At 35.8% G+C, this 218275-nt stretch overlaps 28 protein-coding genes across 45 annotated transcripts; 17 read left to right on the plus strand and 11 right to left on the minus strand.

The window, feature by feature from the left end:
* The first annotated feature begins 4850 nt into the window (after positions 1–4850).
* Positions 4851–7959, plus strand: LOC132173858 (3-ketoacyl-CoA synthase 2). The gene is made up of 2 exons (XM_059585505.2): positions 4851–5617; positions 7034–7959. The coding sequence occupies exons 1-2, from the start codon at positions 4898–4900 to the stop codon at positions 7817–7819; spliced, it is 1506 nt and encodes a 501-aa protein (XP_059441488.2). The 5' UTR covers positions 4851–4897; the 3' UTR covers positions 7820–7959.
* Positions 7960–14023: 6064 nt separating this feature from the next.
* Positions 14024–16441, plus strand: LOC132173856 (3-ketoacyl-CoA synthase 11-like). The gene is made up of 2 exons (XM_059585503.2): positions 14024–14895; positions 15534–16441. Exons 1-2 carry the CDS (start codon positions 14191–14193, stop codon positions 16317–16319), a joined length of 1491 nt encoding a protein of 496 aa, XP_059441486.2. The 5' UTR covers positions 14024–14190; the 3' UTR covers positions 16320–16441.
* Positions 16442–30329: 13888 nt separating this feature from the next.
* Positions 30330–33250, plus strand: LOC132174683 (3-ketoacyl-CoA synthase 2). The gene is made up of 2 exons (XM_059586323.2): positions 30330–31235; positions 32277–33250. The coding sequence occupies exons 1-2, from the start codon at positions 30546–30548 to the stop codon at positions 33063–33065; spliced, it is 1479 nt and encodes a 492-aa protein (XP_059442306.2). The 5' UTR covers positions 30330–30545; the 3' UTR covers positions 33066–33250.
* A 4489-nt stretch (positions 33251–37739) lies between these two features.
* On the plus strand, positions 37740–39122 carry LOC132175662 (heterodimeric geranylgeranyl pyrophosphate synthase small subunit 2, chloroplastic). The gene has a single exon (XM_059587676.2). It carries the CDS (start codon positions 37857–37859, stop codon positions 38808–38810), a length of 954 nt encoding a protein of 317 aa, XP_059443659.2. The 5' UTR covers positions 37740–37856; the 3' UTR covers positions 38811–39122.
* A 2869-nt stretch (positions 39123–41991) lies between these two features.
* Positions 41992–43259, minus strand: LOC132175560 (uncharacterized). 2 transcript variants are annotated; one of them, XM_088514773.1, is made up of 3 exons: positions 43165–43259; positions 42960–43018; positions 41992–42777 (listed from the first exon to the last, which is right to left on the minus strand). In XM_088514773.1, exon 3 carries the CDS (start codon positions 42760–42762, stop codon positions 42181–42183), a length of 582 nt encoding a protein of 193 aa, XP_088370899.1. In that variant the 5' UTR covers positions 42763–42777; positions 42960–43018; positions 43165–43259; the 3' UTR covers positions 41992–42180. The 2 variants fall into 2 exon arrangements, with proteins under 2 accessions (XP_088370899.1, XP_059443517.1); XM_059587534.2 differs by lacking the exon at positions 43165–43259 and having other exon boundaries at positions 42960–43157.
* A 6239-nt stretch (positions 43260–49498) lies between these two features.
* On the minus strand, positions 49499–51181 carry LOC132175038 (ATP synthase gamma chain 1, chloroplastic). Of its 3 annotated transcripts, none has more exons than XM_059586841.2 (2): positions 50995–51181; positions 49499–50398 (listed from the first exon to the last, which is right to left on the minus strand). In XM_059586841.2, exons 1-2 carry the CDS (start codon positions 51047–51049, stop codon positions 49668–49670), a joined length of 786 nt encoding a protein of 261 aa, XP_059442824.1. In that variant the 5' UTR covers positions 51050–51181; the 3' UTR covers positions 49499–49667. The 3 variants fall into 3 exon arrangements, with proteins under 3 accessions (XP_059442824.1, XP_059442823.1, XP_059442822.1); XM_059586840.2 differs by having other exon boundaries at positions 49499–50709; XM_059586839.2 differs by having other exon boundaries at positions 49499–51181.
* A 5641-nt stretch (positions 51182–56822) lies between these two features.
* On the plus strand, positions 56823–62172 carry LOC132174949 (NADH:ubiquinone oxidoreductase, 17.2kDa subunit). Of its 3 annotated transcripts, none has more exons than XR_009439380.2 (10): positions 56823–57101; positions 57510–57566; positions 57811–57863; positions 58840–58891; positions 59341–59406; positions 59489–59548; positions 60722–60764; positions 61171–61215; positions 61535–61741; positions 61872–62172. XR_009439380.2 is itself a non-coding variant. In XM_059586714.2 (9 exons), the coding sequence occupies exons 1-9, from the start codon at positions 56990–56992 to the stop codon at positions 61596–61598; spliced, it is 552 nt and encodes a 183-aa protein (XP_059442697.1). In that variant the 5' UTR covers positions 56823–56989; the 3' UTR covers positions 61599–62172. The 3 variants fall into 3 exon arrangements, 1 of the variants encoding a protein (XP_059442697.1); XR_009439381.2 differs by having other exon boundaries at positions 61535–61735; XM_059586714.2 differs by having other exon boundaries at positions 61535–62172.
* A 1848-nt stretch (positions 62173–64020) lies between these two features.
* Positions 64021–73471, plus strand: LOC132173875 (aconitate hydratase, cytoplasmic). Its single transcript, XM_059585539.2, has 20 exons — positions 64021–64339; positions 64891–64995; positions 65685–65845; positions 65930–66022; positions 66466–66651; positions 66957–67118; positions 67815–67959; positions 68100–68242; positions 68365–68421; positions 68520–68599; positions 68690–68765; positions 69958–70143; positions 70230–70297; positions 70423–70541; positions 70943–71064; positions 71678–71776; positions 71865–72347; positions 72476–72574; positions 72668–72910; positions 73006–73471. The coding sequence occupies exons 1-20, from the start codon at positions 64039–64041 to the stop codon at positions 73075–73077; spliced, it is 3000 nt and encodes a 999-aa protein (XP_059441522.2). The 5' UTR covers positions 64021–64038; the 3' UTR covers positions 73078–73471.
* A 4313-nt stretch (positions 73472–77784) lies between these two features.
* Positions 77785–87681, plus strand: LOC132173883 (aconitate hydratase, cytoplasmic). The gene is made up of 20 exons (XM_088514149.1): positions 77785–77884; positions 78255–78415; positions 78501–78593; positions 79726–79911; positions 80230–80391; positions 81038–81182; positions 81297–81439; positions 81524–81580; positions 81670–81749; positions 81852–81927; positions 82528–82629; positions 84196–84381; positions 84459–84526; positions 84655–84773; positions 85178–85299; positions 85977–86075; positions 86175–86666; positions 86907–87005; positions 87125–87367; positions 87451–87681. Exons 3-20 carry the CDS (start codon positions 78540–78542, stop codon positions 87517–87519), a joined length of 2502 nt encoding a protein of 833 aa, XP_088370275.1. The 5' UTR covers positions 77785–77884; positions 78255–78415; positions 78501–78539; the 3' UTR covers positions 87520–87681.
* Positions 87682–88137: 456 nt separating this feature from the next.
* On the minus strand, positions 88138–91910 carry LOC132174926 (RNI-like superfamily protein). 2 transcript variants are annotated; one of them, XM_059586679.2, is made up of 6 exons: positions 91767–91910; positions 91531–91655; positions 90489–90658; positions 89772–89849; positions 88975–89119; positions 88138–88841 (listed from the first exon to the last, which is right to left on the minus strand). In XM_059586679.2, exons 1-6 carry the CDS (start codon positions 91870–91872, stop codon positions 88428–88430), a joined length of 1038 nt encoding a protein of 345 aa, XP_059442662.2. In that variant the 5' UTR covers positions 91873–91910; the 3' UTR covers positions 88138–88427. The 2 variants fall into 2 exon arrangements, with proteins under 2 accessions (XP_059442662.2, XP_059442661.2); XM_059586678.2 differs by having other exon boundaries at positions 91531–91658.
* Positions 91911–92104: 194 nt separating this feature from the next.
* Positions 92105–97867, plus strand: AUG4 (HAUS augmin-like complex subunit). Its single transcript, XM_059588152.2, has 13 exons — positions 92105–92318; positions 92613–92660; positions 92742–92855; positions 93484–93825; positions 93951–94050; positions 94418–94463; positions 95648–95741; positions 95852–95923; positions 96064–96122; positions 96523–96591; positions 96674–96725; positions 97289–97366; positions 97455–97867. Exons 1-13 carry the CDS (start codon positions 92181–92183, stop codon positions 97530–97532), a joined length of 1290 nt encoding a protein of 429 aa, XP_059444135.1. The 5' UTR covers positions 92105–92180; the 3' UTR covers positions 97533–97867.
* Positions 97868–98762: 895 nt separating this feature from the next.
* Positions 98763–99945, plus strand: LOC132175293 (Translation initiation factor SUI1 family protein). The gene is made up of 2 exons (XM_059587180.2): positions 98763–98911; positions 99337–99945. Exon 2 carries the CDS (start codon positions 99387–99389, stop codon positions 99723–99725), a length of 339 nt encoding a protein of 112 aa, XP_059443163.1. The 5' UTR covers positions 98763–98911; positions 99337–99386; the 3' UTR covers positions 99726–99945.
* Positions 99946–101788: 1843 nt separating this feature from the next.
* LOC148586689 (calcium-dependent protein kinase 2-like) lies at positions 101789–107457 on the minus strand. Its single transcript, XM_088514706.1, has 8 exons — positions 106220–107457; positions 104586–104729; positions 104326–104478; positions 103213–103328; positions 102837–103004; positions 102624–102751; positions 102318–102417; positions 101789–102232 (listed from the first exon to the last, which is right to left on the minus strand). The coding sequence occupies exons 1-8, from the start codon at positions 106986–106988 to the stop codon at positions 102158–102160; spliced, it is 1653 nt and encodes a 550-aa protein (XP_088370832.1). The 5' UTR covers positions 106989–107457; the 3' UTR covers positions 101789–102157.
* A 3608-nt stretch (positions 107458–111065) lies between these two features.
* On the minus strand, positions 111066–117097 carry LOC132175887 (uncharacterized). Its single transcript, XM_059587973.2, has 5 exons — positions 116911–117097; positions 115348–115432; positions 113518–114679; positions 113122–113349; positions 111066–111398 (listed from the first exon to the last, which is right to left on the minus strand). The coding sequence occupies exons 2-5, from the start codon at positions 115352–115354 to the stop codon at positions 111269–111271; spliced, it is 1527 nt and encodes a 508-aa protein (XP_059443956.2). The 5' UTR covers positions 115355–115432; positions 116911–117097; the 3' UTR covers positions 111066–111268.
* Positions 117098–119533: 2436 nt separating this feature from the next.
* On the plus strand, positions 119534–121544 carry LOC132175763 (RING/U-box superfamily protein). Its single transcript, XM_059587809.2, has 5 exons — positions 119534–119911; positions 120082–120233; positions 120446–120529; positions 120741–120908; positions 121248–121544. Exons 1-5 carry the CDS (start codon positions 119674–119676, stop codon positions 121377–121379), a joined length of 774 nt encoding a protein of 257 aa, XP_059443792.2. The 5' UTR covers positions 119534–119673; the 3' UTR covers positions 121380–121544.
* A 1751-nt stretch (positions 121545–123295) lies between these two features.
* On the plus strand, positions 123296–127209 carry LOC132175343 (endoribonuclease L-PSP family protein). Its single transcript, XM_059587249.2, has 6 exons — positions 123296–123540; positions 125306–125421; positions 125529–125573; positions 126177–126250; positions 126336–126385; positions 126888–127209. Exons 1-6 carry the CDS (start codon positions 123345–123347, stop codon positions 126980–126982), a joined length of 576 nt encoding a protein of 191 aa, XP_059443232.1. The 5' UTR covers positions 123296–123344; the 3' UTR covers positions 126983–127209.
* A 1762-nt stretch (positions 127210–128971) lies between these two features.
* Positions 128972–129655, minus strand: LOC132174557 (transcription elongation factor TFIIS). The gene has a single exon (XM_059586194.1). It carries the CDS (start codon positions 129653–129655, stop codon positions 128972–128974), a length of 684 nt encoding a protein of 227 aa, XP_059442177.1.
* A 3435-nt stretch (positions 129656–133090) lies between these two features.
* Positions 133091–139140, plus strand: LOC132175234 (OTU-like cysteine protease family protein). Of its 3 annotated transcripts, XM_059587104.2 has the most exons (10): positions 133091–133223; positions 133723–133828; positions 134025–134106; positions 134221–134266; positions 134488–134596; positions 136682–136773; positions 136869–136931; positions 137449–137567; positions 138502–138577; positions 138695–139140. In XM_059587104.2, exons 3-10 carry the CDS (start codon positions 134042–134044, stop codon positions 138749–138751), a joined length of 627 nt encoding a protein of 208 aa, XP_059443087.2. In that variant the 5' UTR covers positions 133091–133223; positions 133723–133828; positions 134025–134041; the 3' UTR covers positions 138752–139140. The 3 variants fall into 3 exon arrangements, with proteins under 3 accessions (XP_059443087.2, XP_059443086.2, XP_059443085.2); XM_059587103.2 differs by lacking the exon at positions 133723–133828 and having other exon boundaries at positions 133091–133278; XM_059587102.2 differs by lacking the exon at positions 133723–133828.
* A 1182-nt stretch (positions 139141–140322) lies between these two features.
* LOC132175738 (actin cytoskeleton-regulatory complex pan-like protein) lies at positions 140323–144969 on the minus strand. The gene is made up of 3 exons (XM_059587766.2): positions 144447–144969; positions 143644–143772; positions 140323–142411 (listed from the first exon to the last, which is right to left on the minus strand). The coding sequence occupies exons 1-3, from the start codon at positions 144852–144854 to the stop codon at positions 140846–140848; spliced, it is 2103 nt and encodes a 700-aa protein (XP_059443749.2). The 5' UTR covers positions 144855–144969; the 3' UTR covers positions 140323–140845.
* An 8208-nt stretch (positions 144970–153177) lies between these two features.
* LOC132175043 (transcription factor IIIA) lies at positions 153178–156734 on the minus strand. Of its 4 annotated transcripts, XM_059586848.2 has the most exons (7): positions 156613–156734; positions 156008–156166; positions 155778–155912; positions 154563–154851; positions 154126–154361; positions 153812–153955; positions 153178–153691 (listed from the first exon to the last, which is right to left on the minus strand). In XM_059586848.2, the coding sequence occupies exons 2-7, from the start codon at positions 156140–156142 to the stop codon at positions 153515–153517; spliced, it is 1116 nt and encodes a 371-aa protein (XP_059442831.2). In that variant the 5' UTR covers positions 156143–156166; positions 156613–156734; the 3' UTR covers positions 153178–153514. The 4 variants fall into 4 exon arrangements, with proteins under 4 accessions (XP_059442831.2, XP_088370815.1, XP_088370813.1 ...); XM_088514689.1 differs by lacking the exons at positions 156008–156166; positions 156613–156734 and adding an exon at positions 154938–155099 and having other exon boundaries at positions 155778–155867; XM_088514687.1 differs by lacking the exons at positions 156008–156166; positions 156613–156734 and adding an exon at positions 154932–155099 and having other exon boundaries at positions 155778–155867.
* A 7618-nt stretch (positions 156735–164352) lies between these two features.
* Positions 164353–165090, plus strand: LOC132176047 (protein expression protein). Its single transcript, XM_059588159.2, has one exon. The coding sequence runs from the start codon at positions 164508–164510 to the stop codon at positions 164865–164867; it is 360 nt and encodes a 119-aa protein (XP_059444142.1). The 5' UTR covers positions 164353–164507; the 3' UTR covers positions 164868–165090.
* A 1953-nt stretch (positions 165091–167043) lies between these two features.
* Positions 167044–170538, plus strand: LOC132175656 (Rho GTPase-activating protein). The gene is made up of 5 exons (XM_059587667.2): positions 167044–167432; positions 168609–169323; positions 169417–169810; positions 170224–170286; positions 170370–170538. Exons 1-5 carry the CDS (start codon positions 167093–167095, stop codon positions 170454–170456), a joined length of 1599 nt encoding a protein of 532 aa, XP_059443650.2. The 5' UTR covers positions 167044–167092; the 3' UTR covers positions 170457–170538.
* A 739-nt stretch (positions 170539–171277) lies between these two features.
* On the minus strand, positions 171278–178513 carry LOC132175295 (heat shock 70 kDa protein 16). Its single transcript, XM_059587183.2, has 10 exons — positions 178345–178513; positions 176665–177970; positions 175272–175484; positions 174401–174496; positions 174144–174299; positions 173458–173658; positions 172695–172841; positions 172487–172615; positions 172267–172397; positions 171278–171739 (listed from the first exon to the last, which is right to left on the minus strand). The coding sequence occupies exons 2-10, from the start codon at positions 177832–177834 to the stop codon at positions 171697–171699; spliced, it is 2286 nt and encodes a 761-aa protein (XP_059443166.2). The 5' UTR covers positions 177835–177970; positions 178345–178513; the 3' UTR covers positions 171278–171696.
* Positions 178514–183241: 4728 nt separating this feature from the next.
* Positions 183242–185925, plus strand: LOC132174556 (1-acyl-sn-glycerol-3-phosphate acyltransferase-like). Its single transcript, XM_088515006.1, has 5 exons — positions 183242–183562; positions 184625–184774; positions 185078–185176; positions 185254–185346; positions 185686–185925. Exons 1-5 carry the CDS (start codon positions 183242–183244, stop codon positions 185923–185925), a joined length of 903 nt encoding a protein of 300 aa, XP_088371132.1.
* A 3739-nt stretch (positions 185926–189664) lies between these two features.
* LOC132174555 (F-box protein At2g26160-like) lies at positions 189665–190840 on the minus strand. Its single transcript, XM_059586193.2, has one exon. The coding sequence runs from the start codon at positions 190838–190840 to the stop codon at positions 189665–189667; it is 1176 nt and encodes a 391-aa protein (XP_059442176.2).
* A 2438-nt stretch (positions 190841–193278) lies between these two features.
* Positions 193279–197721, plus strand: LOC132174914 (AT hook motif-containing protein). Of its 5 annotated transcripts, none has more exons than XM_088514960.1 (3): positions 193279–193468; positions 194346–197189; positions 197276–197721. In XM_088514960.1, the coding sequence occupies exons 2-3, from the start codon at positions 196044–196046 to the stop codon at positions 197378–197380; spliced, it is 1251 nt and encodes a 416-aa protein (XP_088371086.1). In that variant the 5' UTR covers positions 193279–193468; positions 194346–196043; the 3' UTR covers positions 197381–197721. The 5 variants fall into 5 exon arrangements, with proteins under 5 accessions (XP_088371086.1, XP_059442646.1, XP_059442648.1 ...); XM_059586663.2 differs by having other exon boundaries at positions 195992–197189; XM_059586665.2 differs by having other exon boundaries at positions 195992–197189; positions 197288–197721.
* Positions 197722–198972: 1251 nt separating this feature from the next.
* Positions 198973–206775, minus strand: LOC132176722 (polyadenylate-binding protein interacting protein). 3 transcript variants are annotated; one of them, XM_059589006.2, is made up of 13 exons: positions 206375–206775; positions 205672–205793; positions 205444–205586; positions 204285–204435; positions 203640–203671; positions 203229–203286; positions 203109–203139; positions 202304–202599; positions 201640–201894; positions 200694–200795; positions 200507–200557; positions 200134–200221; positions 198973–199515 (listed from the first exon to the last, which is right to left on the minus strand). In XM_059589006.2, the coding sequence occupies exons 1-13, from the start codon at positions 206544–206546 to the stop codon at positions 199343–199345; spliced, it is 1674 nt and encodes a 557-aa protein (XP_059444989.2). In that variant the 5' UTR covers positions 206547–206775; the 3' UTR covers positions 198973–199342. The 3 variants fall into 3 exon arrangements, 2 of the variants coding, with proteins under 2 accessions (XP_059444989.2, XP_059444988.2); XM_059589005.2 differs by having other exon boundaries at positions 205444–205595; XR_009439586.2 differs by lacking the exon at positions 198973–199515 and having other exon boundaries at positions 200136–200221; positions 200417–200557; positions 205444–205595.
* Positions 206776–208154: 1379 nt separating this feature from the next.
* LOC132176342 (DEA(D/H)-box RNA helicase family protein) lies at positions 208155–215443 on the plus strand. Its single transcript, XM_059588521.2, has 8 exons — positions 208155–208644; positions 209483–209758; positions 209936–210259; positions 212354–212545; positions 212667–212822; positions 213003–213424; positions 213943–214100; positions 214872–215443. Exons 1-8 carry the CDS (start codon positions 208276–208278, stop codon positions 215198–215200), a joined length of 2226 nt encoding a protein of 741 aa, XP_059444504.2. The 5' UTR covers positions 208155–208275; the 3' UTR covers positions 215201–215443.
* Positions 215444–218275: the final 2832 nt, after the last annotated feature.

The raw sequence follows: 218275 nt of genomic DNA on the forward strand, positions 1-218275 counted from the left end.
GAAGTACGAAAGCCAGAAACAGCTAATTAAGCAAGATTTCTATATATTTTTCAAAATCAATATTAGTTTGAAGCATATATATTTAAGGTAGCAATTTGTGTTCACGGGTTGAAAGCGTCTAGCAGTATAAAACTATATGGATCATCCTTAACTTGATTTATTTAATTAAACGAGTTAAACATCTCAATTTTAACCTCTTCTAATTTTATTTTGAGTTCGTGTAGGATTCACCAATCATGTCAAAAATTAACTGCTATTATGTTACCAGTAACGGAGGGAGGGGGACCGGGGTAGGCTATGCCCCCCCCCCCCCCCCCCCCCCGCGTGGTACAAAAAAAAAAAAAAATTAAAGTTTTAATTTTAGTCATTTGGCTCTCCCCAAAATTTTAGCCCTATTTTTAAAGTTTTTAATGCTATCCAATAAAATTTTTTGGCCCTATTCTTAATTTTTTTGAGCTATACCCATTAAGTTTTAATAAGTTTTTTTTTTTTTTTTTTTTTTTTTTTTGGTCCTTACGGTAGTCTTTAGTTCATAAAAAACAACAAAAATATTTTTTTTTAATAAAAAAATTCTAAAGAACCGGGAAAAAAAAATGGCTAGCCCTCTCTCATAAAATTTCCTGGTTCAGTCCTTGTATGTTACGCGTCAGATTTATACCTTATCAAAGTATGAATATAAAACTTGTGATCAACCATTTCCTTTCAATTTTGTGTTGAGTTTAAGGTTCTATCAAAAAATTAGAAACCACCCATAAACAATCACAATGACGTAGGTTTGTTGTGGATGAAAGATCATAAAATTGATCTACATGTGCATGTCATGATCACTAGACCGCGTGATCTAAAACATGTACAAGAAGAGGAGTGAAAGGGACATAATTGTGGTAATGGGCAGAAAGCAAGATCATCAAGAATCAATATCGTAGGGTATTCTAATCAAATTGACGGCAACATTTGAGCTGATCCGATTAGATTATCATCTTCTTCCTTATAATTGCTTATGTTGTGTCCCTCTTGCTTGTACTTGGGAACTATTAAAAACCAACTTTTCTATGTCCGTCAAGCACGCCAAGAGCAAAGAGAAGATGCCGTGTAGAGTACAAAGACATGATTCAGAGACAAAAAAACATGTCCCACGAAATGGATTTAACCAGGTCAAACAAAGAAAACGATCGATGGATCTAGCTACATGTTCAAATTTCAATTCGATGGATCCACCACATTAATGGGTAATGGAGCTGCTATATATCTAGCAACTTGGAAACGGACCCATTTAATTATTTTTCTTAGTTTTGAATTGTTCAACAATGTCTGCAGATGATTGTTTCCAAGAGTTTGTTGTTAAATCAACAATTATTTTACAACTTTTATTCTGGGTTCGGGTTACAGGTTTCTGTCCTCCAAACTGAAAATATGACCCAAAGGACTTGATCGGAGCATTAATTAAGCACCTAAACTATTAAAATATTAGTTGAGAATACCACCGTTGAATCATTCAATGCTTTGGGAAGTTCTAGGGGCCGGCGCAAGCCTTAGTCGGCCTCCAATAAAATAAGGTCTCAATTAATAATTTTACAATAATTTTTTTTTTTTTTTTACTTTTTACATCATAAAAGTTATTTTTTACTATTATTCTAATAAAAAAATCACTACAAAACAATTTTTTTTTTTTTTTTTTTTTTTACTTTTCTATACTAAGAGTATTCACAATAGAGGATCCAAATTTTTATGCAAAGTGACTCATCAAAACTCACTTTATCTAGTTTAGTTAATTAATTTTTAAAGGCTTCAATTCCTACATCGGATTAGCTATATTTTTATCTATATCATTTACATATTATTTTATTAAAAATTGTGAAAGGATATTCTCATAATTATCTCTTGAAAAGTGGGAAAAGTTTTTAGAAAAAGAGAAAACAAGTGAGAGAAACAATAAAAAATAAAATAGCTTCATTTAAAAGTGTTATTAGATGTAACTTTTTTTTTTTTTTTTTTCGCTCTTTCAATCAAATATCCATTTTGCATTTTTTTTTTGGGCTAATCCAATGTCAGGATTTTTTACAAATTTGAAGATAAAAGTAATATTTGGCTCTTCTATTATGAATGCTCTAAATATATATATTTTTTACATCAATCAAATCTTGTTACATTTCATACCACTAAATAGTAATTGTCCAATACCAAACTGCCCCTTAAGGCTCTAATATAGTAAACCGTTAGTAATAGTCTTTAATTAAGGCCTTAAATTATGGTAATTACTAATTGAAAGTCTATTATTTACGTTAAGAAAAAGACTCAACGTTCACAAATTACTAATTGAAAAATTAAATTGAAACCCTAAATTTTTACTACAATATTCTTACAAACTCGATCATGTAATAGTTTGTAGGATTAGTTTTGCATACGTGGCACAATTTAACGGAGAAATGTAATTGTTTGATAGTTGATGTATGTAGTAAGTGCTACTGTACATAAGCTACCACTTTTTTTTTTTTTTTTTTTAAATTTTTTTTTTTTTAAGCTACCACTTTAATTTATAAGAAATTTGTAGTAGAAATTATAGTCAACGGGGATCATGCATGTGCATTTGTTGCTAACCAAAGTGTTGCTACTTATATGTGTCAATTAAGATCAATGTTCAGAAGATAGATATAGATTTTCTAGTTAAACCTTAATTTCCACTAATTATTGGTGTTGACGTGAAGGTTTGAAAGATTTCATAGGGTGTCATGCAATTAAGCCAAAGACAAATCGAATGCTATATATATATATATATATATATATATATATTGCAATTAATTCAGCTTAATTAAGGTCGTCGGCATGCATAAGCTGTCGAAGCAAATTAAGGAACCTAAGGCGTGCTAACACAAGACTTGTGGCGGTAGCTGGCATGCGTGCAGTGTGGAAGCACTACAAAAATGCTGAAAATTTTTAACTGGGAGTTTTTGACGTGTCAATACCATTGACACGTCAAAAACCCCTTTTGACGTTTCTCATCGGTTAAAACGGGTGTGTCAAAAATCTCATCTGAGCATCGTTATTATTATTGGTGGCAATTAACGTTCCTTTGTCGTAAGGCAGGAATATAATTAAGATTAGGAAAAACATCACTTTTAACTCATAAACTATGCTTTCCTCAAACTTTAAAATCTCTCATTTTTTACGCTTAAACTTTCAATTTCTATCATTTTTAACCCCCCGTTAGATTTTATACCTTAAAAGTTAGACAATGATGTCTATACCCCTGACATTTTTATAAAATTTTTAATTCATCCTTAATTTCAAATTAATTTTTTTTATAAAAAAAAAAAATTACAAGGTGACGTCCCACGGTTGGGCTACTTTGTGACCTTTTTTTTCTTCTCATTTTTAATAAAAATAAAATTGAAGGGTAATTTTGTCTTTTTAAGAGTTTTAACGTCAAAAATTGACGGAGAGGTTCAAAATAATAGAAATTAAAAGTTTAGGGGTTCAAACTGAGAGGTTTTGAAGTTTGATGATGGTATGTCAAAAATGGATGATAGTTCAGGGTCTAAAGTTAAATTTTCTCTTAAGATTATATTGATAAATCCTAACACTGCTCATTTAAATAAACGGGTCAGACCCCTAAATCCTAACCCACTAAAGTTTATGTTAAGTTTTTGTCAAGCTTGCGAGTTGTGCCAAAAATAGTTAGTCATTGGGTCGAGTGTCGAATTATAGATATAAGACTGTATATGTCAACGCTAACCCGATTCATTTAATTAAATTGGTCAAACTCTACAACTTAAATCTACTAATTTTGTATTGAATTTGTGTCTCAAAAATTGTTAGCTGCACCTATTACTCGCTATATTTTTCTTATTTTAGTAAGGTTATAAACCATTTCAAGCGACCAGAACTTCCTCCAATGAACTTCATTGATTCTTGCATACTCAAGATAAATGCCTGAACATTGGATCAAGACTTGAAATTAGAGCAATATGGTGTCCTCAAAGGAAAATCTATTTGAAGCCTAGTCGTCTTCTAATTCTAATATCAAATTAACCAAATCCAACTCATGAAGTACTAGTAATCCCAATCCCAACAATACTCCTAATATAAGTAAAACCTAACACATCGATCTCCTTCATTTTTTTTTTTTTTGGTGGGGATGAATGAGTCAACTTCATATTTAACTTTCTCCATCTGTGCTCAAGCCCTTCCTATGTAAAATATAGGAGTAACTTCACTTTATAACCCTAAATTATTATGTAATTTGAGAAGTTTTTTAAATTTTAGAACCTCTCAATTTGGACCCTTGAACTTTCAATTGCAGTCAATTTGAACCCCTTCCATCATATTTAGTCGTTAACTTCCCTATTTTTTTTTTAACTTTATTTTTTTATTTAGAATCAAAGGTAAATTTAGAATTTTATAAACAAGTCAGGGGTATAAACATTATTGTCTCACTTTTAACGTTTAAAAATCTGACGGATGAGTTCAAATTTATTACAATTGAAAGTTCAGGGGTCTAAATTGAAAGATTTTAAAGTTTAGAAAGTTTATCAAATCGCGTTATAATTCAGGAGTTTAAAAGGAATTTACCCCTAAAAAAAAAAAAAAAAAACTGATTGTTGAGTCCCCATGCCATGTGAGGATCAGTAAATATATCATCAATGTATGTACTCGATTTCAGCTTGTCCTGACTTGTGGCACTGCATGAGATTAATTATGATCGAACGCTGTCAACCACTTCTAGGACACGTCAACCGTGACATTGGATTCTTCGTTCAAAAGATTATAAAACCCCCCCAGAGTCTCACGCTCCAATTACGCTCAACACACTACACTTGCAACAAAACCCTCACTACTCTTTTCTGTGTTTGAAGCTGAACAGAGGAAAAAAAAAAAAAAAAAGATTTTGTATCCAACAATGGGGTATGAGAAGAACGAAACAATCCCAGGAAATGAATCGAATTCGGTGAAACTCAAGTACGTGAAGCTTGGTTACCACTACTTAATCTCCAACGCCATGTATCTTCTTCTTGTGCCACTCACTGTAGCTTCGGCTCATCTTTCCGTGGAAGATTTCTTCCATTTGTTGAACCATCTTAAGCTCAATCTCATATCCGTCACACTTTTCACTGCGCTCACGGTTTTCCTCGCAACCCTTTACTTGGTGGCTCGTCCTAGGCGAGTTTATCTGGTGGATTTCGCATGTTTCAAGCCCCCTGCAGCTCATTTGTGCAGCAAGGAAACTTTCATGGAAAGGTCTAAGCAAACGGGGAGTTTCTCGGAGGAGAGTTTGAGCTTTCAGAGGAAGATTTTGGAGAGATCAGGGCACGGACAAATGACTTATGCACCAAAGTCTTTGTTGGAAGTTCCGGCAAACCTGACTTTCGAGGAAGCTAAGAAAGAGGCGGAGATGATAATGTTTGGAGCTATCGATGAACTGTTAGCGAAAACTAATGTGAAGGTTAAGGATATAGGGATTCTTATTGTCAACTGTAGCTTGTTCAATCCAACTCCATCCTTGTCGGCCATGGTTGTCAACCGGTACAAGCTCAGAGGGAATGTTCTGAGCTATAGCCTTGGTGGGATGGGCTGCAGTGCTGGACTTATTTCCATTGACTTGGCCAAACGCTTGTTACAGGTTCGTACAAATTAGGGTTTAATTTATTAATTCTCCAAAGTTTTGATATATTTTTAAACTTTGTTTTCTTTTATCAGCACGCCTCGTGCTCTTTGCATTCACCCATATATTAATGGAGCCTACTTACGAGAAGGAATTAGCTCGGAAAGCTTCCAGATCAAGAGAAGCCAACCATTATTAAATATTTATAAATTTTTTTAAAAAAAATCCTAGGATCTCGGTCCTCTTTAATGTCTTCCCGCCTTAAAAAAAACACAACATCCTCTAAAATAATATATTTTCGTTGAAAATATCAAAAAGTCATTCATATGTTGACTCTCATCATGTTCTCAGAAAATGCTTTTCAAGTATTCCCTAAACCCTAGAAAAGCCCATTAGTCGACAGAAATATAATATTTCTCGACTTTTTATGCGTGCCAAGAACATAATGGTTGAAAGTGTAGTTTCTTATTTTTTTCAAAGTTATTTAATAAAATATGATAATTATGTTTGAAAAGCTAGAGCTGAGAGACATAAAATATTTTGAAATTTGAGATGGTTTAGACTCAAAGATCTACTTTTCTTATTGGGAAGAGTGTGATCATGAAACTACATCTTGAATGTTCTTGATTGTACAATGTATCACGTGGCTTACTTGCTAAAAGAAAGTAGTAAGTGTGTTAGACTAAAACAAGGTAATAATGTCCACGGTCGTAGTTCAATCGACTGTGAATTACATTTTATGAAGCGGAGGTCATTAGTTCAAATTTCCCCACCATCTCCCTTTATGTAAACATGTCAAAAAAAAAAAAAAAAAAAAAAAAGGTAATAGTATCCTAATAAATACCCATAAGAGCATCAATAACAACGGTTTTAAACTAACTTTTTAGTTAAATTTACTTATTTTGTTAAATTTTTTTCTTCAACAGTTACCGTAAAGTAGAAAGTTTTTTAACTGATGTTACAGTGAACTTTTATATTTATAAGTTACTTAAGCAACTTGTAAATAATATTTTATTATATTCTCTATTTCTTTATATTTTTTTAATCTTTTCTCTCTCATTTTTTATTTATCTCTTTTTATGAAAAAGATAAGGAAATAATAAAAAATTAATAAAATAATACTAAAAATAATATTTAATTAGAATAGATAGTTAAAATAAATGTTCTTATTGAAATGTGCACTAAAAAATTAGTAGTTAAAATGAAAAAAATTATATTTTAAGTAGTAAAATAAAAACTCTTACTAAAAATGCTCTAAGAAAAATTATATCAAGAAAATATACACTATCACTATTAAGCTTGTTTTATTCATGTTCTTACACAGTTTTATTAAAATATTGATTAAATAATTAAAATTTATTTTTATTAATTTTATTTTATTGAAATAAATAATAATTAATTACTGACTAGTCTTAATTAATTGCTGTGGGACAGGTGCAGCCCAACTCGTACGCGCTTGTAGTGAGTATGGAGAGCATGACTCTCAACTGGTACAGCGGAAATAACCGCTCAATGCTCATCACCAACTGCCTCTTCCGCCTGGGTGCGGCGGCGGTCCTCTTATCAAACCGATTATCTGATCGCTTTCGTTCAAAGTACCAACTCGTCCACACTCTGCGCACCCACAAGGGCGCAGACGACAAATGTTACGACTGCGTCTTTCAGAAAGAAGACGCCGACAAAAAACTCGGCATCGCGCTCTCCAAAGACCTGCTGACGGTCGCCGGCGAGGCCCTTAAAACCAACATCACGACGTTGGGGCCGTTGGTTCTTCCCCTGTCGGAACAAATCCTGTTTTTCATGAATTTGGTGGCGAGAAAGGTGTTGAAAATGAAGATAAAACAATATGTTCCGGATTTCAAGCTGGCTTTCGAGCATTTCTGCATACACGCCGGCGGGAGGGGGGTGCTGGATGAGCTGGAGAAGAACCTCGGACTCGACAAATCCCACATGGAGCCGTCGAGGATGACTCTTTACAGGTTTGGGAACACTTCCAGCAGCTCATTGTGGTATGAGCTGGCGTACTGTGAGGCTAAGGGGAGGATCAAGAGAGGTGACCGGGCGTGGCAGATTGCGTTTGGGTCAGGATTCAAGTGTAACAGCGCTGTGTGGCGAGCATTGCGAACCATTGATCCGGCCAAGGAGAAGCAGAATCCATGGATGGATGAGATTGATGAGTTTCCTGTTCATGTGCCTGACGTGGCATCCATTGTTACTTGAAAAATTAATTAATATGCACGCGTGTGTGTACGTACGCGTTATTTTATGTTTCGATTTTTTTTCTTTTTGGGAAGGGGTGTGGGGTTGGCTTTAGTATTCTCCTCGTCTCTTCTGAATCGGATAATGTTTTATTAGTTATATTTAAGGAGTATTTTTATCCATATAAAAGGTAAGAGGATAAAAATACTATTTCAATATAACTAGTTAAATATTATTTGATTCATCTTATTTGTATCTTTTCGGCCGCACCTAATGAATGTGTGTTTCATCATAAATATAAATAAATTAAATGTGCAACATATTTATTCCGATCGAAGTTGTACGGGTGGAATAGTACTCGCACCATTAATGCTCTTTTCTTTCTACGTAACCACCATGCAATTTCAAATTTCTTTAAGCTGGGAAAGGACGAACGAATTAAGTTGTAACTTATTTTATATAGGAAAGCATTTGGACCCATGGCCATGTGCCCATGTCCATCTATGATCTATGCGCTATAAACTTAAGAGCTTTGGAAAAAAAATCTCAAAAAATCATTTTTCAAAAATCTTCAACAAAAAGAATCTCCCCTAAACCCGCCAACAACCGAAAAATAAAAAATAAAAAAAAATTACGTGGCCTTTCCCCCAAAAAAACTGGTCCAGTTCCTAAAAATATTATATAAAAATGGTCTCTCATGCAAAACATATATTTGAAATAATAAATAAATAAAATTTATAGATTTTCTAAATCCAAATCCAAAAGCTCTTAGGGTAGACACGAGTCACACGACCAAGAAGTTCGGAATAAAAAACAAAATTAAAAAAATCCGTACGATGGTCTGGCACGACAAGAAAAATGACCATTAGCCAATGACGTCGTTGCTATAGACCTACAAAACTCGTTGCCACGATGGTAGTGTTTGTTTCGCCGTGTTTGCTCATTTGCAAAAACAAAAGGGTTAAATATTTAATATATCTGGGGTTTAGAAATTTTAACTTTATCCTCTTGGGATTTTATTTTTATCATAGGATCTTTATGAGATTTTGATAAAGGACCAAGTTAATCCATCCGTTAGTTGACCGTTATGACTGACACGTAAACCAATCAGATGTTGACACGTGACACCTATTTAATTTTTTTCATTTTTTTTTTATAAAAAAAAAATACATTTTTTTTCATTTTTTAAAAATTAAATAGGTGCCTCGTGTTAAGATCTGATTGGTCCACGTGTCAGTCCTAACAGTCAACTAACGATTGAACTAATTTGGTCCTTTATCAAAACCTGAAAAGAGTCCTATGATAAAAATGAAATTCTAAAAAAGTAAAAATAAAATTTACAAATCTCAAGAGGTGTTAAGTATTTAATCCAAAACAAAATCACAAACTCAAACCGTTTTTTCTATTACTTTATTTTATTTTTGGTACAATAATATGCAACTATAGCCTGTCCATGAACCCTAAATCTCTGTTGTACCGTACCTAAGTAGCCTGAAACTGTTGAACAAATTAAATGCTGTTTTGGTCTAAATTAATGAATGCATTGATGTCGACCCTTATGGCCCATTACACGTGGGAGTAATTGGGTTGACACTTGGGCATGGTCAACCACCTAATTATAATGCCAGCCCTTTCTTTTTTTCTCTCTTTTTTATTACTTATAGGTAAATTTGTAACTTTATAACCATCGTGTCGGCCGGAAACAAGATTGAAATTCCTATGAAGATAGTTATTTGTTAGACGCGCATATCACAAGACCAAGGGCCATAGACAGCCTGTAGTACCAAGCACTGCTCACTGTTTGGTACTACGTACAACCATCGCGTGTCGGTTGGAAATATGATTGAAATTCATATGAAGAGAGTTATTTATTAGACGCGCATATCTCAGAGAAATAGTTGTCACTTTTGATACTCGGAGAGTTATTTTTTACAACCTGAAACCATGTAAAAAGAATTTAATAATTTTTAAAAGAAAAAAAATGGGACCATACAAGACCAAGAGCCATAGACAGCCTGTAGTACCAAGAAGTGAACAAACAGGTCACTCTGACCCAAGAGCAGAACATATATCCAAATTCTACCTGTAGGAGGAGGAGTCATAATTAATCTATCACTCAAATTGTAATATCTTTTCAAAATCGTTTTAATTTGGTTAATATATCCTAATAATTTACTGTTGGATTTAGGGTTACAATGTCTTTCTTCTGCAACCCAAAATGATAAAAAATACCTGCATAAAATAAATAATTCAAAAAAAAAAAAAAAAAAAAAAAAAGCTCCTTAAAAAAAGGTAAATACAATCCAACCCCCAAATTAAATTCGTAGGTTCTAACCTGCCTGAAAATAAGCATGTATAGCATGTATGTAGCTGGAAATGAGACAACGTTTTCAACACAAATTTTAAATGGGCATGTGAAGTGTACAAATGATATTAATAAAGAAGGAAAACATGTTAGCCAATGATCAGACGACAGCAGATCACCGAAGAAGAGAGGATGACACGTGTACACACATGGTCGTCATCATTGATTGCTATTGTACGGATGGAAGACAACTGGTGAAGAGAAAGTAGCTATGGAGCAGCAGACCAATAGTAATGGTGAAATTAGTCGCTTCTGCATCTCCTAACCCACCACCGCCCCCCCACCCCCCACCCCCCACCCCATCAAAGTTTTGCAGGTGACCACTACTACTTATTATGGAGACTAGTCAGGGGGAGGTGACACAGATTAAAGAGGTTGGGAGAAAGTTAGAGATTATTGTACATTGAAGAGAGATGGGAAAAGGAAAAAAAAAAAATAATAATAATACAAAGATAAGCCTGCATGGGTTGGCTAAGTGAAGGCTTTAGATTCGGTGTATTTCTCATCAAATCTAAGGTTTGTATTCTCTTTTAAGTATAAACAATTTTTTAGGATCATGCATGTACCGAATTTCAGCCATACCTAATTCGTGTTGAGGGGGACCGTGTGCGAGCGGGTCTAGAATTGACCCTTTAAGAGTGAATACACAAAGTGACCCTATCTTACAAGAGTTTCCGATCATTAAAAATCTACGTGGTGTGAGGTGAGCCATTCCTTACATCTATGAAAGAAGTATTTAAACGATTTTCTATGTTTGTTAAAAAGAAGATTTTATTTCAAAATAAATATACTAACAAAACTCAAAATTAAAATTAAAAATAAAAGCCATTCAAAACACATTATCACGATTCACAAATATCTTAGATCGTGTCTCTAGCCTGGGTTTTTTTTTTTTTTTTTTTTTGTGTGTCTGTGAATAAAAGAGCTAGCACCAGAAATTATAGACGTTTATTGATACAAAATAATATTATATGTACATGAAAGTTAGTTTAATTGACATAGAAAACTAAGGAATTAGTCCCTAGATCTTTGACAATACAATAATCAATTTTTTTTCTTTATTTCTTGAAAGGAATTTCCTTCAAATCAATCAATTAAACAAATAAGTATTGTAAAAATCAATTGTTTTATTAGAAATGCATGTAATTTCAACATATATTTTAAATACATGACGAGAGAAACCCCATGGCCAAATGGAACAGGATCCTCTTCAGTCTATTTTAGACTGAAGAGTATCCAATTAATGAATACTCTTCGGTAAAAAAAATAAATAAATAAAATATATTTTTTAAAAAAATAATAATAATAAAATATTATATATATATTTTTTAAAAATTATAAAAAATTAAGGGGTGGCCGAACCACCCCAGTTGGGGTTGGGGGTGGCTTTGGCCACCCCAAGGGCCAAACGATTTTTTTTTTTTAGTTTGGGTTTAGAGTAAATTTAGTCGTTAACTTCCCCAATTTTTTCTTTAGTAAAAAAAAACATATATTATATATTTTTTAAAAAAATTATAAAAAATTAAGGGGTAGCCGAACCACCCTAGTTGGGGGAAGCCAACCCCAGACCAGCGATCTAGGGTTACCGAAGCCACCCCATGGCCTTTGGGGGTGGTCCGGCCACCCCCAAGGGCCATATCTCAAAAAAAACAAAAAAAAAATCTTTGCTTTTGGGAATTGCCAAACCACACCATGACCATTGGGGGTGGTCTGGTCACCCCAAGGGACAAACGATTTTTTTTTTTCTTTTTTTTTTTTTGTAGTTTGGGTTTAGGGTGTGGCCGGACCACGCCCAAGGGCCATGTGGTGGCCCGGCCATTGGGGTGGCTTCCAACTTAAATGGGGTGGTCCGGCCACCCCATATGGTTAAGATGGGTGGCCAACCACCATTTATTTTTTTAATCTAAAATATTATTTTTTTATTATTTTTTTGTAGTGGGACATATGTCTTATTTATAACTCTAAAATTTTTAAAATAAAATTTTAACTATAAACTGAATATTCTCTGATCCATAATAGACAAGAGATAATCCTATATGTTCATGACAAACTAACTATCTGTTAATTAGCATGAGACTGAGAAAACCTAATAAATTAAGGAATTAATTCTAAGCCTGACATGTAACACAATGTCCAAGAACAGCTGACTAATATTTCTTCCTCTTTTTTTTTTTTTTTTTTGTTGACTTGAATCTTTCTTTCTCTATGAATAGTTAATAACTCGCATGATTGATTGTGTGATTGTTACGTTACGCGGTATAAAATGGGTAAAATAAATCAATTTAAATATTTAATAATTGACATAATAAGTGTCATAAATACTCCGACAATTTATAAAAGACACGTTAAAACTGTAATAGCTTACAGCCTGGGATGACCTACAATTTTAATTGCGGAGAGCAAAACTTCAAAAATAAAAAATATAAAAATTATTGATAAAAATTTGGGAAACTAATTTACTTAAGACCCATGAATTATCTCACGCATTTTGAGAAGACTCGTTCAAATTTTAAAAACTTTTAATTTCACCTCATGAACTTTCAATTTGATATAATGTATCCACTCCGTCAAATTTTAAACATAAAAAGTAATAAAACGATTTTTATACCCTTGACTTTATTTGTAAAGTTCTAAATTTACCATGGATTTGAAATTAAAAATAAATAAAAAACAAAAACTGAGGGTATTTGGTCTTTTTAGTAATTTCTGTTAAAGATTAACAGCTGAATCTGACGGAGGTGGTCAATTAAATCTAATTGAAAGTTAAGGAGGTTAAATTGAGAGTTTTTGAAATTTAGGAGGTCTTCTTAAAAAGCGTTGCAGTTCAGGCGTGAAGTTTCCCCATAAAAAATTGATTTTAAAGGGCTTTTGTATTTAAAAATATAATAATAATAATAATAATTAGAAAAAATATTGAGGCTTGAGACCTCAAGACCCTTGGAAGTTTCGCCCGATAACTATTATAGAGCCTAAGTAATTCTATACATAAAGCGCATTTCCTATAGAAGTAGGTAAAATAGCTATTGAAAAAATACAATTTTTTACTTTAGCTACTAATTTTTTCATACATATTAACATATTCTATATTCTATTGCCTATTTTTTTAAAATATTACTTTGTGTGAAAAAGAGTGCGAAAAAGAAAGGAGGGGAGGGAGAGTAAAAGGAAGAAAGGGAGAGAAAAACAATAATAAACGAAGTTTATAGTGTAAATAGTAAATAGGTTAATCAACCTATTTTCTATTCAAACTAGAAGGAAAAAGTGCAAAATAGCCATTTTGTTGAAGAGGAAAGAAAGTTAATAAGAGACAAATATGACTATTATGAAGGATTTGCTTATTCTCTTGGAGATACTCTAAAAGCATATCCAGTAGAAGTAGACAAAATAACTATTGAAAAAATACAAATGTTTATTTTAGCTATTCATTTTTTCATATACACTCTAACACATTCTCTATAATATTATTTATTTTCTTTAAATATCATTTTGTGTGGAAAATAGTGAAAGAAAGAGGAAAAAAGAGAGTAAAAGAAAGAAAGTGAGAAATAGACTAATCAACTTATTCACTATTCACACTAGATGAAAAAAAAAGTTAAATTGCATATTATGTTGGAGACGAAAAAACACAGTTAAAAATTAGATTTGACTGTAATTATAGATATTTATAGGGGTGGAGCCCAACACCTACGCACTTATAGATATTTAAAGAATAAAATTATGTTATATATCATTACTCTTTTCAAGAAAAAAAAAATCTAATAACTAATTAGTGATGCCAGGTCAACTTTGCAAATATTAGTGTTGCGGTCAGATTTGTAAGATATTCGTAGGACGTTTGTATGAAATTCTATAAAGCACTCCACATACCAAAACTTTTCCATCTTAAAGTTTGCAGTGTCCTTTCCTTCTGACGTTCTGCAAATCCAAGGCAACTCTTATGCCCCGTATAGTGTCGTCTTGAACAACGTGAAGAGCCGCTTAATTAATTGGTTCTTCGACCTATTCTCAGCTCCAGTCGTTTTCAACAATGGCGGACGAGAAGAAGAAACCAAACCCAGTAAACTACGGGAAGCTTGCTTTCCACTACCTAATCTCCAATGCCATGTATCTCGTTCTTGTCCCTCTTATCGCCATACTTTTTTCCACTACTCATCTCTCTGAAGAGGGTAATTTCGTCCATTATTACAACCATGAGCTCAACCTCGTATCAGCAACTGCATGCATTGCAGTTACTGTCTTCCTCGTAGCCCTCTACTTCATGTGTCGGCCAAGACAAGTTTACTTGTTGGATTTCGCATGTTACAAGCCCGACAAAACTCAAATGTGCACCAAGGAGTTTTTCTTGAAGAGATCTGAGCTCACCGGGAGTTTCTCGGAGGAAAGCATGGCGTTTCAGAGGAAGATAATGGAGAGGTCAGGGTATGGGCAGAAGACGTACGGATCAAAGTCTTTGATGGAGATCCCGGGGATAATGAGCGTGGAGGAAGCTAGGAAGGAGGCGGAGATGCTGATTTTTGGAGCTGTCGATGAGTTGCTAGCGAAAACGAGGGTGAATGTTAAGGATATAGGGATTCTTATTGTGAATTCTAGCTTGTTTAATCCGACGCCATCTTTGTCTGCCATGGTTGTGCACCGCTACAAGCTCAGAGGGAATGTTTTGAGCTATAGCCTTGGTGGGATGGGCTGCAGTGCTGGACTTATTTCCCTTGACCTCGCCAAACGCTTGTTACAGGTTTGTAATTAAACTGGTTTATTATATATCCAAAGCCTTAATTGGGGTTTTTTTTTTTTTTTTTTTTTTTTGGGTTTTTGTTAAAAGGAACTTTCAAAAGGGTTTTGTGGGTCGCAAAAAGTTTTTGAGTCGAATCTTGGAATAGAAAACTTTTTGGATTATTTTCATGCTATCGGCTTGAGTATTACTAGTTTTTTGGGTAAAACTGAATTAGGCTATGATTTAAGCGGCTTGATTGGTCTAGTGGTATTTCAGTTAACTCAAAGGGTTTAGTGGGTGAAAAGTTTTAGGGTCGAATCTTGAAATAGAAACTGTTTTGAATTATTCCATGCTATCAGCTTGAGTGTTACTAGTGTTCTCGATAAAACTGAATCAACTATGATTCAAGCGGCTTGAAGGAACGCTTCAACTAGCTTGAGGACCACCTCAACCGGCTTAAGGGAATGCATGTGCTATAGTCACATCTAAATAGAATAAGAACTTTGGTCACCCATTCTGATTTTTTTACGGTTTAAGTCTTTCTTATCATTGAAAATATCATCTTGCTTACGTTCGAGTAAAATAGTTATTTTATAGTTCTTTATAAAAAAGAACAGAAAAAAAAAAAACCAACACTTTTTGCTGTCATTTTGTAAAAGGTGGAGCCGAACACCTACGCACTTATAGTGAGCATGGAAGGGATGAATCTCAACTGGTATGGCGGCAACAACCGCTCAATGCTCATCACAAACTGCCTCTTCCGCTTGGGTGCAGCGGCGATCCTCTTAACAAACCGAGTATCCGATCGCGGGCGTTCAAAGTACCAGCTCGTTCACTCTCTACGCACCCACATGGGCGCAGACGACAAATGTTACAATTGTGTGTTGCAGAAAGAAGACCCAGAAAAACGACTCGGCGTCCAAATCTCCAAAGACCTCTTGTCGGCTGCCGGCGAAGCCCTCAAAACCCACATCACAACACTGGGACCCTTAGTCCTGCCCATATCTGAACAACTCTTATTTCTTCTGAATTTAGTTGGGAGAAAAGTATTTAATATGAGAATACAAAAATATGTGCCGGATTTTAAGATGGCTTTCGAACATTTTTGCATACATGCCGGTGGGAGGGCGGTGCTGGACGAGTTAGAGAAGAATCTTGGACTCACTGAGTCGCATATGGAGCCCTCGAGGATGACTCTTTACAGGTTCGGGAACACTTCAAGTAGCTCTTCGTGGTATGTGTTGGCTTACTGTGAGGCCGCCGGGAGGATCAAGAGAGGTGATCGGGTGTGGCAGATTGCATTTGGGTCTGGATTCAAGTGCAACAGTGCTGTGTGGCGAGCATTGCGAACCGTTGATCCGGCAAAGGATGAACATAATCCGTGGACGGATGAGATTGATGAGTTTCCCGTTCCTGTGCCTGACGTGGCATCCATAGTTTATTAGCTTCTCTTTTAAGGAAAAATTATGCATGCACATGCGTGTGTATTTGTTCTATGTTTTTTTGTTTTGTTTGCGACTATGTATCCTTCATCCATTAACATAATAAATAAATGCATTTATCTTAATTAAGCAATTCAGAATTAAAAAGGTTAAAGGAAAGATCAAGTGCCAAAAGAGATGGATCATCATGTAAAATTTACATACCCAACAGATAGATTTTTTTAGAGTAATTAATTTTAGGAGACTTATTTGTATCATACTAAAAATGATGTGACTATGAGATTAGGAGGAGTAACTCCTGTGCTATCCACATCACATCAAGTAAATGTCTTTCCCCTTTTTCTAGGTAAAAATCCATCTTATTGAGAATTTCAATGTTCTCAAGAGTCGGTCAGCCCATTAAATACCTCGAATTTCCATTTGGCAATCTTTACGGTCCATCCAGACTAAATGCAGGCCACCATGAGGGATCTCTCTCAAAAATTTTAGAAAACAATAATATTAGCCAGAGCGAGAAAATTTTTTCCGGTGACCGGAAAACTTTGATTTCGCAGAAACTAGTGGGGCCAATAGGGGGTGTAGCCTTTGAGGTGGCGCTCCCTATTGTCCGTTGAGGCCATTAGGGAGAGATCGAAGTTTTCACCGGGGATTTTGCCTGGACGGGATTGTATTCATGTTCTATTTCTTAGATTAATCGAGAAGTCTATACAAACGTTTCCTTGCTAATCATTATTGGCAGAGGAGCTAAAGTTTTTCAAGGTTCCAAACCTGTGAAAGGAATTCAATATGGCAGAAGACTTACCATGGGCAAATCTTTCTTTGACTGAAGATGAAGACCTGGAGGTGAATATCCAACAGGTAGATTTGGATGGCGTTGTGTCACGTGGTCGAGCGTGTGTTGTTGGTAAACTGATAGCAGATCGCTTGGTGAGTAAAGAAACTATCCGAATGACCCTCATGAAATGGTGGAAACCATTTGGGAGTATGGCATTCAAAGTACTCGGGGAGAATTTGTTTCTAATTGATTTCACTGATACAAGAGACAAGGTACGGGTCTTGGAGGGGCGTCCGTGGGTCTTTGAAGAGAGTCTTTTTCTGGTGGAGGATTTTAATGGGACTACTCCAGCCTCGAGATACACCTTTGAAAAAGCGGCCTTTTGGGTAAGAATGAACAATCTTCCATTGGGCTGTATGGGAATGGAGATTGGCAGGAAAATTGGCGAAACAATTGGGAAAGTTGAGGCGGTGGATGCAGACGACGAAGGAATTGGATGGGGTGAATTTCTTCGGGTGAAGATAGTTCTTGATCTCACAATACTGCCCCGTGGTCGAAAACTAAATATTCAAGGAGAAATATTCTGGATTACGTTCCAATTCGAACGTCTTCCAAAATTTTGTTTCTCCTGTGGAGCTATTAGGCATGGTAGAGGAGGATGTACACAGAAGAGCGTTTTTCGCCATAGAGAAAAACCCCAGTATGGTCATTGGCTAAGGGCTGCATCACCTACTCGAAGAACGGAGAAGCCTCAAAACTGGAATGGCCTCCACCGTGAATCCTCTTCTCCGAGGAAGAGCAAGAAATCGAGAAAAGAAGGGGACCAGCAGCCGGGGGTTAATCAATACACGACGGGAGCTGCACCGGAGGGTGGCGTCGACGATCACACGTGGAAGAGGAACCCTAATTTCCGAAATGGAAAGTACGGATCCTCAGGAGCTGATCAAGGTCGGGGCACACGCAGAGAAGATTCGGAAGCACTCAGTTATGGAAAGAAAGTAACGGATGAGGAGATTTTGAATTCTGAAGGTGGTAGCGAGTCAACAAGAGTTTCAAATCAGGAAGGGAGTGATTCACGGGGTTCCTGCATGGAAAAGAATTCAAATAAGACAAAACACTCGTCAATGAATGCTCCTGATATTATTTTCGGATCACCTGGAGGTGGGCTATCCAAAGGACCACTTGATCAAGGGCCGGTCTCTATGGGCCTGGGTGGTTCGAATGGGAGTCCAAGATTTCCATTCACTGGCCCACACATTTCTGAGGTGGAAAAGTCAGTGCAAGCAACACAGGAAGGGACGTCTGCTACGAAGAATTATGGGAAAGAAGTGGTGACCTGGAAGCGGAAGGCTTTTGATGCTGGCGAGGTAATTGGACCAAGGAAACGGAGGGATATTCAGGGAGAATCAAAAAATTCTGGGCAAGCATCTAAAAGTCAGAAACTAAGTGGGCAGGTGGAATGTAAAAATGGATCGGGAATGGCGGAGGCTGTACAACAGCCCCGCCGACCGCTATGAAGATCTTAAGTTGGAACTGCCGAGGGCTTGGGAACCCTCGGACAGTTCGCGAGCTACACCGTTTGGTGAGGCATAAGAAACCCTTCTTGGTCTTCCTCATGGAAACCAAGTTACGACGAGACCGTATGGATGCTATCAGAAATAAACTGGAGTTCCCTAACATGCTTGCTGTCGATTGTGTGGGGAAAAGCGGAGGCTTGGCATTGCTGTGGAGTGACGGAGTTTTGGTGGAAATTCAAAATTACAGCCAACGTCATATCAATGGGGTGATCCGCTGTACGGAAGATGAAGAACCATGGAAATTTACCGGCTTTTATGGCCATCCGGAGGTGTCCAAAAGACACGAAGGTTGGACTTTACTGAAGCATTTAGCTGGTTTGGCACCATTACCGTGGGTCTGTATCGGAGATTTTAATGAGATCACGGTGCAATCGGAGAAGTGGGGTGGCAGGGGACGGCCCAGTGGTCAGATGATAGCATTCCAAGAAACTTTGGAATTTTGTGATTTGTCAGACTTGGGATTTTTTGGTCCCAAGTTTACGTGGTCTAATTGTCGAGATGGCGAGGATTTTACAAAAGTGCGGCTGGATAGGGGGGTCGCAAATGCGGCTTGGAGGAGTTTATTTACGTCGGCTGAAATTTTAGTGGAAGTGGTTCCTTGTTCGGATCACACTCCTCTAACTTTAGGCTTGACGGAAAAAACTTGGAGGCAAGAGAGGGGAATAAGTTTCAGGTATGAGGATAAGTGGCGCTTGAATGCTGATTTTTTCGAAGTCCTAAAAGAAAATTGGATGTTGCCTGTTGAGGAGAGGAATGCGTGGGATACGCTTCACACCAAGTTTGATCGTTGTCGACAAGGGCTGCTGAGGTGGCAGCGTTGTCAACGAGAGACCTTGCAACAACCAATTAAATCTTTGCGAAAGAGATTAACAGCCCTTCAAGATAAAGAGGATGTCGGGAATGGGTCCGAGATGCAAGCTGTCCGTCGTGAGCTACAGAAGTTGCTAGATCAAGAGAACCTCATGTGGCGACAACGAGCGAAACTAGAATGGTTGCGGGATGGGGATCGTAATACTCGATTTTATCATGCATGCGCCAGTACTCGCAGGAAGTCTAATTGGATCAATAATATTATTGATACTGATGGTTCTCTTTGTGAAACGACGGAAGAGGTTCAATTGGGCTTTATTCGATATTTTTCAGATTTATTTAATACTGAAAATATAGGAGATATGGCACCTTGTATACAGCACATGGAACATAGGGTCACGACGACGATGAATGATGAACTTTTAAAGCCTTTTACAGTGGAGGAAATTCAGACAGCTTTGTTTCAGATGGCCCCTATTAAGGCTCCTGGGCCTGATGGTCTACCTGCAGGATTTTACCAAGCTAATTGGAGTATGGTGGGGGAGGAACTTTGTCAAGCGATTCTTGGATCACTTAATTCGGGTACGTTGCCTCCTTATTTGAATTTGACAAACATTGCTCTAATTCCGAAAATTCAAAAGCCCACCAATGTGACTCAATTTCGTCCGATCAGCTTGTGTAATGTAACGTATAAAATAATTTCTAAGGTGCTTGCAAATAGGCTTAAGAAGGTTTTGCCCCATGTTATATCTCCTGTTCAAAGTGCCTTCATACCAGGGAGATTAATTACTGATAATGTCTTGGTGGCATATGAGACGTTACATACGATGCATACCCGGATAAAAGGAAAAAAGGGATACATGGCGGTAAAATTAGACATGAGCAAAGCTTATGACCGGGTCGAATGGAGATTTTTGGAGGCTGTTATGTGTCGATTGGGTTTTGCCCCGAAGTGGATCCAACTTATTATGATGTGCGTTACAACGGTCGAGTATGCTGTTTTGGTGAATGGGAATCCATGCGGGAGAATTATTCCGAAGAGGGGACTACGCCAAGGGGACCCTATCTCTCCATATCTGTTTCTTTTATGCGCAGAGTCCTTAAGCTCTATGATTGATAATGCTAATGGGACGGGTGCGTTGACAGGGGTCCCCACTTCTCCAAGGGGCCCTCGGATTAGCCACCTTTTCTTTGCAGATGACAGCCTTCTTTTTTGCAGAGCAAATATTGCACAGTGGGAAAGTCTAACGAATATTCTCCGACTATACGAGGAGGCGTCGGGACAACGTCTAAATAGTGATAAAACCGCCTTATTTTTTAGCAAAAATACTTCATTGGAAGATCAACAAGCTTTATTGACAAATGCGGGTATACCGGCAAATCAGAGGTATGATACCTACTTGGGTCTTCCAGCTTTGGTTGGAAAATCCCGAAGGGCAGCTTTTAAAGATATCATTGATCGGGTTTGGAGAAGACTACGGGATTGGAAACTGAAATTCCTATCTCAGGCAGGTAAGGAAATTTTACTTAAGGCGGTTATACAAGCGATTCCCTCGTATTGTATGAGCATATTCTTACTACCACGTGGCCTTTGTGCGGAGATCAACACCCACATGAAAAAATTTTGGTGGGGTAACAAGGCTAGTGGAAACCACATTAGTTGGATGAGTTGGGAGAAGATGGGGAAGGCAAAATCAGTTGGTGGACTGGGATTTAGGGACTTTACTTTTTTCAACAAGGCATTGTTGGCCAAACAAGGATGGCGTTTATGGAAACATCCGGATAGCCTTGTGGCAAAAATTATGCAAGCGAAGTACTTTCCGAATGGATCTATTTTGGATGCTAGGGTGGGTGGTCGACCATCATATGCTTGGAGGAGTATTCATAGTTCCTGTGAAGTACTCAAAGAGGGTTTATTTTGGCGTATTGGGAATGGATCCACAGCACGTATTTGGAAGGATAGGTGGCTTCCAAACCCCTCTACTTTCCGTGTGGTCTCTCCCATACGGGAACTTCATCCGGATGCAAAGGTGAGGGAGCTCATTGACGAAGATTTGCATGGGTGGAATTTGAATAAATTGGAGCGACTTTTCTCACCGGAGGAGATCCAAATTATTCTTTCCATTCCAATCAGCAGTACGAATCAGCCAGATACCTTGATTTGGCGTGGGACGGCAAATGGTATGTTTTCTGTAAAAAGTGCGTACCATATGCAACTTGAGCGTGGGGTTTTGGATCTGCCCGAGAACTCTACTCACAGGGGAACCACTGATGTATGGAGGCAAATATGGGCTTTGACAACTCCAAATGCAGAAAAACATTTTCTATGGAGGGCTTGTCACGACATTCTGCCCACCCGGGAAAATTTGCTGAAGAGGAAGATCATTCAGGATCCCATCTGTCCCCTGTGTGGCTTTATGGTGGAGACCTGTTTCCATGTATTATGGGAGTGTCCTGCTGCACTGGACGTATGGGGTATGGGTCCAGTAAAATTTCAAAAAAGTCATTATGAAGGCCCAAGTTTTATGGAAGTGGTGGCAGATTTGTTCCAGAAATGCACAGCAGAGGAGAGGGCCCTGTTTGCTGGATTAGCTCGACGTATCTGGATGCGGCGAAATGACGTACTGCATGGGGGCTCGTTTTCTCATCCCACAACTCTGCTACAGATGGCTCATCGGGCACTTGAGGAATTTCAGGAAGCTCAGGTATGCAGACCTGTTTCTATCCCGGAGCAAGATGCTGGAATTTTGACTAGATGGACGGCTCCGGAGCAGGGATGGGCGAAAGCGAACTGGGATGCTTCCCTTAATAGTGTTACTGGACGCGTGGGCTGTGGCGTTGTGATACGTGATTATCAAGGCCGTATGATTGAAGCTAGATGTATATCGCGTCAAGGTAAGCTCACGCCGGCTGCAGCAGAATCATTGGCAGCTCTTTTGGCGATTGATACGTGTTCAGCTTTGGGCTTAACACATGTTCAACTAGAAGGGGATGCCAAAGGTATTATTGAGGCCGTCAACTGTGGTGAGCCTGACTGGAGTAGGTTGGGGCACATGGTGGCTGATATTAAGGTGAAGTTACAAGGATTCACCAGGTGGAAAATGTGTTTTGTGAAGAGAACAGCAAACCAGGTGGCACATCTTTTATCAAGATATGCGGTAAAACAGAGGACTGCTACTGTATGGAGAGAGCCTCCAGAATGTATTTGTGAAACTATTTTGCTGGAGCAATTAGCTCTAGCAGAGTGAATTCAATAAAAATCGATCTTCATTCAAAAAAAAAAAAAATGATGTGACTATTAAAATTATTATTGGGCTTTTGATTGATTATTATTGAATTTTGATCAAAGTGTGATCTTAATAGCCACATCATTCTTACTAAGATATAAGTAAGACACAAGTATGACATTTAATTAGAATTACACCAAAAATAAGGCAAGAGGCTGAGCAAAGCAGCCCCAAAAACCCAATCAAAGGACACTAAGGTGGTAATTAAATACTGTAAAATATTGCTTAATTAGTCAGTAAAAGTAACATTAATGGCGACAGTTTAATTTGAAAACAATGGTAAAAATCTCTATAAATTGTAGAAGATATTCGTCAAACTTGACAGCCAATCTTGAGACAAATATGATTTTGAAAGGGAGGAAGGGATGGTGATACATAGTAATGGATTGAAGGCAACATTAATTAATAAGCCTCCTGATCATGAAGGTCAGTTGTGTCGTTAATTAAAGCCAAGGCATTTCAGGGAAGAAATAAATAAATATATATATATATATATATATATATATATATATATAGGAGATATCTATGCATGGTTTAACGGGAAATGCTGCGTGTTTTTATTTTTTTCTTTTTTTCTTTTTCTTTCGGTATTTGTGTGTGTTTTTTTTTTTAAAAAAAAAAATCTTAGGTAGATATAATTTTATAAAAATCAAGTGATAGAAATAAGAGATAATTTTTTAAAAATTTTTTTTAAGAAAATAATATCTATCTAGAACCAAGAAAACACTAGAAGAACACAAGGAAATTAAAACACCTAGCATTCTACATGATTTAATGTGAAATAGAATCCCCTTCATTTATAATGTAAAATAAGAAATAATATTGTAAATTTTGTTTTTTAACTTTAATATTAAAATAATATTTTTCATCATTTAACACTAAATAAATTTTATTTTATTTTAATTTCAAATGAAATGGAAAGGGTAAAGCTTGTTGCCTTCTAGTTAAAGATCATAAATGTGGGACAGATTAATTTGCAGGTTAACTTGCAAGATTTTAGGGTTAGGCGGTATTTCAATGAATAAATACGAGATATCCATGGGTCAATATGTTGCCTCTTACCTATCTAGTTCGAGATCATAAATGTGGGACACAGAATAATTCCATTCTGACATGCCAGATTTAAAGTTAGGTTTTTTTTTTTTTTTTTTAGGTTATTTATTAAGGTTTTGGCTTAGGACGGTACAGAAGTTTTTTTAAAAAAAAAAAAATGAAAAAGAGAGCATAGAATTATATATGGACATTGAAAAAACTACAATGATCAAGGGCGCCATTAATACACATGATGATGCATGCTAGATCTCAAGGAATAGAATCATGTTTAGTTTTTGTTTTGATCAAGTTATTTAAAATTTTTAAATAACGTGATAATATGTTCACAACGTGGCAATATATATATATATATATATATATATATATATATACCATTTAAACTTATAAAATTTAATATAGACCATAAAATAATTTCTCTCCATTTTAAGATCTTAATCCATTGTGAAGTTGCGCAGCGTGTTCAAAATAGATTTTAGAGTTAAAGACGCTTTAGGGTACATGTGGTTTAACATGATTCAAATAGATCTCTTGATTTCAAAAACTATCTAGATGGTACTTGTATATATCCAATAAATAGTACTTTCGTTCATGCATGTTCCGTTCCACAATTTAATAGCGTTACCCCCAATGGCCATGAGAGTGGTTCGGTCACCCCATACCATCTATGGGAATGGCCAAATCACCCAATAATAATAATAATAATAATAATAATTTGTTTTATTTTAAAATAATATTAATAACCAGTAAAGCAAAAATGCAATTAATAGCGGGAGGTAGCATTACTAAATAATGAGCAGACTTAAATGGAATAGGATCCTCGTTTGGCCCTTGGGGTGGCCAGACCACCCCAGACAGGCCGGTCTGGGGTGGCCAATGTGGGTGGTTCAGCCAACCCCAATGGCCAAACATTTTTTTTTTTTTTTTAATTTTTTTCGTTTGGACCTTGGGGGTGGCCGGACCACCCCCATTGAGCCTGGAGGTGGCTTCGGCCACCCCAAATCAACCGCCTGGGGTGGCTCTAGGCCCAACGGGGGTGGTCGGATCACCCCCAAGGGCCAAACGATTTTTTTTTTTTTTTGACATGTCAGCACAAAAGTGGGGAGGGAGATTCAAAATAGTGACTTCTACTTCATTAAGTATGGTTCCAACCGATTGAGCTACCTGGAAGTGGCCAGACCACCCCTAAGGGCCATAGGGTGGCTTCGGCCACCCCAGACAAGTTGTTTGTTTGGCCGAAGCCACTCTAGCCCCCAACTGGGGTGGTCTCACCACCCCCAATGGGGTGGTCAACTACTCCTTATTTTTTATTATTATTATTTTTTTTAATTTGAAATAATATATATATATTGTTAGTAAGGCAGGTGTTCCATTCGTGACTTTAGGATTTATAAAAAAAAATTATAACCATAAACTGAATATTTTTCAATCCAAAATAAACTAAAGATGATCCTATTCCGACTTAAACAACCCCAAGAAGAGTAGAAGAGGAATATTTATGGTGCAGACCATCACATGACAAATTTATGTGAACCTGCAAAAAGACAACAAAGAGGTTGGCATAGAGCAAACAGATGGAGTTTTACTACTATTACATTAAAATAGCAACCAAAAAGTTGATTTTTTATTTTTTTATTTTTTTTATTAAGTATAGATCATTTTTCATATATATTTAAGTAGAAGGAAAATGATAAAGACAACTTAAACCCAACTTTTCTCTTTAAAAAAAAAAAAAAAAAAAAAAACTGCTTGTAAAGGAGAGAGAGCGCCTTAAACTAGAGAGAAAAAAAAATTTGGTTTATAAGTTGGATCAAAGTTGAATTTAAGTTGTGACTGTATCACACCTCACAATGGTATAAATTACCAGATAATTATATGTCATATGGTAGGATAAATTAACATACGTGATGTCATGCCATTTCTATGTGGTTATATCAAAATAATAATAATAATAATAACAACATTAATAGCATTATAAATTAACAACAAATAACATTATCAATTAATTATGCCATGTCTTGTCATATCATATGATAAATTTGCAACAGAACAATGTCTCCCTTTCCTTGCCGTCATATCAAAAAAACAATAATTGTAGCGATGATAGACCGCATCTTAAATTAGTAACATTATCATGGTATATGGTATAACAATCTAAGTAGGATTATTGACGCCGCTATAACGGAGAACAAAAGAATAATAAAGGATTAACGTCTCACCAACCAAATAAATATGGAGTTTTACAAAAAAAAAAAAAAAAAATTAAAAAAAACAAAGCAATTACAATTTTCAAAGAACAAAATCTTTTTTTTTTTTTTTTTTTAATATCATAATATGTTTTCGTAAAAGTACAAAAGAGGCCTAAATTGATAGATGCATACGTACGGTTAATTAAAAAACAATTTTATTGAATGGTTGATTAAAGAAAGGGTTAAATACTAAATTAGTCCCTAGGGTTTCACAACTTTATTTTTTCCCCCCTGGGTTTTCATTTTTATCACAGGAGGTCCCTGTGGTTTTGATAAGTGACCAAATTAGTCCATCCGTTAGTTGACCGTTAGTTGACCGTTAAACTGGACACGTGGACCAATCAGACGTCGACACGTGGCACATATATTAATTTTTTTTTTAATTTTTTTTTAATTAAAAAAAATGTTTTTTTTAAAAAAAAAATTAAAAAAAATATATTAAAAAAAAAAAAAAAAAAAAAAAATCGGAAAAAACTGGGGGTGGCCGAGCCACCCCCTTGGCAATTTGGGGGTGGCTCGGCCACCCCCTTTGGCCATGGGGGTGGCCAGGCCACCCCCATCTGGCCGGATGGGGGTGGCCGAGCCACCCCCTGGGCACCAGGGGTGGCTCGGCCACCCCCTTGGGCCCCAAGGGGGTGGCCGAAACCACCCCCGGTTCCCACTGGGGGTGGCTCGGCCACCCCCATGGAGCCTTGGGGGTGGCCGAAACCACCATTGGTACCCCCTTGGGGCCCAAGGGGGTGGCCGAGCCACCCCTGGTGCCCAGGGGGTGGCTCGGCCACCCCCATCCGGCCAGATGGGGGTGGCCTGGCCACCCCCATGGCCAAAGGGGGTGGCCGAGCCACCCCCAAATTGCCAAGGGGGTGGCTCGGCCACCCCCAGTTTTTTCCGATTTTTCTTTTTTTTTTTTTTTTTTTTTTTAATATATTTTTTTTAATTTTTTTTTAAAAAAAAAACATTTTTTTTAATTAAAAAAAAATTTTTAAAAAAAATTAATATATGTGCCACGTGTCGACGTCTGATTGGTCCACGTGTCCAGTTTAACGGTCAACTAACGGTCGGACTAATTTGGTCACTTATCAAAACCACAGGGACCTCCTGTGATAAAAATGAAAACCCAGGGGGGAAAAAATAAAGTTGTGAAACCCTAGGGACTAATTTAGTATTTAACCCTTAAAGAAATTGGATCCATGCATCAAGACAAAAATAAAGAGGGCACCTATGAAAGGAAAAAAGGTAGCACCAGGGCTACCTCTGTAAAGTGATGCGACCGATTGAGGTGGATTTGAATGGGTAGAAGACACCAAAAATTGCATATTTCCGGAATGGAAAGCTGCATGTATTGTTGAGATTGATTTGAATGGGTAGGCAGTGAAGGTGAAAGGGTATTAATAAGGGAAGAGGAAGACTTAAAAGCAGTCTCATTCATATGCTGCTGCTCTCCATTTATTTCTCTTCTGAGCTGGAGTAATGGTGCAGCTCACTGCTTTGGTGGGGGGGTCAATTGAATATTGGAGCTTCTTTCTGCTTTAAACTAGGGTTTCCAAGTCTAAATTTACTCCTTCACATGGTTTGGTTGCCAGCTCGGGGACAAATATTCAAGGGAAATTTATACTCAGCAGGAGAATAGGTGCAATAGTTACTCTCATGGATGAGATTTGGTGAAATAGTTACTCTCAAAATATGTGATATACGACGACTCTGTTTGTCTTTTTATGGTATGAATATTACACGAAGTGATCTTGTCTTGAAGGTTCCTGACCCGTCAATTCACATGGTACTGGATTTAACTTGCTTTAAACATTCAACATGTATCTCCACCCAACTAAATAAAACCTCTACCTATTCCAGCTCAGGGTTTTTTTTTTTTACTTGATTTTTGAATGGAAGATTGCAGTTTTCTTGTGTGTGTATATATATATATATATATATACACATTATTTATTCGTGTTATTCGTTTTAAATTAAAATTAGCAACTAGCGATATAAATGAGAAGTATAAATAGAAGGAAGAAAAAAAATTCACATAAGATTGTCCGTTTCAAATAGATCTTGAATTTCACAAAAATTTAGTTAGCTTAAGAGTTGAAGATGTGGGATTCATGACGTACTTCAAATCACAAATAAATCCCGCATTTTAGGCTGCTTGAAGCATTTGAGACTTACAATTCTCCTTTCTTAAGCTACTCAAAATTTAACACAAAGTTAGACAACCTTTGATCATCATCCAACAACAAAACCCTACATACAAGTTGTGAATCAAAAACGCGTTATTTACTTTTTTATAATTGCGATTAGAATATAATTAGCCATCTAATTTTTTTTTCTTTTAGAGTAACGCTAAAAGTATTATAACTTTTATTATAAAGTTATGTTCAAATTGATGTGGTAATCTATAAATGGTAAAATAATTAAGCAAAAAATATATTTTATCCTTTTTTTTTTCTTAAATAATTTCAACAATTATTAACCTTATAATTAGAAAAAAAAAAAAAAAAAACACACACACACACATTAATATATTTGGACAAAAAAAACGTACTACTTTTGGCAGATATGGTAGAATAAATGCGAGGAAGAAAGAACAGAAAATATTCCTTGAAGGTCACCAGTCAGCAGGCCATGTGTCATGCAGGTGGGTCGCTTTCGTGTATATATTAATGAGCAACATAGACAACTCAATTGTCTTACGCAGTACAAAAGTCTTCAAACTCACCTCCTACACACCAACCTGCTTTTCCTTTAAGCTTGCCTCTACGCATGCGCCCATGTGGTCCAATTAATGTACGTCGATTTTTCCTTACGTAGTTCTAAAGCCAGTCATGTTTTTTTTTTTTTTTTTTAAGGGAAAATATCAAATTAATTTAGTTTGTGCAATTTCAATTTAGACACTAAATTTTAATTTATAAGTTCCAATCTCAACTAATTATTGAATTAATTAACGGTATATTACGTTAAACCAATCAATTAATTTTACGTAGCTCTCGTTTGACATGTAATGTACTAACTATATGTGCTACATAACATAGTTATTTTAAGAGTAATGTTATATTTCACAACTATTACATAGCGCTGACATGACAGTTCCAACTAACCTTTAGAATTTAGATTAGTCCTTATTTTTAAAGAAGAAAAATCTAAATATTGATTGTAATTATTACATCAATATTATGAGATAATTGTGAAATATAAATGTGGAGATCTAATTCTTCTGTTAGCTCTAGTTCTAGTTTACCACCTGACGTGGTTAATTTTGAACAATTTTCTGTTGAATGTGATAATGATTTTAAATTTGATAAATGGAATATCCCCAAGCTTTCTGCTAAAGATGTTTGTACTACTTCTTGGTTAAAATCTTCTTTTAAAACTGAATATTCTGTTAAAACTATTGAACAAACATTTGCTATTTCGGGTAATAATCAAACTATTACCTTGTTTAATAAGAAATCTGCTAATGATTCTCTTGCTAAAGGTTATGCAAACTTCCTAAGCATGTCTTTCCTAGACGCAAAACTATCCACACATACCCTTGGCCTAACACACAGTTCCTTCTTCACGCCATATATATATATATATATAAGAAAAACATTTATAATATTTTAAATTTATTATAGTATAATTATAATTTAAAATAATTATGTCACGTGGCACTTACTGCATGTTTATTCTTGTCAAAGAATGCTGCGTGGCATTAGTTGATTGGTCTAATATGACATACCATTAATTAATCAAAGGGTTAAATACTTTTTTGCTCCCTATGGTTTAACAATTTTATTTTTTACCCCCTCGGTTTTATTTTGTATCATAGATGGTACTTCCATCTAAATTACGTCTAAAATTTGACGGAAAGTCATGTCAGTACCATTAGAAAATTGACGCGTGTCCATATATTAATTAAAAATATAAATTTTTTAAAATTAAAAAAAAAAAAAAATACAGGGGAAAGGGGTGGCTCCTGTATTTTTCTTTATAATATTTTTATTTTAAAATTTTTATTTTTATTTTTAATTAGTATATAGACATATGTCAATTTTTTAATGGTACTGACGTGGCTTTCAGTTAAATTTTGGGCAGAAATTAGACGAAAGTATCATTTCTGTTTTTTGTGATTATTGAGGTATCATCTGTGATACAAAGTAAAACTAATGGGCAAAAAATAAAGTTGTTAAACCAAATAGGGTCAAACGTATTTAATCCTTAATTGAATGGTAATTACTTGATATTTTTGTGAGTCTCTGCTTTCTTTTTCAATGGTGCCTTGTCCACTCTCTTTATTATAATCTGATTGGGCAATTTATACCCTTGTTAAGTGCAACTTCTTTGAGTCATCTTCTTCCAAAGTAGCGCATTCTCTGTAAAAGTTTGATCAAACTACAAAAGCCTGCAAATTCACCAAACAAAAGAGAAAGAAAAAGAAAAGAAAAAAAAAAAGTGATCGAAAAGGGTACTCTTGGTTTCAGTTCTTCAGCTCACATTCAACAATGGCAGACCTCGAAAAAGATCCAAATTCAATTAAACTCAAGTTCCTGAAGCTTGGTTATCACTGCTCAATATCCAACGCCATGTATCTCTTGATTCCGCTCCTCACCCTGTTTTTTGCTCATCTTTCTGCAGAAGATTTTGTTCATTTCTTCAGCCACCTCAAGCTCATCCACATGCTGATCATTACAGTAGTAATCCCTGCAACCATTTACTTGATGGGTCGTCCAAGAAAAGTTTACTTGTTGGATTTTTCATGTTACAAGCCCGACCCGACTCTAATCTGCAGCAGAGAAACGTTCATGAAAAGATCAGAGCTCACCGGGAGTTTCTCTGAAGAAAGTTTGGCGTTTCAGAAGAAGATCCTGGAGAGGTCAGGGTACGGCCAGAAGACATATGCCTCGAAATCCCTGCTGGATGTCCCGAGGAACATGAGCATTGAGGAAGCGAGAAATGAGGCGGAGATGGTGATGTTTGGAGCCATTGACGAGTTGCTGGCAAAAACAGGGGTGCAGTGTAAGGATATAGGGATTCTTGTAGTGAACTGTAGCATCTTCAATCCAACCCCGTCCTTGTCTGCCATGGTTGTCAACAGGTACAAGCTCAGAGGGAACATTTTGAGCTATAATCTTGCTGGGATGGGCTGCAGCGCTGGACTTATTTCTGTAGACCTTGCCAAACGCCTCTTGCAGGTCATCTCAACTCACTATATACACGTCATTTCTAACAATTTTAAATGTTTAACTACATGCAATTTTACTAAACGCTTAACTGTGTTTTTTAAAATAGCGTTTTCAGATCATCATACGTTTTAAAGTCGTTATTTTTAGTGAAAATTTCACTTAATTCGATCTCATGGATTGTCATCATTTTTGCATTGTCCTCTTTAAAGTTCAATTTCTCTCAATTTAGTATATTGAATTTTGAATTTTTTTCAATGTCCCAATTCTATTATAATTTTTTATTAAATTCCAACAAAATTCCCAAAATACCCCATTTGTTTTAGGAAAAAAAAAACAAAAAATAAAAATTACAAAGATTATAGCGTTGGTATGAATTTAACGGTATTTACAAATATATCCGTGCCTCAATCTTTGCCAAAAAAAAAAAATAATAATATTTAAAAAATTAAAAAAAAAAACAGGGATATTTTGAGAATCTTGTTGGTATTTAACACAAAATTCTAGTGGTCGGGAGATATTGAAAAAATTAAAAATTTAATACACTAAAATAAGATGTTTTGAACTTTATGGATGACATTACAAAAAAATGTGACAAATCGAAAGGGTAAGTTTTTAAGTCGCATGTTTTGAAATGATATTGCTCTTGATTTAACCTTTCACCATGTAATTATCATGATCAGGTGCAACCGAACTCCTATGCCCTAGTGGTGATTAAGGCATTCATCCGAATTTAAAATTATTTACAAAAATCTCCATGCCTCAATCTTTGCACCCAAAAAAAAAAAAAAAAGGTATTTTGGGAATTTTGTTAAAATTTAACGAAAAATTCTATCTAATAGAAGACATTGAAAAAAATTCAAAATTCGATATATTAAATTGAGACGTTTTGAACTTTAGGATGAACATTATAAAAGTTGTGGCAATTCAAAAAAGTAAGTGAAGTTTTCTTATTTTTAAGTAGCACGTTTTGAAATTACAAAACCAACCGTATGAATATATGATTACATTAATGCTCTTGATTTAACCTTTCACCATGTAATATTTGATCAGGTGCAACCGAACTCCTACGCCCTAGTGGTGAGCATGGAAAGCTTGACTCTGAATTGGTATTTTGGCAATAACCGATCAATGCTCATCACAAATTGTCTCTTCCGCATGGGTGGGGCGGCGATCCTCTTATCAAACCGATCAACTGACCGCTGCCGATCAAAGTACCAACTCATTCACACCGTTCGCACGCATAAGGGAGCAGACGACAACGCTTACAACTGCATTTTACAAAAAGATGACGGCGCCGACGCAGTCGGCATTGCCCTCTCCAAAGACCTGGTAGCCGTGGCCGGCGAAGCCCTTAAAACCAACATCACAACTCTGGGTCCGTCGGTGCTTCCCATGTCCGAACAACTCCTCTTTCTGGCGAACTTGGTCGGAAGAAAGACGTTGAAGATGAAGATAAAACAATATGTTCCGAATTTCAAGCTGGCTTTCGAGCACTTCTGCATACATTCAGGTGGGAGGGCGGTGGTGGAGGTGGTCGGAAGGAACCTCGGACTCTCCGAGTGGCATTTGGAGCCGTCGAGGATGACTCTTTACAGGTTTGGGAATACTTCCAGTAGTTCTGTGTGGTATGAGCTGGCTTACTGTGAGGCTATGGGCCGGGTCAAGAAAGGCGATCGGGTATGGCAAATTGCATTCGGGTCAGGATTCAAGTGCAATAGTGTTGTGTGGCGTGCATTGCGAACCGTTGACCCGGCAAAGCAGAAGAACAATAATCCGTGGATGGATGAGATTCACGAGTTTCCTGTTCATGTGCCTGAAGTTTCACCTATTGCTATGTAAATCTTATTTCCCAATTCCCATGCAATATATTATCTTTTTATTATATTTTTTTATTTTCTAAAGTTGATGTAACTTTTAAAATTATTATTGAACTAGAGGGATTTAGTTCAATGGTAATTTTAAAATTCATATTAACTTTAGAATAATATAAGGATGATAAAGAGATAGTATATATATATATATATAGTATTACTCAATATGTAAACCCTCTATAGATATGTATGCATGTATCTTATATATGTAAAACCTAATTAACATTTCCTATAATCTTAGGGCTTCCTCGTTACAAATATCATAAAGGCCACTCACCCGTCTTATAATTTTCAATTTTGAGAAAAAATCAAAATTAGTTCTTGAGTTTTCAATTTCAATAATTAACTTCTTGGATTATTCACGTTTTTCAAATTGATCATTCAATTAGACTACTTAAGGAGAGGGATGGGGACCATCCAGGCTCCATCCCCCTCCCTAGAGTTACTCTAGGAAGGCTAGCACCATCATACCTCTCAGGTGGGAGGTTGGTTAAGCCACCATTGAAAGCCTCGTGGAGGTAGTTTAAACCATCCCTCCAAGTGATAGGATGGTCTAGCCACCCTAAAATTCTCCTTTGAGATGGCAGGGACTCCAAGCACAATTATGATTGTTTCGACAGCGTGTGATAGTGATGTAGATCGAGGGACCTAAAGGGAGGTTTTTGGAAGTCATGTCCAGATATGGGTTTAGCTTGTTTGGACACGCCATCGATTGAAGGAGTTCTTGGAACTCGCGTCCGAACACGGAGGCTAGCCGTCTGAACACCTCTATGTTAATTATGCACATTTTAAGTGTCTGTTCGGACAGGGGTTTGTCCCATCCAGCTTCATAGGATTACAATTCTAATTCTAATCAGTAGTTTTATTAGGTTTATGAGTCTTTGGGCTATAAATACATGCTTATAGCCTCTAGAAACGCATATTTAGAATATTAATGTGTTTGTTTAATAAGAATTAGTTAGAGTTGAGTTTTTTCTTTGTTTTCCTTCAAAACCTAGAGAGTATCTAGCTTTTTAATAATATTTCTTAGATCATTTGATAGAATCAAGATCTAAAAATATTTATCCGTTGCTTAATGTTGTTATTCGCTGCAGTCTACTAAGTTACACTGCATCAGATAGTAATCAGAAATTGAAGATTGAATGTAAAAGGTAATGTATGAAGAGAGAAAATTAACGAAAAACGAAATAAGGAAGAGAAAACCCTAACCACCCCCAAACAAAACAAAGAATAATTATCAACTTGGAATTAAGAACTAAGCCACCAAATCGGGCTTAAATAGTTGAAGCAAACCGACTTTTTGACGAAAGTGGAAAAATTTGTAATTACTAAACAAAATCAAATTGCAAACATAAATAAAGATTCTACAAAAAAGCTGGCGAAATTCGAAAATCAAAGCCCTACTACAACGATAAAATAAATATTTTATAAAATGACTAAAAGGTAACTTAAAATAGTGATTCAAAGGAAGACAGCGGGCTTTGGGCTAGAAAACAACCATCATCGGTGGTCACGACGTGCGCACCAAAATAAAAAGCTTTCTAAATTAGGGGTTCATGTGCAATTTTAATAATTATAACTAAAGTTATGCCCAATTTATCGTCTGTGATGCAATATTGCCTCAATTATACCTCATTCTATTGATGTTTGTCAATTATTGTCAATGACGTGGCAATTTGAACAATGGCATCACATTGACAAGTGTGACACGATAAACTATTTATGTGGGCTTTGGGCCCTTAATTATTTTATTTGAATAGCATAAAATCTAAGGACTAATTTCTCTCTTTTGTCTCAAAGAGGTAACTTAATTGACAAGGATCACGCTTAATGAAGCGGAGGTTATTAGTTCGAATCTCCTTCTTATACAAACATATAAAAATAAAAAAATAAAAAATAAAAATTTCTCTTTTCTATTATATTTTATAAAAGTGTTGGTTTTGAGATTTGAAATTCCAACCATTTGACAAATACTGGAGCGATGGAGTCATGGAAGGCTCACTTCCTCACTGGGCTTCAACAACCTAAGCCTTGGCCCATTCGTCCCATTTACCATTGCGGCCTTAATTTCATTTCAAATATATATATATATTGCAACTTGCAAGTGTCCTCAAAGTTGAACAACCTTTTTTTATGCTAAGCCCATTAAGGTATTGACTATGCCATAGTCTCCAGCCAACTCCAAGAAGCTCTAAACCCGTATCTGTAATTAACAAATATACCCTTTTCTTTTTTAAGAAGAAAGAAGCGGTAAATTCTCCTTTAAAATCGTGTAATTCTAAAAAGAGAATTTAATAATAATCAAGGTTAATGATGATTTTTTTTTTTAACGAATTATCTTTTCATTGATATAACAATTAAATTAGGTAAAATGCTTTGTACAATCCTAAAGTTATGATTTGAAATCTTCACAACTCAAACATTATTTATGACATACACAATAGCCTCTTGAGCTATTATAAGACAATATCTATGAAAAGTAACAGTTTCTAACAATTTTAGATCTACAGCAAATTCTAACGAATCATGTCTCTATCCGCTGTCAGGTCTTTAATTCTCTAACTTTTTATTATTATTATTATTATTATTTTTTATTTTTTATCTCCGCTATTAGTGCTTTATCAATCGCAATCCTATTCACTATCTTTACCATAGTGACAATTCTTTTTTATGCTTAATAACTTCTCTGTCATCGGTCTATGGTTTGTTCTTAGAAAATGAATTATAAGAAAACAAAAGACCGACTGAAAACCAATTCCGTTATTCTTAAAGATTTATGAAAATAAAACCTAAGAAAACGAATAAATTTTTACCCCATTGATCGCTACTAAAAGCAGATCTAGTGCGAATACGTTCTTATTTAAAAACAACAAAAATACAATAACAAAATCCAACAAACCCTCATGCATTCCACACGCCACCGCCGGCCAGTCATACGCCGCTAGAAAGCACCCCGAGCACCGTTGACACACGCGCTGTGGTCGATCTACAGTGGAGGCGGGAAAAAGGAGGGGCAATCGGGCAAGGGGGAAGGAGAAAGGGGGCGAAGAGGAGGGAGTCGTAACTCTCCCTCCCCACTCTACTATGCTCTCTTTCTAGGGTTTGACGACTCTCGTTGCATTTCCAATTGCTAGGTGATAAATTTTAATCGTTAATGATGATTTTATAAGCCACATCATTCTTAGAGTGACGCAAGGGAAACACGAGAGTGACTTGTAGCATTACTCTTAAAAACTCAATTTTTTTAAAAGAAATAAAAATAATAAAATACTGATTATTATAAGTATTGTACCCCTCCCATTTTTTGAAATATCTTGAACGGTTCAGAGCAAATTATATACTTTTCTGCCAAAGTGGCTGTTGTACTGACCTACATGTTTCAGCACTCAGATAATATCCATCCGACAACAACAACAACAACGCAATGGCAATGGGGGCCTACAGATCCCCATTTATATCTTCAGATTTACTGCCATATACCATGCACTGAAATTTGAAATAAATAAATAAATAAATGTTGATGGGTGGGAAGAGGTAAGGAATAGGGATGGGATTTCCGGAATAATTTATTCACGAAATTCAGGTAGAAAATAAGAGATTAAGTTGTGGAGTCTGAGTCCGAATAAATATGCCTCGCACCGTTTCTCTTATTTTCGGTCCAAATTCCATAAAATTTGGACAATGAATTTCAAAGAATCCCATCAAAAGGACAGTTTACGTGTATGTAATTGTAACCCAACAAACCAAAAAAAAAAGAACTATGAAAACGATGTGTTTTCTTAAACACATCATACACATGGTTTTTCAATTTGTCAAAGGAAGTCATCATCTCCATCGCTTTTGTACTTTTGCACATCGCGAGTCTCATTTGTGGCATGATTAGCGTGGCTAATTGTAGTGGTCTTTTCTCGGATTCTCTTTTTTTTTTTTTATTATTTTTTTTTATATGCTCATGCAAGGAGGAGAAAGAGAATTTAAATTAGTAATCTCTGTTTCATAAAGCGTGATCTCCAATTCATTGAGATACTTTTTTTTTTAATCAAAACGGGGGAGGGGGAAATTCTCGGATTCAATTGCTCAAATGGGTTTATGCTTTCACCCATTTATTATCTAACAATTAAAATAACAAAATTATTGATTTTATTTTATTTTTGTCTTCTTTAGCCAAACTTTACTTAAAACTCCATAACTACTACGCATTTTTAAAAAAACCTCCCCAAATTTAAAAAATTCTAAATTTCACCCCCATTAACTTTCATTTTAATGCAATGTATCACTTCCATCAAATTTTAAACGTTAAAAGTGATCAAATGCCCTTTATACCCCCCCTTATTTTTTTTGTAAAATTTAAAATTTACCCATAATTTCAAATTAAAAATTAAATAACAAAAACGACAAAATTGAAGGGTAATTTAATCTTTTTAGTCATTTCCATCAAGAGTTAACAACTGAATTTGACATAGAGAAATAAATTGAATCAAATTGAGAGTTTGATAGTCGAGAAGTTTCCCTTTTTCTTTTTTAAAAGACATTTTCAAATGGTGGAGTGCAAGGAAACATGTTCCACATGCCAATACCAACAAAAACAAAAAGGTGAAATATAAAATAAAACAAGGGTGACAAGGCCCCCGCTATTATTGCACTCCATCTCGTCTTTTTCTTAGGACTGGGATCCATCCTCTTTGGACTGGAGGGATCCACTCCTTGTTATTGCAGGGACATAATTGTCCCCAAAAAAATCCCCCCAGTCCGTTTCCAAATGCTTTTTCTTGACACCCCCAACACAACTGCTCCACATTTGTACTACAACTTCTGCTCAAATTCTCATATCCTCCTCCTCAGTTCAATGGCAGGAGCTCTTCTCCCCCTTAATGGCAGTGCTCTGCCGAGATCAACTGCTCGCCGGCCATGTCCATCACTCCCTCACAGGCCTATAGCGGTCACCATGTCCCAAAATCAATCCTACTGGGCCTCCATCAACGCTGAAATCGACGCCCATCTCAAGCAGGCCATTCCTCTACGGCCTCCACTTGAAGTCTTCGAGCCCATGCACCACCTGGCCTTCGCAGCCCCACAAAACAACGCCCCGGCCTTGTGTGTTGCGGCCTGCGAGCTCGTCGGCGGCCGCAGGGACCAAGCCACGGCAGCGGCGTCAGCACTCCACCTCATGTACGCGGCTTCCTTCGCCCACGAGCAGCTCCCACTAACAGACAGGCCCAGGCCCACGACCCAACACGCATACGGCCCAAACATAGAGCTTCTAATCCCAGATGGCATGACGCCATTTGGGTTCGAGTTGTTGGCTAAATCCGGCGACCCAGCCCAAAACAATTCTGGCCGTATTTTGCGCGTGACGATTGAGATCGCACGCACCATGGGCTCGCAAGGAATGGTGGATGGACAATACCACGAATTGGACCGCCCCCAATCTGACGACATCGGGTGGATTGAGCACATGTCCAAAAAAAAGGAAGGCGGGTTTTACGCGTGCGGCGCCGCATGTGGGGCAATACTAGGAGGGGGAAGTGAGGAGGAAATAGAGAAGCTAAGGAGGTTTGGGCTCTATGTGGGGATGATACAAGGAATGTTACATGGGGTTGGAAGAAAAGAGAAGGGTTTAGCAAAAGTGGTGGAAGAGCTAAGAAATTTGGCACTCAAGGAGTTGGAGGAATTCAAGGGAGGAAAGGTTGAGGCAATTGCTAGCTTTGTGTAAGGTTAATTAGGGGGCTTGAGGTTGGTGTTGATGTGAGGACATGGGGCAAGGCCTTGTAATATGTCAAAAACAAAACTTAGAATGTATTGTGAAATTTCTTGTCCTCAATGTTTTCTGCCTAGAATTTCTTGTGATTAGTGTGGCTTTCTTTGTTTTGTCCTAAGATCTCTTTCTTTCCCATTTTTGTGATCCCTATGAATCTTCCAAGGTACAGTCTTTAATAATAATGTCAGAACGTGCGTATAAAGGTCTCAAGATCCCACTTGTGTCGTAGTGTTGTGATCTTTTTTAATAATATTTTATTTTGTTATATTTAACAGTATGCATAATATTATAAGGAATAGTCTTGACTTCTTCCAGAACCCTCCTCCCAAAATATTTTAATTTTTTCTTAGCGTATTTGAGGTCTTTTTAAACCATATTACAATGACCCCTTCAAAAAATTTCAATATAATCTGGTCTCTTTAGATTTAATATTCTAGTTCCATCGTTGGACTATTACACCATTTAAAAATTTCAAATAACGTGGCAATATATTCAATTATGTATTTTACGAAGAAAACATGTGCTTGTAACAGTCATAGCACTCGTACAATTCTCTTACGGCTTTTGAGATATATCAGCATCTTGACTGGAGCTAAAAGTCGTAAGCATTTAATACTCTCAAATACCTTCCAATTCCACGTGGAGATGTGTCAAAAATCATAAGAGTTGTAAAAAAAAATTGCGGGTCTAGCAATTTTTTTGTCTTTTAATGAAAAATAGATGCAACCAAATGTTTTTTTTTTTTTTTTTTGACATGTCCCAAGAGATAGTTCAATCGGATGTGAACTACGATTCATGAAGCAGAGGTCACAAATGCATAATAACATTTAGTTCACAACCAAATGTTATTATGCATTTGTTTGCAAATGGTAACTGCCAAATCGCCAACGGACAAATTTTCTCACTAATTAAAGAGAATAAAATTTAGTAAGAAATGGCAATGACATTGGAAACTAAAGACAAATAAGATATAATTTAATTAATCACCCATAGAAGGTCAAGAATGGTGTACTAATTAAATTATTAAACTGTTAACAACATAATTAAAGGTGGTTTAAAGTTTTTTTAAAAAAAGTTGCTTTCTATCGTGGCTTCTCTAAAATATTCATTTTCGGTCTAATGATCACCATTAAATGGAAACTCATCTCACCATTTTTTTAATGGAAGAAAAATACAAATGAAGTTGGTGCCATGTCTCTTTCAAAACTTTCAATCTTTTTGTTGTTGATTGTACGTGGTTTCTGGGCTGTGACCAGGAGCTCAGATTGGCACCATGGCTAGACTGTTTACTAAGCCCAAGTCCAATCACAAAATGGAGTCTTTGAAGCAAAATCACGGAAAAATAGCGGTTTGAAGACATTATGTAAACGTGTTTTTAAAAGCGCACGATTTAAAGACGAAATCGTAATTTTAACAAACGTTTAATTATATTTTTATTAATTACATTTTGAAATTTGCTACTCTTCTTTTCAAATTGCACGGCGTTTTTTCAAATTGCACGTCGCAAATCCAGACGAACGGTAGTAATAATTTGGGTCAAGGCTTAAGTAAAGGGAAAGTACGTTTTGTTGAATTATTATAAGTGAAATATCTTATTTTATAATTTGATAATCACTAATCATCACTATTGTAGTTTTCATTCTACCTAACATATAAGGGTTTCACCATATGTTACCTCATGTACACGTCCATCCCATGGTCTTCACAAAATATCATGCTTTTTTCTTAGATTCTCATGCTTATTTACTCTTCCTTTCTTTCTCTCTCTCTCCCCCTCTTTCTTTCCCACTTTCTTGCACATAAAAAAATATTTAAAAAATAAAATAAAAAGTAGAATAAAGAATCTATTTGAGTGTATATAAAAAAAATAAGTAGTTAAAGTATAAATTTGTACTTTTTCAATAGCTATTTTGGCTACTCATGCTAGAAATGCTCTTACTGGTCACACTAAAAATAAAAAAATAAAAAAATAATAAAAAAGTTAAAGTAGTTACTATGCTGGACACAAAAAATAACTCATAATAGTCAGATTTTAGCTATTATAGAAAATTATTTGCATATTTTACTGGAGATGCTCTAACATCCCAGTTAATAATGCTTAAATACTTTATTCCCCCCCAAAAAAAACAATAATGTTCAGAGTATTTTATATATAAGATAATAGAGAGATAGAGATAGAGATAAAGATTGTGGATAAAGATTATATATAAAAATAAAAATAAAATAACATTTTAAAAAAAAACTAAAATATTGTAAATATTATTAGTATTAGGAATAGTTAGTAATTAACTTATACACGTGCAAAAAAAAAAAAAACGTAGAGAACAGAATTGAATATCCACTATATTTTATATTTTAGGAGTATTTTTGTCTTTTTTACTTTTTTAGGAATAAAAATAATCCTCCACTATAACTAACTAGATATTCTCCAGTTCAAAACTTTAAATGAACTTAGGAGGATCCTAATTCAAAATTTTAGTTATTAGACAAATTAATTTTTAAAAATACGTAAGTATTTGGGAAAGTAGTAAAGTTGTGATTCAACTTTTAAAATAATGTGTTTTAAAAACGTAATCTCGTAAATATTTTCACATTTTTAAATCGTAAATATTTTTTCTCAAATAAGATAATTTTTACAATTTATTTACCAAACACACTCTATCCAAAAGCCTATCAAGTTTTAAAATTTAAACGCAATCCCATCCTAAAACCTTTTTAAGAAATCCCAAACCTAAACTACCACGATTTTGATGGGTCTAAAAATCTGCCAAACCCATCAAACTACCACCATCACTAATACAACATGATTCAAAAGTTAAACTCAAAAGAGGGAGGGGTTTAACCTTGAATGAATCGGATTACGATGCCAATAACTTGATTTTCAATTGTTAGACTATATAATCCTGGTCAGATAAGCGTTCGAGTAATTCAAACAAATAATGAGCAAGTTAGGTCATACAAGGCAGCCCATTACATATGCAATTAACCGCCTTATTGCACGGATCTAAAATGTTGGTCTTTGACACGTAACGGATCTTGAAGTAACATTTGCACATTCCCTAACCAAATCCTATCTAAATTTTCTCTTCACAAAAAAAAAAAAAAAAAAACACACTTTTTGGGCAAAGGTGCCATGGGAATGGGGAAGGATCAATTGCCTTTTCACATTAGAATAAATTTTTCATACCCTAAACACAAAGCAGAAGACAACCTAAGAGTCTAAGACTAAAGGAACCACCACAAGCCTGTATGCTTTTAAAATCACAGAAATTGGAAATATAAATATAGCATGATGAATGCATGGCCATGGAGATCCCCCCTTTCTTCAGGGTGATTCAAGAAAACCAGTTTTTGTTAGAACAGCATTCCTGACTTTGCTAAGATCCCTCCCTTTGAGGGTTCTTCCAACACCTTCAAAAACAGAGAAGGAGGATATCTGACTTCTTGCAAGCCTTCTAGCAACCACTTCATGTGGGGGTAACTTGTAATTGTTGTCATCTTCATCACTGTCCTCACCCACATGCCCCCCATCATCATAATCATCATCATCATCACGATCAAGCCATGAAGAATTCTTGGAGGCCATCTTTGATTTCTGTCCAGAAATCTGTGACCAGTTTTGAATGTTGACAGGTGCTGATTGCTGAACAATTTTGGGTTCATGAGAGGAACTGTCACTGCAACTACTGCTACTTGTAGTAGCTCTTGGAATCATTCTTGTAGCACTTGGGAATGGCCTAGGAACAGAAACAGAGGATTCCTTGGATTTGTCAGCCATGGAGGAAGTTGAATTCCCTTCTGCTCTGTCTCTGAGAACAGCCCAAACATCTTCTTCCTCAAAGTCTCCATCTCTCAAGCATCTCCACAAACCACTGCTCTGCCTGACTAAACCATATCTATTCTCCATTGATGATTGATTTGCCTATAAACCCAAAAATCAAAATCAAAATCAAAATCAAAATCAATCATCTCAAAGTTGCTTGATTTACATATGGGTCTCCTCCATGTCCACAAAATTGTTTCACATAAACAAAACCAGGGAGACAGATTCAAAGATTACTTTAATGGGTAAGCTGCAAAAACCAAAAAGCAATTCGAATCTACCTTTCCTTGGATTGAGAATCTCCACAAGTCACAACCTTTCCCAGATTCTAAAGAGACATCTGCAACATGGGAAAGGAAAGTTAGTTCAAGGAAGACAATCAATTGCACGTCTATTTTCCTCCTTCCTAGTTTCTTATGTATTCTCGCTTTCTCCTCATTTTCTAGGATGTTTCTTCTTCTATAGTCATATTCGTGGTATCTTTACCTCAATGCGTTTGATGGGCGATTTTATGGAGAGCCAATAGACCCACAGAAAATGAAGTGCAGCACACAGGGCTTGAAAAAGAACAAGACAGCCCAGCCTTTTTGTCTCTTTAGAGATCTCCAATTTGGTGGGTCTTCAACTTCATGTATTTCACATTTGGTCCCTTTGGTAAGCCTAACTTTTGGAATCTAGAAAGGGCAGTGATTATGATACTTTTTTCACTCTCTCCCCTTTGAAATTTTGTTTGATTAGAAGAATCTAAATGTTGAGATGAGAAATCAACAGAAAAAAACGAAGGAGAAGGAGAAGAAGAAAATCAAATGGCAGAAAAAGGACATAAAAGATGTGAAACAACTCGGGTGACTTTTCTATCAGGAGATTTGAGAAAGATAATATGGGAGTTTTGATCGTCCGTATCCCATTTTATAATCACCTCCAAACGTGGGCTGTTTTGATAAAATAATAATAATATTTGCTTCCTTAGATTTGCTTTCCATTTTCTTTTGCTTCTGAGATTTGCTTTCCATTTTCTTTTCCCTTGTATTTATTTTAAAGCCTACTTGTGACTGCTACACAGATTTGGTTGCCAGGAGCATGAATTTGAAATTTCAGCAAACATTGTACTCTAAATTATATATTTGTAGGAAAATACTAAGTGTTCTTTTAATGTTCTCTTGGTGTCCTTTCAATTGTGATGTAACTTTTAAAATTACCGTTGAATTTGAGATTATCATTATTGACTTTTAATCTATTGGTGATTGTAACAGTCACATCACAGTTGGGTGGACATCAAGAGAACACTAAAAGAACACATAGAATTTCCCATATTTTTATTATCAGAAATGTTACACATATTTCACATTTTTTACTTTTTAACGTAACAGTAAAAATTGTCATTAGATGTTACATGTATTTTTATTTGTTATTTCATCTAATAATGATTTTCATTGCTACGTCATAGAGTAATTATTTACGTGGCACTTCTTATTAATTATTTGATTAATTACATTGGGTAAATTATGGCTTCTTTTTCTTCTTTTTTTTGGCTAAGTTTACATGTAGCCCAGCATTATTTTTAGGAAAAATTATTCAATCAAACCCTGACTTTTGAGACTTTATTAAATCATTCTATAAGTTTCTGTTTTTATCATCTAATATCAAATCATTTTCTATCCAATTACATATAATTTTTTTTTTAATTGACTCCATATAAAATTACAATGATGTCATTTTCCAAAAAAGAAATAAAAAATCAAGAGTGTCGCCCTCCTCCACCAGCCACCATTTTTTCCGGGGCGACTCCAACCCCTCTTTTAGATGTACGTGGTGGTTGCAAACGACCCTCTAATATTTTTTTATTTTTATGGACAATGGCATAATTATACTTTTATACGAACTCAGTAAGTAAAAAAAAAAAATTAACATAATTTTCGTAGAATTGAACCCAACGACTGATTTGATTTGATGATAATGACAAACTCATTAAATCGCTAAAGAATTTACTGAAATCACAAAACTTAGGTATTGATTTTCTTACTTCTACATTGAATTGTAAAACATCTATGTATAGTTAAAATATCTCCCTAGATGAATTTGGGACAGGATAGGATAGAAAAGATATCTATGTAGAAAGCACATTGAGTGTCACCATGTTTTTACCAAAACAGATAATTTAAAAAAAAAGAAGAGAAAAGAAAGCATATCTATGTAGTGTACTAAGAGCCTGTTTGGAATTGCGTTTGAGAAATAGAGTTTTTAAGTAAAAAAGAGTTTTTGGACAAAAACTTCATTTTTAAGCTTTTGCCAAAAATGTTTTTTTAGCTATTTTTAAGCTTTTTAGACCATTAAAAGCGTTTTGAATTTTTTTACCAAATGAATACTTTTTTCTTTAAACGGGCTTTTTGAGTATTAAAAGCACTTTTAGACTCTTCAAATATAATTCCAATCATGTCCTTAGATGAAATAAAAATGAATTTTTAATATCTTAATGGGAAAAGTTTAATGGGTTTGTAGGGCATGATCTCAGTGATGACAAAATTCTTCTGTTGAATGTAAAAATGATTAACTTTAAGACAAAAGCTGCTGATTGAAAAGGAATTCTTTCTTGGCAGTTCTTGTGTGACCCACGTGCAGTAATCAGAGCAGCCGCCATTCATCGTATTGGGCTATAATTTACAAAATGCAGAGAAAAAAACAGAGCAAATTTAAGGTTGGCACGACAAAACCAATCACATTTTTTTTTGCTGCTTCCACTAATTCACCCTCTTTTTTTCTTTCCTCTTTGATTACTTAAAAAAATAATTAAGCATGAGAATCTAATAAAATATTTTCCGGCTGATAAGGCTCTTACGAGAGAGGCGGCTGCGGGGCATGCAGTGGGGTCATGGTGCTTCCTGGGCTTCTGACCCCACTCGTTTGGCCGACACACACATGTTCTTATGCACACCACGTGCCAAAGTTGATAGTAAGTTAAAAAAAATAGATTAATAAAAGGAGTGGCTGAAGGGTGCTAAGCCGTGGCAGTCGGTTTGCGGTTGAATCACCTCTTTTGGATTATTCCGTCACTCTTTCGGTTAGAAAAGATGGTCTGGTTACTCTCAATGACCAACTAGGAGTAAGGTTGATAATTTGTGTTCGCACGTCGAGTTTAAATTGTATTGAGACATGCGTATAAAACTTTAATTAAATGGGGTTAGACTCCGTAACTATAATTTGAAATTTTGCATTGGGTTTACGAGTCTTGTCAAAAATCTTTAACTCTAAATGTCGATGCACGTCTATAAAATTAAATATATCAACCCTAATATAATTCATTTAATTGAACGAGTTAAACCCTATAACCGTAACACACTATGTTGTGATATGACTTATTTTTCCTCAAGTCATCGTGGGCCAGCTATATGTCTAATTCCTTTTAGTTTTTGGAGTTCTTGCCGACTTATAGTGCTCTACTCCTATGGTTTGGTTTTTCTTATATATATCAACTCTAATATAACTCATTTAATTGAAGGAGTTAAACCTTGTAACCGTAAAAGACTATGTTGTGATATGACTTATTTTTCCCCAAGTCATCGTGGGCCAACTATATGTCTAATTCCTTTTAGTGTTTGGAGTTCTTGCCGACTTATAGTGCTCTACTCCTATGGTTTGGTTTTTCTCGTTTTACTGGATTTCTAATCCTTCTTGGCCTAGGAGAAATTGAAACCTACTTTGTGACCAATAAAAGAAGATCATGCTGCATAGCCACAGTAGGGAGAGAAACTTAGTATCCGCACATCTCATTAGGGTTTTCTCATTTTGTTGTGGTTTATGACACTTAGAGAATAAGAGAGTTTTTTCGTCATTTTTTTTTTCTCTTTTGTATTTTTCTCGTGTAAGAGTGAGATCTGAGTGTATTAGGGCTTTGGGTTTTGAGTGGTTTTCTTCCTACTTCTCTGTACTCCATCTTTTGTTAATGAATTTCCTCCATGTCGTCTCCGCCAGTGAATGTAAGTTTGTTAAGTCGAACCACTTACATCTTAGTGTTGCGTGTGATTGATCTATTTTTCTATTATGTTCTTTTTTGCTTCTTTGGGATCATGTATTTTAATTTCGTGCACAACACATTAATTTCGTTTTGGGCTCTTATCGAATTTGTGGTTTGTATTGAAATTGACAACCCTAATTTGTAGGTGGTCAAATGATTCGAATCACCCCGTAGCCAAAGAGTTGGTTTAGACTTTAAAGCATGTTTGAGATTACGTTTGAGAAATAGAGCTTTTAAATCAAAAAGCGTTTTTTTGGCAAAAACTTCATTTTTAAGCTTTTACCAAAGTTTTTTTTTGGCTTTTTGGACCCTTAAAAACGCTTTCAATTATTTTTACCAAACGAATATTTTTTTATTCAAACTGACTTTTTGTGTGTTAAACGCACTTTTAGGTCATTTGAACGTAAACCCAAATAGACATTTAGTCGCCTCTAAACCAACCCCCTTGTATGTGGGGCCGCCACCAATAATTACTTCTTAGTCTTTCTCTTTATTTGCTGTCATAATAATATAGGATGTTCATTTGAAATGAAAGGTTAAGGTAAAGTGTACTGCAGCCGATGCAATCACCCATAAGCATTGCACCGAAATCTCAATCATCCGCTATTAGTGGGGCTAAAGTCTGAACTAGTAGAACAGCTTGCCTTTTCTTATTCTAATCTTTTAGCTTTTTGACTCAGCATTATACAAGTGATGAGAAACAGAATCAACGACAATGAAACAAAAGAAGCAAATAAAATAAACATAGGCAACCATGAAAGGAAAAAACAAGATAGCTTTGAAGTTATAAGTTTGTTTTCAAGCACACATTGACATTGTTAGTGTGAACAACTGGTAGCTGATGACTCAGAATCAGAAAGAGATCTCTTTGATTCAATATATATTTTTTTTATTGAGTTTTTCTGGACTAGATTTGTTCTTGAAAAGAGAACCTTTTGTTCCTGTCAATGGCCATTGATGAGACGGGCTAGATTCATGTCACTGAGGCTGAATCTTTCAACAGTGAACCGCTTTAGAGAGGCGGCCATTGCAGTGGTGTGTCTTCATATTATATGGCTGTCATTCCGCAGCACAGTTGCCCTTATGGGGGAACTCATGCCACCCATTATTTCCCTTCGTTGATAGTGGGTTTGAAGAACACCACCTTTTTTCCACTGTAATTTGTACCTTCTCAATCACCCACACTATTGTAATATGAAACAGAATCTCGATTTGGATCCGATCGAGTGCGATAGTATGCCTTTTTGCATTATAATAGTTATGCAGGAACATGGGCGGCCATTCCATTCCACCTATCTCGGTAAGTGCTTGAGCTCACTTGTTCGGGCTTTTCGAACACTCATGACTCATCTAAACAAATTGAACCCGTCTCAATTCTCACATACATGAGATTGTCTTATTACAGCGTTGTATTAGATCTCAATCACCTAGATATTGAGATAAAGCAAGCAAAATTTGCAAAGGATTGAAATTGCGTGCAGTATTGCAGAAGTACTAATCTAAATAATTTATTTTAAATGAACGACACAAATTTTATCATACCGTACATATTAAGAACATAAAACTTTCACTTTTCCACTCATCCCCCATCTTTATCGTAGCATTACCATTATCAATCTCCCACCACCACAGCTATTGAATGTGGTCGGCCATCCTTTGGCTAATTTGAAATGGTCGAACCACCACAATAGTTTACAATGGCCAAACCTCCCGACGGCTATACAGGGTGATTCGGTCACTCTCAAAGTAGATAAAGTGGTCATCCATTTATACATATATATACCCAACTAATCATCCATTTATATATATATATATATATATATAATGATTAGTTGGGTATATATATATATATATATATATATATATATATATACCCAACTAATCATTCCGTACATCTTGCATATAAAAAATTGTTGAGCACTAAGAATGCCGGGCGCAGAAGGTCGGCCAATAGGCCTCCAACAACGCATGGATTTCATCCTTGTGGCATATCTCCTCTGCCCTCTATGGTCCATAGTCAAGATAGATGGCCCTGTCCCCTGCCTCTTTTCTTAATGCATTGGATTTTGTAAATCTTTTGAAAAAAAGAAGGAAAAAGCCCCACATTTACATTTGTCAGTCTCTACTTCTTAATGGTTAAAGCTTCGAAGTGAGCTTTTAGGTCTGATTAAAAACCTTCTCTGTAAACATTTTCTTTTGCTATTGTAAAATATATTATTAAAGTTGAATATTGTTAAATCACCAATCATCCTCTAAAAGTTTAACTTGTTAAGTAATAGTGAATTTAATTATTTAACTAATGTTTTAATATTTTTCTCTTATATAAGTTCAAAACTCTCAATTGAAATAGGAAATAAACTGTGTGAAGTTAGGGTTCAAACTCCATATCTTTATAGCGCAAGTAAATCTGTGATGTTCATTTTGCAGGCCGATACCAAAAAGGTAAACATGAGACATAGATAGGACTATTCACCATAGAAGGTGAGTAAATTTGATTATTCAGATACTCAACAATCTGGCAAAAAGGATTTATCTTTCTGGAGAATCAGATAGCCTATTTCACCAAATGATTGCCCTAACAAGTCTTCTAAATGAATTAAAGCTTCCCATACTCTAAGAGTGTAAGCCCCATTAAGAATTTCCCTTGTCATTGTTCTAAACTTTCCATTTTTGGGATTTAAGAAGAAGGAAAAGAAAAACTATTTTGAACTCCATAATAGATTTATGCTGTTTATTTGACAAATGCATATATCAATCAATCAGCAGAAAAAGAATGAGGTGATACAATAAACAGAAGGCACCATGATGTAGAACAAAAATGCAACATCTTTTTGGCTTGATTCCCCATTCTAGATCTTAAAGTTTAGAACAACTCCTGATATCATTCCACGAGAAATGTCTATCAAAGTGATGATTTTTGTAAGTCACAAAACTCTCACCAAAAAGAATATTTGATACAAGATAGGAGGAATGTCAATCAATCAAGCTGTCTTAGTGCCTCAGCCCCAGCAACAATCTCCAATAACTCACCAGTAATTTTGGCCTGCCTCGCCCGATTATAAGCCATTGAAAGAGTCTTCTTCAACTCCACTGCATTATCTGAAGCATTACTCATTGCATTCATCCTTGCTGCAAGCTCACTCGCCAGCGATTCCTGCAATGCCCTCAAAATCTGACTATTCAAATAAAGAGGCATCATGGCATCAAGAATCTGAACTGGATCCTGCTCAAATTGCAAAAGTGGTGAGAGGGCCTCCCTCTTTGTCCTCACACTATCCCTCTCCACAACCAACTTCCCCTCCTTCGTCGTCAACCTAAAGAACTCATCCTCCATGGCATCAACACACTTCCCATTCACATCAGAAACAACTCCTCTTGGTGACAATGGAAGCAATGTATGAATCACTGGATCACTCTTAATCAACGACACAAACTTAGCATACACAAGCTCCACCTTATCAACCTCTTCGGTAACAAATAGCGAAAAGACATCATCAGCAATGGCCTGAGCATCTTTTGTGGTAGGGAAAGTCCCCCCTTCAATAAACCTGTCCACCAATGCATCATCCCTCCGCCTAAAATAGGAATTACCCTTCTTGCCAACACTGATCACAGTGAAATCCAATCCAAGATTCTTCAATTCGGCCATCCGGGTCTCGGCTTTTTTGATAATTAAATTGTTGAAACCGCCACAGAGACCGCGGTCGCCTGTTATAACCACAATGGCAACTTTTTTCACAGGCCTAACATTTGTTAAAGGAACATCTATATCCTCTACTTGAAGCTGCTCATTGATATTATATAACATTTCTACAAGGGCCTCCGAGAAGGGCCGGCCATTGATGACCGCCTCTTGAGCTCGTCGGATCCTTGCAGCCGAGACGAGCTTCATGGCTTCCGTGATTTTCTGGGTATTTTTTATAGTATCAATCCGCTCTCGTAGTTCACGGATACCACAATAAACTTGGGTCTTTTGCGAAGATTGAGAATGACTATGTGGGAGTGAGATATGGGGCAAACTGAGAAATGGGTTTTGGTGTGAACGAAAAGAAAGCAAAGAAATGTTAGAAATTGAAGATTTTGCAGAGACCCACATAGTTATATCAAAGAAAGCAACAGTTTTTGATGGGTTATATTAGTAAAGAGTTTGATTTAGTAGGTGTGGTTTCGGTCACTGCAAAACCAATGGGATGGGAAGGTTTTAGCAATTTAGATAGGGGTTTTTAGAAGATTAATTTTTGAGCTTTGAAGATTTTAGGTTTTTGAACTGTGTGGCTTTGTGAAGGAAATTTGAAGGGACTTACCTGAAGGAGATTTTGGAGGACTGGTTCTATGTTCTCCGGCAAGGTAAACCACCATTCTGTGTGTGTAGGGTCCGGTCAATCACTGGGACTGTTTGATTCCCGAGAAAATCGAGGGAGAACAATAAAGGAAAGAGGAACATATGTGGGCAAAACTACGCAAAAACTGATTTTACTTTGCACAGGCACTAATTTTTTTACTCAAGAGATTCGGTATAAAGAGAGAAGGGTAATGATAGACTGCACGTCGGGCATAAATTTTTTTTATTTTTAAATTAAAATAATAAAATAATAATAATAAAAAAAATTACGCTCGGCGTTGTTGATACACGCCCACGCAGTATATCATTACCCAAAGATAAATGAATAAGTTCTACTTCATCTTAGTATCCAGAGACGGAATTAGAAAGTGTTGTAAGAAGAGGATAAGGAATAAGCTTAGTAAAAAAAATAAAAAAGTCAAGGCATAAATTTATTTATTTATTATTATTTTTTTATCATCTAAAGTGGTTAGGTACATAATAGGGTATAAACTAGAAGAAAGAAAGACAAAAAAAAAAAAAATAAAGACCAAGATTGAAAATCACACAAAAAATGAGCAACAACCACGAGTCAAAAACAGAGTGAGTTTAAGCTGCGTTTAAGATAAAAAAACAAATTACTTTGCACCACTTTTGTGTTGCAAATTGCATTTTTTTAATTAATTTTTCGTTTGGATTATTAAATCAATATAGGAAAATCAAATCTTAATTGTGGACTTGTGCTTGTTTGGGGTTAGAATAGTAACGAGATGTACAACAAAATGCTCAAGAAATATAAAATTTAGTGGATAGAGCCAAATCTCAAATGGGTAACGAGCTTAATGGGTTATGGACAAAAATAAAGTTACTACAATTTTTAATGGGTAAAGACTAAAAGATTTGAAAATAAGTAATTAACTTTTAGATTTTAATGGGTATGACTCAAAAGATTTTTTGAGTAAAAGTAGTTGGGCCAAAATATTTCGTGGGTGGAGCCAAAATTTTTATTGGGTAAGGCCGAAAACATTTATAAGTAGGGCCAAAAGAATTGTGGGTAAGGGCCAATTTTTATTTTTTCTAGCTTGCATGGGTAAGGGCAAATATTTAAAAACTAAAATTTAACCTTTTTTTTTTTTTTTTTTTTCTCAAGAATTGAGGGGGGCGGGGCGTATGGCCTATACTGACCGCCACTCATTCCGTCACCGTTGGTATCCATCTCTTTAGTAAAATATTTGGTACCTCTAACATTTTTTAATAGAAAAAAGAAAATAGATAAATCGATTGCTTCGATGGAATCAAACTTTCAACTAACCATTTTTAGGAGATCAGCCTCCAATTTGCATAAGCGAAATTATGTGCAATCTTCCATTGATTAATTTCCCAGCCATACGGCATCTACATTATTTATAAAAGTAAATAAAACATAAAATAGAAATAAGCTGTGTTAAGTATGCCTAAGGCCACCATGGTGAAACTAAAGTAATTAGTAAGGTTTTAATGTTAAGAAGAATTAAGTAATATTAATTAAATGATTAAATCAATAATTTCTTATAAATTTAAGTTTTTGATATAATTTCTTATAACTATATTGACCACTTACTCCCGTGACATATTTCTGATATGAGATTTAACTTTCCTATGCTCTCAAATGTGTATACTCAACATGTTTTTCTAGATTTACACATATATGAGTTCACTTCATTTGTCAATAATTACATATTAATAGTATAAGAATAATCTATAGAATACTTAATCTATAGAATAATAAGTATAAGAATAATTTATAGATTAAATAATATGTAGAATACTTAATCTAAAATAAGAAAAAAAATATGCGATTTCTATAAGAATTATAGGGGGTGTTTATTTGAAAATATACGAATTTAAACCAAAATCACGATTTCACGTAGATAAAAAAAAATATTTTTTAAAATGTTTTACCAAACACATTTGCGATTTTAAAAACGTAATTTTTAAAATTGTACTTATTAAAACCGCAATCTCAAATAGACCCTTCATACTTTGTAAGAATTATTCGGTCTTTTCTATTGTGAGTTTTCTGTTGTTATAGAGGTGAATTATTTACTTTATTTTATAATTTTTATTTCATTTACATTGCTTTTACATAAAATGAAGAGTATATATTCCAAACAAAAAATACTTTAAAATGGGACATTTTATCTAATATATTCTGAAAATGTAATCGTCCATCTTCACTTGTTTTTCTAAGAAAATTGACATCTTGGGAAGTCTTTGAGTGAGACCATAATATGAATTTGGACCCATTGTGATATATCAACTACTTATTTTTAATAACACATTTTCAATGTGGGACTTAACCTTTCTATACTTAGACATGATACTTAACAATCTCTCCCTCTCGTATAAATAGATCAATACATCGTAATACTACCCCTCGAATAGAAGCTTTATCAAACTTATTAGTCATCTCTAGGACCATTTTGTGTGCATTTTGTGTGCATTATGTGTGCTATGCACCTTCTTTAATGCTTCAACTACGAAAGGGACTCACTATTCATGCATGTACACAATCTCTACATTAACTGTGAAAGGAACAACGATAATTCACCATACCGTATATAACTATTTGAACCAGATAACAATATAACATGTTAGGACACTATTCAAACAAAAAACATAAATATATGGGTTTATGTTAACTATACTGTTATGACATTGTTGAGTCTAACAGTCTCCAATTGGAGTGATTTACACATTTTTCGAGATGTCCTTGATCTCACTCCGATGCTTAAGTTAGTTATTTTGAAAAAAGCCTGCGCAGTACCCAATATTTCAATCTAGGGTTTATACTTGGTATAAGGGCCTATTTATAAGCTAGGATTAGGTCTTCTACTTCAACTTGCTCTAAAAGCGCTGAGAGTTATGACTCATTATTCTTTTGGTGAGCTAGTATTGGTCTTGAAGCCCATGATGTATCTGGTGGGCTAATAGAGTGCAATTATTCCCAACATATACTATATTAACTACTTACTCCTGAGACACATTTATGATGTGAGATTTAACTTTTCTATGCTCTCAAACATGTATACTCAACATGTTCTTTTAGATTTGCACTTTTATAAGTTCACTTCACTTGTCAATAATCACATATTAATTGCGTAAAAACTTTTTGTAAAACCTTATGTCCATAGTCAAAAGACATAACTTGGATCAAAAGTTAGTTATTTAGAATGTTATCATATTTCCAAAAGCCACAATTCTTATACAATAAGTTTTTTTAATGCATGAACCAATAAATAGGCTAAAAATATTTTTATTTCAAAGGAATCAAGCTATTCGATGGCGATGACGACTAGATGTTTAATCCCAATAAATAGCGATGATGACTAGAGGTTTAAACCCAATAAATTGTTTTTGTATTAAACTTACAAATAAGAAAGCTTTTAGAGTGGGAGACAATCAATGGCCGAGAAATGTCTGGGAAAACTTATAGTGTTGATGATGGAGTTTATTATTCTCATAGTACTTGCAGTGCAAGCAAGTGACCTTACCCCTCCCTCTCTTTGTACCTCTTCACGTCCCATCCGCCTTCCTCATGGGTCTCAACCTTCAGATGGTCATGATAAAGAGCCATTGTCTTATTGCCTCGAAACCAGATTTGAACATTGCACAACAACACATGATTATGGAACCCGAGGGTCTGCGAAGTGTATTACATACTATTTCTTCCAGTGCTTGTATAGTATTCGAAAAGAACTTGAGGTTGAAATTTATGATCTTGCTAAAGGGTGCATAGAGGAATGCATTCCAAAATCAAAACTTCTTGACGACTTTGTTGGGATTTGTTTATTCGACTGCTTTGAAAAGAAAATCAAGAAGAAAAAAGAGGAGAATTAAGAAGAATTGAGATGTCGTTTATATGTATGCGTTTAAGTTTTTATCAGATTTACTAAAAGAAGACTTTACATACTTTTATGTATTTTCACGACAGCAATAAAAGGTTCATTATGGTTATTTATTCTTATTTTCCCCAACATTAGGATTTGTTCCCACACTCGTTGTAAAAAAGAAAAAAAAAGAAAAAGGTAGCTATTGGTTTATTTTGTAGTTGTCTATGTTGTTTGGCCATTATTTATTGATCAACTTGTTATGTCATGGCTTCTTTATTTTATGGAGCCCAATATTGCTCAAATCTTTACTTTCTCCAAATAGGTAAAAGACTTGTGAGGACCCTGTTAGAGGTTTGGTATGTTTATCAAAATAATATGGATCTTAAATTTATCAATTACAACAACAAATTCCTAAATGTAAACAAGACAACTCTTATTTATGGAGGTTCTTGAAAAATTGAAGAGCATATGAGGGACTAGGATTCCTTATAATTTTTTTAAAATTGTAGATTCTTAAATTATGCAGTTTTGATCATTTTTAGGCGTCGAAACGCTTGAAAAATGCCACATATTGAAAATTGAGTATATTTTCATCAACTTCTTGCTCTCTATGTTGTAAAAAGGTTTTACGCCAAAAATTGTCTTTTAATTTTATGAATACGAAACGTCTTTATAAAATTGCGAAAAAAAAATCATTTTAAAAGAAAAATTCCTTTTAGTTACCTCAATTAACACGCCACATTTTTTAATAGGTTTTTTAAGCGTTTCAATACGTAAAAATTGCATAAATTACGTAATTTGAGAATTTACAATTTTAAATAAATTATAGAGGTCCTAATTTACATAGAAGACAAACTAACAAGTACGTGCAAAACACAATTATGGTTTCAACTCAAACAAGAACTTGAAAACACATCATTGTACCATGTCTCAGCCTCTTCTTGTATGTCTTCGTCTAAGGCTCAAGGCATTATACCCTTCATTGATGCCAATATTCCAAAGGAACTGGATCTTTTTCCGTTCAAATTAGAGTGGAATTGATTCTTGTAAACAATTTTTTGGACAAAAATGTCCTCTCTTTTACAAGAATTAGATCTCTATCTTATTCCAGGGGTCGTTTTGGATCTACAAAATTTTTTTTCTTTCTTCTTTCTTATTTAAGTAGGAAAATGTGGGCGAATAGGAGAGCCCTTCTCTCACTTTCTTGATATTATTTTTTGCCCCTCCTTTGGGGCAAGGAATAATAAAGGATCCCTACCCTATCCTTTAGAGCTGCCTTTACCTCAATATTAAAGCTTTTAATTTTTTTTTAAAAATGTTTTAAAAAATACAATTTTCTTAAAAAATTTAGTAAACCATTTAATTTTCAAAACCCAAAATACAAGACACTTTTTTAAAAAGCAAACTTTAAAACAGTTTTTAAAAAACAAATTGTAGTTTCTAGCTATTCCTCAAATAAAAGGGGGAGGAAAGTGATTTTTAGAAAGTGTAAACTGGATTGAGATTTCTTAAGATTTTTTAAAATATGAGATCAAATTTGAAAATTTGAGTCCTCCATTTAAACAAATAAAAAAATTTTTGTGTGTTAACTAGACAAATAATTTTAATTTTCAGCATGCCAAACACACTTACTTAGTAACATAGAAAAAAAAAAGAAAAAAAAAAAAAAAGGAGATTCTGTGCATTTTTCCCTTCTTAAAACATAAAACACTTCAATAAATTACCAACGTCTAGAAAGTAAATTTTATATTTTTCACGAAACATGATCCTTTTCAATTCATTTGAATTAGATTAATGTTTTTATCTTTTCACTTTTTGAGTAAAAAAAATATTCATCTAATATGGATATTTTCCAATGGAAATAGATCTTAATTCATATTTCACATGTTTCAGACAACCAATTAAGCAAACAATATTTACCAAAAAAAAAAAAAAAAAAACCAAACGAAACCCAGGTCTTTCTAGTTCCTATAACCCTGCAAACGACACAATCGTGCACAGAGAGAGAGAGAGAGTTTTGGTCTCCATTTTCACCGTTTGATTGCCATTTTTGGAAGAGGAAGATGATAGTAATAGTGGGTCCCATTTGAATCTTAACAATCAGAGATGTCGAAGCTATTTGCGAGGATTGCTGGGTACTTCAGGAGCCGGACCCTGGCGGGGGTGGACAAAACAGGGAACAAGTACTTCACCAGAAAGGAAGAGATTGATGGTGTCAGTAAGTGGGACTCAATCTCATACCTTTATTTGATATTGTAATGTTTTAGGATTTGGGTTTTTATATTCACTATGTATCTGCACTTTTGCATCAAGGTTTGTGCTCGAATTTTGCATTGATTCTTTGTGGATTGGACTGTGTTGTGTTGTATCTTTGTATTTGTCAATTGGGTTGTCGTTGTATTGAATTAATGCGTCATGGGTTTTCTTTTCCTTGTATTTGCAAGAATGCAAGCATTAAAATAATACGTTTTGGAGGTGAAATGAGGTCTAGCTTATATATTATGATGTGTGCTATTAGCATGAAATATATGTGGCTGTATCTATAATTCATGTGCGTTTATTATCATAACATGAAACTTACCCTGCTATGAGTAAATCTAATGCTGTATATTCATTGATGTGCTAGTGAAAGAGAAAAGGTGGGTGGTATTCAGAGGAGAGGAGGAGCCTACTTCCGTTCCAGGTAATTAGTTTAGGCAAGATACTTCTTCGTTAAAGTTCCAAATTCTTGGTTATTGCTTGCTTAAAACATTATCACTAACTATTTATCGAGGTATTGTCTTGGTTTGATCAGTTTGGGTAGAACATCTGCTCACAATTTCTATTTGAGTAGATGGACATCTAGTAGATTTTTATTGTGAAATAGGTGCCAAAAAAAGCTCACTTCTGTTTCTATACTCAATGATTTGCTGATTTGCTTTTTGCAGTTGAATGGATATGTTGGCTGAATGGGCAGCGCAAAAGAGCTCCAACACCTGAGGTAAACTAGAAACTGTTTCTCTTAAAATTTCCTATTGAACCCCGTCGCCCATTGGTTCGTAAGCAATGCCATGTCTTTTAAGATCACATGACATTTTTTTTTTTATCAGTAATTTCATTATAATTAATTAAGCGCAAAGGGGCGTAACCCTAGTACACAATGAGAATACAAGAGAACCCCTAATATGAGGAAAAATAAGAAATCTTAGGACACAATTTGGTATTATATGTCCTTTTTTTAAAAAAAAAAATGAAAAAAGAAAAAAGAAAACAATAAGAAACATTCTCTCTCTCTCTCTCTCTCTCTCTCTCTCCTGGCTTGAATTTCCAGCTTATGAAACCTTTTCTTTTTAAAAATTTGTTTGCTAGTTGACTGAAATTATCACTGACTGCATTCATTTCTTTTGATGAAATCGATGATCTTGGCATAAGCTGTTAAGCTTGTTCGCCCCTCACTAAAATTATTTTTATGCTCCTATGTGGCCACAACAGTCAAAAAGAATGGGCTCATGGAACCTTGAATTCGATAGTGTAGAAGTTTCTTAGATTGACCAGGCTGTAGGATTTTCTTTCTATGAAGGAATTGATCGCATCATCTTTCTACAGTTTGGTTTAACATTGTTAGGTGTTTTCTGAATTTTGATTAATTTGTTGACCGGTGAATCTTGTCCAATTTAATATAATTGAACATTTGGTTTGATCAAATATTTCTTAATGGCAAGTGGAAAACTGGCTGATATTTCTTTTTAATGTTCTGCTCCTCTAATTCTGCCTTGGAGGAAAATAAGAATGCTTAGTCATTGCCATAGAATATTGCACCCAATTTTTGGTCCATCCAAAAAGTTTATAGTGATGAGTAATTTGTAACTTGGATGTCCTTGGTGTAGTAGACACTTGTTTCTATGGAATTAGCTCTTGCTTCAAGAGACATTTGTTTAGTAATGCTACATCTTAGTTGAGATTTCTGTTGTCTTCAGGAAATGATGGAGCTGGAAGCTAGGCGTGAGCAAATTCGGCAGAATGTTGCTCGTATGGGTTACTTCTTACTGTCACTTGAATATTAATGAATATTGGTCCTATTTTTGTATGGTAGAAGAAATGATAACTTCATAGATATTAAAACCCAAAGATTTTTTGTGTGTGTGTGTGTTTAAAGAGGACACTCATATGAATTTGTTTTGGGTTTATGATTGTGATACCATAGGATTCAAATGTGGTAGAAATTTTAAAACTGGTCTGCTTTGTGAATGACAGTGCTATATACATAGAAGGCATATATAATGAAGACTGAACCAGTTATTTTTTATTTTTTTAATGTGTTTCTGATTTTCTCTATAAGTTGACATCAATTTAATGACTATAATATTGTCAAAGGGTTTAGTGCAGAATTGGTATCAAGATCTTTTAAGTTAAACTTCTTTATATCACTTTTCAGCATAGTACAGAGACCTTAACAACGTTCTTTTTATTTAACAAAGTTCTCAAGAAAGAAGAGGAGGAAAGGAGAGCCAAAGAAGGGAATGCACGCAAAACCAGCAGCACCGGTCAGCTGTTTACCAGCAGGGTTTCTTGGTAGTTGCATTACAATATTTATCAATAACTGATAATTATACTTTATCTGTCCAGGTAAAGTTGGAGGTCCAGACTTGAAAAGTTTTATTCAGCAGTTTCCAGCCGCATCAGAAGGTATTGTAATCCTTCACAAAACTATTGCATAAAGTGAACATTTTTCAATTAATGCCACCGAGGATTTTGTAAATGTCACTGGGTCAAATTGATCAAAGCTTCAATGTAATCTCAACTCACAAGCTTTTTTTATTGCTTTTTTTTTTTTTTTTTTTTTTCTTTTTTCCTTCCTATGTTCTGTAAATTAAGTGATCTGGTCAAGTTGTAGACATATTCTGAAATATGAAAGATTGTCACAATGATGGACTCTCAAGTGAAGATACATGCCCCACAAAAAAAAAAATGGACGCAATGTCGTTCACAATTGCATTTGTGTGCTTTGTAGTTCAACATTCAGAATAATGTTACAACTGTCCCTGAAGCATGTATGAAGGCTTTTTTTATTAGTACGAAATAGGAAATGCTAGATAACACCTTCAGCCGACAGATTCTGGGCAATTGTTATGTTTGTTGATAGAGTCGCCAATAAATGTGTACTGTGACGTTTTGTACCATTTGCTCAATAGCATGTAAAATTTTACAAGTTGTCACATCATGTCCATGTGGTTCAGATCAGATAACAGTGCCATACAGATCTGCATTGTTGAGCTGAATTCCGTATTCTTTCTTTATTTATTTATTTATTTTTATTTCTATATGGTTATATAACAATATACCCGTTTGGTTTGTCAAAACACATATTGTCTTTTATGCAAATGTCACTGTCTTCTTCTTTTTTGGCAAATACGAGAGTAGCCAAACATGAAGCATCGACCAAGACCTAAAACCATACAAACCAATGAACTAGATTGATTCAAAGAGTCGAACATCCTTAAAATTTTTTAAATGGACTGGACTTTGTTAGGCCACAGTGGTAGGATTGTCTTATAAGATTTTTTTTTAATGATTTTATTTATCACTAGGTTCCAAATCATATATCTAAGTTAAGCTTCTATCTGAGCTTGGGATTCCATTTTATCGTTGTAATTGGCATAAAACGTTAAGGCCTATCTCCTTTCTCTGGCGTTCCTCGAACCTCTTCTTTTTTCCCTAACAGAAAATGGATTCTTAATTGTACTGTTTATCTTTTTTTTGTTGTTGTTGTTGTTGTTGTTGTTGTTGTTGTTTCAAAGTAGAATGTAATTTATGCTTTTGGTGCTCATAATGTTTCCATTATGGTGGTTGTTTTTAAAGGTGACAAAGTTGAGGAAGCTCCTGCTGCAGTGCATGGCGTGAGGTGGGTGTGCCCATATTTCTATTTATACTATACTAAGATAAAATGATAAAAAGCTGCTACTTGTTGAGCCTGATAGAATCTAATGGTATGCAGTGAGTTGACTCATTGTTTACGCAATTTCTCAATTTCTTTGACTCATTTTCCTTCTGATTTATGGTTTCTACTTAAATGGTTTACACCCTAACTTGGTTGGAACATTTATATTTCCCACATGGTCTGGCCAAAAATTTATTCCTTATTTTCATCTTGTTATATTATACTCAATTTTACAGACAATGTTTCAAAGCAAATTCTCATATCATTTGTTAGAAATGGAATTTTATTTTATTTTATCTATGTCCAGTATATAAGTTACGGGAGCTCGACTTCTGTAACCCATATGTCATATCATATATTTCAATTTCAGGAACTCCAAAGAGAGAGCGGCAGAGAAAGCAGAACCAGTCACAGAGTAAGTTCACCTCTGCATTTAGGCATGCATGGTACAGCCAAGAGTCCAAGACCTTAGAGACATGAGATAACAATGAGATGGAAATGTTGTCAATGCCCTTGTTCTGTCAATCAAAAGCCAACTTACACAACATAGAACTTAATGCTACTTCTTTATCTACAATGACTTCATTAGCCATGTCATGTATCAAAAAGAAAAAATAAGAGGGGGGAGGGGTCAGCCAGAGGAAAAGAAAGCAAAAGCGATTCCTGCAGTAGTATTAACCGGCAACAAGTTCCTGATGAATTTTAATGTTTCTACATGTTAAACTTATTCTCAGGTGTACAGAGCCAACAGGATCTGGCCAGACGTTTCGGCCAGGGACATGGCAACCACCAACATGAAAAGGGGCTCACCAACACTAATCTGCATGGTCTAAGCCATTTCCCTGGTTTCCTTTGCCAACTTCGATGACCTTATTCAACTCACTCTGATAAAACTCAGCATAGATTCATGGATGGAGCCGGGCGCGGACCCACTTGTAAGTGTGAGTCCCAAATTTTTTTGAAAACCCCTTAAAAAGTATGCATTTAGTTTTCTTTGGTTTTGCTCCCCCACTTGAAAGTAGCTTCTTTTAGTTTTGCCTTCAGCGTGTTTTGAATGCTATGTGCTTATAGCCTTATAGGTTCACCCCCATAGCACATATCCTGGTTCGGTGGTTCCGCCCGAGGATGGAGCTAATGTTGTAGCGCACTGCACAATATGTTATTTGAATCAGTTTTCTCTGGACTTTTTGGTTTTTTCCCTTGCATGTGAATTCTTCTGGTCCAATTTTCCCACTGAAATTATAGCTTAGTGAGATTTGTTTTATTGATAAGTTACACACTCATTATTCTTGTACCGTGATCACACATTCTATCTATTACAGCAACAGAGAGGCTATTTGAACTGAAATACATTTGCCTATTCAATTCTTTCTGCACTGGTATTAGAGAATTCTTGCTATAAATTATTCATACATCTTTTTTCTGAAAAGAAAAGAAAAAAGAAGGCTATATTCCGGATGACATGCTAACATACTCTCTTCTTGTTTTCTGATTTCAGACTGAATTTCTCACTTTTTCTCAAATACAAAGAAAACACTCTTCTCAAAAATACATACCAACACTTTTCAAAACATAAAATACTTTTTATAATACTTTTCACATCTTCTTTGTAGGAATATTTTGAAGAAAAAAGAAGAAGGTGTTTTAACTTTTGTAGAGGTAGGATCTAACTTATTATTTAAAAAAATAAATAAAAATTAGAGTGGTCATGTGGTCACCCTTAGTAGGCCCCTGGCCTATTGTTGTGGCCGTGTAGCCATCGTTGTCTTGATCAGATGGTCCGGCAGCCACCCTAACCAGTTCAAGGTGGCTTTTTAGTCATCCCTATTTCATCACCGCATCTTTTTGAGGTTTCTCATAATAAGTTGGTGTACCTCAAAGAAAAATTTTCTTAAATGTGAACCCCACTCAATAATACATTTTTATTATTTTTTTTAAAAAATTTTATGTTACATCAAAACATTTGTTTAAATTAAAAAAAATAATAAAAATTAAACACTTATCCAATTACACTAATTTTTGTACTCGAAGTTTTTCCATTTTCTTTGATGGCTAGAATCAAACAACAAATACTCAAAGGGTGTTTGAAATTTTTTATGGAATTGACCAAAAAAAAGAAAAGAAAAGTCAAAGAGGTCCGTATCAAACAACATGACAATATACAAATGACATTATTGTAATATTCGCTTACTCAGCCTCTACGTGGAATCTTTGACAATTATGAGACTTGAAAACTATATGGTAAGATTTGTCTAAAATGTGACATGAAAGCTTTTTTTTTCTTAAATTTTTTTTTACATGGAAGCATCATGACATGCACAACAATGGGTATTAAAATAGTCCCCCACTCCCTCTCCCCTCCCACCCGAAAAAAAAACAATGGGCATTAAACCTATGTCATTTATGTTAAACTGAAGAAGGTTATAGCCTAATTTGAGATTAGGTTCGAAAATTAGAGTTTTTAAGTCAAAAAATGGTTTTTGGCAAAAACTTTATTTTTAAGCTTCTGTCAAAATTGCGTTTTGACAATTTTTAGACTTTTTGGATCTTTAAAAACGCTTTTAATTTTTTTTTTATCAAACAATTACTTTTTTCTTCAGACGAATTTTTTGAGTGTTAAACGTATTTTTAGGTTCCTCAAATGCAATCCTAAACCACCCCTAAATGGTTGATACCAATTCTTCAAAAAGTTTCAAACAAAAAAAAAAAAAAACTTATGACATAATAATTTACTGACATTACCCCGTTAGTTATAATTAAATTTTGTAATTGAAATACCTAAATTACAAGTTTACTAAGGATACTATACCTTTGATTATAAATTTTTAAGAAATTTAATTAAATAAAAATAAAATTTGATTATAATTGACATAATAATTTCAAATGAATAGCAGGAAGAATTGTAAATAGAAGCCAAACATTTTTCATTTTTTAAACCAAAAACAAATATTAGAAAAGGAAATATTCTTTCTCTTTCCCGAAAAATCGAGACGACGGTCCCAATCAAACGTCAAAGTCAAACAGATTTCACACGGTCCCACCTGATTTCCCACCGTCCGATTCCCTCTTCACTCCCATCCAATGCCCAAGATAAACCCCCGCCTTCACCACTCCTAATTTACTGAACTGCCACTGCTCCAGAAGCCCCTGCTCCTGCTGTAACAGTCCCATATATATATATCATTCTTGTAGAACCTTCAGAAACTTTCCGTCGAGACAATTGGCTTTTCCACAAGCCATGCATATGGCCACGTCAACTTGTCGGGTCCGATTCTCGTCGACGCTCTCCACGGCGTCGTTTCTGCCGTCCGCTTCTAGGATCACGGCCTCCTCACCGTCGTCGTTTTCGCGAGCCTCGGTTTCGTTCGCGAAGCAGAAGCAGCGGACTCTGAGCTTATCGTCGGCGCTTCGGTCGCTGAGGTGCTCGGAGCCGCGGTGGAGCCACGGCGTCAGCTGGCGGTCACCGCTCAGCCTCCGCGCCCAGGCCCGAACCGCCGCTCCGGTTCTCCAACGGCTCGAGCGAAATTTATCCACTCTTGGTATTGTTATTTTGCTCTGTTTTTGTGGGTTCATGGACTTGTGCTTGTGCGGTATGTTTGGTTGCTCTGTGTGTGTGTGTGTGTGAGGAAATGTTTAATTGTTAAAGGTTATAGTTTGGATTATACTTGGTTACAGAGGAAATTGAAATGGTAATTTTTGTACGTAAAGTTCGACGCTTCCATGGATTTATGCTTGTGTGGTATGTTTGGTTGCTGAGAAAATGTAGGACAGAAGAATATGATAGTCTTGAGTGTTATTTATTTTATTTATTACTTCTCTGTTTTTGTGGGGACTCAATAGATAGGATATGGGAAGATGACTGTTTGACTTATTTAGGGTGGTAATAAAGCAATGTGTCTATGCTTGATTTTTTTGGTGTTTGTTGTTTTAGTATTTTTGGGCTGTAAAAACATGTCTGGTTGGTTGCTGGTAAATTGTGGAAAAATATTTGAGGGTTTTTACGATGAATATGAAATATCTGGGTAGATTCTTTCTGTGAATCATCGGCACACAAATTTTTGATTATTTTTTCGCCTTTCAATTTATTCAGCTTCTGATCATGCGTTCAAGGGAATATTGACCAGTCTTCCCAAGCCTGGAGGTGGTGAGTTTGGGAAATTCTATAGTTTGCCTGCTCTGAATGATCCAAGAATTGGTATGTACGTTAATTTTTTTTTCTACTGAGATATATATATATTTTTTTTCATAATCCTCTAGCTTAGCATGCTTTAATTGTGTTAGAATTCTCTTATACCATGTTAGAATGCTTTGTTGGAATAATGGAGAGATATAGAAAAGCGGAAGAATAATAGGAAGAGCGGAAGCACACAATGGACTACATTATATTGATATTTATTGATAATAAATACAGAGGCCTCTATTTATAGAGAGGCAAGTAACCTAATTGATTAAGGAAAGGTAAACTTAGTAGACTAATAATACCTAAGGAAGTAAATAACAAGTAAATAACCCTAACATAATATTTTTAACAAATTGCATCTAGATTCTATTTTAAATCATTTTTTAATTTATTTTTTTCCTCAGCATCCACTTCATTCGTCTTATCTGGCATCAAGTATATTCATGGGAAGAAATAGGTTCTTATAATTTCCTGGTTACAATTATATTCCTGAATGAATCATATTCACTATACTTTTAAGGGGATTTGCTATTTTTATGATTTCCCGGTAAAAGGAAATATCTTGGTAAAATCACATTTTCTCATGTCTTGGCGACCTGATGCCCATTCTCCTTTGATTTTTTTTTTTTTTTTTTAAACTCAAAAAAAGTTATTTTGTTTCTAATTTCTTGACAAAGTCATATTTGCCTTTTTGTGTATTGCAGACAGGCTGCCATACTCTATAAGGATACTTTTGGAATCTGCCATACGTAATTGTGACAACTTTCAAGTTATGAAGGATGATGTTGAAAAGATTATTGATTGGGAGAATACATCCCCTAAGCAAGTTGAAATTCCCTTTAAGCCTGCTCGTGTTCTCTTGCAGGTTCATAGCTTGCTTCAGTGATTGTGTTGGTTTGAATTTTGATACGTATAGTCCACATTGTAAGGCTTGTATTGCTTTTACCAGGACTTTACTGGAGTACCTGCAGTGGTCGACCTTGCTTGCATGCGGGATGCTATGAATAAGCTTGGTGCTGATCCTAACAAGATCAATCCGTTGGTTTGTAAATTTTCCATTCTATGCAGTTAAATTTTATTGCATAATTGAATACCAGTGAGTTTCATCTGCAGGGTGTTTAGACATCTATGTGTTATTTTTGGTCTTTATTCCTACGATCAGGGAGGCACAAATAGCTAGTAATGAAAATGTTATCCTTCAGACGAACATAGTTGTTCTGATCAATGGTAATTATTTTTTCTTTTAGGGCATGCTGATATTTGAAAGAGCCTCAAAAGTTTGATTATATTGTTGTTTGTGTCCCCTGACCCCCAATGTTGCACCTATATGAAATTTAATATGATAATTAATACCTTGGGCGGATATGAATTGTATAATTATTGTCCATTTTGAATGTTGGTTTTTACATTACACCTTGTCCATGTCATATGACTCATTTAGGGATTTCATTTCATATGGCTTTAACAACATATATTTGCGTCCAGGTTCCAGCAGATCTTGTTATTGATCATTCTGTTCAAGTTGATGTTGCTAGATCCGAAAATGCAGTACAGGCTAATATGGAACTTGAGTTTCAGAGAAATAAGGAGAGATTTGCTTTTCTTAAGTGGGGATCATCTGCTTTCCATAACATGCTTGTTGTTCCTCCTGGTTCTGGAATTGTTCACCAGGTAAGGAATCTGGCATAATTTATTTGCACAAAAATCTCCTTTTACTGCGTGACAACTTGGCTAAGTTTTGAGGTGCTTTTCTCAGGTTGGCTCAGGGCACTAGGTTGCAAATTTTACCTAATGTGCAGCCTATTCTTTAGATTGCCGAATTTGTTGTGCACATTGTTCTTTAGGGTGCGGAATTTTGTGGTGCACCATCATGCCTGCCTTTGAGCCTCTGTAGATGGGCCTTGGTTGTTGTTAAACCGGTCACTTTTGTTGATGGAAATTGATGGATTTGGAACTGTCTTTCTGATTTATTGTAGGTTAATCTGGAATACCTGGGAAGGGTTGTTTTTAACACTGATGGCATTCTGTACCCTGATAGCGTGGTTGGTACTGATTCCCACACAACTATGATTGATGGGTTGGGAGTTGCAGGTTGGGGAGTTGGAGGAATAGAGGCTGAGGCAGCAATGCTTGGTCAGGTAAAGTGTGCTGTATTTGGAAGGCATTCTATCTGACTTGATTCAATGCATCATCCAATCTATTAAACTACTTGAAAGTCTGGAAAAGTGTTGATGTAGGATGATCATGCTTTACTATAAAATGCATGCAATGGTGGACACTAAAGAAGAGGTTTATCATGCAATACTGGATGCTGAAATTCGTTGTTCAATATTGTGCACTTTGCATCCTAACTCATACTTCCATTCCTTTTATGAAACTGGTTGGTTGTATGCAGTGGGCTATTGAGGTGTTTCTTTTCTCCATGTTATTATACTGTACATTTCTTGATAAGTAAAATATTAACTTAAGGTCCTATAGGGAGTCCATGTTATTGTTATTGTACTGTACATGACATTGGTTGCATCCTCAGATACATGTTTAGGATGAAACATGTGGTTTCTTAGGTCCTCGTGTGATCAAGTGGCCCCGTGCCAGTAAATACCCAAATTGGATGATCCTTGTAGGGACATTTTCATTGGTGAAGGAGATTAACCTTTTCAGTTTACTTGAAAAAAAAAAGCTTTACTCTTTTAGGTTTATCTGGCTGAAATTCATAAGCTTCTCCCACTGCCATGACCATTTTTAATTGACCATACAAACTTTCATTCTTTGGTGAAGATATGTGCATAATTGACTTTGTGTCTGCTTGGACTCTATATATGCAAATTCGACAGCCAATGAGCATGGTGTTGCCTGGTGTTGTTGGATTCAAGTTGTCGGGGAAGCTGTGTAATGGTGTCACCGCTACTGACTTAGTTTTAACTGTGACCCAAATGTTGAGGAAGCATGGTGTTGTTGGCAAGTTTGTTGAGTTTTATGGTAAGCTAATGATTTTGGAACTGCAAAGTTTTGAAATTGCAACTATTGAACTTTATATCTGTAAAAATTAGAAATTCTAGTCACTGGACTTCATCTCTTTATTGCATATACAGCTCTAATTCATTTGCATATGCATACAGGTGAGGGTATGGGTGAATTATCCCTAGCTGATAGGGCCACTATTGCTAACATGTCTCCTGAATATGGGGCAACCATGGGATTTTTCCCTGTTGATCATGTCACATTGCAGTATCTCAAATTAACAGGAAGAAGTGATAAGACAGTGAGATCTTTTTTAATCAATTTTAAATTTATTTATATTATCGGTGAAGAGATGCTAAAGATTTTGGGGACTCAGATGGAATTATATTATTTGGCGTGACTATCATCTTCCTCATATTATAGGTGTCAATGATAGAAGCATATTTGCGTGCAAACAAATTGTTTGTAGACCACAATGAGGTACTGTCTCCAGTTTCTAATTGTCTTCATTAATAGAGAGTCAATTCAAGATGTAAGTCTTAAATATGAGGTTAAGAATACTATTTTTTGTGATCCAGCCTCAACAAGAAAGAGCGTATACATCTTATCTGCAGCTGGACTTGGCAGATGTTGAACCCTGTGTTTCAGGACCAAAGCGGTATGCTTTATTCTATTGTCTTATTTTTCCTCCCTTTTGATGCATATTTTTAGTTTATTCTTTAATCCATGATTTATTACTTGTTGACAGGCCCCATGATCGAGTTCCATTGAAAGAGATGAAGGCTGACTGGCATGCATGTCTTGATAGCCAAGTTGGATTTAAGGTGGGTTGCAAGTAGACCTGATCATGTGCCAGGGCTAGGCTGGCCTTATTTGGTTTGGGCTTTTTCATGTGATAAAGAAAAATATCAAGGCCTAGGCTGGAGGTCACCCTTATTTTTTCAGCTAAGTCTAATCCTAAAGATAACTGTTAGTCTGGGTTCTACACAATATATAACTCTGAAGCCCGAGCCTGATCTTCTTCTTGTTCTTCTTCATCATCATCTTCTTTTAGCATAAATCAATTACTTCCACTTTTCTATGATGGACAGTGGCCTTCCCTCTTTTGGTTGTCTTCAAAAAAATCGAAAGCATTTGTCCCTGGTAATTTCTCATGTTATCCTTAATTAAACATGGCTTTTCTCATTTTCAACTTTGAGCCTACCTTTTTTAGCCCATCTAAGGACATGAAGAGCGTTTGTTTATTAAAATATGTGCCATTTTGTATACTTTATTTACTCTCAGACAGAGGGAGTATCATTTTAACATTTTTTTTACCTAAACAAATCTCATTTTTTTGGGTAGATTTTCTTTCCATTCTTTGAAAATGCTTTGTCTGTGGGCTTGTAGTGTTCTTGGCCTAGTTAGGCTTGTAAGCACCTAGCCGTAGTGCAGCCCATAAACTTAATTGGAACTGATATTGACCCTGGCCTGGTCTTTCAAGCGTGAAATATGAACCCGTGCCCACTCTAACAAAGACGGGCTCAGCTGGGCTAGGCAGACTGCCCAGTCCATAATCAGGTCTACTTGCAAATGAGGGTTGTTTGCTGATCCAAGTATTTTCATTTGGTTCTTTATGCATTCTTGTTTTTTCATTTCAATTTTAGTTTTCAATAGCTATTACCTGCCTTTTATTTTTTCCTTTGATAAGTAACCTATTTTGTAATTTTTCTGATGAATGGTTTGGTTATTTCTTTTTGTTTTAAGGATTGGGCATCTTAATAAGTGATCAGAGAAAACTTTAGAATATTGGACTTTTAGTTTAGTTGTCAAACCTGAAATGAATAAACGAATAAACTATACTCATTTTATTCAAGTCTACCTTGGGTTCTGAATGACATCATGATGGAGGTAGAACCGAGAATGCATTACATAGATATTTAACTTCTAGACGTGATGTCCGACTCATTGATTGTGAATTTATTTCTATTGATTTGTTTCCTATGCCTGTAATTGTGATCTTTCTGTTTCTTATAGGGCTTTGCTGTACCAAAGGAAGAACAGGATAAGGTGGCAAAATTTTCATTCAATGGACAACCCGCTGAACTTAAGCATGGTAATGTGGTCATTTCAGCTATTACGAGTTGTACAAACACATCAAACCCTAGTGTCATGCTTGGGGCTGGTCTTGTTGCAAAGAAAGCCTGTGAACTAGGTTTGCAGGTGAGTTTTGGCCTCTGAAATGCACTTTCTATTTCTTATATGGTAGGATATTTTTCTGATATCTAATTGAAATACTTATGAACCAGGTTAAACCGTGGATTAAAACAAGTCTTGCTCCTGGTTCTGGAGTTGTTACAAAATATCTGCTCCAGAGGTATGCCAGTTTGTCTTTTGATTACCTGATCATTAAACAACTCAACTCAACTTATTTAAGCCTTAGTCTTTTGAGTGCCTGATTTCTTTCGCAAAAAAGTCACAATTTTTCCCTTGTATTTGTAGTGGTCTGCAAAAGTATTTGAACGAGCAGGGCTTTCATATTGTTGGTTATGGCTGCACAACATGTATAGGCAACTCTGGGGAGCTAGACGAATCAGTCGCATCTGCAATTTCAGATAATGGTATTACTGTGAACTATGCTTTCATTACTTTTTAGCAATGAGAATAGATGAAAATTTCTTATGAACTCCTTTGAACATAAGGTTTGTTTGAATTCATTGTGCTGTTTACATGAGTATTTTTACAGTTTTGTTTTATGTGCTACATCTACTGCAAAAGATTGATCATGGTTATTTTTGTAAGCTTCAACCAATGTTATTGTTGGCCTTTTTTATGGCTTTTACATGAACTATGCTTCTCTTTTGCTTTGTTCAATTATAAGCTCAACTTGGGTTGCATTTTATCAGTCTCTGCTTTGAAGTTTTAAAAGTTCCGTTTTAGTTTCAGGTCCTTGTACTTTCTTAGGTTTTTCAATCTACTTTATTTTTCTCTTTTATGTAATTCTCTTCATTTACCTTTGCAGACATTATTGCTGCTGCTGTTCTTTCTGGAAACCGAAACTTTGAAGGCCGTGTTCATCCATTAACAAGAGCTAACTATCTTGCTTCACCTCCTTTGGTTGTTGCCTATGCACTTGCTGGCACGGTATGGGCATAACTTTAAGTGGTCATAGACTTGTGTATTCTTTTTTTTTTCCCCTTCCTTTTCGGTTCCTTTTATGAAGGAAGTTCTGAATGTTATCAAGATATCTTGCAAATGATTGACAAGTAGACTTGACCAGCAGTGTCTTAATGAATTTGAAGTGAAGCTACATATAACTTAATGATTTATACTTAATACTTAAAGGACAAAGCCTTTTAAGCTATTGGGCAGTCATTCTTTGAATTATGCATAAACCTTTACCCAGATAAGGCATTGCCTTCCAGGACTAGCAGTAATATGTAATCCTGGCAGATGCCATCTATAGTGTTACTTCGAGAGTGGGAGTTGGATGGCACTCCACCTTGCTTAGTTGTCCATGTTCACATTTGCTGTAGTATTATATACTTAAGTTTTTGCTAGTGGTTCAAACTTGTAGAAATCTAGGACATTTATAATACTATGAACCTGATTTTTTCAAACCACCCCCCCCCCCCCCCCCCCTGGCGCAGGCGGTCAAGACAAAACTATATCCATGCTGGTCCTACCAGAAAAATGACTCACCTTTTTCTTGTATAACCGCTTAATCTCAATTGTCACATCCTTTTGATGATTTCAGGTTGACATTGACTTTGATAAAGAGCCAATTGGAACAGGGAAAGATGGGAAGAGTGTATACTTGAAAGATATCTGGCCCAGTAATGAAGAAATCGCAGAGGTAGATAAATTTTATGATAGAAACTATTTATGGTGAAACTTATCTATTAATTGCACCCCAGTGAATGTCAAATGTTATTCATTTATAGGTTGTCCAATCTAGTGTGTTGCCTGATATGTTCAAGAGCACTTACGAGGCTATAACAAAGGGCAACCCTATGTGGAATCAGCTGCCAATCCCTTCTTCCACCACCCTTTACTCTTGGGATCCAAACTCAACCTACATTCATGAGCCACCATATTTCAAGGACATGACTATGGACCCTCCTGGCCCTCATGGAGTAAAAGATGCCTTTTGCTTGCTCAAGTTTGGTGACAGTATAACCACTGATCATATATCTCCCGCAGGGAGTATCCACAAGGATAGCCCTGCGGCAAAGTATCTCCTTGAGCGTGGGGTTGCTCCCAAGGACTTCAATTCTTATGGTAGTCGTCGTGGTAATGATGAAGTCATGGCAAGGGGTACCTTTGCCAACATTCGTCTTGTCAACAAGCTCTTGAATGGAGAAGTGGGCCCAAAGACAATTCACATCCCAACTGGAGAGAAGCATTATGTGTTCGATGCAGCAATGGTGAGTTCCATGATATGAGCTTTTTGGCAGCTGTTTGTCCTCTGCCTCATACAATTGATCACTCTGTGATGCTTTCAACTAATCTGATTTCATCTAACACTTAACAAAGAGTATTGTTCCATTTGCAGAAGTACAAGGCTGCTGGGCAGGACACAATTGTCTTAGCTGGAGCAGAGTATGGAAGTGGCAGCTCTCGAGATTGGGCTGCTAAGGGTCCAGCTCTACTGGCATGGATATTACTCCTTAATCTCTCTCTCGCTCTCTCTCTCTCTCTCTAATTCCTTTCCTTGGTTGCTTATAAAGTAAATTTTGTGTATTAGGGAGTGAAAGCTGTGATAGCGAAGAGCTTTGAGAGAATTCATCGCAGCAATCTGGTGGGAATGGGGATCATTCCACTTTGTTTCAAACCTGGTGAGGATGTAGACACACTAGCATTGACAGGCCATGAGCGGTACACAATAGACCTTCCAAGCAAAATCAGTGAGATAAGGCCTGGCCAAGACATAACCGTGACAACCAACACCGGCAAATCTTTCACCTGCACGGTCCGCTTCGATACCAAGGTACTTGCCACAGACTTTCCTTTGTTTGGCTGATTGATTTGTATAATTAGAGAAAAAGGGTGGGAAAATGGAGTTTGATACAATTGCTTATGCAGGTGGAGTTGGCATATTTTGATCATGGTGGCATTCTTCCATACGTCATCCGAAACCTGATCAAACAACAGTAAACAATTGAAGCACCAAGTATGAAAAGTTGGCAATTATTTGCTGTAATTCTCTGTTCATCAGCGATCGTTTCTAGTTTCTACAGCTTGGCCTGCAATGGTACATCATATGTTGTACATGTTATCTCGACATTTCTACAATTAATACAAGTATAGTTGATGGGAAAATACTAAGGTTTTTAGCACTTTATTAAGTAGTAAACATTAAACCAATAGCTGTCTTATTCGGTCTCCAGCTCAGACGGCTCTATGCATATGGAGAGAATATCCTCATTGTATTTTCGTGTTCTTCACGTTTTGACTGGCTGCTGGTCGTGGGCCCCTCGGTCCTTCTCTTTTCACGCTGCTGCAGTTCTTTAGACGAAACACCCTCCTGTGTTGTAATTAACTAATTATGCTCCAGTCATTTCAAAAATCTTTGAAAACAATTAACAAAAAAGTTTCTATTTGTTTTTGGACTCTTCTTGGACTTCATTTTGCAAATTGTTTATCTGAAATGACATAGGAAAAATCATCAAACCCAAAAAGCATCTCTCCTCCACTTGGATTTCAGACGCTGAAGCGTGAGGTCAGCTCGACTGCGCGTGATGACCAGGTGGTGGAGTTTGAGGCAGGTAACGACGGGGAGCGGAGAAGCGAGAGATGATGATGGGCAAGGAATAGGATGTTTGTGGAAGAGCTGACGACAAAAGACAAATCTAACTCCAAAAAAGCCTCTGAAATCTTCCCTTGGGATTGCATCTCCCAAATATATTAATGATAAAGACAGATTGATGAGACCATACATAAATGATAAAACCCATTTCCCGTATATAGGCCATAGCTCCCCATTTCCATGCACATCCATCATTAACATCATCATATACATGATGGTCCATAATCCATATAGTGTGAAAGATATATGAATAGCAAAAATTGACTTCATCCTATTAAGTTTAAGAAGTTTTTCAATTTGAACCTTAAAGTTTAAAATTTACTAATGTACCCTCTAATATTTTAAAAATTTTTATTTTAAACATTTCGTTACTAATTTTCATCAAATTTGACAAAAATTTATAAAATTACGTAATTACCCTCAGGCTTTTTTTTAAAAAAAATTCATCAAATTTAACGGAAATTAGTAATGGAAGGTTTGCTAATTAGGAGGTACATTGTCAATTTTTAAACTTTGAAATTCAAATTAAAAACCTCTTAAAACTTCAATGGGGTAAAGTAGATTTTCCCCTATATGAATTTAGAGGAGATTGAGAAAAATTCAAATTTGTGTCCCTAATGTCAAGTTTCACGTGGAATTCGAGTTTTATTAGGAATTTTTTTATAGATGAACTTGACAATTCATTTTTTTTTTTGACATGTCCACACAAGAGGGGAGAGGGGAATTCGAACTAATGACCTCCACTTCATTAAGTGTAGTCCCAGTCGATTGAGTTACCTCTTGGGGACAACTTGACAATTCAAGTAGTACTTTCTTCATCAACAAATAAATAATAATATTTTTTAATGTAATAATAATCGGTTAATAAATAGTTACATTTAATTATGATATATAGGATAATGTGGTATGGAAAACAAAAGCAAATTTTCATTTTTTAAACCAACAAATACTAAAAATGGAAATATTGCTTGCTTACCAGATCAGACAGATTTCACATGGCCCCATTCTAATCTCTCACCGTATGATTCCCTCTCCACTCCCATCCGACGGCTGACATAAACCCCGCCTGCACGACTCCAAATTTACGGAACTGCCACTACTGCGCCATAAGCCCATTCACCATGCTATGTGTAGTAGTGTAGTACCTTCATTGTTCATAGACTCTCCACAGAGACAAGACATGCATATGGCCACGTCAGCGTTTCGGTTCCGATACTCGTCGAAGCTCTTGAGGCTCTCCATGGCGTCGTTTCCGCCGTCGGTTTCTAGGATCACGGCGTCGTCGTTTTCGCGAGCCTCGGTTTATTTCGCGCACCAGAAGCAGCGGACTCTGAGCTTTTCGTCGGCGCTTCGGTCGCTGACGTACTCGGCGCCGCGGTGGAGCCACGGCATCAACTGGAGGTCACCGCTCAGCCTCCGCGCAGAGTCCCGGACCGCCACTCCGGGTCTCGAACGGCTCGAGCGAAAGTTCTCTACCCTCGGTATTGTTCTTTTTCTCTGGATTGTACACACACACAGCGATTTATGTATGAGTTCTAAGGAAATGGTGGAAATGTTAAAGGTTGTAGCTTTGGATTATATATATATATATATATATATATATATATATATATATATATATATATATATATATATATTTTGATGTTCGTATGAGTTCTGAGAAAATGGTGGAAATGTTAAAAGGTTTTAGCTTTGGATTATATATATTTTGTTTTTTTGATGTTTGTATGAGTTTTGAGAAAATGGTGGAAATGTTAAAAGGTTTTAGCTTTGGATTATATTTTTTGATGTTTCTAGCCTGGCACTCTCCCTCTTCGTAGTGGCGGCGAGTGCCACGCGTCCTACAATTTCTCTCTCGTGTCTTTCCATTCTGTAGCTGTTACTTTTAGGTCTATTCAGAATGCTTAGTTGTTGGCTTCGCCGGTGAAGGTGTAGACGGTGTTCTTCTGCGGTTTGGGTAGTTGTGAAGGGCTTCTTCGAGTTGGTGAAGATGGATTTTGTGAGCCGGTTTTACGTTCGAGCTGTCGGTGGCTGAAGGGGCTCATCGTGATCCCGGAGGGACGAGAAGGGCGGGGTTGGAGTTATTTTACCGCCGAACTAATAAAGGTGTAAGCTTTCTTTGACTACTCGGTCGGGAGAGGAACCCCCACCACCACCATGGTGCAGCGCCAGCCTTCTGGTGGGTTGGAGGGTTTAAAGGCCCATGCAATCCATGTTAAAGCCCAAATTAAAGTGGACTCTGAAGAAGTGCGTCCTTGACCCTGTTTTCGTGGGTCGGGTTTGATGAGTGCCCTCGACTCATTTGCTTCGGTTAAGAGCTCCACGGCGAAGAGAAGGAGCCCCGCCTTGTCTGGCGGCACGCCGGTGGGCTCGACTCAGCGTTCTGTGGGGGCGTCAGGCGCGGTGTGTTCTTCTTCTCGCCGGCGATTTTGGTAGCTGTGCGAAACCCAGCGGTTCAGCTTCCATTGTCATCGAGGGGCTCCGACATGGCAAGCATGGGTCTGGTTAATGTTGGGGATCCTTCCAAGCCTTTGCTGGTAGTTCTGGCACTTTCCTAGAACTGCCGGCGCTTCCAGGTCTGGAATGATCACAGCTTCCATCGTCATTTAAGTGAATTTCTTTTTAAGCGGAAACTTCGATAAGTACCACAACTTTTGAGAAAGATTCCTAAATTTTAAAAATTCTTAATTTAATTCTTAGACTTTCAATTTGATGCAATATACCTCTCTATTAGTTTTTAAACATAAAAAATGATAAAATGATCATTATACTCCTAATTTTTTTATAAAATTCCAAATTTAAGAAGAATGAGGAATGAGGACAGCTTCCATTGTCATTTAAGTATATTTTTTATTTTTAAGCGGAAACTTCGATAAGTACCACAACTTTTGAGAAGACTCCTAAATTTTAAAAATTCATTAAAAATAATAAAATGATCGTTATATCCCTAACTTTTTTATAAAATTCCAAATTTATAAGGAATGAGGAATGAGGAGTTCATGGACTATATATCTTCTTCTCAATGATGTGTCTTAGGCCATTTGGAGTGGCTTTTTTTGGTCGTTTTGTCTTTCTTGGGTTATTCCTAGACGTGTAGTCGATCTGAATATTTGTTGGTGGACCTTAGGTAGTGCGCAAAGTGCTGCTATGTGGAAGATAGTGCTTTCGTGCCTTTTATATGGTGTTTATAGAGGGACATGAATGAAAAAAAATAAAAATAAAAAAATAAAAATTAGAATTAGGAGAGGACATTGAAGGAGATTAAGTCCTTATTCTTCAAAACTTTATATCTGTGCACAGCTGTTTATTTGTCTCCTTTGTATCTACCTAGGTGTTTCGTTTTGTATATTTTATGTGTACTTAGGGATGGACACCTTATGTTTTTAATAATATATGTTGATCATCATATATAAAAAATATACATATTTTTTTTTATGAATAGTTTTGGATTATATTTGGTTGTTGAGGAAATGGAAATGGTAATTTTTGTTCGTGACGTTTAGTGGTGTAATGGACTTGTGCTTGTGTGGTATGTTTGGTTCTGTGTGTGTGAGGAAATGTTTAAATTGTTAAAGGTTGTTGTTTTGAATTATTCTTGGTTAGGAGGAAATGGAAATGGTAATTTTTTTACGTAAAGTTGGACAGTACCATGAAATTGTGCTTGTCTGGCATGCTTGGCTGCTGAGAAAACGTAGGACAGAAGAATATGATAGTCTTGAGGGTTATTTGACTTATTATTGTTTTTTGGTTTTTGACAACTTTTTGTGGGGACTTAATAGATGGGATAGAAGATGACTGTTTGACATATTTGGGGTGGTTTCAATCCTTTTGATATAAGTTGGTAAATAAAGCAATGTGTCTATGCTTGATTTTTGGTATTTGTTTTTTTAGTATGTTTGGGCTGTAAAAACTTGTCTGGTTGGTTGCTGGTAAATTGTGGATAAAGATTTGAGGGTTTTTACGATGAATATGAAATGTCTAGGTAGAGTCGTTCAGTGAATCATCGTCGCACAAACTTTTGATTATTTTTTCCCCATTCAATTTATTCAGCTTCTGAACATGCGTTCAAGGGAATATTGACCAGTCTTCCCAAGCCTGGAGGTGGCGAGTTTGGGAAATTCTATAGTTTGCCTGCTTTGAATGATCCAAGAATCGGTATGTATGTTAAATTTATTCTACTGATATATATATATATATTTTGTTCATAATCCGCTAGCTTACCAAGCTTTAATTGCATTCTAGATTCTATTTAAAATCATTTAATTTTTTGTTTTTTCAACATCCACTTCATTTGTCTTATCTGGCAACAAGTATATTCATGGCAAGAAATAGGTTCGTATAATTTCCTGGTTAAAATTATATTCCTGAATGAATCATATTCACTACATTTTAAAGGGGATTTCCTATTTTTGTGAGTTCCTGGTAAAATAAATTATCTTGGTAAAATCACACATTCACTATTGTTTTAAGGTATTTTGTTTATAACTTCTTGACAATGTCATATTTGCCTTTTTGTGTGTTGCAGACAGGCTGCCATACTCTATAAGGGTATTTTTAGAATCTGCAATACGTAATTGTGACAACTTCCAAGTTACCAAGGATGATATTGAAAATATTGTTGATTGGGAGAATACATCTCCTAAGCAAGTTGAAATTTCCTTCAAGCCTGCTCGTGTTCTCTTGGAGGTTCGTAGCTTGACTTCAGTGATTGTGTTGGTTTGAATTTTGATACATATAGTCTACATTGTAAGGCTTGTGTTGCTTTTACCAGAACTTTGCTGGAGTACCTGCTGTGGTTGACCTTGCTTGCATGCGGGATGCTATGAAAAAGCTCGGCGCTGATCCTAACAAGATCAATCCATTGGTTTGTAAATTTTCCATTCGACGCAGTTAAATTTTATTTCATAATTAAATACTTGTGACTTTCATTTTTAGGGTTTTTAAACGTCTATGTTATTTTTGTCTGTATATCTACGATCAGGGAGTAACATATAGGCGCCAGTATGAACATAGTTGTTCTGATCAATGGCAATTCTTATTTTTTATTTTTGGAGCATGATGATATTTGAAAGTCTCTCAAAAGTTTGATTATATTGTTGTTTGTCCCTGATCCCAATGCTGCACTATATATAAAAATTAATATGATTACTAATGCCTTGGCCTGATATGACTTATATAATTATAGTCCCCATTTTGAATGTTGGTTTTTACATTGGACTTTGTCCATGTTGTATGACTCATTTAGGGATTCCATTTCATATGCCTTTAACAAAATATGACTCATTTCATGCAATAACGTGATGGATAAATGTTGCATGTGTAAGGAAAATGGGGAGTTTGTGGATCACCTTCTTTTTCACTGTGATGTGGCTTATGCCATTTGGATTTTTTTTATTATTTTTTTATTTTTTTCAGTCTGGGTTGTCCTAGGTTATGCCTAGACATATGGTCAATTTGTATGCTTGTTGGTGGACCTCTAGCAGGAGTAATGCTACAAGTTCCTCTTGTGTCTCTCTTGAGTTCCTTCAAGAATGATGTGTCTATTAAAATCACCACTGGGCTTGTGATAGATCATTATTGGATTTTAATCAAATGGTGATTTTAATAGACACATCATACTTAGAAGGACTCAAGAGGGATACAAGATGAACTCTTAGAATTACTCCCTCTAGCAGTCCGTGAAGTGCTGCAATATAGAAGATGGTGTGTACATGCCTTTTATGGTGTTTATGGCGGGAAATGAATGACAGAAGTTTTGTGGACAAGGAGAGGTCGTTGGATACGATTAAATCTTTATTCTTCTAAACTTTGTATATGTGAACAACTTCTTATGTGTCTCATATGACGATTAGTTATAGTGATTTCCTTGTATTTTTTGCTAATTCTAGTTAGTTAGTTTTTTTTTTTTTGGTATACTTTCTGTGTATTTAGGGGCGCACTACACTTTTTTAATGATATTTTTCGATTACTTATAAAATATATATATTTGCATCCAGGTTCCTGTAGATCTTGTTCTTGATCATTCTGTTCAAGTTGATGTCAACAGATCTGAAAATGCAGTACAGGATAAAATGGAACTTGAGTTTCTGAGAAATAAGGAGAGATATACTTTTCTTAAGTGGGGATCTTCTGCTTTCCATAAGATGCTTGTTGTTCCTCCTGGTTCTGGAATTGCTCAGCAGGTCAGGAATTTGGCATAATTTATTTGCACAAAAAATATCCTCTTTTTTTTATTTTTTGCGTGCCAACTTTGTTGAGTTTTGAGGTGCTTTTCTTAGATTGGCTGTGGGCACTAGGTTGCAACTTTTACCTAATCTGCACCCTATTCGTTAGAGTGTGAAATTTGTTGTGCACACTATTCTTTAGAGTGCGAAATTTGGTGGTGCACCACCATACCTGCCTTTGAGCCTCTTCAGATAGGCCTTGCTTGCTGTTAAACCAGTCACTTTTGTAAATGTTAATTGATGGATTTGGACCTGTGCCTTTCTGATTGATTATAGGTTAATCTGGAATACCTTGGGAGGGTTGTTTTTAACACTGATGGCATTCTGTACCCTGATAGTGTGGTTGGTACTGATTCCCACACAACTATGATTGCTGGGTTGGGAGTTGCAGGCTGGAGAGTTGGAGGATTAGAAGCTGAGGCAACAATGCTTGGTCAGGTAAAGTGTGATGTATTTTGAAGGCATTCCGTCTCACTTGACTCAATGCATCGTTCAATCTAATAAACTACTTGAAAGTGTGGAAAAGCATTGACGTGGTGTAATCTTGCTTTGCTATGAAATGCATGCAATGGTGGATGCTAAAGAAGCAGTTTATCACGCTAATATCCTTGTTCAAAATTGTCAACTTTGCAATTTTTATCTCTGGGATACTAATTGCGAACTGCATGCTGACTCATACTTCTATTCTTTTTATGGATGTATGCAGTAGGCTATCGAGGTGTTTCTTTTTGCCATGTTATTGTACTTTACATTACATTGTTGTTTGCCTCATCAGGAACATGTTCAGGAAAAAAAAACATGTGGCTTCTTAGGTCCCTGTGTTATCAAGTATGGCCTTGTGCTGATTAGGGAAAAAAGTTAAATATTTCTCAAATTGGGTGTTCCTTCTGGGGACATTTTTGTTGGTGATCATGGCGATTAAAAACAAAAAAGGCCCTACTCTTTGAGGTTTATCTGGCTGAAATTCATAACCTTCTCCCACTGCCATGACCACTTTTAATCGACACGTACTATCATTCTTTGGTAAAGATGTGTGCATAATTGACTTTGTTCTGCTTGGACTCTATATTTGCAAACTCCACAGCCAATGAGCATGGTGTTGCCTGAAGTTGTTGGATTCAAGTTGTCGGGGAAACTACGTAATGGTGTCACCGCTGCTGACTTAGCTTTAACTGTGGCCCAAATGTTGAGGAAGCATCGTGCTTATAACAGCTTTGTTGAGTTTTATGGTACGCAAATTTCAATGATTGAACTTCGTATCTGTTAAAATTAGAAATTCCATTCACTGGACTTCATCTCTCTGTTGTGTATACAGCTCTAAGAGCACTCACATATGCATGCAGGTGAGGGTATGGGTGAATTATCAGTAGCTGATAGGGCCACCATTGCTGACATGGCTCTTGAATATAAGGCAATCATGGGCTTCTTCCCTGTTGATCATGTCACTTTGCAGTATCTCAAATTCACTGGAAGAAGTGATGAGACAGTGAGATTTTTTTTTCTTTCTTTCTTTTTTGTAAATTTTAAGTTTCTATTATTTGGTGTGACCATAATTTTTCTTATATAATAGGTATCAATGATAGAAGCATATTTACGTGCAAACAAAATGTTTGTTGACTACAATGAGGTACTGTCTCCTGCTTTTAATTGTTTTCATTAGTAGATGGTCAATTCATATGAGGTTAAGACTTAAGAAGACTTTTTTATGTGATCCAGCCTCAACAAGAAAGAGCATATACATCTTCTCTGCTGTTGGACTTGGCAGATGTTGAACTCTGCGTTTCAGGAATAAACCGGTGTGCTTTTATCTATTGTCACCTTCTTTTTCCTCCACTTTGACCTTTTTTTTTTTTTTTTGTGGTTTATTCTTTAATACATGATTTATTACTTGTTAACAGGCCTCTTGAAGTAGTTTCGTTGAAAGAGATGAAGGCTCACTGGCATGCATGTCTAGATTACAACCGTGGATTTGAGGTGGGGGTTGCAAATGGACCTGATCACGTGCCGAGGCCAGACAGGGCCTTATTTGATTTGGGGTTTTTCATGTGATAAAGAAAAATATAAAGGCCCAGGTTGGGCCTGGTCCAGCCCAGATGTCTCAATTAATATCTTAAGCCAAGTCCAATCCTAAATCTAACTGTATAGCTAATTAATAGGTAGAAGTGTAATTTAATTAATTAATATTTTAACACTCGTGTGAGACCAAACAACATGGAATATATTAATTGAAATGGAGGTAAATTGCAGGAGTCAGAATTCACGACCTCTGTCTTGATAACAAGTTAAATTAGTAAATTACCACTTATCTTAAAAGTGCTTAAACTAATAGGTAGAGGTGAACCACAACTTTGAAGCTGGACCTTCTTAATCATCATCTTCTTTTAGTATAATAAATCAGGTACTTCCTCTATTTACCTTGCGTTTAAATGACATCATGATGGCAGTAGAATCATGAATGCATTACATAGATGTGATTACAGGCTCATTGATTGTGTGTGTGTGTGTGTGTTTTTTTTTTTTTTTAAATTGATTTGTTTCTTGTGCCTGAAATTGTGAGCTTTCTGTTTCTTCCAGACCTTCGCTGAACCAAAGGAAGGACAGGAGGTGGGATTTGTTTTGCATTCAATTATATTCGGAATTTTGGGTTCACGCCAAATTTTGGATAACACGATTGAGGTACTCTCTCCTGTGTCTAATTGTCTTCATTAATAGATAGTCAATTCAAGATGGAAGTCTTAGATATGAGGTTAAGAAGACTATTTTTAAAATTTTAAATTTGAACACAGGTTTTCTCTTTTTTCAACTTTGAGCTTCCCTTTTTCTGCCCATCTAACTTCTAAGGACATTTGTTTTGTTTATTAAGATGCGTGCCATTTTGTGAACTTCCTTTATTCTCGAATGGAAGGAGAATCATTTTAACATTTTTTTACTTATTTTGGAAAAAATATATTAAAAAAAAAAAAAAAAAACCCTAAACTACCGGCCAATTTCAAGAAAGCTCCACAAAGTGACAAGCGTGACACTTAGATACATCAAATTACTAGTTTGTGGCAAATAATCAACTCTATTAGGGTTGGCCGTTTATGTTGGATGAAAAAACTGTTCTGTTTTTCTTCCTATAATATCCTTATTTTCTTAAAAACTAAACTAAATGGCGGAGTAACTTTTTGTCACAAAATTTTAGATTGATGTATCCAAGTGTCACACATGTTAGTTCACGAGGTTTTTTTTAAAGGACAGAGTTTTCCTCCAACCCAGTGGGAGGAACTTCCTTCAACTCAGTCTATAAAAATGACACGTGTCTATTTTTTTAATAACATGTGAGATGCACATGAGTTTTTAATATTATTTATTCCAACTTTGTCTCTACTATTAAAAAACATGGGCATCTCACATATTCAAATAACACATGTCATTTTTATAGACTGAGTTGGAGAAAGTTCATCTAACCCCATTTGGAGGAAAACTCTATCCTTTTTTAAATGGTTGGTAGTTCATGGGACTTTTTTATATTTTTTCTATTCTTTGGAAATGCTTTATGTAAGTGGGCTTGCACTGTTCTTTGGTTGGTCTGGCTCATATGCACCTGGCCTTAGACCAGGCCAAAAACCTAACTGGTACTGATCTTGACCCTGGCCTGGTCAGTCAAGACTGAAATGTGAGCTCATACCCGCTCTAACAAAGACATGCTCTGCTGGGCCGGGCACACTATCTCCACGATCATGTCTACTTGCAAATGGGCGCAGTTTGCTGAACCAAAAGTTTTTCATTGGGTTCTCCATGCATTGTCTACTTGCAAATGGGCGCAGTTTGCTGAACCAAAAGTTTTTCATTGGGTTCTCCATGCATTCTTGTTTTGTAATTTCAATTTTATTGTTCAATAGCTATTACCTATTTTGTAATTTTTGCGATGGAGAGTTTGACTTTTTTTGTTTTAATTAATTTTTTTTATTTAACATGTTTACCCTAGGATTGGGCATCTTAATAAGTGATGATCAGAGCAAACTTTAGAAAATTGTACTAATTGTTTAGTCATCAAACCTGAAATGAATAAATGATTGAACTTTGCTCATTTGATTGAAGTGTAGCTTGGGTTCTGAATGACATCGTGATGGCTGTAGAATCAAGAATGCATTACATAGATATTTAACTTCTACATGTGCTGCCAGGCTCATTGATTGTGTTTTTTTCGAATTAATTTGTTTCTTGTGCCTGTAATCGTGACCTTTCTGTTTCTTTCAGGGCTTTGGTGTACCAAAGGAAAAACAGGATAAGGTGGCAAAATTTTCATTCCATGGAGAACCATATGAACTTAAGCATGGTAGTGTGGTCATCTCAGCTATTACGAGTTGTACGAACACATCAAACCCTAGTGTCATGCTCGGGGCTGGTCTTGTTGCAAAGAAAGCTTGTGAACTTGGTTTGCAGGTGAGTTTTGGCCTCTGAAATGCACTTTCTATTTCTTATATGGTTGGATATTTTTCTGTTACTTACTTATGAAACAGGTTAAACCGTGGATTAAAACAAGTCTTGCACCTGGTTCTGGAGTTGTTACAAAATATCTGCTCCAGAGGTATGGCCAGTTTATCTTTTGATTACCTGATCATTAAACAACTCAACTCAACTTATTCATCCCTTAGTCTTTTGAGTGCCTGATATCTTTCACAATGAAGTCACATTTTTTCTCGTGTGTATTTGTAGTGGTCTGCAAAAATACTTGAACGAGCTGGGCTTTCATATTGTTGGTTATGGCTGCACAACACGTATTGGCAATTATGGGGAACTTGATGAATCAGTCGCTTCTGCAATTTCAGAAAATGGTATTACCGTGAATATGCTTTCATTACTTTTTTGTAATAAGAGTAGATGAAAATTTCATATTTGTTTTATGCGAATTCAGAACGTCTTTGAACATAAGGCTTGTCTGAATTCGTTTTGCTGTTTAGATGAGTCTTTTGTTTTATGTGCTACATATACTGCAAAAGATTGATCATGCCTTTTTTCGTAAACTTCAACCAATGTTGTTGTTGGCCTTTTTCTGGCTTTTACATGAATGCTCTTTTATTTTGTTCAGTCATATGCTCAACTTGGGTTGCATTTTATCAATGTCTGCTTCAAAGTTTTAACAACTCCATTTTAGTTTCAGGTCCTTGTACTTTCTTAGGTTTTTCAATCTACTTTATTTTTTCTCGTTTATGTAATTCTCTTCATTTTACCTTTGCAGACATTATTGCTGCTGCTGTTATTTCTGGAATCCGAAACTTCCGTCGCCGTTTTCATCCATTAACAAGAGCTAACTATCTTGCTTCACCTCCTTTGGTTGTTGCCTATGCACTTGCTGGCACGGTATGGCATAACTTTTAAGTGGTCATAGACTTTTCTTTTTTTTTCCTTTTTGGTTCCTTTTCTGAAGGATGCTCCTTTGAATGTTATCAAGATATCTCTCAAATGATTAACAAGTAAACTTGACCAGCAGTATCTTAATGAATTTGAAGTGAAGCTACACGTAACTTGATGATTTGAACTTAAAGGACAAAGCCTTTTAAGATATTATGCAGTCATTCTACGAGTTATGCATAAAATGTTTGCCCAAATAATGCATGGCCCTTCAGGACTAGCAGTAATATGTAATCCTGGCAGATGCCATCTATAGTGTTACTTCGAGAGTGGGAGTTGGATGGTACTCCACCTTGCTTAGATGTCCATGTTCACATGTGCTGTAGTATTCTATACTTAAGTTTTAGTTACTGGTTCAAACTTGTAGAAATCTAGGACATTTTATAATACTATGAACCTGATTTTCCAAACAATGGGAGTGAGAAAGGTATGTTTATAATTCAGAATCCCTAAACTGCTTCTTCCAGCATCCCCCTGGGGCAAAACAATACTATAGCCACTCTGGTCTTACCAGAAAAATGACTCCCCTTTTTCTTTACATGTTCCTTCGAGTGCACGATTTCTTAGCTGTGCCTGTTTGGTATAACTGCGTAATCTCAGTTGTCACATCCTTTTGATGATTTCAGGTTGACATTGACTTTGATAAAGAGCCAATTGGAACAGGGAAAGATGGGAAGAGTGTATACTTCAAAGATATCTGGCCCAGTAATGAAGAAATCGTAGAGGTAGATAACTTTACGTTGATACTTTGTGATAGAAACTATTTATGGTGAAACTCATCTAATAATTGCACCCCAATGAATGTCAATTTTATTCAATAATAGGTTGTCCAATCTAGCGTGTTGCCTGATATGTTCAAGAGTACTTATGAGGTTATCACAAAGGGCAACCCTATGTGGAATCAGCTGTCAAACCCTTCTTCCACTCTTTACTCTTGGGATCCAATGTCAACCTACATTCATGAGCCACCATATTTCAAGGACATGACTATGGACCCACCTGGTCCACATGGAGTAAAAGATGCCTACTGCTTGATCAAGTTTCATGACTTGTTAGACACTGATTGGATAGCTGCAGCAGGGAGGATCGACAAGGATAGCCCTGCTGCAAAGTATCTCCTTGAGCGTGGGGTTGCTCCCATGGACTTCAATACCTATGATAGTCGTCGTGGCAATGATGAAGTCATGGCAAGGGGTACCTTTGCCAACATTCATCTTGTCAACAACCTCTTGAAAGAAGAAGAAGAAGAAGAAAGGGGCCCAAAGACAATTCACTTCCCAACAGGAGAGGTGCTTAATGTGTTTGATGCAGCAATGGTGAGTTCCGTGATATGAACTTTTTGGTAGCTGTTTGTTCTCTATTATATCCAATTTATTTATACCTGCTTGTGTGCATAACACTTGGATATCTTTTTTGCTGTCTTCCTCATACAATTCACTCCGTAATGCTTTTATGGAGATGGAGATAGATACAATTTGAGTGTTGCATGTGGGGCCTATGCAGAAATATGTTGCTTCTTTCTTGACACTTAGAAAAGAGTATTGATCCATTTGCAGAAGTACAAGGCTGCTGGGCAGGACACCATTGTCTTAGCTGGAGCATTTTTTGGAAGTGGCAGCTCTCCAGATTGGGCTGCTAAGGGTCCAGCGCTGCTGGTGAGTTTAAATTTTGATGTTCCTCAATATCTTCCAAATGCTGCATGGATATTACTACATAATCTCTCTCTCTCCAATTCTCTTACTTGGTTGCTTATGAAGTAAATTTTCTGCACTAGGGAGTGAAAGCTGTGATAGCGAGGCACTTTGATAGTACTTATCGCAGCAATCTTGTGCGAATGGGGATCATTCCACTTTGTTTCAATGGTGGTCATTATGCTGACACACTTAGATTGACGGGTCGTGAGCGCTACTCAATAGACCTTCCCAGCAAAATCAGTGAGATGAGGCCTGGCCAAGATGTAATTGTGACAACTGACACAGGCAAATCTTTCACTTGCACGGTCTGCTTCGATACCAAGGTACTTTCCCCAGACTTTCCTTTGTTTGGATGATTGATTTGTATAGTATGAGAAAATGGGGGTTGATACAATTGCTTTTGCAGGCGGAGTTGTCATATTTTGATCATGGTGGCATTTTTCCATACGTCATCCGAAACCTGATCAAAAAGTAAGCAATTGAAGCTCCTGCTCTTGGTTATTTTCTCCTTCGAAATGCGGTTTTTGTTAATCAAACCAATGATCTAAGATATGTAGAAAGTTTGATTGTAAATCAAGATTATGGTAAATACAGTTGACAGAAAAGTTTAATAGTCTTAATAGCTTTTAGTACTCTTAGAGGACATCACTATTGGAATTTGATGCCCTTTGGACTTAATATTGCCCACCAAGTCTTTCAAAGAAGATGGATGGATAAAGCCTTTAAAGACCTTAAAGATTTTTGTGTGGTATACATAGATGATATTCTTGTGTTTTCTAAAACAATGGAAGAACATAAGAAACATCTTAAATTTGTCTGAAAATTTTCAGAGGAATGGATTAATCCTTTCTCAAAAAAATAAAAAAAAATAAATTGAGATAGAAAAGGAATCTTTAGGATTTTTAGGATTAGATTTAAATTAATCAAGTTTAGAATTACAAGAACATATAATCTCTAAAGTACGGAGAATTTCCTAAAAGAGTAGAAGACATAAAACAATTACAAAGTATTTTTAAGAATTCTCAATTACGGAGATTCAATAGTATGAGTTGATGCAATAACCAGAATATTTTTGGTGGAACATCTTTCATAATCTCAGGATAGATAGTTCGCTAATAGGCTGAAAAAACAAATAATTCAGACTTATTCACATTTAGATCATGAACTTTTGGAATCCATGTTATGCAAGGAGACATTGCTTTTGCCGATTCAATCGTGTTCTTTATGGGTTGGCAATAATGAATATGGTTTGTCTGGTGTACAAATTTGTCAGGAAACATTCTCATCTCTAAACGCTCACATTTCAAATACTACTGTACAGTCACAAGCTATAGCACATTACAGGGTAATACAACATGATAGAATGTTGTAAATGGTAGGACTTTAGTTCCGACCGTGTAGAGATTTGCTGGCTTGTGAGGCCAGAGCTAATGCCTTGGCTCTTGGACTTGTCATCATCCACTCCCTCTCCGCACGCCGCTGATGTTGCCTTGCGTTTTTTGCTCGCTTCGGTGCTAACCGAGTGTCTCTTTCCACAAATGCAAGTCTAAATTTTTCAGCAACAGACATTTCAGGGCGGCTTGAAAGAGATGGAGATAGAGTCTTTGGATTAAACCCACACACTGCCCATGTTGTTGGATCAATATCCTTGACACCAGGATCATCCAATGTAATATTTGGCAATGCTTCCCTTGGGACTCCCTCTCCCCTGAAACCAAAGGGTGATGGTTTGGGATTCACCATAATGCGTGGACATTCAGCGGACAAAATCTCCAAAGAATCTTTATCAATCTTTGGCTGCAAAGAGAGAGAGAGAGAAAGAGGTATAAGAAAAGATTTTCGAGCATTATATAACAAGGCAAAAAAATTCAGAATAAAAAAACTGGTAACAGGAGGCAAAGAAAAAATCATCCAGGAGTTGGTCATATACCCACACAAGCCACCGCAATGACCCTGCACCATTGGCAATTTTTGTGGCATCAAGCTCCTCCCATGAATCGCCATTGGTGTCAATCAACTTTGGTTTAAATATACCCAAGCATCTGCGTACAGTGTAGTCACTCCTTGGGGAACCTCTGCAACATTAACTTCAGTTCAAAACCTGGGCCAGTTCAAGTGTGCGGGATGAAATAAACAGCAAAGGTTTTATAGATAGAAAGTTTTGTGATTATGAAAGTTGAGTACCAAAAGATTTTTATTTCATGAAGTTAATGATATGTTGTATGAGGCTTCAACCAATCTAGAAAGAATGAGTGTGCTTGCATGCAAAAAGAACTAAAACAACCACAAAGTTGCCTATGTTCTTTTTGGTTAAGTGCAACTAAGTTTTAACGAAGCACATTCCATCTGTATGCTTCACATATCAAACTGCTCAGAGCTTTTCCTTTAATAAGTTATGGAAAGATCTTAATACCAGATTCAAATATGAAAGTACCTGGGAACATGCACTTAGTTCAGCTAATACTTATGTCTTTCAACTCTCAGCGCTCACACGAAAACAAAAAAGGCATGAATTCTACCAAAGGGTACCTCTTGAAATTTAATTATCTACAAATTATTACAGAATATTTACAGTTGGGAAGATAAGAAAAAGACAAAGGACAAAATAAGTTCAGTGCATCCTAAAACAATACAAATAATCAAAAGCTCTGAAACAAAACTCAATTTCACATAAAATCACCCAAACCCAACATTCTAAACTTTAAAAAGGTTAAGAACAAGGTGTACCCGCATCTTAATGTCTCTAATGAATGGCAATTCTCCACAAGTTCAGAAAAACCAGTGATTGTAATTTTATCGCACCGACTGCAAAGAAAAAAAGGGGTCAAATAATTGAAACCTTCCAAACCAAATTGAATTTTGATAACATAATATGCACTGAGCCCATTATGACTTAAGAATCTAAAATAAAAAAGAGGACCTAATAATTCATTAATTTGATCTTGGGGAAGTCTAACAAGATAAAGGAATATCTAAGAAAAACATTTATGTGACCTAGCATTTTTAAATCCTACAAAACTCTACTAATGAGCCACTGTGAGTAATTTGTCCATCGTATAACTTATCTTTGAGATTATTAACTGAAAAAAGAAAAAGAGAATCTTGAACTCATAATATTAATGATAAAGATAGATTTATGAGAATATATCCATCTACTTCATATATTGCTTTCATACATAAAACATGTTTCATTGATGGTCCATTTGTCCACATATCCATCATTTGTCATATCTCTGATGTTCCAGCCTAATGCAAAGAATACAAAGTTAACAATTATCGGACTCAAGCATTCCACCCAACAGAATAAAGTGTAAAGACCATACACAAAACCCATTCCCCTTGCACCCCATTTCCATGAACATTCATCATTAACAGCATATATCTGATGGTCCATATAATGTGAAAGATATGAATTTAGATTGAGAAAAATTCAAATTTCTGTACCTAACATCCACAGCTCGGAGAAATTTGCACTTTTCCACCACTTTCACTAAGCCAAGATCAGAGACATCTGAACCAGAAATGTCAAGAACTTCCCAGGAACTATCAGCCAAAGAGATGACGACATTATCATTGAGCAGCCTTCTTCTCCTGGCAATTGCTGCAATTGCCATCTGTTGTTCAATGACATCAAAAAAAAGGATCATAAGCTTCTACATACAGCTAGTGGGGAGCATTACAGCTAGATGCTAAGCTTCTACATATGCAACATTGAAAACCTTGAGATGCAGACCATACACACAACAGCATATCTTTAAAAACTTCTGGATTATAAATTTAATCTATTTGGAGTCAAATGTGATCTAGTTAGCCTCTTTCCCTTTCAGAGCCAATGAATTTCTTTTACGGAACTCACAGTTTTTCTCATTATAAGTCATACGATTTACAAACTTGAACTTTAATGAGAACATAGTTTAGTGTTTGGCTTTAACCTGACGAATCCAATTGTTACAATGAAAACATATGATTCGGTTTCACACATTTCAATGTTCATTCTTAAGCGCCATCTTATAATCCTTCTCATTCTTCTCCCCACAACATACTCTGGATACTATTTGGTACTGAATTTTTGTGGTTCCCGATAGAAAACTATCTCAGGTTACAACAAATAGAAAATTAAGAAGAATAAAAAAAAACTACTAGAAATTTAAGATATAAATAGTTTCCAGTAAAAAATTATTAGGCTGCCCACTTCAAATATCTCCTATGGTGTATATCAACATATTATACTGAAGGAAAAACACATATGATTGAGCACCTTGGAAATACATATTTGCTAAAGACTAAAGCGAGTATCAAATGCATCTATGAGCACCTCATTTAAGCATAACACGCCAAAAAAAAAAAGATTTCTTCTCGTGAAAATCGAAATGCTCCCCACTTGCTAACCCGGTAAAGAAGAAGGCCCAAAAGCCGAATACTGAAATCTATTGCCTATATGTAAACCAAATTAGAAATGCAAATTGAGAATGGTTCGAGGAGCAACCTTAGTATCTGCGGGAAAGTTGATGGCAATCTCACCCAAGTCTTCAATGATATCCTCCAAATGCTTCCCGACAACTCCTAGGCACAAGCTAAACAAAGTTGGAGGCTTTGTCTTCTTAGGTAATCCTGCTACGAGAATCGACTGTTTTAACACATTACCAAAAAAAAAAAAAAAAAAAAAAAAACCTAATGATCAAATTATTTATTGAAACAAAAAACGCAGAGAGAGAAACGTACTAGAGGATTGCAGGGTGGTGATTTTTCTCGAAGATTTGGAATCGGAATTCAAATTCAGCTTCTCCACTGATTTCCTCACGGCCTTCAAGTCTTCGCCTTTTTCCATCAAAACCCCTAAATCACTCACAAATCCCCAAAAAATGAGAGAGAGAGAGAGTAAGAGAGAGAGATTTACGATCGTTTTTCTATTTTATAAATGCCCTGTAATTAAAATATGCAATTACCTTTTTATCCTGATATGAGACAATTATGACCTGTAATGGTTGGGGGTATTTTAGTATATTGGATGCAATGCCGGCCTGGGTTTTTAGAAATTTGAATAGATTATTTCCCAGGCAGTAGTAGTACTAGTACCAAACTGGCACCAACCTGCTTGATTCGAGATCGGAGAAATACGGCGCCGTTTAAATCTCAATGGTGAAGGGACTGGTGCTACAAGGCGGGCAAACCCTGCCAGCCGACGTGGCGCAGGTGATCGATCAGCTGGAGCGCCACTGCTTCGCCCCCGATGGTTCCCTCGTCCCCAAACCCGCCTTCTACGACCTTCAACTCGTACACTCTCTCTCTCGCTCTCTCGTTTGTTTGGTTGCTGACAAACTTTAGACGAATTTTGTGAAGAAGAATGCAATTCATTTCTAAGCAGCCAAACACGGCCGAATTCCTTTTTATTTTTTTTGGAATTGATAGAATTACTGAATGTAAAACATGGATTTTCTCTACGTTTGTTTGGTTGCCGAGCCAAATATAGGCAAATTTTGGAACGAAATAGCCAATTCATTTCTACGCAGCCAAACAGATTCTTTCTTGGTGCTTTTCTGATCAGATTTGAGTTTGAAAAATGTGTAGGCAAGAGAGGAAATGTCGAGGGAAAGGCTGCGGTACTTGGAAGCCATGGTTAGGCCTTGACGCGATTTCACTTTCCTCTATTGTTTGTTTGCTTTTGAATTGTGTGTTTCACTGTGATTTTGAATGTAGGCAATCTATTGCGAGGCCATTGCGATGGTGGAGGAGTATCAGCAGGTGGTTTCCGTGCGTGGCGACGTCCAGGGTTTGTACCCGCAGCAGCTTGGCTTGAACAACTCCCCTCAGGTTTCAAATCCTCTCATTTGGAACTTCTTTTTTTTTTTTTTTTTTGAATTTTATAATTGAGAACAAGCTTGGCATAGTTGATGCGAATTTGTTTCTAAAATTTATTTGCGTTTTTTATTTTAGCGTACCGGTCTTCGAGTTGTTTCTTGTTGGTGGTGTGCAAGTTTTTCATTTTCATCTCTTGTGAGAGAGGGATGGTGTTGCAAATGTTGTGTGTAAAGTTTGAAGCTTTTGACTGCGTTGTTTAGATACAAACTGAGATTCTCTTCTGTTGTGGATGGGGAATGCCATATAAGATACTTAAAGGATATGTCCTGTACTCATACCTTGACTTTGGATGCAAGATGCGTGTGCTCTTGTACCTATATCAGTTGGGATTATGCGTTGTAATATGGATTATCCTTATTGGGAAATGGAGAATGAACATTTTTGTTTGCAGTAGCAATAGAGAGGAAGGGGGGTTTAGTTTTTCGTGTAATCATTTTGTTTTGTGCTTTTGTTTGTGTTGATGACTGAATTATATGGTACAAAAGACAGCTGGACAGCTCAGTTTACATAAAACATTCAGATGTGCCCGAAGAATTCTAGAATTTACAATGACGGGATTGTCACATCTAATGGATTTCAGGTATATAAGACTTTAGAGCATCGAATGGTTGTCGCAGAAGCAGCTCAAAAGTTGAGGCTTCCTCTTATCTCCAAAGATGGTGAAGTTCAGGAGGATGACATTGAAAAACTGAGTATAATGTCACGAAGCTCTCTTGACAGCACAAGTACCAGTGTCACAACCAGCTCGAGCTCAAACTCAACGAATTATACAACTGCAAATAGCACTGCTAGTGTGGCAAATATCGGTTCTAGTGCTGGTGATGTGGTGGAACCTGGAGTTGGCGGTGTTTCTAATCGCTTTCTTGGAATCACACCTGCTTACTTATGGCAAACGGAGCTCCAGCAATTGCCATTTTCCGTGGTATGATAACGCACGTGAAGATGCACACAAACTGTCGTGACATTTCTCTCTCTTTTTTCAGCTCCGAACATTTTCAGCATTAATTGAAAACCTTTTGAGAACTTACTTTGACTTCGCAATTGTAGGATATGGGAGACTACCAGATGTCTCTTTCTCGTGAGATCGAGGCTCGTTTGAAAGATAAGTGTGATAAGTTAGGCGATGCCTTTATAATGGACGATATTGGTAGGTTCTATTTCTCTCTCTCTCTCTCTCCCTCTGTGTACGAAATCAAAGTAGCCCATGTATGTCCTCATGACGCGCATATTCGTGATGTATTTCTTGGGGATAAGTGGCTTTTGTTAAAAAATCAGCTTTGATCAGTGTGGCAAACTGTTGATCCAGGATTTTCCATTACATTTGTATAGGTATAGAATGGCTGGATGAACTGCTGCCATGCACAATTGAGACTGATGCTTTGTATCTTGGTTTTTCTTTCTTTTTCTTTGGGTGGTTTTGGTTGGGGGGCGCAGGGGAACTGTCTAACAAAGACAAATACATTTGTATGTCTGATGTTATCTGCAATTTGTTACCCCACCTTTTTCTGATGCAGACTCATCATCTGGGCATCAATCTTCAAGTGCTCGGCTTCCAGAAAGGTTTGAGCTACACTCTCACTAGAATTCTTTACAGCATATCTCTTCCACCTAAAGAAATGTCGTATGCTAACCATTTGCAATATTATTTGATAAGTAGTTATTGATTTCTGCATAAGCTTTTTTTTTTCCTTGTTATGTAGTTCCCGTTGTTTAGACGTGTCTGATTCAAACAATCAAATCACTGGTTATGGGAGGAAATTTTAGTTCTATAGTTAGTAAAAATTTGTTGCTTAGGGATCCAACTTATAGTTTCTATTCTCGAAAAAGTGCAACCCAATTTGGAATTCATTCATGCCATGGAGAAGGGTAAATATATGTAAGGTTTGGCTGCAGAATTGTGTGGTCCCCAACTCTTTATATAATTTTATTTAGTTGTCTTCTGTGGAAAAGGGGGTTCGCTGATGGAAGGTGTGCAGCTGGATAGGATAGTGTTTGAGTACCTTTTTTTAATTTCTTTTGTCAGAAAGAAAAAAGGTTTTTGTAAGAGGATTTTTCTGTGAGGAAGGACAACAGAGAGAACCTGAAACAATATAGCACTTCAAACTAAAGAAAAAAAGAGCTGAGACTGAGGACACATTTGGAACACAAGTGCACTCCTTTGAGATGGTGGAAGAGGGTTCCTTTTTTCTGTTTGTGAGAAAGGTGTACAAACTACAAAAAAAAAACTCATGTATAAGCCTCCCTGTTCTATATTGGTTTATCTTTCTCCCTAGATCGATATCCATCATTATCTTCTTATTTTAAAAGCCTTATTTTAAGAATCGATAATTTACATTTTTACTAACTTCAACCTTCTGTGTTATGAAAACTGTTCTTGAGCTTCAATTGGGCTGCATATGCTAAACTGGATTGTTGCAACTCCCTTCTAGTCGTATTCTTGAAGGGGTGAAAATATTGATGTCTTATGGAAAAGAAATAGCATCTTTGCCAGATACAGCTGAATGGCAAACAACTTTTGTCTAGCTGACTAAGTAGTCGGCATTAAGTTTTTGTTTGTGTATTACAGAACAACTTTTTTAACTGCTCAAGGAGAAGGAGAAAAATTGCTTTATTTTTGTCTTTTTATGCTGTTCCTGAATCATTGACTGGCTTATTTTATGCATTTTCCGATTGCTGGAATCAACATTCTCAATATTTATGTAGTCTGTAGTTTACTGTGCTTGTGTAACTTTCCAAATTATCAGGGTAAAGTTGATAATCGAGGAGATTGAAAGGGAAGAAGCAGCTCTGCGGGAGGACCTCTATTCTGCTGATAGAAAATTTGCTGAATACTATAATGTATGTGAATAAGCAACTTTCATAATATTGACTAATATTTTTCTCTTTACCCCTTTATTAAGAAAAATTTGTTTGTGATGATAGTCAATTCTTTTTATCGCCCCAACTAGGTCTTAGAGCAGATACTTGGAGTTCTTATTAAGCTTGTTAAAGATTTGAAATTGCAACATCAACATAAATACGTAAGTATCCACTTTGTTACTGTCTTCGATGGCCAGGTTTTCTTTGTGTCTCACACTATTACTTCATTATGTTTTTATATGACTCCATTCTTATCCCTCTTGAAGGCAGCTTGAACTTATTGTTTCTAAATAATTTATAGGATGAATTGCAAAAAACATGGCTGTGCAAAAGGTGTGAGACCATGAGCGCAAAATTGAGGTTTGTCATACCATTTTCTGTAATTTGATATCTAATTTCTGCCATTATTGTTGCTCAGAAACTAAAATGATGTAATTCTGATCCCTTGTAACTACCTTCTTAATTTGACTCTTTTGATGTTAGCTGACATGTATGCTAACATGCATGTCGGTTTTAACTTGTGAAACATGACATGCATATTGTCCTATTTGTTACCAACACAAGCATCACTGAGTTCACCACTGATTGACTTTATGATATTCATTTGTTTTCCAGTAATATAACTCCTTGCGTATAAGCAGATACTTCATATGCACAACAATTACTCCATATGAACTATAGTTTCTTGCCAGTTTGAGTCTTGTTGTAAAAAGCTTTTGATTTATATGTGATGAATGGGATATGCGCTGTCATTTCCCAGGGTTCTGGAGCATGTTCTCCTGCTTGAAACGTATACCCAGGAGTCAATACCAGCCCTTCATAAAATAAGGTACTAAATGATGGTACTTTCTTGATTGAATGTGCAGTTTTTGGTTTGAGGTAAAATGTTAATCGTTTTTACTTGCTTTTAGGAAGTATCTTCTTGAGGCTACAGAAGAAGCTTCTATTGCCTATAATAAAGCGGTATGTTCCCCCATATGAGATTTGGTGTTCTAGTAAATTACTCAGTATTCATTTTTATTCTATTTGATTTCGGTCATGAGTTGGATTCATATTTTACTGTGCATGGGTCTTAATGAAATATGTAACAGCCTAAAGGACTATGCCAGTTTTGCTGAGTGTTTCATATTATTCTTTGTGTGAATGGCAATAATGCAGAATACCTTATTTATTTTCCCCGCTGTAGTTTTACTCCAATTCCATTTGCCAATAAGTCAAGTTTTTCATTATTTTAAACTGATTTTTCTCACACTTTTTTGGTTTTCTATTGCCTCCCCTTTTCTCTTCTAGGGGTTTTGGATAATAAATAGGCGATACCTAAGCTAGTTTTCCGACTTCTATGTGAGATGGTTTTTGCCATTTAACATTCTTGATATTGCGAATCTGTGCACAGAAATGTGTGCAGATTTGTTTAGTCAACATCTGATGATGGCATGCCTCTGATCTATCATGGTTACCACTATGTTTATTTGTTTTTGACTTTCTCTTTCCTGCTCCTCTTTTTTTTAATTCAATACTTTTACCAGGTTACACGTCTTCGTGAGTATCAAGGGGTCGATCCTCACTTTGACACTATTGCGAGGCAGTACCACGATATCGTAAAGGTAATTCTAATAGACTTAATCGGCGAAATTTCCTCCAATTCAATTTGTAGGAAAAATTTGCCCTTCTAATATCATCATTTCCTTACAGAAATTGGAAAACATGCAATGGACAATCCACCAAGTTGAAATGGACCTGAAACGCTTACCAGATCAGCAAACCACATGAACCCCTAATTCCATCTGGTTTTACAAGCCCTTGTTATTTTATCATCTTTGACTTCTTTGAGGTATTGTGCCCCAATATCCAATGTGTTGTTTTGTGTATCATATAGTCTTGATATTTTCTCCCTTCGTAGGAGATATTCTTTAGTTTATCTTAGCTTTTTACGTGTGCTTTGAACCTGGTGGATTGGTCATCTGCAGCTGGGTTGGGGGCGTCCTCATAGGAAATCACCATGTAAATCATCACCACATTTGGTCATGTATATCCATCCACATTCTCTCATGAGTACCAAGAATTTCAAATATTTATGATAAGACATGGAATGTTTTTTTTTTTGACATGTCCGCACGAGGAGATAAAAGATGAGAATGAGATTCGAACTAGTGACCTTCATTTCATGAGGCATGGTAGTTTCTAGCCAATTTTGCTACCCCATTGAGAACACTAAGACATGAAATTGCCGCAACCTTTTTGTAGAAGAAAAAATAAGAAAACAAAGAAAGGATAGAACATCACATATATAGTCTATAGGTGTGAGCTATGCGAAAACTAAATGTAAAAAATCATTGTCGTTTAATCAAATTATACCAATTATAATTGAAAACCGAAAGAAATCTCTTGAAGAGAAGACAATTTTAATAGGTTTTCACTCATGTTCTTTACAAAAGTCAAGATACATATCAAGCCTTATCCTCACTACAAACAATATAATATTTAGTCCAAAATGACATTACATGCTAATAGGATCATTCTAAAGGGTTAAATTAAAAAATGGTCCATTCTATTTTAATGTTTATGTCAATACTTAATTGAGTTTTAAAAATTGATCAAATTCATCACTTTGATAAACATGAAAAATAAAAAAGTCTAAAGACCATTTTTTTTTTTTTATATATATCACTTTTAAAAATCTATAAAGTTTTTTTGATAATAAAAAAATAAAAAATAAATAAAAAGATAGATTTTTGGGTTCATTTAAAATTAAAAAATAAAAATTGAGATTTAAAGAATACCTTGTTTCTTAGATTTAAAGAAATACGATGAATCTGATGCACCGTGTTTCTCTTTCTATCTGGTGGAATCTGGATGCTTCTTTCCGTTGGGACCCACAACCGATTTTATTTTCCTCTTTTCGGATTATTCCAGTCTGGGCGGGTGCGTTCAACCAACGCACGCTCAAAAAAAAAAAAAAATTGGGCCAACCAAATCCCAACCCTCCAAAGCTCCAGCACTCGATCTCTACCGTCCACGCGTGGATTATTCGCGGCTAAGAAACGAACAGAGTCACGCTCCCCAACCACTATATATACACCAACACACCCTCTGTTTTCTCTCGTAGAAATCCGGTCCCGTTTGAGAGCCACTGCTTTTGCCTTACTAAGGTAAGATTCTTTACAGTAATCCTATATGTTCATTTCCTTTTGTGTGTTGTTTGATGATTGATTTTTTTCTGGGGTTTGGTTGGTGGGGTTTATCTCATTTGATTGTGTGTGTGTGTGTGTGTGTGTTTGTGAGGGAAAGCGGTTGATTTTTGTTTTGTTTAAATTTCTGTTCATGGGTTGCGCAGAAGAGAAGAAACAAGACATTATAGCAAAATATGTTTTGTGGGTTACATGAATTGTTTGGAAAGGATGTTTCTTTGTTCAATTGAATTTGTATGTTGCAGGTGTGTTTGTGTTTATGCCTTTATGGGCAAGTCTTGGGGTTGTGTAAATTTTTTTTTTTTTTTTGAGACAGAGCTTCTAAAAGCCTATGAAGTACATGCTTAGCAATTGACACCAATTTTTGTTGTTGATTTGCATTGAAGAGATTGAAGAGCTTTTCTTGGTTGTTCAAAGTTTCAATCAGACAAAGTACATGGTTGAACTAGACGTCCAGATCCCCTCTGCTTTCGACCCATTTGCTGACGCCGAGAACTTGGATGCCACCGGAGCCAAAGAGTATGTGCACATCCGCATCCAGCAGAGGAATGGGAAGAAGTGCCTAACCACAGTGCAAGGCCTCAAGGGGAACTTCAGCTACGACAAGATCCTCAAGGACGTTAAGAAACAGTTCTGCTGCAATGGGAATGTGGTGCAGGACAAGGTGATGGGAAAGATCATCCAGCTCCAAGGGGATCAACGCAAGAACGTGTCTCATTTTCTTGTGCAGGCTGGGATTGTGAAGAAGGAGCAGATCAAGATACATGGTTTTTAAGGAATTGGGTGCTGCTATATATATGTATTTTGTAATTGGTGCCTGTGGGATTGTCAGCTGAGATATTATTCTGGCAACCTTTATATATATGTATGTGGGGTTTATAGACCCGATTAAGCTTTTGTGTCTGGGCTGCTTTTTTGGTTTCAGTTGATGGGGATTTCAGTGGATTGTGATGAAGTTCCACCATTAATAATACTGGATTCTATTCCTTTGGAAACTCTCTCTCTCTCTCTCTCTCTCTCTCTCTCCTAGTGTTAGGTGAAGTAATTTATAATAAAATTGAAAAATAAAGAAAATAGCGAAGAAATTAAAAATGGATACAAGAGAATTTTGGAGTGGTAGTTTACTGTTATTGCTTGATAATTTTTATCAAGCCCACAACTCTTTTGTAAAACTAAAAAAAAATAAAATAAATTCGTATTGAAAAATTGATAAAATTTAGTATATTTAATAGTCGTTTAGTCAAGCTATCCTTAGAGCATTTTCAGCAATAATAATCAGAATATTATTGAAAAAATACAATTATCTATTTTAGCTACTACTTTTTTTTTATTCTCTCCAACATATTATTTCTTTCTTTCACTACTTGCATTTAAATTTTATTTTTATTTTTTTATTATATCCTTGCCAACACTTAATTAAAATCATTAAATTGACAATATATCTTTGCATTCAAATGTTATATATATATATATATATATATATATATATATATTAAGTCTACGTTGACATTGAAGTCATTAACTTATTCTTGCCAAATATTATATTGAAGAATATTGAATCAATTTCAAGTATTCAATTGCCATTGAAATCAAGTAGTTATTTTGAGTGCAGTGGTGTTGTTCTCTCCTTTTTGCTATGATATATCTCAAGCTCAACTTCGATTCTGATTTGTTTTCAAGGCCATTTATTTGTTTAAAGGGGATACTAAAGAGAAAGAGGAATATAATAAACAAAGGAACCCATTATTTTTCCTCAATTGTTTATTCTCTAGTGTGTAAACAGTGAATAGGCTAAGTCTCCAAGAGGTAGTTCAATCAGTTAAGACCATGCCTAATAAAGTAGAAGTCACTAGTTCGAATCATTTTTTTTCCTTCTTATGCAGACATGAAAAAAAAAATTGCTAATTTCACATGAAAAATCTACAAATTGACTATTCTGTTAAAGACAAAAAAAAAAAAAAAAAAAAAAAAAAAAAAAAAGAGAAATTTGACTATTTTGAGCTATTTGGCTACTTTTTTGGAGATGCTCTTAAAAAGTAGAATTGCAGCTTTGAAAAATAAATTACAAAACTACCTTGCCACGACCTTGGTTGAAATGAGACAAAATATTGCATTATCGTTCGATCAAAAATACAATCAAGCCGCAATCAAAATCCTTGGAATAATCTCGATCAAATGAATTTCAATTGAAGCTCACAGAAATTAGTATTGGTAGATTCAATCTCTTCGATTTAACAAATTAATTTCAACTGACTAAAACATCATCGTTTTGAGCCCTATTGTCCTATGAAGTTGTTTCTTCCCCCTTGCAAACCCTAATCTCCTTGCCGTTCTTTCATTTCTCACTCTCCACTCTCCAACTTGTTTGTTGATTTATGTTATTGATTTGATTGGTTTCTATTCGTTCATTTCTCACTCTCCACTCTCCAACTTGTTTTTTGATTTATGTTATTGATTTGATTCGTTTCTATTCGTTCATTTCTCACTCTCCACTCTACAACTTGTTTGTTGATTTATGTTATTGATTTGATTGGTTTCTTCCAACTTATCAAGTCGACCGACTACCAACTAAATTGATTTGAGGGAGGGAGCATTCTCAACGTTCTTAAATAAAGATCCACAACAATTCGCTACTCAAATTTGGACAGAAAATGTGAGACAGTTCATGTAGAATTATACTTTTTTTTTTTTTTTTTTTTTTGAGAAAGAATTATACATTTTAAACTGGTTGGCCACCAGGACATTAGCTGCCCATCGTCCTTCTCTGAACTTGATTTCCCCCCTTCCATACCGAAGGGTTGATTTACACCCCCAAAAATAAACAGTGAAACGTTCAGATGCAGATTTGAAACTGGATTCCAAACAAATCCCACATTTTATACTTTCTTATTGGAACTGCTAGCAATCCCTTCATCAAAACCTGTCCAAAGGGTAGTTATGCCCAATACCCTACAAAGCAAAACAACATCATCCTCTTCAAATAGTCTGCCCTCCTAACATCAACATTTCCCAACACAAATTGAGGGAAATACATTAGAAAATTTTTTAGGGAGTATGGTGATTACTTATGCACAACTCTTGCACCACTCAAAAAACAATACAAATTTGGAAGCTTTACAAGCTTACGGGGCAGATGTTTACACTCGATGAGGATTATGAAAGCAGATATCACCATCTGAGATGGGTTAAGCAGCAAGATCTGTTGATCTAGAAGAGCTTGCCCTGCTGTTGGTTTCCACTTCTCATCATAGTACAGAATTCGTCGTAGTTGATCCTGCCATCCTGTAAAAGTCCAATAGCTTTGAGTACTAATGTATAATACTAAAGGAGAGTATTTTTGCATATAAAACATAGCAGAATGACTTACATTATCCGTATCAACTTCGGATATAATTTCCCTGATCGTGGCATCATCACCCATTCCATATTCTTTCATGGCCCCTTCTAGTTCGTCCATGGTAATAAACCTGTAATAGAATTACCCAAAAGACCTCTCAATATGTTGATCATTGACTACACAAAAACCCGTTTACATTTGGATAATCAAACTATAAGAGTGTTCCATTAAAGAGCAAGCATGAGAAGATGTTATGATACAATTTTCCTGTTTTGCAGAAAAAAGCTGTCCAAGAAGGTGTTTAATTGTTTTCAGAGATTGCCAGAAATGACTCACCCGCTATTATCCTTATCAAAATATTGAAAAGCCTTGTAAAGATGATCATCTTTCTCTAGCTTGTGTCTATGCATTGTAGCAGTGATAAATTCAATGTAGTCAATTGACCCATCCCCGTCTACATCAGCCTAAACACAAAACCAACAATTAAGTCAGTATGAAGCAAAAATCATAAGCTGAACAACAACAAAAAATTGGAATTAAATATCCTACAGCTTCCATGAGCTGCTGGACTTCTGTCTCAGAAAGCTTTGAGCCTAGCCGAGCCAACCCAGCCTTCAGTTCTTCATAGGTGATTGTGCCACTTTTATCGGTATCCATGTTTGTAAACATTGCCTTGAGCCCTTGGATTTCTTCCTCGGAAAGATTTTCAGCAATGACCTATAATTATTGGCATAGTTAATCAGTTTATTAGATGGGAAGCAGAGTCAGATCCTTAGCAGCAATGAGACTTATAGCTGGGCCATAGATTCATTGAGCATCCCAAGATTGTTGATTTAGATATACAATCCCAGTTTCATCTATACACATGGACACAATCGCATTAAAGATTGAAAATCCATGTATGTAGATTTCTGGATGTACATACCTTCAGTGCAAGTTTCTTTAGTTTGTTCATTGCTCTGAATTGCTTCATCCTGGAAAGAACGGCACTGTCTATTGGCTTGTCTGATGCTTCTCCATCTTCTCTAATCCATGGGTGATCTAGATAAGCCACACAATTTCAGATATCAGTCAGAAGAGAATCGTAATGACAGAAATCGTATCACAAGAAAAGTGTCCAGTGTTATACTAAAGAATCATTAGAAGGTTTTATTGGTGAAGCAGCATAAGTATGTGAGAAGTTGAAAGTATTAATAATCAACAAATGTATATTTTTTAACCTTAATTAAAACCAAGTTTGAAAGGTTAAGTTCATTTAATGGCTTAAGGGATGGCACTGGTTGGTGCAATATTTGATTCGTGCGCATGTCTTGTCATGGTACCTTTTTTCAGTTCTCAACCATGGGCATATCCAGGTCTCCTTTGGGTTAGAATTGAGAAAAAGAAAATGAAGTTGAAATTTTTGAACTTCATTTTTGGACCACTTTCAGTCGCTGAAGGGGAATTTCAACCCCAAAAATAAGCTTTTTAAAGTGCTCAAAACGCATTTCATCATTTCAATTTTTTTCTTGAAAAAAAGAGGGGGGGGCGCGGGGGGCGCGGGGGTGTTCATAATACCAGACAGGCCCTTAGCTTAGGTTCATGGGTGTTGCATCTAAATTCTCTATCTTATTGTATGACTTACAAATAAAATATATAGACAAAAATTAGCTTTCTGACTTTGGTAAACTTGCGAATTAGCCAAGCCTGAAGATTTTTCTCCTACTTGTGTAGTATATATATATTTTATGAGTAAATGACATTCATTAAAACCAGAGGGGCACCAAGTACACAGAAAGTAGACAAGAATAACACCTAACCAGAAAAAGAAGAAAAGAGGTCAAAAAAGTCATGAAAAATAGGAGTATGAAAACAATCATAGGCTGGAAAAGAGTATGGAAAAAGAAGGCCTCTAGCTCCACCACTTACGTACATATGAAGGCATTTTCCAAGTAAAACAAGATATTACATGTATGAGTCAAAATACCATCGGGAAAATTAGTCATGAGATGACCTGCATCTTGAGGCATAATGATTAACTATATTAAGAGATGCTTACCTAGAACCTGAGTAGAAGTAATCCTTTTCTTTGGGTCCTGTGTTAGCATCTTCCGGACCAGGTCCTTGGCACTGCCTGATATAGATGGCCACGGACTACTTTCAAAGTCAATATCTCCTTCCAATATAGCATCAAATATGCCCTTCTCCGTCTCTGAAATATAAATTAATTACAAATCATTAATTCCCCCCAGAAAAACAAAAGAGAACATATAGTTGTACAGGAAAAAATTGAACAAAAAGAGGATCTATCATTTTTACCAGCCCAAAATGGAGGTACACCACTGAGTAATATATACAAGATAACTCCTGCACTCCAAATATCTATTTCCTTCCCGTATCTGCGCCGGAGTACTTCAGGTGCAACATAATAAGCACTCCCAACTATATCCCGGTACACCTTTCCTGGCAAGAATGAGTCATAAAAGATCTTAATGTCCACATTTCAAGCATATAACTATAGTGAATTTTCTTTCCAATCAAATCTAACTTTTTTGAACGACCAGTCCCCGAAAAACATACTAAAGTGTCTTCAAGAGACTATACAGAAACGATACATGCCCTTTATAGATTTAATACAAGAAGAAATATGAAAGAAGGCAATAGGAGGTTCAGATTTTCTATTAAGAAAAACAGTTCTATCTCACATTTTACTTCCATGACTTCATTCGTTTGCCGGATACTTAAGAAGGGTTTGCAAAGTGAATTAAAAATTCAGGCAGTCTCATAAAATATAGTTTATAAACCGTGAAAGACCTCTCAAATTAGGGGCACCAGGAAAGCAGTGTGATCTTAAACAAAAATTGAGCAAATGTTGGGATTTAATTTTGGTGTGGCGAAAGTAAAATCCAGCTTCTATACAAAGTATATGAAAAAAACCAACAATTGTTACCTTTTTTTCTGACTACCAACCATGGCTACTAGTTGGCCCGTTCTCTCCCTCCCCACACCCAATATAAGAAGTATCAAATGTGCACATAATCATCTCATAACACATTGTTATCATTCTTTAAACCCCAAATATAGTAAAATCAATTGTCAGGAGGCAGAAAACTCAAAAGTAAAACATGAAAGAAAATCCTAAAAAAAAGGTTGCATAAAAAAGCGATCCTGATATCAGAAATCTATTCACATAGCTACTTGGTTTCCAAAAGAGAATGAAGGCCACTATAGAAGTTGAGGGGAAAATTTTTGGCTCATCACAAGCAAAAAAATGGCGCAATAAATGCATAAGTAATAAAGCAGCTATGATTAACTTTAACTTGCTAGAAGTCAATTCTCATTTTCATTCCAGATGGAAAGACCACTCTACCTGCCACTGTTGAAGGTAAAGGTTCAAACTTTCCCAGTCAGATTTGGAGAAAAAAAAGACCAAGCAACCATCTAAATTGGCAACTAAAAATGCTCCACAGTATTCTTTTAATTGTGGGAGGAAAAAAAGAAAAAGAAAGACAACCCAACTTATTCTTCTATTGAAAGTCTTGCAACATCATATTCAATCCAGCTACGTTCTAAATCAACACGCTTTGGAAATTCATTCATTGAATAAACTTTTGTCCGGAGTTGAAAACACTTACCATTATTTGACATTTACAAGCAACACAACTCAGATGGAAAAATATATGCAAAAAATATCCTGACAAATCTATGAAAAATTCATAGATTTTAATCAACTTTTGGCAGGAGTTGAAAATACTTATCAATATTTGACATTTTACAAGCAACAAAACTCCAGAAGAACATATTTAAGATGGAAAAGTACATGCAAAAAATTTCCTGAATAATTATCCGAGGAATAAAAGATTTGAGTACTCTCATTTTAACATCCTCATGAAAAATACAAACCTCCAAGCAACTATTCCAACTATTCGTTCAATCATTGATTAAAAAATTACCTTCTTCAATGAAGACCGACAACCCGAAATCCGTGGCCTTCAAAAGTGCATTCTCGTCCTTGCTAGATAACAAGAAATTCTCAGGCTTGAGGTCCCTATGCATCACGCCCATGAAGTGGCAGATATGCACAACATTAACAATTGCCCTGCATATTGAAGCAGCAGCCCTTTCACTATAATGCCCCTTAGCAATAATCCTATCAAAAAGCTCACCACCAGCACATAGCTCCATAACAACATGAACTGATTGCTTATCCTCATAAGCGCCCTTAAACTCAACAATGTTGGGCTGCCCACTCAAATGCTGCATAATCTGAATCTCTCTCTTTATATCCTCCCTATCATTCTTACTAACAAGCTTCCTCTTGGATATTGACTTGCAAGCATACTGCCTTCCAGTTGAATTCTCAGTACAAAGATAAGTGACCCCAAATTGACCTCTACCCAATTCTTTCCCAATGCTATACAACTGCTTAATATCCTCATATGGTTTGCCAAGAATTGCATCTGGCCGGTGGGCAGGTCTTGGGCTTGGAGCCGGAACAGATGTCCTTGGAGCCGGAACAGATGGCCTTGACGCCGGCTGCGCGGCCTGCTGAGCCGGCTGGGCCCTTTTTTCTGGCAATTGGTGGGGTTGTTGTTGGACTGGGGCTCTGGATTGGTGAACCACTTCATGGGTTTTCTGGTAGTGCATACCAGAACCACCTCCTGATCTGTAACCATTCTGTGTTCGCTCTGAACTTTTGCCTTTGCTTAGACAAACACCCATATCTTTCAATGACTAGTTTTCAGGAAAGAGATAAACTTTGAGGTTTTGGATCAGAAATTCAGTTGACTTTCTGGGAAAAAGATGGAAAAGGAATAAGACCCAGATGAAAAAACAGAAGGACTGTGCTGAATATGCTGGATATTCGGGGGAAAAGTGGATCAAGATATTCAGAGCTGAAAACAAAACCTAGATGGGGGATCCAGAGAAGAAAGTGAAGAGGATGAGGAGAAAAAAACAGAAGGCAACTTCTGGATTGTGGTTTAATAAAAGGAAAGAGTCTTGGATTTGAAGTTGGGAGAGCTTTGAGAAAAGTCCGATTAGGAAAGGAAAACCCGGAACTCGGTCAACTATGCAATTAAGTTGAAAGGATGAAACTTTGGGATTTGGGACCTCCCCAAGTAGAACTGGAGAAAAAAAGAGAAGAGAGAGAAAAGAGAGAGAGAGAAAATGCTCTGTGAATAAAGCAAGAAAAAGGGAGCCGCAACAAGTTTTCACATACATTTTCTCCTTATTTATTTTAGGGGAACTCCGCTTACTCCCTCTATTTTTGCGCTTTTTGCAGACATTTTTTTATTGTTCAAAACCTCTTACTTTGACGTATTTAACTTTTATTTTCTTTTACTTTGCCCCTTCCGTTATGATTTTCTGTTAAATCCTAACGGAAAGGGTGAAAAATTACAATTGTGCCCTTATTTTTTATTAAAAAAAGAATTAAAAAAAAATTAGGGGTAGAAAAGTCAAAAGCTAACGGTACGGGGGTATTTGAAATGAAACGAAAGTTTGATACACCAAAGTGAGAGGTTTTGAACAATGGGGGGTGTCTGCAAAAAGCGCGAAAGTATAGGGGGTAAGTGAAGTTTCCCATTTATTTTACGAGTCCTGCTATCAGGCTGTCAAGAGTCAGACAAATGTCTGTTAAAGTCTGATGTGGCTTTATTAAAAAATATATATATATTGTAGAAAAATCTCTCTTCCTAGTTCTGCTAGATTTTTTTTTTTTTGTTAAATTTTTTTGAGTTAATATTTAGTTTTAATGCCTCAAAATTTATTTTTGGATTTAAAACTAAAATCTAGAGGTAGAAAATTAACCCTTTAGGGATTGTATCACCCAAAAAAAATTCGATCATCCTAAATTTGGTGCTAATGCCTTAAATTTGGTACTAATACCTCAAATTTTAATTCTCCTTTAATATTTTATCTTCTTCAATTTAACAAAAAAAAAAAAGAGGTAAAATGTATGACGCTTGAGGCGACAGTAAATCTCTACTCGTATTTTACATTGATGTTTGTTAGATAAAAGTTGGCAAAGATCTCTATTCAATTCACGTATTTGAAAATACTTATCAAATTTCTTTCAATTATTTTGCAATTTAACTATACAGATTTTATCGTTTCAATATTTATTATATTTTTTAAAATATAATAAATATCAAAGTGATAGTGTTAAGGTTATATAAAATAAATAAAAACACGTAATTATTAAAATTATAATAACAAATACGTATTTTAGATCCATTGACTATACGTGATTTATATAGTTTTTTATACTAGTCATTTAAAAAAAAAAAAAAATCACTAAAAATATGTTACGTTTAATATAATGTGAAAGATGTACAATAATTGTTTGACATGAGATTAATTTGCAACCCCTAATAATTTGGTTAACATGTTTGTGTGTATATATATATATATATATATATTGCTTTTTTTCTCAATTTATTCTCCTCAGGTCAAAGAAATTTACCATTCTTCAATAAGAAAGTCTGCACCATGAGCATAGCCGGCATAAACACACCCAGAAAATTAGCCCATTTTGGTATTCAAAACATGAAATCTTGTTGATTTTGTTAAAATTTTTGTTTTCCGTTTTAAAAAACAAAAATACAAATCATTCTTAAAAACACAAAAACAATTTTTACATTTACCTTACATCATAACACTTTTTTAAACAAAAAAACAAAAAGCACCGTTCAAAACATATTAACAAACAAAATTGTAGTTAAGGTTGGCAACACGAACCCAATACAAAATTAACATATTAAGTTTAAGAAATCTGATATGTTTTATTAAATGAGTTAGGTCGGATTGATTTATATAATCATATAACCATATTTTGATGCTATCATTTTTTACAAGACTAACGAATCCAACTCGAACTCTATATAAAATTAACAAATTATGATTGATGAGTTTAATTTATTTAATTTAATATACGCTCTCGTAATATTGAACGAGGGATGGAAACAATATTCACTACCCACCACTATATACTGGTGGATAACACACTTTGAATAGGTAGTGACGGATATTATCCACCTTCACCTACCCATATATATATATATATATATATATATATATATATATTTAATTCCAAAAAGGAGGCCATTTTGTGTAAAGAAAAGAATTCTTGTCTAGAATCGCAATTCTTCCACCGTATTGGGCGGTTTACAACTTTACTTTTTTGAATCGCATCAAAAATCAAACAAAAGTAAGAAACAAGTTTCTTAAAATCATTATTATCAATCACACGTCAATTACTTATCCTTTTTTTATTTTATTTTTTATTTTTTTTATAAATGTATGAGATCATCATTAACAAATCAGTGATGACAGCAATTTCATCAATCAATCAAGAAGATAGCAGAGATGATCATCTCCAATGCGGGATTCCCGAAGCCGTCACACAATCAACGTTTGGGATTGGGACCAAAAACGGAAGCATTATTATTTCATGTGTATCACGCGACGGGCAGGTGAGAGAAACACACCACCAATGCCATGGCGATCGTGACTATTGGGCCACTTGGCCACGTGGGTAGCTGTCGTATTTCGTGCGCGTACGTGGTCTCCATCATGTGCTTGATAATCAAATCCAATGGTATATACGCGGTTTTGATAAAGCGAAACACACGTTTTGAAACATTGTCTCTATCCAATAAGAAACCAAACAGCCACTGAAACAATAATATCTGGGGATGCTTTCATTTCTTAATTTTTCTTTTTCATTAAAAAGCATCGACAAATGAAGTCGAAAGTCTATTTTTATGGTGGGTTTTGATTCATTCTACCAATTGGATGCAAAGATCCAAAGAGTCTGTCTCTATATGCAGTTATTAGGAGCAACAAAGACATAGCTTGCAAGAAATATGAACAAGTATTTTTTCTTTTGTTTTGAATTTCGTATGAAGTTTGGTGTGGACCTCCTGATCTGGATAAGGTTGATGTGTTCTTTTGGGCCTAATGGTTTGGATGAGGTACCAAAGAATGCTTTGACAGTTTCTTTTCCGTTTTTTTAATGGCGTGGAAGCTGCAATATCTTCTCAAGCTGTCATGGCAGTGTGTCCACCCAATTACTAAAGCTGTTTTTTAAAAAAAATAAAAAATAAAAAAATAAAAAATTACTCCTAAAAGATTTTAGAAATATAAAACCCAGCATATGGTCCTTAAGAAATAGTTCAATCGATAGTAAACGGAAGTTAAAATCCCACCATATGGCTTTAGAAGCTTCGATATTTTCAATGTTGTAATCAAATCGTGGTTCGAAGATAGGTATTGGTGGACAAGAATTTTGTACCTAAAATGATGCGACCTTAAACTTTATACATGGTTCATAGCATATCAGCATTCTCACTGAATTGATATGCTGACAGCATAAATGCACCAGGAAACCAAACATCTCCTAACTGCTTGTCTACCTCACAAATCACATGTACAACAAGCTTTATTTGTTAAAAAATGATGGATTCCCAGCTCCCAAGGGCCTGAAGTCTAGCAGAGGCTCAAAGGGACACCCTGTCCCTCCAGAGATGGGGGGTGTCTCTTTATGGCCGTGAGTAGGACAGGATGATCTACCAACCAGAATCTTAATGGCTCCAGCCTCCAGGGTAGCTACTTATATAAACTTCTATAAATTTCATGACTTAATTCCAGGCTTTCAATGCAGAAAACTACAGGAAATGTGCATAGTTTTTTTCCCAGCACCTAGGCTAAATCCGTTAATGTAATAACCAAAAATACTTGCCAACTAAAATATATCCTGCACACCATAATGAGTAAGTAATGCACAATGGGAATAAGTTAGCCCTCAAGTAACACATTAAAATCCTTTCTTTTGGTTAAGACAAAAATCTTTTCTTTTGGGTGAAAATCACCATGCAAATTTGTACTATACTATTGAGGTAACATAGGTAAAGAAACAAATCTAAACGGCTGAATTCAACAAATTATAACTTGATAACAAGGTTCCAAATCATAAACTAGCACATAAAGCTTCAAGGCCCTCAAGATTTTGATTTCTCCACAAGGATAATTCGACCATTCCATTCAGTCTCATCCAGGGCTCTGATTGCTGCATCTGCATCGTCATCCCTTTCCAAGGATAAAAATCCAAACCCACGCGAATCCCCAGACCTTACATATAGAACAAAGAAATGGGAAGAAAAAAAATCAACTCACAGAAGAATATAAGAGTTAAACAATGAGAAAGTCTAAAAGTCATTCTCTTGTCCCTCTCCCATACATCTTTTTTTAAAAACCAGCCATTGAATTTGTAGGATCGACACATTCATCTATGTTGGTCTTGCAGATTCAATGGCTGCTTTTTAAAAAAGTTGTATGAGAGGACACATAATAGTTCTCTAAAACAATCTACCTGTCACATAGATTCAAATGCATAATTCACAAAGCTCAAGTCTTACTTGAACATTTACATTGCGATAACCACTTAGAATAGCATAAGTTAGATTGATACAAGAATTCATGACACAGATTCCATTTGCAGATGTTCCAACTAGGGGTGGACAAATTAACCGCCTACCGACAAAGAACCGACCGACACCTACCGACACCGCTTAACCGATGGCCGGTAGGCGGTAGACTTTTTCTATTTCCGACAAACTCGGCTCGGTAGGCGGAATAACATTTTCTAACAGAACCAACTTTACCGATCGACTTTGCTGACCAATTTTCCATTTCTTTGCTTACCACCATTACCGACCGACATTACCAACCGCTATTCGGTAACGGAACAAAAAGTTGGCGGAATAAGTCAGTGAAAATTTCGACTTTACCGACAATAGCGGTGCGAAATGCGAAAACCCCAATTTCGTAATTGAATTATCCGACTCCCACCCCTAGTTTCAACCACGGAACATATTCTATCTTCAAAACCAGGGAAATGAAAACCTGCTCTCCATTCTATTAGGTATGTTAAAAAAAAATTGGGAGAATGCTGTCAAGGTCCTTGTAGTTTGACCTTTTATTAAATCACTCCCATTTAAAATGCATCAAATCTCTCCTTAAGGTATGTACCGTTATCAAAACACTCCTTCAGTTAGATTTTTAAACAGTAACCAATGACACGTAGACTGGTGGTCACTTCATATCAAATAACATCTTGACACATGTACATGTAGTTGAGTCATCACCAATTGTTTTCGCCACATCATTAAAAAAATAAATAAAGAAAACAAACAAAAATATGAAAATGAAAAGGAGGGGGGTGGTTCGGCCACCCCAAACCACACTTTCCTTTTTTTCTCCCATTTTGTTTCTTTTCTTTTTTAAAAAAAAAAAAAAAAATTCTAATATGTGCCATTTTCCAAATTTCGTGGTGAAGTTATTTGGTGTTGACTCAACAACATGTACACATGTCCAATGTTATTGGATATGATGTGGCCATCAACCTAAGTATCATTGCTCACCGTTAAAAAATCTAACAGAGAATGATTTGATAATGGTGCATTCCTTAACAAGTGATTTGATACTCAAGTCAATTGTTGTAGCTGGAACAAATATAATGGTACTCACGGATTTGCTCATCACACGTCAAGCTTTTTTACTTTCTTCTGAATTCAATTTTGGGGCTAACATGTGTTTCATGAAACTTCAAAAAAGCTCTCCATTCATGTTTAGAACCTCTTTCTATAGCATAAAACTTCACTTGGTATATGCAAAATCAGATTTTAGACTCCTAATAGCCAACCAGCAGTACAATTAATTAAAATAGGAAGATGTGTAGTGATAACCATTTTGCAGATCAGACTTGAAAATTAAGAAAGAAATTCCAAAATGTCCTTGCCAGCAGATCTAAATAAACTCTTTCAATAAATATAAAATTGCCTCACATATTTACCTCTTGTCTCGAACAATACGAACATCTCGTACACGACCAAATGTAGAAAACTTCCTTTCCAAATCCCTCTCAGTAGTCAAAAAGCTAAAACCTGCAACAAACAAATTTCTACCTGGTAACCCCACTCCAGTGTTCCTATTACGAGGTGGTGACCAGGGTCTTCTTCTAGCGGACTGATGATGAGAATGATCTCCAGAAGGAGATCTTCGTCTTGGGGAAAACCTTCTCCTGTTAGCCAAAAGAATGTAACATTATGATATAAACTCACACCCTCAGTTTGAGAATTCAAGGGAAAAAAAAAAAACACTAATTCTCAGTGGAACAAACTATTGGGTATTGAACATTTATAAAGCTCCAGTAAAAAAAATATTATCATAAATGGAGATATAAATTCACCTTGGGGATCTATAATGAGCTCTTGAGTATGGGGACCTTGATCGAGATCTACCACGATATTTTCTCTTGTAATCTCTTTGCCGAATGGGTGACCTTGACACTGATCTGTCCCGTCTTCGATCATATGAGGGTGAGTAACTGGTTTTTCGTGATGCAGATATGCCCTTCCGAGAAGAATCATCCTTATGCCTGGACCCTTTCCGCAACCTTGGTGGAGAAACAGAAATTTTCCTAGCAGGAGATATCTGATCTTGGGATGGAAGCCCTTTTTCTAGGCCTTGCCTTTTAGGTGAAGAATGTTTCTGCCTATGTGATCTGGGTGAATATGATGGGTCCTGAAATACTTGTTGAGAAGACAGTGGCTTATGACCACTGGGTGATTGGCGAATGCAAGGAGACCTTTCAGGAGAAACCAGCATCTGGTTCTCCATCACAGATGATGTCGCTAGTCTGGGAGTTCTCTTGGGAGATTGCATGCCAGAATGAAGCATGTCAGGCTTTCTGTTCTCAGTTGGAGAGTTTATGGAGTGGTAGAAGTTTCCATTCTTAGGCTCATTTTTGGACCAGAGTGACCTCGGGGAAGATAACAAATGTCCTGTATCACTACCTTCCCCTTCTATCTCCTTATAGACAGATGGCCTACCTAGGTCAGAATCTCTCTCCATTTGTTCTCCCCGGTTGCCCTCTGCCAACAGAGGAGACTCCTGTGAATGAGCAGAATCTTCAGTTCCCTTAATACTAAAAGTTTGTGCCTTTAAATGAGAGGAGTTAAGAAAATTACTGCCATGCAATTCATCCATCTCACCTTGGTAATGGTTGTTCTTGAGTGGAGACTGAATCCTCTCATGATCATAGTCAAATTTTGTACTCCCAACATCATCATGAACAAATTCATCTGGCACAGGATAGGATTTTTCATGAGAAGAGTTTGAGATGTCATATGCAAAATCTGCAAGCAGTGAGGGGGGACCCAGTTTCTCATGCAGATTCATATCCACATTTAATTCACCACTTCTTGCTAAATTATCATCAACATGATCTTGAACCTTTTTTTCTTCATCAATTGAAAAGTTAAGGTCTAATTCTCCCACCAAAGCAGAATCATCATTTTCATAATGATCACTCATTTTAATTCCCTTCTTGGAACAACCCAAATTGATCCCTGCACAGAAAATCAACTAGAATAATAAATAAATACTGTGGATAGTCTATGCATGTAAAGAAAGAATAACGTTCAAATTCCATCATAGTATCCTGTAGACTATTTCAATGCAATCTTGAGCCTAATCAAAGAGGAAGATATAGCAATCTATATGACAATATCTGGAGAGAGTTCATGTCAAAATCTAGAGAATGAAAATATCATCAAACCAATGAATTTTAAGGACACTTCCACAGTTAGATATTAACAAATGACTTTGCGCAGAAAAAACATAATACTATACAAATGGACAACTTGTATATACAATTCATACAAAATGTGGTGGAATCATCATCCCCACTTGCTTAATCACCTTCACCTCAAAGAAAAGTTACCATGAGCTTCCCATGTATCACAAAACTACCATGTTTAAATCAGGTTGTATGGGATGCGTGTATAAGCTGCTCATAAGATAAACATCTACCAAATGCCGGTAAGCAGTCGATTTGAACTAAATTAACATAATTTCTCACTGATTGTTTGGAATCTTTGTATTGGCTTTTCCTCCTGAGGTAAGCCAGAAAGGCAATTCCCAGTAAGAGCACCTTTTGTAAGGTGTTCAGAAAAATAAGTTTGTAACAAACATGAATGCAACATTGTACTTAATACACATGGACTAAGGATGCTACCCATCATGGGAGTTCATAGAACTTTTCGCCAAATCTGCTTTTCAAATCTGTTGAAATGTGCTCCATGGCCACTGACCTGAAAGTGCTGCAAAACAAGGCACAAAACACTCATGTTGATGCCAACCTGAGGTACCTGGACAGGCAGCAGGGGCCAGGGACTCTAACTTACACAAAAGTAACGCTTCTTGATAAAAAAAATTGCATTAATCATGCTGCAGTAATGGGAATGTTTGGCTTCGTGGCTATAGTTGAGGCTCAGAAGTTTGTGTACCCCCACCCAGTTAACACTTCTGAAAGGCGCAAAAAAAAAAAAAAAAAAAGGATTTCTCATTGACTGAAAAATCTTGATACTACTACCTTTCACCTTTGCAAGTACTATGACCCTCATCCCAAATGCCAGCTGGGAAACTACCAGCATCCATCCAATCCCTAAAAAATGGCTGTAACCTTGAAGCCTATTTTGTGACTGCGTGTCACCATTGTGATCTGCCAAATAATATGTTATCAGCCTGATACTTAAAAGACCCAACTTCCGTAACTCGGAACAAAGATGTAACTTGCACTCAGGCAACCGGTTTTAAGCCCAACTATACCAAGACAACAATTTCCTTGCTTATCCATCCATCTCTCTCATATTCCTCATCTCAGCACTTAAATTATGGTAACCATTGCATCATCCCACTAGTCTAATACATCTTCAATAATCCAAATAATCCCAAACAATTCACACGCACATTGATTGGTGAGATATGACTTCACCCTCAATATCGGTCTTACAAGGGGAGGAAGATCCATCTAAGCTGGAGCTTTGGCCATATAATTCACATATGTCTACATGCTCAACCTTCTCACCATATTCCTAGAAACCATAACTCATTCTTTTAACATAGTCTTAGCAAAGTATACACTTTTGCAACCCATGACATTTTTCTTTGACATTGACAAGACCATGTCCTTTTATAAGTTAGTTTCAATGCCCAACTCTTCAAAAAAGTATTCTCACTTGAACACGACAACTAAGGCAACTTTGCTCCATATAAAGTACACTAAGATGTCCCATTCATAAGCAATTTCATACAAGTTACAGTCTAAGGTTTGAGAAATTTCCAGCACAAACCTTAACAGACTCATTTACGTATGCACGCCTGTATTCATTTATGTATGTACAACTATCAAAACAACCAACATTATTATAAATCCTCAACCGGTGATTATTGCACTTCTGAAGCATCACCTTCAAATTCCAGCTCCTGGGTATTGATGCCTATACGAAAATACCCTCTTACAATCCTAAAGTTATAATATTTACAATCAAAAAATTGCAACAGACCATTTTGCTTTCCATTAAGCTTTCAAACGCAAATTAAATCCACATATTAATAAAAGAAAAACACCCAGAGGCTGACACTAGAAAAAAGATATCCTTTTTAATGGAATTAGAACCAATTTCTTCATTTTAGTTTTGGAAAAACAAACTATGTGCTTAACCATCCAACTCCAGGTAAACTGTTTTTCCATAATCCCAGCAACGTAACCACAGAGAGAGAGAGAGAGAGAGATTACCTTCCGTTTTCTGGGTGAAATTTTTTCTGTTCGCACTTGTACTGGAGACTGATTTCACGGAGGTCGTTAATGGGGATGGTTTCCAAGACAAAAAGGAAAATACAGAATATGAACCGATAAAAAAACAGAGACAAACATAGAAACTGAAAAAAATAAAAAATAAAAAATTATAACCACGAGGAAAATACCATAAAACAATCGTTTTGGCTCTAGATTGATTGTAATATCTATTTTAAGATTTTTTTTATATATATAAAAATAAATATCAACAAATATTTTATAAAGTTGGATAAGATGAATTTGAAAAAGGAAAACAGAAAATGTATCCTCATGGGTTCAAGGCTGTGGTAATAGGCCAGATTAGTAGTCTAACGAAATCTGGCCCAACAAGAAAAAAGAGAATTTGCAAATAACAAAAGTTTTACTTTAAACTAGGCACGCGGCAGTAAGAATTTCAATATATTAATTTATCATTTTTTCTTGAAATACGTTATTTTCACTTGTATTTTTAAAAATACATGTAAAATCAGATGTTAAGTTAATTTTATTAAAAATAAATGTGAGAATCATGTATTTTAAAAGCATATGTCAATTTAATAAATTAAGTTGAAAGAATTTTCTCAAATCACATTTAGAAGAAAAAAAAAAGTTGTACTAGTGGAAATGCATGAAATTGTTATGGGTTTTGGTTAGTTTAGTATATGTATATAAAAGGTGGTCATTTGTATTTGTGTATTGGGTTCCAATCATATTGAGATATGGGTATAAGACTATATAGGTTAACCATAATCCAATCAATTTAAATAAACAAATTAGATTCATCAACTCTGACTCGCTAATTTCGTGTTGGGTTTACGGGCCGTATAAAAAATTGTCAACCTCAAATGTCGATTATCAGGTTCTGATCTTATCGAGATATGAATGTAAGACAATATAAATCAACACTAACATGACATATTTAATTAAATGTCTGAGACCATTTAATCATAATCTTATAATTTTGTATTAAGTTCGTGTCCGGTTTGCGAGTTGTGTAAGAAATTATCATTCCAAATAGATATAATAACATTTTAAGAGTGAGAGAAAGAGAGGGCACATGTAAGATTATCTTATCTGCTTAAAATGTTTAATATGACTAAAACAAAGGTTGGCTTAAAATATTGTGCAACATCCACAAATGGAGTAACAAACAAAGAGTATGCTAATGGCAGTTTGCTCTGCTAGGAATACCTTTTTGCTTGAGCAGATGACCAAGCCATTGGTGGTTTTCACTATTGGGTGATATCTTACTAAGTTTAGAGTTGGTTGATCTAAAGCATTTATGAGTGGAGCCTTTGGATAATCTGTTTTGGCAAAATATCACAAGTACTGCATAAATTATTATTTTGGTTAATATACCAAAGAAGATGGAGAAGTAATGAGTGTTGGAGACGTGCCCAAGAATGCCAAAAGATCAAGCTCTACATACATCTGCCCGTTAATGAATGCAATTAAAAGCACCACTTGCTCTACACTCTACAGTCTACACAATTAATACACAATGCCCATTATCTTCCAATTTTCAAAGCCTCAGCCCACAGAACCACCATTCTGCAGCACCTGGTTTTGTTTATGCAGTTTTCTCTCTTTGGCCTGCAATTGCCACCCGCAGCTGCTTCTTTACTACCTAGCAAGTGTAAGGTGGCTGCACATGTACCAGGCTCCATTTAATTTGATTTGCACCTTTTGGTAAAGGCTTAGTCAGCATCTATATCTGGTCCTCGAAGGGGCTGTGGGTTCAAATCCCATTTCTGACAACAAATGTTAGGTGGATATAACTAATATGCTAAAAGCTTCAGAATTGATGAGACGCAAAAAAAATTATTCAAGATTTACCCATTTTTTCGCCGGCCCATCTTTTAGCCGGCCTAGTGGTAAGTTGTAAATTTAACTTGGTATCGGAACAAAAATTTTAAACTTTAAATCCCATGAAACTTTTCTTTCTTATTTTCTTTTTCCTGAGTAACCCCACAAGACTCAAACTTAACCAAAACAAGATCAAGATAGGGTTTTTGGTATATGCCATATTTATCAGTTGGTAATCATTATAAGGCTCTAAAGGAATAATTAAATGCTTTATTTCTTATTAGTATCAAAACAAATATCTTAGGTTTTCAACTTTAATTTATATTCCATGCATGTGTTAGGTTTCAATATTTCACTTATTGGGATTTACTTGCTAAGGGAAGTTTTAAAATATTGTTTAAATGATCAAACTCACGCTTTTGGGAATTGATGATTCAACAAAAAATATTATTAGAATTTTTTTTTTAAAAAAAAAAAAAATCTTTTTCATATCACAAATGATTACTTTTACACCGTTCTCTCTTACAAGATCACAAATATTATGCTTTATTTGTTAATGCTTTTTCATTCTCCCATTTGTTTACTGTTTTTAAAACAAAAACATTAGCAAATAATTCAAAACACAAAATGCTTAAAACTATTTTCACCTTTATATTAAAATACTTTTTTTTTTTAATTTAAAAAAATAAAAATAAAAATACACATATATATTCTCACCCCATATAGATAAGATCAATTATATTATGAAAATATCATCTTCCAACATTGTATTTTTACCAATTTTTTTTTGGGTCGTCTCGGCCACTCCAAAATTCTATGAATCTGCAGTAGCTCGCAAACCACTTGGTATATCCACATGCGTAGGGTAGGCCTGAGCTCCAGCCTTCTTAAATGCCTATTCCCTTCCTCTCCTTATAAATGCTAGCTCATGTTGCTTCACACATTCACACAGGGCAAAGCTCTTTGATTTTTTCACCTCCTTCAACACACATGACACTGTTGAGCATCTTTCCAACAATGGAGGGGTGGTTTTCTTGCATAACAAAGGCAGTATTCAGGTCTAAAGAGGCTGCAATTTGTGGTCTTCGAACAGGGTTTTTCACCAGAGTGATAAAGACAGTAGCTCTTGCTGCATTCACCTGCTTTCTTGCATTGGGTATGTTTTTTCTAGCTAATTTTTCATGGGGGCATGGTTTACTGATGAAAACACATTCAAAAAAACTATCTTCTTGCTGTTAAATGGTCAAAATACCATCCACCCAATGCTAGTCTTACACAATTAATCTATAGAAAACAATCTGCATGTGGATTTTTCTCTCATTGTAGGAGGGGCTTTGGTGGGAATATTTGTTGGAGCCATCAAAGGGCAGACCACAGAAACTGGGTTTCTAAATGGGGCAGGCATAGGAGCTGTGACAGGGGCACTTGCAGCCATTCAATTACTGGAATCTGCAGCTGATTGCGAGTCATTATCCAAGGTAATATTGCTATATATACAAATTCAATTTGGAATTTTGAAGCATGAGATGCAAGCAAGTTGATATACATTATATATATATATATAAAACAAAAAAAAAATGATGAACATAGTACTGCTATAAATTCTGCTTTATATCCTTGTTAAGTGTAGTTTTTCAATTAAATTCATATTTAGGCTCAGTTTGTGGTCAAATCCTTTTTATTTTGACAGGTTGCCCTCTTAGGTAGTTTAATGAATGGGAGGGTCTTCATGGAATGGGTTTGTCCTGCAGTGCTAAAAGCTTATCAGTGGCAAGTAAGTGAATCTCTTGGTACTCGACCAGCAAGTAAGGTCCAACAACAAGTGAAATATTTAACTGAAATAAAGTGAATTGGAGAGTCAAAATTCGAATTCATGACGGCTGGCTTTGATAAAATGTTAACTTAAACTTATTGAAATGGATGAATTAAATCATTATATTTATATTCTAACATGTTGTTTGGATGTTTATTCACCTATTGAGCAGGTTAGGAATCTTGAAACAAATTATCGAGAAGTTTCAGATATCTATGACATCAGTAGTGGAGTTAAAGGGCTATCCGACAGCTGCATTCAGAAGCTTCCTATGCATAGGTTTCACTCTAGACAGATGATCGAATCATGTGATGATTTCTGTTGCTCCATTTGCTTACAGGTGAATATAAATATCTTACACTATCTTGAATTAAGCAGCAAAAAAGAACAAGAAAATAGGCTGTAAAAACAAATTTGACACATATGTGAATAGGAAAAGTTCTGCAGCTTAACTCTTGGTAAATATGTAGGAGTTCTCAAAATACCCATCTGCCCATAATTATAAAATATATAGCCTGAAACTGGTACACTATCACTTTGGAACACAAACATGAGAAAGTTTTCACATCTGGTTCTCTAAACATCATTAAAAATAACTTAGGATGACATAAACATCTTAATAATCCATTTCATAGAACTTATGGGCTTTTATGTTGCTGAGCAAATTTGCTTTCTGCAGGATTTCAAGGATGAAAACTCTGTGAGAGAACTTCCCAACTGTGGACACCTCTTTCATCTGGACTGCATAGACCAGTGGCTAACTAGACAAGGCACTTGCCCAGTGTGTAGAGATTATGTTTGTGACGATTGATAATTTGAAGTTCCAAAAGAAAAAGAGCAAAATTTAAGATTTTTCTTCAACAAAAAGATATAAACAAATGGAGCAAAGGCATACACAATGAATATCAATTTCAATGTATCCAAACGATATTCCTTTTGAGGGTGGCTTTGAGATTACACTTGAGATTACTTCATCTGTTCCTCCTCTTCTTGAAATTAATCGAACCAAAAAAAAAAAAAAACAAACCAAATTGTCCAGCTAAGGGTACAAAATTGAGCAAACAATCATGTAGTTAACCTAGTAATACTTTTAGAATATTTAATTACAAAAAAAAAAAAAAAACTTTTAGAATATTTTATATTATTTCTTTCTTCCTTTACTACTCCTAATCCCTTTGTAAATATCACCTATTAAAATACAATTTTATTTACTTCAATACAAAATATAGGTCTAATGCTTTATCAGTTTCTCTCCTTCTGCTCTCTTTCTCTTTCATATTATTTTTCTATCATATATTTTCTACAGATATGATAATATAATACCTAGTACAATAATATGGGTACACCCCATTCAAACTCAAGGTGAATTGTGAGAGACCAACGTGAGTTTGGATACAAGATTACAAAAACGCTATGGAGAATATGACTTTATGAAAAGGTCTGCGAGTTGATTATGAGATGCAATGGAGTGAAGTTGTAATGAGTCTTGAAGAAGATGATAACAGGCAAAATGACAATTAATGGTTCATTATCGAAAAACATCGTTATGAGCAATCTAAATAGTGCCATTGTTATCACAGTATAATAGCAAAAGAGAGAGAAAGAGAAAGAGAGACACATTTCTCGTAATAACCATCGCACCTAAAAGATCTTAGAGATTGTATGAGCCAGAGCATAATATTTTGTCTCAATGCTTGATTGAATAACGACATTTGTTTCTTACTTCATTAAGACAAAAGAGAATTGCAAAGTAGAAAGTAGTATCCAATAATGGATTGACAATTTGTAGGGTCTCCTACCTAATTTGTGTTAGTGCACGCGCGAAACTGAAAAAGTGACTTTGTGGAGAAAAATAGGCCATGAAAAAGGGTTTCCTTTAGATAGCAAAGTATACGAAATACAACAATGAAGTGAGTAAAGTGTGAAGAAGCCATAAACTGACTCACCTAATAGACAACATATGAGATATTATATCAAGTGACGTGTCACCCGGTAAATGCATTTTTTTACGATATCCACATGACGATGCTATTACTTTCCTGATAAACAATGCATCGGAAATGTTATTATTATTTTTAACTACAACTTTGCATAAATGATAATCCACTAACACTAGTTATTGTAGCACAATAAATCATAATACTAAAACACATCATAACAATTTTATTCTTATACAACTTACACATTCTAAGTTATTTCAAAACACATATATATGGCTTACATTTTGCTATTTCATTACTCGAAGTCCAATGCCTTCATTTTTGTTAGAATTCATTGTGTGAAATTTGATATTATGGAAATATATTAAAATATATTGAATGTTTTTTATTTGATTTTATCAATTATAATCAATGCTAATATATTTCCATAATATCAAATCTTACACAAAATATTCTATCAGTTTCTTCTTATTCTTGTCCCTCAGCTATTACCGATTTCAAATTTATGTAAAACAATTTTTATTTTTTTATGAATTTTTTTTCATGAATTTTGCTTTTATCCTTTTTGCCTTTTTTCTATATTTTGATTAGTTTTTTTTTTTTTTTTTTTGGCAAAAGGAACATTGCAAACTCAATGAGGCAATGATAGATCCAAAATGATACATTAATCAAATTGAAAGGATGATTTTTTTTTTTTTGTTGGTTGCAAAAAACAAATAAAAATAAAAGTAAAAAACCTAGGAAAAAGGGAAAGAGTGGAAAGACAGGACAAAATTGTCAAAATACCACTAGTATTTGGTCAAGGAGACGGAACTAAAGAAGCGTTAGTTTGAGAGATGGCTTGGTGTGCAGCTAGGTCGATTCACGTGCCGACGATCGATGTGGGCGCGCTGCGCAAACGGGCTCCGGTGGCGGCCGGCGTGGGATTTGCCTCCGTGGCAGGCACCACCTTATGGCGTTCCTCCTTCCCCACTTTTTCTTCTTCCAAGCGCTCTACGCCCTTCGCTTGCTTGGGCATTTCCACTGATTCTCGTGAGCTCCGATCTTTCTCTTTCTTCCTTTAGTTTCCCATTTGCCCTTGTTTGGTTCCGGAGAATAATGTCTCGCATGAAAACGCGAAACATTGTTCTGGGTGTACTGTAAATCGGTTCAAGTGGCTAATATGGGCTGAGTTTGTGTGAGAAATTGTTGGCTTTTCGAGCATCAAATTGTGCAGAATTTGAGAAACGTAGTATTTTATTTGCTGATTAAAGTTTAGAATTTTGATTTTTTTTTTTTTTTTGTCCCATGGAATTTAAGTGGTTCCAGTTCATACAAATAACTGTAGGAGTATCAAGTATGTGTAAGTGAACTTGATTAATGCACAAATATATAACCTTTTAATGGGAAATGCTTCAAAACTACTATCATTGTGATTGGTGGTTGTGGGTTTTGCCGTGGAGATCACAAAAGCTGAAATCGCAATGGCAGTAATACCTACACAATCGAAGCTCTAAGTCATCAGCATAGATGATGTTCTTGGAATAATTCATAAAATGTGGTTATATTGTTGTTTTCCTTTTATGAGGATGGCTGCTATGTGCAAATAGACCTATTCATAGTGCTGAATTTGTGCGTTAGAGGCTATAATAGGAGAGGGGGGGGGGGGGGGGGGGGGGTGGTATTCAAGGGACAGTAAACTGGCACTTAGGTTTTCCATGTATATAAGCCACAGAATGCTTGCTTGTTAATGTGTTTGGGAAGGTTTGATGTTAAGTCTGTAAATCAGGTTGTACTTATCAAAAAAAAAAAAAAGTCTGTAAATCAGGTTGTGGAGGAATCATCAAACAAGGGTCTGAAATGACAAGTCTAGTAATTTTTGCAGGTTTGTTCTGATTCAAGGTTTGGTAGTCGTGGTTAAAACTAGAATAGTTTGGTTACTTGATTCACTTTTATGTGTATGTGCATTTTCCGAAGTTCTTTTGATATTGGCCACTGTTGTAAGTTCTGGGCGTAGAAGCGGAGATTTTGTTTTCTTTTGCTTTGAAAGCAACAAAATTACTTATTGAATTCTGAAGGTCTCTTCAGGTTTTTTATTTTCTTAATGAATAATAATTTATTAAAAAGAAAGGCAAAGACCTCATATACGAAAAGTATACAAGAGAAAACAACCACCCTAATGGTGTCTGAAGTCTAAAAATATTAGTGAAGAGAACATAATTGTGTCCTTCTCAGAGTTCTTTTTTTGTGTGTGTCTGCATCTGAGAGAGAAAAGGTAACAAAAAAGTCCATTACAAAAGATGAACTCCTTCTAACACTGAATCAAACTAAGAATACCTTGACACGATGACTTGTCCAAGGGCTTTGCCACATAATATCATCTTTCTAGTTTTTATTGATATGTCTTTGAGTAGCGAAACAAAGAAGGAAGAATGAAGAAAGATGGCTTTAGAAAAAATGCTCGAGCAAGCAAATGCATTTGCTTTTTCTGGTTTATCAAGATAACCTTAGAAATCTCAGTCAGCTGTGCTCAGAAGAATTTGGAATTCTGGCATCTTAACAATATGATATAGAGTTGTATTTTATGGTCAGGGTCTAAGCTACCTCATATGAAAAGAAAGCTTGCAAGTGATAATTTTGTGTTCACAAGCACAGATGATAAGTTTTCTTGTCTAAACCAATTACTAAATGACTAACATCAAATAAGTAATAGTAGTTCCGAAACTGTTAGCCCCAAGTTTCATTTTTCAATATCTTTTATTTTCATTGTATTTTCAAAATCCCTGAATATCTGTGCTTATGTTTGTCCTGATTGTAGGTATAAAGGAACCTGTTCAAACAGAAAAGGCTCCTGCAGCACTGGGACCATATTCTCAGGCCATCAAAGCTAACAACTTTCTCTTCGTGTCTGGTGTTCTTGGGCTTGTTCCAGAGGTTTTTTCTTGGACTTAATTTTACCATTTGGCATGTTTCTTTACATGCCCATTTGTTTGTTCCTTGGGCAACTGTACTGATGATATATAATTTGTACGCACATACAGACTGGGAAGTTCATCTCGGATTCTGTGGAAGATCAAACAGAGCAGGTAAAGTAAATGGCATGGACTCAGCATTAATATTTTAAGAATTATTTTGCCTTTGAGAGTTGATTTGCAAGCTAAGATTGACATTTGTTTCTTCAAGAGAGCCACATTGGTGTGCTTGGAACAACCAACATCACCTGACCCATTTGGAATAGCTCACATGGCTTGAGCTGATAATTGGATCTGATGAGCATAAGCAAAATAAAATAGGAAAATATATAGTTTTGCTGTCTTAGATTCTTAATCATTCCTCTCATAGACCTATTGAGAAATGTTGATGCATTCTGTGTGAATGTAGCTTTTGTTTATTTCTTCACTTCTCAGGTTTTTAGTTTTTACCTTCTAATAGATATCACTGTTTTATCACGTTGAGCAGAATATTGTAATTCTTGCCTAATAAAGAAGAACTAGAAATTATATACGTTTGATGTGTCACATTGGCCTTTTTAAGCTCAGCCTTTTTGGCATGTTGCTGTTGGTCATATATGAAGTTAGGTTCTCTTGATGACACTTAGCTAGGCCAAAGACTTGCAGTCTGATGGTTCTTGTTTCCAAATTGCAAAGCAGACTATTTTAAACATATTCAACCCAATGGGAAAATTGCAGGTTCTCAAAAATATGGGAGAAATACTGAAAGCTGGTGGTGCAAGTTATGCTGCAGTAGTTAAGACAACAATTATGTATGATGAATTCCTCAACTCTTTGCTCTGTATCCTAGAATTTATGTTGCAAAAGAAATAAGTTTCTTTGTCATTGTTTCTGCAGGTTAGCCGACTTGAAAGACTTCAAGAAAGTGAATGAGATTTATGCTAAATGTGAGTTCTATTTAATTAAACTTCATGTTTCTATGTCAATTGAAAGCTTTGCTATTCAGCATGCAAACAGATGTGCAGTCCACCATATTTGCAATACGCATGTTGTATTGAACCAGATTAAAATGGTAGGCATGGTGGACTGCACATGCAATTGAGGCTGTTCATATTGATAATCCACCATTATAAGATCTGTGCTCATATTGACATTTTACAACAGTCCACCTGCACAGCAGCATTATAAATTTATAATGGTGGATTGTCTATATAACCTAGTGATAATTTGCTTAAACTCACAAAAGTGTGCTTTTGTCAGAAGTACAAATTAAATTTTATTGCTTCTCAAACTTCAAATGCACAGAATCTTAAATTAGCTTAAAGTAGATGTATTTCTTGACTAAAGAGTCTAAAGCATTACTAAGTTTACCACAAATAATCACATCTGGGAGTGTTGATAAATTTCCTAATGACCTTGATGCAATTGGTTAAATGGTTTGTTTTGCAGATTTTTCTTCGCCTTCCCCTGCTCGTGCAACCTATCAGGTAGCAGCATTACCTTTGGATGCGAAGATCGAAATTGAGTGCATTGCTGCATTATAAACTCTTTTGATGCATGGAAACACTTCTTCAGACAACTTGGATTAATAAATGTGGGAGTGGTATCTGTGTCTCCAAAACATGGAGTTTTGTGACTTTGTTTGTTATCATAAGAACACGATCTTGGCTTAACTTGTAAACTATTTGGAGAGCATCAACCAACAAGAGGACATCTAGATGCACTGTCCTTGTTTGATGGAATTAAATGGAGAAAGCATTCGGTTCACTTATGTTTACAGTTTTGGCAAGGATTGGATTGTACTGCAAATGCTTTTCATTGTTAAATTTAGGGCACAAGCACAATCAGTGCTGCCATGCAGATGCATGCATGCATGCATGAGCGACCATCTCAAATTGCCAAGTGGAAAGGCTTGTGTGGACTGGACATTAGTTCAATAGGCAATGCAGAGTCATTTTTGGCTTTTTCTTTTTTTTCAGACTAAAAAAAAAAAAAAAAATTGCAAAATAAGTCTCTGACTCGCTGGGTATAAAATTGGCTGTTAGCTTTATGTGGTAAGAAAAAATAAATAAATAAATAAAAAAGTAGCTTATTGCATTTTCGGAAACAATTAAAATGCCACATCCACGTGTCATTTGGTTGCCGATAATAATCTTACTACTTTAGAGCATTTTCAATGGAGGATTCCTATTTTTATGTAAAATGGCTTTTCAAAATTTACTTTTATTTAGTTTAGTTAAGTCATTTTTAAATGTCTTTACATTCGATTAACTATATTTCTATTTATTCTATTAAAATATTATTCAAAGTAAGAAAAGTTTTGGAAAAAGAGAACGTGTAAGAGGAAAAATGAGAAAAAATTTTGGGAAAAAGAGAACGTGCAGAGAAAAAGTATGAAAGAATTTGAGAAAAAGAGAATAAACAGGTGAGAGAAACAAATAAAAATAAAATAGCTCCCTTAAAAAGTACTGCTACATTTAGCTTTTTTTTTTTTTTTTTTAGTTCTTCCAATCAAATATCTATTTTACATTTTTTTTTTAGCTAATCTAATATAAGAAGTTTTTTAAACATTTGAGGAGTTATTTTAGATAAAAGTAACATTTGACAAGAATGCCCTTATTCGGCATTACAACAGGAAATTGAAAAGTTAAGATTACAAAAGACGAATTCCCAACACTGGAGGATCTGGCTTCAGTGAAACTACCGCACATCTGCTGTGAATTGTAAAAAACAATAATGGAAGGTTGAGATTGTTTTGGGTATTTTTTTTTTAAACTAAAATATTTCATGAGCAACACGTATACATGCCTACTACATCTAATCTAAGCAAGCAACTACCCTCTTTGTTTTTAATCTTCTGTTCACCTCTGTTTTACTCAACTGAAACAGAGACCACCTCCTCATCGATTTCTTCATGTTTTGGTCCTGCGTTCCCTCATGCTCCACGTTGATTAGTTGATCCAGATATTTCATGTGTTCCATTATTTTCACAACAGATCATTGAAGCCGGATCCAGCACTAGAAACCAGACTAAAATACCTCTCCAGAAGCCTTTTTAAAATTAAATTCAACTACTTTTGAAGGAAATATCAATACAAACTGATCGCCATATATATATGATGAAAACGTTAGCAAATTAATGAAACAATGTCAACCAACAACTTGTCCGCAGAACATGCAGCAGTGATTAACATTGAAAACCAAAAGAAGGAAAATTTGAGAATGTCTCGTACACATAACAGAAACAGGGAGTTTCCTCCGAGATCTGATCATTAACAAACTAAACATTTGAAACTCTCAAAGATAGTTAGCTTTCCGCAAGAACAAAGTAGAATTACAGAGAGAATTGAAGTTTCATCTATATATTATATCATGAATTATCAAGAAGCACCCAATTGAATTAATCCATTGAGAAACATTAACAGGAAGAAGAAGAAAGAGTAGTTCAATTACAATTTAGCTGAAACACAATTACAGTGCAAAATCATCGATCCCATTCATTGATGGTTGACAAGTGATGAAATTTGTAGTTCTTATGAGAACTTCCAATGGTTGTTGCAATTTACGCACGTGACATAGGTTGTCATTGGCTCGTCGGCGCTCCTGGTCTGCAGTTGATGGTAAGTGCACTTGCGCTCACGGCACCGGCTGCACTGAAACATGTCGGTGGAGGCCTTTTCTTTCAATTCGGTATCATGCAAGCATCTGTTCAGGGACTTCAATTGAATTTGGATATTCTCACGCTGCCTCTTCTGGCTTGCCATCTCCATCGCAGACATGGTCACAAGCACCTCCGGCTTGATCTGTCCAAGAAGCACCTTCCTCCGCAAATTCGGGTTTTCTGGGTCGTTGAGGTTGAACATCACTGATCGGTATTTGGCCTTCTTAATCCCATTAGACCAACCAATCTTCTCGAACATCGCCGACTCTACAGAAGCGGCAACTCGAACAGGGTCACACGCCGTCACATCAGGCTTCACGCCGCCCTCGTCGTCGGCTTCATTAGCAACTCTGGAAAACGCCAGCTCCAGTTGTTTGCGAACCTTTTCACGATAAGCCGCAGCAGGGTCGATCGGCGCCGACTTTAAAATCTTACCCAACCTCTTCGGCGGCTCCTCTGGCTTACGAATCTTCAAGATGATCACTCTCTTTGTAACCCCAGAAGTTTTTGCAGAACTTCCACTCATCTCGTTTCTTCCTGGCTCCACCTTCACCATCTCGCTCCCAAAGAACTGAGAAAGTTGAGACAATTTTTGGCACAATTGAGAAAGTTGAAACAATTTTTGCCTTTTGTTTGGAATGCAGAGAACAACGAGACAGAGGAAACTCTGGCGGTCCATGTATATATATGGCATTCTAAGTCGGTGAGGTATTCCAAGTCGGTGAGGGATTCCTATCAAACAAGGTTTCTAAGGCAGAGATCTTTTTGGTTTCTTATTATCAATTATCTCTGCATGCAAGACACCAGAGGGGGTCCGAACTGTTTATGCGTTTATTATCAATCTCAAGCTGTCCAAAAATACCCTTGTATTTGTAAATAATTTGTAGTTGATGTGTGCGGGTAATTTCGGGATAGGAATTGGTTAGTGCTTGATTTTTCTAATATAAATATAACATGACAGTCTAATAACTTAACACGTGGCATTATATTTAATTGACAGTTATTTAATTTAAATGAAACTCTGCCAGGAGAGGCAGTTCCATTTAATCTAATCTAATCTAATCTAATCTAATATATATATTACATAATATATATAACAGAAGAGTCTAATAACTTGACACGTGGCATTATATTTAATTAACAGTTATTTAATTTAAATTAAACTCTGCTAGGAGAGGCGGTTCCATTTAATCTAATTTAATCTAATCTAATATATATATATATATATATATATATATATATATATATATATATATATATATAATCTAATCTAATCTAATCTAATCTATATAATTTAATATAATCTAATATAGTCTAATAAATTGTGGGGAATTGATTGCATTTTAGCATTTCCCTTAAATTAAACTATGTCAGGAGAGGCTAATATCATGACATGTGGCATTTCATTAATCTGACAAGTGATTATTTTAAATGAAATTGTGCGTTTAAGTTTGTAAATCAAAACACGCGTAACACCTTTTCACATCGCTTCAAACTGCTCTCCCTCTTTCACTCAATTGCCATCAAGTGTATAAAATATATAACTTTGTACAGTTTGTTTTAGCCATGAAACTGCTCTGTCTCTCTTCCTCTATTCCGCTGTTCTTTCCAATTGTTTCACAACCCTTTGAAATTTCACTCTATCGATATCGAGTAAGTTTATTTTATCTCTTTTCAAAATTTAATTATCTTTTGAGACTACCAATTAGATCTCCATCTTCTTCCTTGCTTTTCTGTTTATTGAATTTCATTGAAATATGTTTATTTTAGATTCTTTTTTCAAATACGTTTATTTTAGGCCATATAAATATGGGTGATATTAGGGGAATTGGGAAAAAGGGTGTTAATGGCATTGAATTGGGTACTTTTGTTTGGTTTAACTTTAATTGGTTGGTTCCTACAAATGAAAAAGTAAATAAATAAATAAATTCCCGAAGACTGTACGCTCAACGACCATCAACATTTTAAAAAACAAAACAAATTGAAACCACAAAAACAGTTTCTACCCCATTCAACAACAAACACTTACAATTCTCTTATGTCTGATATCTCATTATACCCTCTAAAACATCCTTCATTCTACACCCAGTAAGTTTATTCTATTCCTTTTAAAAATTTAGTTTAAATTGTGCTTATTATGTTCACAAATTGCCATTGTTCAATGTTATTGTTTATGTTAGCACTGTCATTCACTGTTATTGTTCGATTTGCTGTTATTATTTTTGATGAGTCTATTTGAAAACACGTTTTAATGGTTAGTTCAAAAATTTCCCTGCAAACCCCATATTAAAAAATGACTCTCAAGTCTCAATCCCATAACGTTTTACAACATTTTGCTAGAATACTCATTTTGTTAGAATACTCATTTGGGATTTTTCTCCAGTTTTTACATGTTGTTTCTCTCTTCATTATCTCAACATTATTCTCAATTGCTTTTGTTTTCCTCCAAGGGTTTCGACAAAATTATGGTCCATTGAAAAACAACAAATTAAATAGATTTCATTACGGCTTTTTTGTTGTTCAATTCAATGGGTTCAAAATTATGTCCTTTTATAATGTGGTTAAATGTAATCCAAAATAAATTGCCAATTTATTTTGTTAAAATAAATTTATTTGAAATTATTAGTATTTTTATAAGAAGTAAGAAGTTAAAATAAAAAAATGCTCAAACTTTCAAACTAAGTACAGAATGATATTTAATTTGTCTTTTGTTTACGCATGATTCAGGAATAAAGTTTTCTGTCTTTGAAGGTATGGACAAAATCAAATCATGATCTTTTTGTTAGTGTTGTATTATAACAGTTTTTTGCACACTTTTAATTTTGATTATTAGTTTCAATATGTGATTCTTTTTTATTATTTTTTAAAATATATATATATTTTTTTATATTTGGTAGAAATTGCAGATACATATAGCAATTTGTATTCAAGCGCTAAGTTAATTAGTGTAATAGGTTTTCACAATCTTTTTTTAATACAGGTTTGTTATATTTTTCACATGTAATACAATTTGAGCATTTTTTCCTTTTATTAATTAAAAAAAAAAAAATACAACTTGAGCATTTGTGTTGTTGTAAATGTTCTCTTACCGCTTTTCTTTTTCTTTAAGTTAAGCTTTATAGAAGGGGTTTTTTTTTTTTTTTTTTTTTTCCTGCTTCCTAGTCGAAACTTTTTTTTTCTTCCTTCATTTGTTATCCACTAATTATTATTATTATTTCCTTCGTGTCATTTTTAGAAACAAACTCGTGCATTGCACGGGTTTCAAGCTCGTTTTATTAATGGCCCAGTGAGTCTGTGCCACGTGCCCGACAGGAAGTACGGTGTGAGTGGGTTGCAGTACGGGAAATGCTAGAATGCAATAATTTTTCCATATTTTCACCATAAAAAGCTGATGTGGCAGGCCACTCTTAATAATTTATTATTAAAATTTTCTTTTATTTTTAAATCAAAATTAAAACAATAAAAAACTAAAAAAAATATAAACAAACATTGCAAGGGGTGGTTGGCCACCCCGGGGCCAAAAAGATTTTTTTTTTATTATTATTTTTTATTTATTTAGCCCTTGGAAGTGGCCGAATCACCCCTAGGGGCCATGGGGGTGGCTGACCAATAAGCGGTTGGGGGTGGCCGAAGCCACTCCCATGGCCCTTGGGGGTCGTTCGGCCACCCCCAAAAGACTAGGGGTGGCTTCGGCCACACTTAGCTACAACTGGGGTGGCCGGCCACCCCAACCAGCCCTTGTAGTTTTTGTTTTTTTAATTAGTTTTTTATTGTTTTAATTTTGATTGAAAAAAATAAAATAAAATAAAATTTAATAATAAATTATTAAGATTGTCTGCCACATCAGCTTTTTATTGACCCAAATACGTGGCTTCTACCGTCATCCCCACGTAACACTCCTCAGACTTCTCACTCCCCAATCCTCGTTCGACATCTACGGATTTGAGACTACATGTACCGCAACCCATCACAGGACCCCACCAAGCCTGTTCTAGCATAGGCTCAAGTGCAGCTAATCATTTCCCAAAGTGAAAGGACCAACCGCATCCAGAAACAGGGGAAACCTTCGGCGCCCATCTTTAGGAGAATCCATAGCTACCAGCCACAGCCATTGCCTATTGCAGGTAACCCACTTTCTCCTCTCAACTGGTTCTTTTCTTGCCAACGAAAAAGAAAAAAGTAAGATATCCCAAAAAAATTCATTCTTTTCAATATTTTCCCAAGTTCTTTCATTTCTTGCATAATAATAAGGTATTATTGGTGCTATACTAGATCCAGAAATTTTATTTTCTTTTTAATTTTTGAATTTCTGGTGTGCAATTGATGCTTCTGGGAAGCTGCAAATTCAGCTGCTTTTTTTTTTTTTTTTTTTTTTTTTTTTTTCTGGGGTGGTAGTCCTTTGGGTAATTTGCGCCCGGATTTGTTCGTATTTGCATTTGTTTTTAAAGAACTTTTACCTAGGTGGGCATTGTAAGTTTTTCTTTTTCTTTTTGTGGATTCAAAAATCTGTTTTCTTCCTTTTTCTTTATTCATGATGTCTGTTTTTTGCTTCCCATAATAATTTAATATTTTCTTTTCTATTATTTATTTCTTTTGTTCCTCATTTATATATGGATCTGGTAGGTGTGACACTTTGTCTGCCCAGTTGAGTCTGGTTGAGCTTTGAGCCTCCCTCATGCTGCTATAAGGAATTGGTTTTGAAGAAATTTTCTGTATTATTGCTTTAATTGTACGATGGGTTCACTTCTGTATATTCTTCTTGGTTCCTCTTCCCTCTAAGCAAATGGGTTTCCTTTATTTTTTACTGCCGTTGCTTTCTTTGGTTTCTATTTTGTGTGTTTTTGTATTCATTCTGGCTTGTGTGTTCTGATTGTAGATCGAATCATGTATTCTGAAACATCCTATGTGATTGTGATTGTTATCAGGGTATATTGATCATAACATGGAAGGTACTGTGGTGAGAAGGGTGATTCCCTCGGACAATAGTTGCCTCTTTAACGCTGTTGGGTAAGCTCAGATTATATAACCTCTATTGGCCATTATCAATTGCAATGAAGTGAGTTCATTGGCTATGGTTTTTTTTTTTTTTTTCTTGTCTCTCTCTTGTTTCTTGATTTGCAGGTATGTCATGGATCATGACAAACATAAAGCTCCCGAGTTGAGACAGGTTACAATCTATAGCATGTATCTTTGGTACTAATGTCATAGTATAAGTCACTTTTCCGACTTTTCGATTTTCTTCTTGTGGGTTCATTTGGAATAACTTGATTCTAAGATTGTAAATACTTTTTTCCTCCTCTGCTGCATATATATAAGCATGCATTAATGGCACAATTCTTTGCTTTGTGCTGTTTTCTTATCCTTGCATTTTTATCAATATTTTTCAAGGTTATAGCTGCAACAGTGGCAAGTGATCCCGGAAAATATTCTGAAGCATTTCTTGGAAAGCCAAATGAAGAGTATTGTGCTTGGATTCTTGACTCAGAGAAGTGGGGAGGTTTGTTGAACTTTGCATTCTTAATTAGCGGAGGCATCATTGTCCTTAAAATGTAATTGAAATGACATGAGTCTGGATAATGACTATCTTACATTAAAATCTCCCTGCAACTGTTGCTGGATTTTGTCGTGTACCAGTTTGTAGAGGCTGCATATGGGTATGAAGGTTTATCTTTTTCAATGAACAAAGTGATGTCCATTTTCACATGATGATAGTTGTTGTGTTAATCCTGCATTTGGGCTAGGCGGGGCATAGGATGACTAGTAAAATAAATCATATTGCAAGTTGACCCTACCGCTCAAGGGTGCCTTAGGGCAGTATTCTACCTTTGTTCCAAGTCAGAAAGTAAAGAAATCCTTATGCTATAACTAAAGAATAATGCAACCTGCCTCTGATATTTGTTGTTATTGATTCTTTATCGCTCATTTTAAAATATATAAACTAATTTTGAAGGGGGTTAATACTTACCTTGTTGAAGATCTTCACAGCTTAAGTTGTTGTTTGGTATAACGGTCAATTACCTGGTACTATCTCTTCTTTTAATTCTTTAAGAGTTCAATATCATGTTCTACTTGATAAACCATGTAGATTTTCCGCCATTTGGGCTTGAACATATCCCTTACATTGAATAACATGAATGAATTTGTTGTAAGCTCATAATCTGGCTTAGTTGATCACTTTTTGCCATTATATTGCAATTGGGGCAATTAATGATCTAAAAATATCATCATTCATTTTCAGTGTAACAGACAACTAAAGTTTTTATCCTGGTTGCTTTATACCAAGTTCCTTCATTCTGTATAGAGGATATAGATTCTTGAAATCTTTCTGAAAGCACCCTTGGTGGCTCCTTTTCTTCCCCCCCCCACCAAAAGAATTCAGTGTATCACTTGTTTAATTTGATGTAAATTGGGGAATCAACTCACGGTTTTCGTCACACACCTTTATCAACTGCATATCATCATTCATTTTCAGTGTAACAGACAACTAAAGTTTTTATCCTGGTTGCTTTACACCAAGTTCCTTTATTCTGTATAGAGGATATAGATTCTCGAATCTTTCTGAAAACACCTTTGAGGATATAGATTCTCAGATGCCACCGCACACTCTTTATGATGATTGTTTATATCAGTTTTTTGGAATATGCTTTGTTAATTCAAGCATGCTTTCTCACCTTTAGACAGTAATAACCGACTTTTTAAACGGCGGTAATGACAGGCCTTGAGTTTGGCTTGTTTAGATCCACTATGATGCTTGAACAAGTTCCTTTTGAATGGTTCACATGAAGATATATTTGATGAATTGAATTTCTGTGCAGTCATTCTATTGTTTTGAAATAATTTAGTATAGTTTGAATTATTGCCCCTAAAAAACAGGAGAACAAGAAATAAAGAACGAGTGCTAGTAGTTAAGTTGTGAAGTTGCCTGCTCATTTTCAGATGTATAAAACCATATAATATAGATAGAGTGAATATGTGCTGGATGTAATTTCCATAGGTTTGGTGTGAGTTGCTCATTCTTTATGTTCTCTTTTAATTCAGCATGTAGGGTTCAATTGATTTAGCTTCACTGCTCGCTAGATATGCCGAATATTTTCATTAAACGTGCACAAATTTTTTCACTAAAATGCCATTCAATTTCCAGAACAACGCAAGAAAAAGGAAATTTGATGTGTTCCACTACTAGGGGTGGAATTTTTGCTGTAGGAATCCAGTCTCTTCGTACTCAGTTTCTTCCTGGTAACCAAACAAAACTTAAAGAAAAACTTATGATGCAATGAACTTTAGTATGAATTTTGGTTGTCTTCTGATTGCCCACTAGAATATCCAAACTGGACATATACAAGAACTTAGATGATCTAATACAATATTGGAAGTTCTTGAGTTACAATTTTTTGAGAATATATTTGGCTCTTGGCTTCTCATGAAAATTTTGTATGGCAAACTCCCTATTGATAAGAGTGGCATGGAAGTTTTACCTGTGTTTGTTGAGTTCTTCTATTTAGTCAAAATCAAGGACTAGGACGCTTTTAAATCATTTCTTGCTTTATTCTGCTAACTTTGTTACTTTATATTATCTGTGAAGGTGCCATTGAGCTTTCAATATTAGCTGATTATTATGGGCGTGAAATTGCAGCATATGATATCCAGACCTCACGATGTGATTTGTATGGTCAGGTTAGCTTTAAGAATCTGTTCTCTGTGCATCCAAGTCCAGTCAACTTGCCATTACTGAATATTTCGCTGCTCTTTTTGTGGGTGCTATTTGACAGGAAAAGAGGTACTCTGAAAGGGTTATGCTGATTTATGATGGGCTCCATTACGATGCTTTAGCTGTATGTTGTTCTGATTATTTCAATTTTTTATTTTTGCTGGTTGTATGTTTAGAGTAATTATCAAGAATGAATGAGCCATTACCCATATATTGGAGTTCTATATTTCTGCCATCTCTTTAGCCCCACTTGAGATTTACCTGGCCAAGTATAATCCAACTAAATGATCTTAACCGTCTGTTCGCTTGCATGCTTATTGGATTTGAGAAAGAAAAAGAGAAGAACTTAAGAAAAGAGACTGCTGAGCAGATTTGATACTTATGGCCGGATATGTTTACTGAAATTGCAATTTATTAGGCAAACAAAGGGTGGTATCAGCTCTGATGACCATGGAATTTTGTAGTTAGTACTTCTATTTGTCGCCTTTTATGTGCTCATCGCTATTTAAATTCTTTTCTACTTGTTTGCCTTTTATGCCTTCACCATTATTTAACTTCTTTCTGCTAGACCCCATTCATAATTGTGGTTCCTTATCTATATTTCTAGTGATAGGGTGATTCATTTTTACTGTAATTGACAGATGTCACCTTCTGAGGACGCCCCGGAGGAGTTTGATCAGACTGTTTTTGTAGTACAGAAGGACAGGACCATTGGTCTTGTTGAGGGTCTTGCTCTTAATTTTGTAAGGGTGCAGCAAAGGTAATACTCGAGTTCTGACTGAGGCTTCATGGAATATAACAAGAATGGGTATAAGAAGTTTCAGAAGATAAAAAGATGTAAACTTGTAAACACATGAAAAGGTGTCACAAATTTCCGAGACTGGAAATTAGCATTTTCGGAAGATAAAAAAAATAGAAAAGTCCAAGGAGCTGTGTATAAAATTTACTGGTCAGATTGATGCTCTACAATCAATCAACCTGTTCTATAAATGTAGAGAATTCTACTGTGACAAGAGGCATGCATAATCTCATTAATTCCAAAAAAAAAGAAAAAGTCATTTTTCTAGGCTTTGGTTTATAATAGAGGTTGGTTTTTCGTAGAATGTTTTCCCACTTGGTTGTTCGTTAGGATCTAAGCTGACAAAAGAATGATGGTTTTTGATTCTTTTCTTCTGTGGATCTTGAACTGCATCTTCAGAATACAATATGCTGAATTTTGGTTCTCAACTTTCATTATAACCTTATTTTGTCCTTTTTCCCTGCTTCATCTGCATTCATGTGAGATTATGCACATGTTAAAGTTTGATGAATAAGTTGCCCTTAAATCCAGGAGTCAAAGTTCTGTCAGGACAGTGTGTCTAACCTATGTGTGAGTCGTGACTAAGAAAGGACGTGTACTTGGCTTATTGGTTCCTATGGAAAGTATTTCTTCTTGTGCCATTCAATGATCATGATGCTTGAGGCATTGCATTTTGTTTCTTTCTATTATTATTTTGTATCTTAAGGCAATGTTCTTGAGTGGCATTTCCCTTCTTGGTTCAAATTCTTATTCCCTCATGAGTTACTTCCTATATTGTCGGCCCCAAATATTCATGCTACTTTCTATAAATACTTGCATCAACTATGATTTATGTATACATATATTTGATTTAATAGTGCATGATCACAAGTCAATTCCATCCTGCTGTTTCCAGGAAAAGGAGTTACACTGATACTGCCAACTTTACCTTGCGTTGTGGGGTATGCCAAATTGGAGTAATTGGCCAGAAGGTCATTTCTCTTTAACAGAAATTATGCTTGCTTAACCTTTCTCTCCTTTTTACCTACCGTAGCTTTATTTCCTGACCTCTTATGATACTCACTGAATAATTTTCCGTGAATATTTAGGAGGCTGTGGAACATGCACAAGCAACAGGCCATGTCAACTTTCAAGAGTATAGATAACAATAACTGTGAAAAACAAAGCCACAGTGTAGTCCCATTTTGTAACTTCTTTGGACTTGGCTCATCGAATTGTTGTATGGTCCATTGAATTAAGCTGAAAAATCAATAACTGGTTATATGTTCTTTGGGAAATGCAACACCAAATGAGAAGATTATCTTATGTTTTTTTTTTTTTTTCCTTGGAAAAATGTAATGAGATTGGATATTAGTCTCCCTGTTATGCACTTGTATTTTATTTGGTTTACTTTTGCCTTAATGGGACGGCTACTCCAATTAATGTCCTGTAAAGTGCAATTGGTATGAGCTGGGGTAGGAGCATTCTAGTGTTGAGAAATAAATGATGGTTGTAGTGCTATGGTTGCAGCAGAGGCATTTTCCTCATTTGATTATGGTATGTTTGTTAATGTGTTTTGAGGGTGTTTTTTGTTTTTGGTTTGAAAGTGTTCTGATGTGATATAAAGGTGAAAAAAATTTGTATTGTTGAGGTCCTTGAGGATTGGTCTGGCGCAATATTAACTTTATTAAATTTGGATTCGCAGCAGCTTAAACCCGAGTTCTTGTTGCCTGATATGGTTGTCTGCTGCCTGCCTGTGTGTGTGTGAGAGATTGCACGTAGGCTGCGTGTCATCTAGACCAAAACATGCAGCTCTTCTAAATCTCTTTTGATTAGAGGTTGTCATGTTTTCTACGCTGGGCCGATGTTCTTGCTCTCAATTGATAACAACAATGTTCAATTTAGTCAAAGATCATGCTTAGTTTTTACTTGCCAAGTCTTAGGGGCATTAAACTCGAGTCTTTGGATCTCAACCATGCCAGATTTCAAGCCCTCTCCACACCCAAACCTGGACACCCTCCCTGCTATCAACATTTATTACCTCATCATCCATAATTCAAGAACCTGGAATAGAGATTCTCTTGACCATCCTTTTTAACCGAGAAACCTGTTCCCTGCAATTTCATGTAATCTTAGAAATGTCTTAACTCCCCCTTCTCTCCTATTAGCCCTTTCCTTTGTATTGCTTTCAAAAAAAAAAAAAAAAAAAAAAAAAAAAAAATTGAAATGGAAAAGAATTCAGAGTCTCGGCCTCCTTAAGTAGTATATCTACTCCTTCCTACAATTAGACCAGCAAGAAATTCAGTTGTTCCATATTATAGAAGAAAGGCATATATTTATTTGATTGGTTTCTATTTGTTAGTTTTGAAAGTGAAAGCTGTTGGTCCTCTCTCAATTTCCTCATTTCGTCACGGCAGGAAATTTCAATTTTGAGAATCTTCTGTCAAAAGTTTGAATATGTATTACAATCTTCCTCGTATATTTACTCATGTTAGGTGAAATAGAGAGATTCTAATTTATGGTCAAGATTTTGTTTTGTTGCATTGAAGTATTTAAGTATTTAACCATATATATAATGTCATGACATGACATTTAAACATGGTATCAAGTGACAACATATATATATCGTTAAATCTATGAAATCTAATCTAGACCATCAAATAGATCTTCTCTAATTTACTTGAAATGTAGAGAATACGACCCGGTTATACGCCATTGATCTGCATACTATTGGACCAGCAAGCAAAGACGACTGCCATCTGCCATTATCTATAAGATATTCGAGAGGACATCTCCCATAGCAAGAATATAAATTACAAAGGAGAATGTTATCATTTCAATCTCTACCATGCATTTGTGTTCCCTGATAATGTCAAGACTTAAATAATACAGTACAAATAGCATACTTTGCTCTCCGGATCACTTGCAAAGAGAATCCTATAACCTAAACATGCGAAACCGCAGTTACTCATGACAGAAGATAACCTGGGTGTTCCTTGAATATGGATGGTTATTTCTCAGAGGTTGGCAGAGAAGTGATGAAACAGAACTTTCTGTAGAGCATGATCAATTGCTAGCAAGAACTGGAGAGCCAGAAAATGAGAGCTTCCACTAGGTCAATCATGAGCATTTTTTATTCTCAGGCTCTTAAAAACCTCTGAGCAGTTTCAAATGGGTATCTTTTCAAGGTGGCAATGAAACTACTTATTTCCATCTGGCTTTGTCAGTACCCATGCTGAGCAAGCTGTGCCTCACCATGTCTAAATCTTCTGTTTAAGAACATGGCGCAATTGGACCTTCTGGCTTTCCATCCTTGCCTCCAAAAGCTTTGCCTTCAAACTATTCTTCTGTGTGCTGCGAGGAATGCACCCTTTCATTCCTCTACTCATGTGAGGATCCCCATACTCGGGAGAACTCCAGTGCCCTGCCAAATCCGGGGGGCTAGTCCCACCTTTAAGAGACCCCCTATCTGGGGATATGGTACTCCCATTGGATATCCTTCCATTTGAAAGTCTACCATTCATCCCCTCTACAGAGATAATCTTGTAATTTTCACCATTACTTGGGCATGATCTCCAAAGCCGTGCTATGGATGAGACCTTCTTCAACTGCCTTGTTGGTACAGAGCAGACTTCACTGATTTCAGTAATTGGTGTTTCTTCACCAGCATTTCCCTCCCATTCCGTTCCGCTCCTTGAAACATTACTGTCTCGGCGATTCTTGTTGACAGATGGGGCACTCCCCTCTGGTGAATAACTTGAGCCCTGATCCTCGAGATGGCTCACAGTTTCCCACCCACTTTCATCTTCTTCTATATCACCATTCTGATCAATAAATGTATTTGAATGTCTCTGAATGCTGCCCTTGTTAATCATATTAACTTCAGGACTCACGGTATGAATTTTGGAGGCCGGGCTGGCAGGACTGTAAGCAACACATGGCTCAATCTCCCTCTCATTGGATTCAGCAAAATTAACGTCCTCAAAAACAGAGAAAATATCATCTGGGTTGGGGGGTACATAAGAAAACTCCTTGATAACTTGAATATTCACAGAGGCAGCAGTCTGTCGGAGCAACTCTGCTTCTCTCATCTCCTTCACATCTGGACTTGCACTTCTTGACCTCAGAAATGTCTCTAGATCAGATACAAGCTTGTTCATCTGAGAATACTTCTCTTCAAGGGCCACCTTTGCATCTACCAGCTTCATCTGAACACGTTCTTCTCGCCAGACCTCAGCCATCTGCAGCATCTTCCTTTCATCTTCCACTTCCTCTTGGAGTTTCATGGACTCCCTCTTAAGTGCTTCAACTTCAGCCTTGTCTTCTCCAATTTCCTTAGCAAGCTCGTCGCATACTTCCTCAATTAATTCCCTGGCTTTTCTTTCTTTTTCATAGTCCTGGATATAATGCTTTGCAGATAATTTGGCATCAGCCAGCTCATTAACCAATTTGGAATTCACAATTTCAATCCTCTGGCGATTTTTCCTTTCTCTGCTCAATTCAGATTTCAAGTCATCAATAAATGCACGGATTTTCTCATGCTCCCTACTACGCCATGAGGCCTTTTCCTCGCTGACTTTCTTCAAAAAGTGCTCAAGTTTCTTTTTTGAGGATCGGCGGTCAGTCTCAAGCTCCTGAATGTAGGCTCGAGCCCGCTCTAATTCGGCTTCAAGGGCAGAAACCATCGAAACAGCACTTGGTTGCTGGTCAAGGAGCTTCATGTGACCGTAAATCTGCCGCACTTCATCTGGTGTCTTAAAGCAAACAGGGTCCCACTTTGTTGCCCCCTCCATTGCAGAGTTTGAAATTTGTAAAGAAGGTTCAAGCTGAAAAGAGGCAAGCTGTCTAAAATTAGATTACAAAGAGAAAGAAAACTGAGTTTTTTTTTTTTTGGGGGGGGGGGCGGCGGGGAGGGAAGAAGTTGTGACAGACCCCTCATCTTTTTGTTAATGACCACACTTAAACTTTCATTTTTAATACAAGCTGCAAACAGGGTCTGATATTTCCTTAATTGTATCTTATACGGTACCCATCAGCAAAGATTTCTCAGTTGACAAATGCTTTATTAACTACTAGCCAAAGGCAAAGTTATGAACTCCTTTTTGTGCTGGCTCATTTCTGCCTAAATTTCTTGCTTTGTCGATACTATGGCACTAAGCCACCATCCAATTCATTAAACAGATCTAGCTTGTGGACCATTTCAGGCATTCCAGTAAAATTCAGGCCTTTTTACTGGACTGCATAGATCCAGGCACTATTCAGAATTTCAGAGTGGCAACCTTATCATGTAAACTTTAACATCCTAGAGGAATATTTGTAAACAAGTTAGTGAATATAAACAGGAAATAGTCTTCATTTTGCAATAATTTTTATCCCCTTGTGTGTCTACGCTCGTACATATTCCAGAATATTCGTCCCAAATTGGATACATAATAATGTTTCGTTTAGTAATTCAAGATCATAATGATTCAATTGATAAATTCTAATCCTACCAAAGAAAACAATAGAATTTAAACCAAGTTGATTAATCTGACCGTATTGGCAAGAATTTGGCCCCATCTCCTTTCCATATGAGTAAATTCTAAACTGAACACAATGAAACCTTGATAAATCTAATAGATAATCATAATACTGACCAAAACCAAATTAATGACATTGTCCGTGAAGCAAATAATTACGAGGATAACATAAGCACCAATCTTTGAATAGGAAATCACCTAAATAGGACATAGGGTATTCCCTAGGTAGGTCCTGCCAGTTAGTAAGACAAACATGCAACCTTGAATGTGCACACAGCACGACATACAAAAGACATTAAATGGGATGGATTTCTCTTCAGCTGCTATATGCTCCTAACTCGGTAATCTCCGAATCCAACGGATCATAAATACTTCAATTAAGGAACTTAAATAACCAGGTAACAAGCATAGCACAATAAAGGGCGTAAGTTATATACTTCAATAGCTAAATGACCCTCAGCTAGCAATCCCCGAATCCAACGGGTCTTTGCTTATTAATACAGCATGGTTCAATTAAAGAACTTAAAGAAGAATCATACCTTGCACAAGAATCCATTCTTTGTGCCAGCAATGGATCTAGGGCTTTGTAACAGATCCTTCACTTCAGAACCATGAGCTTTGCCACTACGATGACTCATAAAGGGAACGCCTACATGGCCAACACCATGCTGCATGGAGGGACGACACAATCAGCAAAAGTGAAAAGTATCAAGAATTGATTACGCAAAAACTTTACCATATCAAAATACGCCAAACATTTCATAATCCAAAAGAAAATCACACCGAACACGATGTAGTAAAGAAAGTGGAATTTCCAGAAGTCATCTAAGTTACTATATAGATGTCCTAAAACAGAATCACAGGTACAAATTATAACATTCAGATAAATTTCCATTACTAAAAATCGTAACAAAGGAAGTTTGCAGGACAAATTTAAAGTATTTCCCAATCAACAAAACCCATTTATGAGAAAATGCTATCTAGCTTAGCTGGGTATCTAACAATGATCATTGACCCAAGAGAACCCTCTTGGTAAAATCATTTAACCAACTACCACGTACAACCCAGAATGCTAATCCTTAACACGCGCGCGCACAGAGAAAATTGAAAATCAAGTTTGGCATCACAAAGATCAAACACATTCTCGCAAGTCAAACTCAAAACTTCAAAACCAAGCAATAACAAAAAGCTCACCATAAACATAAAACCTCAATCATATCACACAAAGCCTATAAATACATTCACAAATTTTCCTAATAAACCCAAAAATCACAGATCTTGAAACTACAAACAAAAAAGAGTATAATAGTATTAACGAATAAAATAAACAAGCAAAACTCACCTGAATCCCTAGCCGAGCTCCGCCGGCGCCGGCAGCCATCTCTGGCATCTGCAACCGCCAGAGCCCGGCGGCGAGCTTCCTCGACGACACAACCACCTCGTCCTGTCCTCTCCGGTGACTCCTCCGGCGACATTCTCTTGCCGACTTCTGGTCCTCCTCCACGCGGTCGTTTCGGTCGCCTCCGTCTACGTTCCACCTCAGCAGCGGGGTCTCGGGGCGGCTCCGCCTCCCGGACGAAGCTCCGGGCCTCCTCAGGCGCGTCGGGGTCCGGGCCAAGCGCCGGGAGGGTCTTCGAGTGGTGGCCGACTTGTATTGGAGATCTGAGTCCGGTGACGCCGCCTTTAGGGTTTTGGTCGATATGCTCGCCGGGAATGTCGCCGGAAGTTGCGGCTTTCCTGTAATCTTCATCTTCGCCAGCTAGATTCGCCCATTTAGAGAAAGACAGCAAAAGTAGAAGCTACAGAGAGAAAGTGTGTGCTTGTGCGAGTGTGTGTGTGTGAAATGAAATGGTGGAGAGTACAAAGAGGAGCTTCACAGAGAGAGAGAGAGAGGGAGGCACAGAGAGTGAGGGATTCTGACGAAGAAAACGACGCGGACAGAGACATACATACATCAATGCGTGTGTATGTATGTATACATGTACGTATTTATGTATTTTATACGGTCAACGACACTGTAACAAGGACTCACGCGACGTCGTTTTTGAAAATAGACGTTATAATTTGAATCTGCAGATTCGCCGTCCAAACGAAGTCGTTTTCCTAGTCGTCTTAAATGAGAAGAGATTCTTGTATCCTCGTCAGAGTCATAGATCTGCTTGTTTCCTACTGAATTATTTAGTTCAGAGCAAAAGCATCCGAGGGACTCACCACGTGGCTCCGCGCAGTGTGCTACACGTGGCGATCGGTAGGTGTACATGTCAGCACGTATCCTATGCATGTTGCAAGGCGACGAAATGTACCCACATGGGGTGGTCTAACCAGGTTTAAACCTGGTTCACATAGGGTTTAGATCTAATCCAAATTACTTTAATCTTTTTGCTTCTACACTTAGAAAACTAGGTATTAGGAAAGCCATTAAAATTCTTTGCTATCTATTAATTTTAAAAAACATATGATCAGTTCCATACTTGGACAGAATTGAGGGCTGATGGGAGCCATATATAACTCTTTAGTTTTGATAATTCATTTATGACTTGACCTATTCGATGAGAAATTATAATTATATATATATTGCTTGGCCGAGATAGAACCCGCGCTTAATAAGCGGCCGCGACAACCCCTTTTTTTTGGAATAACAATAAGGGGACAAAGAAGGAGGATATCTAACGGACAACAAAAAATATATATAGTCAAGTGAACGCAACAATCCTTTTACTAGGTTAGAGTTGGAGCTATGAAACTTACCTTACTATTATGAAAATGTGAAAGCGTTTGTTTCAGCTTTTATATATATATAATTTAATATGAAACAAATGTTCAGAATGAAGAAGAATGATATAGGCTGAGGTTTTATCGTATTTAATAAAAGGAGCAACGGTTTTTTGGGAAGTGATGACAAAATGGTCATAATCCGAGATGAGAGCACTGGAATAAGTGGCTGGTGATCCGGGATTGAAAGCTGAGATATATATATTTGATAATGGGACAAGACTCGAGAGTTATGAGGACAAACACAAATGAAATGGGATGAGCTTTCCAACAACAAAACTCAAATGGAAAAGACAATACAGAAATGGTAATGAAAACAAATAGTAGACAATAAAACTAAAGAGAATCTGGACCTCTTTAAGGACTGCACGAAGCGATATACAAAGACAAAATGACTTCGTTAAAAGCCCCATGCGACCACCACCATTAAGTGGTTAATTGTTTCAGCTTGCTTACTAGAGTTGGCAGCTAAATTCAGTATATATATACAACAAAGATTCTGGCAACCCTATACATGCATACATAGACTTCGAAGTAGAAGTTGTTTGATATGATCCAAAGAATCTGCAAGGTGAAGTAGAAACATGTGGGTCCAACACAGAATAGGTTCTCAATGGTGTGAGGGCCTTTAGCATTGTTGTCTTTGCTTGGCAATACTCTTACTTTTAAACTATGTGATGATTATGAGGTTCACGAGTGTTAGCAGTTTCAACTTCAAATTTTTGGTACTGAATTCCATGCATTATATTTGGAATTAGCATAAACCATTTGCAAGAGGCAGTGTCTTATTTCTTCCGACTTGAATTCGGGGCAAAGTTTTCTTTTCAAATTAAGTTGAGATATTATATGGGTTGTTAAAGTAATGGTTAAGTGATTAAATTTACCTCTTCCGATCAGTTTAAACTTTTAGAACAACTGGTAATTTAACATGGTATCAGAGCCAAAGGTCTTGAGATTGAACCTTGATTCCATCAAATCACCTATCATTTAATTAAACATTTCACGTGTTAGGCCTCACCTATTAAAAGAGAGTTTGAACCCACACCTGAGGAGGAGTGTTAAAGTAATGGTTAAATGATTAAATTTATCTTTTTTTCTATCAGCTTAAGCGAAGCCTCTCAACATGATGTCTCTCATCATGACTTGAACAGTGAAGTTTCCAATGACGATGGAGAGGGTGTTAATCCTTTTCACCAAGCTCGTAGTCATGATGAGAGGCATCATGTTACGTTCTTGGAGTTGTTGGACTTGTCTCTTCAAGTTGTCCATTTCGATATCTCGCGGGTCTCTTTCTAGAGCTGCAAATGATTAAGTGATTAAATTTACATCTTCTTATCAGTTTAAGCTTTTTGGTTAACTGGTGATTTAACATAGGTTTAAAATATATTACTGACTAAACCATCGGACTCCCCACCGATCTCCGGCAAGAGTCACTCGAGCAACCGTTTTCTTATCTCACAAGTAATTAACCCATCGACCCAATTCGAACTGGGCGAAAATCTGCTGCTCGTGACTCACTTAAGAGGTTTAATGCTCCTTTAGACAGAGCTGTTCATGATGTCATCGATCTTAATATAGGGCAAATGAGCTTGCTTTTGGACAAGGAATTGAAATGGATGGTCATTGATGCAATTATGTGTGGCTTTGGATGTTTGCAAGTGATAGCCTACAGTCAGTGGGGGCTGCTTGTCCATCATCAACATAAAAACATTATTGGTTATCTTTACCATGACATGACAATAAACTATTCATATAAAAGTCGAATTGGTTCAAGCAACTCTCACAAAAAAGTTAGTATGTAGCCGCCTAGGAACGGAACCATTATTTGAGACGAGGGGGACGTAACTAAAAAAAAAAATGAGAATCTTTAAGTGTAAAACATAAATTTTGGGGGTCGAACTCATAAAAAAATATAAAATTTAGAAAAAAAAAAAATTATAAATTTTAGAGATTTTCAAAAACTGTCTTAAGGGTAGTTTCGCCCCTGATGGAGACTACCGTCCCGAGCAATCTCCATCAAGGGGCTTTAGTACTCCCCTTAAACCTCAAAATGTTTTCGCTCCCATCTAAAATTCTAATTCCGCTCATGAGGAAGTGGTGTGGGGTTACTAGAATTATAATTGCAGGGTCCGATCCATAAACAGTCTTAACCCACAGCACCTCATGTGCATCGATATCCTCTTAGAAAACATTAATGGGGTTCCTAGAAAGGCTCTGAATTTCCTACGAAACTTCTTGTATTGTTCTTTTGTCGGTGACAATGAATGAGAGGATGCCACTTTTTTCGACCATTGAAATGAATTAAAATCAACATTGTATTTGTGCCCACACAATCATTAAGAGCATCTCTAAGAGACTAAGTCTAAGGTCCTTTATGATTGTAATTTATTGCTATTATTCTTTCTTCTATATTAGACGAAATCTGAGTCCTCTACTTACCCAACAATTTTTTTTTTTTTTAAAAAAAAAAGATATAATATATATATATATATATATATATATATATAATAAATTAATTCAATTTATTAAACTGACATATGTCTTTAAAATATGTTATTTTCACGTGCATTTTTAATGCAGGTAAAAAATGAGAATCGCGTGCTTTAAAACTATATGTTAATTTAATCAATTTAGAAGAAATTTTTTTTTTTTTTTTTTTCTATTCAATGTGAATCAAAAAATTCATCCTCTTTATAATCAATTCAACAATATTGTATTTTTTTTTTTTCGGCTATTAAACTCCACCTTATCAAATCATGTGTGGAATGGACTTTAGATATGTGACTACTATGAAGAAGAATAGCTTTTCACTTTCCTTTTTCCTTCCCTTTCTTGTGCATCTAATAAATTCAACAAGAATACTGTTATTTTGCTGAACTGATTTTCACTGTCATTTCATCTATATTATATAACAGTTTACTAAATAAAATGACTCATTTGATAATAAATTTAATATTTTTTACCTAAATTAATTCGCAATGTGGTCGATAATTTTTGGTAAGGAGTTGAATTTTGATGGGCCGGGGTAAATATAATCACATCAAAGCTGAGTGGATATGATGTTACATGAATCTAACCTCATAATGAACTTGAATCCTAATCTTGTGGCTAAAATTAGCTTATTCTCATGCTCACATGAAAAGCCTCAATGCTTCCAAATTGCCAAACCACCGTTCACATGTGAGAATGTACGGTTGAAGTTGTTCAAAAGGAGGAAAAAGAAAGAAAGAGAGAGAGAGAGGTTGTCTATCAATAGGCCACAATATTTAATGGCTGCAACCATCCATGAAATTTATGTGAATTATTTTGGGCTGCCTTTAAAGCTTGCAACTTTCATTTATTGGACCATATAATATAACTTGCTAGCTGCACCCTATGCCAAGTTTGAGCCCATCTAATGCTTATAGTTCTAGAGCCAACCATGGCTTGGTGTTACACACTTCATTTACCTTTGAAACTGTCGCGACTTTTGTAATGTTGAATTAATTTCACCCCTACAATTAAATCAAATGACAAATTGGTGAAATGTATCTTATACTCCTATAAATTTATAAAAATACAAATTTATTAGGGAATTTTAACATCATTAGGATTTAACTTAAAATCTTAACGAATAGAAAAAATTTAAATGGGCTAAAAAATGAAATATCCACGTTGTCAATTATACACTCATAATTCAATGAAAAAATGGTCTAGTAGCTAATTTGTCAATTATTTCATTAATTATGAATTGTCACATCATTTTATAAATAATTTTGTAATAAAAGTTATATTTTCAAAAAATTATGAAAAATGCTACGCAAATTCTCAAGTTTACATTTCTAGATGCTTTCTCCATTCGTGGTTGTAAATTCAGAATTAAATGCTGTCCATTTCTCATCAATAGTGATTTTCATTGTGAGAAAGTAAGATTCTCTATTTATATTTATGTTCCAAGTCAGAGCAAGACAAAGTCTAAAATGCATGACAAAAGTGAACGATATTTTTGATATATTCTTTTAATGGTTCATATTTATAATCAATGTCAAAAATCTAAAAACATTCGGGAAGTGGAATTTCTAGCCATGGATGCACAAATAAAGGGAATCCTGTGGGCAACATTTTGTCAAACATGCTACGAATTAACCTTCTTCCATGGTTTCTCCTCCAAGATCTCCCCATATCATCTTCCTGCGCCCAATGGCTGCCAGATTCCAACCACAAATTTCAGAGTTTCCTCCTTTCAACTGATCTGAAATCCAACTTTAACAAATCAAAACTTTATTGGCAAAGAATGTGTACTTTAAGATCTTTTAGTTCAACAAACCTACTTGCTTACGAAAAGCGAAGCAGAGTTGTAGAAAGTATTAATTTCTTGAATGTTTTCAGTGAGAAATTGAGGTGGTGTTTGGCAAAAGGCATGAGCCCAGTCTAGACACTGTTATTATCCTTTTCCTGATGTGAAATTACACTTTTACCCTTCAGTTGTTTCTCCCAAAATATCTAGCGCAGCTTCTCTTTTCCTCCAGCTCCCTCACCATCTCCGTGTCTTCTCCTTCACGAGTCAAGCACTCATCCCTTGTGAGCCCGTCTCACCCCCACCCCCAAACTTGCATCCTCTCTCTCTCTCTGTCAAAAATATAAATACACAAAAGAAACCCAGAGGGGCGAGGGAGAAGAGGGCGGAGGGTTTGAGTTGAAGACGAGGAGGAGGTGCCACGTGTGGAGGAGTAGGAGTGGGACGAGGAACCGCTAGAGGGCTGGAGATTGAGTTGAGCCCTTGAGCCGTAGAGGATGATGGCGGCGCGGTCATAGGCGCAAGCGGTGTCCTCGGCGGTGGTGAAAGTGCTGAGCCACTTGCGTGGCTCTCGGATCTCGGCTACCCATTTGCCCCAACTCCGCTGCCAGACTCCACGGTACCTGAACTTGCTGTTGTCGGGGCCTCCTTTGCCCTTGCATTTCCTACTGCTTGAACAGTTATCAACGGTGGCGATGGTGGCGGCCGCGTCGGTGTCTGTGATGGAAGAGAAGGAAGGGATGGGTGGGTGGGTGTCTTGGGGAGGGTGATGAGTGTCGGCCATAGGGTGAGGGAGCTTTATACACATTGTTTATTTTTCTTGTCTATCATACAAAAGCTGGCCAGATTAGAACATTTCTTAGACAACTTGTTGAAAAATACTCACAGAGCAAAACAGAAAAGAAAAGCGTTTTGTTCCTGAACCTTCTGCTGGTTCAAAAGTAACGCCATTTTTCTTGGAGTTTTTGTTTTGGCTTTGAAGGATCTTCATGTTTCAAGGAAAAAAAAAATCAAAAAGTGAAGGATGGAGAACAGGGTCTGGGACGCCTGTTTCAGTGATTTGGGCATTTTCAGGAAAAAAAACTCAAAAAGTGGCCAGAGAAAGATAAGGGCAATATAATCAAAGTGTGTAAAATATTGACTTTAAAAGTTCAAAGTTTGATGGTCAAAAGGTCAAAAGTGATCAGGGTCTGGGCCATGGCTTTTGCCAAACGAAGCCTGAGGGTGGGTAGACTTCCCGATATTAAGACAAGAATTACAAAAACTCAAAAAACAAGAGTTGCGAGAACTTAAAAGACGAGTTACAAGAGCTTAAGAGACAAGAGTTACGAGTTACAAAAACTCAAGTGAAAAGAGTTACAATTATGGTTGTTAATGTAAATGTAAGAGAAACATGTAACATTGATATTATTTCTTCATAAATAGAGGACGTAAGCCATAGGCCGAACCAAATTGAATTAACTCCTGCCATTGAACCACTCAACCACATATCAATAATTGAAGTATTTCAATCTATAAAATATATAACAACTCTAACCAACTCTCTGATTCGTCAAATATAAAAGAAAGCGCCAAAACCAGTAAGCTTAGTACATCCATTAATGGCGTTTTTTGACGTCCCAGATATAGAAGAAATTATTTTGACAAAAATTACCAACATTTTTGATCTTTACAACTGCCGCCAAGTTTGTCATTCATGGCGGTCAGTTGTAGATCGCATTTTACCATCAGTATATCTGCATTTGCTTACTTACGGAAAACGAGGCAAGTTCATAGAAAGTGTTCATTTTTTAAATCTTTTCAGTAGAGAATTAATGCAGCGTGGGTAGACTTCCTACGTTCAGGAGTGTTAATGGGCAGCCCCTACTTGCCAGCAGGGTTTACTCCTCCCATCGATGGCTGGTATTGGATTGCACCGCTTGCCATCAAAAGCATCACAAGAACGATTCTCGATTCTTGCGATGCTTTTCTTTATAATTCTTTCTGCAGGGGATATTACCATATTTGTATCTACAACATGTTCACAAGGGATCGGATTCGGCTCCTTGGTTTCCCGCTCAACTTTCTTGATGGCTGCAAGTTTCAAAACGCAGGTTTATTGTTTCATCTGATGCCAAAAAGCCAACATGTATAGGTTTAGCAATTCGTGATGGGCAATACCTTCGGAAATTAATGTTTTTTTTAAATTAGAAGAGGAGGAGTGGACAATGTTGGTTGAGGAGCCAATGCAGATTGTTGATATTACAAGCTACCAGGGTGGATTCTGTGTTATTGAAGATGACCTCAAGTTGATACAATTTGATTCTGATTTGGGTACCATTGTTCATGATCTAACATTAAATCATGTGTCATCAAGTTATTATCAACAATCTACCAGGGTGGATTCTGTGTTATTGGAGATGACCTCAAGTTGATACAATTTGATTCTGATTTGAGTACCATTGTTCATGATCTAAGATTAAATCATGTGTCATCAAGTTATCCTAATCCAGATGGAGCCGATCAATTTCTGGTGGAATCACTTTGTGGGGATTTGTTATTGGGTCAAGTCAACTGAATATCTGGGATGATAACCGTAGCGTTAAAGTTTTCAAAATGGATTGGAAGAGGAAGGAGATCGAACCCAGTTGTGTATATTTTAACTATGATGTCGTCGGTCAAGGACACAGAGACAAAATTTGGGTATACGAGCTGGGAAGTGAAATATTTAGTTGGTACTCTGTCCCTTTTTTTTTATCTCTTGGCTAATTTCTACATGTTTTTTGAAGTGATCAGCTCTGTTTCTTGTTGTTATGCTAGTTTCCTAAAACAGAGGAAAATCCCTCAGTGCTTCTAAATAACTACTAGTGTTATCACTTGTCAATGTCCACACAAGCCTTTCCACTTGGCAATTTGAGATGGTGGCTCATGCCTGCATCTGCATGGCAGCACTGATTGTGCTTGTGCCCTAAATATAATAATGGACCAAAACATCTTGTATAAAAGCATTTGCAGTAAAATCCAATTCTTGCCAAAACTGTAAACATAAGTGAACCGAATGCTTTCTCCATTTAATTCCATCAAACAACAACAAAAGCTAACCTGACTTCAAAGCAATTCTATTCGCTAAAACAATTTCGAGTGAGCAAACCTCAACCCAACCTTCCCTTTCAAACAAACACAAAAAAGAGGCAGAAAAAAAGGTTGGTTGAAGAAACTAAGGCTACATTTGTATTCAACTGAGGAACATAACCATATTATACAAGGATGCTAATAAGCTATATATATCATCTATAATGAGCTTAAGAGTAGATATACCTAATTCCTATATATATTTCTATTGGAAGAGTCTATACACATCGCGCAAAACTAGAGGGCATGACTCACTGCTCTTCGTCAGTCCTCTGTGAGATCAACCAAGAAAGATGGTCAGATCCCTCATCCAACTGACTTGGTGGAGTAACCCTCTTTCGGATCAGCATTTCTACAGTTGGGCACTTTCTCTTCCGCCCACCCCTAGGCCTGGATTGAAAGTGCTCATCTGACTCTTCAAAGTCCCCCTGAACCCAAAGCAATTACAAATCCAAGCATGAATGTCATTTTCTATCCATGTTGCAAAAGATGTCTATCCAGATGAACACATAACAGTTTTGACTCATCCAAGCATCAAAAAAACTTACAAGTGTGTAAACATGGTTCCCTGTTTTTTCATGATTGTCTCTCACATGCTTGTGTGCAAATCTCATTCCACAACCAGTAAAGCTGCAGGCAAAAGGTTTAAGATCAAGGTGCACAGCCTTCACATGCTGACGGAGATTTGATTTCTGAATATATATATATATATATATATATATATATATATATATATATATATATATATAAACAAGTGCAAAATAACATCATTGAAAAGCCATATAATATTCAGTTCTGTGTTTATATAAAAATGCTAGAAAATAAACTCAAAATGGAGAATATCGATGGTGTTGTATCTTACATTTGAAAATGTGTGAAGACAACCCTTGTGATTGCATTTGATTCTCAACAATGACACTTCGGCTTCATGCATTCTCATGTGCCGCTTAATGTTCTTTTTCAGCTGCTTGGTCCCGCATATCTCACAAGTTATATGTTGGTGGCAGGACTTGATGTGGGCCTTAAGGCATTGATCATTGGCAAAATATTTCATACAACCAGGTTCACAACAGAACGCCTCCACTGAGTCTAGTTTAACTGCAGCAGTAAAGGAATTTGTCCAATTAGTGACTTTGATAAAATTTCCAAAATTAGCATGAGTACAGAGTACTTGTTTCTCATTTCAACAACAATGTTACTAAACAAGATAATCTGCACTGCAAAAATAAAGAAGACATAAAGAGATATCCACAGAAAAATTTTAGTAGGAATTGGAATTTGGAAATCAGAGCAACTTGCCATGGGAGTCCTCATGCTTCCGCAACTTTGATGCAAATCTGAAAACCTTCCCACACCCAATTTCAGGGCAGACATACTGCTTCTGGCATTTAGCATCAGTTGGAGGGTGATCCTCGTTATGGAATTCTTTCACATGCCTTTTCATATTGCCTTGAAAAGAAAATTCACGGTTGCAGTTCTCAATTGGACAATTGAAGACTTTTCCTTGGTGCAGAAGAAGATGGCGAGTCAAGTGGTCCTTTCTTCTGTAGCTGGAATGGCAATCATCAACCGGACAATTATACGGCCTCTGCAACAAAATAAAAAGGATCAAATAAGAGTCAAGAGCTACTAGAACAGCAAAGATATATATACAAGAAACCTTCAAACCTCAACTTGGAAACATGGCGTGAATGAGGCCCACTTGAAGGAGCTTCTCAGGAGGTCTCCCACCTGATAATAGTCCATTCAAGTCTGAAGAACAGCCTCTCGCATTTTGGAGTTCATTGTATGGGATCCAATGCTACACGCTTTAACATCTCAAATAAGTAAAGATGCCTGCAAAATAATTCATCTTCAATCGACCCATAAACTAAATCAATGTCATTACCAAGGTGCAAACAGCCATCAACACAGTTAGCAGCTAGGAAATAGAGCAGTATCATAGCAATTGTCTTAGAACATGCACCCACCTATAATAAAACCCATGTTTTGCTCAAATGAGAGGCAACTAATAGCTTATCGGCTAATGGACTCTTCAAAATAATATGTATTTTCTACAAAAAGTTAAATTTAGTCAACTAAAAGTGAAATGAGTTTCCAGATCAAATTCACAACATGTTAGATTTCTTACATAGGTACGAAAACAGCAACCAAAAATCCCATTGATAATTGATCCTGTCAGTTTATTAGTCCACAATTTTGCAAGAGAGTAATTTTGTAGTCTTTCAAGATCTTTTAGTTCATGGGTCAACATAATCACAGAAGCGCACACACGGATCTAGCAGGCATATACTATGAAAATTCAATAATACAATCATTTCAAACCAGCAAATCCAAAGCCAAGATTGTTATGAGTTGGCGCGAGATAGATCATCAACCAGCCATACCACACCAACCCCAACCCAACAAATAATCATTTCAAATACACAAATCTAAAGCTAGAATGGGTTAAAACGAGTCTCAATAACACTAAAAATCATGCAAACCAAAAAGGAAAACCACGCAAACAAATACCTCGAGGGAATGACTCTGCATATGTTGCTTCAAATACGCCGGTTTCTTGAAAGTGGCACCACATTCTGTGCAAGTATTGGATTTTGTCCCCTCTATTTTATCTTCTTCATCAACACCCTTCTCCTCCATCTCTTCCTATAAAGTAGGAAAACAAAGAACAAATAAATAGCAATTTCAATATACAAACAAGCACATATTAGAGAGAGAGATAGAGAGAGGTAGATGCATACCTTGTGATGGGTAAGGATGTGAGAGGTGATGAGGGACTTCTTGGACCTGCAAATGCCGCAGTACTCACAGAAATAACGCCTTATGTCTCTGAATATCGGCTTTTCCATCTCTCCCACCAGTCTCTCTATGTGCATCGCTCCAGCGATACCACGCCCAAACTTTTAATTCACAAAAAAAAAAAAAAAAAATTCGGGTGTGAGTTGACACTTACAGGTTGAAGAGAGGAAATAAATTTAGTCATCAACACTTCATAACCCAAATCAAATCCCCCTCCATAACCGAACAAAGAGAGGAAATAAAATTTAAGGGGTGCTCGGGTTCTACCTCCAAATCCCCCAATTTCTTGAAAATTTTAACTAGGTCTCTAACTAGGCATCAAAGAAACAATACCCATTCGATCACCCTAATTCAACACTCACAACCCAACATAAATTAAGAGCCACCGTGAACATAATCTTCCAAAATTAGTCTTAATCGTCAAATGGGCATATCAAAGAACTACCAATTTCACCATAATCCGAAATTTAAGGCACAATCAAGGGGAAAGCAGGACTTGAGAGGAAAAAAAAAATCACAGTAATTAGAAGGAAGGAGAGAGAATTACCTCAAGTAGTTGCCCAACCAAATCCTCTTCGTTTCCTTCCTGCCTTCGGTGATTAGTGATTACTACAGAAGAGGGCTGCTAGGCGCAGGGTGTCTGAAGGGAAAGAGACAACGAGTGACATCCAGTCCTCCACAGCTCGAAAAATATTGTTAATTTTTTATTTATTTATTTTGCATAATTATATGACTCGGGTTACATCATTGAGCAGGTATCAGCCCAACTTTAATTCCGACTGGGCTTTGGGCTGCCTGGATCTATTGGAATTTCACAAAATAAATACCCAATACTAAAACCCTATATATGATGCATACAAATAATCTTACACGTTGCCCCCTCTCCCCGATTTGATTAGGAAAAAAAATATATACACACACGTATTTTCACACTTTTTATGTTACTTTTAAAATTATTATTGATTTTATTTTTTTAAAAAGAATCAGTTCAATCTCATTCATTGATAAACGAGTATAAAGCTCAAATAACACAGAACAAAATCTCTAAAGCAACTATAGCTGAAGCTACGAAGTTACAAGTGTCAAAGATGATGTATAACATTCTATACTCAAACAAAATTCGTTAACCTATGAATTTGATATTGATTACTATTAAATTTTGATTTAGGGTCTGTTTGGGATTGCGATTTCAATAAGTGCGATTTTAAAAATTGCTTTTTTGAAATCGTTATTTTTTTAAATCGCAAAAGAGTTTGGTAAATGTTAAAAAAAAATCTTTTTTTATTAAATATATGTTATGCCAAATAGTGATTTTGGGTTTAAATTTACGCTTTTTCAAATAAGCACCCCATAGCCTGTTTATAGAAATCGCAGATTTTTTTTCCTAATTTAGATTAAATGTTTTTTAAAATGCAATGCCAAACGCGAGTAATTCTAGAAGTCCCTCTTGTGTCACTTTTATATCCCTCTAAAAATAAAGTGGCTTTTAAAATCATAATTTGATTAAAATCCAATAATGATTAATCATAAGCTCAATTGTGATTTTAAGAGTCACATCATCTTTGAAGGGACACAATAGGGACTTGTAGCACTATCTTTTCAAAACACAAATTATTCTTACGAAATCGCAATCCCAAATGCACCCTTAATATTGATTTTATAAGTCCCTAGGAGGGAGATTTCTCGAAACATATATAACGTCTCTCTTTTCATGGTTGGGAGATTGTGAAGCAGTTTATCTTAATCATTTTTAAATAATAAAGAAAAAAAAAACCAATAATTAATTTGAAGTACTATGTCAACATTATTGAACAATTGTAAGATAAATATATAAGATCTAGCATTACTTGTATTTTATACTCCTATATTTGCCTGCATGTAAAACTTTATAATAAAGCATGCTAAATTGTCTTCTCCTATGGTTGTTATCAATGAGGCAGACTTTAACTATTCTCCTACAGAATAGGGCTTAACTACCATATTTGGTACATATGGACCCAATTCATCCATATATGTATAAAACTCAATAACACAATGATTTCACTCAACAATATTTGGGCCAATATGTATATCATTATAGGTTATATGTTCAACTCGTATAATTAGCAAACTAAACCCACAATCAGAAAGGTACGAGATATATTTTGCATATATATTTAAGGAAGTTATATATATATATATATATATATATATATATAGTGATGTTATTTAATATATAAATTGCTATATAATAGCTGATTTCAACTGTCACATCATCGCAATTATATGGCTGATATTTGATGAACTTCATACAAGACATGGAATTCAAAGATAAGAAGGTGAGGGATGCCAACCAAGTTTGACGTGGATATTTACTTATCCGTTTGCATTTGGAAATATATATTACTTCTTCTGCCGTCAATATTGGATTAACATAGAACTGGTAAACAAAACCCTAATTTAAAGTCAAACTTCACAATCATAAATATCCACGTCAAACTTGGACATCAACTTGGTAAAACCAGAAACATTAATGAAAATGATCACTCATGCCATTATTTAATTTTCAAGCTAATCTTGAAAGTATACTAATTCAACGTTTTCCTTCAATGCCGTCATGCAGATGATTTTGATCATCATTGCCGGCGGATGGCGGATCCCCACCACATATATATATACTTGGCATCATTCTCCAAACCATAGTCTTTCAATATATATATATATATATATGAACAAGTTGGTGATCCATGCGAGGGTTCTGCAATATTCCCATCTGGTTTATTCTGCAGGGAGATAATATAAACAATTTGATGGTAAAAGCGTGGCAACAATATTCCTTGCTCCACGCTTTGATGGTAACATGCATGGGAGAAGAATATTAGAGAGAGAAAGAGAGAGAGAGAGAGATTATTGAACACAAAAATTAATTAACAAAATCAAGTCAAATGCAAGAAACTTATATTCATAATTATGGTGTTAAATTTACTATATATATGTTTGATGCAATCTGTACGTAAGACATACATTTATCAAGATTGGATGGGTTTGATTTGCTTGGTTCAACAATCTAGTTAATCATTTTGAACTTATAACCAAGAAAAAAGGAAGTTTTTAAGGGTGTTTTTAGTTTTAAAGTATGTTCTGATAAGACAAAAATGCGAAAACCGTTTTGTGTTTTTTGATGAGTGTTACGTGTTTTGAAATGACAGAAAACAAAGTCGTTAACAAACATAGATGTTCGAAGCCAATTACAAAGTGTTCACTCAACTTATTGTATAATCTTTAAAATTAACAAAAAATAGAAAACAACGTCGTTAACAAACATGAAGCCAATTGCAAGGTGTTCACCCAACTTATTGTATAATTAATTAATAAGAAGGTTATAAATTGGTGAGTTGAGTCAAAAAAGTACTTCAAGTGATGAGAATATTTTATAAAAGTTTGAATGCATATATATATAATAACCTATTTAGAAAAAGAAATGGTTTAGGGTTTAGAAATTGCTTGTTGGGAAGAAATATTAAATTTTCAAACTATAGAGTCCAGACAGATGCTTAAAGATTAATTGTTAACAATTAACTACCTTTACCAAATGGGAAAGAACAACCACAACAACAAAAGCAAGAAGACACAAAAATATTCTGACCTCCTTCCATTTGTGCTTTCTAACATTAAAAAAAAGAAAAACACAAGTCTGACTTCAACAATTCCAGCCATTAAAGCATGTGATGAAGTAATGGCAGCACAACCTGCACGGTTAAAACATGGGGTGTTGATTAGATCTTCAAGAAAACATTGTTGGACAAAACTTGTATATGATACTTAATGCTTCCCAATTTGAATGACGTTGAATAGACTGTTCAATTTTCACCATATACTTTGGGATAGGGGCTAAACTGCCCCTGAACTTGGGGGCAGAAGTTATAACATTAATGCCTCAAGTATAGTCTATTGAATTTTTATAGGTCAATTTGACTCAAATTGAATCTATTTTTGTAGCGTATGCAACTTGGCATTGAGTTCAATCATAAATGACAAATTATAAATTTCCATGCTAAGGACTTTCTTGATCAGTCTGTAGAAATTTCAGACTCTGCAGCTGCCTTAAACATGCCTTCAATTAATGTTTTCAAATCTAACCTATATGGTCCATTTCAGCCATCAAACTGGAATTGAATGAAGCTGTTCAATGTCCAAAACACAGCCATATCTGTATATCCCATGACCCACCAAATTGAATGCGGCGGTACACCTGTTATGAACACCCAAACAGCAATCAACACGAACCATCACACTCCCCAATTTTGAGGTTAAGTATAATCTTACTTTCATGCTTGTTTGTCTTATTTGTTAACATTTAAAACACGTTACGTCAGTTGATGCGATAAATGAGTAATATGATTTAATAAACAGTATATAATTATCATACAGCTAGGATGACGTGACACTAAAATTAGTCATAAGAACTTATAAAAAACGATTAATTTTTACTGTCACGTCATTCAAGTCGTATATCATTTCTCGTGAAGTTACACATAGTCTTACTCTTAGAATTCGAATAAAGTACCGCTATTAAATTTTGAATTTAGTAATGATTTTTTGTGCCACATAGAAAAAGAATTTACATTCGAGAGTGTATGAGCGGAAATATGCGTAGCCTTTTTCTCATATTTTCTCATTGAAGTTGGGGGTGCCAAGTGTAATCTAGGTGGAAGATGAGGTATGCTCACGTGTAGGTGAGCCAATAGTCACGTGAGTGGCAGGTGGAAAGGGTCTTCATAGGGGTGTTTTGGATCGTAGCATAGGGACGAGAGGAACGGTTCGTGAATGTGATGGATGGATGGTTAGTTGGTAAAGAAGCCAACTTAGACTCACCAACCTCCCAAAAGCGAACCCTTTCGAGCTAATCCATTAATTTTAATTATATAATTCTTTTTAAATCAATCTATCACCCTTATTATCCGCATAATTTCCTATATATTATACTAATTTAACTGTCAATTTCACTTAAATTATCGATTAGCTTTTAAAATCATGCGTTATCAAACAATCTGCAGCAATTTTTATGTTTATATCATATCATAATATATTTTTTTCAAATTAAAAACAAAAAGCCGAAAAAGGGCATCCTAAAATGCATTTATAAATGTTTCAAACACACATTTAAACAGAACGTTTTCAATAATTTTATTTAAAAGAAATCACGGGTGTAAACCAAGTACACTCTAAATACCTAGTCTTATCACTTATGTGATGAAATTTGGTGTATATGAAGTCACGGGCAAATCATTGATCCAATCAATCAAAAACAATGAAATGTAAAACTTGGACTGATATGTGTGATCTAAATTGGATGGATTGGGAAAAAAAAGTAAGAGAGATGCTCAAGGTTAGTTTTCATTAGGGGTCGGGTTCGCATGTCTGGTTCGAGCAATATTAAAGCATGTGTATATAAATATATATGTCAATTTTAACTTATTCATTTGATTAAACAGGTGAAACTCGTTAACTCTAACTCTTTAATTAATTTTATATCAAATTTACAAATCGTGCAAAAAAAAAATTAATCGCCCTAATTTCCACACATATTTGACGGATGCAGATGGAGGCTAAAAAAGAGAGCTGAATTTGGTTGGATATGGATAAGAATAAGATGATAATAATTGGGGTTATGATGAAAAAGCGAGTAATTTCAATCTACATGCATCGTAATCAAGATTCAAGTGGGCAATCACACGTGAAAGAGCAGTGGCACCTACGTACGTGAAAGATTCCCTTCCTTCTTCTGCGTTCACACCTGCTTTGAGCTGAAAGATTCCCTTCTAAACCCCGTTCACACCTGCTTTTGGGCTTCAAGCCGGCTTTCGTCTCAGTCAAACGGCGTGACTTCATCAAATTCATGGCTTCGTTTCAGCAAATTAAAACACCTATGACCTATCTTTTGTTTTTCTTTTGTTTCTTTATTTCTTTTTCTTTTTTCGATAAATAATTCATGTAACACTTATCACATTAATTACTAAATATTTAATTTTTTTTGTTTGTTGAAATATTATGAATCTTTCATACCATGTTGCAGTTGGTGGGAAAATATATAATATATAAATAATAGCAGAAGCAAGATAAATAAACAATTACAGATGGTTCGGTGTTAGACATCTATGCTTACATTCTGAATGGCCCTTATAACTACACTGTGCTCATTAACTTAATTGTTTACGGTACATACTAATTGAATAAGTCGGCCTATACAAGTAAACATAAATCGACTTATTCTATAAAATATAAACCATAAAAATATCAGAATATATTATAACATTGTTGATTAATTTTTTTTTCATTCATGTTATGTTTATGAATTTTGCTATACTGCAATAAAAATACTATTTTTGGTCCATAAAAATCTTAGGTGGCTAGAGGGTATAGGCCCTATCCGTAGTTGTTGTGGCCCCACCTACTGACGTAGCCTCTTACCACTTAGGACTTTCATGAGAGCATTTTTTATTTTTTATTTTACAAAAAAGAAAAAAGGTTTAATTTTTGGAAATATATATATATGTATTGTTTTTGTAAGACACTAACAATATGGGATGAGTGATTTGATCTATATATCATAACAAAACCATATGATCATTGGTGATCAAAATTGATAAGTATATTATGATAAAATATTAATTTGACCAAAATTATTTGGAATGTGACCACGCATTACGGTACGTACACGGGAGTATTAATTGGTGTTATAATTCACTTGAATTTGATTAGTAATACTAAACTATTATAATGTGTATCACGTGTGGTTTGATCATTCAAATTCAAATTAATAAATTAAGTCGAATATATTTTTCCACAATTCAAAGTTAATGAAGTTCAATTCTTTCAATCTACATCTCTCGTTTGGTCGACAATGCTTGGCTCATAAATCTTGACTTTTTCGGTTTTTCCTATATCTAAATACCACATTATTATGATAAAATAACTAAATAATTAAGTGAAATTCACTTGAACTAACCATTTGTCATACAAAAACATCTTTTTATTTTTATTTTTTATATATATACTGTTATTCATGATATTGAAATCGGATTCGATATCGCCGAGATGTAATTCATCCCGTTGAATATTGAATTTACAGGTAAATTAAATAGCATAACATAGGAAGATTTATTTATTTATTTATTTATTAATCAATACCCAATTCAAATTTTGATTCCTAATCCAATAAATAACTCATATGCTCTCTTTTTTTACCATTGTTTTCTATAACATGCGACACTCATTGTAAGTTAATAATTTATGAAATATCATATGACCACCTTTACACTTATTTATATTGGTTATAAAATAAATAAATAAAAACCAATAAAAGCTAAAATATAGAAAAGGAAGAAGTTTAGTTCTAAGTCTCATTTTTTTAGTAATGTTAAGGATCATCTTTTTATCCTCTTAAATCTTACGTGACTTTCAAAAGCACCATTAAATTTTAAATAAATCATACTTTAATTTTGATCAAATGGTGATTTTAAAAGCCACATCCTCTTTAAGAGGATAAAAAGATGGTCCTTAACATTACTCTCATTTTTTAAAGTACAAGTCCCTCTTGTACCACTTTTGTGTATGTAAAATAATGATGTGACTCTTAAAATCACCATTGAGCTTGTAACTGATCATTATTAAATTTTGATCAAATAGTAATTCTAAAAGCCACTTCATATTTGAAATGACACAAGATGAATTTTTAGAATTACTTCATTTTTTATGATCTACTCTCCATGAAAAACATAGTAGCATAAATAAAGAAATTCCGAGCATCAATTTTTTTTTAAAGTATTCCATCAAATTTATTAAAAAGTTTGTTTTTTCTTCACCAAGACCCTTAATTTTTTTTTTTTTTTTAAAAAAAAAAATTCACTCCTACACAAAGAGAAATAGCTCTTTGAGCTTTATTTTATTACTATCTATCCCGGCCATTTATAATTTTGTAATGAGCCTATGATCAGAAAATGTCCCAAATTTGTTTGAATAAAAAATTCAAAGGGGGCTAGCTTCTAGTTAGCAAGCCGAACCAAGCCGCCGCCGCCGCCCACCGACGGCTATAGCTACGTACCAATGTGGAAGTCATCTCATCTCACATGCTTTCAGTTGGAACTGCAAAAAGAAAAAGTAAAAAAAAAAAAGAATGATCGTGATGGGGTCAAACCCCATTACCTGCCACGTAGGAAGACATGTCATCCAAGGTGGCAAACAAATTAGGTATGACTCTTTCTCCTCCTCCATTATCTTTTTCCCATTACCTTCCCATTTCTCTGTCACCACCTTTGTGTGTATATATATATATATCCCACTCCTCTCCATTTCCAAAAACTTCCTCTGGGATCTCTCTCAACAAAATTAACAAAAGGGAAAACAAATCCAACAAAAAGAAGAAAAAGAAGAAGATACATAAACAAGTGATCATCAGGAGTAATGGGAAATTGTATAAGGCATGAATCTTCTATGCAATGGGGTGGCGAGGACTGGGGATCTCTGGCAAAGGAAGGGCTTTTCGCCGGTGATGACGTGGACGGCAGGGCCATGAAAATGGAGGAAAAGGGTCTTCTGGGTGATGACGAAAGTGGGTTTAGTTCGTCTACAACAGCAGCGAAAACTACGGAGGTGAAGATCAAGATCACGAGGAAGCAACTGGAGGAGTTGCTGGGTAGAGTCGACATAAAAGACTTGTCGGTGCACCAGGTTTTGGCTCAGTTGATGAGCGTCAGTGATCGGTACGAGGCGCATCAACGGTCCTGGAGACCTGCCCTGCAGAGCATTCCTGAAGTTAATTGATGATCATCAAGTACTGTACATGTGGTCATGACATGATGATGATGATATTGACGATGATGATGATGATGAAGATATGATAGGTGTTATATATGAGTCTTTCTTGCTCTTAAGGATGTCTTCGTGTTGGTTAATGTAGTGTTAGAATTGGTTTTTGTTCTATACATTTTGTTTAATTACTGTAAATACCAAACACACCTTTATATGAGGCAGAGTTTGAGGTTAATTTCTTTTTCTTTTTTCTTTTTCTTGGTTTCTGTTCAAATGAATCTTTCCCTTCTCTCTTCTACACCCAAGAAAAAAAAAAATTATATCTAGATGGATCATAGTCATATGAATCAAATTGAAACATTTTCATTTTTTGCCTGTCCCATGTTGTTCTGGTTTCTTTTAGTGATCTTAATCCTCCTATAGCTAGTTGTACCTCTTCTCTACTTTTTTTTTTTTTTTTTTTTTTTTTTTGTATTTAACAAAAATATTTTTAAAAAATTTAAATATAAAAATGATCTCATAAATATGTACTTTTAAAAAAATGAGTAAGACATGATCAAAGCTTATTAATTCCTAATTTGAAGTGGACTTGTTCAAGTTAATTTTTTTTTTTAAAAAAATGAAATATTATGAAGTAATAAACAGCTAGCAGTAATGATTGGAAGATGGGAATAACTTGTGGAAGAGTAGTATAGTTGTAAGGATTAATCACCATTAAAATAAAACCTGAAGCAAAATTCAACCTCCCAGTCATTGTATTCTCGTACAGTTAGTGTACAGGTGGAGAAAAAGATATAAAAAAGAGACCAAGAAACAAAGAATTGGACAACGTTGAATTAATCAGCTACCCCACTGATGAAGTGCCAACATCTAATTATAGCTATATTATTCACACTGGTCCCCTCAATGTAAATGTGAACACTTCATGATTCTCTAGCTGAAGCAGTTGTTTTCCATTTGGGGATTGCTGACGTGGCGGAACGTTATTTTTCTTTGAAGTGGTTAGGAATCCTTGCTACTATTTGTGGGTGGTTGTAGACGTCGCGCGTGATGGTGCCGGCGATTCATCGGGGCGTCTGTTGCGCGCCGAAAGAACGGGTATTAAAACTCAGATGAGAATTGAGAATGTAAAAGATAGAGGACATGAAGAATTTGGTGGTCGATTATGCAGCTATGTGATATGAAAAGTCCTCCTATTCGATGGGATGATGTGGTTATCATAGTATGTTTGGATCCCATAATGTATGAAGTATTTATTTAAATCCTAATTTTCATTACTTATAATAATATGTGAGACTGAGTTACATGAGCCTGAAAATTTATAGATGCAAACAATTTCACCTTTTTCTTTAACAATGGTGAAGGGGTTGCTCAACCAACCCCACCACCACCCTTTTTATGGGTAAAGTTACCTCTTCCACCTTTACAAACAGGTAGTTACAATGCAACTATGCGACTACTTTCACTGTTCCCTCACATTGTAGGCAGAGCTAATCATTCACCCCGCTTGGGACGTGAGTGGAGGGGAGAAAATTTCAGGGTCAAATTCATATATTTAATAATCAAAATTAAAAACTCATCTCATTATCTGTCATAAGAGTATTTACATCCGGTTTGACAAATTTTAGTTAAATACTTTTTTTTTTTTTTTCCTTTCTATTTTAACTACTTATTTTTTCGAAGCACATACATCTCACTATTCATTTTAATTATCAACTTTCACTATTCTATTTAAAATATTATTTATTTATTAAATTTTACCATTTTTAACGAAGATGGAGAATTATATTAATTTTACTTATGCATTATTGAGCAGTAATTAAATGAGGTTACTTGTTCTGCCCATTTTTTCTATAAGCCTAACCAAAATAAACATTGGCTAATGGTTAGCCCAATAAAAATGCTCTAAGGGGAGTATGAAGCAATTTACATATTGAATTAGAATCTTTTAAATTTCTTAATATAATTTTGTAATAAAAATTTATATTATTATTAAGTTAAAAAATTAAAAAAATTTCATTACGGTATTTATTGAATCTCATTTTTTTTTTTCAGTAGTACATATAAAATTATAAATTTAAATAATTTAATTTGAAAATAAAAGTTATATAATTTTAAAACTCAATTTCCTCTATTTAATTTTACAGACACAATTCCCGCTATTTAATTTTACAGACAAATCCCGCAAATCCATTTCCCTCCAATTCATAGCTCTCCCTCTTCTCTGTCTCTCTTCCATGGCGGGCTACGAACCCCCCTCGTTCTCTCTCGGATTCGATCTGTGTCTCGATTTGGAGCCCCAAGTACCGCCGGAGGATCACCCGATCCAAACGCCAGCTCCGAACTCCGTAACCCACGGAAGTGCACGCGAGGACGAAGCATTCGGATCCGAGGTCTTGGACTCGGATCCTGAAGCCGGGCCGGAACCGCCCCGGATTCTCAAGCGGCTCAGGCGAGGGCCCACAACCGCCACAAAAACGCCATTGCTTCAGACGCGCTTGGACTTGCCACAATCGCGCTGTGCCGGTGACGATGACATCGAAGAGTTTTCGTCACAAGACGGCGATTTTCTCAGAGGTAATAAATAATTAGATTAGGGTCTTTTTAATTGCAAAAAATAAGAATATTTGTTTTAGTTAGGTATTCTGATTTTCTATGTTATATGATTTGCCATATACTGTTTCACAATTGAGTGATATGATTATTTGGGGACCCATTTGGTTAAAATGTAGTGATTATGATAATTTTGATGGTTAAAAGAAGAGTTGGTTTGGGTAATTTGATTGGATTGTTGGTGGGCAATGATTAGAAGAGTTGTTGTAGATGAGCAATGTGATTGTAATTTGATCAACTTGGATAAAGGCGGGCGCTTTGCGAGTATAGGCTTAGGTTTTGCTCAAGAGGTTGCTAATACAACTTGAGAGATGTTATGCTCGGCTTTGCTAAGGAAATCAGATATCAAACTTGCTGCATTATGAGTTTGGAAAGGAACGATCTGAGCTTAGGTCGGCTCAGAACTAATATCAAATTCTTTCGAGAATGTGCTCCCGGATTGTTTCGATGGAAAGTTCCTTGAATGATAGATGCTAGCTACTTGAGATTGCTCAGAAAATTAAAAAAAAAAAAAAAAAAATTTGTGACTTGAGATTTCTGATGGTGAGACTGTAAAGTGGTTATTGGTTCCTTAAGAATTTTTTATTATGCAATTTTAGGGAGGATGAATTTGAGTATATTGTTGGCTTGCCCCCGGCGTCCCCAACACACCTAAAACCTCTAATTTTTGCTTAGCTACTTTTTTTTTTTTTTTTTTAATTCAAAAATGATTCTAGCAAAGTTTTTGCTCTCTGAGCATTGTAAATAAGATGATCATTATGTTCATCAGTCAATTGAGATATTTTTTAGTGATCTGTTTTCTATGATGTATCTTCTTCCTAACAAGTTGCAGCTTCCTTAACTAAGTCACTGATTTGTATAACAGGAGGTTTGTGTTTAAGAAATGACTACATTGGATTTACGGAATAAATGGTTCTCTATTTCTAGTTAGATGCTCCTTTCTAGATGGTCAAAGAAGCAGGACCATCATGCTTTTGGAGCTCGCTAGTATTCCTGGTCTATTAATGTAGGTCATTTCAAATAGCTTTATAGAAGAACTGCTATATTCATTTTTGGATGACCTTTCTTTTAATTAGAAAATTATAAATTGAGTTTGGATACCCATTTTAGTTCTACTAGACTAATGCTTATCTGTGGCAGATGCACATCCACCATTGCAGTACCAATCTATGTGTAGCAGTTCAAAGATCCCATTGCATGGATGTGGGGTTTTAGCCACTCAATCAACCACCCAGAGGAAAAGGAAACAGTTTTCTGATAACCCAGCTTCTGTAAATTTGGAGACAAGCGGCAATCTGTCAACATTACCAAAGTTAACTATCAGTCCTCTCCGAAAGTTCCAGTTAATTGATTCTGATTCTGATGATTCATCCAGTCATGACAATGTAAGCAGAGACGCTCATAAAGCTGGTCCATCCTCAACGGAGCGACAATCTAACCCTGACCATTCTGCAACTGTGAGTGAACAAAAGAGAAAAGCTTCACTTGACTTGAAAAAAAATGAGGATTTATGGAAAGATTTCTGTCCAATGAAGAATTTTCGCATTCAAACACCCGCTTTGGATGAGGTTTGTGAAGAATACTTCCTATCGTTGAAGAAGAGTGTAACCCTGAAATCGAGGAGCGATGTATGTGTTAATGCCAATGAGGTTTACCAAGAGAATACAACTAGCAGCAGAAAAGATGGACAAGTATGGGTCACAGATGATCCCGTTCCTCATGCTCATCATTATTTTTTCCATGATGATCCAAGGGTTCAGAAATTAGTCCGTGATCGCTTACCCAACTTTTCTCCGCTGGGTGTTACTAAGAGCAGAGGAAATCAACAGCCTAATGCATCAGTTATTGATTACATGTATCTTTCTTTCTGTTTCTTCTATTTTTATTGTTTTTGCTTTTCATCAACTTTATCGTGTTATATCATAGTATGCACTTATTGCCACTTCAGGAGACAATTTAACCATGAAGAAGCTTCTAAACAGCGAACTTGTAAAAGCAATGTTGAGAAGAGCTCCACAAGGGGAAGAAATAAATCAAAAATATCAAATGCTGAAGAAGTCTTGCTTCCTTCTGGAGGCTGGATGGACCCCAAAATCGTTTCTTCATTTAGCAAGGGAGAACCTTCTAGACAGAAAGCAGCTCGGAAAATCAATGTTGCAAACAGGTCAACAAAGGGAAGAAATAGATCGAAAAAATCAAATGCTGAAGAAGTCTTGCATGCTCCTGAAAGTTGGGTGAACCCCAAAAGCTCTGCTAACACTCCAAAGGATGCTGGCCAACGACGGGTTCATGCAAATGGCCAGTCTGCAGGTCATTGGTATACAACCCCAGAGGGAAGGAAGGTATGTAACTAAAAATTGCCTTTTGGTTTGAGTGAATTTCAAGTAGGACCATACCAATTTGCAGGTTGAAGTCATTTACTTGCTCAGTCACTTGATTTTGTAAATGTGAGTTGTTAATGATTTATCATTGTAGTTGAAATCTTGGAAGTAGTCATGTTTGTCTGTTAACACCTAAGAGAGCTTGAATTGTCTTATTGTGACATCTCACAAAAAAATGAAGTGATCCAAGGTTTCTGTGAAACTGTTATGGCTGGCTTCATTTGCTTGATGCTTGGATATTTTGTTGTCCTTTTACCTTTGTGTTACCCCTCAGGCTCCCAAAAAAGAAAAAGAAAAAGGAAATGAAATCATTGTTATTGTCTTTAATAATTGGCAGGCTGATGCTATCTTATCCTTCTATCATTCCTCTGCAGGCTTATGTCACTAAAGATGGGAAGGAGTTGACAGGTCGAACTGCTTATAGACACTACAGGAAGGTACATCTAAAAACCTCCTTTATTGATGACTTTGGTGTCCACTTTATGTCACCTAATCGTTTGAAAATACTTGCTGGTTACAGGAGAGTGGTGCAGGGTTTAAGAAGTCCAAAAAGAAAACTAGTGCCAAGGGCAAGAAGAGAAAGGCTGAAGCTCGATGCTCGAGATAGCAGGCACAAGATTTTGTCAGTTTGTTAATATGTAGAGTTTACAATCGATTTTGATAATCTAAGGTTTTTCCAATTTCAATGATCTTTTCTTTTCTATTTTTTTTTTCTTGTTTTAATACCTTCCCAAGAAAATAGATTAACAAATAGTAGTTAATAAAAGGAAAATTTTACAAAATTTTCTTGAACTTCAACGCATTTTAAAAGTACTCTTCTTAAGTTTAAAAATTCTTAATTAAGGGTATCAAACTTTTAACTTTTTTTAATTACTTATTTTTATTAAATTTTGTCAAAATTCTCAAAATATTCTTTTTTTATTATTATTAAAAAAATAATATAAAATTTTTGTAAAGGTTCGGCTTTATTTTAAAAAAATATATATATATTCTTGCAACATCTTCGTAACTGTTTATTTTTAATTTTTTTGCTATAATTTTGTTTGAAGGAAAATACTTTGAATATTCTCTTGCAAACTCAAGTAACGGTCTATGTGAGTGCCACATGGCATAACATAAGTGTAAATTTAATTGTTTACTAGCCAACATAATAAGTATTATGTAAAATGTCGGGTCATTTTGTAAAGAATTTGCAGTAAAAGCAATAGCATTCCGGGTAGCAACACTTTTAGTTTGCAGTATCTTAAAAGCTTTGAGTACTGTAATCACACAATCATGTTTAGAGAGAGAGAGAGAGAGATTAATCCCACAAGCATAAATAACAAGAAAGTTCTGTTCATAAGGTTTTTTTTTCAATTGCAATCAATTATTCCCATCCGGGATTTTGAAAGCCGAATAAAAATTTGATCCGTGAAATGACATGAAGGATGAAAATAATACATCCTGTAAAGAATGTGAAAAACATCTTGTGAAACCATAATTATGCCCTAAACTACATGATGTAAATTAAGAAAACTGTTCAAAGAGAAGCCTTTCTACAGCAGGCAGCAGGGCAGACCCAATTTAACAGGATCCACAAATCCCTCACAACTCTTTATATTATCATTCTAAAAAGCACTAGCAGAGACCTTGACCAACAAGCAAAAACTAGGGCTTATGTTAACTACACTTCTCTTGGATAAGAACCCCCGTCTCAATTCACAAAAGAGAAAAGGAGTTAAAATTGGGGAAAAAAAAAGAAAAAAAGAAGAAGAAGAAGATCTACATTTGTCAGAAAGCAGATGAGAACCACATCAGACTCTTCATGTGTGACTGGAACTGCTGTGCTGGTCTGGCCCTGAGTCCTCTTAATATGGAGAAGCCTTTGATCTCAGTATGTGCTTGCATGTCCTGAAAAATATTTAAATGAAACATCATTAGTCTTGAAATAAATTAGAGATTATCAGTGATAAGAATTGTAATACAAGTTTCGGAATGATGTAAAATAAGTAAAAAATTTTGGTATAATATGTTCAGTAAACAATTGACCCAATTGAATGATCATAGCCTTCCCTACTGAAATATTTTCCCTGGATTTGGCTTAGGTGCTATAAAAGAACCACGTGTTGTAGTTTTTTCAATAGTCCAGATTTAATTTTATTTTCTCTTTCTTTCTTGTAAAATACTTAGAATTAAGTCTGGACCGTTGGAAAATCTACAGCAAATATGCTGATATAGAGTGCCAATTTGAAAAAACTAGGCCAAAATCCCTTTTCCCTATCTAAACATTGATAGATTGAGTGCCAATTTGAAAATTCTATTTTCAGTAACTGCTACAGAGTTGATTCCATATATTCTGCGCCTTCTGACCTACACAAGTGGAACAATATAATGTGGAGATTTTTGGCATGCAAATAAAAACAGCACAAGAGTAATACATGTCCAAATCCTCTTTCCTGCTCTTGATATCACTTGACCATAATACTGGGTCGGTGTTCTTAGGCATAGCTTCTTGTTGTTGGGATTTCTCCCTTAGCCACTGCTCTGCTTTATTGCACTCATTAATGATCTGAAAACATTGAAAGTCAAAAACACTGAGAACATTATCAAAACAGAATCAGATATACAATAGTCATCATTGCCAATTTAATAGCACACCGTTTCTTGCTCCTTAGGTGGGATCGAACCCACAGACATCCTATAATCCACAATGGAGTTTAGCAGATCTCTTGTAGCTTGTGCTCTTTCTTCTTCATCTTTATAACGATTCTCAATTGGATCCACCAACTATAAGAAATAAAGAGAGTCAAGCAAGGAGAAGGAAAAAATAAAGATGAACTAATGAATTTAGAGATGTGAAAATAACCTTCTTAAGATCCTCCAATTTTGAAGTGTAAGCATGTTCAGTTTCGTCATCCCCATCCTCATAGAGCCACTCCTCTGTCTGCTGTAGGCTCCTAGAGATGCCGTCCCTCTCCTGATCATTTGCAAAGCTCCGATATGTGTTGAACAGCTATTCACATACACATGATTATTTGAGAAGCCAGCCCATGGAGAAAGATGGAACTATATCTATATTGTTGCCTCAAGATGGACGATGACATGAACAGAGATACCAGGATAACATATTAATCTTTTCTACCTGGGATCTAGAATGGGTATGGTTATCCCACAATATATTGACACAAATCATTTGTTTTGTTGCTTAAGATAATAATAAATATTACCTCAGGATGACAATATGAGAATTACAAGCTAAAATTTTGTAATAGAATGAAACCAAGAAGATTCTTCATCTAACAATGTAATTATATCAGTTGCTAAGAAGTAAGATATTTCTTATAACCATAATGAAAGTTAAAATTGATGAGTTAAAAGTATGAGCACCATGCAGTATGTTGTGTTACATTGTTACCATCTACATGTGATTATATCAGTTGCTTATGAGTTAGAATAAGCCGTTTATCATGGCAGAGTGTTGGCATTAAGTCATAATACTTACTCAGCAAATCAAGTGTAGTCAAGAGAGGTTTACGAGAACCAAATAGATGTCAACTAAGTGTTTGACCATGTTGAGTCATAAAACAAAAGGATCTATATATGTCTCAGGAAAAGTACACATGCTATACCTTATTCCGCATCTCATACACATAAGACTCCAAGGCATTCTTCTTGTCTTTGGTTTGTTCCATAGTTCTGTCCTGCTGGGCCAGCTGAATTTCTTTTTCTTGGGCTTCAGAGAGCTCAGCCATGGTCATTCCACCATATATATTTTCAGTTACCGGTATCTCAAGCCTCCTAGTTACTCTATCTTTTCTCACTCCATCAGCCTGCAGGAGGAGGATTACACGAGTTAATTTTGCATTTCTGAGGATTACACTAGTTAATTTTACATTTCCTCCATGGCTTTTAACTTTAAATTTGTCAGGCAAGGACATGATTTTTTACAAAACAGAGACGCTATACCTATTCCACATGTACTCCCCCCCATTCTAAACCATTTTCTAGTTTAAAAAGCAATGTTCTCTAGAAAGTGCTCTAAAGCATCCACACCTATGTTTTACAATTTGGTATTCTAATTTATTCTTAATTGTACTCTAATGAAAAATTATAATTTTCTCTAACATGTGTCAGTACCATGATAAAGGGTGCTTTGGGGAAGTGAGTAAAAGTTACTTACGGATTTCCAACCATGGAAAATACTTTTGAGACATCTAAGAAGGAAAAAAGCTTACTAATTTAAGGATGCAGCAAGCACACATGAATGAGAAAGTAGAGTTCTGTACAAGAATGATGAAATCGACTCCAAACTTACAGAAGCATGTGAAGATTTTGACTGTGTACAGGTACTATCTTCAACACCATTTGCAAACATATCAGGACCAGCAGAAGAACATTCAGCATCCATTTTGTCCACATTCGAATGGGTATTGCCCCTTGTGACTGAACCATCTACATGATCTTCTATCAACTGAAGTTGTAATAAGATTTATACCACACAGTAAAATTTCTATGAAATGACAAACTCAAAAGGCCAACAAGAAATTGAGACTTCTTACTAACCGACGTAACCGTAGCTGATTTAACACTGACAATGCCATGGAGGTTTAATTGAACTTTAACTTTAACCCTTTCCTTTTCACCATGGGAGCTCTGGAAAGGGCCAATCTGTTAAAAAGAAAGGTTTGATAAGACACAAATCTTTCTGATGCATCAGAAATGATATCATCATCAAGCCAAAAAACTATAAACTTTTATTTTTTCTAATGATAACTATTCTCTCAAAGTCAAGTACTCATTTAGAGAACATATAATTTGGTGCAACATTGTAAATAGTCGTAAACTCTTGAAATATGCAAATCATTGTCTCAGTTAAAACTTTAAGTGCTCTTATCACACATAAATAGTCGAGAATCAAATAAATTATGTATTTGCATGTGCATGTTATCCATGAGCCTAAGCAAACTGCGGTAAAAAATGTTCACGCTTGGCTTGTTTACAAGATGAGGTTGAAAGTGGGCTTGAGCTTGCATGTTTCTATGATTAATGAACACGAAAAAAGCTAGGTGGAGCTTGAGCTATTTGTAAATGGCTTTTTTCATTTGCGGCCTACTAAGGTTGTACACTGAATCAATCAGCAGCTTATTTTCAAGAAGCCTCTTTAAGAATTTTTATACAACAGTAAGCACAATGCAGCATGCACCTGTCCAATAAACAAAGCCATCATCCATCACCAATCAGAAAACAACTATGAGGAATAAAGCCTACCCATAGCAATTACTAAGCAAACCAAGTTAAACAAAGCCACAAATAGAATAATGTGAATAAATCCTATAACTCTCCAATGCCTTTTCTTTTGGTCGGGCTGGGATGGCCAGTAGAACTCAAAGAACAGGAGTTCTAAAATTTTTCATGTAAGCAAAACACTTCAAAGGACGCATACCGTGAAACAACTAATTTTAGGTGAAACGCCTGCGGGCAACTCATCTAAATTAGCATAGAATGCTTCCAAATGGAATGAACTGCTTCGTTGTAATGACAGAACTTTAACACTAGGAATGGGTTGGCCTCTAGGAAACAATATGCCATTTGACCCTGTGCAAATTGGGCCTTCTTCTGATGAGAATCCTATGGAGAAAGGAATTACATCTTGAACCTGCATAATAACATACCATGGAAATTACATACCAAATATGCAAGAATAAACCAAACAAGTATATATGTTCCTGACTGAGTTAAATCATGTAGCACATGATACTACAATTTTTGTAATTCAGAAATCATGGCCCTAGAGAATGAAGATAGGAAAAAGAAAGAAATTACTCATAAATGACACAAACAAGATAAGTGGTTTATGATTACTCCAAGAAGAAAGTCGTGGGAATACAAAGGACACCCCAATAAACAGGAATTAGTAACACAGCGGTTTAAGAAACACGTATGTATCAAACATCAGAAGACTCATTCTTAGTTTTGGGAGGTGGAAGTGATCTCTTCTTTCTCTGAGTTGTTGTATTCTCAAAGATTAAGGCAAGGAGGTGAGGATAGAATTTGTTGGATACCTTCTAAAATGAAATTTTTTGAAGTGAAGTCCTACTATCATGTGTTTTCTATTCTTGTAAGTTCCACTTTTTCGTGGAAGAGTATTTGGAGAGTTAAGACTCCTTTGAGAGTAGTATTCTTCGTATGGACAGCAACTTTAGGGAAAATCTTGACTTTAAATAACTTAAGAAAGGAAACGTTATTGTGGTGGATTGGCGCTATATGGGCAAGAAAAGTGTGGAATCTATTGATCACCTCATTTTTCATTGTTAGATTGCAAGAGAATTATGGAGTTCACTTTTTCATTAGTTTGGTGTTATTAAGGTTATGCCTAGAAGGGTGAGTGAATTGTTGGTAAAAGCTGGAGACGACAAATAGGAAACCATAATGCTTTGGAAATGTGGAGGTTGGCTCTTTTGTGTCTAATGTGATGTATTTTGAGAGAACGAAATGCAAGAAGCTTTGAAGATTGAGTCTGCGTTGTTAGAGCTGAAAAAGGATGTTACAATCTCTCTACACATGGATAGCAACGTGTAATAGTCTGCATGTTTCTAATTTTTCTGAGTTTTTGAATTTTTGTTCCTCTTTTTCTGTATATAAGGGGTACTTCTTGTGTACTAGGGTTGCACCCCTATGTTCTTTTAATGAAATTGAATTACTTATCACAACATCCTAGTAATATAGTCTTGTGGTCCTAATAGTCAATAGTAATATATGTATAATGACGTTGTCAAAGAACAATACACAACACATATCTGTAGCCAAGAATCAATAATTCATTTCAAACTACTAACCTCATATTCTTTGACCCGAAAAACTGGACTAAGCATTGCACACTGAAGAGCACATCCGCGTGCCACACACTCACTTGCATTCAGTTTCCGGCTGGGTTCTCTCCTGAATAGAGAAGCTAGCAATCTAGTAATGGCTGGAATCCTAGACCCTGAGCCAACAAGCTCAACAGAATGGATCTTCACTGCAGCCAAACCTGCATCAGCCAAGGCTTTCTTACAAGGAATGCTAATCCTATCCAATAGTCCCGAAGCCAGCTTCTCAAATTCTTCCCTCTTCATGAAGCCCTTAACATCTTTCTCCTCCATCAAACATTCAATATTCAGAGGTGCCACTGGATTTGCACTCAAAACTTTCTTAAGCTTCTCACATGCTGCCCGCAGCCTGATACTAGCCTTGACATTAGAGTACACATCAATATTGTACTGCTCCTTGAATTGTGCAGCAAAATGACTAAACAAAACCTCATCGAAGTCTCTCCCCCCCAAGCTGCTGTCAAAAGTATGTGATAATATCCTCATATGTCCACCCTCAAATGATGCAATAGAGACCTGAGTATCACAATGACCAATGTCAACAAATGCGACATAAGTTGGACCAGAACTAGGGAAATCTGTTTTGTAAATCCCATAACTGAGTGCAGTTGCAGTACAGTCATGCATCAATCTCAAAGGCTTCAACCCAGCAATCGTCGCAGCATTCAAATATGCACGTCTCTGCAAGTCTGTAAAGTATGATGGGACCCCAATTACACAATCTGAAACGGGCATTTCCAAACTTTTCTCTGCTATCTCTTTCAAATGAGCAAAGAGCATTGCCATAATCTGAACTGGGGTAAAAGTATGGCTCTCACCCAGGTACTTCAAGTGAATCAAAATGCCCCCATCTGGACCCTCGGAAGTCTCAACAGGGAACATTTTTAGCTCATTTTGCACATCTGCTTCTGCAAATTTCCTGCCAATCAGTCTCTTCACCTGAGATATCGTGGATTTCAGGTTCATCATTGCAGTAGCAGCACCAGCAGACCCCAGAAACCGTTGCTTCTCCCCAAAACATACCACTGCTGGGGTTTCACGTTCTGATTCATCATTCAATAAAACATCAACACCCCGTTGCTTAACCACGGCTATAACACAGTTCTCATTTCCAATATCAAACCCCACCACACTCATTTCAACTCACCCGGAATCAGACTAAACCACAATTTAAGCTCGAACGCAAAGAGAAGAGACTAAATCAAGTCCAAATTTCCACTTTCGTCGTCAACCAACCAACTTAAGACTCCATCCTCACAATTGTTACCCAAACCTAAATTTCATCATCAATTGAAAAAAAAAACGGTGAGATTTACCGCTCAAGCTTATAAGAACAATATCCAAATAAATTTAAACTCTCTCTAATCAATCAAGGCTATGTTTCTTTTAACATTTGGTGATCCAAGAAATCAAATTCTCCACATTCTATGATGGAGCCTAAACTAATCAATCAGCATACATGTATTGACCTTTTCAAGTTTTGGAAACCAAAACAGCGAGACCCAAATACTCAAAATTTATTTTCCTCCATTTACCCACCAACCAAAAACAGCACCAATGTTCTATATCATAAGCTAATCCACCAAATTTTCAAAAAGAAAAAGAAGAAAACTTTGCCACTTTGCCAGGTTAAGAAGATTGAAGTACCTGATTCAGAGACAACTTTTGGACGAGAAAGGCGAAGAAATCAAATGGAACCCTCAGAAACTGAAGAAGAATAATACAATGGAGGAAGTTACTGGTGGCAGAGAGAGAAAACCTGCGGATTGTTCGCGAAGCGGCGATGGCAAAAAATGCTCCAAGTCCTCCAACCATCTTCGAATTGTAATAATAATCGATTCTTGTGGGGCTCGAAAAAGATAATGGTTTGTTTAAATGGTACCCTTATGTTTTGTATATTTATTATCATACCCTATATATTTTCAATGTTGCATTATTGGTCCAGGGATTACAAGAAAGTAGAAACATCAAGAAATTAGAAATTGAAGAAAGATAAAAGGATAGGACTAGGTTTATATATTATATAAAATAAAAATATTTAGTAGACTCTTATACATGAGTGCAAAATGAGACATTGAAGTGTGGGGGACATAACCGAAAAAAGTTTAAAATTTAAGGATAGTTTTAAAATTTTGGGAGGACTTATTACATTAAAAAAAAAAAAAAAAAAAAAAAAAAAAAAAAAAAAATTTTGGGGTAATTTTAAAATTTTAGCCCCCCGAAAGCCTTACCTAGTTCCGCCCATACTCTTATAGTTATTCAACTAAGATGATACGACAAAATCAGCATTTTTTTTTTTTTTCAAGTTCTAATTTGATGACTGATTTTCATTACGAGATCATTAAGTTGTATATTAGTCGTATGAAAGTCTATTAAATATTGTTGCCCTAATCTCTATTTAATAGTTACTTGCTATTATGATCTTAGTCGTCATCTCTAAAGTTGAGATCAAGTTATGGCTCATCTCGTCTTGAAAAAGCATTAGGGGTTGCTGCGGCTCCAGACCGCCAGACCGAGGAGGTTACCAAGAGATTGTGTCACCAAACATGTGCAACATGCAACTCTGGGAAACATCTGGTCACGTTGCAAATTACAGGGAGAACATGTTTGTATTTGAGGTAGAAAAACAAGTCGAGTTTGGATTGAAACCAATGAATTGCCCTGCCCACTGTTTAATGTTTCAACATAGAGTTCGTTCATATAGAGAGCTTCCTCTTCGACTTGCCCATTTTGGAGTTCTGCATCGCAATGAAGCAAGTGGGGCACTCACTGGGTTGACTCGTGTCAGGAGGTTTCAGCGCAGGATGATGCTCATATCTTCTGTAGGGAGTCCCAGATAAGAGATGAAATAGTTGGTGTCATTTATCTGTAGGGAGTCCAGATAAATGACAGATATATGTCTAATTGGTTTGATGAGAGCCACATTTGAAAAAAGTGGTGTATGTCATGTTAACACTCTCTCAACCGATCTGTTCTTCGGCAGGCTACCACCGCCCCTGCCCTTGTTTTTTGGTGTTCTTTGTGCTTGTTTTTGTTGTAATTTTATTTCTGTTTTACTGTAAATTTAGTTTTAATTTGCTGTTTGTATTGTTTTTTGTGGGTTTTTATCTCCCTGCCATGACTTGTTTTGATTTTGAGGAGGAGATTGATGTTGGTGGTCGTCCTATGCCGGCTCATTTTTGGTTTTCTGCAGTGCCTACTTTTCAACAGCCATTTAACAGTGGTTGTTGGTTTGCCCGCAAAGATCTCTTCACGGAGTTTCTTTGCAATCTGCACCGCCTTGTGCGGTTCTGGAATAGGCCCGGCTTGCTTATGATTCTTTTGGGATCATTGGCAATTACCATTGCCTGCTGTTTGGTCCTTTTGGACTGGATCCAGTACTTGTTCTTGTATTTGCACTGTATTTTACCATTTGGGCTTTGTTGTTGGGGTGGCCTTCTCTTTTATTTTTATTTCTGTATTGTTTTAGTTTATTTTGGGTTTATTGTTGGGGAGCCCACCCCTTTTTTGTTTTCAGGATCTCTCACTTTTTCTTCCGTCCGGATCAAAAGTGGAAAAGATCCTTCCCTGTAGCCCTTTCCTTATTCAATTAGAAAAAAAAAAAAAAAAAAAAATTGTTTGTATGAATTAAATACAATTCAATTGCAAGAGATTCGGATTCCAATCTATATATACACAAATATATGAATTGTTGGAAGTCTCATATTGCTTGGGTATTAAGGAGATTGGTCATTTATAAGGGTGAGGAGAAACCTCAACTCTTGAACTAAGTTTTGGGTTGAGTTAGGCCAAAGACCCATTTCTAATATGGTATCAAAGCCTAACCTAATTGGCTGTTGCCCACCGTCACCCATTATCATACGTGTTGGCTTGGATGTCCTCCCGCCACACGTGAGGGGGCGTGTTGAAAGTCCCACATTGTCTGGGTATTAAGGAGATTGGTCATTTATAAGGGTGAGGGAAAACATCAACTCTTGAGCTAGTTTTTGGGTTGAGTTAGGCCAAAGACCCATTTCTAATATGAATAATAAATAAATAAATGTTAGACAGACTACCCAAGTACAATTTGTTATTGATATATGATAGTCTCTACCAACTATTTTTTGGGTTCAATGACTGACCCAAGGGAAGTAGCTTAACAATTAAGCATTTTGCAATATATATTCTCCTCTTAACCAACATAACACATAACTATCAATTATAATAACTTCAATTAGAGCTGGCAATTTAACTCGCAATACGCGAACCCGACACGAACACGACACGTAATTTTAGGGTTAGAGTTTATGTTAAACGGGTTCGGGTCGTAAATGGGTCACTCGTTTATGATACGTTTATTTCAAATTTGTAAGGTTGCTGGGATTTTACCTTTTTTGTTAGGCTTTAAATGTGTTCATGGTTCGGGTCGTGTCGGGTTGTAACCTATTAACATCTAAATTAAACGTGTACACGGGTCGTGTCGTGTTCAGGTTTGGCATAAATGAGTTCGTGTCATAAACGGGTTGACACGAACCTGACACGCCAACACATTTTGCCAGCTCTAACTTCAATTAAAGAATAAACACAAATTAAAAAAATAAAAATAATAAGGAATACTGCTGCTATGTCAGTATATTAGCTTGATTCATGTATCTTGACAATTCAATTAATATGGTTTGTTATATATATGGGTATTGATTTATGCTTCTATCACTAAAATAAACTTATTTACAAATTAATGTCACAAATTCATAATAAAGAAAAATTGATAAGAATATATATATTTTAATTATTTTACCAATTATATTCCTAAATAGCCCCCCCCCCCCCAAAAAAAAAAAAAAAAAAAAAAATTGAAGTTGAAGGCTTTTTGGCTTTCCATGCATGGTTCAGACTTGAGAGACTCAGCATCGTTTTAGATTCAATATCCAATTTCCCCAAACAAGTCATTAATCAGATTCCTCACAGTTTTCACTTTCATATTATATATTTATATAAATGAACTGTTTTAATGAATGATGGTATATTTTCCGATGATAATATGTTGAATAAGTTTTGGTGACCTTCTTGAAAGGGTTGGGGATCAATCTTAGAGATGCAATTGCTCATTGTTGGTGTAAATTATTGTTTTGTCAAACAAAGAAAATGAAGATGATTGAGAACCACTGCTTGACTTGATCTGAGATATTTCGTATTAATTTAGGATGCTTAGTGTGGTAAATGTTGTTCTTGCATATTATCTACAATGGTCTGGTTCACTTACCGTAGTAACCGGGGATGGACAAAGTTTTTTTTTTCAAATTGGGTTGAAGAAATTTATTTTAACTTAATTTATAAAAATAATATGTGTTTATTTTTTTAATTACATGTGAGATGTACGAGTTTTTAATAAAATTTATTTCTACTTAGTTTTTAATTACTATTAAATGAACATGTACATCTTATATGTTTAAAGAACATATATCATTTTTATATATTAAATTGAAAAAAATTTATCCGATCCAAAAGAAAACTTTGTTCGGGATATCATTACTCACACGAAAATCACGTTGCACATTAGAATCTATCCCTCCAACATGGGAAAACCAGCAAACACAACCTCCACGTGGCCAAAACATTAGCCCCATAATTTGGATACCATATAAAAAAGAGACAAAGTTGTCAGTATCATTTTGCCACGTCACAAATTTTGAGTGGCTTTGTTTTTTTTTTTTTTTTTTTCTCTCTTATTAGCGTCACAACATTTTCTATTTTTCTGTGTCTACTGTCGCTGTCTTGGCCTTTGCTTGCTTGTTCTGTTCCTCGTGTTCCCACAAACACTCAACTGTTTACCATATCCCATCCAATCGGATTGCTTCGTGAACTCTTCCCAAAGCATTCGAGAGGAGGAAGCCAAAGTCATATTTGGAAAGAAAGTTTGGTGGGTGTTGTCGTCAAATCTTGTGCTGTGTCTGTTTGGCTGCCGAGAAAAGAAAAAAAAAAAGAAAAAAAAACATTGATGCGTGGAAAGTGTAAACCAAACCCGACCCAACTCAGCTATGCCATGTGTTTGTAGGAGCCTCGTCTCATTTGGAAGTTTCTTGGTCTTTTTGCTTTCTGGGAAGCTAAATGTTCGTCCAGTTTCTCAGCAACCAAACGGAATATTATAGGTAGTGCCTTTCGTAATCAGTTTTCCTGTTGACCCAGTTTTAATGCGGACTTAAAGTTAAAGTTACTTGTATATTTTTTTAGGCTTTGGTGGCTTGTTTCCTGATGAACCTTCTTTATAAAATATGCGGTATTTCAGTATTTGTTTGACTAGGATTCAGCTTTTGCTCTGTTTGGTTACCTAGAAAACTGAACAAAGAGAGGTCTTTCGTTTTGGTAGATAGTCTAATACGAAGCCTTAATCATTCAACCAATTTATTTTTTCAAAACTTGGTTTACTTTCTCAGCGGCCAAACAGTACGTTTTCTAGTATATTTAATATTTAGTTTTTCTTAAAATCTTGGTCTGTTCTTGCCCTGTTCAGGTATTCTCTGCATCATTGTACTCAAAATACTGCAAAGACTTTGATCATTTCCTTATGGAGAATACTGGAACTGGTTCGTTTCTGAGGAGTAGAAGGTTGGAGAGCTACTTCGATGCAAGTTCTAGTCCTAATGTGAAGGAAAAGCCGAAAACTTTGGCGAATGAAGAACTGGGACTGAAGCGAAGGGTCGATATGTTTGTGGATGAAGATGGGTGGAGTCCAGTGTTGATATCTTGGATAAGAATTGTCACATGTTTCTTGACGATGATGTTTACGACATTCATTTGGGCGTTGATCATGCTCGTACTTCTCCCATGGCCTTATGAGAGGATTAGGCAGGGGAATATATATGGACATGTGACTGGTAGATTGATGGTAAGATCGTTTTTGATTTTGTGGTTCATGTTAAGTTTGCCAGTGCTGAATTTTTGAAGGTTTTTTCATTATTTGTTTGGTTGCTGAGAAAATTGAGGAAAAGAAAATGAGAGTTGAATATTATGCTTTTCTTTGTTTTGTTTCCATTAGACCCAAATTTGGTCAAGAGTTAAATTAGGCTGATATGAGTGGTTTTTTTTTCTTCCAACTATTATCCAAATTTGGTTTTCCTTGTTGAATGCTGACAAGTCTGAGCATTTACTCCTGTGGTCATGGCATGGACAGTATCAGTATGGCATTGATTTGTGAGTATCATCTGTTGCAATTTGTGAAAAACAGAAAATGCTTAGATGGGTCACAAGATAATGATTTCAAAGCAAACTGAAAAGAATGTTGAGAAAGAGTTTCCTTCAAAATATACTTCTGAAAAATAAATAGAGCTTCCATTTCAAACTTTAGACTCAAAGACAACTTGCCTCAGGAGCACCTTACAGAGCATGTGTTTTCTTAAATCCTTGCTTGAATGGATCTCTGCAAATGCCTTTCTCAATGTCTCTAACTTTATAGATTTTTGTGCTCTCTTTTCTTGTTCTCGACTTTGCTGGATTCTTTCTCTTGTATATTCCATATGCGTTTGGGTTGTGTCCCTTGCACTATTTTAATGAACTTACTTTACTTATCAAAAAAAAAAAATTATTTTCAAGCGAAACTTCAAACTCTTCATACATAGCATCAAAGTAAGGTAGGTTGTATGAAATAAAACTGTACATGGAACAATACCATATATAACTAGAGACTTTGGGGAGTGATTTATGTGTACAACATTTTTGAGCGTATCACAATGGAGTACAGAATATTGTTGGCAAACTGACTATAATATCCTAGGTTTCATGAAGTACATTTGATACCAATCCACAAACATTTCTGGTACATGAATTAGTACATGTCAATAGGGCTTTTGCTGTTCAATATTCTCCTATACTACCTTCCTGCAGTTTATTTGGTTAGATGGTTTGAGGGGTTTTGCGGTAGACGATTAATGCTTTGGAAAATTGATGGCAGATGTGGATCCTTGGAAATCCTATAAGGATTGAGGGTGCTGAATTTTCTAATAAAAGGGCCATTTATATCAGTAATCATGCATCTCCTCTGGACATTTTTCTAATAATGTGGTTGACTCCCACTGGCACTGTTGGCATTGCCAAGAAGGAGGTATGTTCGATGCTTCGTGAATAAACATGGCAGATCTTCTTTTGGATTTTGAAAAATTCTTAATTTCTTAAAGATCTAAAATTGTATTATGTACCACTACTAAGATTACTCTTGATTTTGTTAACTCTATCATATATATTTGATTTTACTTGCTAGTTGCTCTTATAGTACATTTATCTTTGTCATGCACTGATACATACACTAGTAGAGGGTTGTGCTTATAGCCATTGTGCCTAGACTAGATTTACATACTTTCTGGAATGGATTGAGGAAGTCCAGTAACTTAATAATTGTCTTATGCAGATCATATGGTACCCCCTATTTGGACAACTTTATGTTTTGGCAAACCATCTGCGCATAGATCGATCCAACCCGACTGCAGCCATCGAATCCATGAAAGAGGTTCCATTGTTTTTCCGCACATTGTCTATCAGGCATCTTTGTCTGTATTTCTAACTCGTGATCCTTCTCATGCCCAGGCAGCCCGTGCGGTAGTGAAAAACAACTTATCTTTGATCATTTTTCCTGAGGGCACGAGGTCCGAAACTGGACGACTACTCCCATTCAAAAAGGCAATAATTCTTACCTTGCTGGAACTTTTTTTGTTTTTTTTCTTTCCCTCATGTTTTTCATATAAATCATGCAGTTAAGAGCAATAATTCAATTGGTTATTGTTCTTAACTTCTGTGCATCTAATTGGAAATAGATCATGCAGTGAATTAGATGATGACATCTAATGGGATTGCGACTACTCTTCCTGTGAAGTTTGTTTTACTTTGATTAAGGAAGACCTTTATATGGATGATGAATGTTGTATCAAATCTTGCAAATGGAGTCAAATTTCCATAATTTGAAGATTAAAACCAAATTATCATTTTGCATATTGCTGATTTATCACTTTGTCCTTGCAGGGATTTGTTCATTTGGCATTGCAATCACGCCTTCCAATAGTTCCCATGGTCCTGACAGGTACCCATCTAGCGTGGAGGAAAGGCGGCTTACATGTTCGACCAGCGCCGCTAACGGTTAAGTATCTTCCTCCGATAACTACCGCTGATTGGACAGCTGACAAGATTGATGACTACATTAAGATGTTACATGACTTATATGCCAAACACCTCCCTGAGTCTCAGAGGCCTCTTGTGTTATAAGATCCCAGAAATAGTTCCAATTCATAGTTGAGGTGCCTCATCTTTTTAATCATATTCAAGTCTTAGAAGGAAGTCCCATGTTAATTGATTGCTACAATAAGCATAATTGAATTAATTTTGCTATTAGCATGAGCAAGTGTATTACAATGCTCATTCTCTTGCAATAAACCGAGCTTTTTGCTCAACCAAGATTCAATATTACCTAGGTTTTCTTAGCCTTGTAAGATTAACCATGATCAGTTTCAGCATTGAAGTGATTACACAATCCCTTTGCTCTTTGTATATGCATTTGTATTAATTTCATTCCATCATTTCAACAAATAGCAAAAGCATTTTTTGCTCAAGTTCAATGTGGGTGGCCCATATCATCAAGTTGTCGTATAACAGTCTACTAAATATCATTACTATTTTACTATGTCGTATGACAGTGGTATAGGTTAACCTCCTGCCATGCTTGGAATTACTTGACCATGAAGACTAGTAGTTGGCCTTACATTCGACATGTGCATTATGGGTTCTTCCATAACTTGTTACTTACATCAAATGGTTGACTTTGACGTCTGCTTCATATATAGTTGTGGCCCAGATTTAAGGTTGCAATTTGGAATATTCTGAAGGATAAAAGAATGAACTGCTTTGAGCTTACATTTCAGAATATTCTTCAAGAATTTTGTGTTGTTCTTTGTACCATTCACAAAAATTAAAAGTACAAATGAAAAAAAAAAAAAAAAAAAAAGAGACAGAAAACGTTAAAAGTTAATATTTTAATAAATTGATTTGCATATTCCAGATTTCTGTTTGCGGCATTTTTTTTTTTCTTTCTTTTTTAATTTTTTTTTTTTTTTTATTCAATGCTGAGGAAAAGGGGAAGAGCAATTACAAGAAAATAAAAAATAAAGGTGACATAGTCTTTTTGAGAAACGTTGAAAATGGGTTAAATAAATGATTCGGCTCATCAAACAAACCGATATCGCATAAGAAGGCCATTAAATATGGCAAAGTTTCGAAAATGGAACCAAACCCCAAAAGGCTTGCCGCATGACCAATAGAAGTCGGCAGAGGAAACCAAACTAAATCTTCCGTGATCAGAAGAATGGAAGAACTCTATCAAAAGAGATAAAACAGGCCAGAACAAGCAACTAGCCAGAAAAAAAAAAAAAAAATACAAAATAAAAATAAAAGTAAATATTTTAATAAATTGATTCGCATATCCAATTTTCTGTTTGCCGCATTTTCTTTTGGGGTTATTGTCAATTGATGGGTTTTTTACTTTAATGTTGATATTCATGCATTGTCCCATGTTTTGGATCTCAATGTGATATAAAATGCCATTAGTCCCCAAAAGGTAGTTCAATCGGCTGGGACCATACTTAATAAAGTGGAGGTCACTAGTTCGAATCCCCCTCCCCCTCTTGTATGGACATGTCCAAAAAAAAAAAATGTCATTAAAAAGTGGATTTATTAGGTATGTAATAATCTATTCCTCTCGTTCTAATAAATTATTCAACCAAAAAAAGAAGATGACAAAAAAAATATTAAAATCATGAAAATTGTGACAATAAAAAAGTAATTTATATAATTAATAGGAGATGGGTCATAGTAATTATTAATGGCCCTTGCATTATATATTATTTTATATAATTAATAGGAGATGGGTCATAGTAATTATTAATGGCCCTTGCATTATATATTATTGAAAAAAAAAAAAAAAACAAAACAAAACAAACAAAGAAAATGGTGGAAGTGGTTGTTGTTGTCAATCCCTTAAAGGTGGTCTTTTTATATTCGGGATTTAATAAGTTATGTTTTATAATTATGAAATCATCATATGCTTCTGTTTGCACATGATATATAAGCTTAATTACTGTCTTACATGGCTTAATTATAACGTTAATTATGTGTATATGAGTTACATGGCACTTTCTCTGTATAAATTGGCTTTTAAGGTTAGTTTTGATACCAAATGATACAAACATTGGAAAAAACTCACCTTTAAAAATTGGCCTACAAAAAGAGAGTGTCCAAAAACTTGTATACACACGCAACGAGGATCTCAAGGGCCGGTTGGGACAACCACGTCAAGATTTGCAAGATAAAAATGTTGCTCATGCTTTATTATTAATTACAAGATTAGATAACGTTTCTTTTCCATCATCATATAGGACTTGTGGACTCGTTCAACCAACCAAACCCAAAATAGTTGCATGGTGATGACACCACATTAGATCCACTCCTAAGCCACGTTAGTAACCGTTCCCATGATGATGCAAGGGATATTCGTAAGAGAAATGCTTGGTGCTAATAATTTGTCTATATTTATCTCATATTTTCTTACAAATTCAATAAATCAACCATTAAATTTGTAGGGTACACTATTGACTTGTGTGCGGTCCACATAATTCTACAAATCTAATGGTTGATTTATAAAGCAAGATTGAGAAAATATACAAAAATATTGATACCAGACATTTTTATATTCGTAACATGGAGATCTTTAATGAAAGCGTAACGTGGACGGTTACGACTGCAATAAAATCTATTATAAAGAGTGGCTGACATTACAACATCCTATGAATTTTTTGGACTTTATTAGTTTTTACTAGACTAAAGAGGTGCATATATAAGTGCCGTTATAACACCCTATTAATATATATCACAAGCAAAATTCTATACTAATATTAACTTATAATACCCTACCTGTTTTGTGAAAATGTTTAAAAAAGAATGGAAAAAAATATATAAATAAGAATTATTAAATAAAAAAAGAAAAGAAATATTATCGAAGAATTCGTTATATTCAAACCATTGTTAATTAGATTTCTGCAATCCTCCTGATTTAGACATCAAGTTTGAAAAAATAATAATAAAAGTTAAAATAATTAAATTAGAAGTGAGAAAGAGACTAGTGTGGCTAAAGTAAGTTTTGGACTAGAGATAAGGTTTTGATATTTTTAAAACTCTTAATTCAAAAGGCCAAATATACGTTCAAATAGTGTGGATTTGCAACAAATTTTTTATTTTTTATTTTGGAATTAAAAGCTTTCAAAACCAAGATGAAACTCTCCTATAATAAACAATGCAATTTCTCTCCTACATAAATGCATATTATCAAGAATTTATTCCCCACTATAACTTTCTTTCCTTTTCAAAAAGAAATTTAAGATTTTGGAGTAGAAGGAAATTCATGTACATCTTATATGTTATTAAAAAAAAGGACACATACCGCTTTTATAGACTAATTTTGAGGAAAACTCTGTCCAATCCAAAACACCCTAAATGGGCGGCTAGTTTTTTTTTTTTTTTTAGGTGGGCGGCTAGGGTTTAGTTCTAGTAATTAAATTTTCATTTTTAAATAATGTGCTACAAGAATTAGGGTTGTTTGTGTTTTGCAATTTTAAAAAGTGGGATTTAAAAATAGCAATTGGATAACGCGATTTTCAAAAAAGTAATTTTATGCCATTTTGTTTAAAATTGCACTTTTCGTCTACGAAATCGCAATGTCAATCGGTGTTTTCAAATCATTTTTTGTTTATATTTTTAACGATTTAGTTTAAAATTTCATGAAAGAAAGACATGAACCAATAATAATAATAATAATAATAATAATAATAATTAAATAAATAACATATGGAATGAAAAACTAGAATACAAGAAGAAAGACGAACGTGTGAAGCTTTGAAATCAAATTCATAGAATGCAATTCTTTTAGTTCACCACTTAGCAAGCAAGCATTGAGGTACTATAACTTAAGAGAATAGGAGCGTTCTTCTGATCGTTTGCTTTTTAGGAGTTCCATCTGATCTGGTCCGATTGCCGGAAAATTGGTGTACGACAACCATCGGTAGCGTAAACCAGTGTGACACTGAAACAAGCAAGGAAAGCGATGGATGGTTTTATTTGCCATGTGGTATACCCCAAAATCATCTCGGAGTCTTAGCATGTTGAAGAAGTCATCAAATAACGATACATCATCTGTGAAATAGATGCAATTACGCCTGTATGCGGTAGATTCATCAGCTCGTATGCACACAGATTGGTTACGAGCCAAGAAAATTGCTGCATCACCCAAGCTCCTCATCTCATCCCATTTCATCTTCTCCCAATCCAATCTGTAAATCTTAAACTCCTTATGTGGGAAGAAACATCTATTAACCAGCAACAGATCCCCAGACAGCGATTCCACCAGATAGGAATATGCATGACAAAGTGCCTTGTGATTACTATCATAAATTTTTCCAGTTGGGATTTGTTTGGCACGAGGAACAGGACTCAACTCAAATTGTGTAAGGTTCCCCGAGTAGTCAATTGCACAGAATCCACCACACTTGTAGCCTATAATGTCAGTAACAAAACCAAAAGGAGTCTCAAAATCAAAAGGAGTATCAACGGGTGTCCACTCTTCAGCACCTGGTTTCCAAAACATCAATTTTTCAACAAGAGATTGGCCCTCTAGAATAGCTAAAGCAATTGAACTTGGATTTGTGTGGTTAGATATTGATAAAATAAACTTGAGATTCCGGGAATTAGGAGAGTTCTCAAACATGAGCGTAGGGAGCCCGATCCGAGCCCTTGACAATGGATTGTAGAGACACAAATCGTGAGCGTGATTCTTGGATGTGGTGAAATCCATTGCCAGCCAACCATGCCAAGAGTGGATTCTTCTCGGCAACCTCGGAATTTTACAAAAGCTTGAGTCGCCGGTGAAAATATTGAACAACCATATGCAATCTATACCCTTTTCATCGTAGACAAGTAGGAGTGGAGGTGACGATGCTAACACCTTGTCCACAACCGACCGCCATGACCGACACACGTTGCGGTAGTTGTAAAGATTAACGGCATCGGTCGGCTGCCTCAAGATTATCTCTAGCAGCTCTTCCGGGAGCTCCGTCGACCAGGAGGAAATTGGAGCCATCAATTGTATTTGTACGTACGTAGAGAAGCAATTAATATTATGAAAATTTTGTACGTGATTAATTTAATTAACACACTCTGCAACTCTATTTATATAAATATATGGCTCCAATTGTAATCGTGGTTGGACTAGTATTAATTAATAAATTCAGGCAAATTAATTAATCTTCTCCTTGTTGGACTATAATTACGTATTTACTATAGATTAGAATACTTAAATATAGCCGAGCTTATCATTGAATTACAAACAAACAATAACTCTTAAAATATAAAAATTAAATACTAATAATGTACGTAATTAATTAATAAAACCTAAATAAATTAAACTAAAGATGCGATTATTTATTTTTCATCATATGTCATCACCAAGACTATTAACTTATGTACATTTATTTTAGAGGTAACTTCATTTTAAACTCTTGAATTACCACGCGATTTGAGAATGCCCCCAATGTTCAAAACCTCTCAATTTGGATTTCTGAATTTTCAATTGCAGTCAGTTTGAACTATTTTGTCAAATTTTAAACGTTAAAAGTGAGACAATGATGTTTATACCCCTAACCTTTTTTTTTTATAAAATTCTAAATTTACCCTTAATTCCAAATAAAAAAAAAAATAGTTAAAAAAATGAAAATTATGGATATTTTGGTCTTTTTAGGTATTGTCATTAGAAGTTAACGGCTAAATCTGACAGAGAGGTTCAAATTGATTGCAATTGAAAGTTTATGGGTCCAAATTGAGAAGTTTTGAACATAGGGAGGATTTTCTCAAATCGCGTGATAATTCAGGAGTTTAAAGTAAAGTTACTCATTTATTTTATTACAACTTACAAGCAAAATTATCATACTGTTTGGACTAGGAGTAGTCATCAATCTCTTTTGTGCATTTCTTATTTATCGAATAAAAGAAAAAATATATCATATTTTTATTCCTCAATGTCCTAATCAACCCTGGGATGACATGCTTAATGTTATAATTAAACGATGTAAGACATATATTTTTTCTTCTTTTTTTTTTTAAAAAAATACTTCACTTCATTCATAACAAAACAAATTAAAACACAACAAAAACTAAGTGGTCGGCACCTCAACAATAAACCCAAACATAAAGACAAAGCTAAATCTGGAAAATGAAAAATTGGAACAACCGAACATGCAATGGACGCAATGATCCCGAAAAATCATAAACTATCCGGACCTCTATAACTTAGACAAAAGCCAAAAAAATTAGTTGCATAAAGCGGTAATAGCACCCAAATAGAGGATAGGCAAGAGCATAAACTACAAAAAAGTCATACATCTAACCTAAACCTTTGCTAGGATAGAACAACAACCACCGGAGAGTAGTTGAGGAGGAGAACAACACTGTAAAAAACATAACAGATTTAGTCATCAAGTTTCCTGATTCAAACAGAAAAACTCTACAAATAGAAAGCCAAAGACAGAAATAGAAAATAACATGAAGAACTCAAAAAACAGCAGCTGTTGTGGAGGGCCGGAAACTGTCTGGGGAAGAGGCGGAAGATGACTCCGGGGAGCAGGGAAATGGATTAGAAATGTTTATGATATTTTCAAGGATATCAGAAATGTAAATTAAATGATACTATTAACAGGCTAGACACACACACTGCAAATCACACCTATGTCCTATACACAAAGAAGCATTCAAAAAAGGGAGACACAGAGTATAAATCATTGAGAAAATTGACTGGCTGGTTCCCGTTACTGCTGGACTTTTTTGGGTGACTCAAAGTATTGTTCTGATTGGTCATGACTGCCTCACTGCAGGTCAGCTGCAATCCAGTCAACTGCTTGAAACAAATCATTCGTACCTGTCTTTATCGATCCCAACCGGTTGACCTTTTAAAACACCCAACTGCTTTTCATGTGGCAAAGAGTTCTATTTCTAGTAATTTTGTTTTCAAAATTACAATAATAAATGTAAAAGAATTTTTATATTGCTAATCTATTTCAATGAGTTTGTTGGGACAAATAATTATTTAGGGCCGTTCAGTGGTCTCAAAGTAATTTTTTTGTAGTTAAGTAAATATTAGGGTTGGATTTGATACATGTAATAAAAATTCGTATGCTTAATTAGTATAAATTATCTTAAATTTTTTATAGTTTATCTTATTGTCTAGGCTCATTATGTCACTTTAACAAGTAGATATTATTATGGTCACGTCTAAAAAGAGTAGCTACTATTTTCATTTCCTCAACTTTTTTGCTTTATTATTAAAATGATTAATTAAATTATAATCATCTCGGCACCTACCCAAATTGGTCTATAATCTGGTCCTCACCTACGCTTCAGACTAACCTCACTTACCCTCAAATCAACTCCTGCCACTCATACGCTTTTATACACGTGGCAAACTTTCACTGCCCGGTTATGAACTCCTCCTAATAGCCCAGTCACGTTTATCACTCTTCACTCTCAACCACCGACCTCGCTCTCTCCGCCTGAGAGACAAGACAACAAAGCCAAAGGCCCAAAGACAAGAAATAAAAAGAAAAAAAAAAACAGACAGCTTGAGCAAATATGGGACTTCACAAAGTGTTTCCTGAAAACAGTTGTGTCTGTTTGACCGAAACGTCAAAAAAACGCCACTGAAAACACTTCCCCAAAGGTGCGTCCTTTCACAATCCCTAACTTTCTTCAGCTCAGCTCATCTTTTGCTCTGTAAATCATACTTTTATCTTTGTGTGTGTCTTTTGCGTGTTCTTTTCTCTGTGATCAAACCCTAAATTTCGAAACTTTTTGGGTTTTTGCTGAGATGGTGTTGTTGAGAAACAACGAATGGAAAGCTTGGTGTGTTTATTTGGGTGGGATTTTGGTGTTCTTGAGTTCTTAATGATGTAAGACTAAATTTCTTTTCTTTTCTTTTCTTCTCTTCTCAGCAACCAAACAGAGTCATAGGGTCCGTGTGAGTGGTTTATGAGCTTATTTAATTCTTGCATAAAATTGAAGGTCTTTTTTGGTTTTTTTTTTTGTTTTGGGTTGCTTTTATAACTTTCTAATGCTTTATTTAATGTGTTTTGTGTTGACTTTTTGGGTTATATTCAAGTAAATAGGTACATACATGTGTTTGTGTGTGTAATTACACATGATATTCTTCTTCTTTTTTTTTTTTTAATGAATTAGGTTTGCTTCATCTCTTACGGCTTCTCCCATCATAATTGTCATTAATTTGTTGATTTTGTGAAGTTATAGTCCTAATAATTCCATTTAAAGCACTCTTTCACTATTATTAGGAATTGGGCATTTGAGCCAATTAGTTCATGGTTTATAATTTAGTTTAGCTCAAGTGGTCAAATAGTTGCGTTATTAATACTTGGATGCTGCTCAAACTGTGTGTTTATACTGCAAAAAAGGTTTCCTTTGTTAGCCTGCAAGGGTGGCAATTTTTTTTTTTTTTTTTTTGAATATTTATCCCTTTTCCATGAATATTTGCAAAGAAGAATTGACGATCATCCTTGCATGATGTGAACATGTACGCTTCTTAGGAGCTCGAAGCATTGTTGGGTAAAAGAGACGCTTCTTGGTTGAGGCTTTGTTTTTATTTCCCATTGAATGGATGTTTCAAACAATTTATACCTACCAGGAAGGAAAAGAAGTTATAAAGAAATCTGTGCTGTATAGTGTTTCAGATTTCATAGACTATTTAAGTCAGTGGCATACCAATCGCCGTATGTGCAGCTGGGAGTTATGCTTTGTTATTCTACTTAATGTGTAGTTTTGATTATGTTGTATCTGCACCATATGAGAATAAGGCTTCTTTCCATTTATGGTATACTCTTTGTGTACGAGGGCTTTGCCCTTTTCCTTCAATAATATTATTAGTATTCATAAAAAAAAAAAAGAAAAAAAAAAAAGGCTTCTTTCTGTTTATTATTTGATAATCTTTGCAACATATAGCAAACCATCAGAAAATTAGTTCCTATATGTCATTGGTATGGAGCATAATGTTAGCTGTTTTTGTGGTACAGAAGCTTCAATTCAATTGTTGCATTTGTATTTAATGGTGCCTTGTGAGATTTCTGGAAATATAGAAATGTAAAATTCCAACACCTATTTCCTTTTCCAACATCAACCAATGGTTGCAGCGAATGTGTAATTTTGGTTAGTTGGTCTTCATTGCTTCCATTCAATTTTTCCCTCTTTGGGATCAAAGTCAATAAAACAATTGAACCTGTTGGTAATTGCTAATATAAGTTTCCATTCTTCTTCCATAAATCAGTGCGTTGCCCACTTGCTTGTATTATCATCTTTTGCCCTGGTTACATAAACACTGAAGTGGTTTGGTACACAACCAGCACCTGACCAGTGTAATCAGCGCTCATGTCCTACTGTGCTTTATCTTCATTTGTTACATTACAACTTGCAAAACTTTAACTTGTTACATTAATTTATCATCATTGCCAAATTTGACATTGGATGTTTGGACCTGACATGGTTGTTGAGATAGGAGGGTCATTTATCTCCTAAAGTGGGACTAATGTGTTGTAATTGGAGAGAACATATGGAAAAGGGAATGCTAAAATTCATGGTGAACTTCTGGAACTTTACATTGAATTCATCAACATTTCTTACCATGGTTGGAGGATAAAATGCTGATTATGAAATCCAGTCCTAGTTTGGGTTCAGCATATATGGTTATGCTTACTTTATAATCTTTATATCATGAGATTAAGTGATCAAAGGCTTTCCTTTTGGAGGCTGGAGACTTTTTTTGCTTCTAACGTTCTATAGGTCTATCCGCTTTTATCAGTGAATGAGCTAAAATGTCTAATAATAAACTGACCTGCTGTGTTCCGCTGGTTTTATCAATAACCGTAAGGAAGCTAAATGTAACAATATAGAAGCAGGTGAAACAACAATGGCTACTTTTGTTGCTTGGAAATATATATCTGCATAAAATCTATTAATAATAGCTACCTTTTGTTGTTTGGAATATATATATATATATACTAGTAACTGTATTCTTAAAACAATTAGTTATTGATTGAATTCAAGTATATAGGTAATTCTTTAAGATTATAATATATGGAGCTTGGAGCACATAGCAGTAAGAAATTGTTAGCTTGCTGAATGTGTATTAGAGAAAAGGATGCATGGCATCAGATTATTACCATCTGGCAATTGGCTGCAGGGAGGGAAGAAAAGGGCAATAAAATTTTGCAAGAGAAATAGAGATACTGAAGATGAACCAAAATTACCAAGGGAGCAACCCTGATGGTTCGGCAGATGTCCCTGTGAAGCGCAAAAGAGGTCGCCCGCGTAAGTATCCCAAACTAGATCTTGAGGAGAAAGCTCGTATCCCAAAGGATCAGAATTTAAACCGTAGGGAGAGTCATCGTGTCCCTCCAGGATTTGAAGGGGCCAATGGAAATCAGCCCCGTCAAGTTGATTCAATTGATAATGCAAATGATGGCATGGCGGGCCAGGTTGTTTCTGGTGTCATTGAAGCAGCATTTGACGCAGGATATTTGCTGAGTGTTAGAGTTGGCAACTCTGACACCACTTTGAGGGGTGTTGTCTTCAAGCCTGGACATTACGTCCCTGTTTCAGCTGAGAATGATATAGCCCCTGAAATGCAAATGATCAGGCGAAATGAGGTTCCCTTCTCAGCAGAAAATTATACCCAGGGGCATGGCTATAACCCTCGATCCAGAGAGAGGGAGCAGAATTTTAATTCTCATAGGAATGGAACTCACTCATTGAATGAAGTACCGATCGTCAACCAGTGTGTACCTAAGTCTGCTAACCTTGTGGCTTCGAAAGGCAAACAGGTGCCTTCCGTTGCGGCTCAAACCGCTCGCCCTGTAATCCCGAAGGGCAATGTAGTGCCTGTTGTACTCAAACCTGTTAATGGGATAGCACTTGCCAACCAACCATCTCCATATGCTATCCAAGCTGCTCATTTGGTAGCCTCGAAAAGCAACAAGGTTGTTAGAGGTGCTCAATCATCAGATGGTTCAATAGTCAACAACCAGGTGCCAGCAGTCGAAAACCAAGCACCTCCTCCTCAACCTCAAGCCAGCCACCAGTTTACAGCAAAAGACTCGCAAAGTGATAATGTTCCTTTCACTCGACCACCAGAAGAGGTCAGCAAGAAAATTCAAGCTCCTTCAGATTCAGCAAAGACAGGAATAGACGGTAGCACATTAGCCGGTAAAACGTCAGTCAAAGGTTCTGGCCATAGGCTGGTAGATGGAGTTGATGATATAGATCAGCCCCTCTTAATTGAGCCCCTGCAGTCTGTACAGCCTGATCTGCGTACCCAACCCGACCCTGCTGCAAAACCTTTTGAGAATAATATAACTGGAAAAATGACGGAGCTGTTGCAGGTAAAAATGAAGCTTCAATTGGAATGTATTTTAACTTTAAGCAGTTTACTTGTACCTAAATATTCAAGACATTACATGATGTCCAGCGCTTCGAAAAGGTTTTGCAGGAAAGCACAATGGAGAACCAGGTGCCTCAGGCTGAAGAGTCAGCAACAGCTTCTGTGCTGAAGTTAGAAGAGCCCAGAAACTGATCTTGGAGATACAGAAACTGGTCATCCAGAGAGACAATCCTAAGCATCAAGTGTCTGATAAATAGAACCCGCTTTGGCCTGGTATTTTTTTACCTGCAATTGACATAAGTCCCAGAACTGGCCGGAATCAGTCAATCCTGGAGAGGTAGGAGGCTGCGGAGGATCCATATTTGGTTAAACCTTCAGGATCTGACCTTGTTACTTAGACTTTATGCCTTTTGTCAGTTTGTAGTTTTAAAGTCCTCCTAGCTTATAGTGTTTATAATTTATTCAGATTGGAGGAGTAGCTTGATGTTGGATACCTGTACTGCTTATATGCTTACATCAGTTTTGTTCAAGTATATACCTTAATGTTCATAATCAAAGCTCCTGTTGCAGGCATTTGGAGCTTTCTTAGAACATCCTGTTGGGGAGCACATATTTAGTTAAATGTGTACGGTCAGCATCTACATCCTCTCACTCAGTTCAAACGAAAATAAAGAAAGTTTCAAAAATCCACATTGGAGTTTACCATGCAATTTGAAATTCACTTGGAGTAGTTAACTTGTTGACACGTGTCATTAAATTAAATGATTTTCACATGCATTTTTAATAGATAATGTGATTTCATATACATTTTTAAAGATACATATGAGAGGTTTTCAAGTAATGTTAGAAGTCTATCTTATGTCACTCTAAAATTAATGTGGTTTCTAAAATCACTACTGGGCTTATGATTGGAATTTTGATCGAATGGTGATTTTAAAAGTCACTTCATTCTTGGAGTGACAAGAGAGTAACTTTTAAAATTACTCGAGAACCACATGCTTTTAAGGACGTATATGTCAATTTAATTGACGTGTTTGGAAGAATTTTTTCTAACCTAATTTGGACAAAGGTTTCCTGCTAATGAGAATTCCTCTGGTAGCTATTATATACTTTATGGTATCCTTATTCCTTATTATCTGATTACCTCCAAGACAAGCGAAGCAAATGAAATGTTTGCAGTTATTTACAGATATGTGTAATAGAGAAAGAACTAAATCTTCATCCAACGGATTGGAAGAAAGTTTTCATCCAAACTGCAATGTAGGAGTCGTATGAAATAGCCTTTCTATGACTTTGTGTTATTAATCATCAGATAGCCACGGAAATCAAGTAAGCATGCATTTACTAGGGGAAGATGTGAGGTTTAGGAGTGGCTGTAATCCAAGACTGGCAATTCTTGACACAAACTGCAAATTTGATACGAAATTTGATAGTTGAGTTAAAAAAATTTGACTCATTTAATTATATAGGTCAACTATATATACTTCGACATGCGCCAAACCTGATATGCAACATTTGAGCCCTAGAGTTAGCAATTTTTAAAACAACTCGCAAACCCGTAACAAACCCAACACAATTAGTAAGTTAGGATTGAAAAGTCTGACTCTAAATAGTTTAATTAAATGAGTTTACTTATAAACTTATTTATATTTATGTCTTGAAATTCTCGGCACTTAAATCCAACATGCAAATACGAATTGCTGACCAAAGCCATCAATGGATTGTGTCTAAGGCGAGAATGCACAAACAATGAAGAAAGCAAGCACAATTTGTAAGCTGTACGGGAAAAAGAATGCATAGATGCCTACTTTTATTGATTAACACATGCATGCTTTCTTTTTGCTATTTGAGCAGAGTCTGGAACTCGGTTTCTCAAATGAATCTTGAAACATCACGACGATCTTTCAAACATAGTTATATGGGTAGTAAAAGCTTCACCCATGTAGCAGGTCTTCCAGAGAGGACCCCTTCAATACAAGGATCTCCTCTTTTACATGTATACTCAAATATCTGTAAGTTGTAACTCGATGCTGCTAGACACCACTCTTCTCGAACCAAAATTTTGTGCCAAAATTTACCAAAACTTCTATAATAAAAAAGAAAGAACCAATGGAAACAAACCCTTGTTGAGATGATTAAATAAGGAAAATGTATTCATGAAAACTTAGTGCTGGAGAGACCATTAGCCACTGGAACTGGAATTGCCCGATTTGCAGGGAAGGGAGATTGCAAAAGTGGGATGTGGCTTGGCACTGCAAAAGGTTGCTGTCCACTAGCTATGAAAGGTGGAGGCGCAGAGACATGCAATGCTTGGCTTGGTACAATTCCTGCATTTTGAAAAAAGAAAGATGCTTCAGTGAAAAATTACATGCAGTAAATTTCAGAACAAGGTTATTGGACTTGGAACATGAAAACAAGTCCTAGCCTAATGGATCTGGCTTAGGTGCTGTAAAAAAACTTTTTAACGGTCAAAATTTTATTTGAATTATCATGTATCAAAAAACTAAACTTTCAATAGCCACTTTCATACTTTAACTGCTAACCCGACCACTACACCTTTCAACATAAACATTAATGATTTTATATCCAGACACTGAACCTTCCCCGGTCACACATATCCAAAAATCTAAATCAGTTAAAGATGTAAAATTTGCAAAAGGTAGTACTTGTCCCTCCCCACTCCTCATTTCATAAGTGTTGGTTTGTTCCATTACAATTTTACATTAATGATGTGACTGTAATTTCTTTCCACAGTGACCAGCTGAGCTGTCAGCTCTTTATGTGCAATCAAAATAACAGATAAATCACATTTCATTTACAAATGCAACCATATAGAGGTTGGAAATTTAAGCATTAATAGTTAAATGTAATGATAATAATGATACCCACAATAGTTTGTTCAATAATAAAGATATTCATCATGGACATAATAGCCTTCAGTTTACCTTGCTGCTTTGGAAATTGGACCGGATGCGGAGTCAACAGAGGACGTGCAGATGCCGGTGAGATGGCTGATGCACCCTGAACTATCTCCTTCAATATGAAAAAATAGGGTGATTAAGTAATCGGTTGAAAGATGGTATGAAGTTTAAATATTGAATCCGGATACAAAACATAAGCAAGAATAAAATGGTAAAGAAAGAGACAAAAGTTGACGAACTCACAATTACCGGGAAAAAAAAGGAGACAATAATTTAAGTAAGAGAAATTAATAAGACAAACTCTTACAAACACCAGCACTACTTTTGTCCAATTGAAGAACATCCATGTTAATCATTAACAATGCCATCAAGGCATGTTGGTGGCACCATATCTTACATGAGAAACTGGATGGACGTAGACAAGTTGACCCAATCGTCCAACCATAACCTGGAGAGAGAGAGAGAGAGAGAGCAGCAACTAATAATCAACAAAAAGAATCAAAATGTCTCCTAATCCAATTGTACCAAGTTACATACTGTAAAATCACTGCAAAGATGACAAATAAAATCATTCTACAACTTACAGCTTGAGAATTTGGATGCATATACGCAGTTCCAGCCTGAATAGGATTATACGGCCCAGTATAGCGAAGGGGCTGTGTCCTGCTTCCCATAGGTCCAATAATCTATAGCCAGAACAGAAAAAGTCAGCAAAAACCAACACCTAAGCAATATATATTCTCTCTTATATATCCTAACACTACCCAGCACATGGACACTGGACATGATAATCCACAAGATGTATGTACAGATAGAGTTACAAACAAACTCAATAAAAAAATTTTGCCAATTGGTAAACTTGAATAAAGAGTCATGATAAAGAACAAAAGTCTTATAACTGATGGAACAGTTGGGTTAACTGAAACTAACTTCAGCTGTAAACTCAATGCTTAGATACAACAGCTTCACAACATTCTTAAGTAACCAAACAAGTTCCCGTATTTTAAATAGAATGATTCTCTGATTCTAAACAGATGAGTCGTTCCGATAACTTTTAGCTGATCTAGATTGGGCTAGTTCAACAAATATAAAGCATTCAAGGGAAATGTTTGCTTGGCTTATACAGCCAGAGAAGAGGATAAAGTTCTACTGCATATATAAAGAAGTGATTATGCTAAAAAAAAAATTAAAAAATTAAAAAATTAAAAATTAAAAATTAAAAATAAAAACAGAAAATGTTCCCTTGGGTTATGAAACCAGAGTCCATATAAATATTAAAAGCAATTTATATTAAAAAACCAAAAATTGTTTCCTTGGCTTATGAAACCAGAAAAGAGGAGAAAAATCTTCCACATAGTAAATATTAGAAATGATTACATTCAAAGCATGGACTTCATTTGCTGGTTGTAAGTTAAAGAAAACGGGTGGTAATGGCTTAAAAGCCTATAATCTGAGCCTTAAATATATCTATGAACTTACAAGTCAATAACATGTAAGAACAAGAACTCAACAACACCTAATAATACATACCGGTTGGGAAAACTGAGAACTGCTGACACCATTTCCAGCTGTAAAATTACCATATGGGACAAACTTAATAGGCACGGATGAACGCGATGCAAAAGGGCTGAATTCAATTTCTGGTTGAACAGCAGCAACAGGCACCGCAGGCGAGTTATTTGGAATGTAACTCATGTTTGCAACAGTTGGCACTGAAGGAGTTGCTGATATAGGCTTTGCAAGGGATGGAGAAAAGATTTTTGCCCCTGGGTTGAGCTTGAATTCCTAGAAGAAAATAATGCAAAGGAAAATTAACTTCTTACAAAAACTTATGCTACGGTACTTTTTACTTCCTATGAATATTTTAAGTCATCAAGTTAGTTGTGTTAATTCCGGTCATTGAAATAACCAACTGGTAAATGAAGCCGTTGCTCCTAAAAAAATACATAGTAATAATAATTGGTATTCAATGGTTCTCAAGTAATAGGCCAGTGATTCCATCGATGATGCTTCAAAGATACTACTCTAACAATGTTTTTATAATGAAATGATAAGGTTATTGGTGACCTAATTAATGATTCAAAAATTAGATAGTCAAGACAGGCACCACTAGAATTCGTAAGACCAGATAAATGGAACCAAACATAACAATTCAAGTTAATTCGAACATGATTGTTCCAGATATATGAATTACCTTAGAGCTTCTATTAGATTCTGGATTTTGTGGAGGGACCATTTCAGTGGATGTTGTTGATGAACTAAGACTTGACTCTGAGGTGAGATCCATGATTGGATTGGGAGAAGTTGAAAGACCTGGAGAAACAGCATCAGATGAAGAAGTGTCTGCTGAAGAGGGCCTTTCACAGTATTGGTTGTCTGGTTTAACGGGACGAGCAGCAGGATCACTGGATGCTTCATTTGGCAAGAGCTGCGCCGTCATCTTTGCATGCCTATCCTCAACAGGTTTTACTTGGGTAATGCTGGTATCCACTGCATTGAAAGTATTAAACAATATAATCAGGCACAGAGAACTAGAAAAAATAAAAGCATCTTCAGGATAACTTCAGTCATAAAGGCAAGATGACAACTATTATCTGCCAATAGCCTATTCATAGAGACTGCCACTTGCAAGGGAAACCATCAAAAAGATGCATCTCAGTATAGAAAGTGTTACATTTGAAGAAATGACAAGACAAAAAGAAGGCTTTTTCCCAAAGTTCTATTAGTGATTGATATTGTGTGGATAATATGTCAAAAATGTGCTTAATGGTGCCAATTCTGTAATATCGGGTTAATGTAATGGCAGGCCTCAAAACCAAAATATGCATTGTCGATACTAGTATTTCCTCTAGTATACTATGAACTGGTTACTGAGATGTAACTGCTAATATTGAGAAACATCCCCTACGACAACAAGGCATGTGATTTCTATTTAGAAGTGCCTCAGAATCCCAGATCATTTTAATCCTGGCAAAGAGTACAATGGATATTGAATTTACAGCTTGAAGTAGACCCGTGAGCTTCATCTGCCTGCACCAAAAAAAAAAAAAAAAACACTGGTGAGTAATGAAAAAACATGGTAAATTTCTATTTTCCTGAAATCCATAATCTGAACATACACTTTCTTCCATATGAAGCTCAATCTTATCTTTGCAAATATCCCGTTCACCTTGTGACCTGTCATATCCAGCCTGTCGGTCAGAAAAGCAATTTAAACAGATCTGAGGATGACAAAGAAATATAAAGACAATTAAATAAGGAGAAAGTATTGTAAAGCACCATAACACTTTCAACAAGCAATCTAATACAATGGCCACAAATGTGTCCATGTCTATCAAAACTGTGAAATTGGCACATAGATCTATAGTTTATTTTCATTGCAGAATAGACAGTTATAGAAGATTATCCAATATACATGCACCCAAGGTGCTAGTGCTAAGGGACAGCAACTAGGACCCAACTTTTAGGCAGTCACCAAAATACCATTCCCAAGAATTAAATAAACTCAAAAAGAAGTTGGTTAGACATACCTCCCATATGATGCACCAGAAGCTTCTTCAACCTACATCAAGAAGAAATCAGGTGAGAAAAAGAAAAGAAAGTTAAAACTGACAGATGCATAACAAAGTTTTTCAAATAAGGTACATCTTACAAAGTTACATAACACACACCCACACATTATGGCTGTGCGTCCTATACTACCAAAACATACCAAAACGCATTCCATCACTAATAGCTTTGAAGATGTTTTAAACCATAAATCAGTTGATTGTTGAGGATGTTGTTGAGGAGCATGAAAAAAATGAGGCATAACTTTTTTTGTTCATAAAAAGCATAACCCATTTATACAATAAATACACAAGAGAAGTCACCTAACTAGCATAGGCAAAAAGAACCAAAAAAATCATGATAACTAATCATCAAAAAGAAACGTAAGTAGCTGTCCAATGATACAAAGTGTTAAAAAATAAATACTTAATCTCCTATAAAATCCTCTCGCGGTCCTCGTAACTAAAAAAAGTAGGCAAAACTTACCAGATATTTAACATTGTTCGCACATTTTTTGACACGCAAGTGTCGAGACATTAATATATGACTGCTAATGTATAGGACACATCGTGTGCCCGCGCGCGAGCAAGCACACACACACGCAGAGAGAGAGAGAGAGAGAGCACCTTTGCTGAACTTATCCCATCTGTTTTCCCATTTTCAACTTCTAAGGCATTCCCAATCTGATTTGTAGATGATTTTCTCTCATCATGCTTCCTTCCAGATATTTTGGGTATAAAACCATGAGAAAAGCCATTCTCTGCTTGGACTGAACTCCTGCTTTGATATGTGATAATAAGTACATAATTGAACTCCTACAAACTTATAAAAAAAAGTAACCCCTACCACAAACTGAAGAGATGTAGTCACGAAATAGAATATTTTTACCAGTTTTCTTTGTTAAAATGATAAATTTTAGGAGCGAAACAACTCATCACAAAGGATCACTAGATGAGGGGACAAATTCCTCTCTTCACAATTACAAACATGATCACAGTCAAGCTTTCTAAGTGAATTATAAACTTGTTAGTATTTCTTCACACATGCAAGCACTCAAATATAGCCTAAGGTGATTTAATAATGTCAACTTAACCTCTTGCTTTTGCCCAAGAAACCAAATATTTGGAAAACCTCTACAGACTAAACATGTCCAAAAAGCACAAAACCCTGCTTAGTTTGAGATTTGAACCTTTGGTCCCAAATTCCCAATAGAAAAAGAGTAACCAGTTTACAGTGCATAAGAGTGCCAGGGTAACTCTTCCTCATCCAAGATTTGAACCTTTGACCATTAGGCTAATTGGCTTATAGAGCACTATACAAAAAATGGCTTTCCCATGAACATGGTAAATTTGAGGATAAAGACAGTAAAAAAAAGGAGAGTTTCGAACATACTCTGCAGTCAACCTTGGCATACAGTGAAAAAAATAAACAACATTTTGCACATCTTTTCCATGGAAAAGCAGAAGAGGAAATACTCATACAAAATTTCCTCACCATCTCACTGCATGATTGCTAACAAACAATCCTCTGAGATTGGACTATAAGCTCTAAGAGCCCATCAATAGAGACAAATGCCTTATTAGATATGGACTGCTAGTTTTTAACGTTAGCTCTGAACTTAACCATAAATTCCAGCAACATACATCTTCTTGGTTGATTCAATTTTATGTCCAAACTGCCTTCACATTTACACGTTTCTTGTTCTTCTTTTATTGATAAGTAAATGTCAAAACAGAGTGATCCTTAACCAAGATTTCTGTCCACGAAAATCTAATATGAGAATACCTTGTCTGATTGATTTTCTTTTTATGGATGGCATACTTTGTAGATTTATTTGCCTCACTCGCCGGATGCTCAGAAGGTACAATCCCCACAACTGCTTCTGTACAATCACCAGCCATATTTCCAGCAACACCATCAACTGAAAGCTGAACTCCCTACATAAAATTGTCTCATTCACACACACTTTTTTCTTCGTGACATAAAATAGAAGAAATCTAAATATTAACGTACCGTTGCAACAACTTGAACTAGATCACCTGAGAAAATTACTAGCGTATCTATGACCACACCATTTCCTACATTTGATTTACTTTTTCCCTTCTTAGTCATCGTCACATTCTTCAGGACAATACCTAAACAAGACAAGAACCAATTTGGTAAATATAGCTCACATAATACATAAAGTAAAAAAGAACACTTGATGCCCATTTGGTTGTGGTGTAAATTATACTGCAGAAAACATAAGTCCAATCGTTTGCTTTGTGTTGATTTAGATTTCGGATCCGGAAAATACATGTGTCACCTCGACTAAGCCATGTAGTTCTTATTTGTAGTAGGATTTCCAAAATCTGATAAATAAAATATCTCATAGTCAGATTGCTAATGTTCTTTACTTTTTCTACATTCTAAAAGAGGGAGGGGAATCAAGCTTACTTTGTCACTGTCTTGCCTTTGGGAAAAGGAAAACATAAACAAAAAATTCAATTCCTCAATTTGATTTCCACTTTTAAGGGGGAAAAGAATGAAGTAATATAGTAATCCCCGATCAAATTCCAGACTCAAATCAAGACGAACCAGGGCCACCATAACTCCTCAAGAACATCAAAACCCAGATACAATTTCGCAGAACAATCAAAACCCAGAAAAGACTCCGACCAATTCAACAAAAATCCCGAAACCCAATGGAAATAAGAGCAAAGCATATACAACATACCGTATTCGTCTTCTACAGATGCAGTGTGGAAGATTCCAGAGTAAACCGAACCGTCCTTGACGTGCACGTCAACTGGGAGGCCAATGATGCACAGAGTGGCGAAAATCAAAGCCTCGCTCAAAGAAGAAGAAGAGGCCTCTTCGTTTAGGAACTCTCTGTTTCTGCAACCCATGTTGTTCTCTGTTTTTTGCTGATTCAATTTCCTCTGTTTCTTCCTTAGCTTTCTCTCCCTTCTAGAATTTCCTTTCTGTATGTACCCTACAGTATGATTTCGAGGCTAATGGTGGGGAGAGATCTGAAGCTGCAATGGTGGGCTGCTTTGTTGGGCTTTCCAGACAATGTGAGGGAATTGGAAAAGTCATGAAAAAAGGAAATTAAAATGAATTTTTTGCGTGCGTAAAAGTCTGTCTCTCTCAGTCTCTGTTTTTAGGAAGAACCTTATTTGTGTGTGTGTATATATATATATATATATATATATATATTTCCTTGAAAATAATTACTATTATTTTATTATTTATGTTTTTCTTCTTGACCGTAGTAATAGTTTTCAACTAATTTATCTTCTTTAAAAAAATAAAATAAAAAATAAAAAAACTAATTTATCTTTTTACTTACCTTTTCTTGGTCTTTTTGAGAATGACAACAAATTACAAATATTATTCATTTTAACAAACCTATCTAATCTAATATCTAATATCTATATCTATATTTTTATATATATTTATATTCTTATTTGATCAACTCTTTTAAAGCACTCTTAAAACACCATCTCCATTCTTCTAGTGATATACAGATAAACAATTTTAAGTTTAATGTTGTATATATTGCTCCATAGTTAATATATATAGTACCACGTTATTTAAAATTTTAAATCACCAAATTCTTCTCCATTTTAAGTGGATCTTAATCCAATTTCCAAATATTAAGATCCAAAAATAGATACATGATTGTTTACAATTAACTACCCGCAATTCGAGCAGTTCCACATAAAAAAACAAATTATAAGGCATATTTGCTTCAAACAGCTTGAGGTGTGAGCTCGCCTGTTCCGGAGAAGTGGGCATAGTAGTTTCTCAATTTGAACAATAAGGGATCCCATCCTCTAAGTATACAGTTTGAGAGTGAGAAAGATAGAGCACCCAAGCAAGCCCTAATCACTTAGGAAAACCGAGGCTAAAATAGCAACAAAGTGGCTTGGGGGATTTCAATATCTTCTCCAAATATTTTTGTTTGTTCGAAAAAGTACACACATCTCCCCCGAACTATAACATAATTTACAATATCTCTTTAAATTTATAATTAAAACAATGTTTCTCCAAACTATCAATAAATTGTAATGTACTTATTTTGTCATGCAAAAAGACAAAAATACCCTTAAATTCTTTTGATAAGACAAAAATATTTGAAAAAAAAAGAAAAGAAGCACTATGAAGACCCACTAGCAATGTAGGTCACTAGTTTTTAATTTTTAATTTATTAAGGATGTTTTTATCATTTGAGGTACAATACAATTTTTTTGATAGTCGTAGGAAAGTCACATTGCAAATTTTGTGTTTTTTTTTTACATGCTCGCACAAGAGGGAGAGTGAGGATTCAAACTAGTGACTTTCGCTTCATAAAACGTGGTCCTCAGGCGAAGCTGAGCAAATTTTGTGTTGGTTTGAGGGTACATGTATTTTTTTTCAATATTTTTAATTTAAATATCTTTTTTGTCAAACTTAAAATGATAGTCCCGCCGCGGGCAACAACCAAAGGGAGTGAAACATACACGTAATCCAATTTTTCTTTTTGCAGTTTTATGTAATAAATTTCCACCCTAAAACCCTAAACCCTTCTCTCGGATTGGATTTTTCACACAAAACACACACACACAGAGTCCCAAAGCCCTAAAACCCTAAACAATGAAAAAACCCAAATCTAGGAACTTCCGAAAGCAGAACCGCCTCTCGGAAACCCAAGAAATCGAGCTCCTGAACTCATGGATCCAGTCCCAGAAACCCGACTCGGGATCCAACCCCATATCGCTGCCCCCACTGCCCTCGAACGAACCCATAGGCCGCCTCGAGGACGCGTCGTTTTCGCGGTACGCCGGCGCCACGAAGTTCGATCAGCTCCCGATTTCGCAGAGGACCAGAGATGGCCTGCGCGATGCCAAGTACGTTGAAATGACCGATATCCAGAGGGCTTCTCTGCCGCACGCGCTCTGCGAGAGGGATATTCTTGGCGCGGCGAAGACTGGGTCGGGAAAGACTCTGGCTTTTGTTATTCCGGTGAGTTGGGTGGGTTTGGTTTGTGTGAGAAAAAAAATGGAATTTTAGTAGCATGGACTAGTGGGAATTTTGTGTGGAATTTTAGTTTTGAGGATTAGTGTGAATTTTGGGTTTTGTTTGGTTGCTTGGGGAAGTGCGTGAAAAAAGAGTGTAATTAAGTGTTGAAGATTTAATGTTTGGGAGGTGAGGAAATGGGAAGGAAATATGTGAAATTGAGGTTAGTTCACGTGTTGGGTTAATTGGGCTGACTTGAATTAATCAGGAAAGGGCTTGAAATATTGTTTTATATTACTCAACCTGCAATGGAGGGAAATTTTGTTTTCTTTGATTCTTATATGGTTGGTTATTTTGTTTGGTTGCTGAGAAATGCTGGAAAGGGGAGGAGTATTGACTTTTTAACATTTGTATAAAATCTTAGAGCTCGAGAAAGCAAAATAGTCCTCTCACTAATTCTATTATGGTTATTTGCTGAATTCAGTTCAATTTTATCTTTTGGTTGGTATGATATAATTGGGTCTGATCTTGTTATGGCAAAAGGCTTGGCTTTAGTTTTTCATTGTATATTTTTTCTTGTCTTTTCTCTGGGGAGGAGAATGGCATCTTTGGCTTGGGCTGTATTGCATGGAAAGAGCTGGTGGGAAGAAAGCTTTCATTTCATTTTGCCTCTTGATTTAGTCCTTAGAATTTTCATCAAACAACAATTTAGTAGAAAAGTAAAACTTTTTTTGGCATGCTGGAGCCCTTTTGTACTTGCGCATTTTTTTTTCTATGTTGTATTTTCTTCTTTTCAAATAATTCTCCTTTCAGGCTCAATTGTTTTTTTGTTTTTTAATTTCAGATCCTTGAGAAGTTATATAGAGAGAGGTGGGGTCCTGAGGATGGGGTAGGCAGTATCATCATATCTCCTACACGGGAATTGGCTGGTCAACTGTTTGACGTGTTGAGATCTGTAGGAAAGCACCATAATTTCAGTGCTGGTCTCCTAATTGGTGGTCGCAAGGATGTTGACACTGAGAAGGAGCGAGTACATGAGCTCAACATATTGGTTTGCACTCCCGGTCGGCTTCTTCAGCACATGGATGAGACACCAAACTTTGAATGTTCCCAGCTTCAGGTCATCATAATATTTTTCTTCCTCATCTTTCTTTTCCTTTTTTGGCATGATCATGGACTGGGTCCCTTGTTTTGACTCTCTCACACATGCATGTGCATGCTCGCACTTGCATGTACACACAAGTAGTATTGTTTATTTAGCTTCTGATTAGGGTGGAATTTCCTGGCCAGGGAACAGGTTTTGGTCCTTGATGAGGCAGATCGTATTCTTGATGTTGGATTTAAGAAGGCTTTAAATGCTATTATCTCGCAGCTACCTAGGAATAGACAAACCTTGCTGTTCTCAGCTACTCAAACAAAGTCAGTTCAGGATCTTGCAAGACTCAGTTTGAAGGACCCAGAGTATCTCAGTGTGCATGAGGAGTCTGTGACTGCCACTCCCAATCGCCTGCAGCAAACTGCTATGGTTGTTCCTCTTGAAGAGAAGTTAGACATGTTGTGGAGTTTCATAAAGGCACATCTTAATTCAAAGATCCTAGTGTTTCTTTCGAGTTGCAAACAGGTATCTCAGCATGATTCATTCCTTTATTAGAAATCATATGTGTGGTTGAATGAAGCCAACCTAAAAGCATGGAGCTTTGGGTTGATAGAGTTTGTTTGGGGCCAATTTAAGTCCTTCTTTCCCATTATGGTTAATAACCGCTGACCAGATATGGTAATTTACTTGGATAGAGGCTGGTCAAGAGTTGTTATATGATTGAGCGTTTTTAGATTCATGCTAGCTCTTCTTGTGAACGTCAGAGAAATCAAATCTAATTGTGGCATTCCACAATAATTGATGTGCTTATGATTAAGAATGTTACATTTATCTATGATGTAGTAGTCACATTTGCATTATTATCCCAAAAAGATTAATGGTGATAGAGTTGAAAGCTATTATGTTTAAAGCCCTTTATGTTTGGATGTCTGCCCAAGACAATTCTCACTTTCCTAATTTTTAGAATTTATGGATTTGTGTTTTTTTTATCTTTTGCTTAATTGGGTATCTCTCTTGTATATTCTCTGTGTATTTGGCTTGCGCCCCTTCGCTTTTAATAAGATTGATTTACTTGTCGAAGAGAAGTTACAATTGGAGTTCCTTAAAGTCACTTTTCTAATTTATGTTTAAAGCACCTAGTACACAACCAATATAGGATTTGGCTCATATACACCTTTATAATCCATTCATCCAATATCCAATATGCGATTCAACTTTCACATCTGGGGTATCACAATCTCTCTTACTCAAATCTTTAACATCTTCATTAGGTCCCATGTTATGCTGCAATGCTCAAGCGTAGTATGTTGTTACTAGATTGGCTTCATTAGGAAATGGATGCGTGCAACGGCATTTGCGCAACTCAATCCCTTGCTTGTTCTAACTTGCTTGTACACCAAGCCAGCCTTACTTTCCGTAATGAATAAGAAAGAATTCCCTCCCCGGGTCATATTCTTCAAACAACTTGCCTCTTCCATGTCTGGAACAAGTTGCACATACTTGGTCGATCCAACATCAAGTGATGGGAATAAGATGGAAGGTCAAAGTCTTTCTATTTCTTTTACTCCCATTCAATAAAAGAAATGTTGCTAGAATGTTGTTTCGGAAGGGCCCCTCTAAGGGAAGACGAACCTTTGGTTTACTTGATAAGGTCAATCTAGGTGCCGTTTTATTAGCTTATTCCCCAGATACCGTCATTGCTTCTTTTTTCGAGAAAATAATTCACGATTTGTAGGCTTTCTACCTTTATTCGACATTGCTCCATCAAGCTTTCGTCCATTGTAGAAAATTTTCCATTGTTGCCTCCCGTAGGAATCTGAGCCATGTCTTAGTGCTAGTGTGGCTAATCATCCTCTCGGACCAACTATTGATCATCGCCTTGGTAAGTTATTACCTCACCAACTAGTTAATTAGATGTGAACCCCTCAAGTGGATTCCTCCAATTAGTCGAACTACTAACAACAAACTCGTTAAGCCCCTATCTCGTAAAGGCCTCATCTGAAAAACTAGAATTTAATTGTTGTTGTGCGTTAAAACAAGCAACGACTTTCTACAGCTCAATTTGTTGCTTGTTTGGGGAACTAACGGTAAAGTAATAGCAAAGTAGGGAGGTTTGCGAGGGTGTCCCTCCTGAAACCAATCGGGTTCCTTTGGTGTGCATCCAGTAGGAATTGAACTTACGAATTCGCCAATTATGAGTTGGGCACTTTAACCATTCAGCCATGGATGCTTAGCAGGGATCCTCGTACATGGTGAATAACTAAATTCCAATTTAAATAAAATCTTTAGGATAAATCAATGCAATTCAGGAGGATTAGTTGATCTTTTTTTTGTATCTGCATATGTCATATTTTGATAAATAATTAATTTATTGAAAAGCGCAGAGCGCAACTCTAGTATACAAGATGTATATAAAGAAATGCCTCACTAAAGGCGAAAAAATACACATATGTAGATAAGGAGTATTTAAAGCATATGTCATATTTTAAGCATGAAGAGGGAAGAAGAAGCTCTCCTCCTGCCGCCAAAATCAGATGGCCTTGTTTTAGTATTTTATTACAATGCTTTGTCTATCTTCATTTAAAATTGTTGCTAAGGATGGATTACTATTATTATCAGGTAAAATTTGTCTTTGAAGCATTTAAGAAACTGCGTCCTGGAATACCCTTAAAATGTCTTCATGGGAGAATGAAGCAGGAGAGAAGGATGGGAATATATTCAGAGTTTTGTGAGATGCGCTCTGTTCTTTTTTCAACTGATGTGGCCTCAAGAGGCCTTGATTTTAATAAGGCAGTTGACTGGGTTGTCCAGGTATTAATTTAATTTTTTTTTTTTTTTGGGAAAAAGCATGTGTGCGTGTGTAGAGAAAAAGAGGGAGGGAAAAAAATACATTCTTACTGGGGTCTTACATCTTTTTGTCTTATTTCCGTAGCTGGATTGTCCAGAAGATGTTGCATCTTACATACACAGAGTTGGTCGCACTGCTCGCTATCATTCTGGAGGGAGGTCTGTTTTATTTCTGTTGCCCTCGGAAATGAAAATGCTTGAAAAATTACAAGCAGCAAAAGTACCCATACAATTTATTAAGGTAGACTACTTTTGGTTGTGAAGTCATTAGTATCTGGTCAATATCCTTTTCTTCCTTTTTTTTTTTGGAGGATCAATATATCTGATTGTCATTCTTGTGTATGACTTGCTCTGGTAATGGATGGTTTCAAATCTGTTTTTTTGCATGCTAACCTTGATGTTATAATTGTTTATCTTTCAGGCAAATACTAAAAGACTGCAACCTGTTTCTGGGTTGTTGTCAGCATTGTTAGTCAAGTATCCAGATATGCAGTATCTGGCTCAAAGGGCCTTTGTGACATATTTGCGATCTATTCATATTCAGAAAGATAAAGAAATTTTTGACGTGATAAAACTGCCTATTGATGAGTTTTCAGCGTCATTGGGTCTACCAATGACTCCTAAAATCCGTTTCTTGAAGCAGAAAGTCAAGTCAAAAACAGAGTCAGAGAAATCTTCTCTTCTCGAAACAGAAAACTCCAATGATGAGAATGTGCTGGAGAGTCCAAAAGAGAAGCTAGATATTGGTGATATAGATGAAGAGGAAGTGAGCAAAGGTTTTCTTCTGGAAAAGGATACACCAAACGACGAAGAAGGGAAAACTAGTGAAATTGGAGACGTTAGGTACTTTTTCTTTTCTAGAATTTTTTTATGGAGGTAATTAACTCTAAAGATGGCGGTGTAAGAATGCTAGGTGATAGGAATTACACACTACTGGGTTGTACATCTGGTTCTGATTCTAGATAGCTGGTCTTCCTCACATCCGTCATCCAAATAAATGTCATATTTTATACAGGTTTTTATTTGTTTGATGGGAGAACGTAGTTTGCTGAGTTATTGGATGTGTAGACGAGAATTATTATTATTATTTAAATTATTTACAAATAACCAGTACAAAATCTCCATACTTAATGGTGGGAAAGGTTCATTATTGTAGACATGTCATAAATTACCCAAGCCCAGCGCTCTTGGTGTGCCAAGTGTGCCATCACGTCATTTGGTATAGATATTTTGTATAGCCCTGTTCATTTTTAATTGGACCACCATTTCTGGCTTGCTGTTAAAGATTTACTTTACTATCCATCATGTTTCATATTGTTTTTATTTACCAAATTTAAGGTCTATCTTTTCTTCCTTTGTAGGCCTACAACACGGATTTCAAAGAAAAAGAAATTGAAGATTAGTATCCATAGACCAACAGGTACTAGGGTTGTCTTTGATGAGGAAGGCAATGCAGTAGCCCCGCTTGCTATGGTGGCTGACACAAAGAGTGGCAATGAATCATTTCTGATTGACCAAGGTATATGGTTCATTCTTGAGTTGCAATAGTAGCAATATTATTGCGAAGGCAGACTTTACTACTGTGCAATTAATTCTTCTGCTGCTCTCATCTCTCCTAGATGCTGTGTTCACTGGATTTGGCTTAGGTACTAAGAAGGAAACTACAGGAGAGCTTATGTAGTCTTTTCAATGGTCCAAATTTAATTTCATGTTTTCCATGAGAAAGAGAAATATAGTGAAATAAAGTCTGGACTATTATCCTTTCCTCTTTCCCCCCCTTTGATTAGAAAAAAAAAATCTGGACTATTGAAAAAACTACAGGAGATCTCTTGTAGTTTATTTTACAGCACCTAAGCCAAATCTGTGTTCTTCTAAAAAATGTGGATGGGCTTGGTTTTTGGAGCATAATTAATCTCATTATTTTGATTTGCCAGTTTTCCTCCTATCTAAAAGAACAAACGAAATGGCTTAGCAGATTCATTTCCAATAGACTAAACTCCTAGGTTATGCAAAAGCCCACTGATCTACCACAATTTATCACGCCATTGAGTGTGTTTGAATTTAGTGCTTATGTAAGGTTATTGCCCTTGGCAATCAAGTAAGAAGTTGAGCACAATAAATATATATCCCATGGTTGACAATGATTTTGTCTTAGGCGTTCTTTTGTATTCTTCATATGTACTAGGGTTATACCCCTCTGCCCTTTTGATATATACAATATTACTTATCCAAAAAATATTTGTGCCTTCTCTTTGTTTTTAGTGCCCTAATGTCTCTCATTCTTTTGCAGGCAAAAAGAAAGAATATTATAACAAGATGAGGGAAGAGATGAAGCACGCGGACAAAGAAGACAAGGTACTAGATCACCAGCGTCGTAGAGAGCAACGGATCAAGAAGAAGATGAAGTTGAAAAGAGGAGCTTTGGAAGACGAAGACAGTCAGGAAGAACTTTCTGGTTCAGAAGAGGAAGCAGCACGAGATAGACCCCATAAAAAGTCAAAGATATATTATGATAGTGATAGTGATGATGATGGGGAGAGAAAACAAAACAAGGATTCCATGACCCTGGAGGAGCAAGAAGCAGTTGCTCTCAAATTACTAAATTCGATGCACTCCTAACTTATAGGATATAGCCAGCTTAAGTTGAGCTTCATTCATGTCTTCAATTATTCTGGTTCAAATAGAATATACTTCTCTTCCTGTGTTGTTGTGGTTGGAGCCTAACTTATAGGATATAGCGAGCTTAAGTTGAGCTTCATTCATGTCTTCAATTATTCTGGTTCAAATAGAATATACTTCTCTTCCTGTGTTGTTGTGGTTGGAGCATTGTATACAAAGAAGTTTCTCTTTTTCATTTGAAAATGCCAAGAAGCAGAAAATTTTGTGAACAAAAAACATGGTATTCATTATTCAAGCATCTGGCATGGATAATTCAAGTCAGTTTCATAGATGTCATATTCATACTCGGAGTATTTTTTATGATTTTCCTTTACAATTCTGAAGATCAGAAGGGTTTAAGAGTGCTTATGCAGGCCACTCTAAAACTCTTCTTTGGATCTACAGATGAACTTAAATGATTTAAACCTCAATAAATTGCCGAGCTTAATGGGTGGGGAGCCCTTTAACCCAAGGGTAGGGTGCGTGCCAATTGACTTCACACAACACAGAAGTGAACAAACCAATGACAACATGCCACCCCACGCCTGTGAGACCTACAAATACCTTCAGCCACGTTAATGTCCCACTTGGTTATAAGCTTGGGTTACCAAGCTCGACACTCCTTATGCTAAGTGTAATCACTTATAAATAAAAATATATTCCCGTATTTTTCCTATGGTGGACAATAACCGACCGTACTGCTTGAACATATTTAAAAAAATAAAAATAAAAAATAAAAATAAAAGTAAAAAAAACGTCATCAATTATTTTGAGACACCCGCAAAACATAGAAGTTAAATTAGTGACTTTTACTTTTTTTGTTTTAATAGATAAGTAAGAACGAGTACAAACAAACAGTACAGTTACAAAAAAAAAAAAACAAAAAAAATTACATAATCTAAAATAGACCGACCAAAAAAGAAAGCACAATCTTTATAGCAATCCAACCATAGCTCTAAATGGCATCTTTAAAGGAAAATAAGGCAATCGAGAATGTTGTCAACAAAGTTGGTTGTAGCAGTTCATAGTTTAACTTAACTCTAATCAGCTTATGAGAGACCTAGAGAGATTAAGACGTAGTTGTATAGTAGTGAATGAGACACGATTAAGGGCGGTAGGGAAGAGAACCACTAGGATTGAATTTTTTTATATCTAGATTATATAATTTCAATAGCTTGTTTTTCTTTTTTCTGTTGTAACAATAACTTGTTATTGGAAGGCCTTGAATGGATTTTGAGCCATCTAAATCCGGGACTAGGGCACACTTGGGTCTATGTATATATTTTTCTCATCTTTATAAAGATTTTGCTTTAGAAAAACTGGGTGAAATTAGAGAACATTAAGAAAATTTCCTAATTCGTAAACTTATGTTGAGCAAGCAATATGATATAATAAGGATGTCCTCAAAATAGACAACAACAAACTTGTTAATGAACGGCTTGACAACATGGTCCATGAGGTCCATAAAAGTACTTGGAGCATCGGTAAGCCCGAGTGGGGCATGACAAGCCACTCAAAGAGCCCGTCCCGCGTTTTTAAAGCAGTCTTCCGTTCGTCACTTAGTTGGATTTGGTGGCACACAAAAAAGTGGTTGTTGGTATAGAGAGAACACAGGCAACACGCTGGGGTGGGCATCATTGATGTGTGGGGGGGTGGGGGGTCGCGCCCGGCTCACACCCACCCCCCACAATCTAATTTGCAAATTTCAATGGATGGCTACCGACCCATGGAGGATGGGGAGCCCTTTAACCCAAGGGTAGGGAGCGTGATAGACGACTTCACACAAGGTGAACACATCAAATCTGACGCCGTACCACCCTTACCTGAGACCACCCAATACCTCCAACAACGTTAATGTCCCACTTGGTTACAAGCTTGCGTTACGAAGCTCGACAATGCTTATGCTAAGTGAAATCAATTATAAATAAAAATATTGTCTTACATTTTTCCTATGTGGGACGACAATAGCCAACACTACGCACCCGCCAACGTAGCTTGAATTTAGGGCCGGCTCTTCCCCTAAGGACCCAAGAGAACAAGCTCCCCAATATTTGTCATAGTTTAGATACACAAAATAAAAAATAAAAGATTTCTACAAAACTAAATAGGGCCCAATTTACAGTGCTGCCAAAATAAATAGATAAAGTGCATTATCTGCTACCAAAACACCAATTTTTGTTAAAAAAAAAAAAAGAGTTTATAGAACTCCCGCTTAAGAAAATCAACCATCAGAAGCCAAAAATACAAAATCTTATTCTTGGAACAATCTCGATAGCAAATTACCATAATCACTCTCTAAATGCTAAGAAGTAGGAGGCGCAAGACCACCGCTATGAGCTCGTCAGTGGCCTCTTCGCCTCTCCCTTGGCAATCTTTTCCACCGTATGTGTGGTTGCCTTTGTTTTGCTTTTTAGATTTTTTTTTTTTTAAAAAAATAAAATACTATTATGTTTTTTTTTTTTTTTTTTTTTTTTCAAACAAAACCTGAAACAATAAATTAAAATTAAGAACATAAACATCACACTTTATCTTTTTTTTTCTTTCTATAAAATAGTATTATGTCAATAAAAAATTAAATTAATAAATTAACATTAGGCATAGAAAAGGAATATTCTAGTAAATTATTATGTTTTATAATTAGTCATTATTAATTATTAGACAAAAATATCTCTACTTGTGCAGATTAAAAGTGTTAGATGATCTTCTTACAAAATGAAGCTCCTTTGATGAATCAAGTTCAATTAATTTTTTTCATTTTTTAATTATAATATAAAAATTAAAAAAATATTTAATGTTTAAGTATAATAAATGATTCATCTAAAATTATCAGTTTAGGCCTCGCAATACATGAAGCCGGCTGAACACCCAGAGGAGTTTCCAATAAAAAAAACTATTCTGTTCTCACATAAGTCACGACAAGTAGTTGAGCTAAAGAGAAAGAATCTCAAATCGCTGCATCAAAATTAATCTTGATGAAATGTTTACGACAACTTATACTATGCCAAGTTGAGCTGTTGGTAATTGGTATACAACCAC

This window comes from Corylus avellana, chromosome 3, assembly GCF_965113065.1.
Source record: "Corylus avellana chromosome 3, dhCorAvel1.hap1.2, whole genome shotgun sequence".
NCBI lineage: Eukaryota > Viridiplantae > Streptophyta > Magnoliopsida > Fagales > Betulaceae > Corylus > Corylus avellana.

What these genes read in the sequence shown, in the direction of transcription:
- LOC132173858 (XM_059585505.2), top strand. Translation starts at nt 4,898, where the DNA reads ATGGGGTATGAGAAGAACGAAACAATCCCAGGAAATGAATCGAATTCG. An exon ending in TGGCCAAACGCTTGTTACAG is followed by an intron (nt 5,618 to 7,033) that starts GTTCGTACAAAT and finishes GCTGTGGGACAG; the next exon opens with GTGCAGCCCAACTCGTACGC.
- LOC132173856 (XM_059585503.2), top strand. Translation starts at nt 14,191, where the DNA reads ATGGCGGACGAGAAGAAGAAACCAAACCCAGTAAACTACGGGAAGCTT. An exon ending in TCGCCAAACGCTTGTTACAG is followed by an intron (nt 14,896 to 15,533) that starts GTTTGTAATTAA and finishes ATTTTGTAAAAG; the next exon opens with GTGGAGCCGAACACCTACGC.
- LOC132174683 (XM_059586323.2), top strand. Translation starts at nt 30,546, where the DNA reads ATGGCAGACCTCGAAAAAGATCCAAATTCAATTAAACTCAAGTTCCTG. An exon ending in TTGCCAAACGCCTCTTGCAG is followed by an intron (nt 31,236 to 32,276) that starts GTCATCTCAACT and finishes ATATTTGATCAG; the next exon opens with GTGCAACCGAACTCCTACGC.
- LOC132175662 (XM_059587676.2), top strand. Translation starts at nt 37,857, where the DNA reads ATGCTTTTTCTTGACACCCCCAACACAACTGCTCCACATTTGTACTAC.
- LOC132175560 (XM_088514773.1), bottom strand. Translation starts at nt 42,762, where the DNA reads ATGGAGAATAGATATGGTTTAGTCAGGCAGAGCAGTGGTTTGTGGAGA.
- LOC132175038 (XM_059586839.2), bottom strand. Translation starts at nt 50,786, where the DNA reads ATGTGGGTCTCTGCAAAATCTTCAATTTCTAACATTTCTTTGCTTTCT.
- LOC132174949 (XM_059586714.2), top strand. Translation starts at nt 56,990, where the DNA reads ATGTCGAAGCTATTTGCGAGGATTGCTGGGTACTTCAGGAGCCGGACC. An exon ending in AATTCGGCAGAATGTTGCTC is followed by an intron (nt 58,892 to 59,340) that starts GTATGGGTTACT and finishes TATTTAACAAAG; the next exon opens with TTCTCAAGAAAGAAGAGGAG. An exon ending in ACGCAAAACCAGCAGCACCG is followed by an intron (nt 59,407 to 59,488) that starts GTCAGCTGTTTA and finishes TTATCTGTCCAG; the next exon opens with GTAAAGTTGGAGGTCCAGAC.
- LOC132173875 (XM_059585539.2), top strand. Translation starts at nt 64,039, where the DNA reads ATGCATATGGCCACGTCAACTTGTCGGGTCCGATTCTCGTCGACGCTC. An exon ending in CTGCTCGTGTTCTCTTGCAG is followed by an intron (nt 65,846 to 65,929) that starts GTTCATAGCTTG and finishes TGCTTTTACCAG; the next exon opens with GACTTTACTGGAGTACCTGC. An exon ending in GTAATGAAGAAATCGCAGAG is followed by an intron (nt 71,777 to 71,864) that starts GTAGATAAATTT and finishes ATTCATTTATAG; the next exon opens with GTTGTCCAATCTAGTGTGTT.
- LOC132173883 (XM_088514149.1), top strand. Translation starts at nt 78,540, where the DNA reads ATGCGGGATGCTATGAAAAAGCTCGGCGCTGATCCTAACAAGATCAAT. An exon ending in ATTACAACCGTGGATTTGAG is followed by an intron (nt 81,928 to 82,527) that starts GTGGGGGTTGCA and finishes TGTTTCTTCCAG; the next exon opens with ACCTTCGCTGAACCAAAGGA. An exon ending in CTTGTGAACTTGGTTTGCAG is followed by an intron (nt 84,382 to 84,458) that starts GTGAGTTTTGGC and finishes CTTATGAAACAG; the next exon opens with GTTAAACCGTGGATTAAAAC.
- LOC132174926 (XM_059586678.2), bottom strand. Translation starts at nt 91,872, where the DNA reads ATGGAAAAAGGCGAAGACTTGAAGGCCGTGAGGAAATCAGTGGAGAAG. An exon ending in ACTTTCCCGCAGATACTAAG is followed by an intron (nt 90,659 to 91,530) that starts GTTGCTCCTCGA and finishes ATTGAACAACAG; the next exon opens with ATGGCAATTGCAGCAATTGC. An exon ending in CATTGCGGTGGCTTGTGTGG is followed by an intron (nt 88,842 to 88,974) that starts GTATATGACCAA and finishes CTCTCTTTGCAG; the next exon opens with CCAAAGATTGATAAAGATTC.
- AUG4 (XM_059588152.2), top strand. Translation starts at nt 92,181, where the DNA reads ATGGTGAAGGGACTGGTGCTACAAGGCGGGCAAACCCTGCCAGCCGAC. An exon ending in AGCAATTGCCATTTTCCGTG is followed by an intron (nt 93,826 to 93,950) that starts GTATGATAACGC and finishes TCGCAATTGTAG; the next exon opens with GATATGGGAGACTACCAGAT. An exon ending in AGTGCTCGGCTTCCAGAAAG is followed by an intron (nt 94,464 to 95,647) that starts GTTTGAGCTACA and finishes CCAAATTATCAG; the next exon opens with GGTAAAGTTGATAATCGAGG.
- LOC132175293 (XM_059587180.2), top strand. Translation starts at nt 99,387, where the DNA reads ATGGTTGAACTAGACGTCCAGATCCCCTCTGCTTTCGACCCATTTGCT.
- LOC148586689 (XM_088514706.1), bottom strand. Translation starts at nt 106,988, where the DNA reads ATGGGTGTTTGTCTAAGCAAAGGCAAAAGTTCAGAGCGAACACAGAAT. An exon ending in GTCGGTCTTCATTGAAGAAG is followed by an intron (nt 104,730 to 106,219) that starts GTAATTTTTTAA and finishes CATTCTTGCCAG; the next exon opens with GAAAGGTGTACCGGGATATA. An exon ending in TACTTCTACTCAGGTTCTAG is followed by an intron (nt 103,329 to 104,325) that starts GTAAGCATCTCT and finishes TGGCTTATCTAG; the next exon opens with ATCACCCATGGATTAGAGAA.
- LOC132175887 (XM_059587973.2), bottom strand. An exon ending in GCTCATTATAGATCCCCAAG is followed by an intron (nt 113,350 to 113,517) that starts GTGAATTTATAT and finishes TTTGGCTAACAG; the next exon opens with GAGAAGGTTTTCCCCAAGAC. An exon ending in CGTATTGTTCGAGACAAGAG is followed by an intron (nt 111,399 to 113,121) that starts GTAAATATGTGA and finishes TCTATATGTAAG; the next exon opens with GTCTGGGGATTCGCGTGGGT.
- LOC132175763 (XM_059587809.2), top strand. Translation starts at nt 119,674, where the DNA reads ATGCTAGCTCATGTTGCTTCACACATTCACACAGGGCAAAGCTCTTTG. An exon ending in CACCTGCTTTCTTGCATTGG is followed by an intron (nt 119,912 to 120,081) that starts GTATGTTTTTTC and finishes CTCTCATTGTAG; the next exon opens with GAGGGGCTTTGGTGGGAATA. An exon ending in ATTGCGAGTCATTATCCAAG is followed by an intron (nt 120,234 to 120,445) that starts GTAATATTGCTA and finishes TTATTTTGACAG; the next exon opens with GTTGCCCTCTTAGGTAGTTT.
- LOC132175343 (XM_059587249.2), top strand. Translation starts at nt 123,345, where the DNA reads ATGGCTTGGTGTGCAGCTAGGTCGATTCACGTGCCGACGATCGATGTG. An exon ending in GTAGTTAAGACAACAATTAT is followed by an intron (nt 126,251 to 126,335) that starts GTATGATGAATT and finishes TTGTTTCTGCAG; the next exon opens with GTTAGCCGACTTGAAAGACT. An exon ending in GAATGAGATTTATGCTAAAT is followed by an intron (nt 126,386 to 126,887) that starts GTGAGTTCTATT and finishes TTTGTTTTGCAG; the next exon opens with ATTTTTCTTCGCCTTCCCCT.
- LOC132174557 (XM_059586194.1), bottom strand. Translation starts at nt 129,655, where the DNA reads ATGGTGAAGGTGGAGCCAGGAAGAAACGAGATGAGTGGAAGTTCTGCA.
- LOC132175234 (XM_059587103.2), top strand. Translation starts at nt 134,042, where the DNA reads ATGGAAGGTACTGTGGTGAGAAGGGTGATTCCCTCGGACAATAGTTGC. An exon ending in AAGCTCCCGAGTTGAGACAG is followed by an intron (nt 134,267 to 134,487) that starts GTTACAATCTAT and finishes ATATTTTTCAAG; the next exon opens with GTTATAGCTGCAACAGTGGC. An exon ending in TGACTCAGAGAAGTGGGGAG is followed by an intron (nt 134,597 to 136,681) that starts GTTTGTTGAACT and finishes TTATCTGTGAAG; the next exon opens with GTGCCATTGAGCTTTCAATA.
- LOC132175738 (XM_059587766.2), bottom strand. Translation starts at nt 144,854, where the DNA reads ATGAAGATTACAGGAAAGCCGCAACTTCCGGCGACATTCCCGGCGAGC. An exon ending in GAGCTCGGCTAGGGATTCAG is followed by an intron (nt 143,773 to 144,446) that starts GTGAGTTTTGCT and finishes CCCTCCATGCAG; the next exon opens with CATGGTGTTGGCCATGTAGG. An exon ending in AGAATGGATTCTTGTGCAAG is followed by an intron (nt 142,412 to 143,643) that starts GTATGATTCTTC and finishes GCCTCTTTTCAG; the next exon opens with CTTGAACCTTCTTTACAAAT.
- LOC132175043 (XM_059586848.2), bottom strand. Translation starts at nt 156,142, where the DNA reads ATGCACATAGAGAGACTGGTGGGAGAGATGGAAAAGCCGATATTCAGA. An exon ending in GTCTTCACACATTTTCAAAT is followed by an intron (nt 153,956 to 154,125) that starts GTAAGATACAAC and finishes ATATATATTCAG; the next exon opens with AAATCAAATCTCCGTCAGCA. An exon ending in GGAACCATGTTTACACACTT is followed by an intron (nt 153,692 to 153,811) that starts GTAAGTTTTTTT and finishes CTTTGGGTTCAG; the next exon opens with GGGGACTTTGAAGAGTCAGA.
- LOC132176047 (XM_059588159.2), top strand. Translation starts at nt 164,508, where the DNA reads ATGGGAAATTGTATAAGGCATGAATCTTCTATGCAATGGGGTGGCGAG.
- LOC132175656 (XM_059587667.2), top strand. Translation starts at nt 167,093, where the DNA reads ATGGCGGGCTACGAACCCCCCTCGTTCTCTCTCGGATTCGATCTGTGT. An exon ending in AGACGGCGATTTTCTCAGAG is followed by an intron (nt 167,433 to 168,608) that starts GTAATAAATAAT and finishes TATCTGTGGCAG; the next exon opens with ATGCACATCCACCATTGCAG. An exon ending in CAACCCCAGAGGGAAGGAAG is followed by an intron (nt 169,811 to 170,223) that starts GTATGTAACTAA and finishes ATTCCTCTGCAG; the next exon opens with GCTTATGTCACTAAAGATGG.
- LOC132175295 (XM_059587183.2), bottom strand. Translation starts at nt 177,834, where the DNA reads ATGAGTGTGGTGGGGTTTGATATTGGAAATGAGAACTGTGTTATAGCC. An exon ending in CAAAATCTTCACATGCTTCT is followed by an intron (nt 173,659 to 174,143) that starts GTAAGTTTGGAG and finishes CTCCTCCTGCAG; the next exon opens with GCTGATGGAGTGAGAAAAGA. An exon ending in TGTATGAGATGCGGAATAAG is followed by an intron (nt 172,842 to 173,457) that starts GTATAGCATGTG and finishes GTATGTGAATAG; the next exon opens with CTGTTCAACACATATCGGAG.
- LOC132174556 (XM_088515006.1), top strand. Translation starts at nt 183,242, where the DNA reads ATGGAGAATACTGGAACTGGTTCGTTTCTGAGGAGTAGAAGGTTGGAG. An exon ending in ATGTGACTGGTAGATTGATG is followed by an intron (nt 183,563 to 184,624) that starts GTAAGATCGTTT and finishes AATTGATGGCAG; the next exon opens with ATGTGGATCCTTGGAAATCC. An exon ending in GACTACTCCCATTCAAAAAG is followed by an intron (nt 185,347 to 185,685) that starts GCAATAATTCTT and finishes TTGTCCTTGCAG; the next exon opens with GGATTTGTTCATTTGGCATT.
- LOC132174555 (XM_059586193.2), bottom strand. Translation starts at nt 190,840, where the DNA reads ATGGCTCCAATTTCCTCCTGGTCGACGGAGCTCCCGGAAGAGCTGCTA.
- LOC132174914 (XM_059586664.2), top strand. Translation starts at nt 196,044, where the DNA reads ATGAACCAAAATTACCAAGGGAGCAACCCTGATGGTTCGGCAGATGTC. An exon ending in AAATGACGGAGCTGTTGCAG is followed by an intron (nt 197,190 to 197,275) that starts GTAAAAATGAAG and finishes CATGATGTCCAG; the next exon opens with CGCTTCGAAAAGGTTTTGCA.
- LOC132176722 (XM_059589005.2), bottom strand. Translation starts at nt 206,546, where the DNA reads ATGGGTTGCAGAAACAGAGAGTTCCTAAACGAAGAGGCCTCTTCTTCT. An exon ending in ATCTGTAGAAGACGAATACG is followed by an intron (nt 205,794 to 206,374) that starts GTATGTTGTATA and finishes TGTCTTGTTTAG; the next exon opens with GTATTGTCCTGAAGAATGTG. An exon ending in TGCATCCAAATTCTCAAGCT is followed by an intron (nt 200,558 to 200,693) that starts GTAAGTTGTAGA and finishes CTCTCTCTCCAG; the next exon opens with GTTATGGTTGGACGATTGGG.
- LOC132176342 (XM_059588521.2), top strand. Translation starts at nt 208,276, where the DNA reads ATGAAAAAACCCAAATCTAGGAACTTCCGAAAGCAGAACCGCCTCTCG. An exon ending in TTCTTTCGAGTTGCAAACAG is followed by an intron (nt 210,260 to 212,353) that starts GTATCTCAGCAT and finishes TATTATTATCAG; the next exon opens with GTAAAATTTGTCTTTGAAGC. An exon ending in AGTGAAATTGGAGACGTTAG is followed by an intron (nt 213,425 to 213,942) that starts GTACTTTTTCTT and finishes CTTCCTTTGTAG; the next exon opens with GCCTACAACACGGATTTCAA.